Below are 288,358 nucleotides of genomic sequence, written 5' to 3' on the forward strand. Positions count from 1 at the left end.
TTTATCACCATCTGTTTGTGGTGAATGAGGTGGTGACCTGTGGAATTTAATCGCCACGGAAGGGAAGAGCGTGGATGGCACCGTGTCAGGGAGCTGCAAACCTTGGTGGATGCAGCCTTGAGGGAAGCCTCGTGGATGCCCATGCAGGCACTGCTGCTGACTCACAGCAGTCTGACAGGAAAAGGCTCTCTTCTGCTTGTCTCTGGCTTCCTCCAGCCTGCGGTCAGGGGGAATTTGTATGTGTCTCTCTAGTGCCTTGATACTGTCACCATGCTGGCCAGCGTGACTCCGCAAAGGGGACTTGGAGGTTGGTGCAAAATATCTGTGCTATTAAGTCTTAATTAGGATGGTGTTTCTCACATAAAAAAACTTGTAAAGAGAATTCTCAGGATTGATAAATAGCTTGCTTTCATTGCTCTCTGCATCTCTGACTCCTTTCCCTCCCACAAGTATCATATGGATTTATGTGACTCTTCACAGAGCTGAGGTCCCTAACTCCAAGATGATAACTGTAAGTGCCTCTGTCTGTGATGAGAAGTGCTCCAGGTGGGTTTTAGAGTCAATGCTTGCCACCCTCCTTAATGGTCAGAGGTGCCAAGTTAAAATCCTTCAGCAAGAAACAGATGATGAGGCTTAAAAAGTAAAACGGTGAAAATAAAAGCAAAAAAAAAGCTTAATTATATGTTCTTTTCCAAACTGGATTCTGATGTGAGACCCTATTTTCTTTCTTAAGCATATGTTTAAAAACTATTCATACCTCCTGTCTCTCAGTGTGACTGGGAAAAGACTCCAGTGCTCCTTAAAAATCAGGTGAGGTCTCTACTTGACCCGTGTGTGCTGATAGGAGTCATGCAGTTGATTTTAATAAGAGAACATCTGTCCTCTATATGCAGAAAAATGTCTGTCATTAAAAAGCCAAATAAAGTAAAATTGGAATATTGTTTCTTGCCTTCTTCCCTTGTGGTAGAAGAAAAGACAAATCTTTTGGAAAAGAAAGAAGAGAAGAGAAGAAGAAAAGTCTTTTAGAAAAGACTTTGATGCATATCAATGTTTGATTTTTTTTCTTTTTCTGAAAGACCCACAGGATTGGTTGTTATTGGGATTAGCTGTGCCCACTGATTAATTCCTTGTGTCAGTGGTGTTAAATCTTGTTGGAGTTGTTCTTGCAGAACTTTCCAGCAGCAGCAGCAGCAAACCAGCAGAGCTGTTATTGACCTAGAATAGCAGTGGAGTTGTTAATACCTGCAGCAGGGTTTTTTTGTGAGCTTCCTCCCAATTCTGTGGAGCTGATGAGCTGGTTAACACCTTCTACTTATTCTGTAAGGATCTCAGGCTGGAAGGGAATTAATGCAGTTGTGAAGCATGAAGAACCAAAATAGCTGTGATTCACTTTGAGTAGAGCCAAATCTTCTTAAAATTAAACTCCATTGTGTTAAAGACTTTACTTTTTTGATACCTATATTATTAACTCCTCTGATAAAAGCAGGAAGTGTAATACAGTGATATTGGAGAAGCCTCGCACATTAAATCTAAGCTATTGTCTTGCGGTAGTCAGAGAAGAAACCACTCTTCATCAGGTATGTTAGGAAAATCAGATTGTACAGAATTTCTGGTTCTCAAGGTTACCATATGATTCACAAACCAAATTTTTGTATAGCATTGATTTTCTTATCTTTCAAATAGGTTTTTTAGGATGGGTGGAAACTCCAAAGCACATATATGAGAATTTATAGTTTCTTAAGTAACAAACAATACTGGACAGTTCAGGGAATTTCATCATGGGCAGAGGTGTTTACATGCAGGCTGCTGCTTCTGATGTTGTTGTCCTGAAGATTTTTTTGCTCATGGAATTTGGTTACTTTGGTGTGTAACAGGTTGGTGGACTTCTCCTGTAGAAGTGCTTCAAGGTATGTTCTTTGGTTTACCTTTCTAATTGGACTGGATCAGATGCTTAAAGCAGGCTTGAGGTTTGCAGGTAGGAAAATATGGAAGAAAGCTGAAGAATTCATATACAGTGAACAAACCACTTCCAGAACTGCAGCCAAAACTTGATGGTTGTGTGCAGGTTGTTCATGGGGCTGTGGCAGCCTGACTGTGCCATAGTGCAGAGATAGCAGATTTGACCATATTGGTGTTAAACCTGATACTAGAAATACAACTATTTGTAGGGGTAGCCAACGTATCTGTGGAGAGCCTGGTTAGTGATGCCTCCAAGGGAGACAGTGCACTGAGCCAGGAAAATTTGCTGTAGCCCTTGTGAAGTTGAGATGATACAGCCAAACAGTGCTGTCTGTGTGGACTCACCAGTGTGGCAGATGCTGACTTATGGATCTGGTACTACCCCCAAAAACCTGGGGTTTTCTGCTCATTTGGTCTTTCTTTATATGCATTCTAGAAGTCACATTAGACCAGCTTTCCTCTAATTTCTCCTTTTAGTTGTGGTAATTTAAAGTTTACTTTGTTCCATCCTTACAAGGTATAACCAGCTTGGAAATTAGCTAATGAAATTTCATATTGCAAAAATGCTCTATTTTAATTACTTTAGAGAACTCCACTGTTTGTATGTCAGGACACCCCTCAAGTGCCTTTTTATTTTTCTTCCATGATCTGTGAAATGGTCAGGCTGTCTTCCCCATTTATTTTCCCCACACATTTCCCAGATTCCCATACTTGAGGTCTAAAAACCCATTCAGCAAGGCTGATGTCTCAAGCAGTGGGTATGTAAATATTTACTAGCATGACAGTCAACAAGAGTGGGAAGGGGGAAATTGCTACATTCTGCCATTCAGGGAACCTTGGAGGTCTGTCTCAGAGTGTGCAGTTGATGAGAAGAGGGAAGGCTTGCCGTTTGTGATGACATGTTTTTGCTCTCTCAGTTCCTGTTTTGTTACAGATGTCATTCCTTTAGCTGTGGAAGGCTTTATCAGCCCTTGTGGAGGCTTTCCCCTGCACATAGCACCCAAGGCTGCAGCTGTAGTGGAGGAAGATGGAGCCTGTAGATCTTCTGGCACTTGCCTCCCCAGAAATGAGCAGTACCACAGCCACCCTGGCACTGCTGGCAGTCCTCCTGGTCCTGCTGTATTGGTAAGTGAGAGCAGTCAGATGGGTTACACATCAGACACAAACCCTGCTGAAACGCAGCATCTGTAGGGTCTTATCCATGAGGGGAAACTGGAAGGTAATTTCCTAGGAGGGAAATGGAGGGGGAGTTGGTTTGGAAGCAGAGAGTGCAATAAATACTCACAAAACTCACTGTGCTTTTAGAGAATTCTCTCCTTGCAATATTGTCTTGTAAGTGCTTTACCAACTGCTAACAAAAATTATCTTCTAAGTTAAGAACTTATTTGTTGGTTTCTTATTAATTTCTTTGGGTAGCAGGAACATTAGTCCAGGTCAAAAAGAAACCAAATACTTGTTGGACCTCTTCTCTCTACTGTGCTGCACACACTGGTTTTTTGGCTTAAGTGTACAGACACTTAAACTGCTGCTTGAATTTCCTCTCTTGTTCTTTCCACACTGACTAGTAGACACAAATCAGAATAACAGCAGCTGTAATGGTTAGCACAGTAGGCAATGCAGTGAGCTGTGCTGAAATGAAAAAAAAAACAACCCTCCCCCTGTCCTGATAATTTCTTTCAGAAATTATATTAGCTGAACTGGGAGTGCTTTTCTGACTTTTCACTTGCATTTATCTTCAAATCCTGCCTTCCAGTAAAATAATGGGGTTTTTCTCAATTGTATGAGTGTTCAAGAAAAGGTTTCAGGGACTGTTGAAGGAAAAAAAAATCCACCAAAAATCCAAAGCTAATCAGGCAGAGAATAGCAATGGCACTATGAGTTTAGCACAATTGTTGTAGCAATGTAAATGACAGATCTCTTTGCATATATTTTGTCATTCTTTCACCCTGTTGAGCTTTGTTCAACTTCCTTCTGTGTTCAGGGAGGGTCTAGAGAGACTAAAAAGAGTCATATCTATATCTGACATGTGTTGCTGCATCAAATAGGTGGGTGAGCCTGCTTTCTTAACAAGATCTGCCCAAATAATTGCAAACATCCAAGTCCTACATCCTCTGAATTTCATTGGGAAAAAGAACGGTAGCTCTAGATCATTAAGACCATGCTGTTTAGCTGCAGACCTGTGACATCTCTGGGAGCTTCAGAGGGAGAGAGGGAGGACAGAGGCACATCCACAGTTCAGAAAAGCAGCAGATTAGCTGGTGAGGTCTGGCCACTTGTGAATCATTTGAAATAGCCTGATACTTCCCCATAGCTCATGTCCGGATGTGCCGAGATCTCCAAAGACCCGGAACTGCTCCTTGTAAATCTCAGGCACTGTCTGGTGTGTGTTTGCCCAGGGCCTCATTTTCTGGTTCAGTTTAGGAAAGGCTGTTCCTCCCCTTGAAGTTAAGACATGGTGGTTTAGTGCACATTTGGTCTTGCCATTAACAAAGCTAGCTCTAATTGCAGAGTTAAACCAGACTCATGGCTGTGGTCAGTTACTGCTGAATTGAGGGCCTACCATAAAAGTTTCAAAAAGTTCAACTTAGCAGTGAGGTGGGAAATTGTCTAACAGTAGAGACAGCCCATTCAGTGTGTCTGCTTTCCTGGCTGAAGGTGAGTTCTGTGAAAGCATCAAGAAAAGGCAGCACAAGTTTTATATAGGAAAAGTGTTTTATACTTCTAAATGGTTACAACTAACCAATCTTGTTGATCTACAGATTCAAGTTTATTTTTAAGTAGCTTATTAAATACAGGTGCCCATAGATCACTCTTCCAATGGGAAGCTGGTGATTATTAAGCTTGCAATGAAATAAGCTATGGGCTGTTGGTAGGTTTGCCTTTCAAAGGGCTGAGCTGTTCACATCTATGTATCTCAGTAAAGTGCAATGCCTGATCCTGTAAGGTTAAAGTCTTGAAGCACGTATGCAAGTGTGGTAGTAGTTCAAACTTGTCAACTTTCTAATTTGAGTCTATTTTGTTGAAATTTTTTGTACTCCCTGTGTGTTTAAACAAATCAGTAAAACTCAATGCATCCTCACATCTTCCTTTATTCATGACTGAAACCTTGGGTTCAAGGAATTATTTAAACAGTGTGTAAAATGGTTGCTAATAGAAATGCAGGTCTCTAATTCTAGAAAATGTTTTTATTACAATCATGTTGCATACCTGATTATGGGCTCTTCTAGGAGTTAGAAAACATGAGTGTTGTGTATGGCAATAGTAATAATAAAGTAATAACTCTGAAGGCTCCTTTGAGGTTTTCTTTATAAGCCTTTTCCTAATTTTTTAATAACTACTGAATTGTTCTTTTTTAAGCTTTTTTCTCCAGGATTGTGTCTCTTCCGAAGGGCAGTCCTGAGGAAAGGGAGGAATGATTATTTGCTGTTGTAAATTTTGTTGTGGTCGTAGCCTATGATTGATTGGGGTCACGTTGTGTCAACTGTTGTGTGAGTACAAAGAACAGGCAGTTTGTCCACCTTGTTGGCTGTAAAAGGCATAGCAAGGCTCAACAGAAGGCAGTTGCAGGTAGAGGAGAGAGTAAAAAGATCTGATGCACACTAGAATAGGAATGTGGTCATGGCAACACTCATCTTATTGAGCTCTTTCCTCAGCACAGTTTTTGTGGATGGGGGTACTCAGTGGTTTAAACAACAGCCTTGAGCTGCTGTCCATCAGCTCAGCCTCAGTCTCTCTGAGTGTGGGCATTGTAAGGCCAGCTGGGATTTGTCACAGTTCAGCTGGCAGGTGGTATCTTGCTAAACTGTGATAAGACCAATCTCTTCACATTTTTGGGTATGGTGAGGTCATATGAAAGAGGGAGAGAAGAAAGGGTTGATTGGGAAGGGGAGCAGAGGCTGCAGCTGCATAAAAATTAACTTATAGGGAAGATACAGGTTTTTCTTTAGAAGTCTTAGAAACAAGTTCTCTAAAGACTTTAATCTCCTCTATACAATTCTTAGAAACTTGGATGATTTGATAATTTTTAGGCTGTTGTTTATGGTACAATGAACATAATAACTCTTTATAGCAAATCATGTAATAGCACATCTCTGATTTCTCATGTGTTGTCCTCAGTGTAATATGAAGGTGATGCTTGTAGTGTAATGTGTCAATTTTAAATCAGTGGAAGCAACTATAACCTCTCAGTGTTTGTCTTCTGCATGACCTTAAGTCAGCTCTAAGGAGAGGCTTTGCAAGGTAGTTGATAAAATGTTGGGATTAGAAAGACCTGTGAAGCTTTTTGGGTACATAGTCTATTTGGATTTGAATGGGAAGTTGTTTTTTTGGTAGTCTGTTAAATTAAGAGGCTGCTCAATCCTCTTTGCTATCCCCCATTCCTGAAGGATTTAGTCATCTGCTACCCTCCCCATTCTTGCTTCTTATTCTCTGTAGGTAAAAGTTTCTTGCAGATTTCTTATCATGGATTCTTGGATGTCTGTTGCTACATCATCATAGTGATAGGCAGGTTGCTGCTTTATTGACCACGAAAAGGCATAATATGGCTAACTACCAAAGTTCAGTAATACCAGTGGCACAACACTTAGCACTCTTAAAAAATGTCTTGTCTGTGTCCTCCCCTGTGATTTCTTCCACCCAAACTGATTATCAGAGCAGTTTCTTTTAAGAGCACTTTCTTTCTCAGTTGCAAGCACTGCTGTCTCTATTTGCCTAATCTCTGTGAATCTCAGGGGCTTTTTTTAGGCATGAAATAAAACCAAATTCTTAAGGGAAGAATGAGTTTAACATTTACAAATCCCAGTGATATTCTCAATTGAAATATACAGTAGTATATCTATGCAACATATTGTTCATTTTCATTTCAAACATATGCTGAGTTGGATATCCCATGCTTGGCTGTAGCTGCAAACATTGCTTTGTGTCTTTCTTTTTGCTGTCTGGGTAGATGTTTGATAAAATGAAAGCAGGAGTTTATCTTGCTTTAAAGTTTAATGTACCATAAGCTGAGCATTATGAAGAAGCTGTCACAGCATTCAGATACCTGTGTTCAAACTGGATTATCAATCCCTTGTCTAAACAAACCTGGGGTTTTTTAGAAACAAGGAGGTTGGATGGGAGTGTTTGTTTATGTTTGTAAGATCCGTGTCTAATTGCATGCTTTCAAACATAGCAAAACATAAACTAGTGGTGTTCCTGTCTGTTTCTGAAAAGCTAAGTAATTCAGAAAGATGTCACTTTTACATTGAAGTAATATTAATGATTAGTTGTGCTAGAGACAAGTTTGGAGACTAAGAGATTGGGGTCTCCCTAGATCAAGGTACTGCCCACCCAGTGCAGAACAAGTCAGTCCTGACCCAAAGAATTTGCAGTCTGATAGAAAAGAATGAAAACTAGACTTAATATTTTTCCTCCTCTGACCTTCAGTCATTTGCATACAGTTGGATGGGGACATATTAGACAATGGGGCACATGTGTTAGAGTTCTTCAGTTGGGGCCATACCTGCACTAAACCACACCAGAAGTTGATCTCAGAACAAGGCAGCATTTCCATACAGGTGACTTCAATGCTATAGCTTGTTTAGCATTACTTTGCATCTGTGGTTTTGGAAAGGGCTCTAAAGGGAAGGCTTAGAGGCTCTAAAGGGAAGGCTTTCTCCAGCAAAAACTTCATTCTGGTTTTGGAGAACTGTACTGCTTGGGGTTGAGTTAGCTAAAATTTTTTTAATACTAGATCTTGGACCAATTTTTGCCCCTCAAAAGATCACTATTTACAAATGATATTTGACAGCTAGAGCTCTAGGTTTATGGTCTGAGTGCAGGCATAAGGGAAGTAGATTATTTTCCCTAACACATCCAGATAATACTTCTGGACAGGTTCAGGGACAGGCACTACAAAACTTGCATCCTTTTTGGGTAGGTAGGCCCAAACTTTTCCACCTGCCACTGCTGCCATCAAAGGCACCAGGCTGCTAGGACCCCTATGGCTGGAAACAGGCCTGGGTGTGGAGCATCAGCAAACACTCAGAAGGACATACAGCTCTGCTCTTACATCAGGCTCTTCGAGGTGAGAGGTTCAGAGAGGCATCCCAAATCATCCATCCATCCATCAGGTGTCAGAGCTCTCATTTCCCTTCCTGGCAGAAGACACAGCTCCGTGGACACAGAGTGCTCAGGGGCTGGTGTGTAACAGTCTTCACAAGAGTCTGAGGATGAGGGAAGAGACAAGGATCTGACTCCATGTTTCAGAAGGCTGAAAATATATATTATTTTATGATATATATTATATTAAAACTATACTAAAAGAATAGAAGAAAGGATTTCATCAGAAGGCTAGCTAAGAATAGAAAAAGAAGGAATGAAAAACAAAGGCTTTTATCTTGGACAGAGAGTCTGAGACAGCTGGACTGTGATTGGCCATTAATTAGAAACAACCACATGAGACCAATCAAAGATCCGCCTGTTGCATTCCACAGCAGCAGATAACCATTGTTTACATTTTGTTCCTGAGGCCTCTCAGCTTCGCAGAAGAAAAAAATCCTAAGGAAAGGATTTTTCATAAAAGATGTCTGTGACACTGGTGCTCCTGTACTGCTGCTGGACTCTGGCTGCAGCACTTGTCTGTGTCTCCCACATCCTCCTGACCAGCAAAGCCTGACCTCTGAGCTGGGATCTCAGGTTATGGTCCCTAAGGAGCCTTCCTTCCCCTGTTACAACCTTGTAGCTTCTCAGTTTGCAGTGAACCCAGCATCAGGTTTGCAAGGTCAGCAGGCTGAGAAGTTTTGGGGTTTTTAATATTCTCTTAACCCCAGCTGGTGTTTTTTTTTTTTTTTTTTTTTGTTTTGTTTTGGTTTTTTTTTTTTTATTTTATTTTTTCCCCTAAAATGTCCATTATCAGTGGAAATCATTCTGCTTCCCTCCCCTTCATTCGAAAGTCCCATCAGAAAAACTAGAAGGATCTGACTCAACAGGAAACACCAGCAAACCGCTGTTGATGACAGAACACCTAAAAGATTCTGAATTGTCTTTGTCATGCAGTTTCACATCAAGAAAATCTGTAATTCCCACTAATGTGTCAAACATAATTTGATCCCACAGCTGTGCAATATGTGGCCTTGTCTTTGAGCTAAATCAAGCATCTCTAGGTAAGCTTGAGAAGGAACAGAATAAATTACTGAATTATAATTTGGAAAAGTGCCATACCACATATGACTAAATACTTTATTTCTCTGAAAACAAAGTAGATGTGTGTAGATTTGATCATCCAGAATGAAGTTCACTCAGTGCCCTGATTATGCTGCTTTTAGGTAAACAAAGTTGTCTTACTGGAGCAGCGGCCAGGAAATGAGTGAAATGCCCAGGCTAGGAGAGGAGTCCAGCCGGTCTCCAGCCAATAGGGCACTGCCCAGACTCGAAGTCCAGGCCCTGTGCCCAAGCGATGTTAGGCTTGAGGGCAGTTGGTCGCAGGTGGGAAGACTCCGAGGCTGCAGGCGTGGAAGAAAGGGCGACTCAGATCTTCGTGGGAAGGAAGGTTTTATTGGAAGGGGTGGTGCCGGGTCGGGGAGCTGAAGTCTGAGCCCTGAGGCAGGGAAATGCCTCAGGTTTTATAGGGAATGGGTGGAGCCAGGAACAACAAATCAGAAGAGGGGTACAAAAGATACATTGAAGACTGACAAACATAAACAACCAACTGGAGAAGGTTGCGGGTGGGGCCTTGGCCCCTGAACCAATCACCCAACACCCCGGCCAGAAGCTTCTGGAAAAAGGGGCAGGGGTGCCGGGTGATGGGCAGGTAGCCAGAGGAGGGGACAAACAGGATACATTGGGGGAACCATAGAAAACGTGGGAGGAGAACTGTGATTGACAGAAACTGGAACTTGGGCAGAACCACTAACACATTAACGGGGGGGGGAAACTGAACAAACATCGAACAAACCACAACATCTCCCCCTTTTTTGTTTAAAAAGAAAAAGAACGGCAATTAAACCGAGGTCTGGGTCTGCTCTACATCACAGGAGTCTGGACGGAAGTCCTGAGAAACAGAATGCTCCGAGGAAGCGGAGTCCCAGTCTTTGTCCATCTGTCTTTGGACTTCCGCATGGCGGATCGCAGGGGCACTGATGGCTTGTGCAATGAGTCTCTTTACCAGCCCCCAGATAATAGAGCAGGCTATCAAGACGACAAATAAAACTAAAAGGATAGTAAAAACAGTCTTCAGAATGGAGCTTGCCCAGCCCGACAGTCCCCATCCTTGGAACAGGTCCCCCAGCCAGTCCGATGTTTGGTGCTTGACCTCTTGCACTAGGCCTCTCATCTTGGCGATCGATACCCTCGCGTCCTCGGCCCGTGATGTCAAGTTCATACAGCAGAGGCCCTCAAACTCCTCACAATGATGATTATGTAATAGCAGCAAGAAATCGATCGCTGCCCTATTTTGGAGGGTCGCCTTCCTCGTAGTTTCCTCGTCTGCTAGGAGGTCCGACAGCGTAGCTGACGTTAAATTGGCTTGCTTCGCCACCCAACACTCTAGGTGGGCCAATTCACCTAGAGACTTGGCGATGGACACCCACGGTAAAAACAGGGTGACAGCCACACTTTTAGGTTTGGACCAATGAATAATTTCAGAGTCGCAATCTGGGTCGAGATCTTTGAGATCTCTTTTAGTACGGGTCGAATTAGATTGCGCTCTCTTTACTCTCCAATCTTGAATTTGCGTATTGTTGGGTGTGAGCAGCGTCAGTCGCCCAATGGTACAAGGGCCTCCGACTAGACGAGAGGGGATGCCTGCCCATGCTCGGTCCCCGCAAATGAAAAAGATCCCCCGGGGTAGAGACAGCGGCTGCCCAGCGTACGTGGATGGGTAATAGATGTGAAAAGTTGAATTGCACCACAAGCTGGCAGTGTATTCTTCCTTGAACTGCCTCATGTGTTCAAACCGTTTGTCCCCGGGGGAGGGAGAATAAACAAACTGGAGACAAAAGGAGGCGGTGGCGGAGCCGAGCAACTCAAGTTGGGACGGTTCGGTGCTCATGGGGGCTAAGTTCTTAATTGCGTCCCGCCACACGAACCTGGGGTCAACTGACGAGGGGACGGGTTTGGCTGCTAAAGCAATAAGGGGAGGACCAATGGGATAGGGGATTTGAACGGGAGGGAGAGGGATCCCCACGAGGCAGGTCGACATGGGGTCCTCTGCTGATGCTAAGTTGAGACAAATGTGCTCTTGGCCGAGGGCGTTCGCGAGGGTTCGCCACACGTTGGCCTTTGGCTGGGGGATGATCCACGGGTCTGCCGATGGCATGGTTGACCACATGAGGACGACTGTCAAGATGATGGAATGATGGGCCAGATCCATGTTGAGGTGAAAGTAACTAAAACAAACAATAAGGAGAGACGTAAGAAAAACTTAAACTTGGTTCTGCCCAAGGCAGGGGGGATACAGATTAAGGGTGGCCCCTTTCCTATGGCTTCCGCCGCCGCCGCCAACAAGCTTCACTGACCTGGTTCACCTTTTCTGGTTTCGGGCCCCTCTCAGGGCGGAAAGGCTTCACCCATTTAGATGGAATCCATTTCGGACCCGAGGGAGTGGACACGCAAGCGTACCCCCTTCCCCAGGTCACGAGATCAAAGGGCCCTTCCGTTTTCCAGGTCTCCGGATCCCTAATGAGGACAGGAGGCCTGGCCCTGGGTTGCAGCTGCTCGTGCTTCCCGAAATGTCGCACTATGGGCGGATTTAAATTTTCGAACGAACAATTTAAGAAATTGATCGTGAAAAGTGCCCGTGCGAGACGGATGTGGGGGGACTCCACCTTCACAGCCGAGCGTTGTTGCTCTAAAACTCTTTTTAGGCTCTGGTGGGTCCTCTCCACCACGGCTTGGCCTGTCGGGGAATAGGGGATGCCGGTCTTATGCTCTATTCCCCATTGCTGCAGGAAGCTTCGCAGCTCCCTGGATTTGTACGCTGGGCCATTGTCAGTTTTAAGAACCTTCGGGATGCCCAAGACAGCGAATGCTTGAAGCAAATGCTTCTCACAATCCGCCGCCTTTTCCCCTGTGTGGGCGGAGGCATAAACTGCGCCGGAGAAAGTATCCACTGACACATGAACATATTTAAGACGGCCAAAGGAAGGACAATGTGTGACATCCATCTGCCACACCTCGCAGCTGGATAGGCCTCGGGGGTTCGCTCCAAGAGGGATGGTCGGGAGCTGGTGGGACTGGCAGTGGGGACATGTGGCCACAATGGCCTTGGCCTGTTCGCGCGTGAGATGGAATTGCCGAACCAGACCAGGCGCATTTTGATGGAAACGCTGGTGGCTGATCTTCGCTTGACCAAAGAGATCAGGAAGCGGGGCGGCTTGAACAGGAGCGGCAAGGGCGTCAGCACGCCTGTTGCCCTCCGCTATGAACCCCGGCAAGTCAGTGTGCAACCTGACGTGCATCACATAAAACGGTTGCTCTCGGTGGGAGACTAGATAAACAAGTTTGGAGAGCAAGTTGTATAAAGGGATGTTTGCCACCTCCTGCAAGATAGCATTTTCAGCTCTGGATACCACACCGGCGACGTAAGCCGAATCAGTAACTAAATTGAATGGTTCAGAGAACCTCCCGAAAGCCCTGACGACTGCGTCTAACTCGGCAACTTGAGGCGAGCCCTCTACTTCAGTGACATCGGCCTCCCACCTCCGAGTTTGAGGATCCCTCCAAGTCATTACCGACTTGTGGGATGCTCCAGACGCGTCCGTGAAAATGGTCAGAGCCTTCAAAGGGGTTCTGCTCTGAACAGATTTTGTAGATAAAGTAAATTCTTGGTTAAACAATTTATGGGCCGGTCGATCAACTGCAATCCGGCCGGTGTAACTATCCAAAGCTAGCTGCAACATTTCGTTGGTTTCCAGGAGATGGTCAAGCATTTTTTGTTTTAGTTGGCCCGATTCGAATTTCAGAGGGATGTGAATGCACTCAAAATCGACACCTGCCAGCTCCCTGATCCTTGATCTAGCTTTTCTGATCAGCTCCGCCACCAGCTCGGCGGGCCGCGTCATCCTTTTGGACCTGTGATGGCTAAGGAATACCCACTCTATGATCAAGAGGGGATCCCTTAAGCCCCGGTCCTTGCCTTTGCTGTCATTGTCCCATTGAAAGATCACCCCGTGGAGGTGCGGCAGTTTTCCTAAAATAACAAATTTGAATGGCAGGCCCGGGTGACATCTGTGGGCCTGCCTGGCCGAGATGGACTTTTGGATTTTCTCCAGAGCAGCTTGGGCCTCTGGGGTGAGGGACCTCGGAGAACTAAGCTCCTCTCCCCCTTTCAATAAATTGAAAAGGGGGGCCAGGTCTTCAGTTGGTATACCCAGCCAAGGCCTCACCCAATTCAAGGACCCACACAGCTGGTGGACATCCGCTAGGTTTTTTATGTTTGTTTTAATAGCCAATTTTTGGGGAACAATGGTCCGCCTGGTTATCTCAAGACCCAGGTACTTCCAGGGTGGCATCCTTTGAATCTTTTCATGCTGGAGCTCAAATCCTGCAGCAACCAATGCATTGATTGTCAGGTCAAGCACGTGTGCAAGTAGGTCTGTGGTCGGGGCACACACCAAGATATCGTCCATATAATGGTATATAATTGCATCTTTTGTGGCTGCGCGAATTGGGGACAGCAGGGAAGCGACGTACCATTGGCAGATCACCGGGCTGTTCTTCATGCCTTGTGGAAGAACCCGCCAATGGTAGCGCTTGCCTGGGGACTCACGGTTGATGGCAGGAACCGTGAACGCAAAACGCGGGGCATCATCTGGGTGTAGGGGAATTTGGAAGAAGCAATCTTTAATATCTACAACTGCCAAATTCCAATTTTGGGGGAGCATCGTTGGGGACGGCATCCCTGGTTGGAGAGGCCCCATGTCTTCTATAATATTATTAATTTGGCGGAGGTCGTGAAGGAGCCGCCACTTATCCTTGTTGGGCTTTTTGATGACAAAGACTGGGGAGTTCCACGGGGACGTGGTCTCCACCAGATTGCCCTTAAGTAACTGCTCCTTTACGAGCTCGTTGAGCGCCGCCAATTTTTGTTTGTTGAGCGGCCACTGTACTACCTGTACTGGTTTATCTGATCTCCAATTCAGCTTCCAGGTAGGGCGCTCATCAGTGACCGCTGCCTGAAAAACCTGGGGAGCCACTGGGAGGTCAATTCGGGCTCCCCATTGGGCCAAGAGGTCTCTCCCCAACAAGGGCTCCGTGTAATCTAAAATGAACGGGCGCACTGATGCCAATTGCCCATCCGGCCCCGTAATTTGCACGATGCTCTTCGATTGTTTAGCCAATTGTAAACCCCCCACACCGCCGATGTGTCTTGGCGCGTTTTGCAACTCCCAATGTGACGGCCATTCCCGAGAGGGAATGATCGTCACATCTGCCCCTGTGTCCAACAAGCCTTTGAGCGGCTTGCCTTCTCCCCCTTTTGAAATATAACAACTGAGGTGTGGTCTCTCTTGCCCCAAGACTTGGGCCCATGCTACTGTAAGATTTTGGTCAGGTGGTGGATGACCAATGGCCCAAGTCATTTCAGGGACAGGGATTGCTTGCGCAATCACCTGCCCTTTGGGTAGGAAAACGGGGGGTTGGACACAATGCAGCCCGACAGCGAACATCTCCGGGTCCGATGGCAGGAGACCCGGGATGATGTTCACTGCCAGTGGTGTGTGCTTGGTGTCGCCGACCACGACGTACTTACATCTGATCCGTCCCCAGTTACCTGGGCATTCCGGGTTCACAGCGACGAGGTGAAAGTCGGAGTTCTGAAGGTGTAGCGACTCCGAAAGCTGCAACCTGAAAGGTCCAAAAGCAGAAAAGGTGGTTAGGATTGGCTTAGCTTGAAATGTATTAGAAAAGGTCACGTCCGGTAAAAGAATGTCCGATTTTGCGGGCAGCGGTCCCTGATTCCTCCCTTCCCTGCGCGTTGTTACATTCCCCGCCTTATTTATGTCTTGGCGCAGGGGGGCACTGCGCTCCGCTTTTAGTTTTTTGGCGGGAGTGTCCCCCTCTGTCCCCTAGCTCTCTTAAACTCGTAAAATTCCCGCCGCAACGGGCAGTCTGGCATCCAGTGCCCAAGCTGGCCGCACAGATGGCAAGGTGCGGTGGCAGCGGTAGCTCCAGGGGTAGGTTGACGGCTAGCGGCTCCGGCGAAAGCGTCTCCCGGTGTCTCCTCTGCGGCGCTGACTCGGGGTGGTGGTGGTCTTCTCCTCTCTCCCTCTCTAGCTGGTATAATGTGGACCTTCCGGGCGCAGACCTCGAGCAGGTCATGCAGCGAGGGGGCCGGGTGCACCGGGAGGCTAAGGATGGCGTCTCTACACGCGGTGTTGCAGTTGGAGGACGCCACCTCCCTGATGATGTGTTCCCGGGCACCTTCGTCGGCCACCTGCTGCTCGACAGCTCTCCTCAACTTCTCAACGAAGTCGAGGAATGGCTCTTCTGCGCCCTGGAAGATCTTTGAAAATGAGAGGGAGGGGGCCGCCCCTGGCAGCGCTAGGAACGCTTTCTCGGCCGCACGGGCCGTCACCCGGAGCGCCTCCTGGGGTAGGGTACTCGCCTGCGAGTGCCCATCCTCCCAGTTCCCGGTCCCCAAGAGCTGGTCAATAGCCAGAACATTTCCCATGAGGTCCACCCCAGTATGGGGTTGACCCCACAGGCCCGGGAGAGCTTCTGTCACTCCCCTCTTCCAGGCGGCCTCCCACATCGCCCGCTCGGTAGGATTGAGCAGGCATGTGAAGAGGCGCCGGATGTCATAGGGGGTGACATCGGCCTCGGAGAGTGTCGCCTGCAACACTCCCCGGAAGTACTCATTGTCCCGGCCATAGTCTTTTTGGGCCTTGACCAGCTCTTTGATTTGAGTATGGTTAAGGGGGACCCACTGCCTGCGCACCCCACCGTCCCCCTCAGGGTGGTAAACGACCGGGGCTGCCGATGGTATGGCAGCAGGCCCCAGTCCCTGGTTCCCGACCCCCCCCCCCCCCGGACTCCAGACCGTGGGAACCGGAAGGGGGAGCGTGGGAACCGGAAGTGAGGGAGGCAGGGGCGTGGCTGGGAACCTGGGGAGGGAGGTCCGATGTTGAAGGACCCTCCCAGGAGGCGGAGTCAGGAGGTAGAACATGTTGACTGACAGGAGGCGGAGCGACAGGGGGTGGAGTCATGGGAGGTCTCAGGGGAGGAGCCATGGTGGGAAACGGGGGAGGAGAAATGGGTGGGTAAGTGGGAGGAGGAGTGGGAGGTACGGAGGAGGGGTTTGGGAAGGAGGAGGGACTAGGAAAGGGGCAGGACAGAAAGGCGGGACTATGGGAGTGGCTGAGTGGCAGGAAGGGGTTGGGACTCTGTAGAAAGGGGTTCTGGGAAGAAGAAGGGGGTTTTCCCGCCAACTCAGCCATGTGGTCGCCTCCATCTTGGGCTCCCTGGGAGCCATTTTGAGTCATTGGAGGCAACCGGGGATAAACTGGGGACTTAGCAACTGGGGAGCCTGAACTTGGGGAGCTAACAACCGGGGACTGTGAACATGGGGGTCTAAAAACTGGGGATTTCGGGACGGGAACTGGGGAACCAGGAGAAGATGAGGAGTCCCTAGGAGTCTGGCCAGGACTCTTAGGGCGGGGGGACGGGGAATTCCGAAGGGGGCCAGGGGACGACTGAATCCCCTGCGCCTGGCTGGAAGGGCGAGCTGCACCCTTCAGAATCCCGGGCTTGCTTTTAGGGTGATGGGGAGGAGGGTTAGGGGTAGAGGGAGCCGAACTTGAACTGGGGAGACAACTAAATGTAACTCTTGGTCTCTCTGAGTCCCCTTTTGCTCTCAAAATGTTTTTAATTTGAACTGCTAAAAATGCCAATTGGGAGAGCGAGGCGTCCCCTGACTTAACCAACTCCGAGAGTCTCTTAGAGACTCTCCGCCAAAAGGCAGGATCTTGGATCAAGGCAGGGGAGACCTCGGGGAACTCAGAGGAGATCCATTTAACTAATTTCCTAACTTCTTTTTTATTAAACGAAACACCCCCCCCAACAAGGACACCCGCAACTTGGAAAAAGAGCCCTTTCTGGGCTGCTGAGAGCTTAGCACCCATAGCTCAACAAGATGTTACAAATCAGCAGCCTCAGCCAAGCCTTCCCCGCACCAGTTAAGGAAAACGAAAAAGCAAAAAGGGTGCCACCCACCGGCCCCTGTCTAGAAAGCTGAAGGGGAGGTGACAGAACACCGGGGGAGAAAGGAGGCGACAGGGAGAGAGACGAAACACTCACCAGTCCGGGGGTGACGAACAGAAAACCGGGGCAGAGAAGGTCCTGCAGCAGGGACGACTCCGGGTGCTGGAGCTGCCGTCCGAGGTCCCCGGGGAGCGCTGCCTCAGCAGTGAGGTCTGCTCAACCTCGGGGTAGTTCCGCGACCAAGGGATTTTGTAATCCTGCCCGTGGGGTCCGCGAGCCGATGGTCTTCTGAGCTCTACTGACTCTGAAGGCTGGTCAGGAGCTGTCTGACGAGGGGGGCCCCACGTTGGGCGCCAGAACTGGAGCAGCGGCCAGGAAATGAGTGAAATGCCCAGGCTAGGAGAGGAGTCCAGCCGGTCTCCAGCCAATAGGGCACTGCCCAGACTCGAAGTCCAGGCCCTGTGCCCAAGCGATGTTAGGCTTGAGGGCAGTTGGTCGCAGGTGGGAAGACTCCGAGGCTGCAGGCGTGGAAGAAAGGGCGACTCAGATCTTCGTGGGAAGGAAGGTTTTATTGGAAGGGGTGGTGCCGGGTCGGGGAGCTGAAGTCTGAGCCCTGAGGCAGGGAAATGCCTCAGGTTTTATAGGGAATGGGTGGAGCCAGGAACAACAAATCAGAAGAGGGGTACAAAAGATACATTGAAGACTGACAAACATAAACAACCAACTGGAGAAGGTTGCGGGTGGGGCCTTGGCCCCTGAACCAATCACCCAACACCCCGGCCAGAAGCTTCTGGAAAAAGGGGCAGGGGTGCCGGGTGATGGGCAGGTAGCCAGAGGAGGGGACAAACAGGATACATTGGGGGAACCATAGAAAACGTGGGAGGAGAACTGTGATTGACAGAAACTGGAACTTGGGCAGAACCACTAACACATTAACGGGGGGGGGAAACTGAACAAACATCGAACAAACCACAACATCTTACTTTTGGAGGAAGAAGCAGAACAGTTTTCTCTTGTTGCTATTGCAGCTTCAGATCCCTAGGTTCTCTGGGGCATCCTCAGAGGCTGTTATAACCCCTTGGTTATCCAGGCAAGTGTTGGGCCTTTCATGCTGTGCAGCTTTGGTTTTGCACTGCAAAACTCAGAAACCGTCTCTGCTCGTTTTGTTTTGTTTTCAATTTAGAGATTACATGTCCAGCAATGTTTATTTGAAGGGTCTCAAGTGGTTGTTGAGTTTTTTGCTTTTGTGAAAGTGCACTTTATCCTAAAAACTCTGTGTAAAAAACTCAATCTCCAGCCTATTAATTCCTTGTGGTTTTTGTTTTTCCCTGAACTTTTCATGCCTTTCCCCATTAAATCCCAAATTAAAGCATAGTTTGATTTTAGTGAGTGGAGATTGGAGCCTTAATGGTATGTAAAGGCAGACAGGGCTGGGATGGCTTTTTTTTTGTCACAAAACTGGTATATTTATCTGTGTTCTGCTGTGGTCTCCAGATCCATGTCCAATGGAGTGAACTGCAAAGCTGGATAATGCTCACAAATAGCTCAAGAGCAATCAGGAGCTGGACTCAACCCCTGAGCAATCCAGCTTCTGCTTCCACCTCCTGTGGGGCTTGGAATGGCCTGGGTCTGCTCCCAGCTGGGCTGCACAGGCAGGAGAGAGCAGCAAGGGAGGGAAGGACTCTGACTTCTCCATCAGGCAACTTCTCCCTGCTCTGGAGCTTCGCTCAGCTCTTCTGGACCTGCAGTTTGGTTCTAACTCTTGATCTGGTCTTTGCCTTTGGGTAGGTAACTTTGTTTAACTTGCCCCTCTCTGGGCCCCTCTCAAACTGATTTTGGGTACTCCAAATTATCTTCTAGGAGCTCCTGCCTCCATCTACTGACAGTATTAGGAGCACAAGGAACTTAACACCCTGCTGGTGGTGCTTTGAAGGGAATTGAAAGTAGATGATGGGAGAAGGCAATGTGAACAACTTCCTCAGAGAGAAGGCTCTGCAAGCAGTGCAGCACTCCATCCATTGCACTGGGGCTGTCTCTTGCTCTGTCTGTGCATTAAATTACCAGGCTCAGAGGGGCCTCAGGTCTGCTGCAAAGTCTTCAAATATTGCCATGAGCTCTGCTCTTCCATGAAGCCCAGGGGTGCATACTGCAGTTCCTGTGGCTGCCCTGCACTGGGGAGACTGGTTGTTCCTCCTGTGCTCCAAGGTGTGTGGATTTTTGTCACTCCACTTTCAGATAGCACACAAAGTGTCCTGCCAGCCTGCCTGTGCTCCCTCTTAAATGAAAAGTTAAAACAGTTTATAGTTTTGACAGGTTAGAACTCCTCAGAGTGCTGAAATATAGATCTATATTCTCTTTTTTCTTGTCTCCTTTAACATTGCTCCCATCATTTAAAAAAAAAATTGCCCATATTCTTCTTCACTCCTTTTTGTCTTTGCATTAGATTTCATCCATACCAATGTTTGTTTTGTCCTCACTGCTGGCTCACAGGTAATTTATGCCTTTGATTGCCCTACCTTGCTCTTCTGTAGGGGAGTTTTATATAGTATTTAATGGAGCTGTCTAAAAATGTTTTAAAATATTGACATCTTATTGAGAGATTGTTTTTTATCCCTTCCCCTTGACACACCCAAAATCTTTACAGGGATTTTTCTCTCTTATCTCCCTAGTTCTCTTTTTGGTTTCTTTTCCCTTTTGAAAACAATGTTTACTGTTCCATAAGCTCAGTATATGCTAACTGCTGTGAAGCAACTGAAAGAGCTCAAAAAAATTTCTGGTTTGAGTTTGGATATGCATTTATTTCACTTTCCCAGGAATAGCAGAGGGGCTTGAGAAAATGATGTTCCATGTCTGCCTCTTTCTTCCCTTGCTTTATATGTCATTGCTTACATTGGTGGCAATTTCTTTTAAGCTTTACTTGTTTATTTGGCATGTGCTATCTATGATTGGAGTGATGTGCAGGTCAATAAGAATACAAGATTTTTAATGAAAGGATCATCTAGCATGAGGGAGATTCTTCACATCCATTCCTTTGGTAGTTTCTTTCCTGGTTAGGTGCTGCTTTCATGGTTCTGCAGAACCTGTGAAGTTGTTGGGGGAGCAAGGAAGCAGCAAACAAGGAAAAGGGCAAAATTTGTAATATTATTTTTTTTTATGTAGGAATAGAAGCTGGATGCCCAGAAATGGCTGGGAAAAGACTGGAAAGAATGACTGGGAACAGCAAGATATGACTCCAAATGAATTTGCAGATGGTTGTTACAGATTGAGGTCAAGTATGTTTGGGCAAATTGAGGCTGGAAGAAAGGAGCTGAACTGAGATGTGTGTTGGGAGTAGGAAATGGAGCAGTGTCTGTGTGGCTGCTTACATGGACAAAGCAAAGTCTGCTTCCTTGGAAAGAATAGTTCTTTTCAGTCAATAAAAACCTTGTGATGCTCTTTATGAGTTGAGGGGCATGGGAAGGATGAAAAGGCAGTAGACTTTAGAGGAGATGAGTAATTGGTAATTGTATGATCACAAGCTCCTGCTGAATGACTGCTCTTGGATGAGAACTCTTGGCAGATTCTGAACCTGTAACCCTCAGAATTGTTTTACTTTGCTCGGTGGCAATAAATCTGATGTAATCTGTGCATGCATGTTTGTGGTTTCTCATCCAAAAAGCTCCAAAGAGCTTTTATGTAAACACCCTCTCAGTAGAGCTATAACAATTGAAGAGGTCGTCGAGGCATGTGGTTTGAAATGTGGAAAAGACATGAAATAAAGCCATCCTGGGAGAGGAAGGAGCAGCTAAAGGATCTTCACTGGGTTGCATGCTAGCATGACAGACAGCGATGGTGGTCAAAAACTGCAAGGGCCCTCTTCCATCTTTAAAGTATCGATATGATCTGTTTGTTCTCTGTTTGTAACAAATCTCTGTTTTAGGATTTTCTGAGATACTCATCATGGCTTGAGATGAAGCAATCTCTCCCAACAGACTTCTCAGTACAAGCTTCATAGTAGCAAAACCGAGAAGCTGCATATTTATGTTAGGATAGATTTCAGTGAGTGTAACACTACTGTACTGCACTGATTAATGTCTCTGAATGCTACGATGAACTGTACTCAGTGTGGGACTCTGAGCTGAGTCTGCTGGTTGAGCTGCTCAGCAGCCATTCAGCTCTGGCCAACAGCTTCAGGAAGAGCAAACACTTCCTGGTGGTTCCAGAAAGCCTTTGGATCCCCTCTTGTAGCTCGTGAAACAGGGTTGTTCTAGAGTAACATTCAGCAGCCTCCACTTCTATGTGTCTGGCTTGCTCACTTCATCCCCTCTTCAGAGGCAGGAACTGGTGGTACAAAGATAAAGAATCCTCAGTTTTACTAGAACTATTCCTAGATATGGCAACAAACCTTGGGCCTTCCCTATTTCAGAAGAATAGTAATTTAAAATTTGTTTGTCTGCTAGAAAGTTTTAGACGTCAGGTAATTTCTCACAGATTGTGTAGTTGTGTCTCTTGGTAGTCGTGTCTCTTGATAATTGTGTTTTAAAATTTTAAAAAGTTTAAATTTTTAGCAGTAGTTAAGTATTCAGTGGTTTCACAATATATTTTCTTTCCTGAGTTGTAATTTTTGTTTAATATGAATGGAAGTGCTCTCAATTTGAGTGGAAAAGCAGCCATCTGGTGTTCTCCTAGGACACAGAGATGTTGTCTGGTATTAACTGAAAGAGACCCTCTGATCCTGGGTGTCAGGCACAGAGGAGTGAGGAACCTCCCCTAGCAAGGATGCAGAGAGAGCTTGGAATTTTAACAGTGGGCACGAGATGGTGGAAGGACTGTAGGAACGTGTTCCTTCTCAGGCCATGAATCTCATAAGGACTGTAAGGTGTATTTACCATGTAAATAGGTTCATCCTGCCAGGACTCAGTCTGGGATTTGAGAATTGGGATTTGGGTAGTTTATCCCTAACCTGCCTCCCCAGCTTTAGGAGACTCCTACTGTTAACAAACATGGTAAGAAGGCCTTTATTTCCATGGTAGCTTGGCAACTTGGTTCCTCTTTCAGGCTTTAACTGTGTCACTGGTGGACATTTTCTATTTGATTTTTGACATTGCTAGGGATTCTGGGCAGTAAAACCTTTTTTTCCCCTCCTTCTCCCCCTTTTTATTTACGTTCCTGAGTGAGCATAGCCAAGCAGTGAGCTCAGTGCCATGGAAGCATTTTATATTTTGAGCAGAGATAAAAATCTCATTCCTTCTATAAACAAAACAAATCAACAGATGATGCCCAGGAGAACCATTTCTCTATAGCCATTTTCCTCCAGCTGCTTTCTATTCCATGCAGCTTGCAATGCACCATATGAAATACGTGTGTGCCTTTCTGTGTGTGCAAAGCACAAGTTTTCTCCAGACAGTGGTAGCTTCATCATAAAAAAATAAACAAAAAACACCAAACCCCCTCCCCCACTTTTTTTTTTTCTTTTACAATGCTGTAATTATAAGATTACTAATAAAATTGAGATGCTTGGTTGTTAAATAGTGTGTAATTTAGCAATGCTAGAGGATATGCTGGAGGAACTCTGCAGTCACAGCCATTGCATCTTCCCTCTGAATGGATTTGGACTATTGTCTGTGGGAGGATGAGGGACAGAAATAATCTGAGGGAAGCTGAGTGCCTCATAAACATGGCAGAGATGAGAATACAACAACAAAAAAATCTCATTCAGAGTTTGCTGCTCTGTGTGTGCTTGCATGTGTCCCTGTGTCAGTGAGGAGATCCTCTCCAGTGCTGCAGCAGATTTGTGGCTGGGCACAAAGCTTATTGCAGGCATGAGATTGGTAGAAGACAATAGGAATTAGCCCCTTCAGCCTACTGTAAGCCCTTGGCTGATGTCACCTCTTGCTTTCCTGCTTTAGTTTGGCCATGGTGAACAGCTCAAAGGCTGAGGTGGGTCACCAAAAGTTGTGTGTGTGGGGGGGGGTGTGTGGGGTTGTGACCCCAAAGTGCCATGGAAGGAGGTCATGCAAGGGAAAGAGCAGAGGGTTGTCTGGATGAAGAGCTGGTAGGTAAAGTGGATGGCAAGATCTCCAGAAGCTTGGGAATAGTCCCAGGTCGGCCCTTGGCAGAGGTGCAGCTGCAGGTATATTTTATCTCAGCAGAACCTTTCTGCTCAATTCCCCTCCTGAGACGTGCTTCTGTGCAGGAGGAGGGTGGCCAAGCCAGAAGTTCCTAGGCTGGAGCCTGGGGGAGTAGTTTCTATCCTTGCAGGGGCAGGGAAAGGTGATAAAAGTTTGAACATTGCTAGGTTAATGGGCTGTCTTTTTGCCATAAAGAGTAGCCTCTGAGATAGAAAAGAACTTGGAACTAGCCAGGGGACAGGAGGGCAGTAAAATTTGGCAACATTACTTTTGGTCGTCTTGATAAAGCAGGGTTTAGAACTGAAGGAAAATATTGTGGTTTCACATCCAAAAAGCTCCTGAGAGCTTTCATGTAAACACCTTGCAAGTATCCATGTATGTATACATTTGCACTTATATATAAACACATAGCAAGTGATTCAGAACAAACAGCTTCTAAATAAGCAGCCAAACGTAACTGATGTGATCATTGGAGAGATCATGTTCAGTGCCCAGAGCAACCCCCATATCCCATCTCTAGCCAAATGACTCCTGGCAGCTAAGGAAATAACCTTGGGTAAAACCAATAGAATTTTTATAACAGAGATGTTAGCTATTGACCCTGAGTGTATTTTATGGCACTGCCTCGGTTTTGCCTTGTATATCTTCATTCTGGTGTTGATGTGTTGTTGTGTGTTCTTGAAAAACTGCAGTCTCTCCCCAGCCCTCCAGGATCTGTCACTGCAGCACCAGGCTGTGGGTTCACACTCATCAGCACCAGATCATTCTCCAAGGCAGAGCTCATCAGGACAGGGCTGGGCACATGAGACAATTTTGATTTATTCAACTTGGGTGCAAGAAAAGTAACTGATACCATTTCTGCTATGCTACTGGGAGAACAAAGGCTGTACCTGGTTTGAAGTTTACTTTTCCATATTAACAAATTTCAGTTAAAATAACTTTTTTCTACCAAATCAATTCTTTGTGTGGTGTGGCTGAGACAGTTTTGATCAGAGGCTTCTTGCCCTAAACCTGAGTTTGCTGAATCATTAAAACAGGGTCTCAAACTTGTGTGAGAACTGAGTTCTGTTTACTTTGCTCAATTGCCCTGGTAAAGTTAGGGAGCAGCAAAAAAAGTTCTGTAGAAATTTCCCTGACTGACAAGTGCACATGAATAATTTTTTTTTAAAAAAACTTGTATTTGTGAAAGTGTCTCCCAAGATGATTTGCTTATGTCTGAGCATTTAGGCTTGCAGTATCTGTGGAGCTTGAACTCAGAGCTTTAAGGAAATGAAAGCTGTGTTGTAACATAGCTGACTTTTTTTTTTTTCTTCCCACAGAAGTGAAATATTTTAGGGGCTTAGTATTTTTGAAAATCTGGATTTAAAGGAGGTGGTTAACAACAGGAAATCTTGTCGCAATTTTTGGTAGCAGTGTCTGATTGTTTTTCTGGGTGACACTATTTAGGGTCGAGTTATAGAGCTGACTGTAAGATGTAAAACCATTTTGGTAAAGTTTACATGGACAGCCGGTCTCATTAATTATCCAAGGAATTCTGAACTCTTAAATAACAGCTCTAAGCTGATTTACTAGTGCAAGCCCTTTAAATTCATAGGGTGAATTTAGCTTGCATTGCTTAGACCAGTGATAAAACAGTATTGTGGGGTTTTTTCTTTCTTACCTGAGAACATAATTCTCCCACCTTTCAACTTTCACATGGACATTTTTCTAACTGAAAAATGTTGTTAAACATAATATTGATACAGTAAAAGAGCAACCCACACAGAAACCCAAGCTGCACCATAAATCCTTCTCTGAAGTTGCTCACACTGGTTATGTAAATAAAAGAAAATTGATGCTGTTTGCAGAATGTGATGATATAGGGGAAATTTCTTGTACGTGATAGAAATTGTGTGTGGCCATGTGTGCCCCTGTACCTGTCCCCCCACCCAGCTCTTTGTTGTTTTGGTTAGCTCTGTAGCTGATACAGACACCAGAGAACCACCCCCCACCCCGAGGCAGAAAATGTCCTTTCTCAAGGTTTCACGGAGGATCATTACAGTGACTGTTTTGTCTTTTCCTTGCTTGGGAAAGACCTTTTGACTGAAAAATATATTGCTCAGTTCAGGAGGAATTACTGTATGTAACCAAACACTAATGACTTCCTTTGAATGTGGTGGGTTTTGGTTCCAATTCTAAATAATGAATTGTATCTCCACAAACTAAGGGATGTTTCAACCCCTGTGACTGTTGATCCCCAAGGAGGCAGCTGATCCATCTATGGGGGGTTTAATTTTAAATTGCATTGCATTTGTAAATAGCTGGTGGCCAAAATCATTATCATTGTGTTAATTTAAAGATCAGTCAGCATTTTCAAGGGCTGGGCAGTTTCAAGAGCTTTCTCCGAGCAAGTTGGAGGCTTTGTCTTGTAGGCTGTGAGCAAATTGTTACAAAACACAAGAGAGCTGGTAGGAGTTTGTGGAATCATAATTAATTGACAATGGTTTTTCAAAAATGACATTTTTCAATTTAAAATAAGTTGTTAAAACAACTTAGAAGAGTGTTATGATAGTCCCTTGACACATGTGGGGAGCTTTGGGTTAAACATATAAATAATGCTGAAAAGACTATATTTAGTTCCAGACTGATCCAAGGACAACTGAAAAATTGAAGGTCAAATAACAAAACGAAGAAAAGAAAATTATAGCCCTCCTTGTTCTGTTCTGCAGCATGCTGCTTGGCAGCCGTGAAGGTTCAATACTGGGGAATTTGTCACATACAACTATTTATGATTTGTACTATAGGCAAAGCAAGTAAGCATGAAGTGTATGCACTTATTGACAGCTGCACGCCACTGAGTCCTGTCACACTGAATCTGGAGAGCAGCTCTGGACTACTGCAGAATTTTGGGGGGCTGGACATCAAAAGATGTACGATAACCCAATTAAACATTCAATCAATCACAGCTTTCCCAATGCTCTGTCTTGACCCTTAGTCTCTAGCAGTTTCTGCTTGGAACTGAGCTGAAGAGCAACCAGGTGCTAAATGGTGGGCCAAGACCACTGGTTGTTTTACTATTTTTATTTGTACAAGCTTTTGAAACTGTGGAACAGGAAGAACTCCAGTTCACTACTAGCTTGGGAGAACTTTCAGTCTCTGCTTGAGCAGGAGTTCTTTTGAACAGCCCAAGTGTAGAGCTCAGTGCTTTCAACTGCAGAGACAAGGCCATGGCTTCAACCCATCTAAGTTAACCCTCTGATGGTGGTAATGGCTCTTTTCCTTGCTTGTGGAGACACCTCTGCATTGCTGCTCTGGTCAGGATGTGAGGTAGGTGCCAGCAGTATTCCCTCCACGTAAGAATATTATCTCACTTGAGTGGCTGCAGGTGGCACAGGCACTGCTGGAGCCACAGGACCACAGCTCAGCAGGTCATGCCTATTTATTCAGCTGAGGATCTGCACAAGGATGGCAAAACTCTGAATGCTCAGCCTGCTGATACATCGATGGAGATTGTCAGTGATGTGATTTGTGCAGTCATGTTTATGTGATGTTTCACTTGACCTAATCTTGCCAAGCCTGACCATGCCTGCCTGTCCTCTGCACAGCTCCCAGCATGCCCAGAGCACTTTCCTACTGGCCAGCCAGGCCACAGTCCTGGGGCCAGATCCCTTCCCTGGAGTATCTGCTGGCCACTTTGCTTGAGACATGTTCTGACTGTTCTGTTTTTATTAGGAGATTTTGGTAGTACATGGCGTAATTAATTATTTTCATAGCCTTTATTTAATTTAAACTAGTATCCCACTAGCCTTCCTCTCCTTGAACTGCTTATGAAACCTTATTCTTTTGAAACTACAGGGTGTTATCTCACTGAGTAGTGCAGTTTTTAAATTGACTAACATACTTTAAATTAAATGTGTGCATTGCACGGACAATGTCTACTCAGAAAGATTTGGCTACCAGCTGTGTGAAAATCAAATGCATTTTTAGCAGTGTTAAAAAATTAATGGGAGTACATGTGGTCCAACTTGGCTAGTAGCTTGTCCCAAGATGAGTGCACTCAACTCTGAAACTGCAGCATTCAGAGAAACAGACTTCTTTTGCTTAGATGGAGACCACATCTTGCATAATTTGTGTTTTTGCAATTTCACTTTAAATCTAGGCTTTGCCTGCCAGTGATAATGGGAAACAATTATTTCTTTCAATTACTAGCTGACTGTTGTTTACATTTCCTATGAGCATCTCTCTGTCTCTCTGTCTCTCTCTTTCTCTCTCTTTCCCCCTCCCCTTTCCTCCCTCTCCTTCCCCTATTCCCTCCCTCCCTCTCTCTCCTCCCCTTAAAAATATTTTTGTGCATGCTGTATCTAAAAAAAAATTCAAATGGGAGGCCCAGTAATTAGGGTCATTCCTTTAGCAATGAGTTAATCTATATGCAGAAGCAAAAAACAAATTGGGATTGTCCTCAGTTGAAGCCCCAGATGATACATCATTTTTTGGTCTCGTTGTTTCTTCAGCTGCTGAATTTATTATATGTTTAATCTTGACTGTGTTTCAGAATAAGGTGAAAACTTATGGCTTAGAAGATTGGTTAAAGTCTTATCCTAGTGAAGGACCATATAAACTGAAATTGAAATTTGGCCTAAGAAAGTTGTGTAAAACACTGATTCTTGTAAATGTGTCTCTTAATAGACACATTTCTAACAAGTGTGCACCCATTCTTTTTTTTCTTTCAATATTACAAAGAGCAGTGACATGAGAAGTGTATCTTTTCAGTAGTTCCTTTGTTCTGCTCTTCATTTATAGCTTCATTTCCTTTACTTCCAACTTTTACACATTATTTACATTATTTAATTCTGAGTTCATAAACTTGGATATGCAAGCATATGTTTTTGGTTTTTTTTTTTTAAACCACCAAGATATTATTGATTTCTGTGAGGAATCCCTGGGTAGAACAGGGAGTTCAGCAGTGGCACAGGTGAATACGGGTACAGCTCTAGCTTTGCTTTTGTATATCAAGTCTGGCACTTGGATATGCATGTACAAGAAGAGGGAGATAAATTACTGAAACCATAATTTCCCTTACTGTTGACTACCAAAAAAGAAATTAAAAGGGAACTCTCAGCCCTCACTATTCATGGAATGTCACCACAGCATATTTTGGAGTTGTTTTTGAAGGGTCATTAACCTCACTATCTAAAAGCAAGCAAGCTACTGGCATTCTTCTAGCTGTCAAATACAAGTTAAATGGATTCTTTTAAATTAGTTTTTGTCTCCGAAGAACATTTTTTTGTTTATGCTTAGTCTGTAAGGGTGCTCAAATGCCCCAGTTAAAGTCAGAGCCAGCCACATCAGGAGAAATAATCTTTACACAACGTGGTATCTAGCTGTGCATGCCTTTGTGATGAGAGGAATATACCTTTCCCAACATGATCGAGTAAGAAATACCTCAGCAGTATAGAAGGCTTGATTATGATCTTTATTACCTTGCTGTAAAGCAAGAGCAGCACCACTGAACTCCATGGAGTTGCTCTAAATTGAAGTGTGAACTCTGAAATACAGAGCAGAATAAATTCACTTTATACACTTTAACTTGGAGAAGACAAGGCAGTGCAGCATCCCAGCAGGATTAACTGCATTCAATCAGTTTCAGGGCTTGTATATCTCAGCATTGTAGGTAGGCTTGGGAAGCTTAGTTAGCAGTAGAAATGTCACTGCTCTTCCACAGAATGCTCTGGTAGCAGCCAAACCTCCTAAATAATCATCATCCCTACTGTTCAGTGTGTGAATGCTGGGAACAGAAGTGTTGGGGGAATCTTTCGCAGCTCTGGCAGGAAATGTGTCTCTTGGAGAACAGGAGACTTTCCACTGGCGCAAGTCCTTGCTTTTCAAGACCTGTCTCTTTGCTGAGACAGCCATCTGGCCATCTCAGAGGGATGGCAGTTTGTGGTGCAGTGCTGCTGGGGGTGGGTGTTATCTTTCCAGGTGGCAAGGAAAGCCTCTCAAGCTTGCACGCCATTGCCATCGGCAGAATGAACAACTGCAGGGTTTTGAATGCTTAGATTCATTATTCAAACTCCAAAATATTGTGCAATCTTTCTGCAGAATTTTTTTTTTCCTTTGGCAAGGAGTAGGGGTAACCCTAACCCTGGTGACTCCCACTTTTGCTATTCAAGCCATAAGCATGTCTTTACTTGCTCTCAGGTTTCAGGACTTTGAAATTGATTTTGATTCTACCAAGCAAAGACAAGCCTAGAAATAAACTCTGGCTGGGGCTCTTTATCCATGCCCAAACTTCACTTACTTATGCAATCATGCAATTTTAATATTGATGCTTTCAGAAAAATCCAAATAATGAGGGATTCATGATAAAGCTGTGAGATTTTGTTGCCAGGTTTATTCTTGTGAAGCAGAACTAATAAAACTTTAAGGAAGAATCCTTAGCCAAGTTTTTAAAAGTAGGTTATTTTTTACTGTGCAAAACAAAATGAAAAACAGAAAAAGAAACCCAAAACTTGGAGATTGAAACTCAAGTTAAGTTAATTCGTGTGGCCAGTATAGGCTTTTTTGGTGAGCTGGAACCAGGCAAACACGTGTCAGGTGCATAGAAAACAAAGTAGTATCAGTATGTTGGCTATGAACTGGTCTTGGCTTCCTCCTCCTTGCTTGCATGATATTACAATGAAAGTTGGCAAAAGGAAATACAGTTGCACGTGATTAGATGTTGACAGCCAAGGAGCCTGACTTTCTGTTTACAGAGGGGAAAATGAGAAAAAAAATTGAGAGTAAAGTTTCCTATATATCTTTGCACAGTCCTGGAAAACATGAGGTAAAAAAATGTAAGAGAGCCTGTAATACCAATCTGATTAAAGAAAAAAATCTCAAAAATGTTCTAATGAAAAAAATACCCTGATTCAAATTGCAAAGGAAAATCCTTACTCCCTCTGTGTGCATGCTGTATTCCAGAGCAATTGAAAAATGTATGCTAACAGGAAAGAGGGGACAAATATTCCCCTTTCCTGGACTTTTGATATAATTATTTAGCCAACTCTGAGAGAATCTCTGCATACTCTAAAACTTCAGTCATTTCTGAAATATTGATCTGGGAAGGTCACTAAATTCCAGAGCTGGTGAGATCAGGGTAATGAGATCAGGTGACAGGCCCAATGGTACCCACTGATTTAGTTGTTTAGACACTGTAACCAAACCATGACCTTGTTGATCCACAGGCTCTTTGATCTAACTGTGTGAAAACACAGCTGCTTTTACTGGGTATTGCATGTTAGTGTGCATGTAGGCATTAGGGGAACTTCTCGTGACACTTTTGTTAATTATTCTGGTGTCAGTTTATAAAAATGAGTATTTCCCACTGGCTGGGCACTGGAATGGGAGGGAAGTGGTCACAACACTGAGGCTGACAGAGTTCAAGAAGCATTTGGACAATGCTCTCAGGCACATGGTGTGACTCTTGGGGATGGTGCTGTGCAGGGCCAGGAGCTGGACTCCATGATCCTTGTGGATCCCTTCCAACCCAGCATATTCTGTGACTAACTGGGGATCAAAGTCCCTTCCAATAGATAGGTGACTTCAGGTGCTGTGACTCGTGGTGTGCACTGGCAGAGGACCCTCTGGCTCCCAGGCTCTGCATGCAGAGACTGAGGGATGCCCCATTCCCATGCTCAGTGCTGCTTTCCTCTGCACCTCTCTGTGCAATGAAGCCCACATTACTGGTGTCAAGCAAACAGAGCAAAGCCTCCAGTGTGGGACCTGGGTCTGCCCCAGGTTCTATTTCTGTGTAAAGCTGTCTGTGGTCTTGGTCTGCCCAGGGATGAACCTGTGCTTTGCTATTTTTTGGTCAAAATTTATATTTCTCTCAATTTTGGGTAGCTGTTTGGTTTTCAATATCTCTATAACATAGTGGTTTTCTCTGGAGATACTCTGCCATCAGCTCTCTGCTGCCTGTGCCAGAGTCCACATGGCATTTCCTTCCCCAGCAGAAAAATAGGTATGGAGTAAAAATTAAGCCTGCTAAAGCTGTACCATGGTCCCATGGAAATATGTGCCCAGATCCATATGAGATCATACACTGGAGCCCAGCTGCTTCCTGCCCCAAGTTTAAATACCGTGAGCACAACAGTAAAGCTCCATGATGTATGGATGTGACCTGGAATCACTTAGAGCAGAGGAGAGAGATGGAGAATTTATGTCTAGCCCAGGGCAGAGCACGTGGGCTCCTGGCTATTGTGTACTGTTGCCTTTTTACTTGCACACAAGCTTATCAAAATGTTTTTGCAGGCTTGCTCCAACTTTCCTGTGCAGCTTTTAACTCTTCATTTGGGGATCTTTGTGAACTCAGCAGTAGCAGGCAGTGTTCAGAGAGGGTGAGTAGTGAGAGCTCAGTTGGAGCCAGGCAAAAAATCCAGGCTGCTGCATTGCTTGGCAGGAGCTGGGAGCCCACAACACTGTCTCTGCAGGCATGCTGGCTTGTCTCCTTTCCCCACAGGCATAAGAGTAAGAAGCATTTAAAAATAAAGAGGAAGACAGTGTGGAGTGCCAGTGTTGTGTCCCTCTGAACACGATCTGAGAGTATATTCTAGGGAGGTTTAAAGCTGATTAGACATGTGAACTGGCATTAGAAATATAAGGTGCATCCAGAGAGACATCACAGCTCCCTATAAAGTCAAGCAAAAATAATCCCATGATGCTTTCTCTCCCCATAAACAAACACTTCCATGGAGACTGTCTTTGGGATAAGCAAACCCGGTCCCACGGTACTGAGTGCTAAACTAAAGATGAAAAGATGGTTGCTGGCCCAATAATCTTGAATACATTGAAATGAAGGTTAGTTCATACTCTCTTTCATGTGTACAGTGAGCAACAAGTTACAGGTCCTTAAAGTATGTTTTGTGTTAGTAGAGAAACGGTTCTGTTCTTTGAGGAAGACAGACAATACCTCCAGCTTTCATCCAAATTGAAGTAAAGAATTGAAGCACCTCCTTTTTATGATTTTTTTCTGTTTGTTTTTAAAAAACACACTCACCCACTTTGTATGTAGCATTTGCACAGTGCAGGCATAAAAAGTGATCAGGAGAACAGTCTCTGCTGGCCCTGGCAGGTTTTTACAGTGTGCACAAAGCTCTGGAAGAAACACTTTTGGGAACCTTTTCCTCTGGCCACAAAATGGTCCTTAGCTGCAGAAAAATAAATTACTTTAAGGTGGGAGCTTTTTATTTTTTTCCATGAGTGTGTAGATGTTTTATGGTACAATTAGATAATTTAAATGCTCTGGGTTTTTTTTTTCCTTGTGTTTGTTTCTTGCTGTGGTTACCTATCAAGCACCAAACCAAATTGCTAAACATTTGCTAAACATAGTACAACACCAAAACAAAACTGCCAAACATAACCCAAATTCATAGCAAAGCAAGAAGTAAAATTTTTTATATTATTGTGAATATCTGAGGAATCAGCTGAGCATTTGTAAAGTACCTGTCTGAGCTCTTATCAGACTGACTTCGAATGTGGTTTTATATCAGAATTTGTATTATGAAGAAGTATGGAAGGAATTATTTCTTCTGCTTAGCACTATCTATATGAAATACTCACCTAGAGCAGACCTAGTTGAACATTTCAAAGAAAAATATCTTTCAAAGCATGCACTTTCTCTCTTCTAGGTTAAAAGAATTATGTAGAGGCTTAAGCAGTTAGCTGTATTCTGCCCTTTCATATAATGCAATAGGGAATGATAATTTACTTTTGTGTTTAATATTATGCAGCTGTGGGCTGGCTGTAAAGTCTGGAAACATGCTTACACCCGTACAAGAGGCGTGCTCCACTTCCACTGTCTGTTACAGAGATGGAAGAAGTATTGCTAGAAAACTCCACAGAGTGCTATAAAACTGTGTCAGGAGTGTGTTGCTGCAGGGATCAAATAACTAAACCTGCAAAAAGCTGCTGTCTGTTTTTCTGGTAGGATGCATGTAGATAATAGTGTACTTTTCCAAGGAAATTTTTAAAAGGCTGAATTTGACTGGGACTGTAAAGTCACCTTGAAAAGTAATGAGCACTTTGTGTTTACTTGCCTTACTGCTTGTATGCAAATTGAATACACACACATATAGCAGGAAAGGCATGGCCAGAGCATTTTCACATGTGACTCCTGAGGTGTTAAATCAGCCAGCACCATTTAATGGCTGCAGGGCAGGAAATTGGAGCTGGGTCCTGGAGCAGGGCAGGGTGAGGCTGGGCTGCCAGGGGACTTCTCACTGCACTCAGAGGGAACTTTCATGGAGCTCTCTGCCTGTGACACATGGTGTCATGGCACAGTATGAGTCAAGGAAATGGATTTCAAAGATGGTGTAGTCAAGGGAAAATTGGAAGAATCAAGGAAGGAAGGAAATCAGTCAATACTGAGGTGCCTGACTGAGAAAATGGTGTTTCGGTAGAGGGTGTTGGGTAACTGTGGGGAATGCTGGTAGTATTTTCTGCTCTACTAAAGATGGAAACACTTTGTTAAATTTAAACTCCTCTTACTTTCAGCTATCTGGTTCGTATAGCAACCCTGTGAAGTGCATATGTGATATTGAAATGGATTCGATGGGTTGTGGTGGAGTCTGTGGGATTAGAGTTCACTTTCCCACAATGATCCTCTCTCTCTGGGCTGCATTTTTGCAGCCCATACAGCTGTACTTGGCTATGGGCATGCTTCTGCTGAAACCCTCCCTGGAGTTCAAAATGCCACAGTCTTGCTGGCATAACACTGCCAGCTGTGGGCATGTGTCAGCCCAGAAGGCTGTTGGTATACCTCTCTTTTCTTGGGATCCTGGTGTTAGGCAAAAGGTAAACACACAGTGGGAGCCAGGCAGGGGAGAGGGGGATGCTCAGGAGGGAGGGGGTGATGCCATGAGAGGTCACATTTCTGTAGGCTTTTCTGTACACTTTGTTCCTCCCCAGTTTGCAAGCTGTGCTGGAGAAAAGGGCTGATGTACGGAGATGTCAGACTGTGCCAGAGCAGAGCTGTGTTCTTCTTACATAGCTCAATATAAAGCTGTATCTGGGAAGAAAGCCTGAATTATTCACTCACTTGCATAACTGCATGTAAGAGTGTTTATAATCAAGGACTTGTGCTCTGTCCATATTTATGAATGACCAGGGCTGAATCTGGGCATAATTCCAGCAGTGATCCTGTGTGTGAGTTGCACAACTGTTGTGAGTACATGCCATTGCTGCTCCATGTGAGGCCATGGGATGGATGGGACATCTGGCAGAGTTTGGGCTCCCTGCTTTGAGTAGCTCATGTGCAGAGGGGACTGCTACTGTACAAGTACAAAACCCAGCACACTCAGAAGTCCTTCCACTGATTGAGCCACTGTCTTTGACCAAAGCAGAGATCCTTCTCCTCCAGACAATTTAACTAGTTACGAACCACCCCTTGAATTTACCAGGACCCTGTTTCCAGCAAAAATGATAGATAATTCCCCCACTCCAGTTCTTAACACCCTTGAGTACTAATTGTCCACTCTTTTTGACTTTTATTAATGGCATATGGATATAGGGTCTTTACTTTAGTTGTTGAATTGTTGGGCAAAGTGTTGCAATTAGTTCCACAGCTGCTTTGGTCATTGATGTGAAACACTTGTACTTCTCTAGAGGCCATTTTAAATGGGAATCTGATCCAGACCATTATTACCAACCCCTTTTGCTTTCACCTTCAGGGGAAGGAGTGGAAGCCTTGATGTTACCTTGGGGAGAAAATTAGCTAAACTGTTGTGTTTGTTTCACTCACACTTCAAGATTCTGCTCTGTAATGTGCTCTTCCCACATCCCAACTGGACTCCTCTCACAGGGAATCATTCACCCCCTAATTACCACTTTGACCTAGGCACAGGCAGTCTGTTTGTTCTGTTTTCCTCCTCTTCAAGGCCCCCTGTGTCAGGTGGCTGGGTCAGAACTCCTGCTGACAGGACTAGTCCCAGAGTGGGTCTCCAGACCTTCCTGCTCTGCAGATCCCATGGTCTGGAGCAGAGGACTGCTGCTGCTGTTGTGTTCACTATCAGCCAATAGCTGCTGGCCAGTGTTCTGGATAAGGCTCTGCCTGCTGCACTGACATCCATCCAGTTTGGGTAAATGCTGGATTAAGCAAGAGAGGCAGTGAGAAAATGTCATGCTGATTTCCCAGGAACAGCGTGTGATGTATAACTTCCTTGCCTCGTCCTAAATGAATTAATACTGCTGTAGAAAATGGAAAAAACCTAAGCCTCTCTATTCTTTCTCCTTGCACATAATAGAGGAGGGAATTTGCCTTCCTGACCACATGCTGGCAGGTCAGTGGATCCCTTCTGAAATTACATAGAATTAAGGATGTCAACTAATGTTCCTGTGGTTGCATCACATACTCTAATTTCACTTCCCTGCCCAAAGTAATCTTTTCTCTTAGGAAATGCATTTTCAAGTTTGTGAGCAGTTATTCTATTTTTTTCTAGCAACTGTGTCTAACTTTGGACAACATGAAGAGTTTGTTTTGAGGAGGAAGCATGGCTCCCAAGTGTAACGTCTCATGGGTCACTTGGTCAGAAAAATATTCTGTTGTTTCTCTTCTGGAGATACAACAGAGTTCCCTCTGTTACTTCTAGAAATGTGCATATACAAAACACACAGCAGTAGAGCTCTGAAGGAGCTCACCTTCCAAACTAGTTGTTTATTCAACTCCTTTTCAAGTACATTTTTGTCCAAAGCCAGGATACAGCATGTTGTTTATGAGCTCTTCTTGAGGAGTTAAATTCCTCAATGTTCTCCAATGGCTGGACCAGGGCAGCATGGCATTGTATGGATGTGGCAGCAAGTACACAGTCCAACCCTAAATGGTTAACTTCCTTGGGATAGTCTGTCACCAATTACCAGGAATGGCACTTCTCTTTGAAGACTAACTCTCTTTGGGAGGAAGATGGTGGCGGCTGATTTTAGAAGCAAAAAAAAAAAGAAAAATGCAATTACCTTTACTGAAGGAAGAGAGCAGCTCTAATAGGATTTTTTTATCAGACTATTTTTTTTAGACTATTTGGATATTTCAGTGATTATTACTACCCAGCTCTTTTTCCTTAGGGGATGCTATACTGTTCCAAAAGCATTTGTTAGTTTACTTAGGCATTAAAGGGGTCCTTATGAATTTCAATTACCCTAAAGTACTTCAAAGTGTCCCTAGAGGCTCAAGCTGATTTGAACTTAACCTTTTCTGCCTAGTCTTGTCATATGTGTGAGCCCAAAGATTTTAAGCAAGAGGTCAGTGATTCTCAGTCTTTTTTGATACTTTGACCCATGCTATAACAGGAAAAAATAAACAAACCCGATTCATTCTGATCTACCCAAGAAGAAAGAGAGGAGATGGTTCCAGTGGGCCTTTTGTAACCCTCTCCTTAACCTGCTAGCTCTCCTGACCCAACTAGAACAAGCAGGAAAAAAACCCACAAAGCCCAACTTTTGATACTCATTGCCTTGCTTCTAACAGTTTTTCTTTAAAATGTCATTGGTCCTCAGGGCACCTTGAGATCTTAATGGTTTCTTTATATAAAATTTGAATAATGAAGCATGTGAGACACTTGCGATTGGAAAAATATGAACTTTAATAAAGCTGGTCACGCTGCTTGTGAGCTGTGTATATCACACAGAAATGTGTGGCAAGATCCTCCACTGGGACTGTTCAAAATAACTGCAGTGACTCCAGCAGTGCTCTGCTGATTTGTGTGAGGTGAGAATCTGGCTCACATCCTGTATTATCTTGCAATGTGACCGTGCAGCTGTAACACAATCTTATTCAGCTCTTTGGGTTCGGGGGCAAAAGAAGTGCCCATGGTTATTTTTGGAAGGACACGTCATCAGAGGGGCTCATGTGATTCTCTCTCTCTCATAGATTTATTTTTTATTGCTGTTGACCTATTGTTGTGGTTTAACCCCAGCTGGCACTGAAGCCCATAGCAGCCACTTGCTCTTTCCCCCACTGGTGGGACAGGGTAAGAATCAGAAGAGTAAAAGTGAGAAAACTCGTGGGCAGAGATAAAGACAGTTTAATAGGTAAGCAAAAGCATGCAAGCAAAGCAAAACAAGGAATTAATTCACCACTTTCCATGGGCCTGTGAGCGTTCAGCCATCCCCAGGGCAGCAGGGCCCCAGCACACATAGCAGTGGCTTGGGAAGACAAACACCATCACTCCCAACATCCTCCCCTTGCTCCTCCTTCCCCCAGCTCTATACACTGAGCATGGCACCCTATGGCATGGAATATTCCTTGGGTTACTTGGGCTCAGCTGTCCTGGCTGTGTCCCCTCCCAAATCCTTGTGCACCTCCAACCTCCTTGATGCTGGGCTGGTGTGAGGAGCAGAAAAGGCCTTGACTCTGTGCAAGCACTGCTCAGCAATAACCAAAACATCCCTGAGTTATCAACACTGTTTCCATCCCAAATTCACAACAGAGCCCTGCGCCAGCTACTGTGAAGAAAATAAATTCTATCCCAGTCTAAGCCAGCACACCTACACGAATTATTTTGGTGTTTGGAGACTTTGAAAAGACTGCTTCAGTATTTTTCTTCCCTTAACTGAGCTGAATAATTTGTCTTTTCCTCTTTCTATTGCTTCATGGTGTTGGTAGCTATACAGGTAAACCATTATTTTGCACATGATACAACACTGCTCTTGCTTTTCTTGAAAGGTTTGCCCGACCACACCTCTTTTCACTTTCTAGGTGTCTCTACACAGTCTGCATTCTTCTTCACTATTTAAAATAGAAATTGGACTGGTTGAGGGTTTTGTGGGTCACATACTTCTCATTTTCTCTGAAATCTGAGCCCTCAGACCTTACAATCATCTTGGCTACAGATAATTCTGACAGTTCTTTTTCCCATTTTGACCCTTTGCTTCAGTCCCTGTGCTACAAAGCGAGCATGAGGGCTATTGGTGTCTCTGGTATCAGGGTCTGCTACTGATCCAAAAAGCCCCTTGAATCCTGTTTATATGCCAGTGTCTCCTCTGATAGCATTAGGCAGGAGGAAATTCGGAGAGTCAGTTATTTTTATAAGCACAAAGCGCTGCCCATTTCCCTGTAAGGCACGAGCAGCTCTTAAAGAACGTTTGGAGGCATGAAGCAACAAGGTACAACTGGGCATTATCACCAGCATTCTTCTTTAAACTATTTTTATTTGCACACACTTTATCTCCAGCATTTCTCCAGTCTGAGAGGATCAAGCAGACGCCACATGTACAGTGTAGCCCAGACAGCCAGATGACACAGTACTGTTTTGATTTGAAAGTCAGACTTCTGCTAAGCATCAAGGGGCAAACCTTTATCTCTGCACGTAGTGCTGAGGGGTGTGGGGAAGAATTAATTCCCTCCCTCCATCAGTGGAGCTGATCTAGATTTTCCATTGCAGGCTCTAACTGCAAGTCTACTTGCTACAGGGGTCTTTTCTCCAGAGCAGTTCTCAGACCCTGCCACGAAATGGCAGATCTGCCAGCCCTGTACAGGTTCCTTTCCCTCATTTGTTTCTCCTCTGAAATTCCATTGCTTTGAAGCAAGTGGAGAAGCCTCTCCTTGGTGCTCACATAAAGGCAAGTGAAAAGGCTTTGTGTTCTTTTACCATCCCACGCCCTAACAAAGTGCAATTGCGACCTTGGTCCTGCGGGAATGAGGATTGCCAGTGCCCCAAGTCACTGGCCTCCTTCCAAGAAATATGTAAACCATAAAGGTGGTTCTTGAAATGAAGAGCTTTGAAATAAGACATTGTCAGTAGATTGTAATGTAGTTAGTCATCTGGACTGACATAGGTTCTGGGTTGCAGCTTGCTGTTAAGGGCAAAGTCTTGTCCCTTATGAAAATTCTTAAAATAAAATTTCTTTTAAAAGCATGAGGTCATCTCATTCTGTGGAAAATTTGGTTCATTTCTTCCCTGCTGCAAGATGTGCATAAATCAGACTGTGTTATGATAGAGGTGCTCACTGAAACAAATTCCTAATAAAAGAATAAACATGGAAGCAATCCATCTGTACCTTGCACATTGCTCAGTGACACCTTCCTAGAATCACAGTCTGGAAGGGAACTGGTGGGGTTGATAGGTCATGCCACTTGCTAATAAGCACTGGGAAATGAGGAGATATCTTTAAGTTAATTCTGTTTCCCAAAAAGTAAATCAGATTCCCAATATACGTTTATTTTGCCAAGCTAATCCAGCCCCCACAGGTCTTTGCTTTCAAAAGCTGGGGCACTGAAGCAATGTGGAAAGCTCCTTCCATTAGCTCAGGTGTGTGTCATCTGGTCTTCTTGGTTGCAGTATAGTCCTGAATTTTAGCTGTTGAAGCTGGCAACCCAGCATGTTTATAAATACCTTTGTTAACCTCCTTCCCTGCTTCCTCTTTTTCCACTTCCAAGAAAATCCTGCTGTCAAAAATACCCCACCTTGTAGCAAGTCCAAATACAAGCACATTCTATCTAGGTTAAATTTTGCATAGGCTTTGCCTGGGTTTGTTTCTGGATTGCAGTCTGTCTCATCCAACCAGATTATATTTTAATAACACCTGATAAATGGATACTTATGACAAATGTCAAGAGCTTACAAAGTATTCCTTGTAAGCCATGGAGGAAGCATAGGAGAGGCTTGACCAGTTTCACCTACATTTCCAAGTTATTGATCCTAAAAATTAAATTGAATACTGAAAAGTGTTTAGATTTAGTGTGAGAAAGAAGAGAGACGTGCTTGTCCTTTAGGGAAGAGAAGTTACTCTAAAAGAGCTTTAGCATAGAATTGTATGTCTTACACAATGCCTTTTGCTTTAAGACTTTTAAAGCTCAGTAGACAAACCAGGAATTCTTGCAAGAGTGGGGTTTTTCCCATCTAAGGGAAAGCTTGTACAAGAGAAGTCATTTGCCACTGGTGCACAAGTCCACATCAGAGCTAAGAGTGGACCCAAAATTCAGGCTTTATTGGCAGTGTGCTAGCCCTTAAGCACTACATTGGGCTTGTGTGAAAAAGGAGTAGCATGAAACTATCTCTTCTCTCCAGTGTAGCTGCAGTGCTTCCTGCACATTGACAAGAAAGTGAGTCCTCTATAATAAATTCCAGGAACCTTATTTCAGTTGTTCTGCAGACAGTGATTATAGAGTGAGGGGAAAGTTGTGGTAGCAAGGAATGCCTTGTCACTGTCTGAAAGCTGCTTTGGCTTGTCTGTGCCTTTCCTGCCCTGGATCATAAGGACTCAGGCAAGTTCCCAGTGAGTTTGATGCATGTTTGGTCTCCATGTAAATGATGAGAACTGCAAGGAAGGATACACAGTACTCATCCAAACTTCATTCCCATCCTGGGCTGTTTTTGAAAAGGCATTGCCAGCATGAAATGGCTGCTGTTAGAGCAAACAGAGTTTTGTGATGTTTCACTGCCTGCTCATCTGCTGCTGCTCTGTGTAGCTTCTTTCCCCACAAGGGCCCCCATGTTGAATGATTAACACAGGCATTTGCCCTGGCAGTCTGGGGCAGGTACCCAGAAGAGGTGGTCTGGAACCATGATGGGAAAAGGAGGAGGCTTTGTGCTTCTGTACCCATGTGAGTTGCCCAGAGGGGCCACCACAGACCCTCCAAGGTGTCACTTGTGCCACACCTGTGTCCTCGCTGGCTCTCACAGCTCTGGCACAGCAGCACCGAGGTGTGACTTCCAGCTGGGCATGAATCCTGCCTCACCAGTCCCTTCCTCAGTAAGATCTGCTGGGGCACTTCCAGCCATGCCTCACAGTACTGAGGAACCTTGCAGAAACAGCATCTGTATGGGATCAGGGGGTGTGGAGGGAGAGAGGGGGGAGGGTTGTGTAAACCATCTAAATAAAGGATCTCTAAATAAAGATTTGCTCCTGCTGTCGGTGGTTAATATTGATTTAACATATTTTTGCTACAACTCAATTTAGTCTTTACTCTCATCCAGCTGTGGGAGCTCTGATTTGCAATTGCCTGTGCAGTTAATCCTTTTGTGCATTTCTTTCATTGTGTGCATCGTGTCAACTCTCACCTAGCTCATCACATGCTGAAAAAATCCAGAAACCTGCCTTGTTTTCATTTGCTCTATTGCACATACTCATCAGTGTTTTGGGTTTTTTTTCCCCAACAAAATTATCCACGAAAACAATGCTGTAGTGTTAAACTTATATCCCTCCTTCCTTTCACTTCTCCCACACCCTTCCATCCTTCCTAAACCCGTTAAAGGTATATATAATCATTTGGCTTTCCTGGCTTACTGCCCTATTTTTTACATGAACAGCAAAGCACAACAGCACCTGTGAGCTTTATAAAGGTCTCATTCATCTGATGGGCTTGTGCAGCACTTGGCATGGGGAGGAGGAATACATGCAAACAGAGCAGGAGGAAATACTGAAGGGGAGCTTATGGGAAAAAATATGAGGAGCACGGGAGGAAGGGGGAGAGGGGTTCTTTGAGCTGAGGCCTTTTTTGTGTATTTGCTACTGACTGATGAAGGAGAGGGCTCACCCAAAGCACCACCCTCAATTCTGCCACATACATGCACATTTTTGTCTGTAGGTCATTGCCTTCTCTTGTCCTGCCAGCTCTGACTTCTGTACTGTGCCTGCTGGGCAGGGACTGTCCCCTTGCTGCCTCTTGTGCTTGAGGGAGGTGGCAGTGGGACACAATGTTTGACTTCATGTGCACAATCATGCTGGTGCGTCATCAGCCCAACAGGACAGTCATATTTGTTGTTTTTTACTCTTCTGTTTTTTTTTTTTTTTTTTGGCAAATAAATAAGGACAGGAAAAGCAGTTTGTGGAAACTTTCTATGCCTCTGGGTATGCATATCCTGCACAGGTTTGTCTTGAAGTTTGATGTTCTTTATGCTGAATTATTGAAATAGTTTCACGGATTTTTATGGTAATTTTGAGAAAAGTTCTTGCAATCTTTTTTGTCTGTCCCTTCATAAAAAGCCAAAGTGGTGTAAATTAATCTAGAACAGGTATGAAGGTCCCCATACTATCTTGTCTGTAATGAATTAACTCAGTGAAAGTTTTATGTGAAGGACAAGACCTACTGAAATTAACTGCTCAACACTCCTGTATTCTGCTCTGCTCTCACTGTTTACATGCAGGTGACCCTTATTTTAAGATCAGTGAGATTCTCTTGCTTGCAGACAACATGATTAATTAGCTGGGAGGCAGTGATCAGTAACCAGTGCAGTTTTACCAGCCCAGATGCATCAGCCTGGTTGTGCATCCACAAAAGCACCATCATGGGCATTTCTCCTTGTACAAAGGGAGGCTGTGCTGGTCCTCTTGGGCACAGAGTCCATTTCTGGAAGGAGCAGTGAGAGCCCGTGTTAATGAAATGCCTGAGGCAGACGCTAGCTTTGCCAATGGGAACCTGGGCCTGAATCTGAAACTCTGCAGAGATGTGTCACCTCTCTTGTGTGAGTTCAGACTTTGGTGGAGGAGTACTTTAATTTGATGTGAAGTGGTTAAAGGGGCTCTAGATTTTTCTCCCCCTCTGCCAGAAGAGAAGCACCATGTGGCCAGGGTAGGATGTGTCCCACATTTTCATATCAGTGCTCCTATCATGCACTTGTAGAAATAAACTGTGCATGATTCTGTACTACAAGGTGGTGATGTGCAGGGAGGGTGAATGTAGGGGGATAGAATATAAGAAAATAAAGGTAGTGTAGAGAGTAATCTTACTCCTAAGGAGTTGCAGCTGGGCCAATTATCAAAGATTAGGAACAGGCCTGACTTTAACAGGCCACAGCTGTAACCAATGGGAAGAAGAGTGCTATAAAAGAGTGGGGTGGGTAGCTGAGAAGGGAACTGGAGTCAGTGGCTGCTTTGTGAAGAAGAAAGAGTCAGTGCTCTGAGGAGCTGCCCACAAGAACCACCAAGAAGGTATGGAACTTTTGTGATAGGGGACAACAGTATGGAACCCCTGCAATAAGATGACAACAGGTGAAGGTGTGTGGTCCTTGATGGATACAGCTCTGCTCTCAGAGCTTTGAGTGCTCTGGTTCCTTAGCAGACCTCCCCTTGCTCCTGGGCGTGGTGGGTTTGCTATGCTGCAGTGGCACACAGGGCAGGGTGTGTGGTCAATTTGGCACGCAGGTTGGCCTGTAACAGTATGGATTCTGTCCTGTAGTTGTACTTTTACAACAGTTGTATGTGGGATAGCAGGAAAACACTGTAGTTGCCTCCCCTCCCACCCCAGAGTCAGGCCAGCAGTAGTTCTGGGATAAATCCTCAACAGAAAACAGCACAGAGAGTTAGATAATATGAGTTTGTAGAGTTTTTTGAGAAGCTGTTATGTATTTTTTCCCTTTAAAAACCTATCAGGTAATTTTTTTTTTTTTCATGGAAGTCAGTGGAGCTCTTAAAATCATACTAAGAAAGATCATACTTGAACTCTGGCTTCTGGTATTAGTGGGGTTTTCCCGGTCTTTCATAATACTGTGTTCATGTTGGTATGTCAGTAACAGATGATTATTTAGAATCTCATGTAGTTTAAGAAGCCTTGAAGGTATTTTCCACTGTTTTTGAGAACATACTGTGTTTATCACAGGTTATCAGCTCACATCCCTTATAACTTTCTCAAAAAGATCAAATTCTTAGACTAAAACAGCATCAAAAAAAAAACCATTTGAGTGTTTCCTATTATAGTGCCCCTTAACCTATCTGTCAAAGTATTTTTTCCCTTTTAATATATATTTGCATAGTGCCTAAGTGCTGAAGTGCATTTTCCTGGTGTTATGGCTTGCATGAAATGTAACTCAGAACAAGTGCAGCACACCTTCTACAAAGGCTTAATACACGACTTAAGCGCTACTTAGTTTAATGTAAGCCCTGTTTTGATGGGCTGCAGCAGGATACCTGCTGACTCTTTGCACAGGGATTAATTTCACCTCTGAGGTTGGAGTTGCAATTGATGTTAATTAGGGGATGGCTTACAGGGAAAGCAGGCAGCATGAGGACAAGTGTGGAGGCCCTGCCTTCAGCTGGAAATGGTAATAAGTGTGGTGGGCTAAATTTGACGTGGCTTTTTTTATAGCTTGTGAAATATAGGAATGGGTATGGCTGTGAACATATAAATAAAGGCATGTTTTCTGCTTTCCACTGCTTAGAATGCAGTAATAAACAGCAGGAAGAAAGTCAAAGGTATGGATGGGAAAGAGTGTCAGGGGGAGTCTGGGAATCTCCTGAGATGCTGAGGCCAATCCCCAGTGACTGCAGGCTCCTAAATCTTTCCATAAACTCATAAAACGTTAGGGCTCCATCTTATTAGGTGAATTTGGCTCCTCTATGCAAATAAGCTCAGTTAACACGTCCTTGTCTTCATGCCTCAAACCTCATTAATTTGAGGCAATTTATTTAGGAGACCAGTAAGAAATGTGGTTAGGAAAGAAGTAAAAGGGCCAAAATATTCAGCATAGTGGGTGGATTTTGTGAAAACTTTTGCAGAGTTGTAGATTTCTTTCTCATATCTATGGAAACAGGAAAAAAAAAGATGGGAAGACTGATGCTTGTGGTGGAAAACAGACAAGACACAAAAAGAGAGTAAATGAAAGATGTAAGCAAGTGTTGTGTGATTTTTCAGTCCATAAAAACAAAGATGAGACGACTTAAATTTTTAATTCTGTTTGCAGAATATAAATACCAAGTTGAAGGGGAGGGGGTTTTTAATTCACTGATTATAGCTGGAAATTCAGGCACAGTCTCATAAAAGCTGAGCACTGAGCAGGAGCCAGCACTGTGGAGCAGTTGTGTGATATGTGACAGCCAGCAGATGCAGAAAGCAAACATCTGCTGTATTGCCCAGCACCCATGAGCAGCATCTTGCCTGAAGAACAGGGCAGGGTCTGCATGTATATGGAAAGACTGAAATTTCACCGGCAGTGGGGAAGGGAACTTATCTGAGACTTCTGTGTCACCTCTATAGATTGGTACCAAAGTGAGGAGCAGGCACCCCAAAGGATGTTCAAAATAATCCATTAGCATGCATGAAAAAACCACTTTTGTATCTCTAATTATAAAAAAAGGATTAATGCTTCTTTATCTCACCCTTTTTTAATTTCCATTTTTGCATATGCTTTATAATGTACGTAATTTTTTAATGATGTACTACATGTATATGATTTATAAATATGATAAGTATGTACATACCATATGTTGGGGGGATGTGATCAGAAATGTTCTACTCAGAAACTGGAGAAGTAACTAATTGGTAAGATACAGTATGACAAGTTGGACAATGCATTTTTTCATGCAGATCTACAGTGTGCTGTGGACATTACTTCTCTGAAAGTCTTGCATAGGGATGTTCATCCATTAGAGAAGGCCAGAGCTAAAAGGGCTTCTTCAAATTGTTGTGGGATATGGCTGAGAACAGAGGTGAAACTCGAGTGCTGGCATTGTCCATTTGTACATCTGGTTATAGCATTTATAAAGTAGGAGGTATTGGGAACATGATCAGTGTTGTCACAGTAAATTTAAGAAGTGGGTTAAATAACTTATTTGTTAATTAATATGTAATATTCACGTTGCCCAGATTATTCACATGCTTCATCCTCAGTCGCTCTACCACCTCTATACCACGGGCAAAACCCTTATATTGCCTTTATGATGCTAAAGCTTATTGCTGCTTTCCAGAAATCAGATTTTGTCGGCCCTTCTCATGCTCTGTGATACTTTTTTATTCTAGAAGGACAGCCAATTAACACAGTCATATCAAATGAGATTAGGTGCAGAGTGAGAGATCCAAACCCCACCGAGGTCGGGGGCAGAACTCCACGGTCTTCAGCACATTTCTGTACAGCCCAGGATACAGAGCTTGTTGAAATAGGGTGGTTGAGAGAGACCCTATCCCTTTTCAATAGGTTTGATTTGTGCTAACAATGTTCCCCCAAGTGGGAAAAAGCAGATAACAGAGTGTTTGCATACGTGCTCATGCTCTCCTCCCTCCTGTCCCCCTTCTCCTGCGCGCACATGTGTTTAGCGCAGAGGCAGACGTGTGGTTGTGTCAACTCACTGACATGAAGCAGCATATCTCTGATAAAACTGGGACTCTGTTTGATGTAGTTGCAGTCAAATGTGCTTGATTTGAATAAGAGATTTTTTTTTTAATCTATTTTTATGCAGATTTTTAAAGGGTGTAAGGTAATGAGTCAATAAGACAGCTATTAACACTTCAATCTTTTGTGATATCCAGAATAAGAGAAAGAGATGGATGAGATCTAGCTGGTGTAGATTTAGTCAGCTTTTCATGCTTCAGTTCAGTTAGCCCTGGTTTTATGTGCTGAGTTTTGTGTTTGAGTAGTTCCAGATTTTTGCAAATGTGAGGTTTAACTACATGAAAGACTGTTTAGGTGTGCTGAGATGTGCTTCCTTCCTCCATTTCCACCTTTATATTTCTCTCATGATGTTTATTTTTTGAGATAATTGCACAATAACTTACAGTAACACAAAAAAATCATGTGATAGGACTGCTGCTCATGACTGTCCTCATGTTTCTCTTTATTGATCACAGCAGGGTTGAATAATGAGCTTCAATTTTTCTCTTCAGTGCAGGCCATGGAAACACTGTGTCCAATTATTTGATAGAAAAAACCCATAGAAAACACTTGATTATATATTTTAGGAAGAAATTTTCTTTTTTTCTTCATGTATGGTTCTGGCATAAATGACAGACACTAAATCTTTTGTTTATTTTGCTTGCCCCTTTCAGTGTATGATCATAGTTATACTCACTGGGAGTTGCCTGTGTACAAACACAGGGTGATATTGAATGTATGAAGTGTGCCTAACATTCACATATTGATGAATACTACATGTTCAGACTCACTAATTACACATGACAGTGCAGATAATTAGGGGTTTGTGTAGGCACGCACTTGGTGGAATGGTACAGACAGTTGTGAGTTTCAGCTGTGTGAAAATTGTGTCTCTGCTCTTCAAATTACAGCTTTTGAGGGCTAAAGAAATGTTATACACAGAGCAGGTAGGGCAAGCCCAGCAGCTCACTTGTTGCCTTGCAGACACTCAGCAGACAGGCAGCATTCTGCTTCCTACTGACTCGGCGTTTCTCAGGGGTGACCCACAGGCCTGAGAGTTGGTGGGATGCTCTCTCAAAGCCCTGTCTCCCTTTCTCAGATGCAGACAAATACCTCATTGTTCATCTCATGCTTCCTCTCTTACGTTTGCCCTTCCTTCTATACATTGCTATTTCTTCCCTGTGTTACTGGTACAGCAGCCAGAAGTTTCATCTGGGTGTCTCTGTCAATTCTTCTGGCCAGTGTGATCAAAAGTTACTTCCTCTGCTACCTTCAGGTACCTGTATTTGGGCACATACATGTACCTAACATGATGATTTCTGTTTTTCATTAGAAAAAGTTGTGTGCCTGCCACTTCCCTTTGTTTCTTGAGAATTTCTGTTCAATATCTGATTAAGAGAGAGCCTCTTTATTTGGGTAGCTGAGTGTTGCTTTAGGAGCTTTATCATTTGACACCCAAGTTTTAAAAATGTAGCTGCAGGCAGCAATGCAAACTATATAATTTTTCTCCTTTATAATGAGAGAAACACTGAAATACGTTTCTAATAAGTGGGGATAATGTGATGTGGAATATGCAGCCTCTGGGTTATTTCTTGTTGTTTTTTAATTAAATCCAGAAAAGTTTGTTTTGCTTAAGATCTTTGTAAGCTGAGAGCTGTGGTGTACCATTTCTGTGCAGAACTGCTCTTTTGCTGCCTGAACAGAAACAAGACCTCATCCAATTCACTGTCAAGGTGGAAAAGCTGGGGCAGCTAATATGGATGCTGTAATTACTGCATACCCGGAGTTCCTTGGCTTCCTGAGCTGCCATGCCATCTTCCATAAGCACTAAATTATCCTTAAGAGCAAAGAAAAGCTGTCACACACTTGCAGCATTTGAGAGATCAACCTATTTTATCACCAGCCACAACTTGCTAATGGAACAATAGGAACCACAGCAGCCTCGGGTGACTGGTCTGAGGATGTTTCATAGGGCCTCTGAGTCATCTCCCATCTATTTGTTGTAATGTTTCACCAACCAGGTGTAGGCAAGTCCCAGACACCCTTTGACCAACATGCCAACAGCTATAAGTGTGAAAAACTCTTTTTTTGTAAGCTGAGCCACAAGCAATTCAGATAAGCCAGTCCCCAGATTTTGTCCCATTGCCATATACTGCCATCAAACTCCTCCTTTTTTTCTTTCAGATGCTGGTTTCTAACATCACAGGTCAGTCTTTTACTGCTGTGCTCCATAGCAAGAAAAGCTGTGTTAGGCTGGGTGCATTTGAAAGCCTGTGCCAGTGCTCAAGCAACCAGAGGCAAACCTGGAAAAAAAAGGGCTGTGCTCTGCCATAAAACATAGCTCTGTTCAAACAGACTTGCTCCAGAATCAAAAAGCAACTCTTCTTCTGCCTTTGACCTGTCAGGAGAGAAGAGTAGGAACTCAACTTTAATTTTCAGGAGGTTTAAGCCCACAGATGGCCTGGCCATTGTAACAAGTCTCAGGTGCAATAGATGCTGCTAATTGAATAATTAATCCAGCTTGCCTGTGTCTCCTGAAGTAGTAAACCAGTGCAGGCACGGGTGTTGAAGGATATACGTGGTCTCCTCTGGATGTTTGTGTTGTGAAGGTGAGACTCAGCCTTCTAAGGTCTAGTGTTATGGGCAGGTTAGACAAATGAGCTGTTTCTCAGTTTATGTTGGAGAGGAAAGTCTGTTAGAGATTCACTATACCAATATGTCTTTTAGAAAGTGCTCTGTGTACAGGAGAGTATGTTTGGGTGCCTAACTTTGAAATGGTAAGTTCTTTCTGCTTTTTTTCCCCCTTCCTTAAAAGGTGCTTTAGGTTGCTGGCAGTTAGTGGAAGTTGGAAATTATTCTTTACAGCTGTACGTGCTCATTCCTCTGTAGATCTAGAGGGTTGTACAGAATCCTCTAATGATTATGTGCTGGATTTGTAAATGGGTGACCACATTGTGGTCTGGCATCTCTGTAACTGTGCCCTTTAATAATAATATTTCCCTGTGAGCATGAAGAAGTTGGTTTTTTTTCTCTTCAAAGAATTGCTATTTCCAGTTGTTACCTGTTTTTTTTTTTTTTTTAATTTGATAATTATTTTTTATTTATTTATTAAGAGAATGAAAGACTTGTGGAATGGTTTGAATCCCAGGTACACTTTATTTGGTATAAGGAAGAGAGACTTGTCTTTACTCCTAGAAGTTTTTGTGCTGTTTTTGATAGAAGGCTACTTGTCCTGAAATATATTTCATCAAACAGTGTGGTAGGGCAAGGTAACAAATACTAGATTCTAATAAACATTTCAATACAGAAAAACCTAAATGTGTCTGGGACTGCTTGGCTAATTGTTAGCTGGCTTGGTGTCCTTGCTTAGGCTTCCATTCTAAGAGGCAAAGTATTTGTCTTTGCAGATAATCTGTGAGCAATTTCTATCCAAAATCTTTTTGCAGCTGTCCTTTAGCTGAGTGACTCTATTGCTGTGGAAGGGGACAGTGCCATGACTTTGTCACTGATTTGTATTGGTAGCACAAATCCCTCCTTGATGGGAGAGGAGGAAAATAGTCCTTCTTCCATTGATAGCAAACCACAATTAGAGCAATAGTTTATCACTTGTTTATTTATAGACCAGAATGAGCTATGCTTCCATCTAGTTTGACTTCCTGGTTCTTGGCTCTGTATTTTCCTATAGACTGTGTATGGGAAAGTGCTGTGTGGTGGGGGTTTTTTTTTGTTTTGTTTTTTTGGTTTGTATTTTTTTTGTTTTGTTTGTTTTGGTGTTTTTTGTTTGTTTTGGTGTTTTTTGTTTGTTTTGGTGTTTTTTGTTTGTTTTGGTGTTTTTTGTTTGTTTTGGTGTTTTTTGTTTGTTTTGGTGTTTTTTGTTTGTTTTGGAAATTAAGAGGATTCTTCTAAAAGCTGAAAGCCTCAGCGAGTCCATTAGCTTTCCTCACAGACTGTTTTAATCTTTACATGCCCTCAGCCCCAGGAAATGGCATCTGAATTCAGGATTTCATTTCTGAAATGCATATACCCAACTCTGTAAATGTTTTGGCTTTGTCCTGGAAGATGGGGAGCTGCTTGCTCTTAGAGCTCGTTCCAGTGTAAATGTTTGTAGGCAGCAGTCAAGGCACTTCTCAACTTTCTGTTCAATATACGGCACAGATGTTTAAAAGCTTGCTTTATTTTCTCTTCCCCATCCTTAGATCTTTCAGAATGTCCTTTGAGCTCCACCCACTACTCCCATGTCTTTCCTGAACAGTACTTTGTGTAGCAGTAGAGTTGTTTCCCCAATGCTCCATGTGTTTCCTCACTTGCACCTGGTGCCCTCTTTTTGAGAAGGTGTTGTGGTGGGTGGGGATCAGTCTGTTCTCTCAAGGACCAGGAACAGCAACAGGAAAATAGGAAATGGCCTCAGGTTGTGCCAGGAGAGGTTTAGGTTGGGTATTAGGAACTACTTCTTTATGGAAAGGATTGCCAAGTGCTGGAACTGCCTGGGGAAGAGGAAGGTCACCATCCCTGGAGGAATTTAAAAGGCATAGACAGGGCACTTAGGGATATGGTTGGGAGTGAGATTGGTGGTGGTGGGTTGAGGTACAGTTTGCTGGTTTAGTGGCTGCATCAGCTTGAGCAGGGATCAGATGAACATAGAGAAAGCAGCAAGAGGGAATATGGGCTGGTGGGTTGTAGGAAGAAGGTTGCAACTTTTTCCAGCAGCAGTCAGCTCTTTGATTGCCTCAGCTGCCTCCTGAAGTCCTACTGTAATAGATGACCTGCTGCCTCAATTTTACCCTTAGAAATGCCATGGCCAGGGTGGATTGGTGACTGTTCAGATGAGTGGGACCATTGCTGGTGATGTTTGATGCCCAATAGCTATCAAACAGCTGCTGGAAAAGATTTCTGACAATGAAGTCCTGTGGCCATGCCTATGGCCACAAGCTCTATGGTACCAGGGTGCTGCAGAGGCTGTGGACACAGAAAATCTGGGGTCAGATTTAAGCAGCTGGAACTCATGATTTCTTTTTACTTGCGAGTAAGAAACTATGTCTGTAAATCCTCCTAGTAAGAGTCCTGTGGATCAATACCTCATGATTAGGGGTCCCATTTTGTGGTCAAGCATTGAGCCACTTTTAGCTTGTCTAGGTTGGTGTCATGTTAGTTCTCTGTGTAGTGTGTAAAATGTCTTTCAGGTGAGATGTTATGTGGTCTTGTGTTTCTAGCACATTGGGCTAGCCCAAGCAGATGCTGTTGGGAGAGTTGTAGTTATCATCCATACCCATAAATCTGTCAAGAAAACTAACCCTAAATCCACCCCAACCCAAAATGAAAGGCTCGTTTGACAATATCGAAAGGCATTTAATTACGTTCTCCTCAATTATTTCTTCTCAAACTTCTTGTAATGGCATTCTAAAATGATAGTTCCATTATTTTGCATAAGGATGATGTCAGGTTTATTGTTACCTCTGTTTTCCTCTTGCTCCTTTAGATTTTGGCATTATGCTGCTTGTCTTTCAAATGCTCTGAATTGTGCTAGTGTTAAAGATCAGTCTTGCTGGTGCAGAGAACTGTAGCCACTTTGTTACGTGTATGATATGTGATGCTTTTGAAAATGTTCATCTTCAGCAGGATGCTGCCTTGTTTATTCTTCAGTTATGAGTTGTACCTTTTCTATTATATAAGTGCAAGAATTTATTTTTGGAGGTTTTTGTCCGAGTACTGATGCCTGTAGATGCAAAAGAGAAATGAATCTTCCAAACCAATTCATTAAGTCATCCACCCAATTCCTTCCTCACATAGCTTCTATTTTCCCCTTTTCACTTCTGAGAATCATTATGTTTTTTTTTTTTTATTTTTATTTTATTTTTATCTTGAGGACAGGGAGGTAGCCACGGTAGGGAGCCTTTACTCCAACTTGCAGATCCTAGGCTAATGTGTAGTCATGGATGGGCTCTGGTCCTTTGCATTGGTTGTAAATCTCAGGAATTGAGAAGGATTACGTTCTCCAGTGGGCAGCCCAAATAATAGAATAGAACAAAACTAACTGGAACTGGTGGGACCATAGCATAGAAGATCTTCAGCCTTGCATATTAAGCTTTCCTTGAACAATGTTCAGTAAGGGAGCTCCTCAAGGAGGAGGGAATCAGTCCATTCTGGAGGGGGATGGTGTGAATGATGCATGGCAGAGTATCATCCACACCTCTGATGCAGATGCGCTTATGAGGGCTAGATTAATGTTAAAGATGCGTGTTTCAGAGTGAAAAACCCATCAGTGGTGTATTTTAACCTTTGTGGAAAAAGCATAAAGAATGGTTGAATGTTAATTTTGCTCTGTGGGAAAATGAACAGATTTAGAGTGTGTGTATGTATGCACATGAATGTAAATATACAGATATATAAATAAATATAGAAGTTCGGTTTCCTAAGGGATTCAAAAGTATCTCAGCTTGAGTTAGCTATTCCTAGTCTAGTGTCAAAGTAAATAAAGCAGCCACTGTGCAGTGTGGTGTGCCAGTATGGGACTGCACCATCTTTTGTGGGCCTTTTCATTGCAACCCCAGTTATCACTTGGGTAAGACATTAAAAGTAAAGATTATCTTCAGAGCTCTGGTAATGGCCAGGGAGGGTCACCTTCTTCCAGGCTGCACATGGTGCATTAGACCTGTGCACCACTGTGCTTTACATGGTTTGAGCAGATTTTGCTAATGCTTTCCTAAGTGTCTTTTTTCATGTTCCTCCAATTCAAAGTTTTCTATCCATTGCCTTTTTTTTTTTTTTGCCATTGTTGGATCTTCCTATCTAGCCTCTCTTACAGCAGGCACTAAACTTCAACTCCCCAGAGATAAGTAAAAGTATTTTTCTTCAGGCATCCAACTTCATGTCTTGCAGTTAGCTCCTTGGAGACAAAGTAAAGCTGGAAATAATGATGCAGATCTGTAATGAGCCTTAAAAAAATAAAATCATTGTTTTAGTTAGGAAAAGAAATACATTAATTATTGCGGTTGAATTTGTGTATTTCATCATATCAGAGTCTCTTCCTCATATCTTGCTCAAGGTGGTGTTGAGATCTTGTGTCCCCTCTCCAGTAGGTAGGTGACTTCTCTGAGACTTCATCTGCCTAAGAGGCCCTTTGCTTTCCCTCAACAAGCCTCTTGCTTCTGCCATGATTTCTGTCATTTGTATCACATCTTGCTCTCATTCTCTTCTCCTCTCAATCCTAGTTCTGTTGTCAGCCCTTTTATTTTTTTAATAAACTTTCTAATCTCTTAAAACCCTTGTGTAGCAGCATCTAGTGTCTTTGTTCTGCCTTGGAAAAAATCATTGCTCTGCACCCAGGTGCTTGCAGAGAGAGTGAAGAAAACCAGCTTCTCTGGGCTTCAGCTCTCCTCTTGCCTCTCTTTGAAGGTGAATCGCTCATGCTAATGACTCGCCATCCTTCCTTCCCTGTGGAATTTTAGTTCCTTGTGGTAGTTAAAAAGTAATCGAGTGACAGTGCGCAGGACTTCCCTCCACTTTAGGGGACCTGGTGCTAATGATTTATTTATCATTTTTGTTTCAGCAGGAGCAGCGAACCCCTGTCAAGGATCAGGGCTCTGCTGTGCACATGAAGGGTGTGCGATGTAATGGAAAGATGGTCTCTGTCTCAGTGAATTTGCAGTGGAAGCGTTGAAGCGTTTTGCTTTCATGTGCCAGGAGTGTTTGAGGCTGTTTAACAGGAGGAGAGGGGGTGAGCTGGGACAGGGGTGCAATAGCAGGTCCTTTGAGAGAAGCTGGGAAGGGGGTCTTTAATGGATTAGTGCGCTACATTACTTGTGCAGCGCTGTGTCAGATGTTAAAAACCCCCAAGTCAAAGGGACAGCCAACAGTAATAGACTTTTCCATTGTTAGCAGGGAGCAATGATTACAAATTGCATCCAGGAGCCTGCCAGATACACAGGTTGAGAGAGAACAGGACCAATAGAAGAGCAAAGACTCTTCATTAAAATTAGTTTCTTCCTGTCATGTGCACAACTGCTTCATGGAGAGGGGGACTGGAGCTGTCTGGATTATGGAAGATCCAGACAAGGGGGCTGCAGAGTAAGCTGTCATGTGCTATGACACAGAGTAATGCAAATCAGCTCTGTTCCAGGAAAGCCATTTCCATGTCAGCCTCTACATGAAAATTACCTGACTTGAACAAGGGTTTCTTTATGAAGTTAAGAGAATTATTCCTAAGTATTGGAATTTGTCTCTGTCATGGAGAAATGGCCAGAATGGACTTGAAAGTGCAGTCAAAAGATGAGATAATGTGAAACAAGCACTTCTTTCTTTTTTTAATAGCCAATAGACCAGAGAGAGGAGCATGTCAGCTTAAAAAGTTTATTTCTGTCTGAACCATCCAACCTGCTGTTTTAGAAGTAATGCAGAGCGTTTTCACTGCATTTTTCAGTGATTAAAGAAGTAAAGCACCTCTCAGTCCATTCTGCTCTGCATTTGACATTTCATGCATACCCAGTGTTGCTATTCCTGTGTGTAGTCAGTTGCTCAGTCTCCTTAGGCTTGAATGGGTGATTCAGAGCTCCAGGAAACCCCAATTGCCTTTGTTTTGCTTTTTATCAGGACTGCGCTTGGGAGTAACACTTGAGCCTGCTTTTTTTAGGCAGTTTTTCAAGTTCAGAGGATCTCCTTGAAGTTTGCTTCCTGCAATCCTTTCATCCAGTCTGTTTGAAATTCTGCTTTTCCTTTGGCTTTGTTTGGCATCTATTCAACTATCTTCTGTTTTGTAGGAATGATTTTCTGCCTTTGTTAGTGGCCCATGATAGCTTACTGGGGCTGGTGATGGTGGTAGACTGCTCAAGCACAGTGAAAGGTGATTGAAAATGATTTCACTGCTCCTCCTGTCTCATGCCTGTGGTTGCTAAAGGGTGTTCTCCTTGTCCTGGGGCAGGGAATATGCTATGCATATTCCTTGCTCTATCTACTGTGTCTCTTTATAAGGTGAACTCACATTATGGAAAGGATGAAATTACTTGTCTTTTCTGTGAGCTCAACTCTTGTCAGTCCACAGGTACTTAAGAAGTCATGAATAAGATGCAAAGGAAAAAAGGAGGCTGAGTTTATTTTTTATATTGTCAAAAGGCTTTGAACCCCACTTCTGTACTTCTTCTCACTGTTCATGTGTGCATGAGCCTTGAGGTTGGGAGGATTTTCTCTTCTTCCCTTAAGAAACTAATGATGTTTCTCCCTGGTGACTCCAGTGCTGTGCTTTGCTTTTCATGAAAGGAGCTCTGTACACCCTTTACTTTAATTCTAGTGGTGTTAAATCATGCAGCAAAGCAGAGCTCTGGACTTGCACTATTTAGATGCATGTATGGTACCTGCTCTTGTTCAATGCTGAGGCTTTGCAGCCAGCACCAGTGCTGTTTCATGATGTAGCAGATTGTCGTTTGGTCCTTGAAGCAGTCTCACTTCCAGTAGGTCTTTCCATGCTGCTTCATGTGCCTGGGTCAGCCACCTGCCAGGACATGGGATTGCTCCTACAGAGGTGCTTGTGCTTCCTCTGTACCCTAAAGATTTGAAAATGAAATGTGTGGAGTATATTTTAATAGTTCATAGTAGTGGTTTTTGTTTTTTAGTTGTCATTATATGGAAAGATGAGAGAAATGAGAGAATCAAAATCTGAGCGAGAAAGATAAAGATCTGATCTCCTTGTGACATCACACTAGTCCTGGTTTCCAAGTCATGGGGAGCAGGCAGTGTCTCCATTACTAATTTCAGGTTTATCATATGCTGTCTGGTATGTACAGACGTTATAACATCTTTTCTGTAATTTAGGGTCAGATAACGTTGTCATTGTCACCCCTGTGCTATAATGGATTAGACCCTGCATAAAATAACTAGCTATGAGCTGAGATTTTATGTGTGCTCTCAGACTGAGAGCCAGCACTTCCTTTATTTTAAGTCTGGCTTACTTAATTATAGGTGGGTCTGCAAGAACTACAAATTAAGGTTGTGTGATGCTCCTGTTATACAACTCTACTTTAAATTGCTTATTGCTTTATCAAACTCCAAGCAGCTAGGATTGAAATTTTCTGGGGCTGCTGTCTTAAGTGAAATTATTGAAAATTTTCAGTTAAAATGAGCTCCATAATTTCTGAGACAAATGCAGAAGAAAAATGTTTGGTTTTATTTTGGGAATCTCTTGGGGATTGGGATTTTTTTCATTATATTATTATTCTAAGAAGTGATATTCTGATTTTTATATTAGCTTTAAAGCAGGGTTTCAATATTTGCTGAGAGGAGGTGGGCTTTTGTCACTAGATGTACTTTTTGCCTTTCTCAGGCAAATTTGGGCAAATTGTGTTTCAAAAATTACAGTTAGCACATGTTCACTGCAATCTTTTCTGTTGATATATTTTAAGTGAATGTTTCTGATTCTGTCTTTGCCAAGCATAGTCCCACCCTGTGTGTGTGTGGAGGGCTGACCAGGCAGCAGGTCCCTGACAGCAGCTGGCTGCTCTGAGCGCAGTGACTGAGAGAAGCCTTTCTCCAGTGGGATTGTGTTGGGGTGTCACAGCAGCAATGAGATTTGGGCACAGGAACTGCAAGTGGGGAGCCTGTGCAAACAGCCTGATAGGAATGAGGTTAGGCAAGGAGAAACTGGGATAAATTGCTGCTTGAAGGAGGGTGAATGGCTGATACAATCCAGTGTGGGACTCTATTGGGAAGGGGTCATTTGGGGATCTCGTGACAGGAGGTGATGCAGGGTCTGGGTGAGGGTGGCAGGGCAGTCAGCTCCAGCGAGAAGCAGAGGCTGGAGCGGGTGGCAGGTCCGTGGATGAGGAAGAATGGGGCGTGGAGATACAGAGGAGTAGATGAGGGCTCACTAGGAAGATGTTAGCACCCAGAAAGAAGTCTAGCATTTTAATATGGGAACTCTTGAATTTTGCTGTTTTTTCTCTTTGAGGAAGTATTGAGAGATTCTCTGGCAGGCTGTGTCTCACAGCTCCCTTGTGTGAAAGACAACCTGCCTCTTCCATCAGCCTTCCATTAGCTCATTTGCCAAAGGTCTTTGCCATAGTCTAGGATCTTTTGATGACCCCTGTGGATGCAAAATGATGCAATATGATGTATTTTTAATGAGTTTTTTTTCTTTAAATGAGGACTTGCAAAGAAAATTGCATTAAAGTCACATTATTGAGGTTGTGAAGTCAAGCCCACACAAGTTAGGCAATGCCAGAACAAAGTCAGGCTGTGGACCATTAATTCAGGCTCTCTGAGCACCATTAAATGATCTCTGGTGCTCTGATCATGTATGTCTCTGGTCAATAGGACCTCTGCCACCTTCGGTGCACTAGATGGATGGTGGCCCCTGGTGTTAGCTTAAAAATAAATAAGTAGAATTAGTTCGTGTGCTGTGTAATCATGAGGTGTGAGCATTTATTCAGACCTGTCTCCAGGGAGGTGAGTTGTCCCTGCAGTCTGTCACCACTGCTCATTTGAGATTGCAAGGGGGAAAATGCCTGGAGTTTGCTCCAGCTATTTTGTCACAGCTTTGGTACCTGCCACAGGTCTGCTGACAGGCTGAACTCAAAAAATGGCATAAGACTGTGATCCCCACCTCACTTCCAGTTAAGGGAGGTGCCTCTGGCCCTAAAGCACTGGGGGGCCCTGAGCCTCTTGAAGCAATTTTGTTTTTCCCAGGGCTGTCCTGGCAGGGTGTGACATCATGCAAACCTTGTGCCAGCTGGTTCCTGGTGTCACTGAGTGACTCTGCATGTGCTGTTGCTGAATGTGGTATGAGAGCTGAACTCTAAAACTGGTTTCCTTACAGGAACAGACACCAGGCAAATTCTGTGGTAGACCACAATTCCATGGAAGAAAACAAGAAAGGCAGCTGAGGTCTGTAAGCTCTAGAGGGAATGCAATGTGGCTTTGCCTGCACCTACACCACTACTTGATGTGCTGCTAAATAACTTTTTGGTACTTCAGCCATTACAGCACTGCAACCCCTTTTTGGCCCTATGAGATAATGGGCCAGTGGCCCATTAGTACCTTCTTTATGTCAATGAAAAGCAAGAATGATCAGGCTCCCAAGCAGACTGTTTTCTCTCAATTTAAAGATGAAACTGCTGCCTGCATCTGTACAATTCTTCCTGGGGTGTAGGAACAGCTGAGATGCATACAAAAACTGATGCCATGTTTTCTGCAAATGGAGTCGCATCACTAGGATATGAACTTGCATAGTAATTAGGAAGACTGATAAGGTTGAAACTTCATGTCCTTTTAATTGAGATGTCCATTTGCAAAATTAACAGATGTAATTAGCTGAGAGAAAAAAAGGTAATGAAATTTTACTGTTTTCTGACCACTGTGTTTCTAGCAATGCACTGGTTTTTGCCAACTTCAGTCTTCCTGGCTGAAACAAGAACATCTATGGCCTTGAGGTGGTACCATTTTCTTCTGTATGCCCCACAATATTAGTCTGATAAACAGGCACTTGAAGAAACCACTCCTTAATAAAGGTATGGTGCCAGTGGTTCCTAGGGAGTGAAAGGATAGCTTTGTGTGTGGTTAAGGCAGCAGGGCTGGGACATGAGCTGAGCTTAGCTATCAGCTCTGACCCAGCTGTTGCTGCAGACATCAGGTATGGCCTCATGCATGCACCAGACCTCAGATCTGCTGTGGACAATCCTCCTGGTGAGGAGGCTCCTCTTTGTGGTGGGATGTCTCTTTGTCCATCTCATGTAGGATGGAGCTCCCACCTCCTTTCCCAAGGTTATATATTGCTATAAGGAGCCAACAGCCTCTGCTGCTTCTGACCTCCATCATTTTGTTTAAAGGTGTTGAGCCAACAAAGAAGGGCTGAAGCTGTGGATTTATGACTCTTGTTCATTTGCTCTTTATTTGGAAAAGTCACTGCCCCGTGTGAAGAGGTTGCACTCTGAGAGAGGTGATGAAATATTGTCATTGACCTGCTGCACAGACCATCTGTCTCTCGCAGGGCTGCTCTGGAATATGGTGAAGAGTCTTGCTTTTTCTGCCTGGGCTTTTTCATTTAATTGGCCTTGATTCACTGCTCATTTTTTAGAACTTAAAGCAACCCCCAAAACTTTAAATACACTGTGACAACCTGAAGCCTTATTATAACCAATCTCTTGAGACTATCAGTTCTCTTAAGAGACATGAAGGAAATTGCTTGACAGACCAGAACAGTATGGATTAAAAGATGATTGTTACCAGATAGATGAGGCATGAATTTAATATTGGGCATATAATCTTGCCTTTTCTGCACACTATTCCTGATGCATTAGCAAATATTTCAATGAAATAATGTCCAATGATCATTTAGGTTTTGCAGCTGGAAAACATCTGTCCATGTGGAGGCAGATGGTGCAAGTGTGTGCAATGTCTTTCTTTTTCTTGTGCAATTATGTCAAAATTAAGACTCTGTGAGTGCATGCAAGTGATTAAGGAGAGCAAGTGTTACATGGAAGTTCTCATTATCCCTGAAACTGTTATTATAGCCCTACAAATTCATGGTTAAAAAGTACAGATTTGTTGAGCTTGAAAATCAAATAGCAGTACTCAATTTCCTTATCCCAAACTGACTAAAGTTTCTGTTGAAGATTAATTTCAGTTCATTCTTAGAGGTACACTTGTGGATATTCAGTATCTCTTTTTGGCGGTATTGTAATAGTTCCATTCTCTGAGCTTGATATTCTACACATCCAAGTGTATTTTTGTTCAGCAAATCCCTCCTTTTCCACCAGAGGTACTGCTGGGTAACAGTAAAGGGCAATTTAGCAGCCTGTGTTGACCAAAGAAGAGGGATTTACCTTCCCCATTTTTCTCTCTTCTGTTTTCTGAGAGACTCTCATTTGGGGATGGACAGCTGATTTAATTTTGTGGTTTGGTTTTGTTTTTTCTTTCAGTGACTATACTTTCTAGAGTTAATAATGAGCACAGGCTGTATCCTTCTGGGATGGTATCACTTTGGCTGCAGCACTCACCCACTTGCAAGACTTGTTTTCTGTGTGTTCCTTTGTCAGAATGGGACCCGATAATGATTTTCTACTTTAAATATTCTGAGGAGCTGGCAAGAGGAAAGACTTATGCGATGGCAGCTCTCCAGTGACCCTGCTGCAGTATTCATAATGCAAAGTTTCCCAGAGAGGGCTGAGAGCTATAGCCAGCTTTGGGATGATGTTTTGGTGAGACTGGGCTCCCAGGGATGCTTGTATATTTTGTATATTTTTTCACAAGCCATCATTGTAATGCTGGGGAGGCTACCTTTATTTTGTGCGTTATCACTACTTTGCGAGCAAAATACATCCCAGTGTTAACTGGAATCTGGTATGGGAATACGTCAATAGAGGCAAATAGGTAAAAATGCATGGTGAGTGTCTCTCATTTGGCAGGAATGATTTCCATTATCTCAGCAAAATACTTTGTTTTCCCAATCAGTCTTGCAAAATAACACAGCTCCCAATTCCCAACAATGAGATTAAATAACATCTCTGTGTCCCAGTTTATAGCTTTTTAGATATTATTAGGTTGTGTATTACTTAGATGTAGAAGGAATGATGCACTTTCTGTATTGGGAGAAATTTGGGGTAATTTCAACAGGATGTCGAACTCCACGGTGCAGAATTGGAAACTGTAATCTTGTGTGCTACACAAATTGATCACCCTTAATGGTAGACAGCATAATACTTTTTCTGTCAGTACTGACCTGGCTGGACAGATGGCTGGTTCTGTTGGTGATATATCCTTCTCAACTTATATTATTTATCTGTTTCTCTCTTTTTTTTTTTTAGTTTTTTGAGTGGTGTTTTGTGCAGAGAAGTTAGTATTTGAGAGAGTTTGTATCTACCATGTTGGCCTACAGGAATGAATTTGGCATGCTAACTTCCTTTTAGCAGTTGCGTTTAATATATACGGAGAGCATTTTGCTCTCAGAGGCCATTTAAATGTCTTCAAAGGGTTTCTGAATTGTTTATTGATCTACTTCATTGCTGATGTTCCTCTGGTTCTTTTTGAAGTCTTGTCACTTAATTCAAAATATAATGCCAAGCTTTAAAATTAAAGGTTGTGCAGGAAACTGTACTTGTGTAAATATTAGGGTATGTTTCTCTTTTGAGTGAGAATGTACTAGATTGTCCAGTAAATGTTGCTGCCATTAGAGTTTTATCCTTTTCATGCCCCTCACTTCGCATAGACTCATTCCTCTCTTCCTCTTAAGAAAGCTGAAGTGTCTGAGGTTTTATCTTTTAGGTTTTATAAAAGTCTAATCTCTTATTATGCAATTAGAAGTTTACAGACTAGTTCCCTGATTAAAAAAATAAATTTGATTAATTTTCTTCCCTTTCCTTTAATGTTTTCCATGTATTTCTCTTACATTTGTTAAATTTACTAGCTTGTGCATTCCCTCCCTCCACCCCCCATTAGTTTATCACCTTTTGAAGCTTTTTACACTTCTGGAGTAGATGGTAGTAGTACCATCATCAGTGGTAATGAGTTCCATAGATAGTATATTTATTTATTGGAAAAGTGTTTCTTTTTTAACCCTGCCACCCCAATATTCATTTGTGGATTTTCATACTACATTTTAAATTTTTGGGTAATAGCTCCTAATTTATTTGTTAAGCCTTGCATGATATTAAATGTTTGTCATAACCCTGCATCAGTTGCTTTTTTCCCGCCATGATTAAGACTATAGCCTGTTAGCTTATTTCTTGCACAGAAGTGGTTCCGTATCTTTGGGTATCTGGTCACCTCTTAGCATCTCTTGCATTTCTACATTTTGCATTTGATTTAACCTTTCTAGTCCATTGGCTGATCTTCCACTGTCATTGTGTACCCAGCAGCAACAGCAGGGGGTTTGCTGATACCAGATTAATTTTTGTGGTAATGTACTAAGTGGCAGAGTGAGAACTGGCCACTGGTGATAAGGCAGGCCTGGAGCTGTTTAATTTAGATGTACAGCTTCTCCAGACAAGTGGCTTTGCCCACAAGGCCACCCTGCCTCTTTGCACTTGCCCAGCTTCTAGCCCACCTCCCATCCCAGCAACAAAACCCAGACAGTGTTTTCCCAGTGCCCTTAGGATGCAGTTCTGAGTTACTGGCCAAGGGTGTGTCATGGAGGTGCTGAGTGACCAAATCCCACAAATTGGCCTGTTTGAGTTATCAGCCTCTTCTGGCTCAAAAGGCAGAGGTTTGTGCCACAAAGCTGTCAGATTCATGTATTGCTGGTGTTCACTGTGTTATACAGGACAATTTTTCTTCTTTTTTTAAAGAAGTCCATAAGCCACTCTTTCCCCTCTCTCTCTCTCCCCCACCTAAAATACTGAGACTGAGCTGAAATATTGCAGAGATGGGGAGAAGCTTTTAATATTTAAGGCTGCAGAAGGTAAGCTGTTGCACTAGAAATGGTCAAAGTTAAGGCTGCATGTGCAGTGTTAGATCCTTCTTTGTGTGTGCTGCCCTGTCAGTCTTTGGTCACTTGCATACTGTTTTCTTTTCTGTAAAGCATCGGGTGTTTCAACAACACCAGAAATGTTGTAAAATCATAGAGTAGAGGTAGATATGTTTATTGATGAGTCTTTTTTTCTCCTATCCTGCTGGCTTCACCCTTTTGTTGTTACATTCCAGTCTGTAACTTGATGACACCGCTTCCCTCTCCCATCTCATTGTAAACTGCTGCTCCCTACCTTTCTAAAACCTGCTTCAAATGTAACTGAATAAAAAGCAGTGAAGAAAACTACATTGGGAGGGGGGGAAAGGAAAGCAAATCCTCAGCTGTATGAAGCTGCCAGTAATGTTCAGAAGCTGACAATGATGAACTGTTCATCTAAGTATAAATAGTCTCCACAGTCTCTGTGTTTCTTGCCTTGTGAAACGATACTCATTATTTTTTTTTCCCTTTTAAAATATTTGGTGATCACATAACTGACTTTGTCTAGTGTAAGCCTCTGTTGCAGTCACTCTTTACTTTGCTGTACATGAAAACCAGGAGTCTACAGACTGTCTGGTGTGTGGTGAAATGAGCAGTTAACTGTAGCCTGGTGTTTTGTGATCTGCCATCTATTTTACAGTGAAAACATCAGGATAGAATACTGCAAAATTGACAGGTTTTCAATGACAGGGATTTTAATCTTTTTCACTGTTTACATACTGAAGATGAGGACTTTGTCATGACACAAAGACCCTTCAGGAAGATTTCAAACAGCAGCAACAGCAAAAAAAAAATCCTCTCTTTGGGGATGAAAATGTATCGTGTAGGCTGTTTTGTCATTTTAAAGTTAAAACATTTTTTTTCCCAAGAGTATTAGCTGAGGAAAATCTCATATTTTTTAAAGCAGTTAAGTAGCCAAGAAATCAATAATATGTATAAAATGTGTAATAAATGTTGACTTCTGTGCCTTTACTCCACGATACCTTGTCATACTTGACACAGTGTCCTTGCATAGACTGAATACACATCATTTCTGTTGGGTTTGTGAGAGGGTTTGTGTTTGTGAAGGTTTGTACTGCCCCATTAAAAAAAGAAAATGGTTGCTATTTAAAAATGATTAAACCTCTATCTCCTGATTATGATTTTTGTAAAATACCTTCACAAAAGAAAATCCATTAAGAAAATAGGTACTGTGCTGCAGGAAATCTCAGCAAACAGAACTGCACAATGAAAGTTGTGTCTTTGGGTAATCAAAGCTGCTGCTGCTAGCTCCCGCTCTTTCAGGTTTCACTAATTGAAGTCCATTGACTTAAATCTATTGTTTGTATTAAGAAAGGGGGAGGGGAGGAAAAAGAAAACCCAAACCCTAGAGTCTTTCTTTTTCTTTTTTTCCAGTATTGTCCCTGTCAACATGCCACAGTTTCATCTGTAACAAGGGATGCATGAATCTTTTCAGTCTGGGTTTTGTTTCCCCTTATTTTTTTTTATTTGTTTTATTTGCTGACTGACAGCTCTAAAAAATCACTTAATCAGCATATCCAAATACTAGGCTTGACTTGAACATACAGTGTCTTGGCTCATGGACAATTGAGACTGGTTTGAATTTTTGTTCTGTGATCTGTAGAGGTGATGGAAGAAGAAAATAATCCGAAAATCTGTCTTGTTCCTTTCCCAACAATGCCACAGAAGTCAAGCCCCAAATGCTTCTTTTGATCTCATTTATAGCCTCATGCAGCTTTGGAGAGTCACTCCTGACTTACGAGACCCTCTGTGGGAAGAGGAGCAGCTCTCTCATTCCACTGCTCAACTTTGCAGGCTTGTGTTTGAGTCACTTGGTCCTTTTGCCCTCTGAAGCACCAGTGTATTGCATTTGCTTTTGTGACCTGAGGAGCTGCCAAGCAATGTAATCACATTGGCAGTTCTGTTTGACCAACACAGAAAGCTTCTCCTCCCTCTCTGAATCCAGGGAAGTCATCTGAACTAGCTACTGTGGCAAGTCCTATCATGACAAGATCAAAATTAAAATTAACTTCCTACCTTATTTTTTTCCAGGTACTCCACATCTGCGTTCTCCAAACTAAGCAGAGTAGGGATCCAACATCCTCGACCTCTTCCCTTCATTGGAAACCTGCTCTTTTTCCGTGAGGTAGGATACGTTTCTATTTGCATCAATCAAAGTGATGGGAAGAGTGGATAGGAGGCAGGAGAAATTGAAGGGAGTCCTACAGTTCACTGGCACCACCTCTTCAGGCACGTCCCTCTGGAAAAAGGACAAGGAAAACTCAGCTTTTTGAATGAATTGGTAGGAGCAGTTGTGTGTAAGCAGCTCTAATTCCAGGGTAAAGTAAACTTGAGAGAAAGAAAATGTGTAAACTCCTGCAGTTAATTACATGAGCTTTTTCAAGAAAGTTCATGCCCTCAGTGAAACAAACTTAGTTATGTGAATAGAGCAGATTATGTTAACTAGCCCCAACTGGTTTGAGTTTGAGTGGTTTTGGCTCCTACAACCTTTCTGTTTGTTTGCACTTTTGCCGATTGTACACATTTATTTTAAAGCCTTTAATGTTGCTTGCTCCCAAGCAGTAACTGGAATTAGGTACTGCTGGATGTTGTTGCTCTGTGCTGCAGATATTAGGGCTATGAGGAAGAGGAAGTAGTGGCATTTTGCTTCCAGATTTTATTCCCTTATTTTTCTCGCCATTCTTCTTGCTATAGACTGCTAATGCTGTGTTTTGTTCCTTGTTCCATTTTGGTGGTATTGCTGAGGGTCCAAGATACCTTAATTATGAGGAGCCCCCTGTTTCTCTGGTTGGATCTTGCAGTAAAATCTCTCCTGTGTGTCTCTGTTGCAGCCCAACAACTTTTCAGGAAATCTGGGCCAGCTCCAGCTGCTGCCCAGTTTTCCCTGTTAAGTGCATGGTCATCAATATCCATGCTGAGATTTGAATTATTAATGAGAATATATTGCCTCTTACCTTGGTCTGCATGGTGATTGTTCTGTCAATACCTGACTCATTATTAGGTAAAACCCTTTTAAATGCCAGTTTTACATGTACATCTGATTTCATTTAGAAAATAGCATAAAAGGTAGACTTAATCCTCTCTAGATTAATTTGAACTGGAATTGGCAGGGTGACTTTAACTTGCAAGGGATTCTGGTGGTATGGGATGCTGACCTGTTCACCTTCACTCTTTGGGTTTCAATTCAGCTGGGTGGCAGAAAGCCCCTCATTCTGTAGCTCCTTAGTGGTGAAATCCAGATATCATGAGTTGCCTGCTAACACTTGCTGTTAGGTGAAGGTGCCTGGAGACTAAGTTGTTTTGGTATGTTTTAGATAGGTGTGCCCTGTGCCAGCATAGAAGTGTAAAGGTTTTGAGAAATTACCCAAAATGATCATATGATCTCTTAGGCAAATTTCATTGCTAGAATAGCATTCATTAAGTTAACTTAAATCAGGCTAATGCTAAAAAGTTTACCTTGGTTTTACCACCTTTTAGGAAGAAAAATAAATTAAAGGTAGCTGAGAAATTGCACCTTGGGATACCAAGAAATAACTGATTTGAAAGGGAGCTGAGTGGTGCAAAGCCACAAGCACTGCCAGGCTGCATGTCCAGCACTCTGGCATTTCACCATCCATCTTCTCTACCATGCTATCACTGCCAGTAGGAATGGGCAGGGAGGAGCCCAGGCTCTTGGTAATTTTTCTTCCTCCTCTCATGTATTTTGCCATTTTTTCTGGATCTGCTTTCCTAGAATAGTGCCCATAGCAATGAGCCAATAATGGGAGCCCTGCTTTTATACTGCAGGCTCTTGTCTATGAGAGCATTTTCAGGGGCACAAGTGCCCTCACTGCAGTCAGTAGAGGACATTGTCCACTTTCTCTTTCCCCCAAGCAAGGACCAGGGCTTGACCATCACTTTATTGGAAATAGGAATGGTTTTAGTGGCTTAGCTGTGAGGGACACTGCTGTACATGAGTAATGGCTTGTTGGGGTTGGGTTTACTTAATATACTTATTTTTTGTTTAATAGGAAGTAAAAAAATGTTGATTTTTGTTCTGTTGCTCCATATATAATATTAAGTTTTTGGCCTTCCATGTTTATGCAACCATTCCACCAAAATAGCTGGAGCATCTCCCTTTAAACAGGCTGGTTCTTTCTTAGTATTGCTAATCTTGTGCAGGGAAAACACGTGAGCCACACTCTCATTAAATCCTCAAACTTGTGCTTTTCAACCATGAACATTTATTTCAAAGGAATTAATGAATGGTGACTAAGAGGAATGAATTGATATGTGCCGTATGGGAATCTGCATATGTGTAATTCATACATTTCCAGTGTTGAATTTGGTCTGCAAATTAACACAGGTTGAAAAGCCCTGAACACAAATGAGATCTGGAAGATAAAAGGAAATCAAGAGGCTTCCACATATGCAGTCTTGCAGTCCAAAGAGTGTCGTCATCTTATGGATTCAGGCTTTTCTCCTAGAATATGTTTGCTAGAAATGCAAGGAAAATAAATAAAGCAGGAGAGGAAGTCCCTTTGACTTAATAGAGTAAATCTATGACCTGGGAATTTAAGAAAAATCATTAAATGTCAAGAAATCTCACCAAGATTGTCTAAGCAGTATTTTACAATTTGTAATGGTATAAATTCAAGGGTTTTCTTGTCTTCTCCCTTACTTGGGTGTAAATCACTTCTACTGAAATAAATGGAGTTTCCTGTTTTGCTGCACTGTGCATGTAATCAGAGCTTCAGGCCTTATCTTTTTTTTTCAATTCTTCTTCTTTAAATGTGCCTGAAAACAAAGGAACAGTGCAAGCAGGATTTTACCGGTAGTGCTGGGTTGTGGGGTATTTAATAAACTTTCAAAGGTATTCTAAACAAGGAAAGATTTTTTTTTAATGAGATTTTTATTTGTTTTTAAGAATTATTTCAGAGATTTCTTGAACAGTGTATTTTCTTTCAGTAAAATAATAGTAGCTGTTAATGTAGTATCTCTGAGAGAGGAAATGTGGAGAATAAAGTGGCTAAAGAAAATGCAACAGGAAAGACCTATCTCCATCACAGAAAAGGAGAGTTTAAGAGCTGGCTTGGGGAAAACAAAGTTATTTTACTGTAAGTCACCCTTCTCTCTCAAGTAAAATAAAGGGAGATAATCACACTCTGAAACTAAAACATATCCAAGTTAATCGGCTTATCTCAACAATGGGAAGATAGGAAATTATTGCAGTTCTGCAGCTGGGAAATTATCTGAGTCCAAGATATTAGATTAAAAATTCTTCCATTGCATGAGAACAATTTGTGGTGGGTAAGTCTGATGTAATAGTAAATATGATTAGGCTGCTTAAAAAAGGCAGCATGTTCAATTTTTTCCAGTAACTGAGCAGACTTGCAGCTGACAGGCTGCTGTTTTGCTACAAATTCCTGACTGTTTGCTCACCTAGCCATGTGCTGCATTTTTCCTATGAGTCTGGAAAAACATGAGGGTTGTTTCTGATAGCTGTGTAATGGTTGACACAGGGATACACACAGCATGGACTTTCACATGTGGATCTCTATGGGCTTTATAGCAGCAGGTTGCAGAAAAACTAAACCAAACTCTTTTATCAATTCCCAGGCTAATGATTTTATTATGTGACAAATGCCCCGAAAACTGAGAAACCACAAATCTGCATCACCCTTGCTCTCTGGCAAACACTTGACCTGTTGCTATGGCTGTGCTGTGCTTTTCTCCCCCTTTGCCATTCCCTTCCTAAAATGACAGCTATGCTGTTTTTAAATGTCATTGGCTCTGACGTTTGCACGGCCCTGGTCGCCTGGCACTGTACCTGTGTGCACTGCTCCCCACTCAGCCTCCTGGAGAGCCACACTGCGCTGCAGCAGCTTTGGGGCTGCCCCTGATGTTCTGGGGTGGTGGTGGGTGTGTGGGTTGCTGCCTTGTTTTGGTCCTTGCTAGGTGGGATGTGCAGCTGAGTGATGTGCTTTGGTTGGCTTACAGTGGTGTGATCATGTGTTGCTTTCTTCCTATTACTCCTAGCAAGCTCCAGTGATGCTTTTGACTGTCTGTGTGCTTGCATCCCTGCCTTGCATGTTAATGAAAGACATCCCTCTCTTTAGCCCCTCTCAGCTTGGACAGGATACCCTTTGTTTACTCTGTTTATTCCAGTCTGGCCTACTTGTAGATCCTGGGCTACCCCGGAGTGGCCCATTTCTGCTGAATGGAAGTGGGGGCTGTGTGGGTGCTTTGTCTTGCTTTCAGTTTGGGATCTGGCTGGGCTGTGTTGTTTTATGGCTGATGGGTGGGAGTGGAAATGGGGGGAGTGCAGGGAGGAAGCAGAGAGCAAACATTTTTTTTTTCCTTCACTACGCATCTGCCAAAAGCATCCTTCAAACTGGACATAAAGGAAAATAAAAGGCAGAGTCCTTCAGGAATGAGATTACCCCATGTTTAATTTTTAGCCTAGAAAGCACTGTGTGGGTGCTTAGAGAGAGAGGCTGCAGTGTTTACTGCTCTGGAATTTAATGACACAGCATTCAAACCTAAACAAGGTTGGAGAGAGGCAAACGGTGAGGGGAGCAAAAAGGGGAGGAAAGGGAGGAAAAGGAGCTCTCAGGCTCTGGACCTGGATTGAATTACAAGAATAATATGGCTTATATTGACAGTGAAAGCCTGCATATGGTTTTGTGTTTCTTTGTGCAGATAAACAACAGAAGAATGAGTTAGGGAGTGTGTGTTTTGCAACTTGATAGCTATTTGTATGGAACCAGAAAGGTTGGCTGTAGCATCACCAACCAACCTGTCTCCCCCAGTTGCCTGTGTGCATCTGCTCTAGGCTGCTGACTGCCAGAACAGACCTCTTGGGGTGATTCAGGTCTTCTCTTACATCCTGGGAATGCCACCACCCTAGACTGGGAGGCATGAACGTGTATTTGGTGCAGATCTAAATCTAGCCATTTCACTGTCTGCAACATGACAGAAAACCTGGGGTTAGATGTGAGTTTACATGTATATTTCTACATCTATAAAGCCAGTCTTTCTCCCCTTTAAAGATGTGTATTTTCCTAGTTTCATCTGATAGTCTGTGTTACCTTTGATCAGATGTTAGCATTGTCAGATAACCTGACAAAGTTGGTGCAGTGTCTCTTTAGGGAGCCTAAAGCAGGAAATCAAGACATGGAGACAATTGGCTGTCTCCCACTTGACTAAATGCTATTTGCAGCCTCCAGCAAGGGCTGGACCTCGGTTGCTCAGATTGAGCATCAGGTAGAGCTGTGCTGTAGCTCACCCCAGATTGTTCCTGCACTGGTGGGGGGTCTCAGCAGGGCGTCTGGGGAGCAGTGTGTGCACCTCAGAGACCCTTCTGTAGAGACACTGTGTCCTTGGCTTCTTTGCGCTTGCAGTGTTTCCCATAACCGTGTTTGCTATGAATGTGACGTGAACTTGAAATAACGCTTATGGATGCTGAGACAGTATTAGGTTGCACAAAGCAACTGGTAGGTTTCATGTGATAGAAAAAGGGGATGAATTATCACTGCTTTACTGGTGAATAATGGTGACCCATGCAATGAAGGTGGTAGTGGTCATGACAGATGCCTTTGCTCTTCCGGACTATACCATTCTTCCTTTGAGAGAAGAAGCAATTCCTTTTTGTATTACAAGGAATGGTGTGCTAATGGTGTGGCTTTTTCCTAGAGCAGCTCTAATATTTATTTTTGTGCAGGACTGTGTCAATGCTTCCCACAGATCTCAGCAGTTGCCCCTGGAAGGAGATGCAGACTTCATTGATGAGCACCATCATGGTTTTGGTATCCCTTAACCCATGCTTTGGTTGTTCTTTCTGACACACTTCATGCTTGCCTTATTAAATGCTGCATGAGGGGAAGAGGCAATGGTTGAGGCAAAGTGGAAAGGGGATGATGTTTCTGTGGCAGCACAGTGAGTGAGAAGAGACTCCCTGATCATGCTCCTGGCTTTCCTCAGAATCTGTGTTTGGGCAAATCTGACTGGGGCAAAGCTTTCTTATTTTCTGGGTAAGCAAATCTCTTTTGCTTCACCTTGAGCCTCTTTTATCCACCTGCAAAATGATAAAGATGATGTTGTGGAATAGATAGGTCTACTTTTTGATCAGGTTATGGTGAAACATTTTGGACAACTTCTCTGGGGTCTTTTAGGCTTGGGAAAGCTCATATTGCTGCTGTCTTGAATGGACTGGGATGCTCCAAGGCCAGAGGGAGTTTATATGGTTGTTTTTTGGTTTTTTTTTTTTTTTTTTTTGCAACATTCACAGAGCAAGTGGGGCTGTGAATTAATGCCAGGCCTGAGTTCTGGCCTACAAATGAAGGTATCTGAGTGAGGTGCTCCCCAATATAACAGTGCTGAAAGATACTTCTCTTCTATGCCATACTTGACCACTGTCCTCTGATGGGTTTTTGGTGGCAGCTGCCAAATGACTACCCAAGATCAGTGAGAGCAGAGGTCTGTATCATTAAAATGACACCTGGCTCATGAGAATGGTCTATGGATGTTTGTTATGTCTTTTGGAGAGTATATTTGCACGTTCATCATCATCATTTGCGCATTCCAGAGGGTTGCACATAACCCTCTGGAATTTGCTATGCAGCCTGCTCTTCAAGCAGCGTGTACTGCTAAATTAAAGCCAGCTCTGGCCTGACATGCAGCAGCAGTGAACCCAAACAGCTGCGCTACACAGTGTTTGGGCTGGGAGAATGGGATAATGTGTAGTTACAAAGGTAGTAGCATACAGGTAGAGCCAGTGTAGTCACAAACTGGACTTTACCTTGAGCTCCAGAAGAAGCAGGGATACTTATCTTGAGAAGCAGAAAAGTAGGGATGTCTGAACAGGAGGATTCCAATAGCTGTTGTAGTAAACTCAATGGGCTTTTACACGTGAATGTGAAAAAGCAGGACAATTTCTTGAGTGTGACTGTCTTCTCTTCAGTTTTGCCTGTAGTTGCACTGGCCTGGAAGGAGAGGGGTTGGAATAGATAAAATTTTGAAATTAGGAAAGAAAGCAACAGCATCAGGGATACGATGAATAAGAGCAACTCTGTTATTTTACATGAAATTGTAACTTGCTCACATTACCTGTCAATTTGGAGTTGAACAACAATCCTATGTTGTTCACCTTCTTATCTCACGTGGAGAACCCCACATCCAGAAATCCAGTTCTTCTATGTCAGCAAGACCAGTATGTATAATAATGGCTAGGTATCAGTGTAATGCTAAAATTATAGCAGGCTCAGATTGGGTATTGTGAACAGTTGTTATCCACGAGCCAACAAATTTAGCAGAGTCTTAACTTCATTAGCAGTGTCTAAACGCATTAGCCATATGCTCCTCAGCATATGGGTAAATACATAACAATTTATTTTCATTAGGGTTTTCTTACAAGTGCTACTAACCCAAGCTCCACTAGAAATGTTTACAGCATGGTATGTCTTTTCAGATAAGAAGCTGGCTTTTCTGTACAGCAAGTCATCCTGAAAGGTTGACAAGCAAGATACTTCCCTGTCCTTTCTGGGAATAGGCAGGTACAGCTGCTGTGGGTCTGATCTGCTGCATCTAGCTAGGCTTGGTTTCTGCAAGGCTTTGTATTAAAATTAATAATAGGAGGCTTTGGAGAACTGCCTGTTCAAACACTTGCTGGTAAATCCCTGGTATTCAACACCTGCCTTCTGGTCGGCTGTGATGCACTTTGGATGGCATCACCACCTGGTAGCTTTATAAGACTCATGACCTTTCAGGTTCTTCCCACTTTCCCCCTTCCCAGGCAGGATGTAGAGTTGAAATATGACTTTTCCTAAGAGGTACTGAGTGTGAAATGAGGTCATACTCGTGGCCTGTAGTCAAATGGGTGTGGTGATGGAAAGGCAGGGTGAGTTTGTAGGGTGGGCACTGTGCAGGGCTGTGAGGGCTTCAGTAGCTGCAAAGTGGCATGGGTGTAAATTGTCTGTTGTGTGCTCATTGTTCTCCTAATTTCTCAGAAATAAATGAGAAGCTATTTTCTTGAGAGCTTTTTGTTTTGAATCTTTTTTTTTTTTTAATAAGCATTTCTGCAGCTTGATCCAGAAACACAAGTTGCCTAGAAAGACACTGAAGAGTAAGAAAGGACTGATCTTATTGGAGAGGTAGAAAGTTCAAAAGTTAATCTGTTTCTCCACAGCCTCAGAGGCCTTGGCACATGTCTAAATTTAGATGGTAATGTGAAACAAGAATCAACTAGGGTTTGAATCTAATCAGGTTTTTTTGTGACTTGACTGGGTTTTTATTGTGGTTGGGTGGTTTTTTGGTTGGTTGGCTTTTAGAAAAGAAAAATCAACAGAAAGCCTAAACAAACCTGTGTGGTTTAAAAAGAAATGTATTTCAAATTGTTGTTTTCTTTCTGTCTTTGTCATCATACAATGCTGATGAATGGATGAGTGAATTAATTATAGTCTTGGGTTGTCCTTGGACTTTCTAACTTTTCATTCTGTTTTTAACTATTAGCCTTTTTTCCTGCTTAGATTTTGTAATTTTGTAATGATCCATGAATTTTAGGAGATTTATAATAAGGCAGAGGGAAAAGTGGAGTGTTCTTTAGACAGTTGCCCTGGGACAGTTTTAAATATTCAGGTAGCAAAAAGAACTCACTGAACATTGGTAACTTATTTTACCTTACTTCAAGAAAATTGAAAATTATAAACAAGAGAAAAAGAAGCTACATGTTTCAAAGAATCTCAACTATGTATTTTCAAAATAAAGTATGCAAGAAATCAACATTAAAATAATTGCAAAATAGTCTTTGCTATTTGCTGAATTTCGATAGGTTTTGTGTATATCTGAAGGTGCTTTTTGATTCTGTGAGTCTAGAAAACTGTTAACTTTCACAGGAAGGATTATGCCTGGATTGATTAAGGTAGGATTACTGGAAGTTAGGGTAAAGGAACCATAAGAAGTCACATGCAATGATGAGTTGAAATATTCTCTGCAAAGTTGAGTGGGACTTTAAACATAGGTATTATTCTTCTGCTGAATGGTCCTTTTCCTGTTCCACTCAAAAGGGAAAATATGGGGATTTTTTTCAAGGAATTCTCAATGAGTTAGAGACGGGACCTCTGAGTTCTTAGATGATGTGGTTTATTTTTCTTCTACATAGATAGGAAGGGTGAGTTTGGCTTACATTTTTACTGTATGGTTCAGAAGCTTGTAAAACCTCTGGTTATAGGACTTTTTAAGGATTTATTGACTAACAAAACACTTAATAAGGATATTTGTTTGATCTAATCCTTAAATATTTTGTCTTATGGACTCATGCTACAGTGTAAGTTCTCTAAGTTAATCATGTTATGATACACAAACCTACAGTATTGTATTCTAAACTTCTTGTTTACCTTTGTAGTTACTTTTATTTTTTCTATGTCTTAAACTCTAAAATTTCTTAATGTGTTTCTGCTTTAAAGTATAAATCCAAATTCTCATTTCTAGTACCTAAGTCTGGAAACCTTTTCTAAAGTTTCAGATCAAATCCTGTGTTTAATTCCAAGCTTTGGCTTACAGGCCCTGAAGTTCTGAGAATTCCCTGCATTTTAGATTCCAACATCTCCCCCTTCTTTTTGTATTAAGAATATTCCTTTGATGATTTTCTTAATTATCTTTTGTATGTATTGGACTAGGTAAGGTTTTGTTATAATTATGATGGTAATTAATATATACACACCTATTTTTGAGTTTCTTGTTATGGTGTAAGGTTTAAGTTATTGAGTAGATAATTTAATTATGTTCTATCATCAATTTTGATTTTAGTTATATTTTCCTTTAATTGTTCTATGTTCTTATGAATGGATTTTGAATGATTAGATAGGTTTATGTAATACATTCCATTGAAATTTTCACACCTCTGTTTATGTACTAGTAGAAGAAAACTTATTGTTCTGTTTTGTAGAGTTTTGTTTTACATTTTTGATATTGGTTAATCATCTATTTAATGTAAGAGAAGTACTACTGGTTTGCTTACTTGTACCCTAATTTATTTGATTGTTTTAGGGTTATTGTTGAGGTAAGTTGGATTAAAAATACAGATATTGAAAAGATGCTGAGGGAAGTCTCTCTTTGGACACACAGAGAAAGGAGATGGTGAGCCCCAAAGTCTTCCCTGATTTGCCTCTGTTTACTTTTATTTCTATATATTTAGAGGAAGCAGTGAGTGATAAGCCCCAGATAGGATAAGGGATGTTGTGGCTCTGGAGAGTAGGACAGAAGCACAAAGGGGTATGAATAAGAAATCTGTGATTGATACATGATTTTTACAGAGATGTGAACACATCTGACTTGATCTGTTAATACTCTGCAACAAGTGGTACATCGTGAAATGTGTGTGATGAGGCAGAAGGAGGGGAGGGTAGCACTTGATTTTTCCTTATTTTTGTTCCACTTCTGAAGACAATCTAGGGCAGAAACACCTTGCAGCCAAGGTGGAGTGGAAAAGGCACCTGATCACAGAGAAGAGGGAAATGGGAGAGCTTTTGGGAAAAAAAGTTGCTGGTGACCTTATACCAGAGGTCTCTATTTTAATAAAGAGTCTCATAAAGTTCATCACAAATAGAATTAGGGACCTTGCAAGTATCTTGTAGTTATATTTGTGTTTATATTTTTCCCTACCTCTTTTTTTCCTCTCCAGTGCCCCAGGGAGCCATCTCTAAGACCTCATAAATGTGAGATTTCATTTTCTAATGCTATTTCATTTCCTGGATGGAGGACCTGCCACGAGAAGACCAGACCTCAAATTATAATAGCCCTATAAATAACTCCCTAAGGCAAAGGGAAAAAAGAAAGCCTTTGAAAGACAACCACAAATGCAAAAATGGAGGTTTTGGGTTCTCGCAGAACCAGATTAAGCAGTTCTAGTTAGAACATGGTTAATTTTTGGGTTTCCCTGTTTATCTCTTTGCATTGTTTACATAACAAAATTATGTTTCAAAAGTCTTCAGAGGCCTTCTGCTTGAGCTTAATTTTCTACAGTGTTTTGATGCCTTTTGGCCTGTCTTTAGATCCTGCTAAAAAATGGAATTTGCAGGTAAAATTGAAAACAATCCGACAAAGTGACTAAAACAACTACAATGATGGATTGAGTAAAAATAGTCTGAAAATGCAACTTTTCTTCTTTCTGGGTGAAGTCGTTTTAATTCAGCAGACCCAGACAGTCTGCCTGCTTTCTGCTGGAAATCTGTGCGGAATTGGCACATCGACTAGAATAAAAACATTCCCGAGGAATCGGCGTGTTCTGTCAAAACATTTGAACAGCTCCTGTCTCCCAGAGCACAGCATTGCTCTGGAGCCGGCAAGGGAGCTCTGCAACGTGTGGTGCAGGCTTCCCCTCCAACCTCCCATCTCAAACCCACCTTTTTGCACAAGCATGGGCCAAGTGTTTCAGGTTCAGTTATATTTAGCTGCAGAGGCAGTAGAGAAGGCAGTTTACAAGAACCTTTTGCAGCATGGTTGGACCTGTGTAAGGCTGTCCTTCCTCTGTTCCTGCTAAGGTTGTGTTGTACATGGAGTCTTTTAGGTTGCAAAAGTGTCTGGAGTCCAGCCATTAACCCAGCAGTGACAAATCCACCACCAAACCATGTCTCTAAGTGTCTCATCTACATGTCTTTTAAATACCTCCAGGGATGGTGACTCAACTACTTTGCTAGGCAGCCTGCTCAGTGCTTGACGGCCCTTTTGGTGCAGAAATTGTTCCTAGTGTACGAAGGAGAAGTTGTGGAATTAAGGTTGGAGGATCCCAGTATCTTCCTGGATCAATACGGTGTCTGGGGACAGGTAGGCTGCCAAATCTGAGCTCCAGGAGAAGTCCTGCTGTGCAGGGATGGGACTTCCCCCAGCAGATGTCTCAGTGCCGTGTCTTTTGCTGCTGCATGACTCTGCTATGTGTGAGATTACCCTTCAACAGCAAAGTTCAACCTCTGTGTTGTGGAGTAATAATAATAATTTTTGTGATTTGATCAAATTAAGAAAAAAAAGTGATCTTTGGCTAGAAAGAGGTACTTAGCAATTACAGGGTTTAACAGAGCAAAGTGTGACGAAACTCAACATTTTCAGCTTGACACTGATTGCTTTACTTTTGCTAAGTAATATCTTATTCCCCCAGCACTGAGATGAAGGGGGTCTTGCTAGTAGGCTCTGCTTGGTATGAATGAGACTGGTAAAATCTGGCCTGCAGACAATTTACTAGAGATACTGTCTGTCTTTTATTGAGACTAATTGCTAAGGAACGTAATTGTATCATTCCTGTTACCAAAATTGATATTCCCTGCCTGACTCCAGCTAAATGAGTTTTTATTTTAGCAGGATTTCTGGGCTGTTGCGTGCTAAGGCGTCGTGTTGAAACAAATGAGGTTTTTCCTTATACTTGACAGAGAGGTGTGTCTTTAAGCAGTACTTTACTGTGCGGATGCACTAGCAGATGGTGTCCTTTAAGGCTGAACATGTGACAGTAGCCTGTTTGAATGAGTATCCATGCTAGTTTTAGCACCAGGAGGAAATTAAAGTCCAAAGAAGCCGCTTCCCTTGCCCTGCTCGTTCCAGTAAGGGAGGGAACAGAAGGGTGCCTGACTTCTGCTGCTGAAAGCTCCTCACAGGAATGGAATAACTGCACAGTCACACCCGCACAGTGCTGAAACTCAACACCCTTTCTGTAACCAGGATGGTCTCTAGTGTGCTTGTCTAAGCCCTGTCCAGCAGAAAAAAACTTTTATAAATCAGCACAAAAGTAAACAAGGTGGGAAGGCAAGCAACCCAATGTATGTGGTTATTTTGTACGCTGTGGCACGTGCCCAGACAGCCATTAGGTGTTATTTAGAATACAAGTGGCGTCACAGAGAAATGTGATGGAAGACAATGTCCTGTGCCAGGCAGAGCAGGGAGGGCAGAGGTGGCTCATGAACCAGCCCTAGATCTGCATGGATTAGTGTCAGCACAGCAGACTTGCAGGGGATGGGCTGGGAATGTGCATTCCTAACTCTATTACTTATCCCCTGGGCCAGAAGGACCAGATGTGTTGCATTGCATAGACAACACATTCAATCTGTGAATGATCATTCCTGATGGATCCTCTCCAGACAGTCCAAAAGTTACATTACTGAGCCCCAGCCTATTTTACATAGAAGGACAAGACCACCCAATCCAGTGCCTTTAGGGAAGGGAAAAGGTGGAATTGATGTGATTTCCCATTTTATCAAGCATCTGTATGCTCCGTGGACAAAATGCTTATATACTGGTGTCTAACCCAAGGCAGCTAAAGCCGTGCTTTGGTACCCAAAAATGTTACCATAGGATTTGTCACAGGAGTTAACAGGTGTTCAAAATGTTGCTACAACTCTTTTATTTAGTTATGCAAAGTCTAGCCTGCTGCACTTAATTTTGTCTTAAGCATATACTATGCTGAAAAAATATGGTCACCTTTAGGACTCAGGTTTCTGGAAACTGAGGTTTCCCATCCCCAAAAACTTTGGACAGGGCTCTGAGCAACTTGATCCTGTTGAAGATGTCCCTGCTGATTGAAGGGGGGTTTGACTAGAAGGCCTTTAAATGTCCCTTCCAACCCAAGCTATTCTATGACCAAAAAGATGAAAAGGCAATTCATCCCAGTATGGCCATGTGGGAGGGGAAAGCATGATAAAATCCTTCTCTGAACAATAATAGCAAATATATGTTAAATAAGATGTTTCACAATGATAAGCCCATCTTTTGACAGGCAAGGTAACAGACTGGAAAAACAGTGTCAGAATTGAAGTCTCTTAATAGATTATATTACTGAAAAGATCTGAGACTTGGGTTTGTGTGGATTTACCATTGTCCTAACACAGCATTCCCTTGATATGCTGAAACCTGGAGAGGGAGACTTGAAAGAAAGGAAGCGTGCTTGCAGTTTTATGGGCAAGGAAACTGAGGGCTGTGGCTGTAACAATTTTGCCTCACCACACATTGAGACCAAGAGCCAAGAGTGTGTTCACTGGGCATGGGCACAGGCAGCCAGTGATTCCTGAGCTTGTGCAGGAAGAGGGTGTCACAAGGGCCATGGACACCCAGTGCAACAGCACCCCGTGGCCTCTGGCACAGTGCCACAATCGATGCCGCCTTCCCAGAGTCCCTGCTGCTGCAGGAAAAGCTTGTGTTACATGTAGGAGGATAATGCCTCAAAACATCCTCACTGGAATAAATAAGTACCTTAAGTTGAGAGTTCAAACCCAACTTGCTATTCTACTACTTTTGTAGTGGGTTTGGTAATTTGCATTTGGTTTAGGAAAAATAGAAATAAGTCGAAATTCATGCTTAAAAGATTGTATCTCTTCAGACAGATTTGTTATCCTTTTTCTCATTTTCAACAAGTAAACTTGCTTTTGCAGCAGAGATTTTGACATTAAGTGTCTTGATAGAATAATAGGCATGAGATGGATTGAAATCTATTGCCTCGAGACTTTGCCAGTCATAAACTAAAATCAGTTAATGCATTGAGTTAAATCTTGCTATATTGGGCAATGTGCTAGTAGTATTAAAAATATCAATCCAGAAAATATATTGATTATATTATCTCCATAGCAACAAACAATAATAGGATAATGTTAGCTTAATAATTGTGCTTTGTGAAAACCTTTCAGAATAATTACTGCATTGTGGTCTTTGCACAATGTGGAATGCAATAACGCTTCTTCCTTGACTGCAGTCACCATCAGCACTGCGTCAAGAGATGTTGTTTTTGTGTGCATGCATATGTATTCGTGGGTAATTTTGCTCCGGGGTGAAACAATTCAGCAGACTATTTTGGGATCCATTTTTAAATGGTCAAGACCACAAATTGGCAATTGTTTTCCATGTGGCTTGTTTTCTCCCACCCCCTCTGACAACTGGCTACTGTAAAAAGAGGTCGTTAACATTCCTTTTCCTGCCTCTTTCTTTACAAGGCACAAAGATTTTGGCATGTAATGAAACTGAATGTCCAGCTACTCTGTTAAGGATTTGTGGGAGTGAGGAACTCTGCTCTAAAGACAGTGCTTCATATCTGTTCCTGTAATTGAATTGAATCTATCATCCTCTAGGAATGACTTGTTCTGCAGGAGCTGAGATATTTGCCTGTATTTTAGGGGACCTGGCTCTCCTGTGCATCCTACATTGTTGTATAAATAATAACCTGAGGTTGTTATGAATATATAGAGATACTTTCCTACGTGTAAGTAAGAAGATGTACGTATAACATTTTTAGCCTGAAATTTTGGCAGGCGAGTCAGAGGACTGATATATACACTCTTCATCTGGGTCTTGCTCTTTACTTCCACATCAACCCTGTAATTTATGTCTTGAATTAAAAAGATGCATTAACACAAATCCATGATGAAGAAGCCAAGTGTTTAGAGTGGCTCTGTGTAAGCTCTGCTCAGCAATAACAAAAACATCTCTATTATCAACCCTGTGTTCAGCACAAATCCAAAACGTAGCCCTATTCTAGCCACTGTGAAGAAGAATAACTCTACCCTAGCCAAAACCAGCACAATTGGTAAAACCTCCCAGTTTAATCCATGAAGTTAAGCAGCTAAACCATCCTGTGTCTATGAAAGGTCCTTGGGGTCCTGGCAGTAGATCTGGTGTCTGTTCTCCTTCTGATCATGGCAGTATTTCATGTTGATCAAGAGCTGGGTTTAGAGATCAGCTAGCACTGCTGCTAAATGTTGCACTAGTAGGAGCTTCCCCATGGCTTTTGTAGGTGCCCCATGCTATTCCCAGTAATATGGTGGAATTGTTCCTTCCAAGGACATGAATGGATGTCATGTTGTTTAGTGGTCACTCCTCCGTGCCTTTTTCTGTGGGGAAAAATACTGATGTCAGACAGATTAAACTTTGAGCACCTCTTCTAACTGCATGTAATTTTATTTTGATTCTTACTTCTGGAGATCTTTAGTCATTCAAATGTCCCATAATTTATCTTTTTACTGTTTACCAAACAGGAGTCCCCTTTTCTTTGAGGGCCTTCAGAAGAAAGCCCCTGCTTTGAAAGCACAACCTAAAATAGGTGACTCTCTTGGACCTGGGGATGTGCAGGCCCTCTGCTCTGTACAGGTGTTCTGTGTACAATAAGAAAAGCAGGAGAGAGAAGGAGTGCTGACAGTTTTCCATCTGAGATGATGGAAGCATCAGGAGCTTGGTTGTGCTGTTTTCCTCTCCAGTCCCTCCAGGTGGTTGCTTTATGGGGAGGATGTGATGGAAAGGTTGTTTTATATCCCTGGCAGTGGTTACTGTCTGCCAGTGGCCCAGTCTCTTAGGGATGTGGTTAATTCACAGGGATATGGAGGAGGAGTTGTTGCCCTCGACTCTGTGCCTTATGCCAAAGCATCTAGGTCTGCATAAGTGTTGTACTGAATGAGGGTGCCAATCACCTTTCTCCCTTCCCCTGTGCAGATGAATTCAGTTATGAAAGGACAGATAAATGCATTGGTTCCTCTGTAAAATATCTGGTATTTGCAGGTGTGCAGCATCATTTGTTAAAAAAAAAGAAGCAAGCCCAGATGGCTTGACAAGGAGTTTTTTGGTTTTCTTTTTTTCTGGTGCTGCTGCAGAATTCAGCCCTTAGTGATGATCTAGAAACAAAAATGAATGGCTGACAGGAGCCAATTCAATCCCCACCTCCAAACCTGAGTTGTTCTGTCTATGAAATTGTCAGTTGAAACTCTGACTGTGCTTGATGCATCCTGTGCTAGCCAGTGATCTTACTGATTGCTAGAGCTCTTAAATTCTCATTCCACTGCAGCCTCCTGTTTAGTTTCCTTGTGCTATATCAGCTCCTGATGCTCTCTGCAATCCTCTCTCCAGCCCACACAGGGACTGGCATTGTGTGTTTCTGTCTGCCTCTTCCTAATCCCTTTCCAGGGAGGCCTGATAAGGCTTTCTAGTGTTTCTGGGTTTTGTGCTCAGATCCTACAAGCTACTGCATGAGTGGCTTGGGTCTTAAACAGTGTTTGGCTTCAAGACAGAACATCAAGAGTAACTTACCTTATGAAAACAAGGAGATTTTGCTGGAACAGTTATTTTAAAACAGGTGAAGAGTCAACTGCCTGCTGTAATGTGGCTATCAGGGCTACAGTTTGTTGTATTCCCAAAGAGATAAGTGTTCTGCACAGGATCTTACAGCCCATCTCTGTCCATAGTGCTTTGGGGTAGGTCTGTCCTACCTGGTGGAGATTGCTCTGGGAGCAGGATGAAGCATTGGGAGTGTTTGTTCCCATTGCTAGGCTGAAGATGTTGCTCTGCAGGCACATTCCCCCTCCTGCCCTGCTGAACGTATGGGCTCGCCTAGAGCCCTTGTGTGTGTCTGTTCTTAACCTTGTGACTCTTACAGAGGTGCCATGTGATAGATGGGAGCAAAAGGGACCTGTCATGCCTATGCCTGGCCTGTCCATGCTGCAGATAGCAGCATGCTCTGCTCTCCATCAGAGGCCACTACAATCTATGGGGGCGTTTTTCACTTTTTGTGCTTGAGAACTGCATCCATACAAGGTGGGAATTAGGCAAGAGGAAGCTGAGCTTGTCTGGCCATGTTAAAATACAGAAATAGTCCTGGTATCTTTCAGTAATGCATTAAGTGGCATGATTAATGTCTGTCACATGTAGTGATCTTTCCAGGTCTCTTTCCTCGATGCAGGACTCTGTGTGCTGTCTAGTGCTTTGATTTGGATACTGTTCTGTGTGTCATCACAATGAAAGATCAAAATTTGAGAGCTGAATTTGTGATTATCTTCTTTCACTTGTGACGGTCTTAAGTGTATGCTTCATAATTTTAAACTTGGAGGTCACAGAAAATTTGGTGGCATGTATTTATAAAAAGATCATAAACAAAGGCACAGACCCCTAGCACTATATGAGGGGAATGTCTCTGAGGAGGCCAAGATATTGCTCACTGAATGACTAATCTTGTGTCCCATAGATGAGGTTTTCTTGAAACCCACCTAAAGAGTGCCCACTTAGGCACTACTGTGAACAGAATGAGATGGCCCAGAGTTTGCATCAGAAAAGAAAGCTTAATCATTGTCATCCTAATTCTGTAAGTGCAAGATTTGCACATGGATGTGTAATTTTCCCAATGCTTATTTCAAAGTCCGTTTGCACTCTGTGGCACCCAAGACAGACTTTCACAATGGGTTTGGTTAATTCATTTTATCCTTTAAAATGACATTTTCATGGTCTGAAGGAATCTGCTGTCAATAGGTCTGAGAAGGAAGGGGACACTCTTCTGAAGTGGAGGAGCTCCTTGGAGGAAGGAATCCCTGCCTCCCTTTCTTGGGAAAGAAGTCAACTGTCATTTCTCCGAATGCCGTTTTCTTGCCCCCAGAAACTGTTATGTGTTGCTGTGTTGTCAGAGTACTCCCCAAATCTTTGTTTTCCTTAGACTTAGCTGCCATGTCTGTATGTCCTACAAGAAGTGTTTCCGTTTTCTTCAAATTATGTTTGAAGATGACTGTTTTACTTCTGTTAAGGAAGGCCAGCAAAGAAAATGAATAAAATTCATTCACCGTTAGTGAGATGTGCTGAATGCTTATGCTAATCCATCTGAGTCATTGAGCTCACAGTGAAAGTCCACATTACAGTGGTCCTCTATTGTACAATGAACTCCCTCCTATAGAGAGCACTGTAATTCTCTGCTTTCCTGCTGTAATTTGAGGATGCAGTAATATTAAGGCAGCAAAGGTGGTTAGTGATCCAGTGGAATTACATGTAAGTAGAGATTGTGCAGGAAAGAATTGCACTCGGTTTGGAAGGAAGACAACTTAGAAGACATTTAGTGGAAATTACATACTTTAGTAAAAAAGAAATAAATCCATTGCTCCTTTCTATTTTTCTTCTAGTTTCTTGACTTCTTATAAATATATGTTTATCAAAGGATCAGAAACTGCAGTTAGTCTGTAAGACCTCATATGGAGCCTTTCATGAACACACGTTGAACAAATTGTAATTCTCTTTGTACGTGTCTTCATAATGACATGTTTTCTGTTTTGGACAAAGGTTCCTAGAAGCCTGAATAAGTGTCATCTGTGACATTTACTATGAAGTAAAATAAGGGCCTGGCAGGGGTAAGTGTTATCTAGACAATAGTCCTAGTAAAAATAGTAAGTTTGCAATTATATCTCTATAGTGGATATAAACAAGGTTGAAGCTAACAGCAGGTAACTTTCAAACAGATAAAAAGAAATATTATTCTTGCCTGTGTAATCAGACTGGAGAATTCATCATTGCAATAATCAGAGAATCAAATACAGCAGCTGGAATAATTTGAGGGTCTGGATCATTTTATGACTAATTACATTTGTAGCTATGCATACTATAAGAGTAATTCAATCTTAAGGTAATAGTTGGGTGAGGAGGAAACCTCCCTCTACTTAAAGCATTTTAGACTTAGCCATGCATATACAGCTCCTTTCCTCACGCCTTTCTTCAAAGCCTCGGGCATGTGATATGTCTGAAAGCTCAGAAACAGATCAAATTTGTTGATATTCCTTTCCTTTCTCATATACTGTCTGGGTTTCTGTGGCAGAGAAGGAATGTTTTTGTAAGGAGAGGAGGATTGTGAAGCCTTCAGCTTGTCTCTGGCTCTACCATTGACTTCTTGTGTGGCATTTGGCAAATTGCTTAATCTTGTGTACTTCCAACTCCCCACCTGTGACAGATTGGCATTTAACAGCCCAAAGAAGTTGAGGAAATGAGGCCTCTAAAGTGAAATGAGATTGAAAAAAAGAGACAAAAAGAAAGTGAGAATCTCATTGCAGTATGCCAAATTAATGTATGAGAATGACTTGGAAAGTTGAGTCAGCTAGAAGTGTGAATGCTGTGTGCACATGTGAATGTGTAGTAAATCTTTTCCATGAGAAGAGTCCCTCTTATTCTAGAAGTGACTGTAGATCTCCTTGAGGGGCTGGTGTAGATGACCTGGGTTATTCATCCTACACTTCATTTTTCTAAGTATCCATGTCTTGGTTCCTGTGCCAACTGTCCTGACTAAAAGACTTCTAAAATCTTGCAACTTCAATAGTCAATAATTTTTATCTCATTGCAAGCAACATTTATCCACAGCCAGTTTATATGACTTTGATCTTTTAGTAATGTAGACCTTTATATTAAATAGATATTTTTCTCTCCCTGCTGATTCCTCCCAATATAGGTCTAGACAGCAAGCACATCTCCTTGCTTTGGTCTGCTAAAATGAACCTTTGGTTAGCTAAAATGGACTCTCCTAATTATGACTTGTAAGACAGGCCTTCTATTCCCCAAAGATCCTTGTAACCCTTTTCTCCAGTTGTTCCATTTTTAATTCATTCCTTTTGAATGTGGCAGCTCATCAAATTTACATGCAGCATTCCAGAGCAAGCCTATCCCATATACTCTACATCTGTAGTTTCCATCATACTTTTTTCCATCATCTTTATCTTATGGTTAATGTGTCCATCCAGTTTTTTCACTTCTGTCTTATTTTCAAGCATTCAGCTGCTACTGCAGAAATTCTTGGAGTTAACATAGTCTCTAAGGGCATGAAGCTTTGCTTTCAACTGAAGACTCTCCTCTGTTGCAGTTGTTGAGGTTCTTCAGGTCACCCAGTTCTTCTGGTATGACAATCTCAGTCTCTCTGCTTGCTGAGAAAAGGATCTCTCTGTTCAGAACCATGTACTTCACTGAAGCCTGACTCCTTTTTGTGCCAAACTCAGTCCTCCAAACACTGAAAAAGGTTTGTCCCAGGACTGACCCTTGAGAAAACTGTGGATTTCCTCCTTTCCTGGCTGTACCTTTTCTTTCTACTCCGTCCATACTCACTTCCCTACAGCTTTGATGTTTACTGTTTTTTGGGTTTTTATCCTGATTTTCATCCTTTTGGGTGTGACAGTGGTTCCCCAGCCACTAGTGCAAATGCATTACTGAAATCTGTGTGCATCTTTCATTGTTCCCTCACCTAGAAAATGTTATTTTCCTAAAGAAAGATAAAAAGCAGTGTATATCCCATTTTTCCATAAAGTATTTGCTGTGGAGTGGGCTGCCAGGGGGTGCCTGAGGGACTGTGAACTGGCTGGAGCTGCTCCATCCAGCCATCCACTTGGGCAGTGCAGGTGCTTTCAACTCTGATGTCAAAAACATATGGTGGGTTTTGTGAGGAAAATCTGAGAAATCTTGCATGCTATTGAGGTCAGGCTTTCCTCTGTGTGTTTGCTTCCTTGGCTCCCCCTCCCTCCAACTCTTCAGTTACCAGCCTATTAGAATCAGCCATTAACCTGGTTAATGGGGAGAAACAGCAAACACCAGAAAAGATGATGTGCTTTTCTTAATTCCCATTTGGAAACTTGACTGGTTTAAGCAGTAACTGTCTCAAGAAAAGACAAACCTCAGAAAAGGGTCCAAAATATGTCTTGCTTTTGTAATGCCAGCGCACTGAGGTGGAGAAAGATGAGATGAGTACTCCATTGTTGAATGGTCTTTGGGGGCAAAAAGGTGGCACCCTGCCGAAGCTGCCAAGGTGGCTTTAAGCTGGGGTGCTGAATGGGCATGAACTGAATTGTATGATGCCATCTGATCCTTTTGGTGTTATGGTTAAGGTGATACCTGGATGCCTTCTTATCCTTTGTGTGATATGACTTGAACCCAAGAGCCTTTGGGTTCAAGTAGGAGTAGTGACTTCTTCTGTCACCTCTCTGAGTAGGAGAGGTGACAGAAGAAGAAGAAGAGGGCAATGAAAGGCACAGGGTAAGGGCAGAGGGGGAAAGGAAGAGCTCATGCAAGAGGGGAAATAGCCATGTTTCAGGGAGGGGATTAAAGCTGTTTCTCTGAAGTGAGATAACAGCTCTTGGTTAAGGACAACAAGGACTAATGCAGCACACAGAAATAACCTGCCCACTTAATTTTTATTAAAGATCTGAAAAGATAGAAGGAAAGAAATTTACAATTTGTTTGGTATTTAGCTCAGGTAATTTTTTTTAAATTGTGTAATGAGAACACATTGTCCAAATTTTCATATGCAGATTCAATTAGTGTTCAGTTAATTAGCCTTTACAGATGAGATTAACTTAATTACATAACACTAACCTCTCTTAATAACTATTAAGGGTACGAAGGCTGCCTATAATAAATTTAGAAGGGCTATATGTGTTTTTTAAAATCTGAAATGACACACACATAAATTAAACCAAATTACACACAGAGGACAACCATTAATGGTAATGATCAAAGGAAACAAACTATGTACATAGCTCAGAATCAGGCTGCTTAGAAGTTCATGCTGTGTTCCTCCTCTTGTCTGCTGGCATCCTAGTGATTTCACTAGGATTATTACTGGAGCTGATGTACAGTCTGGGGTCATTCCTTCAAAGAGGGTTGCAGACTGATACAAGGTTACTTTAATTAAATGTTAGCTTGTGTTAAAAAAATCATTTTGGGTACTAGGTTATTAGCAATTTTCTTTTTCAGGTGGTCTAAAGAAAAAAGATGTACAAAAACCCATTGAATGCTGAAAATCTGATGCAAAAATATTTATTTTCATTATGTACCATAAATAACTGTATAGATTTTATCTCTTGATATGAGGTGTGCACTTGAACAATGATGCTGTGATTATTAATATCACAATGAAACAGAGCATCACATCTGATATAGGGTGATAAAGGTGGAGCATATATGGGACTAGTTATAGGATGTGGCATCTTTGGCTTCTGAGTCGCAAGTTTGAATCCAGGGTGTCTTGGTAAAGTGACTGACATCAGATAATATCAGATACTTTTCAGAAAGGAGCAACAAAAGAAGCTTTTTCCCTTGGCTGTTCTTGCATGGGTAATGTTTCCCACTTGCAGTGAATTTTGATGGGCTCATCACATCCATCTTCTCAGAGCTCAGTACCTTTTGTGACATTCAGTACACTGCAAAATTGAAGGGCTACCCTCATTGCATTCTCTAGGACCCATTTTGGAGTCCAGGTTTTGAGTTACTGTCAGCAGCAGGCATCTGCTGGATCCCAGCTTTGTGGCTCTCTTCAAACCATTTTATCTCATGACCCTGAAGGAGCACAGTAAAAGTTCATAAACCACATAATTTGTTTTCCACCTGCAGTAAGCTGAAATGTTCAAAGCATCCTCCATACAATGACTCCATACAATCTGAGTCATTTTAAATTTGAAGCCATGAGATCTGCAGGTATTGAGCAACTAAAAGGAATAGGTTGGATATGCCTCATGGTAAACACCCCAAAAATCAAAATACATAGCTTCTTTCTGAAATACTGCCTCTTTGTGAAAACTTTGGCTTAGTGCCTACAACCATTTTCAGCCAGGAGGAAAGATGACATTGCTGCAGATTTTTTTCCTTGCTGTGAAGAGCTAGCAAGGTGAATATGCAATGAGGAGGAAATTGCTGAAGTATCTGTCTTGGAGTGGCAGAGTCTATTGAAAAAAAGGAGAGGGGATACTTGAGCAATTTCAGCCCTTTCATGGATGCAGCTCGAACTGAATCTTCAACAGTCGGTATCTCAAGAAAAATGGCTGGCAGTGACTTTGCTTTGTCTGGTGCAGACCCAAATCTTGTTCTTGTCCATGGGGTTTGTGCCTGTATCCCTGAGAGCAGGATTTGGCCTTATGAGTGGTTCTATCCACAGATGCAGCCGATGATGCACGCTCAGAGGAAGGGGAGAATGCAAATTCCCTGCAGGGAGGCAACCGCCAGATACGTAAACAAAGAACCTTCTGGGTGTGCAGCAGTCAGCCCACTTGAGCTGCTGTTTCCATGGTATACCAGATGCTGTAAAATATGCTTTCTTCAGGGGAAGAAGCTTTTCCAACCCATGCATTATCCTGTTTGATGATGGACTGACCTCAGGCTGGTACCTCACTGTATGGGCCACACGTGACAGGTCCCCCTGGCCCAACCATTTTCTGAGTTGATGATGATAGCTCATCTTCTGCAGTTTCCAAACAAAGAAAACCTTAAGTGATTTTTTTTTTTTTTAAACTTGGAACATCATTGCTAACTACGCTTTTAATTTTTACTACTGAGTGTTTAATGCACAGCAGTTCTTCCTGATGCACAAGGTGTCATATCATACTACTGTTTTTGCTTTTGTTCCCTTCTGCTTTTCAAAAAAAACAGAATACATATATTTATGTTATTCTTTTCCTAATCCCCATGTTGCTCTGTTATAATTCCTGGTTTAGGGAGGTTAAAGCCACTGGGTACAAGTCAGCAGGTGCCATTTCTGAGTTTGACTGCAGATCACCCAGTGGATAAATATGAGGAAAGGAAGAAAAGATAGGTGGTCTCTACTCCCATTTTCTTGTAAAACAGCAGCTGATTGTGAGCAGGTGCTTGGTTATGTCATAGTTACTAAGTACAAGTGCAATTATAAAACATGGACAAAGTCTGCAATAATTGGTTGAAGCAAACCAAACTCAGCCAGTGTAAATAAATTACCAAAAGCACTTATGAGGCTTGCTGAGCTTCAAACATGACTCAGAGGAGAAGGCAAGGATGTTTTGTGGGTACCTGTCTACTGGAGGCTGTGTTTGGGGATAATGCTGCAAAACTGGCAGAGCTATGTGGATGTGGCATTCCCCTCGCTCTGAGACCATGCAGGTTCCTTGGCTTTCCTTGTGGCTAGCAAGAGCAAACACGGGGGCCTTTTTATGGTTGCAGCTTCCTCTAGCTGAAAGGCATACTGTGGTGTGTAAGTGATAGGTGCACATGCTCTCTGCCCTGTTTACAGTCCTGCCAACACAGCTCCATGGGCTCCTGTGTGTGCTGTTGGCTTCTCCTTCCCAGGCCTGCTGCCACAAGACCTGCTACCAGGTGCTTACCAGGCCCTGGAGGAGGCCAGGACAGCAGTGGGTCTCAGGGATTGCACAGTGGAGGCTGGTAGTGGTGAGTATGTGTGTGCAGTCTGCACAGTATGAGAGAGTGTCCTGGAGTGTAGAGAATTAAGGCTTCTCTTTTACTCCTGACGATGCTTTCTCATGGTCTTTCCCAGGTGCTTTTCAACTCCTTCTCTTCCCCCATCCTGCAGGCTAGTACTTTTCACTTTAGGGAAAAAAATAAGTGTGGTTAATTTTAAGCCAGTGCAATTATTTAGGAGTCCTGGAGGTGGAAAACCAGTTACTGGTTAACAGATCTGATTTGAAATGTGTTCTGCCTGACCCCCCCCTTAATGTAGTGAGCCAGAAGCAGTTCTTCCAAGAAGCTGGCTTTCTGGAAGGCTTTTTCACTGAATCATTTAAAGCCTAGGCTTCTTGAAAATGTTAATATCCTGCTGGCTCACTGGAATGCAGCTGGTGGGTACAGCAAGTGCAATACCTATGTGCGTGCTCGCAATCCAAAGCGCAGTGAGCAGGCAGGGCTCAGGCTGCAGCGTGGGTGTCCTTGCTGTGGAGGCTCAGCCTAGGAGGGGAGTGGGCTGGAGATCAGACCTGATTTGGCATTGCCCCACAGGGCTGGAAGTTCCTCTGCCCTGCCCAAGCAATGGGGCTGTGACACAGCGGCTCTTTGCACCCTGGTGGGGCTGTGGTGGTGACCTCGAGCCGTGCCCTGCGTGGCTGGCAGTGTCACTGTGTTTGTGCAGCCTGTGCTGCTCTCCTGGGCACTGTGGTCAGAGTGTGCGCGTGGGCTCAGCCTGCTGGGCCAGCCTGAAACGGCTGCCTGCAGAATCTGACCCCAGGATTCCCCCTTGCACCAGCAGACAGCCTTTATAATGCTGAAATCACAGCAATTGCAGGCTGTGTATCTCTGTAGCAAAAATGCAGGTTGGTGTGAATGTGTGTGTGCCTTTTCCCCTCCCATGGTGTCTGCAGGCAAAAAAGCCTTTTTGAGTTAGCTGTCTGTATTTGTGGTGTTACAAAGCCTTTGTCCACCTTACCTTCTCTGTGCTAATATGTGAGGCTTTTCTGCTTACCTTAGTAGTGAAGAATTTTCCAGGGGAGAATATATATGATTTTCAGGCAATATACATTCTCCTCAGGCTGTCATCTAATCCACCTCTTTCATAATTTTATCTTCAGCGTATTTTCTTACAAGTCATCCTGTGGTTTTGTCATCTTGTGGTTTTTGTAGCTAAAGGAGAAGCTAGAGTTCTTGCCTTAAACTGGGAACATATTGTTCTGCAGAATAAAAACTTGTTACAAGTCCAGGATTACAAAAAAAAGGCACAACTGTACTTTAAGAATAAAAAAAAAACAATTGAGGGACTCTATGAGGACTGTAGGTGGTGGCAAGTGCTTTGCTAATTTGGACAATAAGTTATCACCCAAGGATGTTAAGCTGGATCATTATTTTTGGTTACCAAATTTTCTTTTGCTTAGTGTGTGGCAAAATACTCTCAAAGCATACACACATTACCTGGGCTTGTTTATTTATGTCATCACTAGATGTATTTACAGTAGTCGTATTGTTCTAGCTAATATTCTGTGGGATGTTGTAAAAAACAAGAAAGATTCAATATGAGACATAAGTATTCTACTTTTTTAGTGAAATTTCTCTTAAGAATGAAAATAGATAATAATAGTCTGTCTTCCATTAATATAAATGCAGATTAATGCAATCAAATGGGTTACTTTTTCCATAGACAAGTTGCAAACACAATGGAGCATGGTCCTGAAATATTGCAGTTTCATTAAAACAGATTTTTTATCGTTCATTTTCAGGGATATTATATATTTTGCACACCTTCTTTAGATTGATCAATTTGAATTCATTTAAGACACTAACAATTGAATATAGTGGCAGGTTTATTTAGATAAATGAATATGAATTTTCTTCAATTATGAAAATGGAAGACAGTAAAAATAGTAAAAATTTTAAAAAGAAATCTGCTTACTATTCTGTGGAATGTACCAGCTGACTGCCTTGTGCTAAACTCTGACTTGGCAGGTTTGAGGCTTTTTTTAATAATGGGACTAAAACCAAAATAAGATGACCTTGCCATATTCCCTGTGCTTCCCTTTTGTGTAGTAAGTCATATACTTATCACCTTATTAATTTATCTGTTAGTTTTCCATCCATTTGCATATATGAAAAAAATTGAGTCAGGACCAAAATGATTAATTTAGTTTAAAAATATTAAATCATGAAATGGTAACAAATTTTGGAGAATAAAACATTGATGAAAACATGTTTCATGGCTGTCCAGATCTTTTTTGGGGTTGGGATTTGTTTTTCCAGGCATCCTTTCTAGACTCTATGTTTGTCACGTATGGACAATATTAGAAAGGTGAAGTTATGAGTTAATGCCATGGTTCTCCTGGCTGAGGTTCAAAGCTTTGTGTGAGTGGTAGAAACAGTGTGTAATAGAGCTTCTGCTAAGCACTTCTCTAAAATATTGTGGTTTTTTTCTTTCTTCCAGGGTTTTTGGGAAAGCCACACAAAACTCATAAGAGAGCATGGACCTGTTTGTGGGTAAGCCTAGCAGTGCTGTCAGCTTTCTTCTTTCTGGCTCTTGCTCTTTGAGTTTGTTGGGTGGGAGAGGAGAAAATACCAAGATAAGATATTCATCAAAATGCAGAGTGGTGTGTTTCAGTTTGGGGGACAGAGGTGGAGGTGGTTTGATTACATGCAGCAAAAACTCTTGGTTTATTTTAGTTCAGCATTTGGGATTGCACTTCATTTTTCTCTCTCTTATTTTAATTATGCACATAAAGTTTAGTCCTTTTCAGAACTGTACAAAGCTACCAGCCTTCAATATTCTCTTTTCATCTGCATATTCTTTATGCTTTCACTGAACAGTGGAAATAATAATTTGTCATCTTAAAATACCCTCAGTTTATGAAATAGTAAGAATTTGGTTCAGCTGTTGCTATCTATATTTATGCAAAATTCCTAAACTTAAAATACAATGAAGTAGAGATTAGAAATGAGGCATTCCTCTCTCTATAGCTCAGCTGTGCTATCTTAGCAGTTTGTTAGAGGTAAAGAGGGTTTAAGCAGAATATCCCTTCATAGAAGCCCTTCCACATTTCCATGAATGTCATTTCTGTTCCAAGAACTACTTACTTTCCAGTTGTCATCATTTTAAGTGAAAATTTAGTTGTCCCCTGGTATCTCCTATTGTTGTGTTCAGTTGGTGTTTGTAGTAGAACTATTATTTCAATATATATGTATCAGGCAATATCCATAAATTGTGAAAATGTCTTTTTTTTTTCCTATGGTCTGCAAGGAGTTTAAGATACCTGTAAGAGGGCACATATGAATGTCTGTGTGTATACATATTTGATTACAAAAGATACCAATGAGCTCTGTATGCTCTCCCAGCAAAAAAGCTCTAGCAGAAAGAAGTCAGGCTCAGGCATTTGATGCTTCATTCACAGCCACCTTGTGGCATTTATGCTCAGCCCTAAGGACAAAGTGCTGCAAGAAGTGATGGAAATAATGAATTCCAAGGGTTAGGTACTTGTCTAGAAGGAAATAATGCAGTGTCTTGGCTGGCCAAGAATGGGAAAAGATATTCATTAATGCTGCGGCAATTTGTATGTTGTGTAACAAATGGAAAGTGACTGAGGCTTATTATCTCTGTGACCTTTGGTGTGATGCCCTTAAATGACAATAATGTAAGAACACTGGCATTTATTCCTCAGTATACTTCCCTCCTTATTAATATCATGCTTATTTTTTTCTCTAAGCTGAATTTGAGACAAGTTGCTCTTTAGTCATCTGTCTGCTCACTCAGCTAGGCAAGGCTATGTCATTGGAGAAAGAGATGTATAATTACAGTGTGTGAGCAGATAGGAAGTTTCATTTCTTCAGTCTACTTCCTGGCTGTTAGGGAATGAAACCTCTGTGAGACTTGCACGGACTGCAAAGCTGGATGATGGTGGTCGTGGTCAGCCAGGATGGTTCTGGCTCTTTGGGTTTCTCTTGGTAGGAAGAGTGAGCATAGGTAAATTTCATTTATTGCATTGCATGGAAAACTCAATCTGTGAGGGAACTAGGAGGCTGGCAGAGAAAAAAAAATGCTGTTTTTTCATGTCTCCCAGGAAAACAAAGCTGGATGCAAACAATGCTGTGTTCGAGGTAAGGTCTATTTGTAGTTGAAGGAAGATGTTTTGAAACCTGGCTTGCAAGCTGCTGTTCAATAGGTGGGGCATGTGTCAGGGGGTATTTATCACAGTCCTGTCAATTAAAGAAATTCTTTCTCCTTCCCTATGAGTCTTCAGTGTGATTCTTTCTATGGTTCTTTGAAACAGGCAAATAAATGGTAGGTGTGTTTAGGTGTATATTCCCAGAAAAGTATTGGATCTGGCAGATGGAAGAAGATGTGGCATTTTTCTTTTCCCAGATTGAAAACTGCTTTCCAATAAGCATAAAGAGCAATGATCTTTATTTCTACAGTGGTGAAGTGAGTTGAATACAAATCTTTGGAACTGAAGCCTTTTTTTTCTTCCTAAGGTCACTTGAATAGTCTGAATGATACCATCACAACTGTTTTCTTTTGTGTGTGAATTGGTTTCCTTGACAACAGGATGTCAAATCAACTTTTCAGCTTTAATCAAGTCAAAACAATATATCCCTTCCATTCCAAAAGGCCTCAAGTCGGAGAGAATTATTTCAAATAAGGCTTTTGTAGGTCACAAAAGCTTTTTTTTCCCCTTTGCTCCTGTGTGCAAATCCAAAGGAGAGGTGATGGTACTGATATTTTATAAAGACAGACAATGCAAATAGTCATCAGTTGTGAGTTTGTGCTGTGAAAACTGTTTTCATACAGAGGTGGCCTAAGATGGAGGCCAAGGCAGAAACAAACAGCTCTGGTTTGGTGCAAAAGCAGAGAATGGAGCATATCTATTCAACAGGGTAATCCAAGCCACTGATGTGACTTTTGAAGAGGTCCTGCAACAGTGGAAATCTTTGATTTAGCTATGATATGGAGTACCTTCTATAAAAATGCTTCCTCTAAAGTATGTGTGCTATTTCTCTGTAGCAAAAATGAAGTTGAAAGGAATCCTATTTGGAAAACAGTGTATTAATACTTCAGATATGCCTTGAATATTCCCCTAGTCACATAAGAGTTCTGTAGGAGAGTAGCTGTTTGCTGTGGAAGTGATTTGCACCACTCATTTTTTTGGATGAATATTAATGCTATGCTACTTTATTCTCAGCTCCATCATATCCAGTTGTTCCATTTCACTTGTAGGTTAATTGCTTCTGATTGGAAATAGGTGATAAAAGCAGACGGAGAAATAAAGAGGGACAACATATTTTATGGAATCGGAAAAGCAACTTCTACAATGTGAGAGTGAGTTAGTTTTACTTTCTATATGCACCTAATATGCATTTGACTGCTCTGCTGCAATTGCATCATTATGGCTTTACAGAACTGATTTGGAGTAAAAGAAATCTGCCAAAATAAGTAATATATTCTTGGCCCAACAACATACTACCAGTGATTGTAGAAAATATGACACAGCCCCAAGTGGGCAGTTGATTGCTCTGGGATGAAGGAACTTATTCTGCCTTTGTAGCAGTGCATTTGGACATGGGGAAGAATGTAAAGAGGTCATAACATAGACCTTGCTGTGTATAACCAAAGAGTGAGAACAGATTAAAATTCAGTGCCATTTGTGGCGTGACACTCTTTCTTCATGTTGTTTTGCATCTGAAATAGCTTGCAGCAGGTCAAACTCTATTCTTACTCTGCCTTGGACATTCAACTTCAACCTGCTGTGAGAAGTCTGAAGATGTCTGTAGTAGAAGCTCTGGTTTATCATTGTGGGGGCTTGGTGCTTTCCCCCTTTTGTGGATGGAAGAGGGACATGCATTTCTGGAATCTGGGCATTTAGAATTTTACTCAAAGCCTTTTTGTTCCTTCTGCTGTCATCAAATACCTTGGGACAAACTTAAGGTGGATAGAGCAGGATCTCCTCCTGCAGGGAACAGCTGATGTCTTCATCATGGGCTGAGTTTAACTGAAGAAACAATGTCTTTATTGCTATTTTAATGTCACAAAGTTTTTAAGCAATCTATTTCTAGCCCCTCTGCTTTCTGTGGAAAAAGTGATTCCAGGAAAAATATTCTCATCTTTGTTTCTGAAGGCTCATGGAAAGAAATACCTCAGTTTTATGAAAAAATCGTATCCTGTTTGATTTCCTCTTTTGCACTGGGGGGGGCTCTACTGGACTTACCTCTCGTGTGGTACTTCCTTTTTTTTTGATATTTTAAAGAATTGACTTTTTATATTTCAGCTAGAAGAAATCATACCTGTACAATGATAGGGAAAAGCAAGCTTCCTGTTGCTGCTTTATAGCTCCTCATAATATCTGTTACCCATGTAACCTGATTGGGAATTTTGGTAGCCTCACTTGCCTGGATTTTTGTTTTCTTAAAGAGCAGTATATCTTTTGGCTAATGTCAGGTCTTTCATATTTCATCAAGATTTATTTCCTTCTCACTGCTTTCTCCTTTATGTGTTGTGATAAGGTTCTTTGACTCTATAAGATTGTTGACCAGCCCCAGAATTGCTGATGTGGGTTACAGTTATCTCTTTCTTCCATTAACTACCTACAAATTGTACAGTACAGCAGAACCCCTAACTTTGAGTACATGAGTAATCTCATTAAAGTCAATGGTATTGCTCAACATGCTTCAATTTAACCAGAAGTCTGTCTACCTTGCTGAATCAGGGCTATAAAAAACAATTGCATTTGTGCCTTAAAAATATTTTTAGTGCTGTTGGTACACATAAACTCCTAGTTCTATTGTACCTGGAAGAAGTTAATGGGGAGAAAAATATTTCTTCTCCACCCTCTCTTTGCATGTAGACAATTTTGTTGCTCTTCTGCGAAATGTGTTAGCCATTCCCTCTGAAATGGAAAATATTATTGCATGAATGGGCAGAGCAATAGGACAATCTTAATGTTTTCAAGTTAAACGTTCAGGAGCCTTTCTTTTAATCACTATGAGAATTTGTAAATAGTAACCTATTTTTTAAAATTATTATAAAAAAAGAACTGAAACCCAGCAATACTCCTGGTAGAAACTCCAGGGCAGAATTCATGGTACAATGCTGCATCTCTATCTGAATTCCCACAGTTCAACATAATTAGGTATTGGTTATATTTGGCTCCAGTGGTTAAATTGAGCTGCTGGAACAAGTCTTTTGAGTTACTTTTGGGTATATATCATCACCAGTTTCTCCTCTTGTCTCTAGAGTTAATTGTTCCTGACAACAGAGCCTTCTGTGGGACTGATGCCTACAGACGTGCCCAAAAGGTGGCATACCACACTGTTCTGAGAGCTGGAGTCTGTGCCACTGTCACAGGTGGAATTGTTTTTGTGGCTGCCTGATCACTACTGGAGTATTTTACATTCTGCATACACAGATCTGTGGGCTGCAGATTGTTGGCAAAATTTACAGTAAATTATTTGACCAGTTTAATTCTGGCATGTTTCAAATGTACTTAGGTCTCTGGAACACTGCAAATTGATACCTAATGTACTAGTATTGTCAAAGGTATTTATTGATGAGTACCTCACAGCCACAGACAAATCTGCTGTGTCGACTGTGACCTCCCATGAGAACCATGCAACTTGAGCTTGTGTACTCTGTGATGGTTCTTGATTTGGTAGTGTAGCCTCTGGCTGCCCCAGGAAGGTCCAGGGACATTTGTGTTCTAGGTGTATTCACAGACAGAACTCAAAAGCCCATCAAAATTTTGCAGTTCCAGCCCTCAGTGCAGCCAAAACCATTAGAATAGAAACCTTTGGTGAAGTGGTAGTCTCTTCTGTGTGCAAAGCTCTCCCCCTCCTCTCTGAGGCTCCAGACACTGCCCTGGGGTGGCTGAGCTGCAGACATGTGCTCACTGTTGTGCTTTTCCCCAAGTTTCTCCATCCAATCCCTCTGTGACTCTACTGCAGCTCTTTAAGCCAATGTAAGTCAAAGACCTGATGTAATCTTTTACACCTCTGGAAAGAGTGTGAAATCCAACCATATGAGACCGACAGCATTTCATGTGCTTTTGGCAAGGCAACAAAGGACACTGCCTGTCACCTGCACCACGTTCCTGATGCTTTTTTCTGTGCTCATGGCATGTACAAACTGCTGTGACCATAGCTCCACAAATGATTGTGTAGAGGAACATCTCCTGCTTGGAATTGCTTCACTGGCAGATTTGGTCAGACATGGAACAGCTCTGAGAGACTGGCCAAAACTCGGTCAGCTCCTAAGACTGACAATGGAGGCAGGAGCAGGCCCTTGTACCGTATCTAAGCTTCTGAGGAACCTGATTAAATCTTGGTCTGCTTCTGTGGGTGTGCATATAGCAACCTTGGCTAGGAGAAGATTTCACCTCCATTTCCTCCTGCAGAAGTGTTTCCTTTTGGTTCCTTGCATGCTGGTACTGTGCAGCATTTAGCTGTTGAAACATAGTCCTGGTGAGCTTCATCCTAGGCGTATTTGAAAAGTGAAGTTTCTTTTGAAAATGTGCTGCCTGAGGAGTATTTTACAGCTAATATATAGCACGGGTGATCTTTGATCTCTGCTGCCTGCTCCTTTGCTAATTAATGGTTAAAATGATAGTTTTAAAGGGAATGAAACTGCTGAACAGATTGCTTCTTCTTATCATGTTACACCTGCATACCACAATGTGTCATCCTCATTCAAGGAAGGGGGAGGAAATATTCTGAGTTACAAAAACTAGTTCCTTAGACACAATTTCACATTACCACCTTCATTATCTACTGGAACCTGTATTTGTTCAACATTTTAACAAGCAGTTTTACACAACATTTTGTGTAAAGCTTTACACCTTGACACAATTTCCCCCCTACCCTTTTCCACCATTTGGAAATAAGCAGGTGGAGAGCTTCTAAAAGACTGAAAAATCTGAGGCATTATTTCAATATATAAATCCTAGAAAGTATGGGAAAACAGCAGTGTTGAAGATTTTGCTGTGCATATTAAATGCTTTCATTAGAATTTCCTACAGCACTTCAGAAGTATTGATGCAAACCTAAAGCAGATACATGCAATATGCAACGTTCAGCAGCTATTAATGGTCTCTGACTTCACTTGCTATGTATCTGATTATGAACTGGTGTTCCCAGTGCCATGCATGGTAATTTTTTAATGCATTTCTTGAATAATTTCCCCTCACTATATGTAGAGGGAGGCAAATGCATCATGCCTCCCAATCTGTGTGCGTTTGTCCCCTTTCATGGCAGTCTTTGAAGCAGATCAATTTTAACACTCAGTTCAGGAATTTCTCCTGCTTGACTTGGTCACTTCACAGGAGAGTCAAATTACTGCCTCTCCAGGTCACTCCCTAATGCCAGTTTCCCTTCTTTCTGGCAGCCCAAAGAAATCCAAAAGCGGCTTGTTACTGTGTTGTGACTGTGCCACGAGAAGCACTGAGCAAAAGGGATTTCCCTTTTCCAGAGATGCCACGCTGGGTCTGGAGAAGGATGCAGAGCAGAAGCTGCAGATCAGCAGGCTGTTGGATGTTCCTGCTGTTGGCAAGCCCAGCACAGGCCAGAGCATCCATGGCTCTGTCCCTTTCTCATGCCACCAGCTAGGAGCCCCAGGAGGCAGGTGCTGGTTAGAGCCTCTCTGCTCATTCTGGGGAGCCCTTGGACAAGACCTCATGGGGCCTCTGTCCCTTAGGCTTTGCAGAGGAATGGATTTGGGATGTCTGTTTTTTAAAAATAGTAAGTAGTATTTTCCTTTGTGAGGATGACTACACTTAGCCAGCTATCTACAGAGGTGCTTCCTATCAAGTGCTGCCTTCAATGTTGTTGTTCAATTGGTGCCACCACTTTGTGGGGGTTTGTTCTGGTTTTGGTTTTTTCCATCCATGACCTTGATTTGTAGACTCTGTATTTATGGTTTTTCATACTTCCTTCCCTTACCCCCTAAATATTTGCTCTGGGTTTTTCTTTCTCTTACCTCTCTCTGTTATCTTTAGCTCTATGCTATCTTTTCTCTGTGTTCTGATTTTTATTCCTCCCTGTTTTTCTTATCCACGTTGAATTGAAAACAGTAACATGACCTGACAATTTTAACGTCATTCCAAGATTTTTTATGTAATTCCATAAATCTCTTCATTACTTTTTTATTGTTTTGTCATATATAGGTTTTAGTTTTTCCCTCTACCTTATTAGTCTGGGGATCAATTTTAGTTTACTACATTTTATTAGTAGAAAGGGGAGCAAAATGTCTCCTTTTTCTGTGTTGGTTTGGCACCATCCTAAAACTACCCTTTTTCTCAGTTTGAGTACCTTGTTTCCTGGAGAGTCTTCTTTATGTCAGGCCTGCTGGCACTGAACTGGGTATGATTTCATCAGGAAATAGGCAAAAGTATACCCCACTGCAGAGGAGGAAGTTGTTTTAAGCTGTTAGTATGTTCATTCTTTTTTTACTGTCTTGGGGAACATGGGATGAGCTGAGCCACCATTACCCTGGGGATTGTGAATCTTTCTCTCCCTCCAGTAAATTTAGTGGCGAAACCTGAAGGCTGTTCTTGAAGGAGGATTTGTTTTAGTCATACCAATAAAATTCTACAAGTATAATTAAAAAGCTGTTGTAATGTCAAAGAAACCTCCCTTGCAGAGACACAGCAGCTCTGCAAAGACAGTCACTGCATCAGGGAAAAGACTGACCATGTCCTCCAGCAATTACTGGGGTACATTTGCATGGGAGTTTTTTCTAGTCCAACTTTATTAAGATTAAAATCTTGTCTTATACCAGAATCTCCTCTCTGCCCCATGCAAACAAGCCTGAAAAAGGTGGTCTGAACCTTCAAGCTCTTGTTTACTTCAGTGTAGCTTCATTTTAGGCATAGAGTCATGACTACTTGAAGATCTTGACCCAATGTTTAGGTCTTTCTCATGTTCTACAACTTCAGTTTTTTTGGAATAAAATGAGGTTTTGCACAGCAAATCTGAAGACATACCCAGACCTCTTAAAGTAGTTTACAGAAAAAGGAGTGAGTTGGGAGCAGTGTTCTGACTCTGTAAGGTCTAGCAGCAGACGTTGTATCACTCAGCAATAATCCAAGCTTTTCTGTCAATGTTGGAATCTATTTTATTGAAAAAAGATCTTGGCAAGGACACTGGGGATTTGCTGCAGAGTCTTTCAAAGTGAGAGGATCTTGGTTCTTTGGGACCTTTTATTGTATGGAACATCTTATGAAATACTTTGTGTGGAGGGCCAAAGTAAAATGTTACCAAAGCAGCCTAACAATTTTATATGTTCACCAGCTGGCCATTTAGGCCAATAGGAAATAAGCTATGTTTGGGGCAGAAAGTAGGTCTCCAAGTGCAGTACAGAGACAAATGTTAAAGTAGGTCAGATGGTAATGTGACATCACATGGAAAGGCATTAGTTTTTCAATATTAAATTCCATTAAAGTAATTTAAATTTTTATTTTTGAAATAGAGATGTATGTTACAAAATGTGAAGATTAATATTTGAAATACCTAAACTTATTCTTACTACAGACCCATATTTTCTCCTATTTTACTGGCATTTTATTTGTTTTCATCCTGTAACTAATACCATTGGAGTATCAGTAGTGAAGAACAGAAGTCTGTGAAATTTTCATTCTGTTAATTTCTTTAGCAAAATATTTCCACAACTACACAATTGGTAAGCCTTGGAGCAGATCCCACTGTGTTTATACCTGCCCATGGGACTGCTCTGGGCGTTGCACTCAGGGTATTTCCCAGTCTTTGCCTCTTCTGGGCTTGCCATTTTGGATATTGGATTTCTGCAGGCAGCTGTACTCACACTTCCAGAGGCTGGCACCTCTGAAATCCACAGGCTGTCCCTGCTGCCAGAGGAGTGGAAGCAGCAGATGACACTGAGGTCAGAGGACGAGGGGTGTTGCTGGCAGTACTGACCCTGCCATGCAGGCAGCATTGCCTGTATACTGGGAGATCTCTGCTGGATTTAAAAGGCTCCAGGTGAGAAGAGCATAATCAATAATTGCAGATATTAAAAGTGGTGCCTTCTTGTGTTTTCCTACCTTTTCCCCCTTCCTTCTTTGCCTACAGGACACGAAGCATCTGAATCCCCCAGACGATTGCTCATGCATTTACATTTTCATTTGCTTGGTTTATAGCAGGATTGTTCCAGCTTTTGGGAGGGGCAGCTATCAAAGATGTACAGGCACTGCCATTGTGTTTTATTGTTTCAGTCTATTTTTCCCTGTGAATGTAGGTGGGAGTTTTTCAGTGGGTTGGTTTTGTGCTTTTTGCTTTCTTTTTCTTCTAAGAATTTATAACCCTTTTATTGTCAGTCTTCAATCATTTTTGATAGATCAATATATTTACTTCAATGATGGCTCATCCTACAGTTGTGCTTGTATTTTTTTTTGTGCTTTGTTTATAGGGGTTATGAATAGATTCAGGGGGTTGTATCTCTGCTGTACCTCTGTCATTGCATGAGGATCAAGTTGCTTGAAATTGGCCCAATACATTTATATTTAGAAGGAACATGAGGTGTTTACATTGGTCTGTCTTCAAATCTACTGTTTTCCCCCCTTTTTCTAAGTAAACTTTGAGCAATTAAAATGCTAGGTTTTTTTTCAGAACTGTTCTCAGAAATCTTAATCATAACTAGTGGTATTTCATGTGCATTGAACGGTTTGGAGGCAAGGGTTCTGGGAAACTGCTCTAGCACACTCCAGAGATCAGAGGGTTTGGGAAGCAGCATAGCACGGCAGAATGGTGACATGGACTCAAAAATGAAGCAGGACCATGGGAATCCTGTGGTCTCCAGCCAAGCAGCTATAACTGAGGCAGAGAGAAGAAATTCTTGAGTCTGCTTCTCACTCATGTCCCCAGGCAGCCAGATGTGGGCCTGGGACAGCTGTTCAGTGCAGCTGTGAAGAGGACTCAAACATGTGCAGAGCAGTGTCAGTGTGATTTTCTGAGCTCTAGCTGGGGGTCAGTAGAAGAAGTGGGTGAACAGGACTCACCAACGAGGTGAAAGGATTTGGCTGTGGAGGAGAGGGCTACAGGTGCTATTCCATCCCCATGGATTTGGGTCGTTTCACTATATAGTGATGTATAGGCCATTTTTTATGCAATTGCCCCCTTTCTCCCACCACAAAGAAGGGAGCAGCAAAGGAAGTGTGTTTGTTACAACTGATGATATGTAGAACATGGCAAATGGAAAATAGGTCAACTAGGCAGTGCTCTCACTAGTATTACAGTTTGAAACATGATCTGTATCTCATGACTACACATTAAATATGGGGGAAAAAATCCCTGAACCTGCATGGATTTTAGTGAGGTTTTAATAATTTAAACCAGGTGAGCATATTAGATGTTTGTAGGATGTAATCCCATAGTTGCCTTACCAGACCCATATACACCCTGGGGTTTGGTACATTCATTCTTAGGCTGAATAATTTGCCATGTTATGAAAGCTGTGACTCAACTACCTCTCAGCAGCACGTTGTCCATTTGTAACACAGATTTTCCTGCAAGTCATTACTTTGGAGTGCCATTGTCAGCTGTACACATCACTCCTGCTCTTCTTGTCCTTTGTGGTAGAGATTTGCTCGTTGTTGTTAGTGAGGATGTTACTGCTGATACACAAGCTATCAGGTTTTTCTGTTATTTTCTTTCTATCTCTGTTGAATTGCAGTTTCCTTTGTCTTCTGTGTGGTGCACTGAAAGAGGCTAGGAAATTTATCACGGTTATTTTTAATGGGCTTTTCAAGTCCTGCACGACACAGATTGAATTGATTCAGGAAAATTTCCTGGAGCTGTAGCATTGTTCTATTAAAAATAATTTTATCATTGCAATTTTTCTGTAATAAAATACATCTATTTTTCTCCTTCTATCCTATAACAAAACCCTGCTTTCTAATGTTTCTGTGTGGTCAGATATTAGCCATTTCCCTAGATAATTTAGGTTGGCCATGTGTACTGGTAGCATTTTTATTGTAAAGAATTCTGCTAGTGGTTTCATGATAAATGCATCAAGCATTGGGAAATTACTTTTATTAGTGTACATTTAATAATGCATTAACAAAATAAATGGGTTCGTGTGTGTGTTTATCTTGAGAATGTATAGAAAAAGTACATGCTGCTATAGGTAAAAAAATTAATCTTTCCCGTGTGCATTTTGTATGCTGTAGCATAAAAAAGTCTATTCCCAAGAGCTCAGTAGGTGGTTACTATCTTTTTTTCCTTTGTTTAGACATATTTTTTTTAGGCAGATTGTGCAAGAAAAGTGAGTCCCAGTGACTGTCCCCTCATGGCTGGTCTGACAAGCCTTTCCTTCCCTGAGTAAGGCTGTCCCATGTTGGCTGGGATCTGTGTCTTTATTGCACACAAACCAAATGAATGAGTGGCTCGTGCCTTCCCACTTATGAAACCCTGATTTCACTTGCTTAAACTTCAGATATTTTCAGGCTAGTAACCATGACCAAGTCAAAGTGTCACTTCTTATTCTTCAAGATGGTCTGTTGCTTGTGTAGTTACATGAAATTCAATTTGGCTTACTCATTCCATCATGCTATGTTCATGATATGAAAAAACCAAAACAAAAACCAGTCTATTGAGTCCTATCTATTATTGAAGAATTAAAATATTCTAATATCAAGACAGTATTATTTCAGAAATGCATGCATCTGCATTAACATAAGCAGAGCAAAGGTATTAAGAGGGATGGTGTACTATATAATGTAACTCTCTCATTGATTTAAGATCAAAATGCCAGTAAGAAGGAGTAGACTGAAAGAAAATTATGTACATGTTTATTTCAGATACATTCAAAAATAAAATATTGTTTTGTCCACCACTGCTGATCCTATTTACAGGAGGCAGATGAGCTGTCTTTCCTATAAAGAAATGAAAGATAAAGTGCAGAATTAGAACAAACAGAAACAGCCTACTGATTTTGAATGTCTCTGTTTTGAATGCTGCTTTTGAAGATATGTATGAGGACATGTCTTTTTCTGAGAGCCTTTTCTTTCCTCGAGGCATAAAATGGCTAAGTTTTCTCACAAAACTGGAGAAGTGAAGAACTCCAGTCACACTTGAGTTCTGGCCATGATAAGTAAAGCATACATGAGAAGAAGCTTGCAGAAAGGCAGAGTTATGGATGGCTTTTCTGTGTACCCTGATGTCAGGTCTCGGGGAGGAAAAATAACACAAAATCAATTTTATCATGGTCAGAATGGCTTTGAGAGGCAGCAGTCAGATCACATGGGTTTTGTTTTAGTCACCCTGGCATGTTTGCTTATATGAAGTTTAGTGATGGGTGTGTAACTATAAACTTTATTACACTTCTGCTTTTATTATAGTCAACCTGCTTTATCACCTGCAGTTTCTTGTGATGTTGTAGTATCACAAATCATATTTAAATCCTTTGACCACCTTCCCTTTTCATTTTCTCTGTATGGTCGCACATATGCTCTCCTCTTGCCTTCTGTCCCCAAATTTTTCTTGCATCCTGCACTGTGACACACACATAGCCCCCTGTTTTCTGGGACACAGGATCCTCCTTGGCTCCATGGATGTGTGTTCAGATAGGTCCCCCATACTTTGCTAGAAAGCAGCCCTGCATTGCATTCCCCTCCTCCCCATGTTCTCTCAGCCATATTATTCAATGTAGCATCACAGTCATATCCCTCATCTTCTGCAAGTGTGCTGCTCTGTCTCCATTTATCTTGTATGAAATGGCTTTAGCCCTGTCAGGGTAAGGCTGCCTGTTGTTTCCCAGAAATTGCTTACCTCTCTGTCAAAGGAAGGCTAACTAGAAATCAGGATAAGCATTCAGCAGAACCCTATCCCTTCACTTACTTAGACTAGGTAACATTTGTCTACTTACCGTCCTTAGCCATCTTGTAAGTTTTTATTTTTCATTTCACTGTAAAAATAGGTAGCACTGTAGAATATAAATAATAGCCTCATACAAGTCCATACAAATGAACACTGTGTTCACAGTAGCAAGTAAAGTTTGGAGACACAGACAGTTTGCTATCTTCCAGAGGTAGCCTTCCCTAGAAATAATAATCCACTGTTCTGGAAAAAGTAACCTCATGGTTTTTCCCTCAAGGTGTGGCAAAGGAGTACTTTAGTAGTGAATGAGGTGCAAAGAGATGAGGCCGTTCTCACGCCGCATCTCGACAAGCCTCAGAAAGGCCAGGCACAGAAATATGCTGAAACCCACAGGAAACAAACGCCTGCTGCACCGCCACATGAGGCCAGTCAGGCAGAGCGCGCTTTAGCGAGCGCAGACAAAACAAGCTCTGGTGAAAATACCACAGTCTAAACAGAAGTAACAAAACACAGACTAATACAGCCCAACTTGATGGGAAGCACCATGGGAAAAGAATTAGAAACATTGTTCTGGCACTCTTGCCGAGGTGAAGGGCTGTGACGACTTTGAGCGTCACCCGGTCACAACAGCACCACGCACCCACGCAGGAGGAGTGACTGGCTTCTTATTAATATCACAGTACTTCTCATTTCCAGTAGCATCCTGTAAAAGCAGTGCCTTATTTACAGCCTTCACTTGGCATTAATGAAGTGGAATACCGATGTAGCTAATCAGCGCTAGCGGTGTGATGCGAGCATGCGGAGCGGCAATCATCTTAGCCCAGTTGGCAGGATAAAAATAACCCCTGCCAGCACTGGGAAGAGGCAGCTCCCTGGCTGTGGAGGAGCACAGCCCACGACCCTGTGGCTCTGCACTGCCCTGGAACCCAGCTTCTGCTGCAGCCCACCTGAACAGAGAAAATAAACAATTGCTACCCCTGTCCATCCCTTTTGCTGCTTCTCTCCCCAGCCCCTGAATGTGGGCTTGAGTTTTTGTATTTGTGCTTAGGTCTAGACCCAGATTGCCTCCAAAAACCAAATGGATATAGATTGCTGAATATGCTTGTATAATTCTGAGATTTTTTTTTTTTTCCCCTCTTTGTGGCACTTTGTGAGCTTAATTTAATCTCTGTCATTTCTTATATGTGGGTAAATGTCATCTACTTCATTTCATGAATGAATTAACACAGCCATACAGAGCCTGTGTCTCCTGCGCTGCTCACTTGGTCGAGGGAGGGGATTAGTAAATGTGTGTCTCACCCTCATGTTGCTAAACCCTGAGGTACGAGATGCTCAGAAACAGATTTTATTTGCACCCTGGTATAAGTTACTTGAAAGATTCTACCAACTCTGTACATTATAATGACCTCAATCAGCCCTCCTGCTCTTCGTTGCCAACTTTAAATACATTACTTTCATACCACAAGTCTCTTACTACACCTGACGAGGGAGGAACTCCTTTAAAGATAGCTGTGCTTTTAGTGGTGGGGAGAAGATAAATAATCCCAGAATCTTCTTCTTTTTGATACTTCCTTAAGCATGTCAGAAGGCAGAGGCCTTCTGGCAAGGTGTGAGTTTGAGATAGCACTGAGGTTCTTGGTATGTAGAAGATAGCATTTTAAATCCCAGGTGTGTGGACAAAGAGTTAGGTGCATAACTGTACAGAGCAGTGCAGGAAGTATGTGTGAGCAAGTTTTTTATGTTACATGGTATTTTTAATGCTCCCAGGAATTAAATTAATAGTCCTATGTGCTTCTTTTAATGCTTTCACAACATGGAAAGAAATGCAGTTCATTAAAAAAGGAAATTAAGAACAATTTATTCGTAAATAGAAATGAGTGTGGCCATGCCTCTTTTTTACGTGAATTTACACAATGGGTTGGATTAGTCTCTGGATGAGGTGTGTGTCTTGGTACAGCTGTGCTTTGAAACTTTTTACTGTGCCTGAGACTTCTCAGTGCTACTGTGGCTTCATTTTCACGTGCAGTAATTTCACCTGTTTCTAGGGTGTTGTAGTTTTGGGGTGGTTTTTTTGGTTTTTCTTCTCTTAAATGTTAATGGGTGTTTTGTGGTTCTCTAATCTGGAGCTACTCAACTTGTGAGTGCTTTATAAAAATAGTCCAGGGAAGCACCTTGCTGACTAGAGTTACAGCCTAGGATGCAGAACAAATGGCACAGGAGTTAGTTCCCAACCTTCCCAAAGACAGCTGGCATGCAATTTCCAGGTGTACATAGCAGCTGAGAAGCTCTGTTCCCACAGGGTGTCAACAGGAAAAAAAAAAGATGATTGCTGGCAATTCCCATCTCCTCCATACCTGACTGTCCCCCAGATGGAAAATGGAAGATGTTATTTGTTTTCCCTGCTGTCACATTAGGTTATTTAAGTTGTAGGCTTTACAGACCTAGAAAAAGATTTCTATGTATTAATATCTCCTGTCAAATTAGGATATGGGGCTCTTGGAGACCTTTAGCTGCTAATAATACAAACAATACTCATGGTACTAGACAAATTTGTCCCACTCCTTTCCTTTCCTCTCAGCCCAAGCTAACCCTTTCTGTGCAGATTGTGTTTGGGTTTTGCAGCTGTTCATTATATATTGCTTAGTCCTACCACATCTGAATTGCCTTCGAGCACTGAAAGGGGACAGTGCTATGACAAATCAATTTGCTGGCCTCTGAAATACTTAAGTAAATAAGGCAGGGCTTCAGGCCTATTTTAAACAAGCATTGTGCTATTTGTTTTTATGTTTCTCTGCCTGCAATGGAAGGGTGTCTCTAAACAAAAGAGGCAGAGTGATCGAGGAACTTCTTTTAAGGAAAAATTGCCTAAGGAAATCAACTTTTTCCCACTGTATCTCTGTGTCTTTGTACACCTCTCCTTCTCCCCCCACTGCCTTTTTGTTTTTCTTTGTTCTTTGCTCTTCCTAGAAGAAAATAGGAATAATAAAATATTCTATTTTCATATGGCTCTACAGGTGATCTTTGTGTACTTAACCAGACCACAGCATAGAAAACAAAGCCTTGCTTATTGCCTAACAGCATATATATGTTTTATGATGGGGGCTGATAATAGATAGGAAGATCAAAGTCTTCTGTGAATTGGCAGCAGCACTGTAAACAAGGTGAAAGGGTTGCAGGTGTTTCCCACATGGATGTTATACAAAAACATATGGCCCTTTGCCATGAGGTACTGTGTGTGCTCTCCACTTTTCCTGTGCAACAAGGCCACGTTGCTGTGAGCTTTGCTCAGGGGCCATGGCCATGGCTCAGGAGCTGGGAGATGCTGTGGGCAGCAGATGACCATGCTATGTGGCCAGAATGGTCTTGGGAGCATGGAAATGCTGATGCTGAATTGGTCTTTCAAATGAAAAGCAGCTGATTCTGATCTGAGAACAGAAATCTGCATTCTAGGGGGTCTCTGTCAAACATGGGGAAGGAATATGATTGCTGCAGTGTTTCAGGAGAGACTGGGCAGTCCTATGTGCCCCTTGTCTCATCACTCCTACTTCAGCTGAGAGCTGGGCTTGGCAGGCATCTCTTACCTCCATGGGTTATCTTCTGTGGCCCTGGCTGGCACTGGGTGTGGGGTTGAGACACCCAGGCCACACCTCTGCAGAGAGCAATGGTGGTGCATGAGCAGACTTGAAGATATCATTGCTGGATTGCTGTTTATTCTTGTGGATAAAAGATGTATTTAGTGAATGACTAAATCATTGTAAAGAGGACTGCAACATCCTGAGTGAACCCTGAACACAAGGTAGTGACCTCTGTCTCATGAATTGCCTTAAGAGGGGTGCTTGTCCGCTCTGAGGAGTGAAACTGCTGCAGCTGGGTGTGCAGGGTGTTTGTAGCCTTTTCAGTTATTGAAACACTTCTGATGAAGTTTGGCTTATTTTGTTCAATACCCTGTGACATAACCACCTCCTTGACCTGCAAGCCCTTTGGCAAATGTTATTTTTTTCACAGCTTCTGGGAATAGACCCATGCCCTCTGCTGAATGCTTGTGTCAGCCCTTTTGCCAGGCGATCCTGGGGATGATGTGGCACGAGGCTGCTGGCTTGTGCACCAGCAGCCTGCTGGGACAATGGCTCCTCATCCACGTTTTCATCTGCTGGAGCAAGCTCACGCTAAACTTGTGCTGTTTATGTACTGGTATCAGGTCTTTCCTGCCTCACCTTCCAATGGAGCTAAAGTTACTGGTCTAAAATGCTAAGTTCTTTTACTGTTCTGGAGGACTGCAGTTTTAACTGAAATATAATAGAAATTGCCCCAACAGCATAACTTACTTAACCAATGTCTCATCTACACAGGAAAATTTGCTTCCTTGTGTGGGTCATGAAATTTATTTTTGCTGGTGTGGCAGAGTTACAACTGATGTCCATGAGGACAGAGTTGCATCTCCCCACAGATGTCATGCTACATGCATGAATTCTTGCTTCTCTGCAGGAGCAGGCTAGGTATTCCCAAGTATTTGCTTTGCACCCTAAAAGCCCTAGATGAAAATATTATAAAGTCTTGGGTCAAGCAGTGTGGTGGTACTGTAGCTAAAGGTAGGACTTCAGTGTGTGAATGAGCCCTGTGGAAAGATTAACCTAGGAAAAGTTAATAAAAAGTGCTGTCCTAAATTATTCATGAATCCATTTGCAATGTACCTGCCCAGAGGCTTTTGTTTTTCTCAAACTCTTATTTATTAAAATCTGACAAGAATATCAGGTTTTGTTCAATAATAAATCTAAGTCTACGTGGGACTAGTGATATCCTCATCCAGTAATACAGAATCAAAATGAAGTTACATGGCAGGGGTGAATTTGTTATTTACTTGGGAAGAATAGATTATTGTTCAGGAGGATTTTATCTTTTACTTGCTATTTTGAAACAAGTGAAAAAAACCCCAAAACACCTAGTTGGGAGATAGCCTCTTGTTTTGTGATTGAGGCCTTGATCCTGCAAAGGATTTAAAATATATTAAAACTCAGTTAAGCATCTTTCTGGCAGCTTTTCAGGTTCCAAGCCTGTGCTTGCTGAATGAAATAGCTCAGGTGATTTTGTTTTGCAGTTAGTTCTACTTGTCTTTTTTCCTTAACTTCAGGGAAAGACCATGGAATTAATGTCTTTGGCTTATGGATTTTGACTTCCAAAGTATGCCCATACACAGCCTCATCTTTTTATGTCCCAGAAAAGGTTAGAAAGATTGTATACAGAAAGTAGGAGAATGGAAAAAAGGCAGGAAGACAGCTTTTGCTGTTTGAGATCCAATAATGTGTGTGCTTTATAGTAGTCATTCCTTAAAAAAAAGCAGAACTTAGTTTAAAAATAAATTTAAGTAGTTTGTTGTTTGTTTTTTTCCTTAGCATTTTCAGTTTATTAGGTGTAAGGGATTTTTTCCCCCTTCTTTTCCTTCTCTGCCCTAATTTATAACTGCATAAAGAAAGAAGCAGGTGCCTATAGCTAGAAAGTTAGTGAAGAGTAAATAAAAAAGTAAGAGCTTAGCTGTGGAAACAGAACTGGGAGTGCGGGTGACTGGTCTGAGTTGGAGGATGATGAATAGATTTTGTTTGCATAGGCTTGGCTTGTGAGTCACTTTCTCATAAAAACAGCTTGAGTAGGAGATGCTCCTGTCCCAAATTTTTAGTCCTGAATGCTTTCAAGCACAAAGTGCACTGTGACATAAAGACTCCTGCTGTGAGTAGCATCCTGTTATCCCAGCGGACAGGAGCTGGAGCTTTGCAATTTCCCAGGTTTGAAATAAACTGGAATTGTGTATACTTTGCCTGATGTATTGTGAGGTGCCCCTTGCTGGTCAGAGTTAAACTGTCTGGGTAGACATAACCAGCTTCTGATTCAGATTTGGAATCTGATGTCAGGAAGCTTGTCCCTGTGAAAAGCTGTTTGTTGCAGGACCATCAGTCACTAACCAATAAATGCGACAAGGAACTTGCTAAACTTGGAGGGAGAAAAAGAAAAGCCAGGTGTGAGCATGAGAGGTCAGTATTTGTGGCTGGTCATTCTGGGTGGGTTCAGAGCAGCAGGTTCAGCATGTCTTTGCCTTGAGAGCTTGTGTTGCCTCTCTGATGCCAGAAAAACTGTACAAAACACATGCAAAAGTTGCATTATCCTCTTCTGCTAAAGTTTGTAATCAAAACCCTCTCTAATCTGAGGCATCAGCTCTTTTTTATGCACCTATGAGGATTCTGAATAAAAGTTTGACCATTACAGACAGCTACTTTTGCTGTGATTGAGCAAACCGGAAGGGGTGAAAAAGGTTTACCCTCATAGACCACACCACCCGTATCTAATGTTCCAGCAGAGCCTGTGGGTTGCGTTTGGGAAATAAAAGTTCCCTCTGAAAACCCATGAGAGAAGAAAAGATGATGTCTTCCTTCCTAAAGGAAGGAAGGATTGTGTTCTTCTCTGCCATTTTTTTGTTACACGTTTGGGTGGTAGGGAGGTCAAATTGGACTGTGAAACCTTGCTTTGGGATCAAGATATTTGTCTAATTTGTTTGCCCTTGAAGAAATCAGGCTGCTGCAGCTTCATTGCCATGGGAACCCCTAGTTACTATATTTAATTCAGTCCAGGACTTGCTTGTCTATTCAGTTGTTGCAGTGTAGACAGGTGATAATAATATATTGATACTGAGCTGTATCATGGCCAAATGATTAGGCATGGATATTACTGTTTTATTGCAGCATCTGTGGTATTGCTCTTGTGTTCTGCTATGAGCTGCCTGGCCCTCCTGTGCCTGCTCCAGCCTCTTCTTCCTCTCTCCTGCTGGAGAAAAGACAGTGCTGCCTGAATAGATTTTCTGGTCCTGAATAGATTTTCTGGTCCAGCGATCAACAAAGGCAGGGATTGCAAGCGACCTCTGCTTGTTGGTCGTGCCTTTTCTCCCCCAGCAGAGCAGCCAGCCATGGAGTGCCTGTGGGCCTTGGAAGAAATGGTGCTGGAGAAGGGAGCTCTGCACCCCTAGAAGTTGTAGGGCTGGGACAGGTCCCAGTGACTCTGCAGCATCCACAGTGGTGTGAAGATGCAGAAGGGCAGACCCTGGCTCCAGGAGGTCATGTTGCAGTGGGAGCAGGGAGATAAAGGGTGTACAGGCAGAGACACCCCTATCACCTATTCTTCTGAAGTTTTACTAATTCCCTTAGATTTGGTAAGACTTTTCCCCCCTTCCCTATTAGTGTAATGTAAGGTTTGTCCATGGTAATGCACAGCCTGAGATGCACTCAGTTCCAGTGCTGATAGAAGTGGTGGAAATGTGCTTTACTACAGTCACACTGGGGCGACTTCTGGAAAGATTCATTAGAGGCAGGGCTTAGCCAAGAAAAGCTGTTTCATGTGGCTGATGGCAGGAAATGCAATTTTGTAGGTCTTTCATGATTATTTCAGTTGGTTTATAATGTTTTGCTCCTTTACAGTTTGGTTCAGTGATACTACATCTCTTTGCACAGAATTCAGAGTGAGCACAGAGTGCGTAAACCTTTATGTTAAAATGTTGGCTGAGTATTGATTAATCAGTAAAAGATTTTAAGCTGTTTCCTTTAAATTCCAGGTCCATGCATCTTAATTTAACAGTGGGAGGGCTGGAAAGATACTGCTTTACCCTAGGAAATACATTTCTGTGGTATTTGTTCACTGCAAGTATATTCAAGCAAAAAGAGATATTTTAGGGAAGGAGATGGTTCTCTGGGGTCACCATCTGCTAAAATGATTTTTTACTTCTTTCTAGGTATTATATTGGTCGCCAGATGTTTGTGGTGGTCTCCTCACCAGAGATGATCAAGCAAATCTTAGTGGCAGATTTTAGTAACTTCACCAACAGAACTGTAAGTACCTATAAAAGTTGGCTTTGTGGATGGAGTTGGTAGCACTGCTAATTCCAGCTCAGACCAAAAGTGGCTACAAGGAAGCTGGAAATAGAGGCAAAATTACATCATGGTTCAATAAGACCTTAAGCTAAATACTCTCAATATATATGTTCAGTCAAAGATTCTTGTTACCAGAACACTCTGAGGATGAAAGGGGATTTCCTTAGAAGAGACACACTGTCCTGGTGACCTGAAGCACCAGATGGGTGTTGAGGAGAGGGTTTCAATAACCAGTTTTGCCACTGACTTCCTGTGAAATCATGGGGAAATCACTTACTAGCTCTCTTCCTCAGTTCTCAAGCTGTAACATGGAGATGGTATTATTTGCTTTCTCCCCCACATGATCTGTTTTGTGCTTTTAGACTTTAGGGCAGGAGCAGTCTACTTGGGACCAGGACATGCCTCCCACAGCTATTGTGTATTAGTCATACCTGAAAATGATAAATAGCAAAGAAGGAAGTTGGAGTTAGCAAGAATTTGTGCATATGCTCTTGGTTACACTTGGAAAGCTCATTTTCAGGAGGTGGTTAGAACAAATAATGAGGGTGAATGGCCAGAGTTCCAGCAGTTGCCCAGCATTTTACAAGGAAATACTGCCACTGTGTGCTGCCTCTGTCCCATCCATTCCCTGCTTCCCTCTGGGCCCTTTGTACACTCAAACCTCCTCAAACAAACTCTCGTGTATTCAGGAGGGTTTTTTGTGCCCTTGGAGAACATTTTTTCTCTGATCAGCTGTCTGTCTCTTCTGTCCCTCTGATCCTCTCTGCAATCAGTCAGTCTGTTTGCAAACTGCTTGTCACCTTTTCTTGCTTCTTTTGATACATGAATTTCATCTTGTGACTGCCTATATCTTACTGAATAACTACTGGTACCAGCTGCCCCCCATTTTGCCCATAGCTCACACTTTAAAGGAAGAATCTATTCTTAGACTTCTTAGGCTGAAGTTGTTATATTTGACAATGGGCTTTTCCCCATTTTCTCTGTATTTGAAGAAATTTTCCATCCCTTCCCTTCTTCTACCCCAAGCAGGAACCCTATTTCTTCCTGTCTATAACTTTCCCCTGCTTTTCTTCTACATATTTGGTAGTAATAGACTGTACCCACTACAACAAGCAGTAGCTGGTGATCTAATAACACTTCCCTGAAATTAGAAATCTTTCTTTTGAGGAGACACTCAGAGATTTGTTGTGCTCTTAGCTTTAGTCAGCCTGGTCATTTGGATAACTCTTTCTCTGTATTGTCACACTTCTCAGTTAGTGAAATTTTTCTTCCTCTGCTTTTGTGTCCAGAGGTTTCTCTCTCTTGTGGTTGTGTGTCCATCTGTCGTGGTCTGTCTGTAACATCTGTGTTCCTCTCTAAAATTCAGGTAGGTTATGTCACTATAGGTCCTCTTTCTCTCCTTTTCTTGTTCTTCATTAGATCTGTTAGCTAGAGCTGTCTCTGCAGGTTCACATCTTGCCCTCATTGCTTGACTGTCCCCTCAATCATTTGTGGCTTTTCTGTGCAATGTCCTGCTTTATTGATGAGGAACTGAGACACAGAGTGACTTCCCTGCCACTAACCAGAAAGCCTATGTCAGATGAGAAAATTTAACTCCTAGCTCTCCCTTTAGCAAAATTAGCAGTTTTCCCCCTGTGCAGGGCTGCTATTTCTGTCTATGTCAAATGACCTTCCTTCCATTTATATGCTTTCATCTGCTTGTCCTATGGTCTTCTCACATAGCCACAATTTGATAGTTTCTCACTCTCCACTTTGTCCTCCCCTCTTCCAGCCATTCCTTTTCACTTACTGAAGATTAGCAGCCTTCTGTTTCTGGATCTTTCCATATCTAACCTGGGGATCTTTCCTCCTCTGGAGTTTTCACACAGGAACCTGTTTCCTCTTTAATCTGTAGTCAGGTCTCTTGGGGAAGTGTTTGGTTATCCTGTACACTAGTAATCCTACATGAATATAAATAATGCTGGGTGGTACGTAAGGAAGGCCAGTGGAATTTATTCAGATATGATTTGGGTTGTATGCAAATAATGATTGAAAGGTGAGAGTGAGAAAAGCACTTTCCAAGAATAATAGAATTCTTTCTTATCACATTGACTGAATAAATGTAATTTTAAGATTTTTAATAGGGTTGCTTCTGTTTTTATATTTTAAAATTATTCAAAGCAAGCTCCTCTACTTTGAATGAAGGTTTCTATTTGCTAGTGGAGAATTCAAAATGCTAAAAATATCCCCCTGCTTTATTTTATGAACTCTTTCCCCAGTGAAGAATGGTTATAGAACTGACTTTGGAGTCAGTGCTGTTCACAAAGTTAGGCCAATATTCCAGTCCAGTCATGGCACTTGCTTATTATTTCAACCCAGAGCCTTTTTTTGTAGTTTAAGATAATCAGCCTTTTAGTCTGAGAGGATGGGAAAGCAGGTGAGACCACTGGATTTGAACAGGTCTTAGGAAAACACACTTGTGCTTTTCTTTTCTCACCTCCCCATGTGCATTTCCAAAATTAAGATTTGTACTTCATCCACCAGAGGGAAAGGTGAGTTCTCTAATACAGAATGCCTAAAAGAGAGATTATTCTCTCTGTAGCAGTTGTAGCAACTGTATGTTAACAAATTCTCACTGAGTTTCAGGATGTTCAAGACTAATTCTAAAAGTTAAGAGTAGAAAAACTTCTATTCCCTGTTTATTTTGCTGCTTTTTCAATTAATTGTAAAAGATATACATATTTGATTAAGAAACAATGAGAAATCAAACTTGTGAAGGGCTGAAAGCAGTGGATTTATTGGTAGAAGCCAGTAAGATGATGATGATTCAGTGGATTCTGACAGTTTTTATTAAAGCTCTCTGTAATGTGATGTCATGCCTTTGAGTGCTCGTCAGCAGGATGACTTTAATCTGGGATTGTGCACTTGTGGACTCCCTTCTGGGAAGTCATCAGAAGGCCTTTATGGAATGAGAGTGGTTTTAATCTGCTGAGAAGATTCTTTTGGAATCTTGTGTCCTGTCTCTGCATCCTGAAAGACCTAGACCATTTGTGCACTTCTCACACATTGAGCCTGTCTGCTCACTCATTATATAGACAAAGTAGATCTTGTATTGAACACAAGCTAAACTACTCTTCTTTTTATGTTTCCCTTTTATACTATATATTTCACATCTTTGCTATGGTTATCTTTTGAAAATTGCTATAAAAAGTCTTTTATATTCCCCCATCATCTTCTCTTGTTTCTGAATTACTGGTTGATAATTCTTGCAAAAGAAGTGTTTGGTGACTGCATATCAAATCTGCATTAAGGTTCTCTTCCTTTTAGAGCAAGCAACCAAGTCTAGCACACAGGCTGTTTCTGCCTTGTAGGCACAGGGTATGTGTATTGTGAACTGTATAATCACAGGAAGGCAATAATGACACTCTGCTTTCCCATTTAATTTAGTCTCAATTAACATAAGCGTTAGAGCCATTCAAAACCAAAAATGTCTGCTGTAATATACCTTCATACTTGAGGCATATGAGGCCTTTTCCCCATGTTTTTAATTATAGTTGAAGAAGAAAATATGAGAATTACTTTATATACCTTCTGTCAAAAAATATGGAATTAATTTTAATTTAGGTTAACCATGGAAACCTCAGCCAGCATTTAGGCAGGGCTGTGCTGGAGTAAATGATACCTTTTTTTCACAACTGTGTTGTCTCTTGAATAGAAGCTTCCTTTTAAGAGCACTAAGATCATTTTTAACTTCATTACTGTGTTGCAAGTGAGATAGGATTATGATGTTTGTTGCATTCTTCCAGGTGGGATAATGATACATAATCTGTTTTCAGATTGTTTTTAATTCTGCATTGAAAATTTGTTTTTCAATTAGTACTTGAGAATCATTAAAGTGTACTTTTAAAAGTGTAGGAGCAGAATGTTAAGATGGAACAATGTGAAGAGAAACATTATGTGGTACATAATTCAAATAATTCAGATGGCTGTAAAAATATTTCCTAGAAATGTGGATTCAGTGAGCCCTAGGGCAAAGGTAGGTACTGGCTAGCCAAGGTTTGCCAGGAGTCGGTGCTCTTCCAGGATTCATGTGTCTATCACAAGTGGAAACTAGCGGTTGATTCAGACCAAATCCTTAAATCTACCTGCCAACCAGCTGGGGGAGAGTGACATTTTTAAATTCAAAAATCGACACCAACTCCAGTCGCTCTAAGAAAACATCACCGTCTTCTCATCAGAAGCTTTGCTGCTTCATTGGTAAAAATAATAATGGATTAACAGCAAACAATAATGAAGTGGTAAAAATAAGAATAAAAAAGTACCAGGAATGAATAGAATATGATACAAGATCTTTGTATCCCTTTTGAAGGAAAGTTGAGTTGCTTGAGCTTCTTTACTTTTTGCTTATCTATTCTTTCTCTTCATCTTTGAGTTGATCCACATAAGATCTGATTATTCTTTTCACATGCATAATTTGTCTGTTACACTAAGCTGTTTCATCATCATCATCTATATTTTGGTAAACCTATAAAGCTTCAGGCTTACCTAGAGCATTAAACAAATAAAATGCAACCACCAAGTAGGAAGGAACCTATTTTCTGCGTTTTCTTCAGTTGTGGTCCAGGATGCCTGACATATTCGTGAACTGGCTGTTCTTTCTGGTCTCTTGCTAGAGGAAAGAAAACTGTATATTACTGTACCAAAAGATCTATCTAAATTTGATACAAGATGCCCTCCAGAGGTCCCTTCTAAACTCAGCCATCCTGTAATTCTGTGAATTTTGGGTCAGGACCTCAGTCAGCAGAAATCAACATATTAACTTTAGATGACTCTGCACTGACTGATGATGATGAAGTGTCTCCAGAGCAGGACTGGGATGTTAGAACTGGCTTCAAACAGCTCAGCTCAGGAGCTGGCTGGTGTGTTCTTCACCTTTTGCAAGTAAAGCATCACATGCATGTCCTGTGCAAGATCTTTCTTGCCTTCTGCCTTGACTTTCAGAGAACAGGCATCAGCCCCACTGATGTGCTGACTTTCAGTAAAAAGTGGTGATTCAATTTTCTATCCAAACCCGGAGTCTTACCCAGCTTATGGGCTGGGCTGTTCCGTCTCTCTAACAAATACAGTTTTATTTTGAAAAATGAACCCACCAACATACTCATGTGTTGTCTCATAAGGGATGAAAAGTTCTACAGTGTTGCCAAAAGAAACATATGCATGCTGCCTTGACCCTGTACCCTTTGGTTGTTTGGTTTAGAAATGCTTCTTTTCTTCAAGTTAAACTTCCTCTGATTATTTCTGGTTGTGTCAATGCCATCTTCATCCTTTCAAGTTAATTTCTTTGTTTACTTAGAAATTATTGTTGTAAAGTTCAATGAACTCAGTTTGTAAACAGGGGATGAATGAACCTCGCTGGAAGCTTACCTTTGCATGGGCACATGGTTTGGAGCTCCAGTGGCACAGTGTGACAGCAGGCAAGTTAGTGCTTGGAAAATGAGTCAAACAAATGAGAAAACATCACATATCTATATATATCTATATCTATATATATATATCTATATCTATCTATATCTATATCTATATATATGAGGTCTTCATTTTCCATGCTTTAAAATGACCATTCAGTGGGATGGCTTCGTACACAAGTGATGATCTGGTGTGTGTCAATAGTTTGATTTAGTTTGATTGTGATATCTAGTTTTAAATACATGCTGGGGTTTGTGGCTGCAGAGAGAAGGAATGTGCTTTAATTTTTTTCACTGCTTCATTCTGTTTAGATTTTTTTATTTTCATTTTTCCACTCCTTCATTCTGTTTAATTTTGTTTTTATTTGGTTAATGAAGGACATGGAAGGTGACTGGCATAACACCTCTGGAGCCAAAATGTCCCATGATTAGTTGCCATGTCTGCATGTGAGCTTGAATACATATCTGTGTGTATTTATGGATGCATACAGATGCACATATATTGATTTGGGATCTCCTTGTGATTTGAGGAGAGGCTGAGTCTCTATTCCATTCCCTAGAGCACTGTAGACATCAATTGTGCCATATCTTATTATGGAAATGTCACAAAATATGCCTTTTTGTGCATGGCATGGTGGCATTTCAGTTCCTGATGCAGTAAAGCCATCATGCCTGGTGGCAGGCTGTGCCTTGAACATCCAGTTGTTTGTGATGCAGAGCTGAGATGTTCTTCCCTCCCTCCCTAGCTTTGTAGAACAAATCCAAGCATCAATCCTGCCACGTGTACAATAAGCCTTGGTCTCACTGAGCTGAGAATATCCGGTGCTTCCAAAAATCATTCTATGCCTTGGGAGGATAAGTGAAAAGGTGTCCAAGCAGTGAATTTATTAAGATTTACTTTTTTTGCCTACCAGTTTTATACAGCTTCTAGATCATAGCTAGTTTGAAATCTTGTCTGGTACAGCACTAGTATAGAAAGGGAATCATGTTAGCAGGGAATGAATTTGGCTGTATGGCACTTTTCTGTTTAATATTAATTTGTTTGACTGCATATTTGTGGGTGCTGTTGTACAGGCACATGAGTGCAGATGCCTGAATGATTTTCCAGTGCCAGGAAACTAAGCAAGGGCTCTTATCCTTGTTTTGACCTGATGGTTCAGGAGCACTGAGGGTAAACAACCCTAACATCTGCTTTCTTTCCCAAGTGTGTCTCCATGGCTGTCTTCTAGACATACTAGAACACCTTTCTAGCTTGGTCAATATATATGTAACTATTTTGCAGCCTTCTATACCTCATGAAATCACTTTTAATTCAGGATTTCCTTTTTCCTTTCCCCTTTTTGCTTTGAGAGCTTGCAGGTTAATTTTTCTGAGCAATTAAATTCAGTTTTGTTTAAATGTTTTAAAGTAGCAGTGCATATGCTTGCAGTAGGCATTTGAAAATTAAAATAATAAATATTGAGAGGGTCATTTCTTTCACACTGTGCAAGTCTTTTATGCATGCACAACAAATTGTCCCTTATTCCCCATATGCTGAAGCTAATAGCACAAAACTAATGTTGTCAAATGATCACTGCTCTTGGCTGTAAAATTAATCAGACTTTGCCTTCAGTTACCCTTAAAGAAAGGACTGATGTATTCGTAGACTATGTTCTGTGAGCCACCTGATCCTCTGAAATCCCAGTGAGAAGAGGTCTGGTTTTGTGATTTGGGCTCTAGGTCAGGATTTAGGAGCTCTGAGCTCAGTTTTTGGCCTTGCTACAGAATTCCTGTGTTCACAAGGACAAAGCATTTAGGAAGTGCTTTGTCACCTTAATAAATGTAAAAGAGTATGTTGGGAATTTCCAGCTGAAGAGTAGCACTAGTGGATGTGAGTGCTTCAGGACTGATGGCAATGGGTTGGGATTTGGTTTATCTGTTAATTCAAATGGCTGTGGTGGGAGGGTTTTTTGTTTGTTCTTAAAAGAAGCTTCAGAAATGCAGATTAAAAAGTTTTAATGAAAAGCTCTTTTTTTCCCCCTTTTAAGTAAGTTTCTTCTTTGAAGTATTAAAAAAAGCTAAAGTAGAAAAGTTAGCATTATCAGATTTAATTGAGTGTATTTGAGGATCATCATCTCAAGTTTGTAATTTTTATTTGTGATTCTAATTCAGAACAGGAAACCACGTGTAACCTGTGTCCTGTGAAGTGGGAGAGCTCATTTGTCTTTATCTTTGGAACACCTGGCACCTGCTTCTGCTTACCTACTGTCCTGGTTCTGGCCAGGACAGGGTTAAGTTCTTTGGGTAGCTGGGAGGGGGCATGGCCAGGACCCTAAGGTTATTCCATGCCGCATCATTGCCAGGGGTGGGGGAAAGGGATTCTCTACTGGGGAGAAGGGCTTCCTTCTGCTCAAGTAAAGGTGGTGGAAGGAGCCATCCAGTATTGTTTATTTTCAGGATGTTTCCATGTGAATCCTTTCTTTTCTTGTACCCTCTCACTGGTATTTCTGCTGTTACTGTTTATTTGCTTATCTCACTGCTGGTTCCAGTAAATTACTCTCACTCAACCCATGATCTTTACCTTTCCTGCCTCCAGTTCCCCTCTTCATCCTGCTGCAGGGAGAGGGAGAGGGGAAAGCAGGGGAGCAGGAGGGTGGCAGCATGGTTTGGGGGATCTCAGTGGGAGTACCACTCCTAAACCACAACTCCACAATTCATAAAAAGATGTCAGGATTTGCTTACATCTGTGCACATTCTTACTTCTCATGTAATTTAGGGGGCCATGATGTGTATTTACACAAGTATGTTTATTCTGTCCAGAATTGGGATTTTCCCTTAAATGGTAGACTTTGTTTTCTCTTTGCCTCTCATAGAAAAGAGAGTGAACACAGTCTCTTCTCAAACATTTGACTATTCAATAAAGACTTGTGAAAGTTTAGGAAGATACAAATAACAGTAGGCTGGAGTGCCATAGAACAGCTTACAAGCAATCGATCTTTAAACACTGACTGTACTTAAATCTAATTAATTTGAGGATGTTCCTGTTGACTGACTTGAAGATACCCTCTAATTGACAATGTATTTCCTTTGAGTGGTGGCTTAGGCAGTTTGCTGTTTGAGGAAGGGTTCCTGTGTTGTTGTGCCTGGAGGAAGCTCTCAGCACATTCCCCAGCAGTGGGGGACAGACTGAAGCTAGGTTTGGAGAAAGCCACACTTCCAGTGAGGCTGCCCTTTTAACTGGCTAACATATTGTTGTGTAGGTAGGTCATATGATTTTTTTTTCTTGAGAGTTATGAATCTCTAATTCAGTAAATGAGCACTAATATTTTTCACATTTCCAGGTAAGATTGCAAATAAAACTGGCTGATTCCCCATGTGAAGGGCTGGCAGCGAGGGCAGAAGTGGATTGGTTACACACAGATGAAATACAAAATAAAAACTTTCCACTTTTTCTCTTTCCCAGGCATGGGTTGTCTGTTTTCAAATGCTATGGGCCATAAACCTTGGCAATATAAAAGCAATGCAGTTGACTGTAAGGAGGCTAGAAGAGTTAAAAACAAGTTTCCTTTTTCCTTGTCCCCCCATGGAGAAATGATGAGTCAGCATGTTGAGACCACAGCTGATGCTGAGATGCACAGTCCTCTTATTTTTCGCAGGAATTATTATGAAATGAGTTATTTTTCAGCATGGGTCTAAATATTTGAATCTATCCCTGAGTCTTTCTCTGGTTTATTAATGGGCTGCAGTGCTGCCATCACCATGGTATCCTGCTACCTCTTCCCCTGTGAAGACTGCAAAACCACATGATGAAATTTACATTTTTAATTCTCCACTCTCCATGCCTGTACACATAAAAATGCTTTGCAAAACCATGGGAGAACACAAACCCAAGGACAATCCAGCATCAAGAAACGACTTGGTTTGCTGTATTGTTTTGTTAATTTTGAACCCTCTCCCTTTCTGCTGTTATACTGCAGCCATCAGTGGTTCAATACCTGCTCCTAGGTAGACACCACAACACCAGATGGATTAGGTACTTTACAGCACTAATGATAGTGGCTGATAATGTGTGCAAATCTCCCTTTCACTGCTTGTTCAAGGCAGTCAAGAAATACTGAATACAGCTGTACATAATTACGCTTCTTTTGAAGCTAAATCAGCCTGTGAAATTTCTGTTCCTGGAAAATGGTCAAAATTAGTCAATAAAAAACCCAACAAAACAAACAAACAACAAAACCCCAAACCCTTTGCATGTGCTTTGTTAGTGGTATACTGTGACATTCTGTTTCCTAAATGCAAGGCTTCCTTGCCAAACTACTGAGATTTGAAGGGAGGGTGGGAAATACTGCATAATGAGACTATGAAAAGGTGATTTTGCTGCAGGTGCATGAAGATGCTTATTTGAAAATATGCAGTGCATATGCACTTGTTTGTGCCATCAGGAGTTTGTCTAGGACTAAGTATGTGGCTGTCTCTATGTGTAGCAGGTATGTGAAGGGTCACTCCCCCTTTTTACCCACTCCCTGTTCCTTTCACATATTTGAGTCACTGAGAGGTCAGCTTTTGAAATTATCTGTTTTGGCTTGTTTATCCTTACCTTTGTTTTCTTCTTTATTCAATCATTCTGCAAGATTTCCTTTTCTAAACAACTGAAGAGGACAAGATCAGAGTGTTACTAGGTTTTGCCTTCCCTTCCCCCAGTTTTTTTCTCCTGTTGAAACTTGCCAATCACTTTTGAAGCCTACATTGGGCTTTTCTGCAGCACAGGAGATATCATTAAGGCTTTAAACCCACTAATGAGGGAAATGTGCGCTGCTTGAAGGCTCCTGCAATATTAACTACATCCAATTATGTTAGGTAAATGTATGAGTATAGTCAAAAACAGGATGAAAGCATATCTTTCTATTCAGGCCAAAAGCAGTCTTCTGAGCCAATCTTTCATCAAACCTACATTGGCTATTTATTTACTGGGTTTGCAGCACTTTTTTTTTTTAAATACTGAATAATAACATTGAAGGGAAACAACACTTATAGGCAAGAAAGGACTATCTATTCCTGGGGTTCTGTTCCTTGTTTAAAGAACATGATTTACTGTTGGATAAAATATGTGAAATCTTAAGTCTGATTAATGTTTTTTCTTGTTTAAATACATTATTGCTTCCTTATCTAAGCCTTCCCTTAGCTGACTGTGTTATGAGTAGGTGGAGTGCAAATGCAGTTTTTGCTGGTGTTTGCTGGTCCTGACCTTTGATTTCTGTTGATTTGTTGTTTCTTTTTAAAGGGAAATTCAACTTATCCTAGTTCTTTGGACATTCCCTGTGAGAATATATTTTGGGAAACTTATTCAGTCTAATATCACAGGTTTTTACCAGTCCTTCATTTCTGACTTCTGAAACTGTTACTTGACAGTAGTCGATTGTTTAGTTTACAATTTTCTTCATTTACCCTATTTTGACATATAGTAGAGTGTCATGTCCTTTGATTCTTGCCTTTCCCAGTCTGCTTTTGTTTAGAAGAGTAATTAGTTTGTCACTTGTTACAGAATTGACATAGGCACAGATCACAGCATCCGAGTTGGCCTTTTTACACGCTTGAGCAGTCAGAGTTCAGACCTAGTACTTTGCTTTGTTTTCATGTCTTTAACCACATTTGGAGCTAACTCAGCTGCTCATGTACAAAAAGTCCTTTTGAAGCATCTGATGATACAAGAACCCTCTTAAGTCTATAGAAATGTTTCACAGCACAGAGAGGTGATTTACATGAACATACCTGGGAGTCTGGTAGTTCAGCCCTGGAGTAGATGTGATATGGCAGTATGTAATATTTGAATGGTTGTCATGTATCATGCCTAAGATCTGGTTAGCCTGGTTGAGTGTCCTCTTTCAAAGGTGGCCAGCAGCAGAATTCAAAACAGAACAGCAGGACAGACAGTGACAGTAATCTTCCTTCTGGCTTATCTGCCAGGCCTCCAGCACCCAGTGCTGTGGTGACTTCCAGTGCCAGAGATTGCATCTGAGCATAATTTCCCCCATTCACTCCATTGGCCACAAATCTGTTCCCACCCCACACCATCCCATTTTGAATCCTTTATATTAAAGCTTATGCCAGAAGATGGGTGTTTTTGATTCAGTTGTTTGTTTGTTTTTTCACGGGTCAGCTTTTTGTTTTGACTGTGATAGTTCTGTCTGGGGGCTCTTGTGTGTTCCCAAGTCCATTCCTCTTCAGTGAGAGTTTATGCAGTACATGTGGGCAATTATTATGCTAATTCTTGCAAGATTTTGCTCTTCATTTAAAGTATTTTAAAGGTAGAATTATATCTTCAAACTAGTGGGAATAGTTTTCTCTTTAGACATTCGTTGAGATATCTTAATCCATTTGCCTGCCTTTATGTATATATTTGAACTTAAAAGTATGAAAGGTCCTTTTTTTCTTTTTTTTTCTTTTTTGATATAATGATAATGTTCTTACCTAGCACAGTGCTAACAACCTTTTGTTGAGATGTCTTAACTGGACTTACTGTTTCCACAGCAAGGTCTGCAACATGGATCACATGAGCATTCCTTCTTTAGTTCGGCTCAGAAGATAATTCATCTTTATGTGTCAGTGTGGACTTTTTCAAAACCACACAGGCTGACTGAGCCCTGAAGCAGACAAGTGCTCCCAAGGGCTCTCCACCAGCTCCATTTCAATGGTGGTTATCTCCAATAGAGGGGGAGTGGTGAACAGCTGATGGAGTTGTAGCATCTTATATTGATGCAGCTGGTTTGCAGTGGTCCTCGGACCACAGCCTGGAAAGTTCTCTTCTACCTGGCAATTAACTCTGTGCTAAGTGAAAATTTCTGCCACCCTGGTTTTTTTTGCTCGTGATCTACACTATGTAAGTTTCATTCTGCAAGAATGAAACCTCCATGGTAAAGGATGTTCAGAGATTGTGAGCTCCTCAGTGCTGACTGCGTGCTACAGCTACAAGTGTGGAGGATCACAAGTGAGGAATGAGTCGGCAGGTATTGTTTCACTCACTAGCCAGGATTCTTCTTTATATAGCAACCACATGTCTTGGCACCATTTGTTGTGAATAATTGATAGCGAATCCTGGCTGATCTGAGCCTTGGGAGGGGATGGGGCTGCTGTGGGTTGTGGGGGTGCCGTGGAAGCACCGCGCCGTGAGCACACAGCTCCTGACCATGACCAAGGAAAGTCACAGGACGCTGGCCACAGCTGCTGATGTATTGTCAGCATTTGATTCACCACACTTAGAAGGGAAAGGGAAGGGGATGAGGGGTGTAAAATTGGAGTGTTTACGCTGCATGTCTCACAGCTCTCCAGCGTAATGAGTGCTCCTTACTTTGAGCACACCTGGCCACTGCGCATTTTCATGTTCGCTCATCTGTTTCTGAAGGCTCGGTGGTGGCTCCAAGAGACTCCATTTAGCCTCGTAGACACATATTCAGCAACATATATAGTGAGATCAGGAAACAGCTGTCCTGCAGCAAAAGTAAGGCCTTGTCTATTATTGTTAATTATTTACTCCTGCCAACCTCTTCTCACTGGTGTTGAGCAACAGAAACAAAAATAATTACATTCTTTACTGAACTAATATTCCATTCCTCTTCTTCCCCTTTCATGCTTGCTCCTGGAGTAAAGGTTTGGGGAAATAATATTAAAAACAAGAACTATCTTGCAGTCTTCTCTTCTGCTAGATTAATTCTAAGTTGAAGGTACACAAGATATTATTTTTTTCCCTTTTCAAGGCAATTGCAACTGACAGTTTCCCCATTTCCTTTTCCATTCTCAGTGTGTGCATTTAGATGAAGCTAAAACTGCACTCTTGCACTTTTTATGCAGCTTTCCTAAAATAATTCTGAATAATTTAACAGTGGCTCAGAAACATTCCAGTTTAACCAGTCATTGACCTTCAGTCAAGTTGAAATGTCATCAGGCCTATACTGGTATTTCATCAGTTCCAAAGAAGCTGTACTGCTGCAGACATAATGGTGAGATCTATAATTAAAGTTGCCCAATGTCTCCCATTACAATGTTTTCCTTTCTGTAGATTATCATAGTTTAACTGCTTCAATTAGTATTTTCCATTTAGAATTTTTCGGTCAAAATGGTCTTGCTATTTTGGAGACCATGCCTAGGGAAAAGTTAGGGTTATTTATCGATTGTGAGGAAAATAAACCCAGAGTCTATTTCTTTGGCTTTGGCTTTGTTCCCTCTAGTGTTAAGGGCTGGATATAAAAACCACTTTGAAAATCTGACCAAACTGCTTAAGTTTATAAGCCCCTGAAGAATCTGAGTAAACACAGACTCAACAAAAAAAATATTAGAGGAGACTGACTTACTACTATCGCTCTCTGCTGACAGAACTCTACAAATGACAAAGAATTTCCGAAAGTCATTCCCCCCCTTCAGTCATATGACTGAAGGGGGAGAACCTTGAATTTGTGACTGATTAATTTCACATGAAAGGTTTTGGGGTTTTATGTGCAATGTTAAAAACTTTCAGGATATTATTTCCTCTAGAAATCTTAAATGTGAGAAATCAAGTAGAGATCCTGTGGGGGGAAAAATTGTATATAATAACATAGCTAAAGAATTGGATCCATTTGGACCCATTTCTGCATCTGCTTTAGGATACAGGGACTGCACTAAGCCTAAGATTTTCAAACCTCTTAATGCTTTATTTTGCTCTCTAGTATCCTCCTAATACAATTGTAATTGACTGCAGTAGGAGTATGGTATACTATATTGTCAGCAGTAAGAATTTAAAAAACAAACCCTTTGCCCTGGTGATTTCTGAGATTTGATTAGGAAATGTGTGGAAGACAGAATTTTCATGTCATATCTGATTTTGAAGAGTTTAAAACCAAAATAAAAAGTTGATTGAAATAATTAGTTTCAGTTACAGCTTTTAATATAAAAAAAAGCTTCAATTTGCAAGCTAGTTATTTTGTTCCAAAAACATCTATAAAAAGGTAGTTTCTAGAACTTTTTTCCTTCTTTTGTTCCAGAAAGCCTAGAGAAAGAAATTGATTTTGCAATATTGACAGTTTCTTGCAAGCCTCATGACTTTATTTAAGTTTCTCTCACCAGCTCTGGTTTTTTTTTTGTTTAATGTTTGATTTGAATTTTTAAAAGCAATGTACCCTTCCTAGCTGATGTTTCACTGTGTCACATTACATGTTCTTTAAATGCCCTGGCTGCTGGATGGCACTCATTTGTTTTACCCTCCTTGTAGTCAAGTGGGGCAGCTCTCATTTTTTCATTTTCTCATTTTTTCTCTCACTTTTTTCAGCTCTTCCCTTTATGCTTGTGGTAACATTTATCTTATATTGGCAGTGACAGTCACTTTTGGTTATAAAAACTTTGGTTTGTCCTTGGGTTAAGATTTATTCTATGTAAAAAAATCAGAAGGGTTTTAGACATGCCTCAGAGGGTTATTTTTTTCAGTTTCAACATCCCTTTTATTTTTCAGGCTGCTGGATGCTGGGGGTGTTCCGAATGAACCTCAAGTGTGAGAGAAGCAGCTGTACAGATGCAAAACGAGTTCTTGTGATGTGGGGGTGTGTGCTGTGCTGGCCAGCACTGATGGTTGGGAACTGCAACTCGCACCCACCAATAGAGCTGGCCTTGGAAGTGCAGATTCTAATAAGTTGCAAGTAGAAATGACATGCTGGATGCACGCAGTCAAGTGTGATGTGTGTGCTGAGTATGGGTGCAGCCTGGCAATTTCACTGGTGCCTGCTCCTTCCAGGGAGTGAGGCCTCTTTCCTGTTTCACACAGAAATCCCAGCAGGCAGAACCTCCAGCCAGGCTGTTCATTGCTGTTCTGTGTGTGCCTGGCTGTTGGGGGTTAATCCTCAGGGCAGGGTTGCAGGTGTCTCATTCTCATGGCTGGCACACATTCCTTCCCCAGGCACTCGATAAAAGAGAATCTAAATCCCAAATCTTGCTCTGCCCTGGTGTGTGTTTGCTGAGCTCCCAGCTTGTCTGTACCCGAAATGCTGGTGCTGGCTTTTGGGGCACCATGAGTGGGGAGAATTCAGGCTCTGATCCACCCCTCTGGTTTCATGTCATGGCACTAAAACTGAAGCTAGAGTAGTGGAACAGACCTCCTAAATGCTACATCGCCTGAAGGAGGCCTGCTTGGCCAGAAAGGGATCTGTGAGCTCTGTGGTGTGGGCTCCAATTTGTGGAGTTTTTTGGGTTTTTTTAGCATTTTATCTTATCCTAGAACTCTTAAGATAAGAAGATACGGTGACATGCTTTAGGTTTCATAATCCACGCTGCTTCATATTACAAGTCTAAATGTTTAAGAATACAAAAGTAGCTGATACTGGTAATTTATTTGGATGAGGTACTTGCTGATACTCAGAGGAGTGTTTCAACTTCTCTCCTTGAAGAAATCAGTAAGAGTGATGTGAGAACAGTCTGCTTACAGGTGGTTTGTGAACTAAAGCTGTTTTACAGAAATTGTGAGCTCTAGGGAACTCATGATAAGTCCTGTAATGCTATCTGTGCACAATAGGACTTTATTATTGTTGAAGTTATCTTATGACAAACATTTAATTCTGGATATGCTCAAATTAATTTGTAAGAGGCAAATGCACAAACATTATTTCATATAAACATGTCAAAACATGTTTTCATAAATTAGGATTTTTTAAAATTTGATTGAAACTAGGCAATAACCTCAAATATTAAATCTTGGAAGATAAAATGCTGAAAGTGTGCTGTGCAACTCCTGAGGAAGTTTTATAGCCTAGCTCTTCTTGAGGGACAAATAAATGAGGAACAAAAGCAGCTACTGCTATCAGGAAAATACATTAATGTTTTGACAGATAGATGTGGAAATCTTACTATATAAAATTTGGATTATTTTTTTTCCCATGATGTGTAAATATTCACTTAATGTAATTAGAAAGAATTGTGAAGTAGAAGGCAGGGAATTCAAATTCTTCAGCTGAGCAGGTACTGCCAATATGATTTGTTGACAGCTTGTCATTCTGCCATTACAGCTGACCTGGAGTTTTCTTTCTGAATGACTTTTCAAAGGAAAACTAACATAAAGATTAAAGTATTTATCCAGAGAGTGTTCTGACTTGGACTAGCAGCATATGCTTAGAGAAGGAGCAGAAGAGCAGAGCAAGTGCTGAGCACTATTTCCTGTAGAATGGCCCCTAACATCTGACTGCCCATGGTTGACTCCTAAGCTGAAAGCTGTACTCGTGTTTTTAATTTTTAATAGCCCTTTTCTTCCAGTAGTTTGAATTAAATATCATCTTGAACCCATTTTTTGTTTTTTAAACCATTAGGAGGCCTCAGAAGAAAACTTTTCTTGGCCTTTTTTGACATTGTTTTGAAATTTTCTTCTTGGCACTGGGGGGAAAAGGTGAAATACCTTTTCCTTGGGTTGTTTTGCACATATTGGAGATCGTCAGTTTGCCATATTAATTCCAAATTTTCTGTTTCAAATTAGATAGTTGACAGTTTGAAGTATATTTTATGTATCAAGATGTTGTCACATGGGAAATGGGGTATTGGCAACAAGTTTTAGGTGCTACATGGCAACTTGGAAGACTGGTAGAAACCCTTTGAAATGTCTTCCACCTTTAGGTCATAGTTAACTACTTAGCCATTTGTTTATTTTCAGTGTTTCTTGGTACTTTGAGATTTTAAGTTACACAGGCCTGTATATAATTTTATTTCTGTATTGCAACATCTGAGTGGAAGAGGTCAAACGAAAATTGTCAATAAAATATGAAGTATATGAAGAAGTGACATTTCTTATATTTACTTTTCTCCAAATAAAAATGTTGCATGCAAGTGATATTTTTAAACTAAGCCATTGGTAAGCCTCCCCTTCACCTGCCATGCTTACCTCTGCTAGTGACCAGAAGGTCCTAAGCATTTAACCCCTATTTGAAGAGCTTAAATTTGACAATACAGATTTAAAACTCTTGCTCAACCATAGCTAATGTTCTGAGGTGCCTCAAATCCCTTGGAGCTGCTGATTTCTGCAGTTGAAATCACCAAATGGAAGCTTAGCAGTTTTGAAACTTGTCCAAGGAAGGAGATCTATGAATGTGATGTTTTGAGAGGAGATGGCCCTCACGTGTGCCTTTGAAATGGGCTGGTGGCTCAGGCACTGCGGAAAATGTAGCAGCAATAAACGTGGTTGTTTGAATCACAAAGTGGTGGAGCCAGGCTGCACCAGTGCAGTCCCCTGTGACAAATTGCCCAGAGTGAAGGAGAAAGGCTTTCACACATTTACCTACTGTAAATCATTCCAAGGCAGTCCTCTCATCTCTCTGTGAAGTACCCCACCTAGAAACTTATAGGTGATTCTTTGAGACAATGCACTTACAGCCTTATTTGTTGAATCAATGCCAAATTCTATGACCATTAATGAAGGAGAAGTTAGTGAATCTCTGCAGCCTAATAGGCCTCAGACCATCCCTCCCTCCCCTAACCTGTACTCCTGCTGTAATAATTCTTTCCTCATTATTCTTATTTCCTTATTTTTCTTCCTATCCTTATCCACAAGAAGGAGTCACGACCTTTCCCCCCACTGTGAGTTTTGTTCTGTCAGTAATCATTTGAAAGTGGGTTACTACCATGACTTCTTTCACTCTGCAGTTATAAGAAAGGGAGTAATCCCTGATCACAGCTGTAGTGACCTCTCTTCTGGAATATGTTTTGTTGTTATGTCCATGAGAAGAAAGAGGGTGAGACCTGAAGGAAGTGTAGGACTCTTCCTATGTTGCTGTCATGGCAGCTTGGATAAGTCTGTGCTCATTTTGGTGAACTTTTTTCTGAGGTATCTAGCTGAATACCCAAGGCATTTGAGTCAGCAGCCAAGAGGACAGGCAGTGGGATGGTGAGTGGTACTTACAGTCTCTCTTGGTATTCTCCAGAAACTTTAAGGTTACTGCAGGTATGTCCCTGGATGAGCAGAGCATGGAATTCAATGTAAATAAAAGACCTAGCCAACGTTCTTATGGGGATTGCCTGTCATTCCTACATTTGCCAATGACTGAAAGCATGGCAATATATGTGTACCAAAAGTTATTGGGGACTGCTTTTTTCCAAATACTCTTTACATACTGTAAAAGGAACTTTCTGGTCCTCAACCTTTCCTTGAGGAGAAGTGTGTATAAACAGAGAGGCTTTTAATAGTCTTATAACTTTATCCAATATTAAAAATCCAGTTATGTCAGCTGGAAAGTGGATTTAAACATGTTTAACAACTACTTCTCAACAGAAACTGTCTATAGAGTATGGGTTCTCTAGTACAGCCTGAACTTGTGTATAATACCAAAATTCTTAATTAATTAAGAGCAAGTACTTTTTTCTTTGCTGTGATTTTTTTGATCCCAAATGTGCAAACTGACCACCATATGCAAACTCATGAATGCATGGGCTTAATTTTGGCATTGCTTACACCAACAAATGGAACATGTGACTTGCATCAGTTTGGGTCAGACTGCAGGAGGCCATATGTGTTTGTTTTAGCAGTTATGGATGGTTTTATTTACCTCATTGCAATGACTCGCTTTGGTTTCTATTGACAAAACCATGACTTAAGAGAATGTTTGCAGAGACAAGAACAGATGTTTCCAGACTGCTTGCCACAGAGGGGAAAAATAGCCAGTATTTGCTTGTAAGCTGGGGTTGGCTGTGCCATTTTTCCAATGAGTAATTAGGAATAGTAGTTATTAGTTGTTGAAGATCCTGACTTCATAACAAAAGAACCTACTTGGAGATGCCTTTTTATATAGTCTTATCTATAGAGTAGAATGAAAGACAATTGCTGTAATCACTGAAACCAATTCTACCCTGTCACACTCTTTTGAAGAACCTTAATGACCAAGGAGAACCTAAAAGCTTAATGAAATAGATAATCCATGGACATTTTCTCCTCTTCTCTGCAGGCATGTTGATTTCAAATTAAGCTGAAAACTTTTACTAACACTTTTATGAAATTGTAAAGCAATGTGAGCGTTTTGGAGTAAGTTTGGTGATTTTTTTTTCCCCTCTGAAGCTGTAAGATCACCTTCTGAATCATACATACTAAAATCAAACTTGTTTTAGACTAACAAAAAAGAGGGGACAAAAGTGTAATAAACTATTAGCAGAGTTGGAGAGCTAGGAGGGTTTTGAGCAATGTGTTTGTGAAAGAGTGTCTGTGACCACTAAAATTAAATAGTTTTAAATTAATTTTAAATTTTAAATTTTAAAATTAAATCATTTTAATGGGCAAGGAAAGATTGATTTCATCTACCTGGGAGCAGCAGTGTAGGATGTGTGGCATCTGAGGATTTGGAAATAGAGTTTTGGAAAGGCAAAGGAAGAGTGAGGCTGCTTTGGGAGAGACAGCTCCTGTGTGTAGTGATTCCCTCGGATTTAAGATGGATGGGAAGCCCCTCACAGTCACAGCAGAGGGGTGGGAGAGGCCCAGTGGTCTCCCACACTGGCACACAGCCCTCAGTGGGCAATGCCAGCCCTTTGCCCTCTGCAAAGGCTTGGGTCTTGGGGTGATGAGTTGGTCTTGCTCCATTATGAGATGATGATTTCTGAAGAGAAAAATTTTACATGCTTTGAAGAGATGTGGATATAACATCTGTGTTTGCAAGGGCCTTCTGGATAGAAACAGCAACGAGCTACAGGGTATGTGACATAAATGAGCTCTGTTTTGGGTTTTGAAATCATGCAATGCAGTTCTTTCCTGGCTCAGTCAAAAGCCACCACACAGAGAATATGTCGTTGAATGTCATGAATAAAGGGAGAGCTGAGCATGACTTAAAACACCAAGGGAGTTGGAAGGAATACCAACAGGGAATTTTTAAAGCTAATATATGGAGGCATCTCCTGCCTTCCCACTTTCATGATCTACTTACTGCAAGCTTGGTAAGATGTATTCCTGGAGATATCTCAGGGATGTTTTTTTCTGTTGCCTTTTTTAAGAGCAAGTGTTATGTTAAGTGTCACGCCACTGCCACTGACTGGATGAAATACCATATGGGCAGTTCATGGGTTTGCTGGTTCCACCTGCTGGCTGAACTGGAGGTGATGACCTGTCAGTCAAGGGGAGTTGAATGAATAATCTTAAGAACAGATTTTATTATAATTCCTGTCTGAGGTGTGGGGATAGTGTCTTGTCTTCAAGCTACAAACTTTCTATCTCGATTTTTATTAACTTTCATTTCATTAAATTCTGTTTAAAGATGCAATTTCTTAAACAGGATGGTAATGCCTAATCACAAGGGCCTTTTTAGCAAGAAAAGGACATCAAACCTTTTTGAAAATAAGAAGATGAACAAGTTAACCCAGTGATGTGCAAGCACTGCTGCCTGCTCATTGCTTCTGGAACTTGTCTTGGGGAGGAAGCCATCCCCCACTGGGAGAAGGATGACCCCCCACACTGGGAATTTACCCAAAAAATTTCCCTAAAATGAGAAAATGGGAGGAACCCAGAGTTAGATTTAACTCTGGATACTGAAATCCCTGTGGGTACTGAAGGAGAGAGGAGCAGATGGCTCTCAGTGTGGGCTGTAGGGGTGAGACTGGGGCTAAAATTCAGGGGAGTGTAGGCATGGGATTCCAGTTAAAGCTGGATCCCACAACAGCTGTGGGACTAGAAGAAAGCTTACATGCAGGCAAATGCTGTTTGCTAGGCATGACTAATGCCAGAATTAGTGTTGGAGTTACTGTTTGGATTTGGGATTTGGGGTGCTCTAGAGCTTATTTCCTTGTTTGAATCTGAGCAGACTGAGTGCTGCTGTAGAAGTAAATTGGTTTTGATTGGTTTTGTTAGGAGTGGGCTATGACTAAGTCTAAGTTTGAGATAACAAAGTGTCTGAGGTATTGTTTTTTCTAGAGTTTTGTTTCTCACTGTGTTGTCAGAACACATGGAGAAGATTAGCAGCTGGTTCTGTGGAGGTGAGTGGTTTTTAAAGGTCTTTAAAGGTACCCTTTAGCTTCTTTGAAGATTCATCTCTTCAGGATACTTAAAGAGTGCATGGCTGCATTAACTGCCTTCTGCTGGGAAAACTTTATCCCTCATTTTTCTGCCAAAAGAAATAAGAAGAGGTGTCTAAGGGAACATAATGGTGCTGCTACCCTTCTTTCTGCTCTAGGCAATCGTTGCTGTGTGTCAGAGGTTCAGTCTAGCCTGCTAGTGACAAACTTGGGAAAGGAGCAAATATTATATGAATCACAGAAGGCTACGGTTTTACTCCAAGATAAAACAGGGACAGGATATTAATGCATGAATAGGTGCTACAGATATCCATTTGGCATGCTTCTTAGCACAGTTTTGTTGAGTATTGATTAGTTGTCTCCCAGGCATGGTCTGGGCACAGTTCAGGAGAAGAACATGTACCATGACCAGAAGCAGTTTGGATATTTCCACTGTTTTTGGGAAAGGGATTTAACTTTGGGGACAGGGGGTGTTCTGTTCCACTTGGTGTTCTGTTCCACTTGGCCTTGGAGCCAAAATTCACTTGCCTGAATTATTTAATAACACAGAGGAAGCCAAACTGACTCATGACAAACAAGCCAATAACTGGGTCTGAGGGGTCATCCTGAGGAGCCACCTTATGGGGGAGTGAATTCTTGCATCAATTGTAGAGATGCCGCTCATGTGCAAATATTATTTCATTTTCTCTTTTAAAAGCAGTGATGTTTTAAAGGATTTGTTTGCAAGCAAATCAATCCAATTTTCCTTGTTGTGGTTGATGGCATGTCTGTGATTGTGGGAACTCGGCAGCACTTGCAGGTACACTGCAAGAGATTACCATGCTGCCAGTAGTTTTCATGGAGCATTGCTGTACCAGAAATGGTTGATTACACAGGAGAAAGAAGCACAGAGCAGTTGTTCAGTATTTAGATAATGCTAGATGGAACATAATCCTGATTGCCTTTGACTTAAAAACAACCTCCTTTACTGCCTCAAAACCAAAATACCACCCCTGAAAATATTACAGCTGCCTCCTATGGTAATTTTTTTGGTGATTTTTATAAGATCAAGACTTTTTAGATACATAGAGTACTTTGTCCATTTGGAAGGAGATGACACTTCATCTTTCACTGAGATATTTCAGGCTCATTCTCATACCAAATCCATTTTCATTCCTGCTATATGAACCTGCAACACAGGTTATGCAATTAGGAGGAAAGTGTTTGCAGAAACAATAAGGAAAACTTGATAAATGAAATCTGCTATACACTGTCAGTCATGCTGATGGTATTCCAATAAACACAAACATATTTTTGCATGCCCGGTTTTAAAGATACAGAGTAAAATAATTCATGGCCATAGCTGGTTTTCCTTTCTTGCAGCATTTATATGTGTATAATACTGTGCACACCAAAATTATGTTAAGGGAGCATTGCTGTCATAAAGTAGAGTGCTAAAAAGGCAATACTGTAGTTAGTGTTGTAGTTATAATATTACAGTTAACAGGCTTTTTGTTCAGTAACTGGGTCTCTCTATGAATGTGCTGTATACAGTCTTTATGCAATTAGGAACACTTTTTAGGGTGAATGTCTGGTTTTAGCAAGGGAATTTGCTTTCAAGACAAATGCAGTGAGATTTATATCACATCTGTTATTATCTAAGTGGAGCTTTGTCTTGCAAAGGAGATTTGTCTTATAGAGTGCACAGTTTGGGCAGCCTTCAATTTAGGACTGGATGCAAAATACTTTTCCAAGTGTTGCCCTGTAATTTTTTCTGGTTTTCTTTCTTTCTTTTTTTTTTTTCTTTTTTTTCTGTATGCTATTTAAACCTTGCTTGGAAGACAAAATTGGTAATTTCCTTGTGGGAATTGTTATTCTGCTCTTTCATTGTAGTTTCTGAGTGCCTCAGAAATGTTAATGTATCGTTAGCATTTCTGAGGAGGTGATGTGATATATCCACTTTATAAAGCAGAAGTGAAGGCTGGTGGTTGAAACACAGCTCTGAGAGTGTTTGCTAATTTGGGGGCTGCGCTCAATGACCTGATTTCTTGGACTAATGCATTCACAGGATCAAGGCACTTTCCCTCTTGTTGATTTCAGTGAGCACTCAGGAGCACTGCAATCTGGGCTCAGGGTTTGAGATGAAGACTGAAGATAGAAGAAACATTCATTTAGTGACCAGCTGAGTCGAGATTAAGTGTAAATGGCTGCCCTAGCAGCACAGAAGAGCTGTGGAGCAGAGGGTAGCATACAGGACTTTCTGACAGGAAGATGCTCATTTCCAATTGTCTAGAGGCTCTTCTGATTATACTGTGCCTTTGAATATCTGTAACAAATGATGGAGTGCTCCACTGAGTGATGTTCTTTCTAGCTGCCCTTGTGATCTTCAGGAAAGATACCTACTGACAAGTTAGAAAACAGATTATTTATTTAAAGAGGCTCTTCAGAGAAAACAGTCCAAGATGTTTCAACTCTGACAGCCTGTCCAAGGTTTTCCTTGTTATTGTACAAAATAAAATAGTCTATACATACATTTTAAAAGTGCCCTTATTTTGTTTTACAGTTGTCATCTGATGACAGTAGCTAAGTCAATATCTTCCTTCAGCTTAATATGTACTTTTCTGCTTGAAAGCTGCTCATCTTTGCTCAAAACTGGTTTGTAGTGTTGTCCCAGTGACATTAGTTTACTATACTGGATGGTGTTGCTGAGAATGTAAAACTATCCCATTAGCCTGTTTGCAATATAAAATAGGCTTCTGCTTTTTACAAGCTTATGCAGTGTAGTAAGAATTTGGCAAGTGTAAAGGAAAAAGGTGTTAAGGAGAGCTGGCAGCTCCTTAAAGAAATGATATTAAGTGCAAACTCTTCCAATAAGGAGGAAAGTTAAGGAAGTGCAGTGGTAGACCAGCATAGCTAAACTGCCAGTTCTTCATGGCTCCTGAAGAGAAGTTGGTTTTTTTTTTTAACAGAGTGGAAAGTAGGTCAGATTTCCAAGAAAAAGGATAAAAAAATAGCAGGTAGTGGCAATAAAGTCAGAAATAGTGAGGCACAAATGATATTAAAGTATCCAGGTGTGTTACAGGTTGTAAGAATTCATTTTTCATGCACTGTTGTAATGAAAGAAAGACTAAAAGGAAAGGTCAGAGGACGAAAGGGATCAACAGATGGTGTTGGGATGGCCAAAATCATTGGTTTGTTTGAGTCTCTCCCAGTAAAATGGACACTGTTTCCACTGATAACATGGGGAACTGTACTGCTGCTGCAGTATCCAGGAGATCTCACATGCAAAAGTGAATATCTCTGTACCTCCTGGTAACCAGAGAAGTGTAGACCTTCTGCCCACACCCACCAATCTTAGGGTGGTTTTTCTGGAGGGCATTGCTGTACAATGTCTGAAATGTATTTTGGAACAGTCCACTGTTGGAAGGGAAGGGAGGAGCGCAGGGTGCCTTCTTTGCAAGTATTGTTCTGTAATTTTGTTAATGATTTAGATGTTGGCACTGAGTATGCTAACAATTTATGTAGAAAGCTGGTAAGGATGAAGGAGGCTATGAAAGAAAGGGCTAAAATTCAAGGTGGTGTTATCCAGTTGCACAAATAATCTTAAAGGGAAAGGTCATAGTTCAAAGGGACATGTTCTACATATGACTCTAGGGAGTAACCAGCTTTAAGGATAAAGGCCAGGGAATAACTTCCTAGGGAGTGATTGTTCAGAAAGAAGCCTGAAAGTTGCAGGAAACCACAAACCAGTTCATGAGTACAGTGTCATACTGTGGTATGTCCTATTCCAAGGTGAATAGAGAGGAATATAGCCTGGAGGGGGGGAATAAAATCCTTTCTTGCCTGGAGTACCATGTTGGGTCACGGAGACTGTACCTTAAGAAAGAAGTAAATCAGCAAGACTATGCAGAGGAACAGTACCAACACTGAGCCAACAGTCCTAGATAGCATGACTGATAAGTATGTGTTGAGTGAAGTGGTGTTATGTGGGGTAGATGGCTGCAATATGTTTAGTGGTTGTTATAGCCTTCAGTATGTATGGGCTGCTGCAAAGATAGGGAGAATAACCCTCCTTCTATGCCTGGACAGCACAAAAACAAAAGTTCCAGCAAGAGAGAGCTTGTGCTGCCATGGCAAAAGTAGTACAGCACTGGAAGAGTTTGAGTAGGGAGGTTACTGAATCTCTGTTATTGCAAGGCTTCAGGAACAATTAGGAAACATCTTCTGACATAGTATAAGACATAATATTTTGTGCTGTGGGGCTGGACATCGTCTGATTTTTCTTCCAGTCAGAAGTGTGTTGTTTTCTGACATGCTTTCTCTTTTGTCTTTTATATCCTTTTACTCCTTGGTGAATATCACTGTTTTCTGGACAAGATTTTCTTAGATGGCAGGGAAGATTTAGTAAATTCACAGTAGTCATTTTGGTACAGAACTTCATGGAGCAGTGTTTTAAGCTACTATATTTGACCAACTGCTGCAGCTGTAAGAGTCACAGGCCACAACTTCTTAGCGAGAGTGTTCCTTATAAACAGAGTAAGGACTGGGACTTGCTTTCTAATCACCATATTTTCTGAAGACTTTTAAAATGCATGTAACAGTCTGACATGCCAGCTGTCACCAGAAATGGTGTCCCCCACCAACACCAGCATGTGGTGTGTTGGCACTCATGTCACACGGACAGGGAGTGTTGACAAGTCCTCTTGCCAGTCACCTTAGAAAGATAGGGAAGAAGCTAGGGTTCAGTGCAGGAGATCTCAGGAGAACACCAGGGACATCAGAACTGGAGCAGTCTGAGAAAGGAGCTGGTCCAGGACTTTTAAAGCCCAAGAGAAAATGAGTGCAGCAAAAGAGAAATTTTCTCCAGCCTCATCCACGTTTAGCTTGGTGTTTTGGACTGATTTGAACCTCTCTTTGTGGGACAGCAGTGCAATGCCTTTCCTGAGCAATCTTCCCAGGTTCTGGAGTCTTGAGAAACTGTAGTTGCATTTGTGTTAAAATTGAATTATGTTTTCTTTCAACTTAGAAGCCGAAGTTGATATCCAAGCCAATGCTTGATAGCATCCTTTGTCTTCGTGATGACAGATGGAAGTTTGTGCGGAGCCTCCTGACCCCAGCCTTCAGCGATACCAAACTGAAGGAGGTAAGGTGTAGACATTGCTGCTTTCACAATTTAGAAGACTTGTGCAGGCATCTGCTTTATGTAGGTCCATATTAAGGATAGGTAAAACCTGCTACTTTGTGCCACTTTATTTAGACCTGAAGAGCACATGCAGCAGAGCTTCCATATGGCATGGTTCAGATCATAGACTGGTGAAAATCCAAATAGCTCGTCTGAAGATATGATTCTCTATCTTCCTCTGTTTAAGTCAGTTTTTCCATGAAAGTGTAGCATACTTAAGAAGGACCCTTACCCCTTCCTCTCCTCTGCCCTATTAGCAGTAAGCTTAAGTTCAGGAAAGGTTATTGCTCCCAGTTGGAACATAGCTTTTCTTGATGTGCAGAGTCAGCAACTCTCATGTTAACACAGGAACTGCTGTCAGTCTATTTTCATTTCTCCATCTCCTTCCCTTTCCCTCCTCCTTTTATTCTTTAATCCTTTCATATAATAAAATAAGTCACTGGAACAGAATGTCATTGCCAGATAAATACCTCTGACTGAAAATAAATGTCTCTGTGCTGACCTTCTGCTAATTTCCTATAAATGTATCAGCATTTGCTCAGCCATGGGAACCCATTACCCAGTAACAAAGTCCTGTTCCAGTGATATGATATCTCTTAATTAAATGTATATAAATGATTGACTGGCTAAAGTCTTCTTTCAAGGAGAACTCCAAAAAACAACCCCACAACTACCAAAACAATCACCTCTTCCTTTTTATGTTTTATTCTGAAAGGGAATCATGCCTCACTCCGGTGCCCAGTCCTGGGTTGTAAAATTTTCCACTGGGCAGACGCTTGTGTTGTTTTGACATGCCGCTGTCGAAATCCACAGTAACATCTAAATGTGTCTGGCTCTCCCAGCTCCATAGACAGCGGTCGCCTAGCAACGCCGGCTGTCACCTCCTTATTATGGTAAATTCTAATTGGCCGCCAGCCTGGCGGAGATGCTGATTAATCACCACTGACAATGCCATTGGTTATGCGCCCTGACATTTGCTCTGTCACCAACTCCATCACGAAATTTCAGCAAGGCGAGGGTGTTTAAATATGCAAGCGATTAGTTGCACATGGCATGGTGGGGAGAGCAGAGTTTTGCATTTTGCTGGCGGAAATTAATCTGCCTTACTGCAGGTCATCGGCTCTTTGCTCGTGGACTAACAAAAGATAACGCTGCGTTCCCCTCAATTTGTGGAGAGCAACCTCTGCCAGCACCTGCCAGGCAGGCTTGGCTGAGGAGCACGGTGAGGGCAAGGGAGTGGAGCCTCAGGGATCCTGCTTTGGGGCTGGGCTTTGCAGGGTCTGGCCCATCCAACTGGGCTGGGAGAAGTTGTGGCATTCCCTTTGCATGGTTTGTCGGTGGAGGTGGCCTGCAGGAATAATGGTAGGAGGTAAAAGGGAGGGCTGGCCAGTGCCTGGTAGCTGTCTTGCATGCAAAGATTGAGACATTTATTTTTAGCCTGATAATCAGCTTTGCCCGTGCTGCCTCTTCCAAGCTCTGTGGGAAGGCGTGTGACTGTGCATGGGCTTAGGGTGACCTGGAAATTGTCACTTTCTCCTCCCATTCAACAGCAAGCGGGAAAAAGAGGAGTGGGGCAGGTCTCTCTGAAAGGTTCAACTTTGCTTTTCTCCCCCACGCCTTCACTAGAATTCTGTCCATCCTTACAAAGACACTTGCAGTAAGCCCGTATGAGATTAGGAACTGCTGTTGAAAGGATGTGCTACTCAGCCTTGCATTTCATTTTGTACCCAAATATGTTAGCAATACTGGGATTTGAAGTTAATGCAACTTAAGTCCTTGCCCATGTGCTTTTCCTGCTGTTGCTTAATTTAGAAGCCATACCAACACTTCACAAAGGAAATCAATGCTCATTAATTATGATCTCACTTTTTAACTCTCCCATATTTGGTACTCTCTCAGAACCTCTACAGCAGCATGGAAACAAAAATACCATGTTCTAGTATTGGCCATACTACAGAGTATCCAGCATTATCTGCAAGACATCCTGTTTATAATAAGCCCTTCCTCTCTGCTTTGAATTACAAACACAAATTTGGTACTAATTTATTGCATAGAACCTAGATATGCTATTTTATACATATTTATAAATATTACTAGGACATTCCTTATTTCTCCTTCCAAGATATCAATTGCTTTGACAAAATCCCACAGCAAAGTCTTCTACTCTGTTCACTCTGGATGGCTGCCTTAACTTTGTTCCTCTGTGCAGACTCCACAGTGATGCTGGAGAGACTGCAGACCTCATGAGTGTCTTTGGAGAGGGGTTCCCCTTGAGTGCTGCAGCCCCTGGTTCCACTCCAAACATAGACTTGTCTGTCTGGATGCTCTAGAAGAATTGGGAGCTGTTAGCCTGTGACAGAGCAACAAATGTTAACAACTCATTGTGCTCCCCATAGCAATCATATCAGATGAAAGATGCACCAAGGGGCAGAGACTTCTGAGACACAGGTTCTTTATATCTCTGTTTCAGAAACTCAAGAAAGGACAATTTCAGGGCTAGCAAGAGTGAGAAGTGAGAAGCCACTTTGGCCTGGCTGCTGGAGGACAAGGCTCCAGACAGAGCTAATGTGTGTTGCTAAAATTTCACCTGCAGTGCTCCACAGAGTCACCTGGGGCTGTGGGCAGAGGCGAGCTTTGCCCTTGTCACTTCAAAGAAGTGGTGTAATGTCACTGAGAAGTTCACTGAGCTTGAGGAATTTCCCTGTAGTATGGCAAATATCTCCAACAGCCAGTCAGCAAATGAAAAGATGATTCCAGAAATTTTGAATTTTTCAAAGTTATGGGAAATGAACTGAAACTAGAGGTTATAGAGTTGTTGGGTAGCCAATATAGTGATTTCTGTGTGTCTGCAGAGAGTTGCTTTAGTAACATTTTTAAAGAGATTCTGACAGCTTTCTCTTTTTTCAATTTGCCTTTAAAAGCTGTGCACCATTTTGTTGTTTCTTTTATGGATTTCTATGTCTTGGGTGTTCTCCCTTTTTAATTCTCTTTTTCTAACAAGCATGTGAAGATTACTAAAGGAGTCCACTCCAGCTGAAGGAAGATTTGGCTGCATAGCATTGAACACAAATACTACAGTGGTGGTGAATAAAGCAATAGACTTATAAGCTTGATCCTGCAGTAAGACTGAGGAGCATCCCATGTAAGATGCCCCTGGAGTTGGTAGAAGATCTAATAATAAGCTCTTTCCAATAAGACCCCTGAATGAACCCCATGGTGCCATAGCTGTGAGAGCACTAAGAATGAGAAATGTGAGACAGGAGGCAGGAAACCCAAGAAATGTCACTTCCCTGCCCTTGACTGCCTGTGGGTGATCTGACAGAAGCTACTTAAATTCTCTGCGCACGAAACAACTTTTATCTGTTAAGTGGGAACAACACCAATCACTGAAAGTTGATCCAAGATCTAATTCATGAGGAATTGGTGAATTATAACACCTAGAGGCTCTAAGTAATAGAAACATTTCCCAGTGTTCCTGTCATGCTCTCCTCAGCTGTTATGTATTGAAACAAGCTGACATGTTAGTGATCTCGCTGTACCAACCTTGATTCCCTATTTAGTATTTCTTATTTTGTTCCTCTTCTTTTTGCTGTGGTGCCTATGATGATCCTGCAGTTCTGGACCTCTTGTCAGACTTGATAAATAGCTCTACTCTCTTTTACAGCCAACACCAGCAGAAAACCTATTGATTTTTATTTATTCTGATGGTGCTGCAGTAGTCTTGTCATCTCCTATCTGTATGCCAGGGATTCTTTCCTCCATTAACAAACCATTTAAACAAAACTGAACACAAAAATTAAAGAAGAGAGCACAGCTTCTTCTAATGTAGCCTTGTCCTAAATAGCCTGTGAAGTGGAGTTTGTGTTGAGGCATTTCTTTCAAACAAAGGGAGACATAAAACAGAACTTGTAATAACATGGCAGAACAGTGCAGAAAAATCCTCTAGTGTCACTCTCAGGCATGGAGATCTCTCATGTCCCACTAGGACATAAGATCTGACAGTCCAACCATTAAGGTTTCCTTGATTTGCTGTTCGTCTGCACATTGGTCAAAGGCATTTTTGGAGTGTTTCTGGAATCTGCTGTTGTTGCTGGACAAAGCAAATGTGGTCACATAAGGTAAAGCAAATCACTAATGTAAAAACTGGTGTAAAAATGTGAAATGTGCATAAACTTGAGCCACAGGCCAATATCTTGTTGAGTTGCTCATTTTGGTACAGTTGTGCCCAGGAATAGCACAGCTGCACTCTCAAGTGATGGAAACAAATCCTCTCATAAAACACCTTTCTGACACTGTGCTCTTTTTCTAGTTTTATTCAGAGACATGAAATCTGGAAGAGAAGCAATTCTTGTGTTAGGGATGTATTCTTTCTCCTTCTCCTTCCTTTCTGTTGCATAACATTTGTGGGACAAGAAGCCCAACACGACTTCTGCTTGCTGTCTATGAACAGTAAAGTCTCCAGTGTGTCTGCCTACAGTGAATACGATCCAGCCTTCTAGTTTTTAGTTTGGATGCTAATAAGAAGAGGAATAATAATGCTGCTGAATACTGAGGGCCACATCTAACTAGAGGAATGTGACTCTGATGCCTTTGAATAGTGCAAAGATCCACATGCACTGTGCATATGCAGAATCAGAAGCTAATTGTTGTTATGTGCCAAATAGCATATTGGCAGGATTTATACAGCAAAGCCCCTGGCATCATGAAAACCCTAACCCCAAATGCTCTTCTTTGGCAGAAAGAAAGAAATTTGGACTCTGGGCTACTCTTGCTATTAGATAACTGTCAGATCAAATATTTACAGGGACCATATTGTTTAGATTTTTCTTCATCCTGTTACTCTCAGCCAATCTGAACACAAAGCAGCTGGGGTTTATTTACCCACCAAGAACGGAATCTCAGGCAGGTTATGCAGGTTTTATGTTCTGACTGGCAAATCAGAATGTATGGGAAGTAACTGATACCCAAGGCAGTGTAGATCAACATGTCAAGTTTCTATGCTTGGTATAGTTCACCTCCCCTGACACTACTTTATTTTTCTTGACAATTGGACAAAGATTTTGAGGTGTTACGAGACTTAAGAATGTTTCAGTCTGTGGTCTTTGTAGTTTGCAATCTTGCACTAATTTATGTCCCCCAGGGGAATAAAAAACCCAAACCCAACCTGGGATTCCAGAGTAGATATCCCCTGTAGCTTTCATATACAAATAATTGTTTTATTGACATGAATCTGTTATTGTCATGCTAACAGTAAATCGAATCCATGTCCCCCTCTCCCTGTTTTCCTGGTTAGATTTAGTAATAAAAATACCTCATGGCTAGGAACGAATTGCAACAGTATTTCTAGAGGCTGGTGGAATGTGCAAAGTGCAGAGGTGCTGTGGGATGCCCTGGCCAGACGTACGTGCCCCTAATGTCTCTGCCAGCTGTTGAAAAGTGATAGCAACCAGCTGGCTGGTTACAGATCTGGTGATGTGATGAAGAATAAGAGAGAAAATAAGGCAGTAAAAGGAAAATCTGAAATTATCACCATCTGTTTCAGAAGCATCATACCTGTTAAAAAACTGATTTTCATTTTGATCTCCTTGGCTGGTTCAGTTCACTGGGGGGGCCTGGACCCAGAGATTATGAAGTATTTCACCTTGGTTCAATCTGTTGAACAGAGATGTATTAATTTGGTTGAAGCTGCTTTTGAGAAGAAGCTTGCTGCAGGGGACTTCCTTTGGAAAGCCAAAAGGTGAAGAAGGCTGCCACGTAACTGTGGTGTGCACCTCCCAAAAGTGTAACAGCTACTTTTACCAAACACTAATCTGGCACCAGAACCATCTTGTGAGACTGTGGCAAAGCCCAAATCGACCTGGCTTTGCAATGTAATTTCTCTCATATAGGCAGGGGACCTCGAGAGCAGCTAGACACATTCTTGAGTCAGCCTTGTGCCTTTGGAAAACATATTGGATGCTCCCGCGTTGGCCTTTTGACTGCGTGCAGTCTTGCCCATGTGTTGAGATGGCAGAGTGCCTGTGCGCAAAGTGTTGTGCCAGTTTCACAGAGGTAGAAGTGCCAAGCAAAATGGACTTGGCTGGGCAGGCTGCAAAGCTCTCAGAGTTCTGCGAGGCTGCAGTAAGTCTTTTTTGGTAACAAGAATGTCAGAGGAGTAGGATAAGTCTGTCTTATGTTTGTTGACATCCGTATGCTGACGGAGGTAGTTGAGGAAGGAAAGGCAAGTTTCTGTGTGTACATTGCTGGTGCTTGACATAGTTGTTGAGGCAAGGCTCTGGTGTTAAGTTGTAGGCTGCTCTTGGTAGTCTATTTGGGAAAGAGCTGTAGGATATCATTCCTTTTGGTTCATGGCTGGATTGCTGCTATCCCCTTCCTCTGTCCCCCATTTGGTGTAATCAAGGAAGTATCTGATTCCTCATATGTAGGAAGCTAAAGAGACAGAAAGTGAGACTTTAATGAGGCCTTGATGTTTGCCTGTGGTATGGTTTCCATGAAGCCCTAAAGAAGAGACTATTGCACTGCTGGCTACAGCCAAGCTGTGGTTAAGTCTACCTGACCAGTATGTGTCAGTGACTGGAAAAAACCCTTAGATGAATAAATTCACACAAATCTCCATTTAATGGCATCACCACTTGAGAAAAGCCTTTCATCATGCACCAATAGCAGTTTGCCCTCAGCAGCTTTTAGTGGTATCCAGGGTCACTTTCTAGTTACATGTTAAGTCCCTCAAATCGAGAGATGGCAGGATAGAACCGATGCCAGTGCCTTTACAGGACTTTGGAAAGCATTATTCCTTCTGCCCTGGAGGTTACATAAGTAACCTAAATGTGATGTAGTGCAAATAAAAATCATGATAAATAATTTTTTTGAATGATTAAGTAGAGAGGCATATTTTTGCCTGTTAGGTCTCTGTGTATGTAGCCACAGTGGGACAAGGACCATTGGTCAGGTAAGTGACACAGCCTCTTGCATTTAGGCCCAGAGCTGGAGAAGAGCATCCCTGTAATGTGTAGGTTTATTTTGAGCAGAAAGTGCCAGCATTTCATCTTAACCTATGCACAAGTGCCTAACAACACCTGCAGAGGAACCTGAGAGCTCTATTCCATCTATCAGATAAAAATAATTAAAAATAATTATTTTTGTTTGGTATTTTTTTCTTAACATTTTCATGCTTTTTCACAATTCAATGTGTTCCTTTCCAGATGACACCATTGATAAACAAGATCTGTGATACTCTGCTGTGTAACTTGAAAGTCTACGCAGATTCTGGCAAAGCTTTTGATATCCAGAGGTATGTTCAACATGCCAAAAATTAGTAGAGATTATTAAAAAAGAGGAAAAAAGTCAATAGCAGTAGTTATTCTAAATTTGCACTTACTGTAAAAAAGATTTTTTTTTCCTCTCTCACTTTAAAAAATGGAGATCATAGTTTAATGGAGGGTGTGTCTGATAAAAGCCTTTTCTTCCTGGGACAGTCAATGCATACTTGAAAACTAATTTTGTTAAAGCATCTAATGTATTTCTGGCAGTTATTTAATGAAGTTTTAACAGCTGGAAGGACAAAGGAAGGCTGCATCAGTCCCTGTCCAGTCTGTTCTCTGCAGGCTGCCAATAATGTACAAACATAAGAATTGGTCTAGTATCAAATATATCTAGTCCATCAATCTTTTGCCTTTTTTTTTAATATGAGTTTTTTTCGAGCACTTAATCATTCTTACCACATTCTTCATAACCCCCTCTCATGGCATGCTAGCTTTTGGGGAAGCAACAGGATCAGTACTCCAGATGACATTTATCAAATGGCATTTTAATATTTTCCATATTGTACTTTCTCTCATTTGTTATGCATTTAATATCCTATTATCTTTTCAGTTGCTCTTTCATCAGAGGTCTTCACTGAACTGTTCACAACACTGTCTAGTCCCTTCTCTGAGTAGATGCATTTTCTCTAAGATCCTGGGTAGTAGTTCAAATGCATTGTTTCTAACAGGCACTATTCTTGCTTCATTTTGCCTACACTTCATTTGCTGGGTTGGTCAGTGCCCTCTGAAGTTCTTCATGATTTTCCCAAACTAACGCAGCACAATAATATTGTTTCATCAGAAGAAATGGATATTTAGGCACAATTGATTAATTGTTTTTCAAGTACATGCGCACATGCAAGTGTGTGTGTGTGTATGCACAGAGATCTCTCTAATAAACAGCTGAAGAGATACTATGAAACCTCAAGATACATTACACTAGCCTAGTGCTGTGATGAAAATTGACCTTTTCAATCCTTCCAGTCTTTTCCATTTTTCCATTTGTCCTTTGTCTTTGAGTGGTCTTTTATCTATTGATCCATTATAGGGTTTCAGCTCTCAAGGGACACTTTGGAAAAGACCTTTGAAAGTATAAATGAATGATGTTGACCATCTTGGAACATGATATTTCCAGTTGTTTTACCATACTACCATTTCAGCAGGTTTGACATATTTATAAATGTGGCTCTCATTCCACTGCAGTTTTACAGAATCGCCTTGGGAGCTGGGTTTTTTTTTTCCATGAAAAGACCTATCTGTAACCTCCTATGACCTTAGTTGTCTTTAGCTGTTTTGTGTTTTGCCAACAGCTCAAAATTTATTTATTAAGGTTGTTTTATTTGTCAATACCTTGGAGAGGTAAATGACTGAGTCCTTCTGAAATTATTGTTTTATAGCAATGCCTCCCCCCCCACCCCACCTTTTAACATTTTAACTATTTTAACTTCTAATGATGCTTTTTATGTGTGTGTAAGAGTTGAAGACCAAAAGAAGTGAGTTTTGCATTATTGTATCTTTTAAATCTTCTCTGGTGTGATCAGAATGAGAGGTCACTAAGATTGTCATTTAGAAATACTGATTCATATAATATATGCAGGATATAATGGGTCTGGCTCCGGTTCTTCCCTTCATACATGCTCACTTAGATTAAAACACCAGAGACTGATATTAGCCTTTCCTAAGGATCATGGAAGCACAGACATTGCTTACCTCACCACAGATCAGAAGAATCAAATTCCAAGGATATTTCACATTCTCAGTCCACCCATCTCAAAACTCAATAGAGCTGCTAAAGCGTACTAGGAAAATAAAGATGGTAAGACAACTGGATTGAGGGTGAGATATGCAGGGAGCCATTTAGTAAGTTCTGATATTTCTAGATCCACAGGTCATTTGGAGTTCTCAAAGCACTGGCAGCTCCTCTGCAGAGATACAGATTTCACATGGTGTCAGTTTCTCTTGGTTTTGTCCACAGAGTTACATCACAAAAGAGGTATGAAGAAGAAGAAGAAGGAAATCCTTAAGGACCTTAATTTTACCTAAGAACCTCTTGTCTCTGAGAGTTTAGACTGGACTGGAAATAGGTGTGGTTTTTGCAGTTAAAATGAGAAAGAAATTATCTCATTTATTAGGATGCTTACAAAGAAAATGCTTATGCATCTCTAATGTGTTACATTTGACTTCTAGGTCATAAAAAATAAAATTGTTTTCAATAAAATGTTACTGGAATTACTGAGCTGTATGAAAATATGTTCACTTTGTAGGTTTGGAAAAAGTGATCATTGTCAAGCAGCACCATTTGTCAGAATGATGGAAACATCTCTTTTTGGCAAAGCTCAAATCTAAAAGCAAAAGGAAACTCAGTGGCAAAAATTAATGCTGTGTGATGTTCGTAGAAGCAAGATATTAATGGGTATGTGATTTGTAGATAATAATTTATCATTCTTCAATTAAATGCAGGTGTTACAACTGCTTTACCTTGGATGTTGTTGGTAGCGTAGCTTTTGGCACTGAGGTGGACTCTCAGAAGAATCCTGATGACCCCTTTGTAAAGAATTGCAGAACGTTCTTTGAAATGTCTTTGTTTAAGCCTCTTCTCATTCTAATCCGTGAGTATAGTCTACATTTATCTACTTTTTTGTGGTAATTACATAAAAGTCATTCTCAAATTGCAAAATTGCTTCATGCTGAAGCCAGAGTAGGAAATATTATAGGTGACATTACTTCAGAGGGATTCAGAATGCAACCCACTGGTCACTTCTACCTTTGAGATTTCCATCATGTGCTCTACAGGTCTTGGCACCATTAATGAAACTTACTCCAGAAACTGAGAGTCCAGGAACACAATGCTCCTGGTTCATCTGACAGGAAAGTTTCTGGGTCCTGCAGTTTCTACAGTACTTGTTTTAATACACTTCTCACTAAAACAGAGTAATTGCCCTTTGGGACCTAAGTGTAAAATTTTTGTGCACTTGATTTGCTTAGTAGAGATTGAAATCCCGCCCATTATGAACCCACTGAAGAGGTGGACGAGTATAAACAGATTGTGTAAGTACTTCCAATTCTTTTTTGAACACTGTCCACAGCCTGGTTGATGGCTCTGAAGGATAAAGATCACAAGCGTCCTGAAGAGAGTGCATTTATTTTAGATTAATAGATAGGCAATGCAAGAGTGGGGTATAAAACCACGTAGTTCTAGGCTATGAAAGCTTAGGCTTCATGGTGGTGGTGATCCTGATAATTCAAGGGCAGTAAGAATCACAGCTGAGGAAGCCATAGCATAATCAAGGCTTTTGAGGTTTTATCATCTTGTTATCTGCACACAGTAGTATCAGGTGGCACAGTGGCAAAGTTTCCTGTGCCCATCTGATCCTGCTGGCATTACAGATTGCACCTGTACTCGCAGCACATCAACTGTTTCCTTCTGGAGCTGTGTATCCAAATTGCCCTGGGGTTAACATTTAACCTGATTGCAAAATGTGATTTGTGACCAATTTCTTAAGGGACAGAAATGTGCCCCTATATATCTGAGAGCAGTGTGTCCTTCATTAAAGAAAAGTTTCTGAAATGTTTGGAGTTGGATTCCTTGATTCATCTCTTTCTGCTTGTTCATTAATGTGAGAATTTCCACAATGTAGTTGCCCTGTTGGCAGGACAGGGTTTTTCCAGTTATTGATTTGTTAGTCTTAAGTTGTTCATAAGTTAATGAGGGGTTTATTAGAATATAAGGCTTCACTCAGGTTTCTAGGTTGTGACTATAAAAATATGGACTGGAGACCATCCTTTTGATAATATACCACTTCCTAAGTCTGTGGCCTGTTTAGAGAAGCAGAATAAATAGAATCACACAATAGCATTGGCAGAGACCTTAAAAAGTCATCTAGTCCAATCCCCTGCAATAAGCAGGGATGTCTTCAACCCGGTCAGTTTGCTCAGAACCCTGTCCCTCCTGACCTTGAATGTTCCCAGGGATGAGGCATCCACCACCTCCCTGGGCAAACTGTGCCCCTGTTTTACAAGCTTCATTGTAAAGAACTTCTTCCTTATATCTAATCTGAATTGGCTCTCTTTTCGTTTAAACCCCATAGTCTTTGTCCTTTTGCAAGAGGCCCTGCTAAAGAGCCCCATCCTTCATATAGGTCCCTAATGCTGGAGAGCTGTAAACAGGAATGAAAACTACCCAATTTCACATGTTGGTGCCATAAGCTGCTGGGCCAGTTCAAGATCCCCCACTTTCCCTATGTAATTGTCTGGACAGGTAGGGGAATAATGCTCCCCTTTGTTGTGGTGGTTTTGTGACACCAAAAATCTGAACCAAAATCCCGAGGCATCGTGGAAACAAGCTTGGAAGGAATCTGTCTGGAAAGGGAGTCCTGGCTAGAAGGGCATCTCCAAAAGGGAATCCTCTTTTTCTTCCACCTCACAGGTTGCTAAAGGGAGAGGAAGAGAGGAACAATCAGTTTTCATAAAAGGAACACATCCCACTTGATAAGTTTTATAATATTAAGCAAGAGAAAGGGTGACTATTATATGCCCTCACAGTCTGATTCAATGTTTTCTTCTTTAAAATCTCTTCCAGTTTCTTTCCCATTCATAATGATCCCATTGCTACGCATTTTTCCCAACAAGAAACAAAAGGAACTTAATGAATTTTTTATCCAAACCATAAAAAATGCAATTGTCCACAGACACCAGCAAGATGCAGCTCAGGTAAGACTATTTTGGTTATAAATATATGGATAAGCAAATGTTTTCAGGAAAAACTGGAAGTGGCATAAGCCTCTGTTTGAAAAACAAACTCAATCTCTCTGAACATTCAAAGTGTTTTAGTGAAGATTTGATTAATTTTTAGCTTTGTGTACCATCAGGCAGAATTGTTAACACATTCCAATATTGCTTCTCCTAGTATTTCTCTTCAAGAAAGGATGCAGAAAAGTTGGATCTGGGATGACTTCTCAGCCCAGTTTCTAGAGCCATAAGGAAGGATTCAGCCTGTGGGGTTTTTTTTTCTATCCTAAAGTCATGTGTCACGTCTATACTACTTTTCCTCAAGGACCAGAGGGGGAAAAAAACCCCACTGAGTGTTTCAACCCAGTTTCTCCCTAAGAACTGAAGCAGGTTTCACAGAGCCCTGTGCCAGTTCTTGCTGCTTTGGAACTTGGGAAGAATCTGAGTGTCTGCTTAGAGCAGTCACTTGAGCTGAGATGGCTAAATGGAAAGGTACTAAATTCCACCTGAAGTGTGCAAATGAATGGCTGCCCATCGATAGCAAATCATTTGTTACCTCTTTTTTTGGACATAAGGCATGCTGAGGAGGTTTTTTGTGTTTGTTTTTGTCAGTCTTGTTTTATGAAGTGTGTGAAGGCATATACACTTTCATTAAAGTCTCTCTATTTTTGATATATGAAGCATTTGGAACGTAGACATCTGCTTTGGTTCTGTGATACAAAAGTTTCTTTTGGACAAAAGAAGAGCAAGCATGAAAGGAAATTAAATCCCAAGATTTCTTTTAATTTAATTTTATTTTTCCTTTATTTTCCTTTTTTCCATTAAGTTTCATCTTGTTTCATTTCATTCCTTGACTTGTCATTTCATTCCTTTCATGAAATGAAATCCCAAGATTTCATTTAATTTAATGTTGCATTTCAAATAATTTCATTTTTTAATTTCAGTTTTCTAAATTTAATTTAATTTAATTTCATTCTTTGATTTGGCATGTCATTTCCTTTCATGAAAGGAAAGAAAAAGAAATCTCAAGTTTTCATCTAATTCTATTTTGGTATGTTTCCTTTAATTTCTTTAAATTTAACTTCATTTCATTTCAATTAATTCCCTTGAATTTCTTTTCATTTCATTCCTTGACTTTTCATTTCATTTTCATTCATGACATGAAATCCCAAGATTTCATTTAATTTCTTTGTTTCATTTAATTTATTTTCATTTTTTGGGGTTTTTTTAATAAAAATTAATTTCCCTTTATCCCATGATGTTTCATTTAATTTAATTTTATTATTTGATTTTTCATTTTATTTCATGAAATGAATTTTCATTTGATGAAAGGATATGAAATCTCAAGATTTCATTTCTTTAGGTTTCCTTTCATTTCTTTTCATATTTTTTCATTTAATTTTTTTTGCATTCCACTTCATTTCCTTTTATTGCGTGAAGTTTCATTTCATTTCTTTTCATGGAGGAATATGGATGTGTAGTGAGAAACAAAGAATATCGGAGAGAATTCCATTTTTGAGGTAACTGAAACAAATTTTTGCATGAGAATTGGCATGAAACACACAACATCCACATGAAGGAAGCTGTTAATATTAAGGTGTAAGAGATGCTTCTTGCCTCTCTGAGATGAAGAGTAATGCTGATGGAGTAACAGCACGGGTGAGAATGGATCCTCCCAACTTATTCTCACAGCTTCACCCCACAGCTGCCACTTTTCAGGATAAAATAGATTTTAAGGTTTACCCTACATTACTTCCAGGACACATTAAAAAAATTAAATTTATATTCAAATATATTGCTGCTCTTTGACTTTTTCTGCAGCGATGTCTCACTTCTACATTTGTTGCAGTTTATCCCTACATGCTGCTTGCTGTTCCTTCAGCCCACCTTCATCAGTCTTTGCTTTTCTTTTCATCTGAAGGATGGTAAGCACCACTGAGTGGCCACAAACAGCTGGTGTTTCATAAACAGGGTTCCTGGCCCAGGCTGAGTGCTGCAGGAATATCTTCTGGCAGTGATGATGTGTATAAACTGCTTGCAGGCACCTCATTTCTACTGCATAGGTCCAGTGTGAACTTTTAATGACCTGCAGATGTGGCTGTAGGTATGGACAGCTTTAAATCAAAGATTCATGCCAATAGGGTCTGCATGGAAAGTCTGTTCTGTATATGAATTATGAAAGGATAAAAGGGACAATGAAACAACCTAATGTGGATTAAAAGTGGTTGCTGTGTTAACTGTTATTAATGAAATGCAGTGTGTTTGTGGCTGTAGCACTGAGGGGGTCCACCATGGTGGGCTAAACCCTTCACTGTGCTGGTCACTCCCTTAAACAAGGGACAGCACAGAAAAAAGCAAGATTGTAGTGACAAGATCAAGAGGCAGAAGTCTGCATAATGCAGCCTGTTTGCAGGCTACAGAGGTTGATGGGCCAGAGGCTTAAGGCTCTATTGGAGGGGTATTGGGAGGTGCTGTGAGAGATAACACATGGTAGTAGCTGCCCAACACCAGGACAATGTGGGGGAAAGTGCAAGGTCTGTGTGTGCCTTAGCAGTGTGTGCACAATTCCATGGCTGCCTGCAGACCTGTCTGCTCCTGGGCTTTTGCTTGGTTTGCAAAATTGGCATATGGGAGCTATTTTAAGTGCTAGGAGTTAGACTACTAGGGACATATTTCTTAATGCAAATTAAGTCTCCTTTGCAGTTCAGGATCATTATTGTTCAAAAGTGACTGGAAAGTTTGGAGCTTTCCTTTTTTTCCCTTTTCACTGCCTACGTTCTATATCTCCTTATAGAATTTTGAATGTTTTAGGTTGGTGGCACATGAGTCTTGTTACAAATATAAGCAACTAATATTTGCCAGAGACATAAAAATGGTGTGTAAAACAGAACAAAACACAGGTTTTTTTCAATTTAATGCAGAAATTAAATTTGTAGAGATGAGGTGTCCCAGATAGCCCTGCATGTGAATGAGAATGATGTCCTCTGTCCTAGGTCTCGTACTATGAAATGTACCCACTGAAACCAGTTGGAGTTTTGGCACTGAATTTTAATAAGGCCAAGATATAACTAGCAGCCACTGGTTCTTTGTGCTAATAATGAGAGCTATAAGCAAAGTCTTATGGTCTCCCTGAGGTGCATTAGGCCAATGGGTATTCCTTAGTTTGCTACACTCCTAGATGTTACATTGTGTGTGCATCTTTTACTCCCCATTGATTTTATCACCACTAAAAATGCTTTGGGGTTCTTTTCTTGAGGGGAGGGAGGAGGGAGGATAAAAAAAAGCCTTTGGAACAAACTGTAAAACAGTGAAAAGCTCCACGACAGTGATTTAGCTGAAACTTGTCTTCCTCTCATCTACAGCTAATGTGAACAAAGAATAAAGAAAGGCCAAAAAACAATGTGACAAGCAAAATCAGCCTGTTATCATCCCTTTTCTATCAGTAAATGAAACAATGCTTCTGAATGCCTAAAGATAATCCCTTGGTAGATAGTAATTCTACAGCCAGGTTTAGATCTAATAATACGCTTGCAGCTTATATGAGATCTGTGATGTCACTTTCTCTCATCCCCTCGGTTAGTGGTGCAGATGTCATTTTAATTATATATTATCTTTCTGTGGTCACTCAAATAATTCTAGTCCTGGATATTCCACTCATTTGGCTTATGTACAAAAACATTTAATGCCTGTACTTTAGAAATTTTAATACATTACATTTATTCATGGATTCAAATTATTGTAAAAGGCTTTTCCCACTATTTACAGAAGAGCAAATTTACCCAGCTCAGAAGAAACAGCACAAATTTAATGCACCACTTACCACCTACTTTAAAGGATCCAGCAAGATTTAAATGTTCAAATACCTTACCCTGATTATCTGTCCAGGTTTAAATTTTTCCCTGAGGCAAAATATTTCCAAAGACAGGGCAGATAGACTATTTGTTTACTTCAATAAATGATACTTTGATAGATTTTCATTTAATAATCTGATATACAAATTGTTTTTGTGTTAGAGCTATTTTGATATCCTGTTATAGCTCAGTTCTTAACCTACTGGTTTCTTTTAAATTATGATGTCTAGATGAAGGAGTCTTTCACAGTCCTCAAAACTGAGACTCCTTCAGCAACTGTGGGTTGAAACTAAGCCCCCTGTCAGCAGATGAAAGTTCAGAGTTTCATTTGTAATCCATAGTAATAACAACAATTGTACTGTAACAATTTAAGGTTATTGATTATTTTTGGAAAATCACAACAAACCTGGGGGAAAATCCACTATTGAAAATGCTCATCCTTTAGCAAGGAGAATTGGAGAATTCATAGAGGCTTCAACACTTTCTTCTGATATTTCCTGATTTTTCCAGTCATACTGCCTGCTGTGAATGTGTAATTCAAGGTCACATAATCCATGCTTGGCCAGTAGTGATCTGATGATGTTTCTGATGGCCATCAGCTGCTTCTTGGTGTTCTCAAGACAATTTGGAATGAGAGGGTGACAAAGCACAGGGAAAGTATCACCAGAACTATTCTCTGGCATCTCAGTTTGCTGTTCACTCAGTTTGGCTGGAGCCTTATGGACTACTTGAGTGTTTTTAATGCAAAGGCAGAGCAGACGGAAGGAACAACATGAGAAGAGTGAAGGCTCTGCTGCTGGGGGCCATGCTTCCCTTTGAGCCCTGTGGTGTAAAGCCACTCAGAAGCTGTACAGTGGTGTCAGTCCTGGTGATGATTTGGCCTCCTTTTAATTGGTGAGGCTCTAGGATGCTCTGTAGTCTGCTGTGCCAGGTACAGATCAAAAGAGGTTGTCCTCTGGTCAACAATTGCAACCTCCTCCAGCTTTCCCTGCTTTCCATCCTCATTCCTGGCCAGTCTTTTCCCTGATCACTGGTAGCTACAGTCAGTGGCTCTGCTTTTCCCAGGCTGCCTGTACACCTGGGCAGGCAGGAGGGATTCCTAGTGAGTGGAAGTCCTTTGGTTTTTCAGCATCAGCCATGGGAGCCTAAAAAGGTCAGAAGACTGCATTTTGAGTAACTCTGAAATTAAGGTATTTAAATACTTGCAAAGTGGGGGGTGGACTTCTCTTGCTCTAAGGACTAGCAAAGGAAACATGCTATAAAGAAGAAGTAACTTTTAATATCTTTCTGGGAAATTATGGCTGGGTTAGAGTTTTAATCTCTGGTACACTGATTCCCAGGGATAAACATGCAGTGATCTCCCCTAAGGGGAAGAGGGACATGTGTGTGTGTACCTGCATTCTGGAGGATAAGTGACAATCTGAAAACCTAATTACTGTGACACTCTGTTCTTTTCTCTTCCTTCCCCAGCAGTTCCCTGGAGTCTTTCCTTTTCATGAACTAATGAACTATTTTATTCAAGAGCTGCTTGAAATGAGTTGAGCAGAGGTAATCCTCCTGAAAAAGTCTGATCCTCTCCTTGTCAAGGGAAAACTATACAATTACAAAGAAAAGTTAGTTAAAAATTTGCTAAATGCTATGTACATTCCACGAGCTATGTGTGTGTGTTTGAACTGTGTAAATGCAATACAGATGTTTAATAGTAGATATTTTTCTACAGAAACAGCAGATGGGAGGATTAGACACCTTCTAATAGTGTGCAGTATTCTTGCCTTTGTAAAAAACCAAGCAAAATTTGTGGTGGTGTCCATGTAAGGATACACACTATATGGCAATATTAAATAATCGAATTTTATGGATTAATAAAGTCAGTAAAACAAAGGATCAGTCTGGTCCTTTTGTTTTTCTGAGTCTGTTGGAGAGATGCTGTGATTCCGTTCTACTGGGCTGTTCTCACAGTTTGATCATCCCATTATCCACTGCCTTTGTCAGGTGGAAGTATGGACTTTCCAGAGAGGTAAATGTGTGTTTTAAAGATATAGAGGAAATGTGGGCTAAATATGGAGTTGAACACAGTTCTGAAACCTCTATTTCTGCTGCTGTTAGCAGAAGGGTATAATTGCTCTAGAATATGTTTAAAAACTTTTGAACATTAAATCTGGTGTCTCTGCTTGGGCAGCATGCAGTGTATCTGAAGAAAAAAAAAGTAGCGTTGTATTAAAATAAATTTTAGTTATTCACCTTATTTAAAAGTCAAGCCATTTGCTTGTGGTTTGTCTTCCTTCCTTCCCATATTTGAATAATTTTTAAAAATTGTTTATTTTATTTTTCTTGAAGATGTAACGAGTTTTATAACTTTCTCAATATTTCTGAAGTGGGTATTTAAACATAACAAAGCCACAAAACCTTGAATGGAAATGAACTTGAAATCCCTATTACTTTAGGGCACCTGTTGAAATTTCTTGATCACCCTGTTGATATCTTTCCAAGGAGGAACTACAGGCTTACCAAATGTGATCTTTGGGTTTCAGGCCTGGGCTGAAGTGTCTGGCTGAGGTTCTTTCATCATGAAATGCAGCTCTGCAGCCTCTCTGCTCAAAAGAGATTAAGGACAGAACAAGTAACAAGAGTGGTGCCTTTCTTGCCTCCCTGAGGTGTGCAGGAAGAGATTTGCATTACTGCTCTATCTGTTCCAGTTGTACAGCCCAGAACACCTGTGAGCCCAGGGCTTTGTGGGCACTATGACCACAAGAAGTTAGCAAATGTCTGCTTGGTTGCCTGTTGCCAGCCAGCACTAGCAGCTCTGCTTGCTGTTGCTGACCCTTTGCTCTAAGGCAATGTTTTACTGTCTCCTTGCTTGTGGCTCAGAGTGCTTCATGGACTCTAGACAAGGAATAGGCAGATGGTAGCATGTATATATTATCTGCCCCACTCCAGCAAACCCTGCAGCAGCCCTAACAACATAATCTTGGCATCTGTGATTCTTTCTCTGATGCCTCTGCCTCTCTCCATTCCCTTTTGATTTTTCTCAAGCACTGCAGTCCACTTCCACTTCTTCAGGAGTGATGTCCCTATCCCATAATTCACACATGCCAGCCACCTCAGCTATACTCTGGGGTCCAAGGTGCCATCTCCTTGACTTCTTGGACCACCACTCACACAATCACAGAATTATTTAGATTATAAAAGGCCTTTCAGTTTGTTAAGTCTCACCCATTAATCCAGCACTGTCAAGTCCACCACTAAACACACCTATATGACTTTTAGATACCTCCAGGGTTAGTAATTGAACCCCTTCCCTGGGCAACATACTCCAACAACTGACCACCCTATTGGCAAAGAGATTTTTCCTAATATCCAATCAAAAACCTTCTTTGGCACAATTTGAGGCCATTTTCTCTTTTCATATTACTTGGGGAAAAAAAGACCAACCCCCACCTAACTCCAGCCTCCTTTCAGGTGGTTGTAGAGAGTGATAAGGTTCCTCCTGAGCCTCCTTTTCTCCAGGCTACATAACCCCAGCTCCCTCAGCTGCTCCTCATCAGACTGGTGTTCCAGACCCTTCTCCAGCTTCAGTGCCCTTTTCTGGACGTGCTCCAGCACCTCAATGTCTTTCCTGTAGTGAGGGGCCCAAAACTGAATACAGCACTCGAGGTGCAGCCTCAGCAGTGCCAAGTGCAGGTGATGACTGTGCTTCATGACCTTGCTTCAGTTGGCAAGACCATAGACTTGTGCTAATGGACAGAAAGTAAATTGAAGCACCAGGGTGTTCATGGTGTTTAATCTGGTTAAGTCTTTGCATATCCACAGTTGCCAAGAATGATCGTGCAGATAGTACCAGGAAAATATGAGTATCTATGCAGAGAAAGCCAACTTCATATTCTAAGGGATGTGTGGTGGAGCTCCTTCAGAGGCCCTTCAAAAATTTGTAAGTTTGACCATTTCTGGGCAGAACGGGAGGTTCAGATGCTCCCTGTAGCACTCTTAATCCACAGGAAGTCACTAAACCAACAGGATGCCTTCAGAGGTAAAAGGAGGAAGGACTTAAGTGCTTCTGTCAATAAGTTTTGTGTGTATTTTCCTCTTGTTTTCACTAGCTGTTGTGAGAAGTGAAGATGGACATTTGGCTTTGCCAATCTACAGCATATTAGAAATGTCTTCTATTGGAGAAGGGTGGGATCTTTAGCACTGAAAAAAGGCTTTGTCATCTAGAGTGAAAATAAATAAAATCACATGTTCAGTTGTTGGTAATGTCAAGGTTTTAAAGACTTTTAAGAATTGTGTTTGCCTGGTAAAATCAATCTCGTAAAATACCGTTTATTGAAAATCCAGATAAAAAGATAGCTTAAGGACTCTTCCAAATAATGTTTGCAGTAAAATTTCTCTGAAAAACTGGAAGAGGAAAGAGTTGAAAGGCAAACCTGCTTTTTCAAAGAAGCCACCCCCATCACTGAAGGAGAGATGAAAAGTCCTTTTTTCTTTTTTTTCCTTTTTCTGCATGCTGGTTGTTGTGGTGATATCCTATTTTTCCTCTTCTTGATACTGAAGGGCATGAAATTGTCACAGCTCTATTTTATGTGTCCAGTAAAATAAGGTGAGCAAGAGCTCATTGTGCTGTGAAGGTGGTGTCCAGAGAAAACTGGCCTTTGTCACTGAGTTTTGTGGTGGTGTGATGAGCACAAGGGGAAAAAAGAGGATAAGAAAGCAAAAGAAATTAGGAGGTTGCTTCTTATAAGGGCCTGGGTCTCTGCCATGTAGACCTGGCTCACCTCATCATAATTTTTTTGCTTTACCCTCCTTTATGATCATGAAGGGAACCTGTGCTTGCTATCCAGAGTGAGGTTCAAACATAGCAAATCCTGTTTATGCCTGTGGTAATTCCCTGTAGGCAATAACGTCAGTGCTGGCCACTTGTCCCAGCCTGATCCTGTGCTAGTAATGAGTATTCGCAGCATGCATTTCAGTGTCTGATTAAATCTTTCTGAAAGGCCATCTGTTTGAGGAGGATGTGGCATTGGCTTTAATACTTTTTTATACCTAGTACTCAATGCTGCTCTTTCATGACCTTAGACATAAAGTTTGTCCCCTTGGTTAGTTAGAAACTTTCCTGATACTCTTATCAGAGAAAATAATTGAACCAGGGCTGTTGCAACCTGGTGGGTCACTGGATATATTTGGGGAAATGTTCCTGGATGCTGAAGCCACAGAAATTTCACATAACCAATGAGACTTTGTTGTGTTCAGGGCTAAGAAAAAGGTCTCTGTTTTCTGGGAAGGGAGTAAAGCACATCCAGCTGCCTTTCTTTTATAGTACTCTGAGTAGAATCTGATGTGGTCATATATCTGTTGGTACATGCCAAATCAGTAAGTAATCTGGCCTTTCTGCTGCATGTTTTCATCTGTGCAAAATAGTCAGCCTAAGCAGAGTTAAATTTGTCTTTCAGTGTCATCTTTCTATAGGCTTGGAAGCAGAGTTTCTCTTTGTGATTCTGTTGGCATAAAGCAAGTCTTGCCCAGCCTATCTTTTCCTGCTTCCCGTTGTTGTTTCCTTCATGGTATGGTCTCAACATTCACCCCTTCAGCTGAAAGGGAAAATTGTTACCCTGAAGTTGTGCACATTCCCTTTCTTTTGTAACTTGTCTCTCTTACAGTTCTTCATACCTTCTTTATGTTACCCTTACAGTGTGCTCCCACAGGTTTCTCAGAAGATTCTACTCGAGGTCTCTGAAAGCCCTTCCTTTTCCTGCTTCATCTGTGATCTGGATGTGGGGTTTTCAAATCAGCAAGCAAAAGGAATCTTGCATTAAATTAAATAATCTGAAATTATCTTTCTGCACAGCAGAGCAGTGGTCTTTAATGCCAAGGTGGGATATAAGATCTAATCTTTGTTTACATGGTCTTTTTTTTTGTTTGTTTGTTTTTACTTTTGATCTCAATCTGCAAGGGGCCTATTGACTGGCACTAGGAATTTCATATATTAATTTTACCTTGCTGTTCAGAGTAATAGCATGTTTGGGTACTTTCTCACTACAAGCAGGCTTTCCTCTGACATGTGGAACTAGAGCATAGCATCTAAATTCTTACTTTAGAAAAAATCACAGATTTACTGACCTAATTGTAGCAACAGAGCTTTCTTTTTCTCTGTCAGTTTTAACAATTTCAGTTTTGTCTTTCACATGTCATCCTTTTTTTCCCCTTTTATATGCTGTTGGTCCATCGTCCTTCCTTCCTGAGTCACTTCCAGAACTAGAAGGGGAGTTGCTGCTTTGTGGTATTAGTGGGTGATCTTTGAATTTGTCTCTTAGTCTCTCTGTGTCTCTGTTTGCCTACAGTGACCTCTCTCAGCCCCATGCACTGCCTTCTTTTTGCAGTACAGCATGACCTTTCCTGAAGCAGTTATGGAAAAGCTGTTCCATGATATTTCATTCTTGCTCAACCATCTTGTCCATCTTTTGGCGTGTTTTGATCTCTGGAGGTTTTTCCCTTGATCTGTCTCAGCTGTTGCCATCTACTTGCACTCCTTTGATATTTCTCCCTTTTCTCTCATGTCTACTCACCTTAGGAGATCCATACTCCTACTTAAAAGAGGCACTGACAGTCCATCTTGCCAGCAGGAGAACTCTTTAAGTGGCCAGCATTTAGATGCCAAGTGCATGAAGTCACTTTTCTTTTTAATGTGGTCAGTCTGACCATATCTGTGCACAAAGGCAACCAGCTTTGTTTGCTTGGGGCACTTCTCTTCTTGCCACCCTGTCCAGGCTGCCCTGGGACTGCCTCTCCCTGCCTGCCCTCAGCCTTCTGGAACCAGCAGAGGCTTTTGCGAGATCCCATCCACTCACGACTGTGGATTTTGAGGAGAGTTTGATATTGGAGTTACTTATGGAAAGCAACAGATTGTCTGTCACTGGTAACCTTGAGGACTGAGGGCTTGCTGAAATGTGCCCTCAGTGTCAGCTGGCTACGAGGCAGGAATCCCTGCATGGTGTTTTCCGTCTGCCTTTTGTTAAGAGCAGCCTGAATGGTGGTGGTGATTCCTCTCCCTCCCGAAAATCCACCTATGAAATCCTGCATCTGTGGCAGACAATGATGCCTTGCCCTGGCTTCACAGCCTGTGAGTGTTCAGTGCTTTCTCCTCTTCCTTCACAGCATCTACCCTTCATTTTTCCCTCCTGCTGAGATAAGCAAGCTGTATCTAAGGGAGACAGACTAAAGGGGAGCTGAGCACCTCCTTTCTCTCTTCAACAGAAATTTACACTTTTTAATAATGTAATCTCAATTAAAAACATACCAATTAAAATGGGCTTTTTAGTAGCTCTCTGGGGAGAGGGAGCTATAATTCACATTAAAATGTAAAGCTTCAGAAGCAGGGAGAGCTAGGTGCATTGCAAGTGCCCGAATATTCAGTGATTTTAATTACAGTGGAAACTTGATAAATTGCTTTGTGCCACAATCCATTATTAACAGCTTAATGAATATCACTGCTGCCTCTTTTAAACTGCTCCACGGTGAAAATGATTGTCAGTATTTCAGTTGTGAACTCTGATTTTTTGACATGCCTGTATATTTGCCCCTTAAAGAGAGACAAGGTGGCTCAAAGTCTGCAGGCTTGGCTTTGGGGCTGGGTGAGATCTGCTGGCTGCAGTGTCCTGGGATAGAGAGCCAAGTGGGAAGATGGAGCTTTGGTGTTTCACCGCAACTGGGACTGGCCAGGGTTTAAATCTGCTCCATGCAGTTTAAGAGCAATGTCTTTAAGCATTCAAAGAGCCCAAGAGGGATCACCAGATCATAAGGCTGCCTTTTCACTGTGCTGTTTCTCTGCATGATGCACTGTAAGGATAGGGGGCTGCTTGGGGTGTCTGCTCGGGGCTAAAGGAGAGCAGCAGTGTCACAGCCCCATGGTCAGGCATGCTGCTGCTGAGCTTCTTTTGGAGCGACCGAGGTGCCAGCTGGTTTGAATTTTCCAGGTTTTAGCCAGCAAAAAGCTGACTTGAGGCATGGAATTAGGCAAGTCCTCTTGGAATGCTGAAATGAGACCAGTGATTGTGCTCAGCTTTGAACAGGGATGAAACAGTTATTTTTTTTCTTGACAGTTATTACAGCTGTAATTGTGCTAATGTTATGATGCTACATATTTATATGTATATTTGTAGTAAAATGATATCTTTCCCCCACTTTTCAAAGCAGCTTAATATTTCAAGGATAAAGGTTATTATTAAGAATGATATTATTTTAGATGCTAACAGCAGGTATAGGGGGTTTGTAATTGTGCCCCATTAAAGTGTTAAATCATGGGAATTTAAACAGCCATCATCTGGATTCTATGCAATTTATTATTTATTGTGGGTGTTCTGTTTTCGGTTGATCATGTGGCCGGACCAGAGGGTCACAATCCCAAAGTGAGGTTACCACCAGGTTTTGACAGGATCTTGACTGAGATGCAGGATAGATCTCAGAACAGAAATTACTGGGAACTGTTCTTCTGATTCAGAGAAGTGTCTATATGGGATAAACAGGATTTTTCTGAATATCTTGGGGGTTATTATTCTAATCATGTTTTTCTGTAAAACAACAAAAATGTATTCACTTTCACTGTCTCAGAAATGTTAACCTTACTCATGATGATGTTAACTTGCACCCTGCCAATTACACAGAACCCTCCTGGGTCATTATATCGATAATTGCACGTAGGATTTTATTTTTTTCTTGTGAAAAATCCTTTGTTGACAGAGTAGTAATGATGCCTGTAAGTTCCTTAAGTATTGCTCAGTCAGGGATATGTAAGATATGGGAGATGTCCTCATATATTTGGGGAGAAAGACAGCTTGTATTTGGCATGCTGTTAATGTTTCTATAGTTGTATTTTTTTTATTTTTTTATTTTTTTAGTTTGACTTTAAGAAGCATTCCAGGCTATCATTTTTCATGCACCCCTGTACTGGCAGAGGACAAAGTGGCAGGCTATAATATAAAATGTCATCTAGTTTTTCTTTTGTTCTTTAATTCACGCACACGTGCTGCTTCTGTGTGTTTATCAGTGTGCACAAAATGCCTATATTTGCAAGATAATAGCTGTGTAAATATTAGAAAGTCATATTGAAACTCCGTGAAGGGAAGGAGAGCAGGGGGAGAATCCTTGCTGCTACTGAGGAGCCATCTATTGGATAAAACCCATAACTGAACCCAGCACCCGTGAAGCTGTGGAGGATAACACAGTTTGTTATTGGTCACTGGTTAGCTGAAAATAATCCTTTCCTTCCCAGTGCTCTCACCCACTGTGTTAGAAGCCTGTATCCCTTCATGCACACAAGTCATGAGAGTCAGATATAGATGTGATTTATGTACTTTAGGTAAAAGCCAGTTTAATATAGCTGAAAATCCGGGATAAATCCTAATGTAGGGTGTAGGTGTGATCATGAATGGATAAGCTGGCAGTAGGATTGCCTGCCAGCAGTGGAGAGCAGTTGCTTGAAGAAGTGATAATGAAAATTTTTCCCCCATATTGTTAATACAGAATATGAATAACATTAGTTGTACCTTTTTTTTTTTTTTTTTGAAGCAGTACATGGCATTTATTTCAGTCTCAAAACCATGATCGGTTTAGTTAAAAGAAAATTTTTTTTTGGCTTCCTGAAAATACTTAAGGGCATCACAAAACCAAATAATGAGCTGTTCCTTCCCTCAAAACATATGCAATCTATATGTTGTGTGATGCAGAAAGAAAGGATCTTGAACAAACCCTGAGAAAAATGAGGGAGAGCAGGATGTGAGCAGTAAATTCCCCGAATGGCCCTGAAATATCCTGATGGCTCTTCAAAGTGAGTGGTGGAGCTTTGCAAGAATGTTAAAAGGAGCATATGGGGCTGGAAGAACAAAGAGCAAGAAAGAAATAATGAGATTCCTGTGCATTTTCTTGAATGTGAGTCAACTGCTAAAACAAGAAATTATTATTAATCGGGAATTTAATTTAAGCAAATAAAATAGCAATCTGTGGCAAGTGGAAAAGAGCAGAGGACTGCCAGCAACAGTAGCCTTTAGTCAGCAGTTTGAGTCAGCGGAGGGTCAAGCTTCTGGATGTCAGACAGTTAGCCTAAAACACTCCCTTCCTGCATCCTCCCTTCCTCGTGCAAATAACAGAGGGGAGAGAGCTCAGATGGTTTAGTGGGAGGCCAGATGAGCTTTGGGAGGGGATGCATGCATGCAATGTGAAGTAAGGTGCACAGCTTGCTGCTGGTTGGGGCACAGGTGCCTGCTCCACGTGCTGGCATGCATGGCAGGGCCTGGCCTGAGCTATTCTTTCCCCCATCACTCAGTTATTTCTTTTCTTATCTCTCCACACGGAGTATTCTGATAATGTCACTCCTCCCCCTTCAAGCAGCAAAACACATGTGGGGCAGGGGAAGCTCAGCTACCACACACACAAATCCAATATTTATTGTTTGCATTGCAGTAATGCCAGGAGTCCTTATCAGAGTGGTGTTATCCTGAATGTTTTGCAAATACAGAACAAGGAGGTTGCTGTCCACTGATATTTGCTGCCAATGTCTCTTGCTCACCACAGTGCAGAGATTGGGAAAGCTGGATGGGACTCTCCAGCCCCTGAATTCTGGGCTGCTTTCCGATCCTTCCCCAAGTATGTGTGTGTGTGTGTGATGGAGGGAGCTGTGCTGGTTATGCTGTTGTGCTGTGACCTGGGCTGACACTGCCGGCCCAGTGTGGCAGAGCTGCCAAGCAGCTGCCACAAACTCCATGACATTTCCTTACCATTAAACTGAATTTCATGATGAAAAACTTAGTGCTTGTCTTAAATACCTGAGCCTGGTACTAGGGGAAGCTGCCCAGAGTCAGAGACAGTGGCCAGTTCATTAGAGGTGTAAATAGACCTGGCTGCATACAATCCCTTGATTTTACACTGAACAGCTACAGGAAGGGTTTCCAGCCCTCATGGAAAGCTGTGGGTTTCTCTGTGGGCCCACACAGTTTATGAAGCAACCAAATAGGAGTGTATCTTATTTTTTCCCACCCATACCTGTGGTATCTCTGTATCTTACATAGCATTTCAGCCAAGTCTGGCTTTTGGCTAGGATCTAAAAACCAGTCTGCTCCTGAAAGAGCTGTAAACACCTGTATTAAGATTATATCAACTACAAACAGTTCTGTTCTTTCTCTTAATTCACTAACAGTTAGATCTGAAATTCAAATTGATTTTCATCCCTGGTCTGTGTGGGACCATATGAAGAAGGAGGCTGCTGTCTTTCAAGATGTGAGCCCTCTAGTGCCACTTGCAGCAGTATAAACTGGGGGGAGGTGGGTCACTAACAAAATCTTGGTTTTAAGAAATCCCTTCAGCTTTATTTTCAGGTTGAATTAGGCTTAATCCTTCTGTATGCTACTAAAGCTTTTACTTTTGAAGGTCAGAAAGGTGCAAAATTTTTGAGGAAGAAACCACCAGTACCTGTGGACTCTCCCCCCTCATGAATGGAAGCACCGCTATGTGCAAATCATTTTGTATTTTTCAGCAGTTTGATTTTTATGTTATCAGCATGCTTAATTAAAGATATATTTAAAACATACATATATTATTATATATATATATTTATATATACACACACATACATTGTGAACAGGTACAGGCTGTGGAGTTGCAGACATTATGGATGTAGCTGGTGAAATCTAATGATTTGCAATATCTGTGGTGAGTCACTGGAGGAGGGGAAACCTCTGCAGTGACTGAAAAGGTCCAGTGCTGGGGTGGACTGCCTAGGGACGCTGTGGGAAGTCAGGGTTTGCTGGGTTTTTAAGAACAGGTTAGACAAACAGCTGTCAGTGCTGGTTTGCCTGATGTTGCCTTGTGGCAAGGGGATGAAGCAGATAACTTGCTGAGTTCCTTCCAGGGCTCCTTCTCCTCTATGATGATGCTTTTGCCTTAAACTCTTCGAGTCTGTGTAAATCTGTTTTTATCCTAGGTCTTAAACGGTTTTCTGAGATCATCATTAGCTTCTCTTCATGGTGTTTTATAAGATTTGATGTCTGTTGTACCGATTTTACAGATGGAGAAGCTGCACCAGCTATAACTCTGCTTTACAGGCAAAAAAGGGAGTGCAGCTTAAAGCATCTCAGCTTCTGTGGAAGGGCAGTGCTTTAACCAGTAAATCATATTGGCCACTTTGCAGGTTTAGTGGCAAACTCAGCCAATAAAATCCGTATCATATTCTAATTCAGCCTACTCTTGGCTTTATTTTTATTTTTCATTTTTTAGAAGAACATTGGTCACATGGAGAAGATCTGTTTTGTTGCCATGTTTGACACTTTCTGTTCAGGTGCCTTCATCTATTTGCTGATCAGCCTGCCCCTCCTGGGGGTAGCTTTCATTTTGCTTTCATGCAACATTTTTGTAGGGACACATTCCTTTCAAGTAGCAAGCAAAGACATTGCTGTGGCTTCTGACATCAAATGCAGAGTTATTAAATGCTCACAGGTTTCTCTTATGGATGTGAACTACTGTCAAAAAATTGCATACAAGATTAGTGATGATAATATAAGAAAATAGCAAGTCCAAACTCATACAAAATCTTCTCAGCTTGTTTTATTATAAGTATTAAGATCAGATCAGTCTGGCAAAAGGCTTCACTTTCTGAATCAGCACCCAGTGAATTTTTCTTTTTTGCTTTACACAAGTTATATTGCTTTGTAAGATCTGCCTGCCCTCAGACCCTCAGCCCATTCACAATAAAAACACTGCAGTGTTTTCTTCTGCTGATATTAACAAATGCAAACAAAAGAGTTTTACCTGCCTGACTGAAAAGTCTCCCAGCCTCTCTTGAGCAATGGCCTTACCCTGGAGTCTAACAGAGTCCAGGTCCTTCCAGAGCTGAGTATCACCTGTGAGAGCATCATGTCCTCAAGCTTCAGACATACAAATTTGAGGGCTTCTCATTTGATTTGAGCTTCTGTGTTCAAGCACAAGGCAAAAGGACACTCTCTCTGGAATGTTTTGGAATTGGATATATTGCCAGAGAAAACTGTCCTTTTATTTTTTCTGATTTCACTGAGAAACCAAATGAAGCCTGCAAGTGTTAGAGGTTGAATTTGATCCTTTCAAAGATGATTGCCAAAATGATAGTTTTAGTGGGACTGCATTTTGTGCTTATTTTTCAAAAGGATCTGGGTAGCTACTGCAGTGCTTGACTGATAACTTCATTGTGACGCAGGTTTGTCTTACCTAAAAAGAGGGTTGCCAAATCAAGCTTATGAAAAGCTTCCTGGATATTCATTGACTTAGCAGTGTTTGTACAAGTTTGCTGAAATAATATGAGATGTGAGCTTTCTACCTGATAGATAAGGTTTCTGAAATCTATCATTTTGAGTTTGAATCAGAGCATTTGAGAAAGACCAGGAAGGTCTGTACAGTTTATTGTTATTGGCATTATATTTGCAGCATCACATTTGCATGACTTTTACACCACAGCAAGTGCTTTACAGACTATTGACCAATTATGTCATTTATTTTGATTCCTTGATTCATCATGAAGTAGATTTTTGTGTTTCTGGCCTATTTTGAACTCAAAACACAGATCTGAACTATCAGAGTGGTACAAAATTTGAGTATAATTTACAGAAAACGTGATTGAAATCAAAACATTAAGAACTAAAATTCAAACTGATACATATTTGGTAGTTTTCCTTAAGTAATTTTTTACTTCAGCTTGCAGAGAAGTTGAACAGCTTAATCTCTCTACCAAAAGCATGACCCAAGGGTCCCCTGGATCCCAGAGCATGGTGAGTTTGCCAGAAGGTCAGCTGGCACATCAGCCTCAGATATGAAACCACAACTCCCTGTTCAGGAGGGAGAGAGCTGGAGCCATCCCTTGCCTCCTGTGAGAAAAGTCATGCTGCATCTCGTGTGTGAGTGGTACATCTCTCTCCTCCTGACAGCTGCGAGGCTCGAGAGCCGGGATGTGAGGAGGGGAGGTACTGAATTCGCAGGCAACCCCCGACGAGGGGGAGAGAAATGGTGCCTCTGGCTTCATCTTATCAGAATGTTAATTAATTACTTTATTATATTATTTTATATTATATTACACTATGTTATATTGCATCTAAACTGAATCTACCAAGCACTCAACTCTGCACCCAACAGCACAGATCTTGTGACTGTCAGCCGACAGTCCTGACACACACACACAATAGGCCCTGATAGGCCAAGGAAACAAAACACCATCACTTGGGGTAAACAATCTCCAAATTGCATTCTACTTTTGCACAAACACAGGCACAGCAAATGAGATGAGAATATTCTTGGGAAGAATTGTGCCTTGCTTTTCTCTGTGAAGGAAAATGTGGGGCTACAGGGAGGTGGGTTCTGGCGGCCTGGCCTTCCCCAGCGCCGCGCGCTCGTTCCGCCTCTGTGCAGAGCCGCTTCTCTGCAGGGCCAGGTGATGCCTAAGGAGACTAATGAGAGGAATGATACGGCCCAGAACACTGGTGTCAGGAAATATACTGCAAGGTGTCTATCTTGGGGAAGCTGTAAGCGGAGCTTGTCTTATTATATATTTCAGAGGGGATGTCTGTGTCACCGCCGAGTTAGACATTCGCCCTGTCCCACACTGCATTCAAATTATATGGGTTTTGTTCAAATCCTAGCTTTCCATTCAATTATCATTGGCTTAATGACGGGCTCTGTGTTGTACAGGGGCAAATCAAGAGTCCATCGCATTAGCACGCCATTCTTTTGTGGCAGGAATTTGTTTTTGAGGCCATTGTAACATAACTATGCAAGTGTCAGAGGACAGGATGGAGGCTATTATGGGCTTCTGCTTTTTGTGAGGAAAATCAAATGAATGTCCCTGATGGAGAAAGGAAGCCAGCAGCTGGATGTGATGACCAAAGAATGTTTTTGTGCAGTGGCACTGTAAGTACCTGGTCTGTTGTTAAATTAAGAAAAAAATGTAATTTTTAAATTTTTTTTCCTTCTACTATCAGCTGAAGTGGAGGAACCTCCCCCCTCCCGTCTGTGAATTTTCATGAGATGCTTTTTCCTTATTTCTAGCACTTAACAATCCAATTATATTTGGGTTTATGCTAGTATTTGTCTCTATTGCCATTGTTAGGTTTTGGAATCAGAGTGATTTTTCCACCCTGATGGCGCGGAAAAAAATATGTTTCATTATGACTTGTTATAACCCTGGAAATCTTTTCTCTCGCTTGGGTTGAGGACGATTTTTTATGTGGCACTCTATACCGATGCCTAAAATGAAGCAGAATGAAGCATAAGGAAGAGAAGCTTTGCTGAAATATAGCTCCTTCCACTGTGTAGAACTATCATGGAAGAAAGCTTACTTCTCTCTAATGAAATACTTTTTTCCCCCCTACTATTATTCAAGTTGTTTTTACAAATGAATGTTGTTTTTGCAAGGTTTGTTTATGAAGCCATTGCTCTTAGCAACCCCTGCTCACCTGTGAGCAAATTAGATGGCACAGATCAGGTATCCAGTTTTTTCTGGATAGGATGACCTTAAAAACAGATTCTGCAACAAGACAAGCTTTTAAATTCCTAACCAAATATATTACGTGAGTAATAAAAAGAGCTCCTCAAAATGGCCACAGAGGCATTTCAGAGCACATTCCTGGGAATATTCACTTGTGCTGGTATTCATTAAGTTTGCTTTCAGCAAAAATTCTCATGAATGAAATTTTATTCAGTAGTCATTATGATTATTACTTTGCTATTACAGCAATAACCCGATGCTTTGTATAAGGCCAGGACCTGATTTTGTTTAAGGCTGGAGAAACATCTTACAGGGTCTCCAGAGAGTGTATTGTCTAAATATAAGACCAGGCTTGTCTAACAGCTCATGACTGGGAACAGCAAACCCTTAGAGGGCAATGGGTTTGTTTACAAGGAAATTCACAGCTAGAGAAGGATGGATGCAGAGCCATAGCCAATGTTACACCTTTTGAGCTGCAGGAGACTACAGTGCTACAATTCCACTGAATAGGAATGTAATTAAACATTTTTATGTTATGAAGGTAGTTTAGGTGATGGTGGCTAGTCTTGCAGATAAAGAGACTGTCTCTACAGATGTGGTTCATTACTATTTTGAATTGGTTTATCCACACACTAATGAACACACTGGAACTGGACTCTCTTGGCTTTTTGGGTTTTTTTGTTGTTGTTGGTTTTTTTTACTGTTGTTGTTGTTTCTTTTTGGTTTTGTTTGTTTATTTTTTTGTTTTGGATTTTTTTTTTGTTTGGTTGGTTTGGTTGGCTTTTTTTTTTCTTGTTTGCTTGTTTTTTTCAATTTTAAAAACGGTCTAATACAAATATATGTACCAGGGAAATCCCTGAAGCACAGGCTATGCCAAAGAGTTGGACTCTGGGTTGTGCAATACATGAACTCCCAGGATGTTCTATTCCTTCCCAGAAACTATTCCCAGAAACAAACTATTCCTTCCCAGAAAAAGTGAACAAGATTTTGAGCTATTCACACCTGAAGTCTGCATGAAGTCTTACTTCCTCCAATCTACAGGAACATATAATGGAGCAGAGGTATCCTATCATGCTGGTGGGAATTGTGCCTAAGTCTAGGCACAAGGAAGTGTTTTCAGAGCTGCAGCTCATTTGCAGAGCACAATGTCTGTAATGGTTTTTTGTGTGCCTTCACCTACTGGTGGAAAAGCACGTCTCCCATGCCTTGGAGGTGATTCAGTCTGACTGGTGAATGTGCAGAGTCCTTCAGCAGGCTCTGGCTGCTATCTGGAGCATTGATTTTTGGGTGTACCAGGGTGAAAGATGCTCATTGGGTACAAGGTACCTAATGGAAAGGTTCTCTGGGGTGGAGGGAAGGAGCTGTTAAAGAGGCACTATTCCAATCCCTTGTGTTTTTCAAACCCCAAAATAACCATTCCTCTCTGCCCTGTAGATCAATCAGAACAGTTTGTTGGCAGCAGAGCTAAGCACTGAGTATTTCTCCTGTTTTCTTGTCTCATTGCTCTCTTTTCCCATGTCGTGTGAAAAATAAATAATCTGATTAGTGTCTGACATTTATAATTAATTACTTCTTCCTTACTCTTATCTTGTTTGCCTATCCTTTTCTCTGGCCCTTCTTTTTTCTACTTTATCTCTCAAACATCACATCCAAGAAATCCTTCAAATGATTAATTTTTAACAGAAAAATACAGTTTACAGCATATTCTTTTCTTTTGAAGAAAAGCTTGGTCCCTTCTGTTGTCCATCCCACTGCACAAGTTGTCATGTTCTTGCACTGCAGTCACTTCTAAGTCCTTGAGCTATCATGTATTCTGTTGGTATTTGAGGAATTGAAAATCAATCACACAGCCTTATGGCTTAGGTTCAGCACAATTCTATTATGCCCACTCGCAAAAGTCAATTCAAACCTTTTGGGTTATATTTCAAAGCCTAATCAAGCTTGCTGTCCACACTGGTTGGGAGTCAGCTCACTCTTGGCCATAGGTCTCTTTATTAGAGCTTCTGTGTCAGAAATAAGTGTGAAAGAAAGTGTTCTCATAACAGTAGGATCATTCAGTGGGCATTTTGCAAAGACAAACTGCTCAAACAGGTTTTGTGGTAGGGGAATGCTTGCAGTTTTAATATGGTTCTGCAAATATGTTCTTAAATAATTGTTTAAAAAAAGGCTATCTTCTTTACAAGTGTTCACAGTTGTACTTTCTCATAAAAAGATCTCCCAATTTACTGAGGTTAGATTTTAGCCCTGTCACACTAAGCTAGTATAGAAAGTAATGTAGATGCAACCCTGAACTTAGATGGTGAGTTCCAAGCTTTGGACCATACCAACAAATGAGGGTGGTGCATCCTAGCAGATGGACCAGCTCCTCCAAGCATGATTTGTGCTGCCTCCATCTGGCAGATGCACATGGAGCCTGCATGTACAGTCTCTATGTCAGTCCCCTGATTCCCAGCAAGTGCCAAGAACTCAGCCTAAGAATATAAGCTCTGTGCAGAGCTGGCCATTAGCAATCCTCTGTGAAGGGTACATAACAAATCTCTTGTGAATTGGGGGCAGATCAGTCTCATCTCACTGGGAAGAAAGCAAGGACAGGCTGTTAGTTATGGCATTTCCAGCTGATTTATAGAAGCCTCCTCGTTCACTGAAAGGCTGGTGGCCATTCTGTAGGAGCCAAGCATGCACTATAAATAGGAAGTAGCTCTCTGCTTCCATCCCCCATGGAAGGCACTGCTCTGTGACCCATCCCTCATATTCCTTGTTCTGCAGAGGCGCAGAGATTTTCTCCAGTGGATGCTTGACGCCTGCGACTCAGCCATGGCAGCCGGGTGCTTGGGTGTGCTCAGCCCATCTGCTGCTCCCAGACAGGATGAGGCGCCTCTGGCTGGCACAGCCCCATCTGAAAAGGCTCAGAAGATGCTAACAGAGGATGAGATAGCAGGCCAAGCTTTCCTGTTCCTGATTGCTGGCTATGAGACCACCACGAGCACGCTGTCCTTTGCCACCTACTTGCTGGCCACCAACCCGGAGTGCCAGGAGAAGGTGCTGTGGGAGGTCGATGAGTTCTCTGCAAAACATGTGAGTATGATGTGCTGCTCTGGGGCTTTGTGCAGGGAGCAAGGCAATGAAATGTATCAACACAAGAGATGGCCTAGAAACTTTGTGTCATGGTGAATGCTTAACCTTTAAAAAATATTTTACGTTATTGAAATCAACCAGCTGTTGTCAGGCTCTAAAACTACACATTTCTATTGTCTTCCTCTTGTACAACTGCTTCTACTGTTTTTGTGGTCAATTTTATTTACTGGTCTTTGTAGGAGCATAAATAGTGGCCTTGCAAATCATAAAAGCTTCAAAGTTTTGTTTTGAATGTTCTTATTTTTTTTTCTTCTAGCAGCAGAATATATGTGTAAGCTTAAAAAAAAATCATGGTATGTAATTCTCTTATACTTCATTCAAATTACTTCTCCACTATCTGTATTTGCCAAGGGCATTTTTGTTTCCAGGAGCTGGAGTTATTTACTTGTTTTATTCATACATGGCAGGCCTAATTGTGCCCTCATGTCTGGTGAGTTCAGCTGACTTCCTTAAAGCCTGCCAAGATGTGAAGCTGCAGCTTGGCCTGGAGTATGGGCAGTTTACTTGGTAATGCTGTGGACAGAGTTGCACACAGAACCCCCTACTATTCAGCGCCAAGGAAAATATGGTTAATCTCCTCATCAGTTCCTGAAAGCTGAAACCCTAGGAAACCAAAGGGGAATTGCTGGGAGAGCTATCCTACAGGATGGGTGTGTGATATCATTCATATGACATCTTTCTGTAGATGGACATGTGAAATAGTAAACATTTCCATGAAAGTGTGTAGAAATCTGAGTGCAATCAGTCATTATCTGGCTGGTTCCTTAAGGATGTTTCACATAGGAAGTCCATGCATATGGCCATGTCTACATGGACAGGGAGTGTGCTCCTGTAGGCACAGACTCATTGTCCAGCACAGCTGCTTGTGGGGGCTGTTGGGTACACACTCTAAGCACCTCAGGAGTTTATTCTGGAGTAGTTAAAGACTAGCTCTGTGTGTACCAAATTTCCCTTAGCAGCTGGTCTGGTCCAGCTCCAGCTCAGGGACCCCTTGCTGTGCACTTGGAGGCTGCAGTGTGAGTCAGTGCAAGAGGTTCACATGTGGGTGTGAGTCTGATTCAAGCTGGAGAACTAAATGGAGACCCTGGCTTGTGTATGGTCTGACTGAGCTGTCGTTCGCTATTAGCAATGTTTCAATAATAATCAAATTCAAATGATTAATTCTTGACTTTCTTGGTTCTCTATTAATATTTTGCTGATAATTTCAGCTTTTGCACTATCTAGGAGAATTTATGAAGCTAGGGACACTTGTGGCAGTTTCCCTAGTCAGTGCAGAGAGTTTGCACTCAAATTAATTTCTGCTCTGTACAAAGTCTGTATGAGGCTCAACTCAAACTGGTGTCCTCATCCCAAATCATGCTGTCCCACGTCATAGATTGATTGGAAGTACCTTTCAAATAAATTTCCCGTACTTTCTGAGTTGTCAGGTTTCGTTTTAGATGGTGCATATATGGCTGTATGGCCAAGTAGAAGAGAGGGAAAGAAAGATAATGATTCATCTGCAGTCCTTGATAACAGGAAATTTGTAGATCTGATCTTTGCAGCCCCATCCTTCAAAAGATTTCCTTTTATAAACAGTTCGTGATTTGACAGGGGGGCAGGAGGGGGCAATACACTGCTCAAGGAGCCCATCCCAGAATAAGGAAAAGGGTGCAGCAGTTCAGTCCCCTCAGTGACTGCAATTAACTACTTTTAGCCTAGAAAATGAGATCTATGTGAACGGTTTGTGAGTTACGGGAGCAGCAGCTATTTTAGAACTGGGTATATATAGATGCTGTGTTCAGTTGTCATGCAAGAGAGAGGAAGGGAGGGACACAGAAGCTACAGGCTCAGTTAGTTATCAAGTCAGTTGCTAAGAAATTTGATTAGGTTATTGCTTTGCTCTTCTCAAGGTGCTCTGCAATTTTCACAAAGGAAGGGCTTTAGAAGGCCAAAACATGGGGAATGGTAGTCAGATTGTTTTGACATGTGGTGGAGGACTGTTTTGATTTGCAGATATGCAAGTATTAAACACAGTACCCTCTTCAGCCAAATTTATACTCAGGTAATTATAACTACAAAATGTCCTCTACCACGTCCCCCTTCTGTCCTCCATCCATTTCAGTTGGCTGATGCAGCATGTTTTATTGCCCTAATCTGTGGCGTGGAGCTGCAGTCTGATTTTACAGCAGCTGCTGTGTATCATCCCAGAGATGATTGTACTTTGGTGGTGGACAGAGTGATTTATATACTCATTTACCAAAGTTTATAAAGACATGTGAGAGCTATCTGAGAAAAGGTGCTATAAATGACAGGCACAGTTCCAGCTTTTTGGCACACCAGTCAGAAACACAAAGCATGATGACCTTGTAATAGCCAGTAATGGAGCAAGGTTGGTCCATCTGGGCATACAGCAGTATTTTGGTGGCTCAGGGTGTTGTACTTGGGGACACCCCTGCCTTTGCTGTGATTTTCATTTGTCTGTCTTGCACAGTGGGTATGTTGGGAGAGCATAAAGGGGATGGAGAAAGCTGAGTCAATGCTGGGTTAGAGATCCCTGGCCAGGCATGGTGCAGTCTGCTGCAGTGTGGTGCAGAAACACAAAGCTAGGTGCTGCAAGTGTCTAGTCCCAGTGCTGGGAGTCAGATACCCAGAGGAGACAGGACCATGTTATCCTGCTCTGTTGTGTCCAGCCAAGTTTGTTTTAGAGCTGTCTTGGGAGGTCTCACTGCCAATCTCTACCACACAGCCTGGATAGATGGCACTTCCAGGCAGGTGTCCTCAGAAAACAGTGTCTGAGTGACTCATGGGTTGTCATCTTTTTCTTTTTACCTCCAGGACCATCCTCATCTGCTTGCTAAAGGACATTTTAGGTCTTTTCTTGACTGACAGCTCAGTGCTGAGGCTTCATGGTGTCTCTTTGCCTCAAAATGAGAAGAGGCACCTGCCCTATTTTAGAGTATGGCAGGCAGGAGAAGCTCCTGGCCTCAGTTATTGTAGAGGACAGAACATTGTCCCCTCACCTCTATCTGGGTCTTTAGGGTGTAGGGAAAGGGCTTGCAGAGCTTTTCATCTCTGGGGAAGCAGAAAGACAAAATACTGAGTGGTGATTACTTGTCACCACACACTGTATCTTCCCCTACTACTTTTGAATCCCTGTGTGTGCTCCAACTGTACTGGAAAAGACAAGCATAATTCTTCTAACGCACAAATAAAAATTCAAATTATAAAGACTTTGACCTGACCCTCTTCATAAATCCCTTGGGAGTGTAGTGTGTGCCCTGTGAAGGGCAATCTGCTAAAAATAAGATGCACCTATTTGCTGCAAGCTTATTGCTGGGTGTGCAGCTTGCTTTGATACCGTGAAAGCAAAATAAACAAGATGAAAAGAGAGTTAAATATGAACTAGTGGGGGCAGGACGCCTACCTCTGTGTCTGCATAAAATAATATTGCTTTCTGCAGAAACCACAGATCTGGGACAGCAGAGAGGGGTCAGATCCTCAGATGGGTTAAACTCTGGTGCATGTTTGGTATTAGTACAGGTATGGTGATATGCATCAGCCTGAGAAGCAAGCCTGGTATGTACCAGTAAAGGAGGGCATGGGGAAAAAAAGAGAAAGGTTGCTATTTCAAGACCAGATTATTTTTACAGTGTTTGTGGCTAACCATCCCTGAACTGTTAGAGGCTATACAGTTGTGAATGAGATGTTTTTTATCCACATTCACCAAGTGAGAAAGAATGCACACATGGTCTTCACCTCTCCTTTTCAGTCAAAAATGATCCCTGTGCAGAGGTTTTAAGGAGCCCTTCACAAGACATATTTAGGAACAGTTTTTGCACATGTGACTGATTATCTTATTGTAAAAGCAAGTTGATTTTTGTTTGTCTGTGTGTGTGCTTAGCAAAACCATAGAAAGCCTGGAGCACACACATTCATTTTGAGCATATGAACACTTGCTTCTGAGTGCCACTGTGTGCTCTGAGCTGCTCTGTGTGTTATGTCCTAAGCCGCAGAGCTTAGGGCATGAAAAATTGCATCTTCCATGCTGGGGATTCCCTCAATGTGGGGATTCTCTTTTTTCCTCTATTCCCATTTTAGCATTTAAAAATGCTAAAATCTCTCTCCCTTCCTTGTCCCTGTTCTCAAGCCTGATTATGAATTATTTTTTTGTTGTTGTTTTACTGGACTGCACAATTTTAGACAGGAAGAGTAATGGCACAAAACAGAGTGCAAAACCACAGGTGACCAAGCTGGCTTCTCATAAGAAGTTATTTGTTACCCTGATGTGGAATGTGGTGAGTGGGTGTGGGTATGTGCTCCTGATCAGTTGCAAAGTAAACACATCAGGTTAAACCTAGTGAAACTAGGTCATTTTCTTGAGGGGGAAAAGCAAGCCTGCTTGGGGCAGCTAAGGAGGGCAAAAGAGGTGTGAGAACGATCTTTTCTGTCTCTGTGCAATAAAGAAATCCATGCCTGATGGTGCAGAGAATAGAAAAGCCTGGAGCAAGGGCTCCCTGAATTCTAATCTCACCTTCAGGAATAATTTACTGCCTATTCTCAGTAAGAGACAGCCAAGCCTCGCATTAACTTATGGGTAGATTTGGTGCTACAATTTTGGGGGATTTTTAGCTCATATCTATACAAACATGTCATTACTTAAAGAACCACCGGAAAAAGGTTGCGCTGAGCATTACAGATGTGTTGCTGCACTGCTATGTGAGGCTTCAGGTCTGGTGAAGGACAGAGTAGCAGCTCACTGCTCCTTGCTGCTGATGCCTAGGAATACTTCCAGGAGCCCTGACAAAGGTGAGGGAGAGCACAGGAGTCAGGAGAAGTAAATAAAAGTGAATACATGAAAGAGCAGCTATTACCATAAAACAACGATTGGAGACTGCAAGACTAACTGTGTTTTCCATTCTATTTTAAAAAAGCTTTGTACTACTCTTACTTATCACTGTTTGATTTGACATTTAGAAACATCAGTGTGAGAGGAATGAAGAACAGGAGAAGACATAGCAGTCTCTACTCCATCAAATTTCCTATCCACACAAAGTACTAGTGTAACAATTCACTGCTGGTGTGACTTATCAACATTTTCACCTCTGTCTAGAGACTGTAAAGTTTAAAGAAACTTCAAGGTCCTGCCATACTCTCTCTTTATTTAAATGGAGACTTGGAGATTCTTCTTTGATATAAAGACATCTTCCTGTTCCTATAAACACTTGGTTTTGTATTGCTTTTGGACACAGGAATATTTTCAATATGTTTTATTGAAAATGTTGACCAGACTGTTTCGTCTGTACTCTTTCATGTCGAAAATATTGAATTATGCTACTCCAATGTCATTGCAATCTATAGTTTTGTTTATGAAACAATACTGTTTAATTCCTTTTTAACTGCTCTGTGTAGTGAGTTGTGAATAGCCCAGGTTGAACTGGACTGATGCATAAACTCCTCATTTATGATCGATAATTTTTTGCTGTAATTCATCAGACACACTGGGTGTGGCAATTGCTCATCTGGAATAATTGTCTTCACTGACTTGAGTGGAATTGTACTAAACTTTACACTGGCTTATGATTCTGTTCTTCACACTGAAAAGCTCCTTCAGTAATACCTCTGCAGTCTACTGGAGATGTCTTATTGAAAAGGGATTTTGCCATTTCAAAATTTTCCCTTCCCATAAAATTTCTAGAGCAGAGAGAGGTAGGACCATTTTTATGGTGTCTCTCTGCCTGATTGAGTACTTTAGATTTTTAAGCAGTCTATGCAGAGAGTCTCCTTGGTAGCACAGTCGGTTTTCTTTGAGCATTAGTGAAAATGAGAGGTGAAAGTCAGAGAGATGTCACTGTCAGGGAATTACTACAACAATTTGCATGAGTTTGGTGCCTTTCATGCAGTATCTCAAGGCTTTGTGCTCTCAGAAGCTTCCAACTACAGAGACTGAGCTTCACTAAGGAAATATTGCTGACAGTGAAGGCTTGCATTTATCAAGGGAGACTGAATTGTAAATAGTGTGCAGGAAAAAAGTCTACAGAAGAGAGTTGCTGCTACACATTCATACACATACACACACAAAACATACAGAACCAGGAAGCACAAACAATATTGGTTGTTGTTGCTGTTTATTCTCTTGAATGAAATGACACTCTTTGATTGCTCTATTTGTTTAAGAAAGTGTTGCAGAGCCTCCCATCACTTATGAATGTCAGCTGTCAGCACTTGTTTTTTTTTTAAAACAAATAGAGAAATGCTTTTAAACATGTAGAGACTGAGTACTGTTAGGTTCTATTTCTGCAGTTCTTCATGCAGTTGCTCCATGTCTGAAATCAGTTATTTATCTTAGTCCCATGGTGCTTCTGTACATACCAGTCAAATGTTGCTAAGTTAGGAGAAGACAATAAGCCTTTCCCCACATTTCTCCTCTGCTGTAAGTGTCTAGAATATATTGATTCGAAATGATACAAGCTTTGGACTCAAGAGACCCAAAGTCACTTCTTTTGGACAGAGGTCATTTTGACTTTTAACTCTTCCGGAATGTCAGCCAGTTATGCACCTTTGAGACTCAGGGCTTTGTTATCTCTACTTCTTGACTCTCTGGTGTACAAAGAGAAGTATCAGGAGAAAAGCCTTGAGTCCAAGCTTGCCAAGTGTTTCTCCACTTTGCTCCAAACCTGTTCCCAGGCTCAAATGCTGAGGGGAAGCACCTAGGTGGAAAAGCTTGGGCTCAGTTTTCTCACTGTGCAAGCCTTAGAAAATGCCTCTTTGCACAGGCTGCTTTCCACTCCAGGCACCTTCCCAGCAGAGAAGGCAGAGAAGTTGTCCTGGAGGCCTGTCTGGAAGATCCCTTTGTTGCTTGTTCCTGTGCTTTGTAGGGCCACAGTCATCCTTTGTCTGAAGCATGAGCAGCCAGGAGCTGCATGAGAGCAATTCTCCTTGCTTGCCTTGTGTTTGTAGGTCTTACACTGTATCTACCTACAGATGCCTGCTCTTCAAAGGGGATAAAGACTTTCAAAGACAGTAAAGCCTTTCTTGAGAGTCAGCCTATTTATGATATGCAAGGGTTGAGTTAAACAATTGGTAAGTCTAGTTTGGCTTTGCTATTTTGGAAAGTCTACTGTTAGCTTATCGGAACACTTTCCACATTTTAAACCCCAGTTGTATCTTGACATTGTACTTCTTCCTTGACTTTTCCAAACCTTACTTCTTTCCTAGGAAAATGCCTTTTCACAGCCGAGAATAGGTGATTCTATGTGGTCTGGAATGAGGTGTGGTTGAGATGATAAATGTACCTTTATTTCAAGGAACTTGTTGTTGTTGACACAGCAGAGTTCATTTACCCCTTTTCACCCAAGAAAAAGAAATAAAGAGGAAAGAGAGGAAAAAAACCCTTTTACTTTTCCATTTGTTCAGGCCTATCAGTCTCTTGTCCATGAAGACTAATTTGTCTTTTGCTTGCAATGTCACATGTTGCTCAATGACTCTGCCTTATTGCTATTCTTGAGCAAAACTGAGTCTCAGGTAATGTATGCTAGACAGATACTCATTTTCACCCCTGAATTTTCTTGGTATTTTGCCATCCTCATAATAATTGGCCCACTATCACTGCTGCAGGGTTCATGTTAAAGAATAAATTTTTCTAGTGACATGGAACATTTAATGACGAAGATGTTAATAATGCAGCACTTTAAATGTGATTATACAGATTTGTTTAAAAAGAAAGTAAAGGGAAGGATGCATCTTCCATGTCTTTCTATTCCTTGTCCCCCTAATTCCCTCCTTACATTTCAGGCTTTTATGGAGAAAAGAGTATATTTGCTTTTCATTTAAGGAAAAAATACCACTGCTGAGCAAGAAACTTGTTACAATTTTCTTCAGGATTCGTCTCCCAACTGCCCCTGTATATGGTGATTAACAAGCTTCCTCCAGGGATAAAGGAAGCCAAATTAATATCAAAGCAATGTCCAATAAATTTTTATATTCATATCAGTGTTAACCTTTTAGCTGCAGGTAGGTAACATCATAGGGTGCAGGGTGGGACATAGTCCCAGGTAGAATTGGTAGATCACATTTTTGCACTGGGCAGTTGAGCCTTGTAGAAGGAAGCAAGGAGATAAGCTAAATCACAGTAAATATGATAAGCTGCTCCTCTCCATGACATTGGAGGGGACATACTCTCACCAGGCAAGCCACATGGTAGGAAAAGAGGTGAACATGCCATGATTTCTCAGGAATGAGGATGCCTTCACAGGTGTAAGTGCCTGTTCTTTGAGTGGCAGCCTGTCTAGCCCTCAGGAGTTTTTCAATGTGAAGTAGGAGTCAAGCCCAAAAAGATATTATACTATTTTTTTTGTTTGTTTTGTCATGGAAGTTAGGCACTGAAAGTTCCCATAAGTTATGTGCTGCTGTATCATAAATACTTAGCAAAGAAAGAGAACAGCTAGCAATAGGCACAACCTCAATGCAAAAAAAATCAGAAAAGCTAAACCATCTGGCCCTTGAAAGAACTTACAAATGAGAGAGGATGGCTTTGGACATCTGTGTCAGGACTCCGCCCTGTGTCTCAGCATTAGCAGCCAATTGCATTCATCAGGCAGGAACTTGTCTCCTGGGAAATATTAAATACTAAGCTAAGTAGAGAAGCTAAGTATTCAAGCTGTATCTTAGTTAACATTCATTTGGGATGAGACCCCTGTGTGTCCCCAGACTGAAAGGCAGATTCTTCAGAGCATGAAGGTGTTGGCCCAGCCCTGGCATCTTCATCTGCTGCAGGAATCTCCACTGAACTCTCAACTTCTGAGAGGCTTTCAAGACCAAGGGGTAAAATCTTGCTTTAACAGCATTTTACCTTGTAAGGACAATAGTGACTCGAGATTTCTGAAAACAAGTGCCATTTTCATGATAGGGATTTTCCATGGGACCTTCTACAAGGGCCTGTAGTGACAGGACACGTGGCAATGGCTTTAAACTGAAAGAGGGTAGGTTAGGTGAGATTATTTACTCTGAGGGTGGAGAGGCACTGGCACAGGTTGCCCAGAGGAACTGTGGATGCCTCATCCCTGAAAGTGTTCAAGACCAGGCTGAATGGAGTTCTGAGCAGCCTGGTCTAGTGGAAGATATCCCTGCTGATGGCAGAGGGGTTGGAATTAGATCAGCTTTAAGGTCCTTTTCTAGCCAAACCATTGTATGATTCTATGGGCAAAGGAAGAGAAGGAGAAGTACTGGGGAACATAGATATAGTAAATCCTGTTTGTGCACCTGTGCTTTCATGAGAGAGAGAAGGAGGGAGAGAATGAATGATGACTGAAGAAAAGAAGGTCTTTCATCTGGAAGTTTCACACAGATTCCTGAATTGCAGGTATTAAATGCATAAAGTGCAAAAGTTGAGCTGAGGAGAACACATGCTTAATTTATTAAGAAACAGCATATCCCCAACAGCAACAAAGAAGAAATTAAAGTTGTATTCATCATATTCATAGCTTAAAAATGATCTTAGCTTATATGAATGTGAGGTCAAAATGGAATTTTTCCTCCAGGTATGTACATAAATTAGGAAGCATTAATAGGAAGCAACCAGTCCATTTATTTGTCAATAAGCATTTGAAGTGAAGGCTGAATGAGCTGGTGCCAGAAGGAGTGGAAACTAGTTTGCATTTCATGATTATGTAAAGCAGTTTTTTGGTAGACTGAACTTCTTGTGACCTCCTCTCCCTTTTTTTCTCCCTTTTTTACCACCCTGGCAGAACATATGTACTTAAATAATTTCTATTTCTTACAATATGATTTTGCTATTTTTAATTAGCATGAGATGGCTTTGATATTGTTTGCCCTGCTTCATCTTATGCTTTTCTTTTAACGTGGACAAAAAGGAAAGGTGGTGTTTCTGGGTGTGCCCTTGCTCTAGAAATGTGGTGGTCTTCCAGTGATATGAGTGAACATTTCCTTACTTAACCAGATGGAAAGATTGGTGCAAAGGGAGTAGTCAGGAAAACACAAAGGAATGTAGGAAACACATCCTGTCTGAAGACTGCTCGGTTTCAAATCAGTTAGTATATTTTACTGTGTCACAGAACAATTTTTCACTGATATTTATTGAATGGGTCAGGCTGGAAGGGACCACAGGGGAGGCCCTGGTCCAGCCCCCCTGCTCAAGCAGGGCCATCCTAGAGCAAGTGGCACAGTATTGCGTCCAGATGGTTTTTGAATATCTCCAGTGAGGGAGACCCCACACCCTCTCTGTGCAATCTGTTCCAGTGCCTGGTCACCTGCACAGTAAAGAAATTCCTCCTCAAATTCAAGTGGCATTTCCTGTGCATCAATTTCTGCCCATTGCCTTTGTTTTCCTTTTGATGTTGATGTATTTGAAAAAGCCTTTCTTGTTGTCCATGACGTTCTTGGCCAGATTTAATTTTGGCCCCCAGATGGACTTTGGCCTTCCTTGTCTCATTTCTACTTACTCTGATAACCTATTTATATTCATTCTAAGTGGCCTGACCCTGCATCTCCTGTGTATTTTCTGCTTGAGAAATGAATAGAGTTCCATATTCATCCATGTGGGTCTCTTGTCCCCTCTGCACAATTTCTTCTTGTTCATTCAGATGCATCATTCCTGAGCCTGGAGGAAAGGATCCTTGTAATGCCTCTTCCCTGTGGAGCCTGTTCCCAAGGGATCTTTCCAAGAAGATGCCTGAAGTGGCTGAAGTTAACTGTCCATGGTTGTAATCTTACTTATTACTAACTAATTTGATGTCTGGTTTTCATAAGACAGGTTATGGGACTTCTCCAAAATCAAATCCTTTAAAGCAACAAAATCCAACCTGTATGTTAGTATAACTGGTCATATTTTGAATGTTTTGGCCAGTGCCCCACAAGGGTTTCTATGCAAGCAGTATGGCCAGAAGTGGAATTTCACTGCTGCAGTAGCCCCTGGGATGGGCATTTGGGGCCTTGATCAGGGCAGACTTCAAACTGTTCTACACTAGAAATTCCAGTTGCTTGTATGGACTGGAATGTTGGGCTTTTAACCAAGACTGAGTAGATAAATAGATGCTTGCATGTTTACCATCCTTAGTCAGGGCTCAGATGCAGTGAGACTGAGAGCTCAATTACTTCCTCAGTCCAAGGAATTATCCTCCCTGGCTGTCACTGAGGCGTGGCACATTAAGGCATGATGTGCAAGCAATTCACTCTTTGGCCCTGTTGACTCAATGTTTTCCACCTGTATGGAAACTGTGCTTTCAGAATTCAACAAAATATTCATATTATTTTATATGTAAAACATTCTGCTTTTACACACATCTTAAAAAATAGATTTCAGAAAAAACTCTGTTAATAAGCAGGAAGGAAAAAAAAGATTTTGTTTTTTTTTGTTTGTTTTTTAATGCTTTACATACTATCAGGTTTAAAAATGTAATACAATAAGATGATTTTGATCTTCTTCAATAGAGGTTTTGGATAAAATGTAATATCTTTTTCATACTCCTAGCTACACTTTAAATTTAAAGGAGAAAATCAAGAAGTAAAAAAGTTCTGAACACGGGGCTATTATCCACAAGCCCTTGCTGCTGTTGTTGATCTAAATGAACGAAAAAGGAAGAAACAAGATGTCAGAAAGTCAATGCATAGTGAACTGGAATAAAACACTTTTAAAAGCTTTATCTTTTTGGAACTTGTTTCATCCAAGTTCATGTGCACTCAGGATACAATAAGAAGATGATTTTGTGCAGTCATGAATTTAGATTTAATAGCTTGATAAGTAGAGAACTTTACAGATAATTTCGAGGTGCTAATCTAACCTTGCTGTGCCTTTAATCTTTTGGCATTCTAGAGAGCGTTGAAAACAAAAGCTGACTGTTTTAATATCACAGAGTAGTCATGGAGAAAAATTTTCTCCATCAGAGCAGCTTTTAAATAAATTATTACTTTTTTTTTCCCCTTTGGTGGGGAAAAATAATGTAACATGGATTTAAACAGAAGTGAATTTACTAAATGTCCTGCATCTTTCTCTCTTGTTAATTAGTAACAGTCAAACGCTCTTGTTCTGCAGACAGTGACTACAAAGAAAAGGATAAAAAACTTGGGAAAGATTCTAGAGCTGAAATAATTAGGCAATTTATCATTCAGGGTAATTGGACTTGTACAAAGCAGCCTTATTTACCATAGGTTTCCATTTCTTCTAACTGGTTGTGAAAAATACAGCTACATTGATTGGGAAATGTTCTTAGTGCTTTCTTTTTCCAATATGCATTGTGCCAGGGACGTTCAGTTCAAAGTGTGGTGTTCCTCCCAGTGATTTCTTTTCCCTCAGTGATCTTCAGAAGCAGCCTTCAGCTTCTAAACCTCAAACCAAAATTAGATTAAAGTGCCCAGTATGGGGTCAGAAATGGGAGGGAAAGAGAGAGGGGTTTCCACTGGGGAATTTTCACTTAACAAACGAAAGCCTTTGCTTTGTTTCAAAGAAAAAATTGCAAAGTGGAGGCACATCTTAATCACATTGGTAGCCAGCTGAGATGTTTATGCTAATTTCCAAAGGTATGTAAGTATAGGAATCGGGGGGTCCAAAACTCCTGCCTCTCTAATGTGAAAAACACAAGCAGTTAAGCACCACCAGCAGACAGCTCTGATGTTGTTTCAGCATCAGGGAAGACAGGGGAGTAGTCACAAGGGGTTACTTGAATTTCACTGCACAATTTTCAGGCTGTATGAATGCCCCTTCACCCAAAGGTGAGTTTTTCCCACTGTTTTTCTGAGGAGGAGGGCACAGCTACTCTTTTACAGTTTGTTGAATTACAACTCTCTTCCAGCTTTGCACTGTTCCCTTCCACTCTAGAAAAGTACATCTTCACAACCAGCTTTTCTTGTGATGTATGTTCCAGAAATGTTCAAACTCCTTGGATTTCACCACCAAAGTCTCTGAATGTGTTGACCCCAAGGCTGGCTTTCTGCCAGACCTAGAGCATCACAAACTGCTCCAGGATATCTTGCTTTGAGCTGTGGGTATTTTGTGGTGCTGGCATCTCAGTGTTCAGATACATGTCACCAGGCTTTAGGGCAAGGAAATCAAGTTGTGGAAGGAGTTATTATTTAGAATTGATCTTGCTCAATGGGCCTGGTAGAAACCAGCCAGCAGAGCTCCCTGCTGGGAGGAGCATTCACTGGGGAAATACGATAATGTTTAAAAGCATTTTACTCCCTGCCTGTGATAAATTCTCAAATATGCACTGCCAGGCTGTCTTAGGTGGGTGCTGAAAACATGCTTTAAGTGGCACAGCTTGACACCAGTTGTATGGGTGTCTTCAGATAGTGTCACAGGTTGTGTTGTGTGGATTTTCCCCAACAGCTCGTTAATTTAAAACTTTTCTATGTGTTCGATACCTTCTGTAATAAGAAAGTCATGACTGCCAACAATTTTCTATGGAAATTTGAGGAGCAAGAAGTAGTAGTTACCTAAAATACTGCCTGTTGTCTGAGCAAGCTCAATGTGAGACAAAATGCACAATCTGGGTGCAAACCAGGCATGCTTTATCCCTTGCCAAAGGAGTGTTTGAACTCCCCTACTGAAAGGTGCACCTCTGTAGATGTGGCCCTGTTGTCAGCTGAGAAAGATGCCAACATTTGTCAGATTTTGTGCCATGTCATAATTTGCTGGCTGTTTACATTGCTCACCTGGGGTGAGCTGAGCTGCTGGCTGAAATTTCAGGGTTGTTTGGATTAGAGCCAAATATCTTTGAAGTGACCCTACTTATTTACAAGGACTGTGCACACTTTTCTTTTGCCCATCCCAGCAGGAACCGAGCAGCAGGACATGGCTCCTGCTCTCACAGCTCCATGGAGCAGCGTGGATTTGGCAGTCCCTCACCAAGCTGTGTTTGCTGCACTGAGACAGTGCCTGGTGCTTCTTTTCTCCTTTTTTTTTTTTCCTTTTCTTACTTTTTTATTTCTTCCCTGAACACACAGCTCTGTGCAGAGCGCTACCTTGACAAACCACTCTGCCCACAGGTGCTGTGCACAAAACCTTGCCAGTCATTTTGCACAGGGGCTGTAATCCTCCTGACCAGTCCCTCTGGATAAATATAACAAGCAGATAAGCTCCATGACAGAATCAAGTGGTTGCTTTTCCTACAGGTTTCAATAATGTTTAACCTGAGCAGTAACTGTCACACAACTGATTTTCTTTTCTTTAGGTTTGGTAAGCTGGTGCCACTTTAGCAGACTTGAGACAGCAGGAGCAAAGATACTGTATCTTTTCTAAATAGTCGAGGATATTTTAGCACTTTTCATTTGTTAACATCCATATGGTACATAAATATTAACCTCTAAAAGTACCTACAAGTCCTGTAATATTCATGGTCCTACTTCTTCGGGAGGCACAGACAATTTAAAAGTTTTGTTGTGAGACATAGAGAACTCATGGAATAGTATTTACATATTCTGGTTAACTTACATTCCACAAGAAATCCTTTGCAAGATCATCTGATGTTTCCTCCATGGATATAAGTGAAAAAAACCAGTGATTTTCATTGGAGATCTAAAACACAAAAGTCATCAGATCTACTGATGTGCACAAATTGAAGGATGTACATGCATCACCCTCTACAAGGACAGAAACACAAAATGTTTTAAAGAGTGCTTTGAGTACTCCCTACTAAGTACATTCTTCTTCACTCTGCAATGGGGGAAAAAGAGGTATTGTCTGTTAATTCATTAAATGATACATATTAAGTTTAGGAATTTGTTATTGTGCAGTCTAATCTTGTTTAAAACCAAAGACACAGGACTTATTTGTAATAATTAATTAGTGTATCTGTTTAAAAAAAAACAAACAAAAAAAAGAACAAAACCAAAACCCTCACACTTATTTTAATTAGGTGGCATTAAATGTCTTTCCTGACTTGAAAATGAAAGGTCCCAAGAAGAACAAGCAAAACAAAATGCTTTAGTAATCTTTTTAATTGTTCTTGTTCCATTGTTGCAAGCTCTGGTGTTCTAGAAATGTTGGGCAAAACCTTGTTTAGCATATTGTTTTCATATGACTCTGGAGGTCTCTACCTTTTGCTCTAATTAAACAAATAAATCCTACAAACTGTATCCAGGCTAACTGCCAAGCCAGATTCTCAGTTTACATTTGTGTTCTCTTTCCTGTTCCTGTAATGGGAAGGGACCATCAAGGTGTGTGTACATCAACCTCATCCTTCGCCTGCAGCAGGGTTCACTTCACTTCATTTCTGCTGTTATATTTCACAAAAGAGGGCTTGCAACTGTGCTAAGGCCTGTTGCTGCTGCCTTGGTAGGACCTTAGAGAAACTGAGAATCAGGCTCCAAAAACACACCTCTTTGTTCCCCCAGTCCAGTTATTTGAAGGAAAGGAGCAATACTCTCATCATGTTGGCTAGGAGCACAAAGCAAGACCAGTAATTCAAAAAATGGTAAGAGAAAGACAAAGCAAAACATAACACACTCCATTAAGTTTTCCTCCTGTACTAATGGGAAGAGCATGGATGTTTTTATCATGCTGTGTACTGAATTTACCATAAGAAAAGTAATCCATGCAAAATAATAGCTTTTCTGATAGAAGTTAAAGATGGAGTGGATACAATTTTTATTTTTTTTTTTCACACAACGTAGTTTCATAATCTCTTTTGGACTGAAGTAGGAACCTTGAGAGAGGAATGCAGATAATGTGGTTAAATTTTGGATCTTACCAGAGGTAAGGTTCACCTTGTGACATAGGGGTGCCTGTCATTTAGGAAAATCTGCAAAGACTTGACCCAAAGCCTTGGGAGGAGGTTGTTTTGGTTCAGAGCCTAACTGAGAGCAGGGTTGTGCTTTTACAATCAATCAGGAGGCTGCTGTTGCTGGGCTCAGAGTTGCAGAGTTGTGCCATCAACCCTGGAGGAGCAGCTGCTCTGCTGCAGACTCGGGCTGGTACTGAGGGGGAGTGAGAGGCACAGTAAACACACAGAGTAGCAGTAAATGACAAGAGGATATGATATGTAACATTAGCCAGGCTCACTGTTTGCTTAGACTGTGGAATGGTCTTTTAAATCAATCTTTTATTATCAGTGGAGCCTTAGCAGTGCACTTAAATGAGAGAACAATGCAAGGACACAGAGGCTTGGTGCTAAGTGAACGTCCTGCTTTCTTTCCTAGCTCTGATTTTACAAGAAAAACCATAGATAGATCCAGGCCAAAACATTCAGATGTGAATTTTTTTAATGTTTGGTGACCTTTGGAATTCGGCTCTGTTTTTATCCCCATTGCTGCTGTATGGGTTCATCTCACCACCAGTCCTGACATCCTGCATAAAAATAGCTGGGAATATGTTCTGCCCTCTTACCCGAATCTTTCTGGCAAAAATTTCTCATGAATTTACCACAGTTTTGCTTTATGTCTTCTCCTAAGTTAATTATCCTTCTCCTAAATAAAGATTAAGACATTACCTGTAAACCACAGTGATCACCTGTTAGTGTTTTCTTGTATTAAAACTGTGTGTTCCTAAAATTATTTATTTTTTAAAAAATTATTTATATATTTCTTTTAGAAGTTGGACAGGATGTGTGCCTGCTTTCAGAAGTTCTCCTGTGGGTTTTTAACATCCTTTGGAAAAATGTGGGTATTAGAATTGCATAGAGCATTCTGAAAGCAATTTTCTACTAGTGTGAAATCTTACTGAGCTTATCGTACAGACCTGGTTTTGCTCAGTGTGCCCTTCAGGTTTCAAGTGTTGTAGTTGTTGCAGTTAAGTGTTTCTAAGCATCGTTAGATCTTTTTGCTGATGTATTTATTCTCTGTTTCTATATTTCTATAAATGCACGAAGAGAAAATAGATGGGAAGTGTCGCTCAAGTTGGGGGTTAAGGTTTTGTTTTGTAGGAAAACATTGTTACCAGATCTTTTATCAAGTCAAAGCTAATTGCCATAGTGGTTGCTTTAAACTGAATAGAAATCTGAATTGTGTCCTTTGCATTTTTAGCATTTCAGGTTAAGGAAGTAATAATTTTAATCCCACTTACACTCAGACTTTGCAGAGAAATGTGGTGGTCATGAGACCCTTGCTGTGCACAGGCAGATATTCAAAATCTAAGTATTCTAAGCAAATTCTTTGCACTGGCAAAGGCTACCAAGCCCTCATGGGCATCTTTATGCATCTAAATATATGTACACTTGTACATCGTTCAGCACTGGACTATGCTATGAGAGGATAATTATAGACCAGGTCATTTTTGGTAGTACTTTTTTTAAAAAAAAGCTTTTGAGAGAACAGGCTTAATTTCAATTAGTTGTCCAAAGGGTACAACTCTTAAGTGGCTCAGTACATCTTGTCTCCTCATCCAAATCTGCATTTCTGTCAGCAATGCAGTAATCAAACCAAGGTATGGCATTTTAACTCTTTGTTTCTGCACTGCAAGAGGCAAACAGAGAATCAAATAAGCCCACATCACCAGCTGGAGAGGGCAGGGTTCTCTACTGTGCTAAGAGATACTAGACTGAATGCTGGTCCAGCCAGTGAACACTAGAGATCTTAACTGGAGCTGTTTGAGTCCACGCCAGGGGGCAAAGCTGTAGAAAGTGGATTTACATCCATTACAGGGTGAAGCAGGAAAGAGATCTCTAACCTAAAAGTGAAGCAGGGCTTGTAGACAGCCTGGATTTGGAGCAGGGAGAAGCAGAACCACCAAAGGAACACTCAGAGCTGTTGAGATGCAGTTAAACCCACAGCAGTGGTAGGGCTGGACAATCACTAGTTAAAGGTAGTTAATTATTTAAGAAAAAAATTATGAAGCATAAAATATTCAAACTGCCTGTGCCTGAAGCATGCCATTGCCACAATGGCACGTGCACCTGGGTTTTAAATTCTTGCCCGTTTACTACATTTTTCTTTTGAAGTAACGATATTTTTTACTAATGATGAGATAATATTATTTCTCAAACATTAATAATAAACAAAATATAGGTGAAAAACTTTGCTATTTGCTTCCTCCAGAGAGGATTATGTCTGCTTTCTTTAAAGTGAAAATAATTTACAAGGCTTCTTAGCTCTCTCAGAAATGAATAACTTACTAAGTGTTGCGATAATTGTGCAAAGAACCCGTTACGGTAGCAGAGTGTAGCTACAAAGTGACTGGGAAATTGGTGCCTTGAGTCTGAAATTAGCTGTTGCAGTTACCAGGCGTCATTCCAGATTAGCTGTGCCTGTCTGGTGGGCAGCTCCCGGGGAGCCGCGCGGGTGACTCACAGCGACCCACCTCGCTCAGGAGCTGGCCTGCCCGAGGTGCCTTAACTTAGGAACAAAGACAAAACGAAAATCAGGCTGTGCTGAGCAGTTCAGCCCACAGACAGGGTCTGCTCGTTGGAAACCTCAGCAGGAAGTTAAACCTGCCTCCTGCAAAAGCTTGGGGATGGGTGAGGCGGCTCACATACCCAGTGATGATTCTCGAGTACCTGGCACTTGCCTGAACTCGCTGTCGACATCTGTACACCTGCTCGTAGCAGGCAGAAGGCAGCATTTCTCTGACTGTACCTAAAAATGGCAGTTCTCACAAAAAAGAAAGAAAGAAAAAAAGACTGTTAGTTGCGGTATCTTTGCCAAAACCCATTTACATGTTGGCTGCTTAAAGACCCATCTGCAGTGTTGATCGCCTGACACCGGTTCACTTCCTGTCCTAAATTGCTGAAAAATCCCAGTGCATAAAACGCTGGCGCCCTGTTCTTTTTATCAAACCCATGACCTTCTTCCTCCCCGAGTCTGCTCTGTGCACAGCTGTCTCACCTTCCTGTGGCCTGCCCTTCTGGGTGCCTGTGATAGAGCTGGGTTGGCTGAGACCTCAGGACCTGACCCTGCAGGCACCACAGCTGGCCCTTCCCAGCTTCTCTGCTCGCCATGCCGTTTATAGTCACATTTCTGTTGTCATCATCTGAAGTCCTCACCCCTAATTGGGAACCTTTGCTGGGTATGCATGAGTAGTTTGAGTCACCTTGGGGAGCAGGGCTACGTGGATGTGGAGGCACATGTTTTGAAAGTGCACTGAGATCCTTCAGGGTATAAGCTTTATAAATGACTGATATTCTAAATCCTGACTGCCTGATGGCAGGCACTAGAGTGGAACATTTTGTCATCAGTGCTTATTATCTCAAGATTCTTAATTAGTTTCATTGATAATTTTGTCGCACTTGAATGTTTCGAATGATTAAATATTTCAGTGCTTCTTTAGTGGCAAGTCTCTCCGTTGTGTATGGCAGGACATGGTGCTGACTCCAGACAGTCAGTGCTGCTCACTGTTCCTTTTGCAGCCCCTTGTGGGAGCTCCTCTCTGGCTGCTGAGGTTGGGTCTCATCATGGCCAGTTACAGAACCCTGAGGTGGGTGATTTGGGGGTACCAGAAGGGGGAAGAGTGACAATGCCTAGTTTTTCCTCTCAGCTTAGAATGTGGTTTTTTTTCCTCCACTGCCTAGTCCACAGCTCAGCTGTCCCAGCTGAATGCACAGGAGTCATTTGCCCTATTCCTGCAGAGAAAGATATTTCAGCTAGATGGGTTTCCCAGGTTTAAAGAATTATACCTGGAGGAGGCTGCCTGCAGTTTTCTTTCCATCTCCTTCACACTTGTGCTGATGGCAGCAGGTTCCCGTGCTGTGGATCAGTGCGTGCCCCTTTTGCTTTTGCTGTGCACATCCTCGACTCATGCCCATCCTCCTGGCCAGGGTGAGATGTGCCTCAGCATCTGCTGGGGGCCAGCAGATGTTTGTGAGTGGGTGTGCAAACACACACACACACACACACCACAGCCAGGAGAGCACAGGCCATGTGCTAACCCCTTGAAACACTAACTATAGCTTATTTCTAAGATAAAACCTGTCCTGAATCAAGGATTTTCAGCACAGCATGTGGCATGTCTAGTTCATATAAAAGAAAAAAAACTAAAACAAAGCACCAAAACCTTTTAAAATGCCATGTCTCATAACTATTTACTTAAGCCATAGGCCTGAATGCTGAATGTGTGTTGTAAATTGATAGTATAACTATTCAATTTGCTTCACAAGACAATTTGGCTGTTTGCCTTGAGACTTGTAAGAAGATAATGTTTTAAACCTGTGGTTGGGAGGTACAGTACATTCATATCATTGCTTTAATCAGATTATTGTTTTCATTTTTATATTTTTTTCTTTTTAGACAAAGTTGTAGGGTTTTTTTCAGATCCTTGTTTCTTGAATGTTTCCCATAGCTGGAGTGTAAATAAGCTCCAGTGGTGTCTCCTCCTGCTGGGATTTAGGCTAGGGACAGATCTTTAGGAAGCATAAAACAAATAATGTGAAACCTTGTTAGACAGCTTGCCAGAGAATTGGCTCTACTTAATTTACAAGCTGATAGTTTTGAAAATCTGCCCTTTTTCCTTTTATGAATTACTTTCTAGAAATTGTTGCTTAATCATTTAAACGTTGTGAGGGAGGGAGGAGCCTGTGAATCTTTTGTAGCTCTCACTCTGCTCGCGGGCTGAGAGTGCACATGTCAAGAAGCACTTTCTGTCTCAAACCGTGGCTTTTAGTTAAAATAATTTGACAAGGAAGGCTGCACCCTGACAGTGTTGAGGATGAAAGGCTTTGAGCAATGGCAGGTGCAATGGATGGATACTGGAGCCCTCACCATGCTGGTGTGACAGTGACCTGTCCCCTGGGAAGCTCCCCAGGCCGAGGATGTGCAGCAGCTCATTTCCCAGCTGGGTCAGAGCTTGTTCCCCTCCATGCAGGCCTGTGGGCACAGCCTTGTGCTGCTCGTGTCTACGAGGCTATTCCCATGTTGTACCTCAGCTCCTTCCAGCTGCCAAAATGAAATAAAATATGAGACCTACTTCTCAGTGCTGGGGGTATAAATATGGAATAACCTTGTCAGCTCAGGGGTTTACTGTGCTGTAACCAGGAGGTGAATCTGTCCCCAGGTAATGCTTGACTAATGGCTGTTGAAGGCAAAAGTGAAGTGATAAGAGTTTGGGATCAGTGCCTAGTGAGCTAATATCTATATTGCAAAACAAACTGTGACATAACTTGGACTGCCTTTGGTGATCGTCCTGACTTAGGATTTAAAATGTTCTCTTTGGAGTCAGGAAAGACCTAATGCTCCAGGATGTAGTTCTCACCTGCCTGATATAATACTGCTATCACTTTCTATATGCTCTTGCAACAATGAAATGAGTGTCCTTACTTTTTGGTTGGCCACGCCTGCTGCTTGGATGTTCATGTGGATGGTGGAGCAGATCTCTCATCCTGGTAGAAAGAGAAGAATGTTGTGCTGCTCTCCTCACAGGGCAGGGACTGCAGTTGCTGAGACCTGAGGTGGAAAGTAAGTTATCTTTTAGTAATCCTTTGGTAGGTGGTGGTGAGAGAAGTAGTATTAAGAGATTTTTTAATAGCAGCTAGGGAAAAATATACAGCATGGGATGTAGTGGCTGGGAACAGTAATGAGTCAAAAGGATTTTTAGTGGTTTAGGTATTAACTCTCCCAACCTGCCTTTTTGCACCATCTTTTTTTATCTATACCAATTGCTTTAGCATCTGGGTGTGGATATACAGGTGATTACCACGCTGCTGTACTGTAAACAGAGTAGAAATCACCACAAAGTCATTGCTGCCCCTTCTTCCCTCTGTTATCTGTCCTTACTTCCAAGCTCTGTACCTCGTTTATGCTCTCCTTTGTATTTTTGATCTCACCACAGCCTTCATCCGTGAAGGTGCTGGGCTCTGATCTGCTGCCAGTTTTGTGTCAGTCACATGTGGCATCAGAATGATTACATAGGAGAATAAGAAAAAAAATAGAATGTTCCCCTAATTGCTGTGATCTGAAATCATGCTCGCTCCAGAGACCATACATAATTTACAAAAAATAAGTACCAAACTTCAATATGGATAAAACAGTCCAGTCTGTGCATCTGTTTGCTGCTATTAGGAGTATTAGTTTTCAAGAGCAATCCATTATACTGTGAAGTACCTTACTTTGTTAGACAAACAAGAAAACCCACACTTTTAATTTCCTGAAGCTTTTAATGGCATCACAGGATGCAGGTACTTGAGATACTGATACCTAGAGCAGAGGGATGATATGGCCTTAGCTTCTTCCTACTGCTGGCCTGAAACCAGCAAAAACAGAGCTGAGCCATTTTAAGAGGATTTTACCAGCAAGGACATTTTTTGTAAGCACATCAGGTGCATGCACTTGGGCAATAAAGGCTATAGAAGAGAGAGAGGTCTGTGCTTTGAGTGCTCTGGATCCTCTATAACTGTGTGTTAAATTCAAAATAGCAGTCTAAAGAGTACCTTCATCAGCAGAGACTGCTAAAGGGGAGAATAAAGTGTTGTGGGAATTGACTGAGGCTCTGTCACCTCCTAGCTACAGTATGTGGGGGCTGGGGAGGGCTTCAGCATCAGCTGCTGAAGTACAGCAGGAGAAAGAGCAGCAGCAAGCCAGGGAGCCGGCTGCCCACCTCGCTGTGGAGCCAGAGATAAATTGCTGCAGCAAAATTGTGAGCAGTGTCTTGTAAAGAAAACAGAGGAGCTGCTCAGAGGTTGAGGAAGATGAGCTGTTTTTTAGGGCTGTCTGGAGCAGAGGGAGTTCAGGGTGTTCTGACATGTTCCAGCTGCAGCAAATGTACAAAATGGGGGCAAGCAGGCTCATCCACAGCCGGGCATTTATTATTGTAATTTTATTATGAGTGGCTATACTTCATGGATTGTCTCTTTCTCTTTGTGTACAGACTGTTTTTGTGGCATATGCACGGTGTGGGGATGTTTCTGTGCAGATGAGGGGGTGAAGCCAGGGTTTGCTGCCATGCTTCTGCATCTTCTCTAACGATTGCTGTAAATTTGCCTCTTCCCTTTTTCATCTATGCAGCCAGCACTGAAATGAAATGTTCTTTGTGAAGAGAATATTGAAGAGCAGAAGGGAAAAAAGAGGGCATGGGTGTGCTTATTAAAAAAAGATTCTCTGCACTATCGCAGGTGCAGTTGATGCTGTTTAGAGCAGTCACTCATCTCACTCCAAATAAATAGTAATGACTGTTTCCTGTGACTGTGCTGTGAATCATACTCAGTCCATGCAGGGGAGTAGAAAATAAAGCTGCATGCAATCCACATGAGATGATGGCTCTTGTAATATTCAGCAGTTGGGCCTGGTTAGAAGCATTTCATTATCTCAGAATTAAGAGAGAGCTTCCTGCTGTTGCAAAAGCTTGTTTTTATTCTTCTGCCTTCCCTCCCTCTCTTCTTTCTTTCTTTCACATCTATCCCCTCTTCCTTTCTCCCATCTCTGAAATGTTGGCTTAATGTTTCTGAGCAGAACTGCAAGGTCAAATTAGGGACAGTGGCCCTGGAAGTACATTAGTAGTTTATAGCATGATTTTTGGCTTAATAGGAGGGCGCTTGAATTTTCTTTTATCTTTTGCCCTCTGCTTCTTTTCTTAGCTTATACTCAATATTTATCAGGAAGAAGCAGAAGAAGTTGACCTTCTTTTCCATTTCTAGTGAACTACAGAATTTTTCCCTTATCCTTGGCTTGCTCCAACGTGAATCATTGGAAGTCCTTCAGTGGACTGCAGTTGCTGTTGTTACCTTAAGCCCCAGCAGAGACACCTGTAGCAAACAGGTGCTCTATGAGTTCAGGTCTGTTTGTGCTTTAGCTGGATGTTAGAGGTCAGCCAGCAAATGCATGGTGAAACCAGTCAGATTCCCTCCTTGAGTGGAAGGCTGAACCAGAACTCCTTGCCTAGACCCCTCAGGAGCAGGGCAACAGCCAGAGCCTGCTGTTCAGGCTTCACCATCTCTGAAGAGTGGCAGTGTGGGGTGAGTAAATCTGTGTGAGGCTCATGTGAAGGCACATCATGAGCTGCCTTTGTAATTGGTGAATTACAAAGTGGTGGGGAAGGACAGCACTGCTTCAGAAGCTGTGGAGGATGAGACACACACCAGTTCCCAAACCCACTGTATTTCCTATTTAGAATAAGCGTGGATAATGTGTCCCTGTGTGCTGTGCCTCACTGCAGTCAGGGTTGCTGGGGCACCCCACTCGTGTGTGTCAGTTCCAGTCAGCAGAAGCACACAGCTGGGCAGCTCAGAAGGTCCATCTCAAACCAGGTGCGATTCATAAAGCATCTTATCTCAAGAAGAGCTCTGATTCAGGTTTTCACAACTGGATGATGACTTTGATTCCTATGAGTGAAGAAGGCCCCTCCAGCATGGCCCTGCTGTGCTCAGTGACCAGCACATTCCACACTGAGTGGGTGCAGCCAGGGTCTTTACAGGGTATCTAATTCCAGCCCATATCTAGAGTGATGGAGGGACCTGTGTGATCCCTCCTGGCTCCTCTCCAGCAAGTTCTGAAGCTAAAGGAAGCGGTGTGATGCCTAAGGACACTGTCTTACATGGACAGTGCCCTCCTGGAGAGTGAATCTGTGAATACTAATGAATTCATTAGACCTCCTAAAGCATCTCTGTTTCAATAGTGTTTGCCTCAGCAGCAGTCAAGATGGTTAAAAGGCAATTGCAGCCACTGAAATACGTAGCAAAACTATTATCAGAAGATGTCATTTTTCGTAAATGTCAGTATGTAGATTTTTTATGGAGATATGGTGACAGGTAGTGAATAATTTAACATAAATTTACATAATATAGTGCAGCTGTTAATTTATGGCCATATTAGACTACAAGGTTATGTATCTAATGGCTTTTGGTCTCCTCTTTTTTTCCCCTTTTTTTAAAGTTGAAACTTTCTCTAAATTGTCCCACTTTACTCATAATTCATGCGATACCTGTCTTCCCTCCCTCGTGCCATACAGGAGGCTGTGCATGTCATACCCTTTTTGCAGCCATGTGATTCACAGCAAACTCATTCCCATCTCCAACCTCAGTCATTTCAATTCAGTGTATCCCTGTTTTTACTCAAAGCAGGCCTGTGAGGGTCAAGAAGTTGACTTGTGTTCCTCAAGGCTGAGCCCTTGGACGTAGCTAGAGACATACATTGCTTCTCCTTGTTGGAGAAGCTGGAGATGGGCAGCCAAAGCTAACTGTTCCATAGGTCAAGGTCTCCACCTGCCTTCCCTTTCCAAAACTGTCAGAGGACCTGACTTCCACTCGGTGCTTGGCATCTGCAATTGAGAAGAGATTTTTTTCCCAAATATTTGCTTGGTGGCTTTCCATGGTACAAATATTGGCCTAAATTTTAGAGAGGTGTCCATGCAGGATGCTGGAACAGAGGTGAGGCTTTTTATTGGGTTTGTGTGACAAAGTTTTGGTAGTGGAGGGGCTACAGGGGTGGCTTCTGTAAGAAGCTTCTGGAAGCTCCCCCCATGTACAACAGAACCAATGTCAGCTGGCTCCAAGATGGATCCAGTGCTGGCCAATTCTGAATCCATTAGCGATGATGGACAACAGAGTGCCTGTGGGACAACAGAGTTAAGAAGGGGGGTGAAAAAAGTCTGTGCAATAGAAGCAGTAGTCAGACAAAAGGAGTGAGAATATGGAGAGAAACAGCTCTGCAGACAGCCAGGTCAGTGAAGAATGAGAGAGAGGAGGTGTCCAGGCAGCAGAGCCTCCCTGCAGCCTATGGTGAGGTGGCTGTGCCCCTGCAGCCTGTGGAAGTCCATGGGGGAGCAGAGACCCACGTGCAGCCTGTGGAAAACCCCATGCCAGAGTGGGTAGATGTGCCCCAAGGAGGCTGTGACCCTGTGGAAAGTCTGAGCTGGGGGAGGCTCCTGGCAGTATCCATGGAGAGAGGAGCTCACACTGGAGCAGGTCTGCTGGCAGGACTTGTGACCCTGCAAGGGACCCACACTGGAACAATCTGAAGTTCCTGAAGGACTGCACCCCATGGAAGGAACCTACATTGGAACAGTTTGTCAAGAACCACAGCCCGTGGGAAGGACTCACATTGGAGAATTTCATATAGAATTGTCTCCCGTGGGAGGGACCCCAAGCTGGTGGAGGAGAAGAGTGTGAGTGTCCTCCTCCTGAGGAGAAAGGAGCAGCAGGAACAACGTGTGATGAATCAGCTGTAAACCTCCCTCCTCATCCCCCTGCACAGCTAGGAAGGAGGTGGAGGTAGAGAGCTCTAGGGTACTGAGCTTATGAGGAAGGGAGGGATGGGGGAAGTATGTTTTTAAAATTTGGTTTTACTTCTCATTATCCTACTCTGATTTGATTAGTATTAAATTCAATTAATTTTCCCAAGTTGAGTCTGCTTTGCTTGTGATGGTAATTGCTGAGTGATTCCCCTGTCCTTATCTTGACCCAAAAGCCTTTCCTTATATTTCCCTCCCCATCTAGTGGAAGAATGGAGTGATAGAGAAGCTTTGGGTGGACACCTGACATCCAGATGGGCTGAAGCCACAAGGGGCTTGAATCTAGAGGGGTTGTCAGGGCATAAGTGTTGGCAGGGGCTCTCGGAGTACTTGATCTCTGGATCAAGTATTTATGGACCATGCTTCTAATTCCAAGCTGGCCTGAAGCTACTAATTCCAAGCTGGCCTGCTGCCATTTTACCCAGCTGATGTCCAGCTTGTGAGGCAGAGCTGAAAGGTGTGAGCCTAACTGTACTTCTGTGAAAGTTTTCCCCATTTAGGCACTCACATGAGACTCAGGCTTTCAGGAGAGCTGTGTGCATCGAGCACACAGTGATACCACTATGAGACCAGTGTGCCCTTTGAGTCTCAGATCTTTGGCTGCCCCTTGCAGGATGTCTAGGTGGGAGGTGAGCTCTCTTTGGAAACCTTCTGCAGAAACCAAACCATCCTGAGCACCCAGGGCAAACATGGATCATGGTACACACAGCTCCAAAATGAGGAATTAGGATTAGAAATCGGTGTTCCTAATTAGAGCAGAGGTCCTTCGTGTGAGGCAAGTTTTCATCCAATTTATTGTGAATATTACTTGAAATATTTAAAAAATGTTCAGTTACAGCTTTCCTCCCCTCCACACACCACCACCATGGAGGAAGCATGATTCATATCCAGAAGATAGGTTGGGACCAGTGTGTCTTAGAATAAAGTTAAACTGTGTGCAGTTCTACAAATAAACTTTTTGTGGAAGGTAACTGGGGCAAAGGGTGGATATTTGTCTTTTTGTCCAGTGTAATGGAGGAAAGTTTTTTTTTTTTTTCTGCAGAGAATAATAATAATCAGCTAATTTTTTTTTCAGATATTGTACAATGTTTCCAGTTACACACCCCCTCTAGAACTGTGGCATACACCCTTTCTTATTTGCAAGCCTATGTTGTCCTGGAGGTGGGAGGAAAAGACTGGTTGTTCCATTTCAGCCTTGTTGCTGCCTTCACCATTCTGTCCCTCTGGGGGCTTTTGGGAATTGGAAAATCCTGTGCCATCGACCTCAGGGAGTCTGTCAGTTCTGTCTGGAATCATAAAAAAAGTCATGTCCTTTGCCAAGATGGGTAAAGCCCTAAGAGCAGTGTGACCAGTTTGTTTTTCTGTACAGGACTGTGAGAAGTGGTTGGTGTTTAAAAAATAAGTAAAAGAAGTGTCATTGTTCTCTACTGTCTTACAGAGAGACATTAAAAAAATGTTAAAAAGAACATTTTTTTTAACGTACAGCAGGGTAGTTCATATTCTCTAAAGTGAAATATTGTTCCTTTAGTTTCAAATTTCCAGCAGTCACTGACTTCTTATCTCCCCTCTTCCAACCAAGGAGCCAGTTGCCCCATTGTGCTGAGGTGGTTTTCCATATGCTTTGTTTCCTCATGAAATATGAAGAATTGTGTGCTCTGTTACCTCTCTGAGTCTGAAGTATTGCACCCATGGCTGTCCCCCAGGCTCTGTGCAGAGGTAACTTGTGCCAGTGGAGCTCCTCATACCTTCACCACAGTGATAGCAAGGAAATGTCTATTGGCTCTCTGGGAAAGGGTCTCAGTTAAATCCTCAGTATGTTCCTAATTGCTCCATCTTGCTGTCCCACCTCTGGTTTGAGGTTCTCAACATAACCACACAGCAGAGAGAGAGCTGTGGTTAAACAAGATATCCCTGCCCCCCATGCCCATTGTGTTTCCAAAACTCCCACTTCAATAATATATTAGCTTGATTCATAGAAAAACAGTGGACCAAATGCCTACCTCTCTTCTCATGTTTCCCCAAGGCTTCCAGGAACGAAAGGAATTAGCACACAGACAGCTGATTTCCCTAGCACACCACAGAGCTGTATTTAGTGTGGCCTTAACCTAGACTGGATTCCCACTGGACACCATACAAATGTTTAATAATTAATGTCTCTTTTTAAAAATCAAAGAGGGTGAAAAGAGGTTGATCTATCCCAGGGATTAACTGAAGAATGGTAATGGATTGAAGAAGCCTAAATTCTTCCTACCCTCTAGTATGTCTTGTCAGGAGCAGTAAACAAGCCCCCCATTTTTGGTACAGAGTTGCTCAGTGTTCCTGGAGCACTAATGGGAGTATTAACTATAAGACATCTATGAGTCACTGTGGTTCTCATTCAAGTCAAAAGCATAAATAGCACTTCTCATATATCCATGCTGTGTCAGTCAAAGATACTGCATTTCCTTTCCCCTCTGCCTCTAATAAACATCCGCCGACCTTAAGCTGCTATATACAGGAAACAGCCTGTTGGTTATTGTGTAAAACTGATAAGGTCCCCTGGGATGCTTTATCTGTCTCTGTTGTGTGTATAAATTTAGCTTCAGTCATTGTAGGTTTTGTTCTTTTACCCTTTTTCCTCTCCTCCTTTTTTAATGCCTGCTAAGTAAACATGGCATTGTGGATAAGGGGATAAAGTAATTATCTAGCATAATAAGATCAACACCCAGAGACTTAAGATTCCATCAATACACTTTGCCTTTCAGTTCTTTTGCCTGCATTTTTCATGCAAATAATGGGTTTCTCTGTTTTGAAATGTATACCTGTTATTTTTTACAGTACCCTACCCACACCCCCATTTCATGCAATTGTAAACTGCAGCAGACCAGAGTGCCTGTCATTATGATTTTGCTCAGAGACATGATGGTATTTACAGCAATGCTGAATTTCCTCTCCATTTATGGCAGGTTGTGAGGGTTTCTTGCTCAGCACAGCGCTGTGAGATGGTAGCCAGAATTATCTTTTCATGTAATGCTCTCAGGAGGTTGAGTTCTTGGAGACGTAGAGCAATTAACACTCTTAATACTTCCAGTGCTGGTTAAGGGTTTGGTGTTTGGAAGGTGGAGCTTAGGATTGGATTTGTATTTAAAAGAGTTCTTTCATTCCTTATTATTGGTACACGAGCCAAAAATATGACCAGGGGTCTTTCAAGGTGTCTCCAGCTTCTGGGTGTGATCTGTGTGGTACAGTAATAATGTTCCTTTTGCCTGCAGTGTGCTCTGTACTGAAAGCATGCTGGAGAGCTGAAGGATGTGTCTGGGTGCAGTAATCCTTTCTTACTCTGCAGTCTGTCGGGGGCTGTTTGAATTGAGTTGTCCTGAGGTGACTCAAGTTCTTTTTAAGATTCACTTACAGACTTCTGCTATCACTCATCTTCCATCCAAGGAGCTGGTGAGCCTGGTGCCCTGGAGTATGTCTTTTGTGTAAGTCCTTCTTATGCAGCTCTGAGGTAAGCACATCTGGGTGCATTTTACGCTCAGCTTGTAAAAGTACGACTGTTTTGACAGGGTGCTGGACAGAGAAGATTCAGGACAGACATTTTACCAGCTACTTCTTAAAAGCTGAAGTGCTAGCTGGGGAGACAAACAAGCATTCATGCCTTGAAAAATCCCCTGCAATGTCCTCATCTAGCTCTCACTAGTTACACAGCCTATGTGTGTGGAGAAGTGGCTGTGGCATAACCAAGAGAAAGGGTTTGTTTAGTTTTTGGTTAGCTAAGTAACCATGGTTCAGACAACAGGACAAGTTAATTACCTGAGCCCTTCTGTAGTTACTCAGGTGAATTTTGGCTCTCACTGACCTTTCTGCTTCTGGTGTGGTTTGCATTACTCTGAGCTGGCTCACAGCTGCCTCATCTGGTACACCCACAACAGTAGTGGCCTTAACTACAGTATAGACTTTAAGAAACTTCGTGTGGTTTTCAGAACAAAGGGGGTAGAATCAAATAGTCTTTAAAAATTGTATGCTAAAAAAATCCCCAAAACATCCTTTCAGCACCTTTCCTTATTTCAGCTTCCCCAGAGCAAGGGCTACACCCACTTTAATATTGAGACTGATTTGGAAATCTGACTGAAAACAGGATCTTCAGGAAAAGGTAGATAAAGTCTTCACAGCACTGATACTTCACAAATTTTCTCAACAAGGTGGTACTTGCATTTAGGCTTGCAAGGCAGTTGTTGCAGATCTTCCATAATGTTCGGATGAGGAATTTGTCCAAGCCAGCCAGGGGTGAGGAACTTGCTCTGCTTTCTTCAAAGATGATTTTGTCATGAGTGGTACATAAAAATGCATTAGCACTTTTTGTCAGTAATGAACTTCCTTGTTCATTAGGTTAACATTGGCTGCTGTCACTAGTAAGTACATTTTAATGAGGAAGAGAGCATTCTGAAATGGTGGAAACCTGGCACTCTTGGGTCCAATTCACAGCTCATTGAAGTCGGTGAACAGATAGACTCCCACTGAATTCAGGTCCCATTCAGAGTGAGGGCAATTTACCCTGGCTGAGGACCTGCCCCTGGTTTCCCCAGTGGCTACTCAAGTGTAAAGTGCAGCTGCTGCTGGCAGGTTTTGTTTCTTCCATTTAGAGTTCTGAATCCATTCAGCATTATTTTTAAGGCAAAACCACAGCAGTTGAAGTCTTGTTCTACCTCCCCAAATTAAATAATTCTCTTACATCATTTACTTCCACTTGCTGGTTTGCATTCATTTGACCTGCTAGCCATGTCGCACAGCATTAGCTTTGTAAATGCTGTCATGGACTTGGTTTGAAGGTTTGTGCCAGGTCAGCTGTAATTCCCTGTTTTTCTCTTGCATGCCAGAACAAGCAGAGAAATGTATATCATGGGTGCAAGCTTGAGTAAAATGAACTTTGATAATTTAAAGAGTTGTGCTGGTAAAATAAGTTGTAGCACAGGTTTGTGGCTACTGTCATATTTTAAATCTACTCTTTTGCTTGTAATTCCCTCACACTTGCTTTGTACTTCTGTTTCTGGTGTTTCTGATTTAAAAAAAATACCTATTTTTATAGAACAAGCAAAACAGACTTTCCCAGTAAATAGTTCTGGGTAAAAATTCAACTTGTTGCTTTGTGAAAAAATTACGGATGTGTTTTAAAAAGCCCCTTTTTCATTATTTCCTTCTCTTCTTAAATAACAATTGTACTTATTTTCATACAAGCCTTCTTTTCCTGCATGGTGCATTTTAATAATTTACACATCCCTCCTGCATGGGAACCAGAAAGCAAAGCAGACTTCCTGAGGGAATGTCACTGCAATCCTTATTCCTGTGATTATTGCTACTGTACCACTGAGAATTCCCACCCTCAATCTGGATTTTATTGTAGCGTATGATGTTCAAAAAACCTGATAGGACATAGATTCATAAAAGCTTACTGTGTGTACTTAAACTGACAAAACAATGTAGATTTAAGATTGTGTATTGATGTTAGGGATGTTGACTCTTTTCCTAACACAGGAAAAGAAGATGGGTGGGCCATTGCTCTTCAGTAAAACAACACTGAAACATTAGGACCCTCAATAAGTACTCAGATTTCCAGTGTGCCTTGAACAGATTCAGAAAGTTTAAGAAATAGCAAGAAGGGAAAATGCAATCTGAGATTTTTAGACCCCTTTCTTAAGAACCCAGGAAGAACACATGGGTTGTCATAGCATGTGCCTTCATGAGGAAGCAGGCACTCAGAATCTCATTAGAAAAGATCCACAAAGCTCCTTCTCCACACAACACCAACATATTGTGGATCATAGAAGATGTCCCAAGCCTTCATAAACAACTAGAAACCTCTATTAAAACATCACTAGCTGCAATTATAATGTATCACAGGAAGAAAGAAAAAGAGATCAAGATCTCAAGTCGTGGCAGTAGCAGGGCATTTGTTAAATAAAACTCATCTTTAATGATCAAAGCTGTTATTAGTACATTGGTGAGTGCAGATATCTTTTTAATGGTTTTCATTTTCACATTAACCTTTAAAAAGTGAGTGAAATCTTTCTAAGCTAGAGTGGGAAATTATATATTCACAGCTTACCAAATCCGTGCAAGTCATAAAAAGAGGGCCTTTTCTGAGTGCTAATTTTTCTGAAAATTTAATTTCCAGGATGCTCCCATTAGGCAGTGGTTGAATCTGCCATCACACAATCCAAAGTGGCTTCCCCAAAGCCATCAGTTTATGCAAGGTTTCCTTTGGATTCCCATTGACAGCTGCTGCAGAGGATTCTTGCTTAACTCTCCAGGCTCCTGTGTGTTTTGGTTGCTCTTTTAGTACAGCCTTGACCTCCAAGGTCTTCAGATATGAGCAGTGCACCTCACAGTTGGAATATGTTTTCCTTAAGGATATTATATTGTGGCCTTTTATATCAGTGGGTTGAACTTAATTTAGGGAGCGCAGGAGTAGAATGAAAGGGAAGTTTCCGTTTCCTAAGGGAAAATGAAGTGAACTGTGCAATCTTAACGGTTTGTTTTAACTCTTGCCACAATCTCTGCCTTTCTCTGAAGAAAGTCCTTTGTCTGCTGGCAGTGACTGCAGAGTGGTTTATAACTTCCTATGCTTTAGCTTTGCACTGTAAGAGCACTGGCACATATAGGCAGTGCTGTGGGCAAAACCTTTTATGTTGTGGTGGGGAGTGTTTTCTCCTTTAAAAATGTCAAGTTAAATGCAGTGATGCAAAGGAGCAGGGCCTCCATTAACCCTCCCCAACAAGGAATGATCCCAAGATCCTACTGGTTCTTTATTAGAGCAGTGGGGTTTCCCCATAAGGCATCATTTGTTATATTACTTCCACCTTGTAAATTACGTTTTTTTTCTCCTTTTTTTTTATTTAAATTTTGCTCTGGGGAGGCAAGGGGAGGGAAGGGACAAGGTGTGCCTCTGAATTGGTGTTTAGGGGATGTGGGGAAGAAAGAAGCATTGTGAAATACTTTCAATCCAAAGATAGGAAATAGAGCAGGTTTGATAAGGAGAAATTGTCCTGCAGAACAAAAGAATTTTAAGAGAGGTTTTGAGTAAACTGCATCAGAGTTATTTTTTCAGCCAGATTAAGTGCTTTTTTGCAAACCTGTTGTGTTCACACATTTATTTTCCATGGAGTTGATCCTCTCTTATATTCTTGGGAGGGATCCCATCACTTTTTTCATTCTTGGCTACAGACAAAAAGCCAGTGATGCTTCGTGCTAAATGAATGAACTGCTTTTCTGCCAGTGGTGAGATCTGTGGCGATGAATCTGACATTTCTCTTCCCTCTTATGAAAACACACTGAGGTTTTTGGGCTGCTTAAGGACTACTAGGAATGAGGACACTGATTAGCAAGCCAAAATGAAGGAATGGATGTCTTAGGAAAAATAATGTATATAGCATCTGTAAGCCTGAAAACATTTCTGAACAGCTTCTTTAGCCAGTGTCAGAGTTCCTTCATACTTCCTTTTGCAAGCAGAAATGAAAGCAACAGGGATAAAACCTAGCCAGGCTTTTAGCAACATCTGTCTTCATAAGATGTTGACATGTGTGAACATGGTCACTTCCTTTTTCCCTTCCTGGATACTATTAACGTAGATGTGGTACTGTGATGTGAATGTCAAATAAATCAATCCTTCTGCATCCAATGTTGATTGATTAGATGACAGCTGTTAACTATTTAGCTGGTATTTTCCCATTGATTCCATAATTTTGGCATCCAAGTTCTTTACAAAGTGTAAGTTATCTCAGTGACCTCTACAAATGCCCAATTAAATTGATTTATTTCTGTAAGTGTCACTGGTTTCAAAGGAGCTATGCTGATTTGCACCAGTTGAAATCCTGCCCCAAAGCCTCAGGCTCAGGAGTACACAAAGGAGAGGGATTTGTAGCCCAGAGGCAGAGGTCTACCATCTTTGCTGAGGCAGGCTTTGATTTTAATGTATCAGGAAGGTTTTTGAGATTTTTTAACTACTTTTAAAAATCACAGTGTTGAAATCATGAAGTTTAACAGTCACATTCTTTCTTTCTTCATTGTCATTGAAAACAATGAATACTTGATCATTAAAATCCTGCTAAGGCAGGTAAATTGTAATTAATCATGAGCCATTCATCAATAACTAATTATTCAATTACATTAAAGATAATCTTGTTTTCAGTGAATATCAATCACTAAATGAACAATTATTTATTTCTAATTCATAAGATCAACACTATTACTTCTGTAATTGCAAATGTCATGAAATGGCCACAGCATAATAAAGCATACCTGCCCTATATTAAATCAGAATGTCATATTGACAGATACTGTGGCGTTGCAAATAAGTCACCTTTTGCAGACACCTTTTTCCAATTTAAATAGCTGGGATTAAATGAGAAATAAAGACTGTCTGTGTCCTAGTTAAGCCTGTTTGGAAAAATCTAAAGGAACGAACTATTAGTTAGCAGACTGATAATTACAGATGTTTAAAAATAGATACTCAGCTATTTATGCTGTCTGAAGTATTAATAACTTTATTTACCACTGGAATAAAGCTCAGCTGTGAGAGCCAACCCCATATGACATTTCCATGTGGTACAAGAGGTGGCTCTAATATTTGTAACTGGTGAAGATTTCAGCAGCAATTTTGTGGCAGATCTTGTGCTTGCATGCATATACAAACAAAGCAATGGAGGTTTGAGAAAGAATTATCATGCAAAGCAAAAACATGCAGCTTATTCATTACTCAAATATTGTAAACAAGATGAGAATAGTTTGTTGTAATATGCTGGCAAACAGGAAAAAAAAAAGACAAAACAAAAAAGCTTTGTAAAGGACCTTGTAAAGTTTTTCAGTGGGACATGTTCACACTCAGGCCGTGGTGCCATATGTTGTCTTTATGAGCTTGGAAGTGGTCAGGGAAAACCTTGCTGCAGGCTGCCCTGCAGGTCCTGCCTCCTTCCCACTGCTGTAGTGCCAGGTTGGGTGCTACCAGAGGCACTGTATCCCCTCAGGGGGAAAAGGGGGCTTACAAATGCAGCTTACAAATATTTTACAGAAAGGTGTAAAGTTCTGCTGGGGTTGGACCTCACCTTGCTAGAGATAAGAGCCCACTCCACTCCCATGGTGGGAGTAAGAAAAAGGATGAATTCATGCAGGATTATCAGCCTTTAATAATTTGCAGGGTCAGGGGTTCATTCAGGTGAGAGGAACTTGCAGGTCAGGCAGGTCTGAACCCCCAGAGCTCTGTTCCAGCTGTTGGGTGCCTGCAGTGGCAGCCCTAGTGGCACAGACAAAGAGACCTTAAACATTATCTGTTCAAGGCTGCTGTGAATGATCTTTCAATTCCTCTGTGAAATGGGAGTAGCCATACCCATCAATGCTTGGCTTTGCTGCTTCAGCAAGGCAAGCTGTTTATATATTAGGTTTTTGAATTCACAAAAGCAGTTTTTTCCTGTCTCATTCAATCTTTCTGCTGCAGCAGTTTTGGTCAATGAGCAGGGTCTGTGTGTGCTGCTCATGGAGAAGGCTGAGAGAACAGAAGAGAGGGTTGCAGGAAAGTTAGGGCTGACCCTTTTCCATCCACAATCTCCATCACCCCAAACTGCCCTGCTTCAAGCACAAATAGCAGATGCCATGTGAGCAGCACTGTGCCTTCCAAAAGCCATGCAGGACTGGTGTGCAGCACACTCCTCACTCTGTTTGAAAGCCCCTGCAGGACTTGGGGAGGTCAAACTCACCATTTGGGATTGAACTATCAGCGCCAGCTGATAACCACTTTGCAGTGTAACCACTGGCAGAGACAGGGCTGGGAGGGAAGTAGCTTCTTCTGTCTATCACGCTCTTTTCCGGATGAGGTGAGACTTATCACACTGTTAATGAGGACTAAGTGCATTCTCTGGGCCATGCTGCTGTAGTGACAGGGGTTTGTCCTGGCCCCAGGTGCAGAGGGTGCCTCTGCATCCACCACTGGATGTGTATCCACCCAGATTGTTGAATTAAATGCACAAGTCTGCTTTCTCACTCCCTGAACTAGTCAGAGCTAAAGCTCCCGCAGGAAGAGCCCAGGTGGCGATGGGAAAAGACTGCCTGGCAGGAGTGCAACTGTCCCTCCACTGACCTAGGGAGAGTCCCAGAGACCTCTGGCAGGAGGCCCATCACACCCAGCCCTTCCTCCTGGCAGGAGAAAGGTGCCTGCAATGACCTTGAGTGGGAGCCTGCACACAGCTCTGGCTGTGAGCTCCTGGCAGTCAATCTCTGGTTGTACAGCTCCAGTGGGAAGAGAATAAGATTTCAGGGGGGAAAAACCCCCTGTCTCGAGTTTCTAGAGTGTGTTAGAAGTCATGTAGCTGTAAAGTTAATGATTGCTGAAACGTCCCTTAGCTCTCTTCTCTACCTGATGAATGTCACTTTGGTGCTGTCAGTGTATCAAAGAACAACATGGGCTTTGTTTGTTAGATTGATATAGCAGCATGTATTTTAACTGCTTAATCAACAGAAGCTGTAATAAGCTTTCCCCAGTAGCGGCACCCAGGTGGCCTCTAAGTGATTAATCCTGAGAAAGAGAGATGGCTGCCCAGCAGAGTGGCAAGTCAGGATGCAGACCCACCATTTCACTGCTTAGTTGGAGGAAGCAAGAGCTGGAGCAGGTGACAGAGATAGCAGCATCTTCAGAGTCAGGAGAAGACGTGGGCCAGGCTTTTTGTGCATGACTGCCATTCCTACCCTGTGCCAGCTGGCACTTGGATCATCTGCAGAAGCATATGTTTGACCAGCCCTCCTGCCAGGGGAAGGTGGTACCTTGGGCTGGTTTAAGGGGAACGAATCAGGAAAGAGCACAGTGAGCAACAGAGTAATTTCCTTTGTCGGTAGGAGGGTTTTTTTGTAAACTCTAAGCTGGAAATGCTGTTACCTTTTGATTCAACTTTGGCATGCCCTCAGGCCTGACCATGGCATCCATGATTATAGAATCACAGGATTTAGTTTGAAAAAGACCTTTAAAGATCATTGAGTCCATAACCCTAACACTGCCAAGTACCACTAAGCCATGTCCCTCAGTGCCATGTCTATTAAATATGCCCATGGATGGTGACTTGACCTCTTCCTTGGGCAGCCTGTTCCAAAGCTTGGTTTCCTCAGAAGGACCACAGGAAGCAGGCTGGGAGTCTTGGTGTTCTTCTACCTCTGAGCAGAGAGGGAAAGGGAAGTGGTAGTTGGCTAATGTTACTTGAGCTCCTTGTTTCTTTCTTAACTTCTGGCTTGCTTTAAGACTGTTCATGTGGTAAATGGACCATGCTTATATTTATCTTAATGGGTGTTTGAGATTCTCAGGTAAAGGGCATTAGGGAAGAGAACATATTATTATAATTTTAGTATATCTCCTACTTTTTTGTGACATTGTGGAAAGTTCGTGGTAGTATTTCAGCATCAGCCTACACAAATAGTATTTAGCAGTGGTATTTTCAGTCACAGGTGCCCAAAATTAGTCTCCTAACTCTATATTTAAGCACATAAATAGGTGCCAACCACCAGCAATCTCCACCAATGTGAAAGAGAGCTTTGCATGCTCAGTGCCTTTAACACACACACACAAAAAATTATGATGGCTGTCCCAGTCTAGCATCTCATTCAAAGTTTGAATATGGTATGTCATAGCTGATTTTGCATTCAGCATCCAACTGCAAAGAAACAATAGCTGAGTGTCAATGCAGTTTATGCAGTTACCAAAAACAGTTGGTGCCTCTTTGGGGCTTCTGCATATATCATCCATTCCAAGAAATACAATTCACGTGTTTAGCAGTCTTAATGTAAAAAATACTGTGTATTTTTGTATTAAGCCAAGCCCTGAAGTGTTTCCTGATTCTAGTATCACTTATCTTCCCCATCAAGGTGCACAGCAGAGAGGGCAGCCAGGCTGTTATTGCTTTTACAGTATTCTAAACACGCACAGGCGTACACACACATCTGTATCTTCAAAATCTGCCAAAAGTATTTGTTGTTGTCTCTAAGAAGGAGTAATGCTCTCCTGCAATGTGTAATTTATAAGCACTAGTTTTTGCTGCTTCTTATTATAAAAACAATTCATCTCATTGCAGAATGTGTGCTTAATTATAATTTGCTAATGCCCTTGAGTTTTTTTAAGTCAAATTTATTGCTCAAGTGTACTGTAGCCAATATAATCTGGTGACAAAGCAAAGGAATTAGCTTAAGGAACTGTTTTTCCTAGCACTGAATTTGTGATCTGTGACCTTACGCAAAACATTTTACCTTTTTCATGAGTCAGCTTCTCCATCTGTTTTTTTTTTTTTAATGAATGGAGATTAATAGATGAAATATGCCATATTTTTATTTTGTTAAGCACCAGAGCACAGGATCCATTCAGCACATTATTTATAATGTACATCCCTGCCTTTGGAACACCTCATCATATTTACACTTTTAATTTGGCTTTACTTTTGCTATCGTTGCTGAACATAAACCACCCACACAGATTAAGGACATTGGTGTTCATAGCAGTCTAAGTCGTATCAGCCATTCAAACTAAAATTAGTGCTAAAAGCAGTCAGTACTGCCAGTGGTCCTGGGGCTCCATCACAACAGAGCAGTGTGGAGGGTGAAACCCATTTTTCTCTTGGCTTCTGGTCCACACCAAACCAACACGAGCCTGCTGATGCAGGGCCTGAGGCACATGAGCTGTGGCCATTTGGAGTGTGGGTCTTGTCTTTGCTCCTCATCAGTTCCAACGACCCTTTATCTGCTGTGCCAAGGGAGGAGAAAAGATGGGGATGCTGTGCACAATAGAAAGGAGAGAGGTCAGCTTTTTCCTCCAAAGACACGAGCTTTCTCTGCTTTGTGGCCACTCCAAGTCGCATGCTTACAAATCGGCACTCCTGCTCCCGCTGCAGAGGGCTGTGGAGGTCACGTCAGTGACTGTTCTCAGAGCAAACCCAGGGGCATTTGAGCAAATGTTTTCTCCAACTGTTGACATCCTGGTGGCCTCAGAAAGCTGGCCTCCTGTGACTCATAATGAGATGTTGGCTGGATGAGATGGAACAGGGTCTTTAAACAAACCACTCTTGCTTTTCAGTTCTTGCTTGCATTCCTGCTTAGCTATGTATGCATCATATCACATCATGCATCTACGTCCTGTGAGGCATTTGTAGTTGATAGAAAAATAACTTTCATGGGAGTATGCAAAGCAACTCCACTACTTTTTAAGCAAAAGAGCTCAAAAAACTTTGTTTTACTGCCTACAGCATGAAGGTGGTTTTTTTTTTTTTATTTTTACAGCTACAATATGAGTACCACTTGGAGAATAGTGTATGCCCCAGGGGTATGCATAAACTCCTGACCCTGCTTAAACTGTGTGGCACACAACGCTGGGCACACATCAGCAACATTTGTGTGCTGTACCAAGCCCTGTGTTGTGACACATCATTCATGTCCAGCAATAATGCTGCAATCACTGGTCCTGATCGCTTCCTGCCAAATGGCAAGCACAGCCCATCCTCCCTAAAAATAGAGACCTTTCCCACTGCACTGTAATCCTGGTGCCAGCACCAAACCATGCCTCTCCACAGTCCCTTCAAGACATAAAAAAATTTTCTCCTGCTTTCTTTCTGGCATAAAGCACAGTTTGGGAAATGTATTAGGGCTATTAATTTTGTTTCAGGGAGTGCAGGGGTGCTAGTGTTTTATTAACACAGTAGCTCTGCTCAATGGCAACATCTGGTTTTCAGTGAGGTTTCAGGGTTGGTTTTTTTTTTTTTTTTGCTCCATTTTCCAGCTGTGTTGACTCAAGTCAGAAGGCAGTCAGGCACTTGTGAGACTGAGGTCTCCAAACACTTAAAGAGCTGAGATATTCTTTGAAACCCCTGGATCTTGGAAAATTAGGGCAGAATCTGACAATACCAATTTTTCCTCCAGAGGCTTGCAGGATTCACAGTTCTGGTTCCAGCCAGGATCAGGAAATTAAAAAATCACATGGAAACTTTTGCAGTGTTTTCAGGGTGGCTATAGGTTACATCTCCACAGAGTAAAAAGTACAGGAGGGAGACTCAATTTTCCCAGGCCATTTGTTTTATGTTGTTCATGTATCCTGAAAGATGATTTAGCTTGCTCGAGAAAATATGCAAGTCAAAAGAATACCATCTAGGTTTTCTGGAGCAAAGAAGGGAAATGCAGCTTTGGTGTCAAGGCATTAACAATTCATTAGGCTCACCTGTGTCCCAGCAGTGGGGCCAGCACGAGACAGATACTCTTACAGCTGACACCAGCTGCATTTCTGATGTGTGTTATAAATCCCATCCCTCTGGGACTCCTGTTAGCCAGCTGTGGCTACCTGCCTGTGGCTTGAGCTCCAGCACAGCAGGCAGTGAGTGGCCAGAAGTTCCTCCACATTCCTCACCAGCTCTCTTGCTCTCTGCTCCAGGGCAGCCTGGACCCCAGGCTTCTCCTAGCCCAGGAGCTGTGGTTCCCTGCTAAATCTCAGGGGAAGGCTGAGCTACCTGAAAAGCTGTGAATACTGGCAGGGTGGCTTCCCTGCCACCTCGTCCACCTTGCCTTCTGTCCTTGCTTCCTTCCCTCCATCACACAGCTCTCACTTTGAATTCATCTCTCCTGGTTTCTGCTGCTGCATTCTCTCCTTTCCCTGCTCCTGCATTATTCAGCTTTCCTTCTCTAGCAGTGTTTTTGCCCCCTCTTTTTCACCTCTCAGCTCCCCATGTGCAGGAGGAAAACAGCAAGCCATGCAATACAGCCTTGTGAGCCGTGAGTAATGACAGAATGAAAGGAAAAGGAGGGAAAGCAGCCTTAATGCTCAGCATCTGAAAATGAAATGTTTGCTTTTTCTGCAGCCGGTTTTGTTAGAGGTGCTCAGGATTCCTTGTTCCTGTCCCAGTAGCCTGACTTAGGAGGCTGTGCCATCTTGGGATGTGGACTTTGAGTCCAGACTCTGCCTCTGTGGCACTGCCCAAGCCCAGAGGAGCTTCACTGCTGGAGCAGAAATTTGCCTGGTGCCAAGCCAGCCTAGCTGGCAAACATAGCCTGATGCCTCATGTTTTAAGTGCTTAATGTTGCCCTAACTCTTACCCCGTTCTCAACCCTCTTTTTCCCCTGAAAAAAAAGCCTAGCCCAACTGAGAAAAATCAGTCTGTGAAACAGGAACCCTTGAGTTGTTTTAGGGTTAAGTTACAACTGTGTTGGTTTTTTCCATGCATGATTTTTCTTTTTTTTTTTCCTTTCCCAGACTGCTTGAGTCCTAAATTCCCCCTGTAAATCTGCTTTCTGTACCATCAGTTCTCAGAACAATGAACTGCTTGATATACCTGATAAGAGTTAACATGAAAAATGAATAAATCATTTGCTACTCCCTTCTCTTTTTTGCTGTAACTGGGTGTTGGTCTATAAAATGAAGGAAGTTACATTGAGCAGGAAGTTTAAAAATGCTTAGACAGATGTCATTAAAAAAAAAAATCAAACTTGGCTTCCTGCCAAGTGTCTGTAATTAAAATTATTCTTCTTAGTGAGAAAAAAGCAGATGCAAAGGGAGGTTTCCTGTCTCTCAAAGTAGGAAATACAAATAACTGTTAGTCTTGCCTTTGTGTGTGCATGTGTGCACGCATATGTGTTTGTGTGAGTGTACGTCGTGGTGTGGGACTCTGATGCTTATTTCTGAAGTGCCTTGTGATAGAAAACTTTAGTCAATACTGGCTAGATGGGTGCTTTATTATAATCTATGCTCTTTTGGGTCTTGTTTTTAAATTAGATCTTTGTTGGAAAATACTGTATATAAATTGCCCTTTCCATACTCCATATTCCAGAAATGGCTGGTCTTTCACAGAAAAGAACAGTGAATTTCTGTGTATGGTGTTGAAGGGAGAACAGGATGTGGGTGGGTGTACACATGTGTATATAGCTATACTTATCTATACACATCATATAGCTAGAGCTGATAGCTTTATTAACATAGAAACCAATGCAGTTAATGCTGTGCAACTTTTTAGCATAGGTGGAAGTATACAAATATATAACTGCTTCTATCAACATAATTTCATTTTCAGTACAAGTGTCTTTAGTTTGATGCCTTTAAATTATGTTTTTATTTTGTTTCTTGTCTGATACACAAATTCAAAAACAGTCTGTTATCCAAATTAGGCATAGAAAATGGGCTCTGTGGCTCTTTTCTGTCACCACGCTTTGAAAGGGGGCTGCTTTAATTTCTCTTCTATACAGAGATAGGCTTACAACTTACCTGAGCTGAAGAAATTATATCAATCCATTTACCATGTTTTATTTCAGATGTTGCCCTGAAGTTTTTAGTTTTGTTTGTTTTCTTTTTTTTAAAGACGAATCGCAGACGAGGCATAGGCACACATTCCAATGCTGATCCATGAGAACAGGCAGATCCTGGTGGAGCAATACCCCTTGGTAACAGTGAGGGCTCCTACCTGTTTGTGTAGTGTGTGTTCCATATTCATATCTGGATGTGAAGTTGTTTGCTGCTTTCAGCAGCCTCACATTTACAAAGGACAGATGTACTGTGTGGTTGGTTTTTCCACCATGACTCGTAACCTGCTTTAGTTATTGTATATCTGCATTGAGATGTGCAATAGCATAGATACAGTTCTTTTTCCATGGCAAAAGTGTCCTGGTAATATTGTTTATTCTCCTCACTGTGTTGGGATAAGTGGGTCCAGGGAAAGGGGTCAGTAGAAGTGGGCTTGTGCTGACATAGAATTTTCCTAATTTATTATGCTCTCCAGTGGTTTTTAGTGGACTGTGCTTGAATTTTTCTCCAACTCTGAAAGTGAGATGTAGCCCCAGCCCCATTGTACCAATCAGTCCATATTGCTGGATAGATATCAATAGATGGCATATCAATACAAACATGCTGCATGCTGTACAGATAGCACAGGGTGGAGGTGCTGGGGTGCAGGGCCCCTGTCTCATCTTAAGCACATGGAATGAGGAGTAGTAGGAGACAGCAGATAAGACCCCCAGTGTGTTTTGGCTGTGATGACCATAGGTTGGCATATCTCTCCTTTTCCATGAGACCACAATGATACATTGGAATGGCTTAATTTTACTGCTCTTTTCTTCAGGACTCCACAGCCACTCAGCTTCTGTTTGTGGGCTGACTGGGCTCAATGAAATGAGTTTCCTACAGCCAACAAGACCCACTACTTACATTGATAAACCCTTGCTGACCTGAGTATCAGAAGCTGGTTGGCATGCTGGTGCAGTGTGTACTGACCTTTGTAAACAACTCGTCCATGATTTTGGCATCTTTGAGTGCTCCTGGAAAAACTTCCCTTGGAACAGATAACAGAACTCGCTTCTGTACTTTGAGTTGCCAGATTATCTGGCAAGAGAGCTGCTAAAAAGAGGTTCTGGGAACAGCTGAAAAAGAGCAAGTACATGCCTGCTGCAAGAAATAGAACAACTGGTACCCACTGAGCAAGACTAGTGGGGATCTGAAAACACACCAGAGGGATATGGACATGTACCTCCTGTGGGTGTTGCAGTGCTGCAAGAGCCAAAGAGTTCTTAATTGCTCAGAGAAATAGAGAGGGGCTGGTCAGAATGGACGAGACCTAATGTAGGCTTTGGAGGTGAGATCAGCTTACAAAAGCTAAGCTCGAGAACACTGTTGGAAACTTTAGCAACAGCTAAGCTTACAGCTCTTTCAGAAAAGGGAAAAGAAACATTTTAAACTCACAATCCACTTTATAGCTCAGCCCAAGGCTATAGGTAATCCATCTCTAGCAATCCTAGGATGTCGTCAGTAAACACATGTTGAAAAATAACATTTCAACAAACCTTCCTGTGTTCTCCTTGAAAAGAGATTGCTATTTCTATTGAAAGCCAGAGATGCTATGAAAAGGTAGGGAAGGTCAAATGTGAGAAATCCCCGGTTGCTCCTCCAGTCGTGACTATACTCTTCTGGAGGGCAGTTTGCCTAAATCTAATCTGGTTGGGTTTGCAATTATGCCTGGTATTCCTGGGATAAGACTACCAAATGCAATTTTCAGAGGTCCCAGGCAAGTAGCAGGAGAGGTTTTACTTCTGCTTCCCAAGTGGGAAGGGGAGCTGTGGCAGGATTAAATGGCCTAATCTGTGGCGGCACTCACAGCTCCCAAATTCTCATCTGATGCCCTACTCTCCTAATCAGCAAATGTTTAAACTCTTTCTTTGCTTTAAGCTGCTGAGCCATTACACAGAGGAGATAAGGCAGTCTCTGCTGTTGGCAGTGATGATGTCTGCTCCTGCCTCCCCCTGTACTGGTGTGGTGTGTCGGCATTTGGGGAAATGAGCTGGGAGGGGAAGGCAAGGGGGAGTTTTACTTGGGCCAGGCAGAGGGAGGACTAATCCTTCTTCTTCTAAGAGTGTCAGATAATATACCAATGGTTTTCACTCTTGTGCTGCTCTGCTGCAGACATTTTGCAAGGGGAGAAGGAAAGCAATGCGTTCTTTTGTTGGCATCTTGACAAAGCATTTCCGTGAGCATGGCTGCCCATTGAAGGCATCTGTTTAAGTTCCCAGCCCAGGGTAGCAAGCAGATCTGGGCAAAGGTTTGGGGCTGCATTTTCCCAGCAGGTTCAGTAATGTTTCACACACATGATCCAGGGACAGGTAGCAGATGCCCTGAGCAGGCCTAGCCAGTGCTTTCAGCTGAAATGTGTGCTTTGTGTCCAGTGCATTCTCAAGGAGCTCTTTTGAGGAGTTCTGAGTAAACAATAAATCTCTCCACAATGGAATTCATACTGAGTGAATTATCAGGGTTAAAAAAATATTCTGTTGCTTTCAGCTCTTATCTTTGTTTACCGTATCACCAAGGACAGTGACCTGCCTTTGTGCCCTGATACTGAACTGTCAGCAAGAGAGACAGGAAGTGCTGCCTCCTCTATAGGCTCAGCATATAGGCTTAATGAGAAGAATAACATTTCAGCAGCAGCTGCTGTTGGTTTTGCTCTGTTTGGTTTATTCTCTTTTGTTGTCTTACTTCAGCAAACCTAGATAATCTTAGAGAGAGGCCTTTGTGTCAAGTTTCTGAACTCTAATTTAGTGACCTTCAGATATTTAAACATTATTAAGACCAAGTCAAGCTGACAGGAGTCTATGTCCTTTTCATTTCCCACCAAGCTGAGCCTGTTGCATCCTGTGTGGAGCCTGGCTGTGCACAGCACTCTGAACATGAGCCATCTTTCAGCTTGAAAGAGCAGGGAGTGCTCCAGCCCCAGCAAAACACCAGCTCCATCCCTCACCATGGTAATGTTGGGCTAAAGGGAAACCCCGCCTCTTCTGGGACACGTGATTAATAACTCACCTTAATGAAGTAAGGAATGCATGATGGAAAAAATATTAAAATAGGAAAGCACCATCCAGGGCAGAGCAGAGACACGCTGGTAGCACCACACATGGTGAAGTGGCACTGCCTTGTCCCAGTGTCCAACCCTCCGAGTATGGGGGAGAAGGGGACATGAGAGCAGCACAAGCCTGCCTTCTACATGCTGACAGTGGCTGCAGAAACCCATCCTGGTGTCTGCTCTGGGAGAAGTTTTGGTGCAGTTCCCTTCCAGAAGTCTAATAACAGCAGTAGTTTCCCCTGCATGGTTCCCAATTCATCATTTGAGAGGGCAGAGGTGCAGGGAGCAGGGAGAATTCCCATGGATCCCAGCTTCTATTTGGACCCCAAGACATCATAGCTAGATAAATCCTGAGTGCAGACCCCTCAAACTTTTAATTGCAGCTTTTTTTTTCCATGGAAACGTAGGGAAAGAGTGTGTTCCTTTGCTGGTTTGTTGCTGGTGTATGAGTAAGTGTGAGTAAGTGTACAACACACATTGCAACCATTTTTCCCCAGCAATTGCACATTGTAAAGCAACATTTTAATGGCAGGTTAAGTTCACCTCTTTATTTACACAGAAGGAACGTGTAAAATTTCTGTTCTAGTAATCTGTCCACAATTTTGTTCTCCATTCAGGACTTACCTTTATTTTGTATAATATCAGTATTACTTTCCAGTGCTTACCTTACTCATGACATGTTTTTTTTGTTTTTTTTTTTTTTAAGAGCAGGGGATTTTTTGTTAGTGCCACGTAATGATCAGGCTTTAAACACGAGCATCATATGCTGCTGTCCTCTGAGCATGCCAGCAGTTATCCACAAGGTTAGGGTTTATCAGTCTTATTTATTAGAGTGGTGGAGGAGAGGAAAAGACTTCCCCAAATTCAAATTTGCTTGGAAAGCTGCGTCAGGACTTGACCTTCTGCTAGCAGGCCCTGTGGTTTTCCACACAAGAGCTACTCCCCACACTCCTCCTGCTGTCGCAATAATGTGCCTGGAATCTGACCCCGTATTTCCCACTGTCATGTTGGTATCAGCTGGAGATAAATGAAGCCTTTTGTTAGCTTGTTCCTTGCTTTGCAGGGTGCTCTTCTCTTCTGCTTTAAAGAAGAGCCAGTGGTGATGTGGCACTGAGGCAGAACTACACATAGGCACTGTCAGCATGGTGTTTGTAATATACTGACCAAAGCATCTCTAGTGGCAAAAATGAGACAAGACTCCATTATAAAGAACACAAAAAGGAATTTTCTATCAAGTCCACTGGAAGCAGGGAGCAAGCTGTCATCTTCCCTGGCTCTGCAGCTCCCAGCCTGTGCAGTACCAAGGAGCAAAAGCGGTGACGTGCATATGCAGAACACAAAAAAAGTCTTCCCACATCCTGACCTAGATAAATAGGACTTGGAATGAATTTTCTGACTTCACAGCAGTGACACTTTGAATCTTCTGAGACTTGATGAATATATATATATATATATATATATATATATATTTTAGTTATTTTTATGCTGCTTCAAATAGGTGGATGTGTTACAGAAAGTACACATGCACATGCGTTCATGCACATGAAGAAAGGCCAAAAGTACTAATACAAATCTCTCTTACTGTGCCACAATGTGAAGTAGGAAGTGAATGTGTGAGCAAAAGCAGTGGATATGGGCAGAAGTGCAAGATGCTCTCGCTCTTCTGAGCTGTGTTGCAAATACCTTGGGAGCTAAGGCAGGAAAAGCTGTGAGGTTGCTCTGAGTTGTGCTGGCAGAAGGCAGGTCAAAGTATGCAAGGGGAGCAAAAGGGGATCACATCCACTCAGTTTTTATCAGCACGTTTCTTGTGAGAGGTGTAGATTTGGCAGAATATGATCCCAAGTAATCTGCTTTCCAAAATTGTCCCTTTCATAATTGAGCCAACTTTCCCCCAGGAGTTTTTGGTGGGGATTTTTTTGTTCATTTGTTTTTGTGTGAAATAAGTATTATGTGTCTGGGACTGTGACTTGGGCTGCCAAAATGTTGCACAGTGTGGTTTAAACCAGAGCAGCAAAGTTGGAATAGCAGCAACATGCCACTGGCTTTTTGATCCTCCTGCTGGTTCACTAGAGAGTATTGTAGATTTCTTTATGCACATGGAAGTCAAAGAAATAATAAGCACCCTTCATCCGTCACATAGTCTCTATTTATACATCAGGGTAGGTGAGAGAAGAAGAAGTCCTGGGTTTTTACTTTTTTTTACTGCTAATTTTATTTTTTTTTACTGTTTAATTAAATTTCTTCATTTAGAGTCATGCAGTTGTCTGGGCTTCTGCCATAGATAAGTGGATCTTCATCTGACAGCAACAACCAAAATTTATCTTTCTTTTCGCTCTCTCCCCCTCACTTCCTCCTTTCCCCACCTCCCTCCCCAGTACTCAGCAGAAAAAAAAAGCTATATATAAACTCAGCACAGTTTCCCCCCCAATTACTTTGTCTGCATGTTTCAATTTCATTCTGTGTCAAGCTTTGCCAAGGTACCAAGTTTGGCATTTTCAAAAAGGAATTGGATGATTAATCCTTGAGGCCCCTCTTGTAGTAACACCCCTCACACACCCCCAAAATGTGTGCTACTGTACTGTGGGTACTTTGAGGGGCAGCTCGTGCTTTTCTGATGTTTATTCACATGAAGTTCCTGGTCTTATAGATTTTTTTATTTCTTTTTAAAAAGTCTGCATGATTCTCGCTGAGTGCTAGCAGCAGATGGCCAAAGGGCAGGCAGGGATGGCTCATGGTGCTGAGTAAATGGAATATTACCAGCATCCTGACATCAGGCTGTGAGTCTCTGTTATTTGTTTTGTATTCTCTCAAATCACTCAACACTGAAGTCAGGTGTATAACCAGAATCTCATATTTCATTATTAAAACAAGAGACAACCAGTACCAAAAAAAAAAAAAAAAAAAAAGAGAAAAGGTTTCTAGTTGAAGAGGTAAGACTGAAAACATGAATCCCAGTTCAGAAGCCAGAAGGCATATGAAGTTCAAAATACTGTTATTTGTCATAAATCTCATGTGTTTTCCAGCCAATTTCAAAGTATGTTGGGGCCTTTCTCATAATGTTTGAGCAATCAGGATTGGTAATATGCTAGCTGCTCTCATGTGTGTGACAGGCCCTTTACAGAAAAAGCCTTACAGCTGTGTTTTGTCTCGGTACTCAGAAAATCCCTCCCCACAAGTTAGCCCATCTATAGATATCTACAGTTCTTTGTGCCTCAATTCATGATAAAAAGGCAGAGTATACCATCCTTTATAGGTATTTTGTATGGGTAAAATTGCTAGTGAACCCCCTGCAGAACAATATGTTTTATGCACTTTTTCTGGCTTAAAAGTACTCTTTTGTGTCGAATGTTTCTATCAAATGTGTCAATTTGTGGGTGCCACCTTTGCAGCTCAGTGGTGTCCAGATCGAGTGGTCTCCCTGTCAGGGCTGGCTCAAACCCAGCTGGGTGACACTGTGTTGGCCAGGTTCCCCTGTACCCCAGAACTTTTGAGACTTGATGCTTTTGAGCTTTGAAAAATAAGAATAAAGGATAAAATAGTGGGCCTTAAAGTAACATGGCCGTAAGTGAAATGACAGCACAGAAGTGAGGTGTTGCAAATTTTAAAAATAGGGGTATTCTTGGAAATACAGGGGTAAATGAGTGATGTGGCCAGGCACTGAGACAGGATCAGGTTTAAGAAGCAAAAGTATCTTTGAGAAGCAAGAGAGAAAGAACGGCAAATTGGTCTTCACACCAGGACCATTGTGGAGCTGTGAGGTAATAAATAAATAAAGGCCAAAGCAGCTTACTCATAAAGCAGAAGAAATCATGAGCAATACATTCCATTTGCCTTCCCTGTAAAGCCTTATATCATCCTAAAACATGCTGGAAATGACCTTGTTCAGACTACCAATGCATTCTGTATTTTCTCACTGCTGACCCTGTGACTTCATCCTGCAGCTCTTTGAGTTGTGCTTTTGTTCCCCCTCGTTTCCATGCGCTCACGAGGGGCAGTGAGTCAGCACACGAGGAAGGGCTGTACTGCCCCTGGAAGCACATGGTGCCCCCCAAAAACAGCTGCACTTTCCAGGCTCTGTCCCCAGCTCCTGCACCTGGGGACAGCTCCCCTAACTCAGGGGTTTGCCTCTGTGCTAAAGGAGGCCATGGAACAGGTGGCCTCCTGAGCTGAATACTGTTCTTTATGATCTCTTCTCAAATATGCATCTTCAAATGTCAGAAAGGCCCAGGCTTCAGTTTCTTTTCTTGTCTTCTCTTCAGTTTTTGTGGATCACTTGGACACTGATAACTGCAAAAGAATTCCAGATAAAAAATTAACTTTTGTGTTTTATTTCCTGGGCTTAAGGACAGGAAGGCTGTCCTTGGGGAGGATCCAGTGGAGTTTTTCCACTGGCCTTTTTATGATTGGAAACATTCCCATGACTTGGGTACAGTTTAAGTGTCATTACAGAGGTCCACTTGGCCCTCAAATAACCTACTGTGCTTATCAGTGTGATCAGGACCAAGTCATTGTAAGAAGTAAATCATAAACAAAAGGACAGATGCCATGCTGATCTACAAAGGATAGAGGAGAGCAAAGACACAAAACAGCACCAGAACATGGGACCATGATGGCTTCACTTAATCTAAGCATGAACAGGCTTAAGGAAATTTTTGTGTTCCCAGATGGACAGTCAGGGAATAAAAGGAGAGAGATCCTTGAAGCATCTGCCAGGATTCTTTGCAGACAGCTTTATCTGAACTTCTAGAGAAGTTTGTCATATGTTAGTGTCATGGTAGCAGATCCCCCTGCTCACAGCCAGATCCCCACTGAGCTTGGGGTAGTGCATTTTGGGCTGACAAGTCCTGTTGTTTTTTTCAGAGATCTTCTTTATGCACTGGAGGAAGAAAACATGAAAGCCATTTCAAGTGCTATCAGATTTTTTCACATACCAGTTGTAAATTGCTTTGTTGTACCCAAGGCAGTCAGAGGTTTCCAGAGGGGGCAAAAGAGGAAAGGGCACTGAATAGCTTTGGTTAGAAAATACTTTTTTCCCCTTTCTTTGTGCATTTTTCATATTTTCAGTTAAACTGAGAGAAGTTTGAACAGGAACTTTGCCTATGTGCCTTTTAGAAAGGAAAAATTTGGAGTGCTAGGACTGGACACGGCTTTTACCAGTAAATTTTACCTGTATTAGGATATTAGGAGGTGCAGAAGTCTATGGCAAGGAATTGGAGCTTTGGCACCAGAAGCACTTCTTTACATTCTGTGCTTTTACTACCATCAGTTTCTCAAGGACAGGCTGAACCTTGAATTATGATTTTGGCAGCTGAAAGCAAACAAGGCTCCTTTTTGTTTAAGTCCTATTTAAATGCCGTGCAATGGATTTCTTTCTTTTTTGGTCACTTTATGCACTCAGAGCGGTATTTGTTAATTTATGAACAGGAGTCACACTGCGTCTGGAAAACAAAAATCAGGCTAGTTCTGAAGACTTGAGCTGGTGGGTGCTCAATTCTTAAGGTTGTAAATCGATGGTGTCATTTTTCAGCACCTCTGCTGGCCCCTTGTGTGTAGGGGAGGGATTATTTACCAGGAGCACCTCACACACGCGTTTGGAAGATGACCAACTAATTAATGCTTGCTAAACGCTTTGCAAGCCTCAGGGGAAAAAACAACTATGGAAAAGCAAAGTCTTATTATTGTCCTACTGCACCTAATGTAGGTTAGATGTTTCCAAGGCATCAGGCACTGCATAAATGTTGTATGGTATTAAAACTGACCTGCCCTTGTTGGGACAAATGATAATTATGCTGAGTGATGAGAGAATCTTGCCGTTTCTCTGCTACGAATGTTTTCCTGTTTACTAAGTCAGAAAAGGTCTCTCATCCAGCAATTGCTGAAGCCAGTGACTTAAGCAGCCAGTGGCTCAAGAAAGGTGAATTACAGAAATAATTTATTTTGTGCAAAGCTCTGATCTTCTCATAGGTTGGACTGTGCTCTCCAGAGCATATTTCCCCAAACTGCATGCCTGGGGCTGAGTCATCTCTCAGTCCATAAGGCTGCCATAGAGATGAAGAACAACCAAAGGCAACCTCAGCGTGTAGACCATAAGATAGACTCTATTTTCAGCATGAAAATTCATGCTGATGTCTTTTAATATAAACATAACGTGAGGAAATAAACATTTGATTAAACTAAACACACAGGCCTTTTATATGCAAGGCCCTAATTTAAAGCACTGTCATCTCTATAGAGAAAATACCAGCTGGAGCAGGAATGATTAAATTAAATCATCTGGCTCATATGTGATACCATGAATGTCTACTGAGAGGGGAGAAAAAAATCCCTCCTCTTTATTCTTGTAGATCTGCAGGAACCATCAAGGGACACTTCTGTAGCAGGAAGGATTAAGTCTTGCACGAACTTCAGTGGTTAATGTGCTTTGGACTGGTGACATGCCCTTCGGACAGACCTACCCCAGTTTTATAATTCTCTTTCTCAGCCTTTTGGGCCTCTGGCAGTCCTTTCTCCTGTTTAATTTCCTCCTTGCTTCCCTCCCACTGGGATCCTTCACCATTCAGCATTTCTGCCACCCAAGTAGAAATTTTGATTGTGTTAGACAAGTGTAGAAAGAGAGACTTTCGAGCCTCGTTTGGCTGTGGAGAGAACCCGGGGCAGATTTCCTGGGGGCTGAGTGTTTTTTAAGGAGGCAAGAAAGAGGCAATCTCTGTGACTCTGATGATCTTAGCCTGCTGCAATGCATGGGTAGGGATTACACCACATCACAAATAGCTGGAGCAAGGCACGCATTGCATACAGGTAGGGAGCCACTTCTAGAGGGGTGGTACTCTTCCCCACATAGCCTAAGTAAAATAATAAAAATTAGCATAGTGGGAGTATGGAACACTGCCTGGCCTGGCAGTATCATCACACTGGGGAGCTGCACACCTTCCTTTGTGACAGCAGAGCACTCCAGGCACCCAGTCTCACTTATTTAATCAATTTTCATTCGAGGGCACACTTGGCAACCTGGGACTAGATGAAGTTAACAAATTTACAAAATCTAAATAGAACCAGATTGTTTTCTCCACTCTTCATTCATAGTTTGCCTCATAAAGTATTTCCTTAGAGATTTTTTCATTTTTTCCTGACTTTCCTTTTTCTGGATCTTCTACCTGATGGCACACGTTCTGTTCTTGCTGATCACCATGTGTCACTAGTAATGTAGGTGGGAGAAAATTTCTGACTGTTTTGGTTTCAGCTTTTATGTTTATCTGTTTGGCTTTGGGACACTGTTCAGTTTCAGGAAGTATTTTTATCTCACAGGAGTCTCCTTGTGAGCAGTGGTGCTACAAAGACCTTCTTTTAGCACCGTGGAAGCTACTGGAGGTAGTGTAGGTCTGTTTTCTGTCAGGAGCTGAACTCTTTGAGTCAAAAAGCAAAGTAACATTAAAGTGAATTGACATTGGTATAACCTTATACCTTCTGGCTCGTTCCCCAGCAATGTTTGGTGCCTCCTTAGAACTGCATTTTCCTCTCCCTTATGCTAATACAGCCCAAGGGATTTGCACCAAAGCTATGGAGACAATTTGGCTGCAAGGTCTGCATGTAATGTGGTTATCAGTGCAAAACTGGTGTGCCAGCCTTCCCCACCCGCTCTGAACTCAGCCTGCAAATCAGCACTTTGCTCTGTGGATGGTCAGTTGACTTGCATGGCAGTGAACCAGAGAGAGGTGGAGTCTTAGAGGTGAGTGTGACTGGCAGGTGGTTTGAACGAAAAAGCTATAAGACTAAATTTACCTGGCACTCACAGTCTTTAGGAAGAGCTGGGAGGAATTTGTTTTGAGTTGTCTGAAGCACTGAATGTTGACATATCTTGAGATGTGCCTCAATGAGCAAAGTAACTTTGTCATACCTGGTAAGCAGCCACCAAGGGTGGGAGTCAGAGCCTGACAAAATTCCATTTGAATAACAGCCCAAGCAGATGAAAGAGGTGGCAGGTAATCCACATGGAACAAAGAAATAAATGGAAATCTTGGGAGTACGTGGTTTGGATTGCTTTTTCTTGCTTCTGGGGAAAGATGCAAGAGGGGAGCTGAGAACTTTAATGTTGTTTTCTGAGTATGTGAGAAAGCAATGCTGATGGCAGAGGCTCTAGTGATACCAAGGTGTGCTCTAAGGATTTGAGAAGTGCTAGGCAGCTCAGAAAGTCTCTTTGTCTGGAAAGTCTGAAAATCAGGCTTGTTGTCCTATATTTTATTCCTGAACCTTTTCCTCAATTCTGTAGTCAAGAACTTAATATTTTGCTAGAAGGTTCTGTAGGCCTCAGTCACTGGAAGTGGCCAACAGACACTTGGTGATCTTAGGCAGGCTTTGCTCTATCTTAAGGCCATGATCTGTCTTAGAATGGAGCTTCAGGGTCCTGTTTCCTGAGCAGCATGGGCTGGTTCTGCCTGGTGCCTTGGCTCAGGGACACATCTCACCTGGCAGGTGCAGACAACAGGGAGGGGGAATTTGCAGTAAGTATTGCATGAGGAATGCTTTAAGCATTTTTTAAGTGTTTGGTCCAAGTTCTGGGGATGAAGCTAAGAAATTTTACTTTATCAACTTTGTCCCTGTCCTGCTGCCTGAGATTGTAGGGAAGCTTCAGTTTGGTGCTTTACAGGAGTTCTAGCATGTTGTCATGAAATTGGTCTAGCACAAGACAAGCTTTCTTTAAACAATTTAAAGACAGATATCTGTTAAACCATCCCACCCCTTTCTATCATTGATCTGCATTTTAAATGCAGTCCAGTCCTTTGCTTTCCTGACAGGGTTGTTGCCAAAGGTCTTAGGGGGCAACCCTAATTTGACTTTCTTGTACTTCACATTCTTGCACTTCACATTCTTGCATTTCTTCCCCCTCTCTGAGGCCAAGTGAGGCACACAGGCTCTAGTTCTATTAGAGTATGAGCAGCTCCTGGAGGTGACCAAAGAGAGGTCAAAACCACAGGCAGATTCTTTGATCTATCAGCAGCTTTGTATGCCTTGGATCAAGAAATATTATTGACCTGTTTGTGAATGGCTGTGGTCTGAGTAGCCCTTTTGGCAATTTGAAAGGGAGTTGGGTGAGAGTACCTGGGGGTGATGCTGGCTTTATTTCTTACTCCTATCCTCTTGCTATCCAAAGTCTGCATTTTGGGGGAGAGCCCATGTGTAGCTATGCATACACAGGTAACTCATGGATCTGCATCTGTGCTTAAGCAGATCTGCATGGCGTCTCTCTGACCTGGACTTTGTCACAGCCACACCTGCCCGTGAGACATTGGATTTGGATTGTAATTTCTCAGAAACCTCAGCTGGTTCAGTATCAGGCCATGAATCAGCAGTGCTCCTTGTGAGGAATGTGGTCTCGGCAGGCTTTTCTGCTTCTAAATTGATTTCAGGTGCGCATCACACTGTCAGCTGCACAAAATTTTCTGGTTTTTTTTTTTTTTTTTAATTTCTGGATGCTGAGCATCACTAGAGCATGGCCAATAGGATAAGTGTGAATCTCTCATTCACTGATGTGTACTTTGAATTACCATTCCCAAAACAGAGGCAGTAGAGGAGGATGATCATCAGCTGCTTTGGGGAAAAGTTAGTGTCTCATCTTGAGCTGTCACTGAAGATGGGCTCATGCTGGACCTTGTATGGAAGCAACTGAGGTGCAGGCATATGTTCCCTTCTGCTGACTTGGCTGTGGTGACACCAACCACAGCCAGCAAAGAAGAGCCAGCAACTGGGAGCAGTAACATCTCAAACTGCAGCAGAGATTGGCCAGACCGCTCCTGTCAGCACTTGGATTCCCTTGCTGTTCATTGAGGAATTAAAAGTTAACTGAGGGCGGTGGTAAAAAATAGGTTTGCCTGCCTAGAAAATGTTTAAACCAATACTGAAAAGCAGAGGTGGATCTGAAGGTAGTTATCTCTCTTGGAGTTTATATGGGGATTAAAAACAAGCGTCATCTTTGTAGCACATAGGCAATTTTATAATCACTGCTGGTATTTCACCTCAGGGTGCTCTGTGGGAGGAAGAATTAATTTCCCATCTTTTTCTACGTAATGGAGGCTTGTGATTTTCTGTCAATCATAAAGGAGAGTCTGTGGCCAAAGTAGATGCCAGAAGTGATTGAATAGTCTGGGATTGGTAAGGTTGTACCACCTCACCTCCAGAAATCAAAGTGGGGAAACATGCATGCAGAGAAATGCCACAAGATGTTACATGGCCAATTCACTTCCACATCAACAGGGAAAGACACTACAAGGCTGTGCAAAGCATAAGAAAAACTGCTGTGCAAAGCAGTGGCTGCAAAATTAAAGTACAGGATGTTTTATTAAATGCAGTCCTCCCTCACACCCCCCATCTCTTCTTGTTAAAGAGAGAAATCTTTCTTAGTGAAAAAAGCTGCCTCATCTTGAGTACAAGGCAATTTAGACAAATTTTTTTTCAGGGGGTTAAAGTGGCATGTTTGCACAACACCACCTTCACCCCAGAAAACCTGCCAGCAGTTGATAGATATAAATAGGGACATTTAGGGAGAAAAGCATATTTATGTTCCTTTGAAATGTGCTTGGCTAAAGGCATATTTTTAAGAGAGGGAGTGGAAAAACAAATGGAAAATATTTTCTTTGAAAGGGGAAAAAAAAGCAACAAACTGTCCTTCCTAAATAGAGATGCTTGGCTTGTGTGTACTTTAAGCAGCTGCAGGTCAGACCTTGCAAACAACCACTAAATTAGGTCCAGCTACTTTGATGCTAAAAGCATGGAAGTGCCAATAATTAAATTGCATCAGATGTAGGAAATGACTGATGTGTCTGTCATTCTCATGATAGCAGAGTTCACTCTGCTGCCATTTGACTGACCCCTCCTTCTTTATGTAAGCAAAAGGAATTTTCTTCTAAGGAAGATCAGCTGGTTTTACACCTTTTACATCTTCTGTTTTGTTTTCTGAACTGCTAATCCCCTGAAGGTATAGAAGCTATTTGAAAGAGCAAATCAAAGCTCCAATAATTTAGTGTTATATTATTCGTTGATGTATGGTTTGATTTAGTGGCTACTTATTATATCAGGTTACCATATAATTATCTTAATTATTGACTCCAGAAGTAAGTAGGAGGATTATGAGAGAGACAGGAAGGCCCAATGGAAAGAGCATGGTTCAGAGAATCAAACACATCTCAGTGTGCTCTTGGCTCCACCACTCAATTTTCTCTGAGCCTGGACTCTTCTCTCAGCCAGCCTGTCCATGAAATCAGGAGGGATTGCAGGAACAGGACTCAGATGCTGACTCAGGATTCAAAGAGATGCAGGAGAGCAGTATAAAAAGGTGGGGGGAAAGTTCTGAATGATAATTGTAAAACTGGCAGAAAAAAATAAAAGAATGCACACTACCTCATGCATTTGCATTGAGGAGTGGAGCACCTCTGTGGGCATGAAGAAAGGGAATTGTGCCATGAAGACCTAAAATTTGAGACTGCATTTCCAGCCTCTGCTTCTGATTTCCCCCACAAAATTAGGTAGCCCTCAGGTCCCTTTCTGCAAAACAAGGGTGATGAAAATCATTCTCCCAGCTTTTGTTCTAGCCATTGGAATTATTGGAGCGCTGCTCCTCACACAGATGTCAGCCATGGCTCTCACGTGGCTCTTGGGCTTCTAGTCCTTTGTCTGATAACCACTGACCTAAGCTAAAGGTTTGAGTTAGCAGGCACCACCACAAGATAAAAGCCCCACTGAAAGGCTGTCAGTGCAGTCCATATTTCCTGTATTGATAATATTTGTCATATACTGACAAAATGCTTCATCTATTGACAAGCTGAGTTGCATTTTTTCCCCTGGGAGAGAAGCACACACACTGGTTCTCCTTAGCCTGTACAAATTACTTTCTCTGCTTCTGCTTCTCTTTCCTGAGCCAGAAAATGGGGATAATAGAATGTATCTATTTCCTTCCTAGAAAAGATCAGTTAATGTGAAATGGTGCATGGTGGCTTAGTGCTGAATAAGTGGGATACCCTAATCCAGCAAGGTAGCCTTGTTCTATTGTATGCCTTTTCTGCCTACCATCTGGAGTTGTTCCCTGCTTAGTATTTTCAGTATGTACCATATGTTTTTGCATGAAAATTCAATAAAATATGCATTATACATGAAAAGTGCTGTAGTAAATAAAGGAAGGATGGAATCCAGTCCCCTTTGTGAACGGCAGGGGCCCCAAATCTTCATAAAAGGTTTAGTCTAGTCTGACGTCTGTGCTTTTCTCCAATTTACTCTGTGTAGGTCCTTAGGAGATGCTCTAATTTAAAACAAAACTCTACTTTCCTGATGAGGTTATTTGATATACTTTGGCTGCCCTCTGCTGAGAGCACTGAATAAAACAGGGAAGATGCCCTTTTTCCAAGGAAGCTAACTGTAAGAAATTCCCTGGTTGTCTGTGTCCTGAGTTGTGTCAGTGCTGCTGTTTGGTGTCTCTCACTGTCTGTTTGTTGCCAGTCAGAGGGCAAAGTCCTCTGAGCTACAGCTCTATCTGGGTTTTAGCGCCCACCACTCCTTGTCAAGGGCTGAATGGCTTTGTAGGATTGTGAAGGTGTGGGCTCAGGCATTGACCATTGTGAAAAATTAGGCAGCATTAAGCAGGGGCTGGAGGAAACAGGCTTCTCTGCTCAGGCACTACTGCAGTCTGCCAGGTGGGATTTGAGCTCTGCCTCGGCACCTCACTTGCTGGCAGAGCAATTTCCCACTGTGAACTGTTCCTCATGGGGATTCCAGCCTCTTCCAGTGCCATCTCCACCCCTCCACAGGCATCACAGCACCAGCACTCTCCTTTATTTCTGTAGCTGGGGACTGCAGAGGGCTTGTTCCATCATTAACAAGAGTAACCGGAGGACTTGCTGTTCTTGTGAACAAAGTGTGAGCCTCCTGCCCTTGGGAAGGAACAAGGGTCCTGTGCAGATTTTGGTACATGTGTGAAACAATAGCTCTGTTACAGCTATTGATGCTCTTTGTAATGACCTGCTTTTAATACTTCCTAGCAAGTTGATTTATTATTATACCTTCAGCTGGGCTGTGTACCAAAGCATTTTGATGATGAAAGGAATGTTACACACACATTTAATTACTGCCCACATTTTTGTATAATTTTATCATTTACTGTTTTAGATGAGACATCGAGTTCTTCTACAGGAAAGATGCCCAGGAAAAAATAGATGATTTACAAGCTAATCTGGGATGAGTTTGGCACTTACATGTGAGAAAACGTAATTGTTCCTTTTGTCCTGCCCTTTCAGATGGTCCCTGATTACCAAAATGTACAAGAACTCCCTTATCTGGACATGGTGATTGCAGAGACGTTGCGCATGTACCCACCTGCATTCAGGTATCTTTTTTTTTTTTCCCTTTCTGATTACACAGGATTGCTCCCTGGCTCTATAAAATGGAAATCTGCTCTTGGAAGACCAGTGGTCTCTCAGTCTCTGTGCCAACATCAGTACTGCTTTGTGCATTTGAAAGATATCACGCGGCCTGTTGAAGGAAAGCTGGATAATTCTGGTATTTCTAAAGCACGTTTTTACAGTGAATTGGCCAAGGTTGCTTCCTCACCATTCCTCACATCCCCCAAGTTTAGAGGATGGAGCCATTTTGGAGCAGGTCTGGCCAGAGAAAACCAGAGGCTGCTTCCATGTGCCTCAGGCTTTGGGGGTATGCATCAAAACCCATCCCCATCAGGGCCCTGTTGGTTATTACAGCCCTGATCTGTGGAAGGCTTGCACAGTCTGAGAGCTGTATTTTACATGTGTGTTTAACTTGGCCCACTTACACTTAGCATTGCCTTATACTAATAGAGTATAAGAGAGTATAGACCCTTAAACTAATGGTAACATCCATTAACTTTTGAAAGTTTTGTCCCAAGTCACACATGACTTATTCTACTATATTGATGAACTGAAAACAAGGGGAAAAATTAGAAAACTGTTTGATTGTCAAAGCTCCAAGTTATCACAAGTATAAATACAAATATTAAGAAATACAGTTTTTTCAAAGAGATCAGCCAGTTGCAATGCTTCTCATGAAGCTCAGGGAAAAATTCAGATGACTGGAAAGAAGCCAAAGCTGAGCTTCCTGTGAGAGCTTTTGAAAAATTTAACCCATGACTGAAAGCACCTTAAAAAAAAAAAAAAAGCTTAAAATCATATTCTCTTCTATATGTTCACAAGGATTGGAAGTCAATGTTTTTTTTTCATTGGCATCTGCAGAATTGTTCAGAGAGTTAATATGAGATATCTGCTCCTGGATGAGATGATGGGGTTTTACTGTGCTATACTTGGCGTACAAGTGGAAGCTGTTTTGCAGGTTAAAGTGACAGGGGTCTTTGAGTTTGGGCTCTATCACTGGGAAACAATCCATGTTTGTCAGATGGGAGACAGAAAAAGAAGAGAACAAAGTTCTTCTGAAGTTTTGTGTGGTGTTGTCAGGACTGTTTATTGATCTGGCTTTTACTCTGATGGATGTGGAATGGATAGGACAGCCCAGGGCTGCTGAAAGATGTTAATTGCCTATGACAAGGATTATGCTGAGTCCAGTGAAAAATCAGTAGCAGCCAAGTTTGTTATGGAAAAAGTTAGTTTCATTTTTTTAAATGAACTTACTATCCAGAGAACTTTCTCCCCCAGAAACTCATGTTTCCATTATCACCAAATTCATGTAAGAATGAGAAGGATAGCTTGTCAAAGTTTTTTTTTTGTTTTGGGGGTTTTTTTTGTTTGTTTGTTTTTTTAATGCCAGCGTTTTGTTCCAAGTTTGGAGCCTCTGTTATTTATTTGTCTATGAGAAAGGGAGATGGGTGACAGCAAGGAAAGAATGTGTTTCTGTAATGATACCAGACTGACAGCCCTGAAGCTGAAATCTTTGTTCAACTTTTTAGCAGAGTGTGGGAAGCAGCAAAGGAAGTTCCTGCACATTGCCTCTCCCCTGTGCTTGCAGATGGAGTGAGGGAATAGTTCCCAGACTGAGACAGCAGGGCACCCGCCTGGGTCTGGGCTGGTTTGGGATCTGTACTGACCACCCAAGCACCAAACGATCTGGATCAGAACCACACATGCACACCCACACACAATCTTTTGTAAGACAGAAGCTGGGCTTTGGCAGGTGGCTTGTCACGATGAGGTTCCTAAGGACACCTCTGTCAGCTGTCACCACAGGGTGGGAGAAAGCAGCAGAGTTTTGCTGTTAACATCATGCCTGTCTTTGATGAATATATGTGAAATATATGTGTTTTCCAAGGCTTGTGAATAGTTGTATTTCCAGCAGCAGCAGAATACTCAGCCCTAATATTATAACCATCCCTTGCTAAGTTTCAGGTGCTGCACCAACAGGGGGGAGCTTCTCAAACAAAAAACCTCAAAGCTATATTTACTTTCCTTTTTTTCCTGGAGGCAAACCAGCACACTCTTTTTACCAGTTATTAGAGATGACTGACACATTTCATCAGCAATTTTCATTAAAAAAATGAGTCTAAACCCAACATCAACAATTAAATTGCAGTTTAGCAGCTCATGCTTTAGAAAACAGTAAACAACCAGAAATGCTTTCCTGTGAAAAGGGCAAAAGTCAACCACCTGGGCTGGACTTCTAAGTGGAGATGATTGTAACCTGAGAAGACACTGGCATCAGCAACAGTTCATCTATGAGATATTATTTATCTAGGAGAAAGTGTTACCCCAGAAATTGTTTGGTCAGATGAAGACAGATACTTTTACAGATCTCTCCTGCTGTATTTTTACCCTTTATTAATCATCTGGGATGCATGATGTTGTTGCAGATTCACTAGGGAAGCAGCTAAAGACTGCGTAGTGCTGGGGCAGCCTATTCCAGCTGGAGCTGTCGTTGAAATTGCAGTTGGACACCTTCACCACAACCCTGAGTTCTGGCCAGACCCTGAGAAGTTCATTCCTGAGAGGTATGTGGAGCAATGCTTTTCACCCTTAGGCTGAGGTCTTTACTTGGCCCTGTGGGCACAGAACTCCAATCTGTCCAGTGCAGGCACCAGATTCTGCTGCTCTTTTACAGCCACAGTCACCCACTATTCATCCAAAGCAGCATTTCCACCAAGAGGAGCACAGTTTTATTTAGGCCATGAAAACATGTTCTTTCCACTACATCAGACAGGTGATGATAGTGGTGTATTCCACAGAAGGTGCAAGGTTTGGTCAGGGTTGAACTGGGGCAGAGGTTTTCAGACCTGTTTCCAAATCATATCCTGTGAATAATGTTGTTTCTGGGTACCAAAATTCTGAAGTGGGACAGTATATTCACTGGCTTGGCTGTACCTGGGAAACTCATCCAGCTCCTTGCTGGTTCAGAGCCCTCTTTTCACTTGAAACATAACAGTGTGGGTACTCTGTGAGTGGGGAACCTACCCCATCTCCCACTGGGAATTTCCTCCCTGTCTGCAAGTTAGGATCCTTGGTTCTTGTTTTGCAAGATGGTTTCACATGGAGCATTTATATCTTCAGTGGGAAGGGGGAACCCTGTCAAGCTGTGGTTTTGTACCTGCCCTGTGTTACAGGTGCTGGGCTGAGCTCACAGGGAGAGTTTCAGCTGATGTGGTGCTGTGTGGAAGCACAATTTAGTTTTGTGGGCAGCTATATTTTTAAACTGTTTAGTGAGCAGATGCATTTTAAGCTACCACTACATTCAGAAGTTTACTAAGAAAAGAAGTGCCTGCTTCATAAACAATTGGGTGTGAGGCTGGCAGCCCAGAACCATCTTTGCCAGTAAGACAACACATGTGTGGTGTAGATGGGTTTTCCTAATGCTCCTTCTGGAACAAATCTAGGCATATGCTCCATTAGAATCTTTTGGCCACAAAGAAGAGCAATGCCAGGGTTAGAGAAGCCCAGAGATTTTGTTGGAGAGGGATCTTAGCAGCAATTGGAAGTCTGGGGTGGGTATTTTTAGCAATGCTTATCTAAAAATGCTTTCTTAATTGTTTATTCACCACTTTAACAGCAGTATGAAAGGGTAAAATGGTTAGTAGGGGCTGCAGTCCCCTTGATTCACACAGTGCTGTTTGGTATGAATCTGATATTAATTCCCTTTTGAACCTTCCCCAAGGAATGATCCATAATTACTAACACTCTGCTCAGATTGTAGAGCTGATAATGTTAGCAAGAATTATAAAATAAGAGTGCAACAAAAATTAAAATGAAATAAAATAATTCAGTTGCAGCCCCTTCCCCTTCCCCCCCCCCCAATATTTCATTTTGAAATTGGTGGTAGGAATAAAACAAGGGAGATTTTAAATTTACCAGGATGATATATGGGGGTGAGCAAGGCAAGAATTATCTGATTATGCTTAGTACATGAATTAATGGTCCTTCAATCTCAAATTAGGGGCCTCTACAGTAGTTTTTGGAGTAGTGGCTCAATCTTATTTTTATTTCGGTTTTCAAAGCATGGAGATGGAATTAGCAGAAATACACAATATTCTTTTTTCCAAAGCTCCAATTAGCCTGTATTACCTCTCATCTCTTTCTACCCTGCATGAATTCTCTGGACCTTAGCAATCTAAAGTTCTTGGAAACTGAATCCAAAGAGATGAAAGATTTTCATTAAAGATAGATTGGAAATAAAACTCATGTCTCCATGTCCTCTCCTGAAGCCACCAGCTGACAAAGGCTGATGGCCATAAGTCAATTATCTTTTTACTTAGGATATCAGGACATAATCTATCAATAGTCCCCATCACCTGTCCATTAAGACCAATTGAAATAACCAGCTTTTGAGATTTAAATTAAAATACATGGAATTAAGCAAAAAGCATTTCTTGAACTGGTTTCCATCTCTGCACCTTCTAGGTTTACAGAGGAGGCCAAGAAGGAAAGACATCCCTTTGCATACCTGCCCTTTGGGGCAGGACCCCGTGGCTGCCTTGGCATGAAAATGGGTTTGTTGGAGACAAAAATGACTCTGCTGAGGATTTTGCAGAAGTTTAAATTCAAGACCTGCCCAGAGACTGAGGTTTGTACATGCAGATGCTTAAAGATCACACTTGTTAACCTGAGGGAGTTGACAGTGTGTCTTAGGCAGGACAACAGGTTTGCCTTTGTGACTTCTCTTCATTTGAGAAAACTGCTAGAGACACTTCCATAATAAGGAGAGACCAGGCATGGACTGCATGTTTTAAGCAAAATGTGATTTCAGATATATAATTTTTCCAACAAAAGGGAAATTATGTTACACAGCCCTGCCTTAGTGGAGAGCAGTATGGCAAGACCACAGGCAGAATGTCATAATTCATAGAGGGTGAGAATGTGTGCACATATTTCACAGGACCTCAGCACTCTAGTATATGTTTATTGCTATGGACATTGCACCCAGCTCTAGAGTTTATAGAGTTAATTTCTTTCTGTTCAGATCTACAGCATTCCTGGGTAACCACTGCCTCAGCCTCTGGCTGTAAATTCTATTTAATATTATACCAGCACAGCTGACTGTAAAACAAATACTTTACAGCTTCCACAGTGATCCTGGTATGAACTGGTCCTCCAGCAAAAATGTCTGTCTGTATGTGGGGGTGTCATACACACATAAACAAACACATAGAACTGCACATAAAATGCTCTTTTCTCTTTCAGATTCCTTTGCAGCTCAAATCAAAAGCCACACTTGGACCAAAAAATGGAGTCTACATTGTGCTGGAATCTCGCTAAAAGGGAATGTACATCCTGAAGCTCTCTGGAATGAGGCCCCTTGTTAGTGAGTCACTGGGTATAATTAGTTTACAAAACTCCAAGGACAGCTAGGAGCCTAAGTCCCACTGATGGTCAGTAGGTGCTTCCTCACTGCTCTCCTGTGGGACAGCCTCCAGTCACGTTTTAAAATGGGCTCCACAGTCTTTTTTGGATGTTTTCAAATTGCTGTGAATATTATCTATAAAGAAGCGTCCCACTTTCATTTGCTTTTCTTCATCATACTTCTTTTCACTTACCTGTGGGAATGCTTTTTTCATGCTGTTTCCACAATTTAGAGTAGATTTCAATTTCAATTCATTGTATGGCACATCCTTCTCATGAACTTGTGAGTCCCTAGAGAAAGCCCCAAAGGCACCACAGTTACAGCAGAAGACCTGGGATGCAGTGCATTGGATTTTTTCATGAACTGCACTAACAATCAAAGCTGAGGCACCTGTACAATGCTTAATCTCTACCTGTGTCTGTAAAGCCAGAGAAGTTGCACCTCCTCCAAGCTTTGAAGTGATTTTAAATATACTTAGATTAACAATTTGAACTTGGCACATTCCATCGACATGACAGAAGAATGAACCAGTGAAGCTCCAGCAGCTAAGACCAAAGAAATGAGGTGACAGCCATTTTTCTGGCTGCTGAACTGCTGTTGGAAAGGTGGAGACAAAGACAATATGAATTTAAAGCAAGCAGGAGGACTGGAGGAAATTTAAAGGTAATCAGAAGCTGCTGGTACCAAATCTGCTTCACGGGGATGCCTTTCCTTTCCAAACACTGCAGTTGGCACCACCCCTGTCTAGCTCCTTGAATCAAGGAGATTGAGAGCATGTGTGCACTAGAGCTGGTGGCAAAGGAGTGGGATCCAGGATCATCAGACCCAGCAGCTCTCTTGACTCCTGTGACACTGGAGCAGGTCATGTCCCGAGTGCCTCACCCCTCAGGATGGAACCTGTCAGATTGCCAGCTGCAGCAGCCCCATGGATCCGTTCAAGCTGTGTGACTGTGCACACGCATCTTCCCAGCCAAAACAATTGTAGTTTCCACTCCTCACATTCCCTGTGTCCTACACTTCTGCAAAGCCTTCACCAGCCACACAGCTGGTGTTGCACAAGAAGCTGGAAGGGGGCACAGCTGGGCCAGCTGACCCCCACTGAACACAGGGACATTCCACACCTTATGGCACCATGCTCAGCACATAAAACTAGGGGAAGAAGAAGGAAGGGGGACAACATTCCAAGTGATGGTATTTGCCTTCCCAAGTCACTGTTATGCCTGCTGGAGCTCTGCTTCCTGGGGTGGTGGAACACCTCCCTGCACATAGGAAATGGTGAATGAATTCCTTGTTTGGTGTGTGCCTTTTGCTTTACCTATTAAACTGTCTTTATCTCAATCCATGAGTTTTCTCATTCTTAAAATTTTCCCCCTCACCCCACTATGGGGGTGTGAATGAGCAGCTCTGAGGGGCTGAGCTGCTGGCTGGGGTTAAACCACAACAAAACTGTAAGAAGAGGTTTGTGCAGTCCCAAGACCCTTTTTAAAAATTCATTATTCTTGTATCTTTTCTTTAAAATTTTTGTATAGAACAAAAAATCTTGCAGCACTATAAAAATAAGGAAGTACCTTTGGTTCTTTGCAAGTCTTGACTTTCTGCCTGCCTGACAGAGTCTGCTTGAGTGTTCCTTAGGTACAGCATCTCTTGGTGATGTGCACAGAGCAGGAGGAAGAGACTGACTGCTCAGCTTCACTGCAAGGATGGAGCCATCTGCTCACTGATGCCTGGCTAGGTCCCTGGGTTTCTCTCCAGCAAGCATCTTTTGCTGCCTTCTTCCCACATGCTGCCTGAACACTGATCAAATTACTGGCTCTTGTTCCTCAAAGACTGTCTCTTCCTCTTTCATGTAATTTCTTTTTAAACAGGTCTGTATAGGCAGCAGTGGTGAAGCAGTGACTGGGGAAGTCTTGGAATTGTTCCTTTTTCCATGGAGCATTCCTAGCATGCTAAGCAGAAGTGCCCTGTTACAGACATACTGATTATATGAATTGCTGATGGAGTGATTGTTGTTTATTTGAAAAGCAACATGTTGTATTTACCTTAGTTTCTACACATTATGCATAATTTTTCCCCTCCTAGAAATAGTGTGCTGGAGGCTGATTTTCTGTGCAGCTTACATACACAGTTGACAAAAAGCTGGGTGGGCCTTGCCTAAAAACTTCCCACCTACCAGAATGAGCAGGAAGTTTATTCCATCTGAAGTCATCTGTCAAAGGCTTGTTTGTATTCCTTACATGAATCAGAAAGTTGTTGTGTGCTTCATTTTTGACAAAATTAGCCAAGCCTAAATCAAGCTTTTCCCTTTCTTACCCATGATTTTGTATAAATTCTTCTTCCTGGTCTCTGCCTCTGCAGCTTGGTGGTGTGGACGAACACTTAGCAGTGAAGGCTGAGGCAGAAGTCATGGAGTACCTCAGCCTTCTTCATGTTCTGGGTAACCAGAGCTCCTGTTTCCTTCTAGAGAGGGCCCACAATTCCCCAAGTCTTCCTTTTATCACCCACATACCAGTAGAAGCTTTTTTTGTTAGCCTTGACATCCCAGACCAGATTTATTTCTATCAGGACTTGCTTTAGCTTTCCTAACCTGATCTCTGACTGCTTAGACAATTTCTCTGTACTCCTCCCAGGCTATCTGGCCTTGCTTCCACCTTCTGTAGACTTCTTTTTTTTTGTTTGCTCCTTACCTCATCCATTAGGGTGTCCTGGTATTTTTGCCTCACTTCCTCTTTGTTGGAATGCATGACTCCTGATCTTGGAGGAAGTGATATTTGAATTTTAACAAGCTTTATTTGGTGCCTTGTCCTTCCCTTTATCCTGACCTGTAAGGTCTCAGTCAGTTCCTCATCCATCCCCAGGTGGAGCTCCGTGGTCATTGACAGGGGGTGACACCCCCTTCTCATCTCCTCTGTCATCCTCAAAAGCCTTGAGGAGGCTTTTTTAATTTCCTTTCCAGCACTCCAGTCACAGGAGCCAGCCCACCATGTCTGTGTGAGGCCAGGGAGATCACAGACCTGCAGGAGTGCACATCTCTAACCTCATTTTTTATTCTGCATGCTGCATATACTTGCAGAGATGCATTCAGGTTGGGCTGGAGTGGCTGTAATTCCTTTGTGCTGCTCTTCAGGTGCTCTCCTGCTGAACTATGAACCCTCTCCAGGCTCTGTGCATCTCTTGCTGCCAAAGGCATCAAACTGGTATGACTGGGATGCATTGAGGTGCCTCTCCACCAACAGAATTCCAAATATTGATGCCACAGGGAGAAAAAACAGTCCTGAAGTGGCTGCTGATGTGCATCATATTTTACAGACTTGGAAAATGAACCAAGAGTCTTTCTCAGCTGCATCCATGTTGAACATGGACAGTAGGGGTTCAAGCAAACACACTTGAGTCTGTGCTAAGTGGCTTTCAACCATTCTGCAGGCTTCTGGTTAGGAAGTGTTATGTGTTTTCACCTGTCAGTTTGTAGCACTGTGGAACAGAGAAATTATTTTTGCATTTGAAGTCAGCTTTCTGGAAGTGCATCAACCCTTGTTCTACATGCAGGCTGAGACAGACAGCTAGAGAAGACAGGAAAAAGCCTGCCAACTTTCCAGGAATCCAGGAAGTGCCCCGAGCCATTTGTTCCTTCTCATTAATGGTTGGTGGTGCAGTCACCAGACACTGCAGACATTGCACCAGGACACTCAGTGGCTGTGTGAGCTCAGCAACACGCCCACAGAGTGAGCTGTGGCAGGGATCAATGAGCCTCTGGAAGCACACATTTCCAGGAAGATATGGTACTAGATTGCCAGCAGCTGTCCAAAACAGAAACTGCTAATATCACTGTAATCACAGTGTGTTCGTGCACCTATATAGCATGGTCCCAAACAGATCGTGAGCAGGGCTGGCTTTAGAATTAATTAAAAAAAAAACTCAAAACAACCCCCCCAAAAAAACCCAAAAAACCAAACCACAAAAATAAAGCTTCCAAAAACCCCTCCAGAACAAAAGCAAAACAGTAACAACAAAAACCCCACCCACCCCCAGCACTGTGTTTATAATTGCAATAGCAAAACATAGCTTTATATCCTTAAGTAATGGTAACTATTTAGCATTCTGGTAACATGCTTCAGTCAGCAACAGTTGGGGCTATGGAGGAACAAGGAAGCTGGTTTAAAATTCCTTTCCTCAGAAACAGCAAGTGTGTTGTCTTGCATTGCTGAGCTGTGAGTTTGTTTAAAATTGGGCACGTCTGTGTTACAAAAGGGTTTTAGTCATTCTCTGACAGCTGATACAAAGCAGAGGCTGCTTGGTAAAGGAAAGCTTCTATTAAATATGTCTTCTGGTCTTTGTAATGATGACAGAAAGCTGTCAGTATGAAATGGTATTTTTAATGAAGCTGCTGATAGAAAAAAAGCTTTACAGTTTTTTACTTTAAAAATAGTATTCCTAGAAAAACAGAGTTGGGTGGCAGAAATTATTATGCTACATGGATTGTAAATTGGAACTTGCTAGTCTTACCTGGCATTAAACTGCAGAATTTCCTCTCTGTGTGAGATACTTCAGGCAATGATCACCTCATTTCCCTTTGTTAATCATCCTGGACATAGCTTCACCTGATACCAGACTCTTCCACGTGTTTACAGCAGAAACCAGGGTAAAAGAATTTAAAGCTGATTTATAAACTGTCTGTCACTGCTTGGTTTATACTGGCCCCACTCACTTTCTTCTGACCTTGAAAAATCTCATGTTTCTAAGATGTTTTTCTCCCTGCACTGCAGGGGGCTGTGGCTACTTTCAAGGAGGGAGTATTCCCTCAGTTGCTAGGATTTCTGCATGCAGAGATGACATTGTGATGGGCCTGAAGCAAGAAGTGCAACGGAGCTACAGAGGCCATGAAGTCTATCCTTGGACAAACAGGGAAGCAGCAGTTGTGCTGCCCATGTAACAGCCATCCCACCCGGATCTTCTGCTGGAAGAACTCCAAGTTAAGCAGCATTTCTGCAATTCCCACTTGCCCTCTGGCCCTAAGGGCACTGGTTCCTAGAAGCAAAACTCATTCTCCAAGCCCAGCCACAGCACCTGCTATCTGCCACCCAAGTTCGTCTCACCCACCGGCCCCTACTCTGCCAGGCTGCAGGTATCCAAACCAGATACTGCCACTCCCTTGCTGCCAACACTTAGGATTTTGGCACCCACATATCATAAAATCCAGTCAGAAAATCAAGACCAACCTGGCTCCAGGTACCCCTCATGAAAGGGGGTGATGCAGTGAACTGCCTTTGGCTGGCTGCCAGGCCCCTCTCCAGCACATCAGGTGGAGGATGAGGGTTCATAAACGCCCGTGCTCCACACCCCACTGCTGGCACAGCAAAGCTGTTTGGCTTCTGCTGGCTGTGCCGTCTGCCTTGCCAGGATGGACCTGGTACCGAAAAAGGAAACAACCTTCACAGCTTACCTTTCTCCTCACATGGTGTAGGAGTGAGTGACAGATTACTGCACTCTTCCTGCTCAGTGGCTTAAGTAGCCAAAAGAGATACTCCTCACTCAGAAAAAGAGGATCAATGTTACTTTTTGCCTGAAGTTTGCATTTAATGCAAACATCTCTTTAATGTGCTCGTTTCCAAATACAACCCAAACAGCTATAGAGGGACTCCTACTGCTTAACAACAACCTCTAAACTCACAAGTGTATTGAAATATTGTGATTTCAGTATTGAAAGAGAGAAAACCATCAGAAGAAATTTACTGGCTTGAGTACCTGTTTATTTACCATACACAAGAATGTTACCCCTGCAGTTTCAAAAGTGGATAACATGGCTACTTTTCTGTGATAATGGAGAAATAACAGACGACAAAGTACAACAACCAGGCATTTTATTCTCTGTTTTACTTACACTCATACACATACAAGAATCAAGTTAGAGGTTTTAAAAATACAATAAAAAATAGCAATAAAAATATTTCAACTTTTTGCCTGAAAAAGAATGTTTGTTTCAATTTTCTGGCAGAAGATTAACATGACTTTAGCTATCCTAGTTCTTACCTGAAATTCTGCTTATGTTCAGAGGAAGAAATTCCTACGACCAGTATTCTCATTTGCCATTAACATGTAGATGACCATGGTTTTTGTTTTGGCAGAAAAGCCTTATTCTGCACAGACAGGAAATCTTTCCTCCATAACTGTTATCCTCCTCAAGGAATGTACTATTTGCTGACAAGCTCATTTGCTGACATTAGATCTATCATTTATGCTCCATCACAAATCTTTCAAAAGAAGTAATACAGCAAATTTGCCTGTCCCTATTCTGTGTTTCACTGGGATTAAACACAAATAGGAGATATTTTCCTTTATGTATCATGCTGCTAGATTTGCAGTTTACAAAAAAAGGGGTCTGCCCAGCCTTACTCCAGCTAATCATGGCCAAGGTCCTGGCTCACATTGCTGAAGTAATAAAGCGTTACCCAGTGAACACGTGTCAATCATCATCCAGATGAGTTAAAAAGAAGTATACAGAATGTAGCTGAAGATGAGCTTTTTTAGGTCATATAGAAAGTATTTCTTAAGGCTTCTGCAGCACAGTATAGCTAACTTATAGCTACTTTAGCACATTATTTCTTATGATAAAGTATCTATCTATGCATCAGCAACTTTAATCTTAAAAAAATATTTGATAGCTCAAGTTTTTTGATTGCACACATGTAAGCTGACTGCTCAACACTATTATCTTCTTCTGATAGGAATAATTAAATATTCAACCTAATTTTCAGCTTTTAAAGGTTTCAGCTCTATGGCTGAAGACAACTTCCTAGGTAAGCATGTTTTTCTTGAAAGAAGTCCAATGACAGCTTGGTTACACAGGAAATCTGTGAATCTCCTCTCCTGCACTCAAAGAGGCAGAACACCTAATGAGAGACAGTCACTCACCATCCTCCCAGCAGCTCTAAGGGAACCATAAAGTTCATCCACAGAAACAAGGTACTGATAATCAAGCAGGACAAGCAGTATATCTCCCTCCTTAATATGGTACTAAATAACAGTGTGAGTTGCCTCCTCTGCTTCCTCCACTGCTCTGCCAGCACTCTTGTGTTTGTAGGCACAGTGAAAGTCATGAAAAACTTGTGTTCTCAGACATGAAATACAGTATTTATTTGATACAGTAAATCATCCGAGTCACACAGCACCAAGCAACCTCTGTTATGCTTGTATCTTTGGTAATTGTTTTAAATGAGAAACTCAATAAGTAAAAATAAGTCTGTTCTTTTTCAACAAGCAAGTTTAATTTTTGAGGGTTTGTTGGTGCAGATTAAGTAAGGACACAAAAAGAAGAGTGCTACTATGAATTTATGTAAGGAGTTGAGCACAGAGATTGCACAATCACAGTTGCAAACACCTGAATGTCTACTGTTACAGGAGATAGATTACTAAAAAACTGTATTTTATCCAGTTTTGAGTTAAAAGATAAACAGGTAGAGGGATAGCACCTCTGACCAATGAGCACATGTAAAGATCTATCCTGAAACAATAATTCAAAACTGTTTAAACTTGGCAGTCATGGCCAATCCTCATGCTACAACCATTAGCAATTTCTTCTACTAAATTTATGAAAGGCTCCCATAATGTAGGGTAATGTGAAAGCTGCTACAAATAGGATACAAAAACAGGATTTTAGGAATTCTAAAACATCCTCTATGTCTTTTTATGCCTTGTTTTCTATTACACAGAAAAGACAGAGAAAAAATGTTTCTGAACACTCACCTATCTGATCACACAGCTTCTTCAAAATCAATTTTTCTCTCTCAAGCCAAAACTAAGAAACTGTTTAAACCAGTTAAAACATAAGGATGACAGGTTTTGCTGCTATAGAAGTCTTGCTGATGCCTGGTATTCTATGAGATACTCTGGATAAATCTGCTGCTTCTCAAAGATGACAAAGATAGAAGGGTTTGAGGAGTTATTCACACAACTGTCATAGAATTTTTGGTTGTCCTTCATGGGAGGCCGAACATAATGAGAACTACCAAGAGTGAACTCCCCCACCAGCACTCGAGCCAGGAACATGGTCTTGGTGTTTGAGTCTGCCCCACAGTAGTTGTCAGAATAAGATGCATCCCTTGCAAAATAGCTGCCTGCAGAAGAGACACCAAGACAGAGTTTATAAGACACTAAAACAGCAGGAACAAAGTGATACTGTGTGAAAATGAATTAATAAAATCCATTAAGCAATTCATGAACTGCCTTTCCAAAGCCTTCACTTGTCCTCTATGTCCCTCTTAGTGGAAACAACCACTATGCACTTTTTAGTTTCACAGCACACATATTAAAAACCAATGTTTAAAATGTTATAATCTTCTAAAAGATTTCCTCCTGACCCTAGATGTCCACCTCCCCCACTATCACATTTCCTCTCCTGGCAGAGGCTACTAATATTCATCAGCACAGCTGGACTTGATGATCTTTTGGGTCCCTTCCATGCTCAAAATACACTGTGATTCTCTAACATTTCTGAGAGTTACAAAGTATTCCAGCAGAAAGGTGTGTAGTCAGCCAGTCAGCCTGTCTCAGCTATTCCACTTGACGTGCTGCTAATTCCTGTACACAGGACAAATAGAAGGCTATAATCTGCTAACAAGGCAAAAAACCTGTAACCAGAAAGGCATTTAGATTCTTGGAGGAAAGAAAATAAAAACAAAAAAAACCAAAACAATCAAAACAAACCAACAAAAAAACCCAGGCTGCTTTTCTGTAGGAGTTGGGAGAAACTGGAACAGCAGTAAGCCTGGAGTCTAGCAGAAACCATCCCTACAACTGACCTCTTCTAAGTCTGTCTTTTCTTGCAAGTACTTAGAGAGCAGAGGCCAAGGCCTTTTAGAGTGCCTTAGCTCCAAATGACCCAAATGAAACTCAGCTCTGTTGCCCACATCACAACATAGAGAAGCCCAGGACTGGCCAAGCACCATCTTGTAAACTTTACCCCTCTGCAGTGAGTACTGAGAATTTTTAGCAAGTCTAGGATTACTGAAAGAGCTGAAAAACAACCTTTGCCATAGACTGTCCCATGAAGGCCGCAGATTCTCCAGTCAAAGTTTTGCTGGCAGATGGCATCAATGTCTTTTTTACTGGTCCCATGAAATAAAAATCGCTCATCTGCAGCCTTTCCACCATTGCTCTTCTCCATTAGGTCCTTCTGCCTGCAATGAGAAGCAGAATCTCGCAGTTCCACAGTGGCTGTCCCCACAGGTTCCCACAGCCACTCAGAAACAATTTTACACAGAGTATATTCTGAGAATCTTTACAGTAATGCCTAATTTGGGCATATAAACATGCTTTCACATTATACATAAATGCTTTACTACAAATGCTTTTCTTTCCTTCACTGCCTTTGAAGAGAGAGGGAGGAATCTCAGTGTTATTTTTTTTTTCCCTGAACACAGGAGTTTCTATTAAGGCTTGCCCTCCATGAGTTTTGAATTTAATTTTGAAGGCTGTTTCAGTTTTGACCAGCTGCAAAACACTGTGCTAAATGTGTTTTGCTTCAAGGATTCACTGGAAGGAAGCTGTCATGGACACAGGCCTGGCAGAAGTCAGGAGCAAGGATTTCTCCCACACAGCCCTGAATCTGACTGTTCTAAGCTCTGTGTCTTGACTGAGCTTTGGGTTTGTCGATACCTCTTTATCTAAATGTTGATACTAGGTAGGTATTTCAGTGGGAGAGTGGTAGCAGAGGCATTTCAGGAATGCATGTTCTATCTTTAGCACAGCACATACAGCTAACTGCAGAAACAACAAACATCATGCATACACACCAGGGCAGTGTTCTACACTTACCATTGATACAGTTCCCAGAGGGATGGGTTCTGAACTCTACAAATCTTTTTAATAGCTGCTTTGGGCATTGTGCGCTGAAAGTCCACTTTGACTTTCTTGTATTCTTCAGAAGAACAGTCAAGCTCAATCAGCTGCAAGGAAAAGTTTGAAAAGTTACTTTTGCATGCTTTTGTGGGTCCAGATATATTGCATGCATCAAACGGTATCTAAATACATAGCAGAAATGAGCACATAAATAAGGAATTGAGAATTTATGATGTTGCAGAAAACCAGAGAATCTTTTTACTTTATACTCCTGACAGCCAGTGAACACAAACTGCACTCACTGCCTGTTGTGTTTCTAAATCAATTGGAAAGGCTTTAGTCGAACAATTTTAGGGAAAAACATGGTCACACTACTAAAAATCAGTTCCTTACATGACAGTTCTGATAGCATGCAAAGCTTACTTGCATATTTTTGTAGGAACATAAAAAATGTCAATGTTAGTCTTGTTTCTTAGTGACAACTTGTTGAGGATTTGCATTTTGCAAGTTAAGTGATTTTTGAGCATCAGATAATACCTTTTCTGTAGGCACAGTTATTAGAGTTGACAGAGGAGCTGGTGGAAGCAGAGAGGAAGTCAGAGAAAGTATGCCACACATATATTAACTAGGTGTGTTACAAGGGTAAAGAAGTTTACTTCACTGGAATGAATAATATAATAGTAAATGTAATAATAAAAGATCCTATCCTGAACAAGCTGCCATGAGAACTTGTGGAGTCTCTCTGGAGATATTCCAAACCTACCTGGACACAATCCTGTGTGACCTCCTCTGGGTGAACCTGCTTTAGCAGGGGAGTTGGTTTCTGTGATCTCCAGAGGTCCCCCTTCCAAGCCCAACCATTCTGTGAACTCCCCCAGTTTCAGCCTCATACAACAGCCTACAGCTAAGGGAAGGGCTACTCTGAAGTTCAGAGGCATCATTTACCTCTGTGATGCTTTCAGCACCTGTTGGGACTTCAAAACGGTGTATTTTGGGCACCAGTACCAGTCTTGTTAACACAGCAAATCTGACAAGCCAAGGGATTAATAGTAGCAATGGAAGTCTCTGCTGCCACAGTTTTACTGCCACCGTTTGTTTAAATCTGGGTCTAGTTTCACCTCCAGGTCTCTGCCCAGTGAGGTATCAAGTTTAAATTTACCAATACCTCTGTATTATGCTACATAGAAACACTGAACTTGTGATGGAACAAACCTTACATGACAAAACTGACAGAAAGAAAAACTAAAAAGCTCCAAACCTTGAATCCGAGTTCAGGCAGGGCAGATGTGTCCCAGTGAGCTGGAATGTTCTTAAACCCTTCTGTATGTTTAACGCCCCTGTAGATGATAGACATTACAAATAGACAATTAAAATAAAACTAAACATGACATTTTATGTACATATTATACTAAACATTTTTGTCAAGCTTAGGGAGAATATAGGCAACTGAAAATATTAAAAAATATTTCAAAACTGTCATTTCTGTTCTGCACATGAAAGTATTTGTTCCAAGTCATCGTGTCAAGACTTAGGTCAGCAAGCAAGATGCCAAATGAAAAAAAAGGAAATATATACTCTAAACTAAACACATAAGGATTTCTCTTGCAGAGTTGAATGTATATATAAAAGCTCTACTACACTACTGCATTCAGTATCACATCAGTATGACTGAAGCAGGATAGATAGAGCCCTCCCCCCTGTACTTACACCCAAATTTTAATTAGTGTGTTTAGCTGCTCTTTTCAGTGTTTCAGCAAGGACTGTGTGCTGCAAGGGAATGTGCAAAAATTGGCTGTTACATGCAACTCTATCTCCTTGCAGGCTCCCAGCATTTGCTCTACCTGTAACAACTACTGCTTTCCTTTCAGATTGTCTGGCTGCTCTCAAAAATATTTTTCTGAACTTGCACTTAGCTTTGAAAATTATTCATCTCAGAAAGAGCTAGTACACATAAACACACTGCTACATGTTGAATTATTTCCTACCTTTCCACACTTCCTGTGGCCAAGCCCAAATTTTCTTCACCACAGAGGTTCCTGAGTTGATTGAAAACTGCTGGCCAGGCTGCAACATGGCCCTGGCCAGACATGGTTGTAGGAAAGGTATGTCCCTTTCCCTCTCCATGTCTTTCACAATTGCCTTCTTCACTCTACTTGCACCCATGGAGTATTCAGCATTCACAAAGCACTAAACCCACCACCTCAGAATGAGCAGTTAGGTTTACCTGGCTTTTGTCTTTTCCACCTCTGCCTGAGAGACAAATTTAGGTCTTCTGCAAACCTTCCTCTCTGTTTTGTAGCGAAGGTTTTTCTGCATCATGGCTGGGGAAAAAAAAAAAAAACAAACAAAATCCCATGAACAATCAAAGATGTTTTTGAAAGCCTTCACACTACAGCCACATTTGTCACCAAGTTGTTTTGTCAAAAACATGGACAAAAAGGCTCCCTCCTCATTTTGCAACAAAGATACTTTTTTCCTACACTTAGTTGTAGATTTCAAACACTGTAAACACAACCCAACATCTATCACAGACCATTTATTTTTATTGACCACCAAGAGAAACGAGTCACAGCAATCTGAATTTTAGAGGCATTCCTTCTGGATCTTGGAAACTCTGCAGCTAGTGTGACATCATACTAACAATTAAGTCAGTGCCAGCCAGGACAATAAGGCCTCATCTTCAGAGCGAGATACACAGGAAAACAAACAAAAAAACCTCTTGACACCACCAAGCCTAGAAATTAACTTCTGAAAGACATCTACACTGCATATATTTGCCTAAGTTACTAAAAAAGCCCAAACCTTAGAAAAGGGATTGATTCACGATGCAATTTTCACTTCTAAGCTGGCCAAGATTTCCCAGCATTGCTGTTGATTGAATCACAAACAACACATATGTCCTTTCTGGTTTTTTGGTTTGAGGTTTTCGTGTTTGGCTTTTTTTCATGCAGAATGAGATAGTAATGAAAAGCTGAATCAAAGACAACTACACCAAACTGACAGTCCAGGCAGGCTGATTCTCATCACTGCTATACATAATTTTTGAAAAGGATGCCAGGAAAAGCAACATCTCAGAGAGGACAGTGCCATCACAAGTGGCTTATATTTCCTGAACTCTTGGGAAACACTTCTTCCTACCTTGACATAGTAAAGGTATTTTCTCAGCCTTTCCAGACAGGATGAAAAGAAAATATGTGCAAAACTCTTGCAATGCTAAGGATTGTCTGGATCCTACACCTTGTCCAAGTGTTTTTTCTTTTCTGCAAACCAGTGATTAAAGTAGAGCAGAAGCTGGCTTGTCAAGTCTTCTAGAAGTTCCTCACCATTTGTGTTGGTGCCAGCATCAGTGTCATACTTGGGACTTTCTGGCAGACATTTTGAAACCCTGCACAAGAACTCCTCAAAAATAAAAGCTTTGAAAGAACAGAATGCTACTCTGCTTATGTGAACAGCTCTTATCCTGAGAACTTTGATAGAAACTCTGTCTCTGTAAGCATTGCAATTCAAAGTCCAAATTTCTCTCTTCTATCTCCTGTAATGAGGTAATTCAGAACCACAAGATATCTGGGAGGGAAGGACAAAACAGAAAAACAAAACAAATGCAACCTACACACAAAATTTATTTCATATTCATGTCTTCCAGCTTTGAAGGTCATCTTTGGAGAACTTTCAGCCAAATAAGCTTTCTCCAGGTCATCACTGCAGACAGTAGCAGCTGCATGAAGATCATTCTGTCATGCCAAAAATAGAGAGAAAAAAAGTTTCTCCTGGTCTGTTATAGACAAGCAAGTCTAAAAACCAACAACTCTTGTATGTATGTTGGCTGCAGGATATATCAGCATATGAGAAATCCTTGATTTAGAGTGAGACATTCACCAACTAGACCAAGCAAGATGGCAGAGTACTACTGGAACGTCAGAGAAAGGGGCTTTTTTCAGAAGCAATGGAAAACATGTATTATTACTCTGATCCTATCTGACACGCCTCACTGAACAGTTATCTGATAATATTTGTGACACCAGTGATCAGTCCCCCACCAGAACCAATCAAAATCACAGGGAAAAGACCCCATTAGGCCTTTGATGTCCATCTGCACAGTATAAGTGAGAGGAAGAGGGAGACAAGAGAAGGGGAGGATATAAGCACTGTGCACTTTTCAGTAGTTCTGCACTTGTCACACAGCGTTATGAGCCTCTCCATTTCTCCACACTTACTTCTTTTCCATACTCCTGCCATGTGCCATATTCATCTTTCCAGTACCAGATCCATTCTGTTGTAAGGATGAAGTGAGGGGGTTTGGTCACAGAGGAGGCTGTAGAAAGACGTCTGACTTTTTTCAACCCACTGCACATGTAATGAAAACAGATACTGAACGGGAAAAGGAACTCTTCAGTAAAAGCAGAATCAAATCTATAAAAAAAAGGAGGCAAAAAAAATCAGAACTGTTTGTGAAGCTTTACTCATAGATTCACAAGCCCACTACTAATTTGCAAATTAAGTCAATCTCACCCAAAAGCAGAACACAAAGGTGCACTCTTCACTACAATGTGTGCTTTGCACCCTGCACTTTTCACAACTCTGTATGCTAGCTCTGTTTCCTGTTTGTACATATTTTGCATTACAGTACTATGTCCCACATTGGGTCTGTGGGCAATGATCATAACCCACTCCTAAATTAGTGAGTTACATGGAATGAAGAGAAACATTGGAAAACAGGCACTGCCTTCTTCTTGCTGACCAGCTGTATTCTAAAGAGAACACTGACATAACTTAACACGGGCTTCAAAGAGCCTGTAACATAAGAGGATTTTCCAGCATGGGATGTGGCATACTGGGATGAGCCCTTTCCAATACTCTCTTTATGCTATATAACCAGTTCCAAACTCTGAAAGGTATTTCCATATTCTTCACATGCTCTGCTCCCAAGAAGGGGGCAAATCTCATGCAAAGTGAGGTCAGTAGAAAAATGCCAAATAAAGATACTTATGCAATGACTACATTAGAATTGCAGTAATTTATAGCCACTAAGGATCTGGTACAATACAGCAAACTCCAAACATAAATTTTTATAAGAGTTTATACCTGACGTTTTTTGGGTCACAATATGCATCTTCAATTTCTTCCATATTCCTGAAGTCCTTCCAGGTATTACCCTCAGAGTACTGCCATCTATATGGCAAGTGAAAATGGCTTCTGATACACTTTTCTGTAAAAGTTTAAAAAAAAAAAAAAAAAAAGAGAAGTAGGAGATGCATTATTTTGACAGGCTATGAGAGAACTCCAACATTTCAGGGCTGTGTACCCAGCTGGTGAAATCATCAAAGGGATAGCTAGGAAAGTGGCACCATTACAAGCAATAGTTCAAAAATTTTCAGCATAAGCAAGTAACACTTGAATTTTTGGGCTTAGGTAGACGTTCAGTTTCTGTACGTACTAGACTCTCTTTGCACATTAAAATTGTGCAGATCATTCTCAAAGAGACAAAAAATGATCACAGGCTCCTACAAGGCTATTATTTAATAAATAGAAAATAAAGTGTATTTATGATTAACCACTAAATCACAACGTGGTATGACTGAGGAAAAAACCAAAGCCCAGCAGTGCTTAGTTGTAAGATAGGAGAAGGACTGTCACTGTTTAATTTCAGATGGTAACTAAGTACAACACAGCCACTTCCATTTCTTTCAGTGAGATGGGGAGAACAGGAAAAAGGTTAATCTGTGGGCTGAAGTCAGAACAGTTTAGTAACTGAAACAAAATACAATATAGCAAGCACAAGTACATATACATACACTCTTGTATATCTATAAGGAAGCTAACAAAAAGTGAGAGAGAAATAAAGCCCAAGACACACAAGTGATGCACACTATGATTGCTCACCACCCACTGACTGATGCCCAGCCCCTTCCAAGCAGCAATCAGCCCCTCCCAGCCAACTCCCACAGTTTATAGGCTGAGCATGATGTTCTAATGGTATGGAATAGCCCTTTGACAAGTTCAGGTCAGCTGTCCTGGCCATGCTCCTTCCCAGCTTCCTGTGCACCTCCTCATTGGCAACACACGGGCAGCTGAAAAATTCTTGACTTTGGGTAAGCACTACTTAGCAACAACTAAAGCATCAGTGTGCTACCAATGTTATTTTCATACTAAATCCAAAGCACAGCACTGTACTGCCTTCTAGGAAGAAAATTAACTCTGTCCCAGCTGAAAGCAGGGATGTATCCACCACGTATTCCATATTATTTACACCATGTCTAGGTCCCGCACCTTCCAACACAAGCCAGTTAACCATCATCACCTCCTTTGATAAACACACAGACATCATTCCTTTAGTCTCAAAGTCCTTTGCCCTTCAGTAATTCTCCAAGAGATCCTGGTCCCACAAAGAAGAGCAACGGTAGCAGTGAGCCAGGTATCACAAACGTTACAAGGGTTCAAAGTGTCAGTGGGCAGTCACTCCTCAACGGGAGTGAGGGTGACATCACCAGTGCACGTGTGCATAAACCCCAGGGCAATTTCCACAGAACAAAAGGAAACTTAACTCCAGGGAAAGTCAAGGAGAAATTGCACCACACCTTCCTACGAGGAGGCATTCAGTACACAGGTCAAGAACATCAAGAAAAAAAAGGATGACAAAAAATCAACAGAAACCTGGCAAAGCAGCCTTGCTCCTGGACACCTTGGAACATTTTGAAAGGGAAACAGCTAAGACAGATGGAACAGAAGAATACCAGAAGAAAAAATGTAGAATTCAGAGTATCTTTCATATCTTTCCTGTTTGGAAATGTGACTCTTATCATTCTGCAATCCCTTAGGTAAACACAGGTGGAGTAGCCAATCTTCAGCACAAGCAAAACAAAACATCTCCTTTGTTTGGTGTGCCAGGTCAAATGCTTTCCTGCAGCAGTCAAGACACTTTCCTACAGCAGTGAGATTTAACTACACATAAGCAGAAACTCACAGAAAGTTTCCCCTTTCTGTGAAAGATGTGTATCATTTCCTCTTTATGACAACAGAAAAATAGGCTGGACTTGACACAGTGTGCACTGATACTTGAGACAACCTACCTTTAAAGCCACAACTTCTGTACAGATGATGTAAACATATCTGTTCTGATTCGTCCTCCTTTGAAGTTGAGGAATTCCGTCTAGTGCTGGGTTTTCCATCTAGAAGGAGGAATTGTAACTATTAACACACTTCAGATCAACAATGCCTCTTAAAAGTGCTCCTATCCCTAGGGAAGAAGCCTAAAGGCAATGTTTGTAACCACCTAACTGCACTCTGCCCCAGAAAGACGAGGAAGCCTTTGATAAATATGTATACTCAAAAGTCCCCTCCCTGTATCCATCCTTTCTGAACTTGATTTCCCTGTAACTGCTGAATTCCTCAGACACAGATTTTAGCTATCCCCACAAAACGAGAATAGAATCCAATGCCTTTATACTTCCACATGGACTTGAGTTAAATGTGCATTCCACAGCTGGTCACACTGGCAGCCATAAAATACAAAGTTTCAAAATCTGATACTTCTGTAAATTAAAGCACATTACGGAAAGGAAGAAGGAACTGCAGGCAGAAGAGCAGAGATGAGCATACACACTAGAATTCTCCATTATGTTATCCTTTTTTTCCCCTTCTAAACCATACTTAAATTACAATTCTAAAGAACTTCAAAAGAAAAGTGCAAACAAAATATTATATTATCACTTCCAAGAAATCACTAGGATAGTGTTTGTGAATTCTTGTGCCAGAATTAATCACTGCATTAAAGAAAAACAATTAAATAGTTTATATAATCAGACAACCACCACTCCTATTCTTAAACAGGTCTCTACCTTTACGTATTTTACCTAAAAAAGTCCAAAATTATAGAGCTCCCTACTTCGAGTTCTGTTACACTTATTTAACCCCAAGCCTGAGATTTTTATAAACACCAGCACTCTATTTCTTAGGAACCTCTCTTCACTTCACTTGTCAAGACAAAGATCTCTGTCAATGAGATAGGTACAAGGTCTGTCCTTGTACACAAATCAATATGTAAATTCAGTTTTCTTAATGATACCAGTGAAAACATTAAATTCACTACCATGACTCTTCTGATGTATTCAAAAGATGATATTATTTACCTTTGCATGGTGAAGATTTGGCATCTTCTATGTCATACATGTTTCTGTTGCCATTTTTTATGTCATACATGTTTCTATAAGTGGAAGGTAGTTTCTTGATAATGTCTGAGCTCATCCCCTGTTTCTCCAGTTTCTCAAAACATTCTGGATTTAGTAAGTCATGGGACCGTTTGCAGCTGCTGCCAAATCTGCACTGACCCCGCAAAAAGTACTGGCAAACATGAAGTTTGGTACAGGATGTTTTAAAGGAACAAGATCCATGAGGTCCATCGCCTTTGTTATAATGCAAGCAGACCTTGGGAAGGAGAAGAAAAAAAGAATTTAAACGCCAAAGTACAATGTGCTCATTTAGACTGTTTGAATCCATGATTTTTAGGTTTTTTATGGCTACAATGTGCATACATTTGCTTTTGAAAGAAACATTTCTTCTTTTTTTTTTTCCAAATGATTACTTGATAGCTTTTCCTTTGCCCTGCTAATGTTTAGAAAGATCTTTCAAAAGACAACATTCTTACAGACAATCTCAAGATGAGATTTAGTGCTAAATCACACTTCTAATTTTCTTGTTTTGGAGGTTTTTTGACCCCAACTTGATGGTAAGAGGTACTGAATCTGGCTGGGATGTCTTGGGTAGATGGTTGTTAATTGTTGCCCCGAGATGGATAGGATGTCTCTGCTTCGGCCCGCGCAACTGAAGAACAAGTCAGAGCTCTTAGCTTTTCGGTCTTGAGGTTGTTTATTAATGCTTATCTATAAAATTTTCTTCTTGCCCAGCTGAAATCTGCTCTGCAGGGCAGCCACAGGCACTCTGACCGCCCCCAAGGCGGTGTTGTCCTTTTATACCACAAACTACATATAACATATTTACACTTAATTCCCAATACCTATCACCTATGTTAGACAGTGCACTTCTACTCTAAACCAAGTGCCAACATCACTGCAGAAAATGGAGAACAGGAAGAAGAAGAAGAAAGGCTAGACACACCCAGATTCCTCCATCTTGTCCCCATAACCCCCATTCCAAAAATCCTAAAATCTACATTTTCACCCCGTGATAATTTCATTATTATACTATTCAAACTTCTGTGACTTTCATGTCCTCACACAAAGCTGGTAACTTGCTCCAGGGGTCATAATCAAATCCCCAGGTGTTCTGGGCTGCATGCCAGGGTCTCTGAGCCCCCCGGCGGGGTCCTCGGCACCTCTGGACACCCGGAGGGATGCACTGAGCTCTGACAGGGATGGAGTTAACTTTCTTCATAGCAGACCATACCACAATGTGTTTTGGGTTTGTGACCAAAACAGTGTTGATAACACAACTTTTTGGTCTGTTTGGGTCAGCTGTCCTGGCCATGCTCCCTCCTGGATCCTTGTGCCCCTCCTCACTGGCAGAAGAGCAGGGGAAGCTGAAAAGGCCTTGGCTGAAGGCAAGCACTCAGTGGGTTGCCAGTGTGATTTTCATATTAAATCCAAAACACAGCCCTGTTTATGATACCAGTAAGAAAATTAACTCTATCTCAGCTGAACCCAGAACAGATAAACACCACACAGCCTCTCACTCACTCCCTCCAGGGCTGAGATAAACACAGTTTAATATGGCATAAAAAGAAGAGGAAATAATAATGATGATAAAAGAGCAGACAAAACAAGCGATGCACAATGCAACTGCTCACCACTCACTGACCAAAGCCCAGCCAGTCCCCACCAGTGTGGCACCACCCCTGGGCCACCTCCTCCCCACTCCACTGTTCAGAATGATGTCATATGGTAAGCAGTATCCTTTTGTCCAGTTTGGGGCAGCTGTCTTGGCTGCATTCCCTCCCAGCTTCTTGTGCACTCTGAGTCTACAGGCTAGCAGGGCAGTATGAAAAGCTGAAAAGTCCTTGACTTAGAGCAAGCACTGCTCAGCAAAAACTACAGCATGTTATCAACATTGTTCTCACCCTGAATGCAAAACACAGCATTGTACCAGCTACTAGAAAGAAAATTAACTTTATTCCAGCAAAAACTAGGAAATAGTGCAAACTGGACAAAGGGATATTCCATGCCACATAATGTCATTCTCTAAAAAAATTAATAATAGTGGAGAAGGGGACAGAGGGAAGGTGAAAGAAAGGGGAGATAGGTCCTTCTTCCAAGGTAGCACTTGCTCAGAGACTTACTGGGCATCAGTCTGCTTTGAGGTGGTGAAGCAGAAATGTCTTGCAACACTTCTCCCTGCCTTCCTCTCCTTTCAACACTGTCTTTATCTCCATTCACAGGTTTTGCCACTTTAGTTCTTCTTGTTAATGCTCACCTCCTCTGCTTGTGACGGGAGTGAGGAGTGGGTGAGGGACTGTTCAAGAGCTTAGCTGCCAGCCAGGGTCAACCCACCACAGGTGATAACAGAGGATGCAGATTTTTAGATTTGCATTAAGCTAACTAAATTGACCCCCAGTATCTCCATCTCTGTCAAGCCTCATCCACATTGTAATGCTCACTGAAACACAAGACTGAGAAGCTGTTACAGTAATACTCACCTCTGGTAAGAGGGAAGGGTCATTTTGAAGCAGAAGCTGGCAAAGTTCATCATGGTTTAAATTCTCAAGTCCATATTGCTTTAGAACACGGAGATTGTGGTCTGAGTGGAAGCTGTGAATAAACCTGCATCCCTTCCTAGAACTCAAAAAACCCACGATCAAAATGACTGGCATTATTTTGACACCCCATGGGCATTACACTGAACAGTTGGAAAAGCACACCACATTAGCTAGGCTCAGAAAAATCCATATTGCTCCTCTATAAAGCCATTATGTGATTTGCAAAGCAGATTACATAATTACTGAGGATAATTGCCATGCTACTTCTGATTCACAGTCATTATAGTCTCAGTGCACACTGACAATATCCGCACTTTTTTGACCTGCAGCTCACAACCACAAAACCAACAAAGCTCCAGAGCAACACCCCCTCTCAGCTGATGAGTGCATCCACCAGGGTCCCACAGCTCAGGGGCATGTGGAGACACTCAGCTCTAGCTCATTGCCCAGGGTCTCACAGCACAGGGACCTGAGGGGACACTCAGCTCTAGCTCATTGCCCAGGGTCTCACAGCACAGGGATGTGCCACAAAGTTCATAATGGTTTAAATTCTGCAGCACAGGGACCTGAGGGGACACTCAGGTTTAGCTTATTCCCCAGGGTCTCACAGCACAGGGACCTGAGGGGCCTCAGCTGTCCCCTGGCACGGCCCTGCCCACGGGCAGGGAGCGCCAGGGTGATGAGCCGGGGAGGAAGTGCTGCGACCCAAAGCTGTGAAACCACTGCCTGCGTCTGCCTCCTTTGCAACAACACACACAAATAAATAAAAGCGGACGGGCAGTGAGCATCTCCGACGCGGAAAGGTCTTTACTGAGAGCTCCTTTCCCTGAAGGGGCACACCGAGCCCCCCGCCATGGCGGCCGCCCCTCGCCCCTCACCTGGCCAGCTGGTTGCGGCAGAAGCCCTTCAGGTGGTACTTGCAGATGTGCAGCTGCCCGCACTGGCCCGGGCAGCCCGCGACGTGCTCCGGGCACAGCCGCACGGGGCTGGTGGCCACCACCACGGCCACCTCGGCCTCCGCCGCCGCCGCCCGGCCGGGCCGCCGCACCAGCGTGAAGCGCTGCGCGTCCCGCAGCACGGCCGCCAGCTGCTCGGCTGAGGGCCGGCTCGGCAGCCGCCGCTGCAGCTCGCCCTGCTCCAGGCAGCCGCCGCTGGAGCACAGCACCCGCAGCGCCTGGATGGCCAGCGCCATGGCTTTCTCGGGAAGCCCCGCCCGGCAAAGCTACGGAAACGGAAACGAAAGTGAAAGAACCCGAGAGGGAGCGGGGCCGCCTCGGCCCGGAGTCGGCTCTGCCGCCGCAGGGGAGTGGTTTGCTCTGGGTGAGCCGGCGGCGGTGCCGGGGCACGGCCCTTCGCCTCCCTCCTCCGCCTGACTTTTAGACTATATTGACCGTTCTCAATCACACGTCACCGAAAAGGGATGGTAGCTGGGAGGTCACACATTTCCTGTAGGAAAAAGCAGGCGCAGGGATGAATGAAGCATCAGCCAGGTGAATGGAGCTTCACTGCTTGAGTTACAGAGAGAAGGCTGGTGTCTGAATTCTGCCGTCAAAAACATCTCAGTTTAAGGTTTCTGACCTGTGCCACTTTTCTGACGATACATCGTGAAGGCTGCTCTCACACTCCTTTCGTTTCAATATCTAAATTAAAAGCTCGGTCATGGTCACACATCTGGACACACAGCTGCCCTGCTTGCAGTGCTCACGGTGGTACACCACGGCTTCTGCCTGCCCAGCAGCCACGGCATCAGTGTGGCCATCAATGTCCTCACCCTCTAGGAACTCACAAACTCTTCAGAAGGGTGCCCATCTTTTAGTTAAGTGCCTTTGTTTGGGTCGTTTTGGCACTCCTGCATCACCGTCACTCAGAAGCGTACTTTAAATGGCGGCACAGCAATGATGCAAAGTGCCATCAGTTCAGTCAGACTAGCAGTGGAAGGCATGGGGACTCTGACCGATGGTGGCTCTCAGTGAACAAAAGTCCTGCCTCCTTCCTTCTTTTGCCAGTCCTGTTCTGTTGTGCCTTTCCCACTGTCTCGTCTTACTTCCTGCTTGCCCTGTGAGATCGGGAAGGAAATGACAAAAAGTAGAATCTAGACAAGCGCACTGAATGGAAAAACAGCTCTACTCAGTCAAGGTACAGGTACAGGTTAATAGAGATCTCTCTGTAGCTTGCCTGTGACAGGCTGTCAGCAAATGTTTATGTGAAAAAATGCGTATTTTATGATTGGCTTTTTGCAAATATTGAAATGAATATTATATGTGTTATGTTAGAAAGTTATGCTGTATTAATTCTCTTAAGTAATGTGTTAAATATAGTTTTAGGGTATAACATAATGTTGAAATAGAAACTATGCTGTGTAAGATACTTTTTTTAAAGAGAGGACTTGCATCGAGATAACAGCCACAGGACACCTAAATCTTTCAGAGAAAAATAATTTATTGCTCCGTTATCAGAAGAAACTTAGTTCTTCCTGCCTTGTTCAGCCCTGAAGACACCATTAGGGTTCAGAGGAAGAAGCTGACACTGACCAGAGAGAATCCTGTGTTTGAATGGAATTTATGCATCATGTACGAGGTGTATGAATATGCAACAGGCTATTGCTTTTAAGGGTTAATCCTCTGTTAACGTGTGTCCTATTTCAGGCTTATTTTGCCCAGAAAAAGGTACCCAGACTGTCTGTAACTCTTTGTTTTTATTGTCTCATATTGTCCTAATCCTAATTGTCCAAATTTTTATTACTCTAATTATATTGCTATTTTTATAACCATTTTATTACTATTAAACTTTTAAAAAAATTAAAAACAAGTGATTGGAGTTTTTTACAGTTTAGGAGACAACATGAGAGGCTGGAGTGTCACTTGTTCTATGGAAGTAATTCCATAGCTTGGACTGTCTTTGTCATCCTTTCTTCCTAAGGACAGTCTTTACTTGAGGGGCAGACCTGCAGATGGCAACATTTGTCATTGATGGTCACCTGGTGGTAAGGCAATTCAAAAAGAGAGATCACACAGCACTGCAGTGATTCACAGTATCACAGAACAGCTGAGGTGGAAAGAGGCCATAGGAGCTCATCTGGTCCAAACCCAAATCCAGCTTTTTCATCACTGAAAGAGAATAAGAGTGGAAGTTTCCTAATTTTGGTGTTTTGTCTAATGATCTCAAATTATTGGATAGCTGTATACTGCCCCATCAGTAGGAAATGTCTTGACTGAACCAAAACTCAGGGAACCCTTTAGCATAAAAAACGTTGAAGCAGCATTGTACTTGATAACTCTCATTCTCCCCAGCATTCATTTACTTTTTCTGACCCAAAATCCATCCTAATGAACCAGCTCCCAACTTTTTACATCTTAAAGATCTGTACCTGTATCACTGTGCTGTCCAGGTAGCTGTTTCAACTGCCTTTCACACTTTTTTTCCTCATGCATCTGAAAAACCCCATTCATTTGGCAGAAATAAAGTTTTTTAATGATAAAATTGATATGAATGATTACACCAATGTCAACATTATATAGAGAGAAAGAAGAGCAGTGTAAGATCAGGGTTAGAGGGGTGTTTTCAGGTAGCTTTACAGCAAATTAATTCCAAAGTGTTGGTGTGTGTATTACAGGGAAGTTCACATAGCTGTTCCTGCTTTGCAGGAACTCCTGAGTGAGTTTTTTGAGGCTCTATCATTCTGTGTCTTTCTCATGGAGAACAAAAGTAGAAATATGAAAACAAGCAATGATTGATGCAGAGAGAATGTTTGCAGAGATGCCTTTGAATTACAGCACCTTCCCATGCCTGAATTCATGCCCAAAATAAATCATAGCTTATTCTTTCTCACACAAGTTTCTTGTAGTTTATTTTGTGACATGTTCCTCAGGAAGAATAAAAGTACCCCTTTGATTTGATAGAACTTCCCCACCTGTGAATTATATATAAGCAAAATTGTACTTTCTTCTTCAGAAGAAGAATTATCAGCTAACAGAAAAGTCAATTTTCATTTGTAAAATGAAGTGTCATTAGACATGAAGGGCACCTAGGGCAAGTGGCTCCTCTTCACCTCTCAAATACTGTAAATTAAAGGTAAGGCTGTTTTCTTAAATGTCATTGTAATATAATTGCATATGAGCTATTCTGCCTACAGGTAATGACTGTTGTGCACATTGGTCCTGAAATAAGCTCCCTCTAAGCAGTTCCTAAAGCTTCTGAACAGCTGCTGTACTCAGAGCATGTGGGGTTTTAATAATTGTGGGACTTCAGGTACTGCAATTTCAGTGAGCCACCTTTGTTAAAATCTGATGTATTGTGCTATGAAAACTTTACTTTAGAAATTAGCAGATGTCTGTCGTTAGACTAATATCTTTACTTTTAAGAACAGTTTATAGATAATTGTGTTAATGGGAACTGTTGCATCATTTCTTAATCTTATTTGCATCAATATTCAAAATGTAGTAATTTTATGATTTTCCTGTGAATTTTCATATGCATCTTTAAAACATCCACTGTTGTTATGGTGCATGGTGCTTCCACTTCCCACCCCATCCACGTGTTTCAGTCTTTTCCCAGATAGCATGGTGAAACTTCTAGCTTTACATTGTCTGTCATGGGAGATGATGTAAGGAAAATTGGCAGAAGACAGAAGGCAGGATATATTCTTGATATGTTTGCTTGCAGGTGTTTTTGGTTGCCTGTCAACCTACATTTAAACACACAATTGAGGGTTAGTTGTTGTCCCAGTGATGGTCTGACAACATGGTTAAACACAGCTAAACTTTCCATTCTTTTGTCTGCAACTTGTTGGTTTATAATGGTTTGTATTTGCTATTTATCTAGCACATATAATTTATATATGTCCCTTTTCTGGGTTAAGTATAGGTGTCCCATCCTCCTTGGATAAAATCCAATTGGTAGAATTTTATCCCAAGGAGTTGGTATGTTGGGATTCCACGTTTAATTTGTTCTTTGATCAGAATTGTTTTGAGTGTTTTATCTGAGGACCTTGCAGTCTTTGGGCTTGTACAGTTGGAATCTGTCCCATCAACCTGTTGTTTTTGTGTGCTTCTCTAATTTCTTCACTTACAGCTAGTGTTTCTGAAATCTGTACTAATTAACAGCATATGGAGCTTATTGAATCCCTAGAGCCTCCAGTGACATGCTAACCTAAAAATCAACCATCCAACAGGTAACACATGCACCCACAACTTGAAAGCAAGAAACAGGAAACTCGGTTCTGTTGCAGTGTGTGAATAGCACCAGACTGTGGGGCTGTTGGCTGTCCCAGGGATCTTGTAGCCTCTGCAAAGAGCAGGATAAATCCACAGTTTTTGCTCTTGCCTCAGGATACAAATGTCAACATATATTTTCGCATGCAAACAGTGTAGTCTGGGCAGGATCTAGGATGAATTGTCTGTTTTATAAGAATAAACCAGCCTAATATAGCATGCAAAAAAAAACTGTATTGTGTATAGTTTGGTTCATTACATAACGTTCAAAAGGTCTTGATTGTGAAAAGAAAAAAAAAATTGGGGCTGAAAATTTTCTATATAGTTAGTGATACTGTTATTCATCACTGGCACACTTCTAGTCTTGTTCTGTTGAACATTTTATTACTTGGTGCCAGTGTAAATGTCTGTTTATTGTGTAAACCTTATGCTTTTGTTCTTTTTCATACCCTCAAAAAGGCAATGTATTCACATATACCCATAATCTTGTACACTGGCTTTCTCAACCTTTCAGAAACCCCCTAAGGAGCTCCTTTAAAACTATAGTGATCCTCAAATGAGCAGTAAATTGGCCAAAGTCAGAAGCCTATTGCTGCTCTCACAGGAGTTTTTCCTGCATTTGCCACTACATTATCCACTGTCTATATTATCTACAGTTTTAACATACTGAATCTCAATGTATCTGTTAATTCTTCCTTTAAACATTCCACTTTCAGATGGGAGTGACCTCCCTGTTGACAGATAGTGAACAGCAATTCTATTTTCTTTAATGTAGGAGTTGCCACCAAACCACTTATCTTTGTATGACAATTATTTGCTTATCATGCATGCAGACCTAACAGCTCAAAACTCATCACTTTTTCAAAGTTTCTTGTGAGTAAAAATGAAAAAGTAACTTGCCAGGGACCAGGACAGTTACTGAATCCTGTCACATTTCATTTTGCACTGCAGTCAGCAACAGTACAGAAGTTGCCCTCATTGTGTGGTGTTTCATCCTGTACTGGACAAAATATGAAATTCCATTGGTAAGGACTTACCTTTATCTATGAAGAGATATTTTCATGACATCAGGCAATACTTATGAATGAAAATGCTATGTCTGCACATACTAGCTCAAAAAACCCTTGCTATATTATGGCTACATGGTTGTTATTTTTATAAGGTCAAACTGATGGGGAAGCAAAGACTGAAGGAATCCTCAGTTCCAGCCACTCATAATCACAAGCAGCTGAGTTTTCAGATATCTGTTTCAGAAAAATCCACAGTGTAATCCACAGACACCCTGAGCCTCAGGAAGTTCTTCAGGGCTTTGTAACAAGTGTGAGACCTGGAGTGTCTGAGCACACCAAGGAAAAAGCAAGATCTTTGTCACCATAGGAGAAGATAGACAATAGATTTCAAACGGAGAGTGTATGTTTCTCAGACATTTTACCCAAAGCCTTTGAAGATGGCAGTCAGCCAATATTTGGGAAAGCAAATTTTGAAAACTCCTTAAAATTGCTTTTGCAAGAAATCAGAAATTTCCAGCTTTCTTTCCCAGCTGCTAGTCCCTACTTTTCATTGAAATTTCCTTGTTGCAGTGAAAAAAACTCTCCAAGGTTCTCTTGTGATTTTTTCTTCTAGGAGTTTGTTTTATTCTCTCTGTGTTCATCAGCTAAATTCATAAATGTTTCTGCACAGACACATCACCCAGGATGTCACAGGGTATTGATTTGGAGATCAGCAGCAGCTACTTCTGGTGGCAGGAGATAAACAGGAGGAACAAAGGATTTCATCAAAAGCAAGCAACAATCAGGAGCTTTCAGTGCACTGGATGTGTAACTAATGTGTTCATATTGTCTTAAACATCTGCCCAAGATTCACAATTCAAACAGGGGCTTGGTAAAGGGAGAACTCTCTTGCACATTCTACTCAAGAGTGTATAGTTTAACTGGAAGTGTAGCAGTGAAATGGGAGTGTATTCAGAGATATTCACGAGATAAAGGGCATTCTGCAGAAGAGCACTTCCAGTAGGACCAAAGCCAATATGATCTGTAACACACTGTTCACTGCTGGGGTAGAAAAAAAGCATCATTTCAGAGAAGTCTGCTGCATTTTTGATTCCTTTTGTTGATTGATGACACATGAGAGAGGGATTTCGTTTTGTTTTTTTTTTTCCTAGGGTACCCATTCCAGCTAGCAAGATAGTTTGGCTAATATGAATTATCTGTGAATCTGAAATTGATCTGTGCAAGGCAAGTGTACTACATGGACACAGAGCAAGCATGGCTATCAGCTGAGTTGCTTTTAGCCCTTTTTGTAACCCTCTTGCCACACAAGGGCAATCTACCTATGTAGTACCTTATAATTTCTGTATAAATATACATTCTGTGTATTTTTGGTGTAACACCTTTGAAAGACTCTTAAAATAAAAGTAATATGTCTGCTGAAATGTAGCATGTGTAGCTTTTGTTCTGCAAGAATTGTGCTATGTTTGTTAGCAAGTTTCAAGCTCTATTAAAAAAAGGGGAACTGATTTGCAATTAGCATTATATTGAGTCATATAAGTCTTCTAAAAGTAGATTTATGATTTACAATTTCCTAGCATTCTCATGGGAATTCCATGCTTGCAACAGTGATTACTTTAATCAAAGCTGATGATGTTTTTTCAGGCTTATTTTCCTTTCATTTGGTGCCTTTCAGTTTCCAAGTTATTACTGGTCTATGTAATTTTCTCAAGCAAATTTTTTTTTCATCAGTCTTTGTGTTCTGAGATAGCAAAAGAAAGAACTCTGGCAGGCCACTTGTGGGTTTTATTATCACTGATGCCTAATATTTAACTGTAGGTAAATAGTAATGACTCAGAGACAGTCTGGTTACTCTGAAATTATACACAGAGGGAAATCCAGACATCTGGGTTTTCTGCTTTAAATTTTGCTTGTTAAAAGAAAAAGACCTTATTTCTCTCTTTCCTCATCAGTATATAAAATTATTGCTTGATCTTGCACTACACATATGAAAATTTTTATGTCATATTTGTGTTAGAAGGCATGGGGCTGCTGAAAATGAATGAAAACATGAAAATGGAGAGCAGATGTACCAACTCTCTGGCTTCTTAGCCACAGGCATCTTTCAAGCTCCAACTGCATCCCATAACTAGCTGGAGTTTCCACAAAGCAAGATCAGCCCAGACCATTTCACAAATGGAACACTAGCAATGTATTTGTTGTGACTCAACTCCAAACTTTCCCAGAGATTCCCCTTCCTACATCTTTCTGGATTATGCTGTATGTTTTTTTTTCCTTCTAATTATTCTGAGATTTTGTTGTGTTAGTCATTTTTAGAGATGAATATTGAATATCTGAGAACTGAGTGAAAGGAATTTTTAGCTCATTACAATTTTTTAAATGTTGTTTTATATGAATACATCTATCAGAGTCAAAAGTCTTCAAAATATTTTGGGGAAAAAATATTACTGCTTTTAAAGCACCTCAGGTGAAGCCCCTGAGTTGTTTTTTTTTAAAGAAAGATGAAACTATATTCTACGATAACAGAACTAGTAAAAATCCCCAGTCCTTCTGTCTTTGCACACAGGAAATCGTCTTTAAGAGGATATTAAGATTGCAAATAAAGTAATCAAAAAGTTAATTACAACAAAAGTTAATTACAACATGGCCAAATTAAGTTGAGTAGTACAGCTTAAGTTTGTGTTGTGGCACTATTATAACATGATCACCAGCAGTTTCTGCTACAAGGGTCTTTCTTTCATTTAGTACATAAATAGGCAGTGCTCTCTTAGTGACTAATCAGCCTGTGGGATTTCAATCCTGCATCCCCAGGCCTTATCCACTACATAGTCAGATACTTCTTTCAAGAGAGAATTGTTAACCTCTTTATAGATTTTTTAATACTTTCTCCATTACAACATGTGAATGCTGCATAAGGACTAAGATATTTAGAAGTGCATCGTGATGTGAAAACAATTTTTATCCCTGCTTTACAGGGATGATGCCACAATGAGATTAAATTGGAAATTACCCACTAATTTGGTGTATTTGACCTGTTATACCCAAGAACTCCTGTTTTGGAGAGTTCAGCATTTGTGGGCAGTTTGTGGGGCCAGGCCAGCACTCTGTGACTGCACTTGCAGCTGGTCCTGCTCAGCATTTCTGCAAATCTGATGGTGGGGTCCCGAGTCAGAAGTCCCAAAAATGAGGAACATACAGTAAGTGACCACCTGTGAAAGTTTGCTCAAAGGGACTTGCCTCCCATCATTTGGGAACTCTGTGGTAGAAGCAGGCTCAGAACCCAAACCCACTTCTCCAGGGTAGCATTCAGCTGCTCTAACTTTGAGAGCATCCTCTCCCTTCCTTGTTCACCAGACAGTTTATAGCTTCTGCAACAGATGCAGCAGGGTTTCTGCCTGTGATATTCTCATTTACTGAGCAGGACCACTCACTATTAGTGCAAAATTTATTCCAAGCACATTAAAAAATAGGGGCCTTCAAAGGAAACTGTTAAAATATACACTCATGGAGGAGGAAAGGGAGATGATTCTGTTTTGATTTGATATTTTCTGCCTTTGGATTACTCCCATTGTCTCTTGGAAGAGGACCCCTCATGCCCCACTTTCAGATGCCTTAGTTAACAAAAATAACATTTGGAAGAAGCCTAGCATTAAAAAAATCCCTTCAGTGTGCCACCTGCATCTCCACCATTAGAGTTAACTGTGAGGTGATGACAATAGCATTTGTTCTCTTGCCTCACTGAAGAATTTCACCAATATTTGTGCAGCAGGGAAGCATTCTGAGTCCAGGTGAAATCTTGGCCTTCACTGTAGTCTTGGGAGCTTGGGAGTGGAAAGATGGCATTAGTCCTTCCCCCTCCATTTACTCCCTTCTTCCCTTATCTTTCAAATTTCAGTCTTCCCTTTCCACTGTATTTGGCTTTTATTCCTGTTGCCTCCTCAATCCAAGACACATTGGTCCAAGCTTCATCCCCAGTCCTACACTCTTCAGCCAGGCCTCACAAAATAAGTGCAGATTCTTATACGAATCTCAGCCTGCCTTTCATCTTCTTGTCAAACAGGTTTCAATCCTCTCTTCTCAAATCCTGGTTAAATCTTCTTCTGGCACCTTTCCCCACGATTCCACTGAACACACAAGTTCAGAGCCAGTGTCTGTGCAATCACCTTCTAATTACAATGACCTCCAGCTCTCAGCCTTAATTCCCAGCATCTTCTGCTCCTCTCATTATCAGTCAAGTTCCCTTCCTGGTGTCTTACACAGCAATCCCTGGTACTCTTCTGGCACTACTTCCTCCCACATTTATCCTTTCTTGTGCCTGTGTTCCAGTCAGGCTCATCCTGTGAAGTTTCAGCACTGTCCAGGTGTCAGGAGAAGATAAAGTTGATCTGAAAGAGCAGGAAAAAAACAGTTTTTGAACTGTTAGTGTTTCTTTAACTGTACTGTGGCTGTGACACTTCCTGCATCCAAGCAGCAGCATAAATAGAGAGTCCTAAAGAAGTTTTTCAGGACAAGGCCATTCTGCCTCCCATGCATTTAAGTTAACACTGAACAGATGTTCAATGTGAGACACACAGTGGCATAAAAACATAACACCTACTCCATTATTTCTGTCATTATTTGTGGTTACAGGCCTTTTTCAACATATATTTAGAATCAACCTTATCCCCCAAATTGTTATAAGTCCCTGATGAGGGATGGAGTAAAGTTTGACCTCTTAAGGTGTACATGTGAAGTATGTAATGCTGCTGTTGCACTTAATTCAACTGAGTAGGCTCTGTATTCCCTGAATCTGAAAGTTGTTCAATACATATTTTATACAGGTAATGTTAAGAACTTGGCTTAAAATTAGATAAGTATGGCAGGTGAAAAATGTAATTTCATTTGAAGATTGATGTGGCATGTTTGTCATTCTCCTGTGAGATATTGTGTTAACAATGTAACTTGCAGGCTGCATTCTCTGGAATCCTATATATATTTCTTTCTGGAAGGTGTTTGGCATCTTTTTAGGGAGCTAGAATGCAAAGCATTACCTCTTACTCCATTTTTCAGGACCTCAACTTGTCCAGGCATGTTAAGCACCTGCTCAGTTTTAAGTTAAAATATGCTTCTGATTATGCGTGAATTTAAGATTATAGCTGAATTTTTTCTAGAATTGCTGTCCCTTGCTCCAAATATCTTTGAGGTGATCTTTTAAAAGTCTCTATAAATCAAAACCTCTCCTGCCTTTATTGAAGATTTTTATGTATGACTGAACTATGCACTTGGCTGCCCAACAGCTTGATAACAAGTCAGGAGCCTTAGCTTATCAAGGACTCCTTGTCTTGATTTTAAAATTATTTTAAATGTTCTTTTGTATCTACCTTTAGCAGATACATCCCATAAAACACTGGTGAGCTTAACTCACTGAGATCACATAGATGTGTTTTGGGGGAATTCCATGGAGGACATTTTCAGGATATACCTAAGACAAGGTATGGTGCAACTGCCAGGCCTCTTGCTTCTTTCTTTTGTTGAATTCAATGACAACTCAAAACGCAGGCACCTCAAAGGAAATGGAAAAGAGTGTGAAGCCATTGCTAAATGACAGTTTCATTTGAAATTTAAAATTAAAAACCACTCAGCTTTGGAAAATCCTCTTTCAAAAAGAGTTCCAGGCCAGGAAGCTGTTTTACTGACATGTTCCTACCATACCATCAAGATACAGGATTTCTTTAACATTAGTTTGTAAAAATCCCCAAAGTCTAAGTACTTCTTCAGCCTTTCCTGGTAATATAGGAAGCATTATTTGCTAGTCGTAGCACTTTATGCCCACATCACTGTTTGCCTCATCAAAACATAAAAACCCATTATTTGGGACAGCTGTTTTTCAGTCACCTTCAGAGTTTAGTAGTGACAGGAATTCTATTTCTAAAGAATTTCCTTTACTGCTCTACAGTCCCTTAAGGGGTATTTTTAAAATCCAGATTTCTGGCAGAAATCCAGCGTTATTCTACTCCTTCAAAGAGAGAATGTGCTGGATTTTTGTTTTGGTTTGGTTTTTGTTATATGATAATTATAACAGCAAGAATGGCTATTAATAGTTTTTTGTATTCCAACTACTTTGAATCAAGAGTATTTGATATATTTTTACATTCCCAAGTGAACTTTGTCAGCTGGTTATCACTCACAACTATTTATCACCATCTTCCTTACAACTTTATAGCTTCCTTCATTTTAGATGACCTGCTTTCAAGGCTTGATGAATGTTTTTCATCTCAGCACTGTGTGAGAAATATCTGCCCAACTCTCTGGTGGGAGTAAATGTAGATGTCTGTCCCTGAAAATGGAGATTCTGTCAGAGGCTCAAACAGCTCTGCTTTTGGTGGTTGCGTGCTTAAATCTTTTCTTAACTTTGTGGTACCAGTCATGTAGTATGGTAATAACTTCCATGGAGGTGATGTCAAAATGTGATTCCACATTTTCCTCTAAGAGAAAAAATAGGAGCATATTTCCTTTGCAATGGATCTGCCTGGGAAGGGCAGCTGACCTTCTTATTGCATGTGGCAGAATTTGGTCCAGCCTGCCAGAGTACCCTATTTATAACTATTTAATACAAAAGTACCTGCAGCAGGATAGCTGTAGAAAAACTCCTATGCAATATTTTATGTTTTGGTCGAAAGCCCAAAATATTTTCTCTTTTTAATTTTGAGGAGGCTAATGCCAATATAAATTTGGTTTTTCTAATTCTTGGTCTTCTGATGAAATTGTGCCTTTTCTGTGAAAGGTGGTGCAGAAAACTTAACGTTTCCCCACTCTTTTTAAGTGGAAATTTAATTCTTTTATACTCGTACAATTTCTGCCTATTTTGAAGTTATAAGTGAAATAAACACACTTCATAGGTCTTATACTATAATCCTGTAGATTTTTGCATTTCATTTCAGGTGAAGGTCAGCTTGTATTCTTATAGTAAAATCAGCATGTTGTATTCTTTTAATGCATAATGTCAGTATTTTCATTAATAGTGACTTGTTATTTCTATCCTCAGTGAACTTGGGGATCTCAGGCTGGCCTGTTGATTTACTTCTACCCCTTTTTCTTATGGGCATATTCCATTTCTGGTAATTTCCAGAGGATTTAAATATAATTTAGGGCCTGCTTAATGATGAAAGTTGATTTTTTTTTTCTGTTCAACATGCAGTGCTTCAATAGATGCTTACATGCTCTGTCTGCCTGAACCTGGGATGTATCTTGTCTTAAAAATGTTAGAACTCTGTTACATTTATTCTGTTTGCTTCTATATGTCTGCTACAGGTCTTTAATTCTAAATGGTTGCAGATGCTACAGCAGTTATTATATGTCTCTCTTTCCAGCTTTTCCAGAAACAGACACAATTGCTTCCTTCCATTCTTTGTAGCTGAAAAGGCTCTGTCACCTAGAGTTAACATTTTTCAACTCTAAGCTTTATGGTTTAGGGGGAATGGAATTGAAATGGAGTGTTGAATTAATCCTGTGGGATCTAAGTGCCTCTCAAATCTGAAAGCATATTTCTTCCAAAAATAGCTCAGTTACTTGGAAAACTGTTAGTTTCTATTTGGCTTCCCCAGTTTCATTATTAAGTGTCATTTAAATACTGTGTTCTTCTTTCTATTTGCTTTCGTTTTCAGGGAAAGGGTTTCACTTTTATCCTTTACCAGACTCACCTTCTAATCATCAAGTAATAGAATGGTTTAGGCTGCAAAGATCTAGAGCAGAACTCTTCCCATTATTCATTGCTAGTTTTATGAAATGCTGTCATATTATTCCCATCTTGCTCTGATAGTTTTCTGCTGAAGTATTATTGTGTTTTATTTATCCCACTATTTGACAGTACTCACTATACCTGTAAATGAATCAAAATTATTTGTTTATATTTCACTTCAGAGTCTTCTTTTAGTTAGGGCTGGTTCTTGTTTTTTTCCCCAATGCACTTTTTGTTATTAGTTCCTTTTGCTTCTGTTGTGGTTTCTGGTTTTCTATCTCAACGGAGTTTCCCATCAGAAATTCACTTCCTTTGGTTAGATGAAGCCAAAGAAGAAACTCTTTGAGAAGCCTTGCTGACATGAGCATTTGGACCAATGTGCTGGCTCTAGTTGTAAGATGGGGGCTTTAGATGTGGTTTTTCCATTGAAAAGCTGATCTTGCCACTCATGCAACCTCAACTTCCATGCTGATCTTCTCTTTTTAATCCCTGGAAGCCCTTTAGATGTGGTTTTTCCATTGAAAAACTGATCTTCCTACTCATGCAACTTCAGCTTCCATGCTGATCTTCTTTTTGTAAGCCCTGGAAGAGGTAATTCCATGCTTAGACCTAACCTCTGCAATAATTTATCCCAATGTCTAATTTCATGACTGCAATTATTCAATGGTTCTTAGTGAAATCTATTACAGATCTAATGTTAGCCAAATAAATAAATAAATCTTAAGGTTGGATCATAATTTACAATCCATATTGAGTTGGCCTCCAATGGGATATGCAAGTGTTTCATATTTAGTGGTAAGGAAATGAGTCTGATTGAGATAATCTCTCATTTCAGACTTAAAATTCAATTTGTAAAACATTTTCAATATCTTGTCTATTTTAAGGTAAAAAGCTTCACACAGGAGATGTACTTGGATGTAATGGTTGGGCAAAGCTCTTTTGAAAATAAGGCCCGGTAAATAACTATAAAGAGCTCTTATGAGAATTAAAATGCCAAAATGACATTCTTTTGGTAACCCACTGAAATGCTTTATAAGGTAGACAAAAATGTAAAACAAACCAGGAATTCAGGGAATTATGTGCAACATTAAGGCTGGCACAGCATGTTTCCCCTTACTGTAGTGAAAATAACAATGGTGTCAACCTCTGTTTGCAGAAATCATCGCTGATCCTTTGCCTTTGGTGGCTCTACACCAATTTCCACCAGCTAAGGAAACAATACTATAACTCCACCAATTACAATAAAAGTCTATATTTTGCATTGTAGAGAGTTTCTCATTTGTTGAATTATTTGTAAGGCAAGTGAGGGCTTGAAACTTGAAATTATGATATATCCTCATCTTTTGGTATTTGAAATAATAAAAAACTGTGTGTTTTAACATATAGACTAAACTTTTCCAACACAAATAGGAGACTTTGAAAGTCAGTTTCATAATCTGATTTGTTAATATGATATGATGCCACAATTGGTTTTTTGTTTGTTTTTATGTTTCCCTTTCATTTCACTTGGGGTATTTTTGTTTGTGTTCTGTACTAAATTATCTGACCAAAATCATGGTAAACAATAGTAGTGAGGCTAGTAAAAAGCTACATTTATTTCCTTTTTTGTCTTTGTTTGGCAGTTTGATTTTGGTTGTTTTGTTGTTTGTTTTTTTAAATGAGAATTTTCTTCGTATTCCAGGGCTAGGAATATGAATTCAGGGATTTTCTGAGCCCACTAATTTGAGTTCAGACTGCAGACTCATTCACTGTGAGATATTCATGCCTAGATTATTATTGCATGCTACATGTAAAAGAAGGGGCGTCTCCTGCATTGAGCAAAGTTTTCATCCTTGATGCAAGAAACTTTCCAGTTCCTTCTGAGCCTTGAATGGAACATGAGATTTTGAAGTTCACTGGCCAGCATGGTTAGACTCAGGAGGTGAGCACAGGCATGTGATCCCTCAATTTTTCCAACTTTTCCACTTTGAGGGAGACAATATCTGTGGTGGTGTAATTATTGTGAATCTACACCCATGAGGATTCAAAGCAAAGGTTATTACAGAGCTGCTTGACCAGAAGAGTAGTGGCAAAGGCATCTGACAAGGGCCAGAACAAGTGTGGAAACACAGAAAATCCCTGTGGCTGTCACATTCAGGATATTTTTTTATGAAGTGCCTTCTATTTTGAGGGGTCTATTTGGGCAGTTACAAATTGCCTGATGTTCAAAAAATTGGAAGAAATCTACAAATGCTGGGTGAGAAGACTTGCTATTTCAAGTTTTAAATTCCTTTAGGAAGGGCAAGACTTCTTTTTATTCTGTATTTGAACAATGTCTCATGCAAGAATCTTAATGCTTTCTCAAACTCTCTGACAAGTGCTGTAATACACTATTTGGTACTGGGGTTTATTGACATGTGAAAATGCTTCCACTGTGATACTATCACTGTGAGGTATCCTTTATGCCAAGCAGAGATAGAAGAAAGTTCCGAAGCTTAAACAATAATTCTGTTGTTTGCAGTTTATTTTTAAAACGTGGAGGAAGGAGAAGAGCTCGATGTTGTGGTTTCTAACAGATACTCAAATTTTTTTATCAGGCACATCAATTGTTTGAGACATTAAGACGTGAAGAGCAAGTTCTCTTTCTCAGATTTTTATCTGGAATCCATCCTCCCATCCAATGCAAAAATCAAAGGAGGCTTTTTTCTCTAATAGTATGTCTTAGGTCATCATGCTGCCAGTCTTGGCTGCACTGGGATGTGTTGAGGAGTGAGCGGTGAATGACAGCTGACGCTCAGTCCTCAGCTACACCTTCCTCTGCCACTTCTGAGCACTTACTGGGAGGTAGGCTGGGCTCTTGCTCTAAGACTGTGTTGGGCCAAAGATTCAATGCTGGGCTGCAGAGCTTAGGGGCTGCAGAGTTGAAAACTCCCCTACAAGGCAGCATTTGCTCTTGTTCCTATGCTGTGCGTTTGTGCCGTGTACGGCACTCTCCCATTTCCTCTGAAAACAAACCTTTTGCTGACCTGCCTACCTTCTGCTGTAGCCTCTCACATGAAACAAGAACTTTCTGACAGAGCAATTTGATTTGGGAAGATGGATCATTTTAGTGGTGGTAAAAACCACCAAAAGAGCTTTCATCTCTTGACCTTCACCCTCTTTTTAGTGCATGCAGCCAGCACACTCTCACTGCTTCTTGCGCACTTTGGGAATTTAACATAACTTATTGATATAATATATTTTGTTGCTGATTTGGGTATTGGGAAGCAAAGAAGATAAACATTTAAATGTTTTTCCTTCCCCTTTCCCAGGCTCAGCTGCACTCCAGACACATCTCCTCCCCTCTTGTTATTTCCACAGGTTATACTCAGTTCCTTTGGTGAGGCAATGAGTGGCACAGGGGTTTGGGGTCAAGACATTGTGGTTTCTCTCTGCTGCTCCTTGTTTCTCACCCTTTTCTTCCACTACTACTTCCTTCTTGCTGCTTCTTTCCTCTACTCCACTGTGGTCATTCTGTGGGCCACAATCTCTTTGGTGTTGTGGCTGCTCAGTTATGGAGCACCTCCGAGTCCTCTGACTTTGCTCTTCCCTCATTCCCTTTTTTCTCTCCTTGTCACTTTCCCTTCTTGTCCCCTCTGGTTGCCAGTTAATTTTCTTTTATAGGCCCAAGTCAGACGAGAGAAGTGGTGCAAAATAGAACCTGAAGTTCAAAAAAAGATGCACATATATATTAATGTATTTCACTAAAAAAATATATCCTGAAACTTTTTGGTGCAAATTTTGAAAAGGCAGCTTGCATGTGAAACCAGCAGAAATGGTTGGTGGCTTCAAACTGCTTTCACTGAGCTTTATTAACAAGTCTAGTTATTTTCAGTTTCTTGGTTGAGAGAATTTACATAAATAATGTAAGAGGTGATTACTATTTTACAGCAGTTTTGTGGCAAATGCCAAGAAAATTCTGCAAAATGTGCCTCTAAAGACTTGGCTGGAAAGAGCTATGACACAGACTAGATTTTGTCAGCAATAAGAAGCTCTGAGCTGAAAAACACAGAGTTCTGTTCCTGTAGGATGCAACAGCATGTCTTGGAGCTGCTCAGAAAGTGTTTGGCAGATCATCAACTACAGCTTGTCTGAATCTCTTCTGAATGCTGGGCATGGGCTACAAACATGAGCCTTGAAGCAGAACTCTGAAATTCCTTCAAACTTTTATTTTGAGGTCTAGTTTGGTCCACTGAGCTACCAAGAAGGTTCAGATAAAAGCTCAAAGTCCACTGCAGTCTGTGTGGGACAGATGAGGGATGTGGAATTCTGCCCTAGATTCATCCTGCCACGATATCAGTGACAGATTTGTTAGAAGGTGCCATAGACAAAAGGAATCTCTCCCAGTGCTTAAACCCCACATGTTTTGGACAATAGTTAAAACACTTAATTTTATTTATTTCAGTATAAATCACCCTCTTTTGTGCAGAATGAAGGGACATGCTGGCAGTTTACTGTACCTATACTCTCAAAAAAATCCCTAGGCAAAACACTTCCCTAAAATCAGCTATTTAATGCAGCCCCTTTGCCAGCCCTTTGCTGTGGGAACTCAGTCTTTCTTTCATTTCCAAAACCAGACAGATTCTTGTTTTGTGTGTGGAACCGAATTTCTAGGTAAGTGCCCAGGTTGTTTTGGTTTTTTTTTTAAGCTTACTAAAGGTGTGCCTTTTTCTTTCTTGGTATGAATTAATTGGTGTAAGTGGTATGACCATTCAACAGTACCTTGCCTATACTTGTGCATTTAAGACTTTGCAAAGCATTGAGGTGGCTGTAAATGTTCTGTCAAGGTATCAGTTTGGAGTCTTGAGTTAGAAAAAATCACTTTAAGGAAAGTGAATTACTTAAAATTATGGGGAAAATACGTGAGGATCTTTACAAAGCAGATTCCTGTCTTTAATTTCTGTAGCCCTGTGCCCCAGGAATCTGTGGCCACCATTGCAGATTGACATTGTCCATTCTGGTTTTAGAACAGATTTGGATGAGATTATTCAAATACTTATTGCACTATCCTCAGAGAGAAATATCCCACTGATTTCAGTGAGTTCTAGGATTCCACCATATAGTTGTCAAGATTTAAAAACACTTATGCAAATTTTGACTGTACCCTATAACATACTCACCTGAGGCAAAATTCCCAGATTGGAACATTCATGGTTAATGTTGGATAAAATGCTTCCTCAGTAATATTTGTGTATCCTGTCTCTCCTTTGTATTTTGAAACATCACACACAATAATCAAGTATTTAATGAGTAAAATACTGATATATTGATTATCATGTTTACAGCTTTGAAATAGTAATGTAAGTGATAATGGGGAAAAATCAGCAAGGCAAAAAAATCTGATTATGGTTTTCTTTAAGAAATATCAATTAAAAAGGAGGCACTAAAGATATGTTTCTTAGCAATATTGTTTGTGTTAAACTGGCTGAAAATGTGTCTATTGACACTGTTTATTAAACAATCAAATTTGCCTCTGGAGCTCACAATTAGTCGGAGTGTTAATGTATGTTCATATACAGTCATATGCTAATCTATATTAGAAAAAAACTCTAAACTTGTTTCAACTGGCTGTGAACCAAAGGGACTTAAACACATACATTTAATGTAGGTTAGGATTTTCTTGGGCAAATTAGAAGTTATGTTGACTATAACTCGATGTCTACAATAACACATTTTCACTTTATAATGCCTTTAAAATGTATTTGTGATGGTGTGGATAATAATTTAAAGTTGTAGCATTAATGAAACTGTAAACTTATTTTTTAAAAAAATAGATTAAAAAAAATACAGTGTCACAAGTATTTAATTTAAATTAATTATCAGCTTCTAATAATAAATACATTTTATCTGTGTTATTAAAAATATTTTACCCTGTACCTGGAAACAATACTGAGTTGTTTCATTTAGTTATTTTAATTTATGCACAGAGAATTATTATTTTTTTGAAGAGTACAATATTAAAAATATTGGTTCTTTTAAACAGGATTCAAGTCTTGATATCTAAATAATGGTAAGTCTACAACACCTATATTCTCTTTCATTATTCAGTGTTTCAAACATGCTGCATAAGACTCTGTCAAACTCAAATTTGAGGGTGTCTTTAGCTTTTTATAACAAGGTGTTCTAAAATGGTAATTAACAGTTTTCTGAAAATCCACACTTGGTTTCCTGTAGTGGCACAGTGTAGCATTTTCTCTGCATAACTGCTTCAGAAATTATGTGTAATTATTTTTGTCATGTCAATGTTATTGAAAGATAACTCTGCCTTCATAAACGATGTTATGTAAGTGATACAAACATCTCTGTATTACAGACTATAAAACTCTCCACCAGCAGTAACACCCTTTATGTAAACATCTTTTGCAAATTAAGGAAATGAACCTTGAAACATTTGACAGAGTTGAATAATGTTGCCTGTGTGAATTGTCTCACTGACCTCAAAGGAGTGAGAACTTTCTCATAATAGTAAAAGATTGTGGTGATGCCTTGGTGCCTGCCAGAGATCAGTTCCAGGAGGATGTGTATTCTATAGCATCACTGTGTTTATTTAGGATAATGAATAGGATGGGATGATTGACAAGAACCAGCCTGCTTTTTTTTCTGGGTCCTGACAGCAAAATGTTCTTGCAGAGCTTTCCTGACCACGACGTGCTGGGCCAGGCTTTTGAAGATGCTCTAGAAGTGCTGCAGCAGCACTCTGACAGAGAAATGCAGTGTACACCAGGTAACAACCCCTTCTTCTAATTCATTTCCCAGCTCCTTTTTTGCAGGAAAGCACCTCTTGAAACATACAGGTGGGGGAGTAATTTCCCAAAAGTGGATTAATGGGATGTTTTGGGAGGATGAAAAGGAGGAAAATTTTTGGAGGGTTTTTACCCCTCCATGAGTACTGCCCAGTATGGGGAATATCTTCCAGGTCACAGCACAAGAAAATTGTTGGACTGGCCCCATTTACCCTCCTCCCAGCAGCAGCCCAGGTGCATTGAGCTCACTTTTCCTATAATCAGAGGATATAAGACTGTTGTGCAACAGCCTTTTTCCAGTTTTAATGCTTCAACTTCAAAATGCCCTTCTGCTATGCCATGAATCTCAATGCAAAAAAAAAAAAAAAAAAAAAAAGACCAGCAAGTGAAATTAATTTCCTCATTAATTTTTTGTGCACTAATATAACCTTTTGTGCACTAATAATAACCTTATATATTCTAATGCAGGAATGATCATTTGAGTCTGGATGATTAATAGAAAACTGTTTTTCTTGACTTCAAGAGTTATATACTTTACAAAACCTACAATGCAAGGAAGCTGTAAATTCTTCCAGTTCTGGCAAGGTTTTGGTAACTAAATTACTATAAAATTGAAAATTTGTGCTTTTGTTTTTACATTGTAAGCAGAAATGTAAGGAAAGGAAAATAGGAGGCTACATCACAAACCCTCTATGCCCAGAAAAAAATACCTGCTGTCTTTTGTGTGAAATGCCTTTCATATGAGGAAGTTGGGTTACATATTATCTATTATAAAATGAAATGTAAATAAGACCAGTAGGGCTGTATCTTCAGCTGTTAACAATTTTTTGGCTCCACTGCATTAGTAATTTACACATGCTGGAAGATTCACTGTATCTAATTACTTGCAATCCTCCTCCTTATATATGTTGTTAGGGCTGATGGAGTTATTAAACCATTGCAATGCAGTGTTTAGTCTGTCCCCAGCTGCACCCACATTTCCACTTGCAGTAGGTGTATACCCAAACCCTCCAATATCTTCTTCTGACCACTTGAAGTAGGTAATTTTTTCAAATGTCTTTAGTCTGGTGTTCTCCTCTGCTTCTTTAAGCATCACAAGTTCTTGGGTTCCTTCTATGACATTCTCTCAGGCACTGCAGATGTTCTGATGCTCCTTTACTTCATTCACCCCTGGAGACTCTGACTTGCATTGTAATAATGGCCTGCAGAACTGCCTGACAGTCCCTTTTCCTTTCTAGGTGTATTATTATGGCCTATATTTATCCAATTCATACTGGATAACCACCACCTATGTCTGGTGATCTGTATGGCCCTCAGTTACCCAGTAACTAAAAAATTTTATGATGCTATGAAATATTTAACATTTTATCTTTAAAAATTGCTTTCCATTTTTCCATGTTTTTGAGGGCTAGAAGAAACAGCCCAAGGGTGGGATCAGCAGCAGCAGTACAGATTTTGCTGGATAACCTACTGATGTGGCTCTGGACACTTTATTATCTAGAAGGCAGCCACAGGATAAATGTTTTTTGACAGGCCCAGCACACCACGTCAAATTATTTGCTGTTGTGGTTTTCTTTTTTCCTTCTTCTCTCTTTTTTACTCACTTGGTTTTTGCTCCCTCCTCCCTAATTCCCAGGTTATAAAAACTGCCTGACTGTGATCAACCATCACCACCACCTCCAAGCAAGCCCCAGTTACTGTGCAGCACCATCTGTGGAGGAGCAAGGGTACAGCTGGAGAAACGTGATTGTGAGTGAACTCACTTCTAATAAGAGTCAGACATAACTGGAAGGCTAATTGCTCATTTGGGATTTCTGATACAAATCATTATGCTAACACTAACAGAAATTTGGTCTGGCCAGGCACGATTCAGATGAAACTGCCTTGGGAAATACTTGCAAAATGTGATTAATAATGTCTTTTCAGGAGTCAGCAGTTTGCTTCTGATGCTCTTCTGTGGTTCATCACATAACATGACAACTAACAAGCAAACCTACTAGAGAATTAGTTAGAGGACAAAAGGCTTCTTTGTATTACCTGGGAGCAGGCAGAGAACAACAGCTTCCAACGCTGATGTGGCTTCTGTCACTGTGAAAAAGAGCCATGACTTTGATTTCTCCAACGGCAGTTTGTTCTAAAAGTTCTGGAAAGACCAGCATTATCTGAGCACAGCTTCAGCCATTAGAGTCCATGCACATTCTTAAAAGCACTGGGAGTGTTGTCTCCAGGAGTGATGGAAAATGAATTTCGCACGGGAGATAATTTCAGGGAAGCAGATTCCACAAAAGCTCATTTTAACCCAGCAGATTAACAACAACACAGCATGGGAACCACAGAGTCTGTAGGGGCTACTGTCCAGGTGGCCCTTGTCTTTTCCTAGCTCTGAAAGCTGCTCCTGCTCTGGTTCCAGCAGCAGGGTTGAAGGTCCAGGGTGATGCAGTTGTGCTGTTTTCCCTCTCAGCTTCTCCTCTGGTGGGCAGCTCTTGTCCCTGGACAAGAATTAGTGCTGCTTGTTACTGGTACACTACACTGAGTGCCTTCATGGCTGAGAAAAGTCTTCCATGAGTGAGGTGATGAAAAGTTGCATTTTGAAGGCTTCGGGCAATTAATTGCCAAAAGTTTCTTTTTATTCAGAGAATGTACTCTATTAGTAACTTTTTGTTGTCTTCATTCTTGAAGAACAGTGCAGCGGATTTTTATGCAGATGAGACTGTCTACCATACACTGCAGAATACTCCAGAAAGTCAAGTGATGCATGCTGCTGCTGGCCAGCCAAAAGCAGGGAAAGGTCTGTAAAAAGATCATATCTTGATGTGTAATTTATGTTACTTTAAAAAACCTCTTAACAAATCAAGCTTTCTCCTTTACCTATTTTTTTAAAGTTTCAACAGGAAAAAAAAAGAACATTTACTAGTGACTAGGATACTAGTGTTCAATTTCCATCTGCTAAATCTTGTAAGATTATAAAAGTTATAAATCTATTATTAAACTATTCCATCATTGCTTAGCACATGGAAAACGAAACCAGAGATATGTTTCACTTCAAATCATTTAGTCTGATATGCAAGTCTGATGCAGAGAAGTAAATCTAGCTACCAGTAACATCTTTATCCATTTATACCATACATTTTATTTCATGTGGCCCAACATGCAGTAATTTTCTTAAAGGTTTTTCACATACATGAATATTTTTGCATGCTAGATTTTATGCCTGCCTTAGTTAACTTTGCAAACCACCTTTCAGCTTTTGTCACTTCCAGTGACAAAATAGCATTTTTATGGCTATTTTCCTTCTCCTTCTGGTTGAGTTTACTTGAATTGATATCTATTTTGCAAAGAATTGGTTGTGTGACATTGTCATTGCAGTATTTCATTTTTTTTATTGCATTCATTTTTTGGGTTTTTGGCGGGGAGGGCCTCAGCATCCTTTCTGTGGCTGCTGGATGAGATTTTCACAGCTTCAACTCTGAGCTGTTGTACCTACTTTTGACCATGAGGCCTTTTGAAGTAGCTTCCTGATTTAGCTGGTTTTTTGAAATCCCCTTTTCTCAGCTTTAACCACATGGTGTCAGTTTCTGGTGGTGTCTCTGCCCATTGATGCTGAACACTGTGGTCTCTGTTGTTTAATAACTACTACTGCTACTACTACTACTACTACTACTACTACTACTACTACTACTACTACTACTACTACTACTGCTATTGCTACCGTAGACTCTTTGGAATGGTGGGAAGAGTATCCTCTGTTTCTCAGTTTTCTACTTCAGATATCTGAAATTCACCATTGCAAATGAAAACCTTTCAAATACAGAAATGTTGCTTTTCCAAGTCTTATCCAGGGCTGCATTGGGGAATTTTACATGTCAGTATCTGATCTAACCTTCAGTTATTACTGCTCTGTTAAACTTCATTTCCTGTTGCTATTTCTCATACACTGTCATCAATCTTCTTTTTCAGAAGACAACCTGCACATATTTGCAGAGTGATTAACTATTCTTATGGGGTCATTTTATGTCCTCTTACAGATTTCTTTGTGTCCATGGTGATGTTCCTGCCAGAAACTGTGATTTGGGGGACTATTTTCACTGTACTGAATGAATTTAGTCCTCCTAGTTTCTTGTTGAGACATAAGAGATCTTCTGTACACTAGCAAGTAGTGTGGCTTTTTAGGAATAGATCTGTAGATAAAACCATCAGCACCGAGGGCCCAAATCCTGTGTTTAAAGTGTTTCACAGAATTTTATTTAGGGACATTCTTTAGGCTGATCACAAGTTCTGAAGGGTACACTGATGTAGATATGCTTTTGGAAAGCATCTTTTGAGACCGGTTTCCTCTGAAAAGAGTCCAGTTCAGTTCAGAACAAAACCGTTCCATGATCTGAGCTCATGCTCAGTGGTGGAGTGGAGAGAGAGGCTCAGTGGAGTGGAGGCAGTCGAGAGAGGCCCTTCAGAATTGAATTGGATACATTTTCCCTGAGACTATTAGATGGCTTCAGGACCATTCAGCACTGAAATGTAATGCAGATGCTCTGAAACACCTTCTGGAGGAACCTGCTTACCTCCAATACCACATAAGAAGCCTGCAGGCACTCACCTGCTGGCTTAGACTGATGTTTAGGGCCTGAAAATGAACATCAGTGCCTTATGCAATGAGATACAGTTCAGAGGTCTGTTAACTGAGCCCATCTCAAACTGGTGTGTACCACTTTGGGGATAACAGCTGGGCTCTGGAAACACAGCTGCACAAACACGTAAGAGCAAATTATCCCTCTCCAACAGAGACATCAGCTAAAGGTGACGTGTCTAGGAATAAAAACTTGGGCAGAAATGACCACTGAACTGAGAGGCCAAACAGCACTAAACCAAGTGCTGCTGCAGACATGGCTACACTATTCTGTTCCAGCAGAAATTTAGTCCACAGTAGTCCATGGATTTTCCCCTGGTCTTGTTTGTTCTACCATTAGTTTGTAGGATAATTCAGGTTGGAGGGGACCTAAGAGGGTCACCTCCTAAGAAGTGCCCACTGTGACAAGGCAGTGTCCTTCATGGGTTTCCTTTTAAGCTTCTTAGTAACCTCTGTGTATATAGACATATTCTAGTAGAATATGTCCTTCTGGCCTCAAGCCAATTTCTACTTAGATAATGAAACTTTATTAATTTTTTGGAAAGTACCTCTGATTTCAGGCTCTTCTTCTTCCCAATCTGACTGTTACTTCTCTCCTCTTTCCTTATCACCAGATACAGAGTTACTGTCATCCCTGACAGATGTCTTGGCTTGACCTCAGTGTTCCTTAGCAACTGTCACTTTTCCCCTGTTCCTAGTTTAAAATAGCCACACAAGACAAGACTTTATGAACTTTAGGTGCAGCTGCTTATTTCCACTTTGGTTAAAGTGGAAGATGTTCTTCTGCATAGATTCTCTCTTCTGCAAAATGTTCCTCTTTGTCTGATAATCTTAAATTCTTCCTCCTTACAGCAGCTTCTTGATCACCCTTGGCTTTGGGAAGGGAACTAGAAATACTTCATAGAGTAGAATCCACAAGATCTAAGTGAAACTAAATAAGCTTCACTAGGAAACTGAAGTTTAAGAACTGAGCCTGTGGAGAGAAGCATTTAATTAAATGGCAAATATTTCAGTACCAAGCTTGCTTTAAATGCATGGGAATGCAAACTGACACTTCTGCAGATTTTTACAATATCACAGGGTACCAGAAGATCTATCTCCTCCTTGTTTACATGAGGTTTCTGGTTTAAAACTAACCTGCTTTTCCTGCTCACCCACCTACCCTTTCTTATATCACAGACTACCTTGCATCACCAAAACATTCCTGAAACAAGCCCAACAAAACCAAGCCATCTCAAAATCTCTGAGTTTTGAATAAACAGGGAAATCATTTATTCAGACGTTCAGATTGGCTCTCTAGAACCTCTTTCCTGCCCTCTCTGAGGATGTAATTTCCTACTGTGAATTCCTTGAGTGTGCATCTGCACAGAATGTGCCTGCAGACTGATGTTTCTGACACCTACCACACAGTGAAGTCACCAGATATTTGTCAGGATCCTCACATAACCTGCTCTTGAAGCTCTAATGACCAAATCCCCTTCTGTCACCACAGATCTGTTCAGAACCAGAGTGTGGTGCTGATAATGTCAAGGTTGTGGATTTGATCCCTGTATGAGCCATTCACTTAAAAGTTGGACTTGATGATCCTTCTGGGTCCCTTCCCACCATTCTGTGTTGCTCACATCTCTGTGATTCCATTTGCTGTTGCTGGTTTTCCACTGAACAGTCTATACTGATCTTTTAATTTGGGACAACCTATTAGGTTTAGCTCTGCTTTTGCCTGTAAGACCCTTTCCAGGAAAAAGTCAACTGCTCATCTTTTAAAACAAGCACAAGTGTTGAGCTTGTGAGGGTCCCCAGGATGAGGTGAGAGATGAGGAATCTGACTCCATGTTCTCAGAAGGCTGATTTATTATGTTATGATTTCATATTATATTAAAGAATGCTATACTTAAACTATACTAAAGAAAGAGAAGGATACAGACAGGAGGCTTAACAAGAATGATAATGAAAAACTCGTGACTGACTCCTCAGAGTCCAACCCAGCTGATGATGATTGGTCATTAAGTGAAAAAAAATTCACAAGTTTGGATAAACAATCTCCAGACTACATTCCAGAGCAGCAAACACAGAAGAAGCTGAGGCTTCTCATCTTCCCAGGAGAAGAAATCCTGGCAAAGGGATTTTTCAGAAAATATGACAGTGACACACGAGTTCTGTTCTGACCTTTTGTGATTTATTTCTTACAGGTAGAAAAAAGCTTCGACTATTTGAATACCTCCATGAGTCTCTCTATGATCCAGCAATGGCAAACTGCATCCAATGGGTGGATAAGCCAAATGGTGTCTTCCAGTTTGTCTCCAAAAACAAGGAGAAACTTGCAGAACTGTGGGGAGAAAGAAAGGGAAACCGCAAGATCATGACTTACCAGAAAATGGCCAGAGCACTGAGGAATTATGGAAGAACAGGTGAAATCATTAAGATCCGTAGGAAGCTGACGTACCAGTTCAGTGCTGTTGTTTTAAAGAGACTTGCTCCAGCTTATTTCTTGGGAAAAGAAACAATTTATCATCCCTACATTCAGCCTAATCAAGAATATCAGTGTGCAGATGACTGGACCAGTTACAATAATTACATGTACAACAATGGTTATGCATTACAGCATGCTAACAGCTAGACTTGCCTGTCACATGAACATGCCTTTGTTATCCTGCAATACTTTCCAGCACAGAAACTCTTCCCTCTACATAGCTTTTCCTTTAAGATTTCATACAAACACATGAAGAGGAAAGGTTAAAAAATTATATTGGCCTAGGTTTTTTTTTCCTTTTGAAGTTAGTGATATACAGTCATTGCCTCTTGAAGAAATCTAGCAGCTATAGAACTCATTCTATTCTCCATGATGCTACTCAAAGGAATTACTGTAGTTTCAAGCTGATATATTCAAGAATAGGGTCAAGGCTTTTGTCTGTTAGTGGACATTGAAGATCCCATTGTGACAACACTCACTGTAAGTTTTATGCATATCTACCATCAGAATTTAGGTGATGTACCATGGTTGCTGCATCCCTAAGCTAGAAAGGGAAGAGATTTGCCAACTGCATGAAGCTGCTGTCTGCTTTTTTCACCAAAGTTCTTTATAAAAGGACATTTTCTGAGTGAATGCCTGGCTGACTGATAGAATCCACATGAGGGTGCACCTGTTGGCCAAGTTGTTAATCCTTAATCACTTAAATTGACATATCTTAGCACAGATCCTGACATGGGGTATTAGGATTGCCAGGTGCACATTTTACTGTTGGCAGTGGATTCATTGGGACCATGAGAAAGTTAATAAAGGATTTGTGCTTTTGATTAATTTTTTATTAAGTTTTGTACAGTTCTTCCCCCAGTAATATGAGGAGTTTCACTTTTATCCAGCAGTTCTGTACTGACCTAAAAAATACAGCTTTGCCATTTATTTTAGGTGTTATAACTTTATAAATAAAATTTCGCTTCTCTAGCTCTTTTTCTAAATGGGAATGCAGCTGAAAGGCTCAGTAATTTTACACTCTCTTCCTGGGGAAGAAGAACTAAATTTAGGCAAAAAGAGAATAGTGATGCTTATGTTAGGATAATACCTATAAATCTACTTTTTCTCATACTTCTGTTACCTGATCAACTTGTATCTTCATAGGAGTTGTCTGTTGTGCTGCAATATTTCCATTCAATTGCATTCAGTTCCAACTTCTGCATTTTGCAGTGTGTAGGCCTGGATATTAATAAAGACAAAACTAATTTCTGTGGAGAGCTATGGATGGTGGGCTGATGTGTTTGATGAAACTTGTTGATTTTGATAGTTGCCCTTTGCTGTGACTCCTGTTTACTTGTACAGGGTTGAAATTTTATGTAGTAGACACAA

General features: G+C 41.6%; 3 protein-coding genes across 3 annotated transcripts; 2 read left to right on the forward strand and 1 right to left on the reverse strand.

Annotated features, from left to right (window-relative positions):
• The first annotated feature begins 2,986 nt into the window (after window positions 1-2,986).
• On the forward strand, window positions 2,987-240,000 carry TBXAS1 (thromboxane A synthase 1). Its single transcript, XM_036401669.1, has 13 exons — window positions 2,987-3,084; window positions 64,752-64,845; window positions 92,095-92,147; window positions 113,242-113,338; window positions 139,793-139,909; window positions 147,151-147,239; window positions 149,710-149,858; window positions 151,829-151,959; window positions 174,079-174,387; window positions 233,154-233,242; window positions 235,685-235,822; window positions 237,723-237,885; window positions 238,503-240,000. Exons 1-13 carry the CDS (start codon window positions 2,987-2,989, stop codon window positions 238,575-238,577), a joined length of 1,602 nt encoding a protein of 533 aa, XP_036257562.1. The 3' UTR covers window positions 238,578-240,000.
• A 4,500-nt stretch (window positions 240,001-244,500) lies between these two features.
• LOC118698300 (protein mono-ADP-ribosyltransferase PARP12-like) lies at window positions 244,501-260,399 on the reverse strand. The gene is made up of 12 exons (XM_036401486.1): window positions 260,077-260,399; window positions 259,139-259,274; window positions 256,620-256,914; window positions 255,561-255,659; window positions 253,576-253,699; window positions 252,708-252,903; window positions 252,104-252,224; window positions 250,718-250,814; window positions 249,752-249,830; window positions 248,470-248,600; window positions 247,681-247,832; window positions 244,501-246,770 (listed from the first exon to the last, which is right to left on the reverse strand). Exons 1-12 carry the CDS (start codon window positions 260,388-260,390, stop codon window positions 246,502-246,504), a joined length of 2,013 nt encoding a protein of 670 aa, XP_036257379.1. The 5' UTR covers window positions 260,391-260,399; the 3' UTR covers window positions 244,501-246,501.
• A 19,354-nt stretch (window positions 260,400-279,753) lies between these two features.
• On the forward strand, window positions 279,754-287,134 carry SPIC (Spi-C transcription factor). Its single transcript, XM_036401488.2, has 4 exons — window positions 279,754-279,874; window positions 281,530-281,642; window positions 282,573-282,681; window positions 286,707-287,134. Exons 1-4 carry the CDS (start codon window positions 279,769-279,771, stop codon window positions 287,132-287,134), a joined length of 756 nt encoding a protein of 251 aa, XP_036257381.1. The 5' UTR covers window positions 279,754-279,768.
• Window positions 287,135-288,358: the final 1,224 nt, after the last annotated feature.

The sequence above is a fragment of the Molothrus ater genome, chromosome 5, assembly GCF_012460135.2.
Source record: "Molothrus ater isolate BHLD 08-10-18 breed brown headed cowbird chromosome 5, BPBGC_Mater_1.1, whole genome shotgun sequence".
Taxonomy (NCBI): domain Eukaryota; kingdom Metazoa; phylum Chordata; class Aves; order Passeriformes; family Icteridae; genus Molothrus; species Molothrus ater.

What these genes read in the sequence shown, in the direction of transcription:
- TBXAS1 (XM_036401669.1), top strand. Translation starts at nt 2,987, where the DNA reads ATGGAGCCTGTAGATCTTCTGGCACTTGCCTCCCCAGAAATGAGCAGT. An exon ending in CTCCTGGTCCTGCTGTATTG is followed by an intron (nt 3,085 to 64,751) that starts GTAAGTGAGAGC and finishes ATTTTTTTCCAG; the next exon opens with GTACTCCACATCTGCGTTCT. An exon ending in AAAGCTTTTGATATCCAGAG is followed by an intron (nt 147,240 to 149,709) that starts GTATGTTCAACA and finishes AATTAAATGCAG; the next exon opens with GTGTTACAACTGCTTTACCT.
- SPIC (XM_036401488.2), top strand. Translation starts at nt 279,769, where the DNA reads ATGTTCTTGCAGAGCTTTCCTGACCACGACGTGCTGGGCCAGGCTTTT. An exon ending in ACAGCTGGAGAAACGTGATT is followed by an intron (nt 281,643 to 282,572) that starts GTGAGTGAACTC and finishes TCATTCTTGAAG; the next exon opens with AACAGTGCAGCGGATTTTTA. An exon ending in CCAGCCAAAAGCAGGGAAAG is followed by an intron (nt 282,682 to 286,706) that starts GTCTGTAAAAAG and finishes TATTTCTTACAG; the next exon opens with GTAGAAAAAAGCTTCGACTA.
- LOC118698300 (XM_036401486.1), bottom strand. Translation starts at nt 260,390, where the DNA reads ATGGCGCTGGCCATCCAGGCGCTGCGGGTGCTGTGCTCCAGCGGCGGC. An exon ending in GGCAGGAGTATGGAAAAGAA is followed by an intron (nt 252,225 to 252,707) that starts GTAAGTGTGGAG and finishes TTGGCATGACAG; the next exon opens with AATGATCTTCATGCAGCTGC. An exon ending in TGGGACAGTCTATGGCAAAG is followed by an intron (nt 246,771 to 247,680) that starts GTTGTTTTTCAG and finishes TCTCTTCTGCAG; the next exon opens with GCAGCTATTTTGCAAGGGAT.